The sequence below is a fragment of the Coptis chinensis genome, chromosome 9 (genome assembly GCF_015680905.1).
Source record: "Coptis chinensis isolate HL-2020 chromosome 9, ASM1568090v1, whole genome shotgun sequence".
In the NCBI taxonomy this organism is placed as follows: Eukaryota; Viridiplantae; Streptophyta; class Magnoliopsida; order Ranunculales; family Ranunculaceae; genus Coptis; species Coptis chinensis.
The window spans coordinates 78,587,181-78,848,532 of NC_141464.1; the positions used below are offsets into that span (position 1 = coordinate 78,587,181).

General features: G+C 36.5%; 18 protein-coding genes, 3 long non-coding RNA genes and 1 pseudogene across 38 annotated transcripts; 6 read left to right on the forward strand and 16 right to left on the reverse strand.

Moving 5' to 3' along the window:
- Positions 1-8,829: 8,829 nt before the first annotated feature.
- LOC147478358 (putative FBD-associated F-box protein At5g53635) lies at positions 8,830-11,639 on the reverse strand. The gene is made up of 3 exons (XM_086583727.1): positions 10,512-11,639; positions 9,289-9,444; positions 8,830-9,201 (listed from the first exon to the last, which is right to left on the reverse strand). Exons 1-3 carry the CDS (start codon positions 11,577-11,579, stop codon positions 8,911-8,913), a joined length of 1,515 nt encoding a protein of 504 aa, XP_086439853.1. The 5' UTR covers positions 11,580-11,639; the 3' UTR covers positions 8,830-8,910.
- A 560-nt stretch (positions 11,640-12,199) lies between these two features.
- On the reverse strand, positions 12,200-15,739 carry LOC147478359 (F-box/FBD/LRR-repeat protein At5g56420-like). 2 transcript variants are annotated; one of them, XM_086582800.1, is made up of 4 exons: positions 15,632-15,718; positions 14,441-15,436; positions 12,713-12,868; positions 12,200-12,561 (listed from the first exon to the last, which is right to left on the reverse strand). In XM_086582800.1, exons 2-4 carry the CDS (start codon positions 15,416-15,418, stop codon positions 12,241-12,243), a joined length of 1,455 nt encoding a protein of 484 aa, XP_086438926.1. In that variant the 5' UTR covers positions 15,419-15,436; positions 15,632-15,718; the 3' UTR covers positions 12,200-12,240. The 2 variants fall into 2 exon arrangements, with proteins under 2 accessions (XP_086438926.1, XP_086438925.1); XM_086582799.1 differs by having other exon boundaries at positions 14,441-15,739.
- Positions 15,740-29,672: 13,933 nt separating this feature from the next.
- LOC147478360 (F-box/FBD/LRR-repeat protein At1g16930-like) lies at positions 29,673-30,579 on the reverse strand (the record flags this gene model as incomplete). Its single annotated transcript, XM_086586223.1, has 2 exons — positions 30,289-30,579; positions 29,673-30,200 (listed from the first exon to the last, which is right to left on the reverse strand). Coding segments are annotated over exons 1-2 (819 nt in total), but the record flags the coding sequence as incomplete, so codon positions are not given.
- Positions 30,580-30,932: 353 nt separating this feature from the next.
- On the reverse strand, positions 30,933-114,661 carry LOC147478361 (putative inactive histone-lysine N-methyltransferase SUVR2). Of its 4 annotated transcripts, XM_086582437.1 has the most exons (12): positions 114,234-114,661; positions 37,635-37,842; positions 37,250-37,532; positions 36,672-36,799; positions 36,165-36,513; positions 34,730-35,346; positions 34,424-34,484; positions 34,219-34,324; positions 32,705-32,771; positions 32,543-32,593; positions 32,188-32,284; positions 30,933-31,288 (listed from the first exon to the last, which is right to left on the reverse strand). In XM_086582437.1, the coding sequence occupies exons 2-12, from the start codon at positions 37,815-37,817 to the stop codon at positions 31,254-31,256; spliced, it is 1,977 nt and encodes a 658-aa protein (XP_086438563.1). In that variant the 5' UTR covers positions 37,818-37,842; positions 114,234-114,661; the 3' UTR covers positions 30,933-31,253. The 4 variants fall into 4 exon arrangements, with proteins under 4 accessions (XP_086438563.1, XP_086438562.1, XP_086438560.1 ...); XM_086582436.1 differs by having other exon boundaries at positions 34,219-34,484; positions 36,672-36,796; positions 114,234-114,660; XM_086582434.1 differs by having other exon boundaries at positions 34,219-34,484; positions 114,234-114,658.
- On the reverse strand, positions 98,036-106,763 carry LOC147478362 (uncharacterized). The gene is made up of 5 exons (XM_086582438.1): positions 106,691-106,763; positions 99,651-99,760; positions 99,050-99,205; positions 98,878-98,961; positions 98,036-98,756 (listed from the first exon to the last, which is right to left on the reverse strand). The coding sequence occupies exons 2-5, from the start codon at positions 99,714-99,716 to the stop codon at positions 98,469-98,471; spliced, it is 594 nt and encodes a 197-aa protein (XP_086438564.1). The 5' UTR covers positions 99,717-99,760; positions 106,691-106,763; the 3' UTR covers positions 98,036-98,468.
- Positions 106,492-113,402, reverse strand: LOC147478363 (putative inactive histone-lysine N-methyltransferase SUVR2). Its single transcript, XM_086586224.1, has 11 exons — positions 113,220-113,402; positions 112,808-113,117; positions 112,231-112,362; positions 111,807-111,992; positions 110,414-111,030; positions 110,108-110,168; positions 109,903-110,008; positions 108,396-108,462; positions 108,234-108,284; positions 107,879-107,975; positions 106,492-106,960 (listed from the first exon to the last, which is right to left on the reverse strand). Exons 1-11 carry the CDS (start codon positions 113,400-113,402, stop codon positions 106,926-106,928), a joined length of 1,845 nt encoding a protein of 614 aa, XP_086442350.1. The 3' UTR covers positions 106,492-106,925.
- A 24,761-nt stretch (positions 114,662-139,422) lies between the features above and the next one.
- Positions 139,423-142,324, reverse strand: LOC147478364 (uncharacterized). The gene is made up of 2 exons (XM_086584852.1): positions 141,981-142,324; positions 139,423-141,878 (listed from the first exon to the last, which is right to left on the reverse strand). Exons 1-2 carry the CDS (start codon positions 142,172-142,174, stop codon positions 141,263-141,265), a joined length of 810 nt encoding a protein of 269 aa, XP_086440978.1. The 5' UTR covers positions 142,175-142,324; the 3' UTR covers positions 139,423-141,262.
- Positions 142,325-145,149: 2,825 nt separating this feature from the next.
- Positions 145,150-150,117, forward strand: LOC147478365 (F-box/LRR-repeat protein At4g14103-like). 6 transcript variants are annotated; one of them, XM_086584637.1, is made up of 6 exons: positions 145,150-146,278; positions 147,386-147,538; positions 147,911-148,231; positions 148,439-148,521; positions 148,622-149,490; positions 149,581-150,117. In XM_086584637.1, exons 1-3 carry the CDS (start codon positions 145,232-145,234, stop codon positions 148,118-148,120), a joined length of 1,410 nt encoding a protein of 469 aa, XP_086440763.1. In that variant the 5' UTR covers positions 145,150-145,231; the 3' UTR covers positions 148,121-148,231; positions 148,439-148,521; positions 148,622-149,490; positions 149,581-150,117. The 6 variants fall into 6 exon arrangements, with proteins under 6 accessions (XP_086440763.1, XP_086440764.1, XP_086440759.1 ...); XM_086584638.1 differs by having other exon boundaries at positions 148,630-149,490; XM_086584633.1 differs by having other exon boundaries at positions 147,911-148,521.
- A 1,633-nt stretch (positions 150,118-151,750) lies between these two features.
- On the reverse strand, positions 151,751-155,586 carry LOC147478366 (protein ELC-like pseudogene; annotated as a pseudogene). The gene is made up of 3 exons (XR_015208032.1): positions 154,084-155,586; positions 152,195-152,318; positions 151,751-152,085 (listed from the first exon to the last, which is right to left on the reverse strand). The product of XR_015208032.1 is annotated as a protein ELC-like pseudogene (transcript).
- Positions 155,587-162,123: 6,537 nt separating this feature from the next.
- LOC147478367 (putative F-box protein At1g58310) lies at positions 162,124-165,255 on the forward strand. The gene is made up of 4 exons (XM_086586225.1): positions 162,124-162,634; positions 162,779-163,109; positions 164,344-164,508; positions 164,876-165,255. The coding sequence occupies exons 1-4, from the start codon at positions 162,171-162,173 to the stop codon at positions 165,095-165,097; spliced, it is 1,182 nt and encodes a 393-aa protein (XP_086442351.1). The 5' UTR covers positions 162,124-162,170; the 3' UTR covers positions 165,098-165,255.
- A 2,173-nt stretch (positions 165,256-167,428) lies between these two features.
- Positions 167,429-174,427, forward strand: LOC147478368 (MAC/Perforin domain-containing protein). 3 transcript variants are annotated; one of them, XM_086584900.1, is made up of 8 exons: positions 169,025-169,229; positions 169,466-169,579; positions 170,513-170,751; positions 171,204-171,396; positions 171,514-171,591; positions 172,057-172,240; positions 173,086-173,249; positions 173,571-174,427. In XM_086584900.1, the coding sequence occupies exons 3-8, from the start codon at positions 170,513-170,515 to the stop codon at positions 174,186-174,188; spliced, it is 1,476 nt and encodes a 491-aa protein (XP_086441026.1). In that variant the 5' UTR covers positions 169,025-169,229; positions 169,466-169,579; the 3' UTR covers positions 174,189-174,427. The 3 variants fall into 3 exon arrangements, with proteins under 3 accessions (XP_086441024.1, XP_086441026.1, XP_086441025.1); XM_086584898.1 differs by lacking the exons at positions 169,025-169,229; positions 169,466-169,579 and adding an exon at positions 167,429-167,956; XM_086584899.1 differs by lacking the exon at positions 169,025-169,229 and having other exon boundaries at positions 169,464-169,579.
- Positions 174,428-175,062: 635 nt separating this feature from the next.
- On the reverse strand, positions 175,063-180,509 carry COQ3 (coenzyme Q 3). Its single transcript, XM_086584308.1, has 9 exons — positions 180,161-180,509; positions 179,531-179,620; positions 178,865-178,943; positions 178,558-178,635; positions 177,401-177,449; positions 177,057-177,106; positions 175,878-176,027; positions 175,321-175,401; positions 175,063-175,213 (listed from the first exon to the last, which is right to left on the reverse strand). The coding sequence occupies exons 1-9, from the start codon at positions 180,418-180,420 to the stop codon at positions 175,106-175,108; spliced, it is 945 nt and encodes a 314-aa protein (XP_086440434.1). The 5' UTR covers positions 180,421-180,509; the 3' UTR covers positions 175,063-175,105.
- Positions 180,510-184,864: 4,355 nt separating this feature from the next.
- LOC147478370 (uncharacterized) lies at positions 184,865-186,823 on the reverse strand. The gene has a single exon (XM_086582704.1). It carries the CDS (start codon positions 186,710-186,712, stop codon positions 185,177-185,179), a length of 1,536 nt encoding a protein of 511 aa, XP_086438830.1. The 5' UTR covers positions 186,713-186,823; the 3' UTR covers positions 184,865-185,176.
- Positions 186,824-188,871: 2,048 nt separating this feature from the next.
- Positions 188,872-192,269, reverse strand: LOC147478371 (protein VTE6, chloroplastic-like). Its single transcript, XM_086582705.1, has 5 exons — positions 191,744-192,269; positions 191,357-191,610; positions 190,775-190,898; positions 189,776-189,880; positions 188,872-189,604 (listed from the first exon to the last, which is right to left on the reverse strand). The coding sequence occupies exons 1-5, from the start codon at positions 192,005-192,007 to the stop codon at positions 189,509-189,511; spliced, it is 843 nt and encodes a 280-aa protein (XP_086438831.1). The 5' UTR covers positions 192,008-192,269; the 3' UTR covers positions 188,872-189,508.
- A 1,236-nt stretch (positions 192,270-193,505) lies between these two features.
- Positions 193,506-195,087, forward strand: LOC147478372 (oil body-associated protein 2B-like). The gene is made up of 4 exons (XM_086582706.1): positions 193,506-193,961; positions 194,236-194,318; positions 194,411-194,525; positions 194,640-195,087. The coding sequence occupies exons 1-4, from the start codon at positions 193,673-193,675 to the stop codon at positions 194,894-194,896; spliced, it is 744 nt and encodes a 247-aa protein (XP_086438832.1). The 5' UTR covers positions 193,506-193,672; the 3' UTR covers positions 194,897-195,087.
- A 31,369-nt stretch (positions 195,088-226,456) lies between these two features.
- On the reverse strand, positions 226,457-227,849 carry LOC147478373 (uncharacterized). 3 transcript variants are annotated; one of them, XR_015207867.1, is made up of 4 exons: positions 227,770-227,849; positions 227,235-227,489; positions 226,959-227,146; positions 226,457-226,871 (listed from the first exon to the last, which is right to left on the reverse strand). It is a non-coding gene; the product is annotated as an uncharacterized LOC147478373 (long non-coding RNA). The 3 variants fall into 3 exon arrangements; XR_015207868.1 differs by having other exon boundaries at positions 227,235-227,359; positions 227,770-227,848; XR_015207866.1 differs by lacking the exon at positions 227,770-227,849 and having other exon boundaries at positions 227,235-227,762.
- Positions 227,850-229,683: 1,834 nt separating this feature from the next.
- LOC147478374 (uncharacterized) lies at positions 229,684-232,787 on the reverse strand. 2 transcript variants are annotated; one of them, XR_015208856.1, is made up of 3 exons: positions 231,957-232,787; positions 231,221-231,287; positions 229,684-230,454 (listed from the first exon to the last, which is right to left on the reverse strand). It is a non-coding gene; the product is annotated as an uncharacterized LOC147478374 (long non-coding RNA). The 2 variants fall into 2 exon arrangements; XR_015208855.1 differs by lacking the exon at positions 231,957-232,787 and adding an exon at positions 231,516-231,772.
- Positions 232,788-233,106: 319 nt separating this feature from the next.
- On the forward strand, positions 233,107-237,351 carry LOC147478375 (cyclic phosphodiesterase-like). The gene is made up of 3 exons (XM_086583586.1): positions 233,107-233,670; positions 236,112-236,166; positions 236,997-237,351. The coding sequence occupies exons 1-3, from the start codon at positions 233,377-233,379 to the stop codon at positions 237,194-237,196; spliced, it is 549 nt and encodes a 182-aa protein (XP_086439712.1). The 5' UTR covers positions 233,107-233,376; the 3' UTR covers positions 237,197-237,351.
- A 698-nt stretch (positions 237,352-238,049) lies between these two features.
- LOC147478376 (F-box/kelch-repeat protein At3g23880-like) lies at positions 238,050-241,493 on the reverse strand. The gene is made up of 2 exons (XM_086584792.1): positions 240,048-241,493; positions 238,050-238,456 (listed from the first exon to the last, which is right to left on the reverse strand). The coding sequence occupies exon 1, from the start codon at positions 241,311-241,313 to the stop codon at positions 240,069-240,071; it is 1,245 nt and encodes a 414-aa protein (XP_086440918.1). The 5' UTR covers positions 241,314-241,493; the 3' UTR covers positions 238,050-238,456; positions 240,048-240,068.
- A 1,172-nt stretch (positions 241,494-242,665) lies between these two features.
- LOC147478377 (uncharacterized) lies at positions 242,666-246,941 on the reverse strand. The gene is made up of 2 exons (XR_015207915.1): positions 245,956-246,941; positions 242,666-245,798 (listed from the first exon to the last, which is right to left on the reverse strand). It is a non-coding gene; the product is annotated as an uncharacterized LOC147478377 (long non-coding RNA).
- A 480-nt stretch (positions 246,942-247,421) lies between these two features.
- On the reverse strand, positions 247,422-258,332 carry LOC147478378 (F-box/kelch-repeat protein At3g23880-like). Of its 3 annotated transcripts, none has more exons than XM_086584716.1 (2): positions 256,910-258,332; positions 247,422-247,788 (listed from the first exon to the last, which is right to left on the reverse strand). In XM_086584716.1, the coding sequence occupies exon 1, from the start codon at positions 258,191-258,193 to the stop codon at positions 256,928-256,930; it is 1,266 nt and encodes a 421-aa protein (XP_086440842.1). In that variant the 5' UTR covers positions 258,194-258,332; the 3' UTR covers positions 247,422-247,788; positions 256,910-256,927. The 3 variants fall into 3 exon arrangements, with proteins under 3 accessions (XP_086440842.1, XP_086440841.1, XP_086440843.1); XM_086584715.1 differs by lacking the exon at positions 247,422-247,788 and adding an exon at positions 254,982-255,392; XM_086584717.1 differs by lacking the exon at positions 247,422-247,788 and adding an exon at positions 255,399-256,602.
- LOC147478379 (cyclic phosphodiesterase-like) lies at positions 250,018-254,293 on the forward strand. The gene is made up of 3 exons (XM_086584246.1): positions 250,018-250,602; positions 253,062-253,116; positions 253,936-254,293. Exons 1-3 carry the CDS (start codon positions 250,249-250,251, stop codon positions 254,133-254,135), a joined length of 609 nt encoding a protein of 202 aa, XP_086440372.1. The 5' UTR covers positions 250,018-250,248; the 3' UTR covers positions 254,136-254,293.
- Positions 258,333-261,352: the final 3,020 nt, after the last annotated feature.

Sequence of the window (261,352 nt, forward strand, 5' to 3'; positions counted from 1 at the left end):
TTATATATTCACAACAATTGGTATCAAAGCGTAGGTATACGACCTAGGATTTTGAGTTTAGTGCTCAAAATTTGTGTAGACAAGGTGTTCGACTAAATTCCGAGGTGAAACTGTTTCTTTTGAGTTATTGTGTGTAACTTGAAAGATGGCTCCCAAGATGTCAAACGAAGTTTGAAGTAGAAGTTTAATGGGAAGAATAACTTTGGGATTTGGCAAGTCCAAGTAAAGGACATCCTCATCCAACAAGGTTTGCCAAGGCTTTAAAGGGGATTAAATCTAAAAGGTCTGAAAGTATGAGTAATGATAATTGGGAAGAGTTCGATCTTCAAGCTTGTTCATCTATCCGGTTATGTCTTGCTAATGAGGTTATGTATAGTGTGATGGGAGAAAATACATTTGCGGTATTTGGCTCAAACTAGAGTCTATGTATATGACCAAGAGCATGGCGAACAAGATGTACCTTAAGAAGCGTCTTTTATCGGTACATGATGGTCGATGTTTCAACGATGCAAGAGCACGTTAGTGAGTTCGTCGGCGTCTAGCGGATTATTTGAATGTTGGTATGAAGATGGATGATGAGGATCAAGCGGCATGTTTAATATTCTCCTTGCCAGAAAGCTATGAGCATCTAATGACTACATTCATGAACAGAGAAGTCGTCGATCTTGACGAAGTTCAAAGTGCACTTCTTTCTTATGAGTTGATGAAGAAGACACGTGTAGAGAATAGCATTGATGCAGGTCAGGGGCTAGTGGCAAGAGGAAATTCTTATGAACAGAATTATTCAAGTAATGAGAATTCTAGGTCCAAGTCAAAGAAGCCTTTAAAACATGTACAGTGCTACAATTGCAATGAAAATGGACATTATGCAAGTAATTGTCCCTCACCGAAGAAAGAGAACAAAGAGATGGTCAGGAAGAAAGGTAAGGCAAAAATTGAGGCAAATTATGCTTCGGGCTCTCGAAAGAGGATGAGTTCAGTCTCTGTGTGTCCACACAAGACTATATGACCGAAAAGTGGATTCTTGATTCCGGATGTTCCTATCATATGTGCCCGAATAGAAAGTGGTTTACTTCTTATGAAAGCATTGATGGTGGTTCCGTTTTAATGGGTAATGACGTTGCTTGTAAGACGGTAGGAATTGGAACTATACGGGTCAAGATGTATGATGGTGTAGTGAGGACTTTAACCGATGTGAGACATGTTCCTGAGCTAAAGAAAAGTCTTATTTCTCTTGGTACCTTGGATTCCAAAGGCCACAAGTTTGTGGGTGAAGGTGGAGTCCTAAATATTGTTAATGGCTCTTTAGTTGTGATGAAGGTCAAAAAATATGGAACCTTGTATACTCTCGAGGTAGTAATACGGTGATAAGCGATGTAGCGATGGGTGCATGTAGTAATGATTCCGAAAGTGCACTAAGATATGGCATATCGTTTAGGGCATATGAGTGAAAAAGGTTTGTCCGAGTTGTGCAAGCGAGGGTTCTTGAAGAACTTGAATAAGCCAAGTATGGGGTTACGTGAGCATTGCGTCTATGGGAAGCAATCGAGAGTCAAGTTCAAGTCAAGCAAGCACACGACAACAGGCATCCTTGATTATGTGCATACGGATGTTTGGGGACCCTCCGGGTGGCTTCAAGGGAGGTAACCGCTATTATGTCTCATTCATTGATGATCATACTCGCTATGTGTGGGTGTATATGATGAAATCGAAAGATGAAGTGTTTGAGACATTTAAGAAGTGGAAGGCAAAGGGTTGAGAATCGCATACGGATAGGAAGGTAAAGACATTACGGTCGACAATGGTAATGCTTGAGTATACCTATGGACCTTTCAAGAGTTACATTACCTGTGAGGGGAATTGCTAGACAATTTGAATGATCAGGGGCACGCCAGTGAGAATGGAATGGGCGAGAGAGGATGAATAGAACCTTGCTTGAAAGAGCAAGATGTTTATTGTCTAATGCCGGTCTAGGCAAAAAGTATTGGCGGAATGCGGTGTCCATGGCGTGTTATTCGTATAATAGGTCACCGATACCAGCTATAGATTACAGGACACCTTATGAGGTGTGGTCGTAACCCGGTGATTATAGTATTTTGCGAAAGTGTTTGGATCGTGACTTACTACCATGTGAGGGGACGTGAAGCTAGATCCTCGAGCTAAGAAGGCCATATTCTTAGAAGCCGCATAAAATGGGGTAAAGGGATATAGATTGTGGTGTCTAGAAGACCACAAGTTCTGGTCGCCAGAGATGTTACCTTTGATGAGACTTCCGTGTTATCTTTGAAGCTGGAAGTAGTCAGGCGAGAATGGTGAGTCTATAGAAGTTCAGCCTCTTGAGCTTGAGTTGTCGATCAATGGATGATGGTTAGATCATGATGAGGTACCAAATCATGGAACCACAAAGCCAACAGGAAGAAAAGCATGAGCATCCGCGAACTTGTAGTGGCTAACCACAGAGCCGAGAGACAAGTTAAAGAAGTGCACAAGTATGGGCATGAGAAGCCGGTGAAACACTATGGTCGGTGGATTTAGTGGCATATGCAATTGAATATCGAAGATGATGAGCGGATAGCTTCAAGGAAGGCATTAGAGATGCTCATTCTGAGAGATTGGTTGGTAGCTATGCAAGCGAGATGGAATCTCTTGATAAAAATCACACATGGGACCTAGTTTTATTGCCAAAGGGCAAAAGGACTATCGGCAGCAAATGGGTGTTCAGAAAGAAAGAGGTCCTTCCTGAGTCCGACAGTACTGGGTACAAGGCAAGAGTGGTAGCAAAGGGTTTTTCACAGAAGTGGGGGGGGAAATCCTAATTGGCTCATCTAGTGGGGGGTAATACTAGTTCACCCTAATAATAATAATGAATAATAGATAAAATAATATAGGATAACTATCAGTTTTGGGATAAAAGTCCCGTAAGAAATAGATAAGTGTTGTCCTTGTTTTTCGGTGAGTTTTCTCACGTAGAGTTTTTGAGGGAAAAACACAACGATAGTTTTAGAAAAAAAAAAAGGAGTTTTACTGAAAAAGTTTTAAACGAGGAAGATCGTCTTTTCGCGCGACAGTCGACGTCGGTCTTTTAGGGTTTCGCGTTCGGAAAGCTGTTTGGTTTATAAACTGTGAGTAGTCTGAGGATGTTCTTTTAAAATTTTGTTTTATGTTAATCATATCCGTAATAGTGATTTCCTTATTTGATATCGTGTAAACTCTGTTAATGATGCCGCAAACTCTGTTAATGGTGCCGGCAGTTTAGATAAAATTTGGAAGTACTACAGTACCTAAAGTTCTGACGTATTTGAGAGTTTAACTGTCGAAGACTTGACGCAGGGTTAATGGCGTCACCACCATAACCAAATCGTCCAAAGTTTTGTTGTGTCAGAATGGTTTGTTTTGTTTGATTTTTTTTATGAATGTTAGACTGTTGGGTTGGATGGATGAACTGTGGAGTTGTGTGGACTGTGCGTGGTGAAGTAGAGGTGGTTGTTTAAGAGGGGAAGTGCTGTGAAGCTTGAACATCCATTAATGGCGTTCAAGCAAGAACCAAATCGTCCGGATTTTTTTTGTATTGTTTAACTATTTGATTTGTTTTTATTTTTGTTGTGGAGTTTTTGTTGGTTGGTTATGGGTTGTGAATGGTTGTTTGGGGGCTGGAGAGTGTGTGGTTGAAGCTTTGAACAAGCTTTAATGGCGGCGCGAATCCAGATCTAGTTTTGAGGAAGGGTATTGATTTAATGAGTTGGGATTTTCGCCTTTGTTAAAGTTGGTTGGTTTTTTATGAGGAGTCAAACCGATGTGATGAGGAGGTGAGGAGTGGTGGTGGCCTTGCCACGAAATGGTGGTGGTGGAAATTTCTTTGGAGGAAGGAGATGACCGGTTTGGGCCTGGGGCTTGGGCCTTAGATGGTTGTTGGGCCGAATTCTATTTTAAGTCTTTGGGCCAATTTTCTTTTAAGTTATGGGCTAGTTTCATTTGTTTTGATTGGGCCCAGTTTTTGTTTTAGACTTTGGGCTTTTGGGTTAGAAGAGTTTGGGACTGGTTGACTGCTGTTGACTCTTGGCAGGTCGACTTTGACTTTGACCAGAGTTGACTTTTGACAATGGGTGACTTTGACTTTGACCATAATTGACTTTTGACCAGGGTTGACTTTGTAACGCCCCAAAATCCATATAGCTATCAGCCGGCCGGTCTGACAATCCGGATTTCTTGGAGCAAATGCAGAACAGTCAAATCAACATGACACTTGCATTTACAAAGGTAGAATCAAAATCCTTAGCTTCATTAGGTCAAATAGATCTACCATTGGAGGAAATTAAATGTTGTTTACAACCAATAAATGAATAAATAAGGTTTAAGACTTAATGAGTCCTCCACTTATTACAACTTGAAAGAATTAAGATTCTAAGAACCAGCTAACTAATACGCTACTCGTCACTCCGTATTAAGTCAGCGTTCACCTGAAAAATATATAAAACAAGGAGTGAGCTACGCGCCCAACAAGTGAAGTCTACAAACTTCCATTGTATAAAATATAGGAGACCATCTCAAATGTATACATAACACCAAATAAGGACACATACACATATAAGTAGGATTATCTAACATTAATGAAGGATATACCAACGTACTAAATAAATACCTTGCATCCGAAAGTTGTGTACATAGTATTGACAGTAAAACTAAGGGAGAAATCAACTCATAACCAAATAAGCTTGCAACAACAATACGTTCGTGTATATAATACACATGTATTGCACAATAGCCGCACATGGTAAACTAAGTAGTGTCATCCCCAATTCTGGTATACTACCAAGAGTATAAGGTATAATATGGGTAATACAATATATGCACTGTCATATAAAACAAGGATAGTTTATCAATCAGCAGTAAACAAGTAATACACCACTTATTTATCTGACATGGGAAATCACTGAAAGGAACAAGATTCTCATATATATAGCATGACATAAATTCTACAATAGTATTCAGTAGAATTAAAACATGTGATACCCATTTATTAGAACAATAATGTTATACAATATTGATCATACTACCCATTCTCAATAATCGATCCTATTCTAGAAACAAAAGAGGGTTATAGATATCACTTGCCTGGAATAAAAGATGAACTAAAACAATATTACTCCTCCCCTTAGAAATGAATCAGCACACTAGTTTCTTCTTTTCACCCACCAGTCTTTGCTTCTTTGTTTTGAAAGAATAATGAATAGAGTCCAAAGTATTCTTCTTTGTTTCTTTTATCCTTTGTAACTAACCCCTTTTCTCTCTCACAAACTACCCCGCGCACAACACTCTCAACTAGTTTTCAAATACCAAGTCAAACCACTCCTCATGTTTAGCAACTATGCAAACTTAAGTCCACCCTAACTCATGGGCCAAATCTAAAATAGCCCAAATAGAAAGAATGAAGCCCAAACCAGTAAATAAGCTCATACATACTTTATTTAGTGTCATACAAACAATCAATACTTAGAATATAGTATAAAATTATACGGGGTATTACAGACTTTGACCAGTTGACCCAATTTGACATTTTAACTTGGATTATGATTTGGGTTATTAGAATAGGTCTAGGACTATTAGCATGTTTGGCTTTAGGCTAAGACCTTTATATATACGTGTGTATGTGTATTAACTACTATGTGATATTTCAGTTTTTATGTTATGCAACGTTATGATACTTAGACATCAATCTAATTAATAACGCGTAAACTAAAAAAAAATACATGAAACAAGATACTCCTACGTTCTCTGAAATAATATATGCAATAAAGTTCAATAATGCGTAAACAAATTTACCACCTCTTTTAGAACTCTTCACGCCTCAAGTTTTGGAAATTGAGTTTTATGACTGTTGATGTCATATCTTAGGTGGGCATTTATTGAATGTGCCATAAATAGCCCGTTAGCGTTATCTATGGGTATTAATTGAATGTGCCATGAATGACCCGGGTATTCATTGAATGTGTTATGAATGACCAGATTCTTTGGACTGCCCTAGAGAGGAACTAAGGTATTCGCCTTGCGGGTTAGTTGTATTATTTGATTATGCAAGTGTTTGGGTTTACTTTTGAATACCTAATATAATATCTACATATGTTATATAGAAGTTCTAACTTTCTTTTGCAGGAGGGTAGGACTTAATAACATTTTTTTGTCTTGAGGGACGATCCTACCCCTTATACTGATGAGTGGATATCGGTAAGTTTTAATTCAATGATTTAGATATTAAAACGAGTTATTAGAATGAGTTAATATAATGGAAGTTTTGCTTGGGAAGAAACTATGCCGGTTGAAATGACGGAACTACCTGTCTTCCAAGCTGAGAATGATTAAGTTATGGGAAAATATAACGTGATTGTTTGGATAATTAAAGTATGATAATGGTTTTATGTGGTTAGTCTACTCATACCAGCAAATTCCATTTTGCTGACCCATGTTTGCTTTGTTTTGGCAACGTGGGTGTGCTCTTGGGAACATAGGTGGAAGGCAGTGGAACCGCGGCGTGTGATTTGGATTCTTGCCTGGAGCAGTCTGGGAGGTTATTTTATTAGGTCTGATCTTTTGGAAGTATGTAATAACGTAGTTTTCTTTTCATATGACATGAAAATACGATGTTGAAGACCTGTTATTCTTAGAGTGGTTTGATGTTTTATTGGGACGGAAGATAGACTTTTTTATAAAGTAATAAAGAGAATTTTTGAGATTATTTTTGTTGTTAAGATTCTTTTATGATGTGGGTTTTCGGTTTTGGTATGTGTTGTATCCACTCCGTCATAGCCTGGGTTTTTAGACAATTGAACTGAGTGATGTTTGAGATATTTATATTTCAAATATTTATTTTTTTTAATTGTTTAGAAATTCGGGCTGTGACAGATTTCCATTATATCTCAAAATCAGAAGAATAGTATATTTCTACACTTGAAGAGGCTTTTGGTAACGCCAGTAGTCTCTCACTAAACTTCATAAGCTCACACTGGCTATCAGGTCCATTCAAGGTAATGATCAATTTTTCAAAGGCAATTGCATTTTTCAGCAAAAAATTGAGTATTTCAAGTTGAATCAAACCCCCTAGCACGTCTGGAATGTCTATACGAATCTCAATAGACTTTATTTATACAAGTTGCAATCTTTTGACAGTGAATATGCACCCCAGTAATCCAATATCGTTGGTTTATCAACCTTTACTTTGGTGATTACCAGAATTAGTGTTTCCAGATTGCAACAGTGCTGTAGTAAGTACTTTATGTCGCGCATAGAATCTCGGGTAAGCCATGTATTCAATTTCATTTTCGTTAGACAAGAAAATGGAGTCATAGAATCTCGGGTAAGCCATGTATTCAATTTCATTTTCGTTAGACAAGAAAATGGAGTCAGTGGTCGTCCAGATTCTTTTTGGATTACCTGGCCAATTTAAGAGAGAAAAATTTAGTAAAATCATAAGATGCCACTGTACTAGTAATTAGAAATATAAGCATGAGCCAATGAGCCATGTGTGTGGATTTGCATTGGAAATTCTTCAATGGCTAAACTAAAAGGCCTAAGGGTAGGTTCTAGTGTCATTGCAGCTACTTTTTTTCTTCAGTGGTAAAACAAAAAGGCCTGAGCCCTGAGGGATACAAGCAAGAATGTTCCTATGTATACTTTTTTTCGTAAAATTCAGTGCGATGTTCTAGTCGCTATAGATATCCTAACAGAAGCACGTAAGCAATTCAATTGTTAAAGAAGAGGAAGAAAGCATACCTCAAGCGTGGGACTAGTTAAGTTTAACGATTTTGTATTACAAAGGCCACCACGAATCTCCACCATCTGCATTCCAAGCCTTATCTTCTCAGAACTAGAAAATCTCGAAAAATTCTCAGGGCATTTTAATGTCTCTGTCTGCCATGATGACTATAGAAGAAAGCTCGTCTACAGAGTATTCACTTCGGGTATCAGCTTTACAACTGACTGTTCTAAGGTTTGGAGCAGATGCTCTGATATTACACACTTTTGACTTGCTTGAATCTCGCTTGCATGTGAAGACCTTATCTATTACAAAGTGTTCAAGATGAGAATGAGAAATATCGATATAGTCTTCTCCGTTAACTCCACAGTTGATTATGACAAGAGTTTCAAGAACCGGACTGCTTGACAGAAGTTGGATAAACTTCTTCAGCCCAAAAGAAAGTGCCTGAAGATGCAGAGTATTGAGATTTGGTAGATTCAATGAGTTCATGATCATTCATGTTTTGTGTTGTAGTCAGCTAGAGGAAGGGCTTAGCACATTGTGACTGTTAAGACGAAGAGTCAGCTAAACGATTCAAGAAAAAGTAGTACATTTTGTTTAGGGCCTTTTTGACATGCTCCCCTCCCCCTGGTTCTTGAGTTGTTCTTAGTGACATAAAGTTGTTATTCTTTCATTTTCTCAACAAAAAGCCTTCACAAAATAAAATTGAAGCTGGAATTAGCTGAGACAGTGTCCATTTATATGGACATAGTTTATATAAGCAGTGATTTGAAGCTTCTCTCCCATACCAAAAAGGTTAAAGATCGTACAAACTTATGTATCGATACAGAAATACAGAAGCTGCTTTGTGACAATAATGTTTAGAAAAGCAGAGGCAACTGTGGCAACTGTTAGCTGATGTATACTGATGCTTTCTGAATCTCATCTTTGTGATGCGTATCCATTGCATGACTACAGTAGGTACACGAAACATTTTTGTGACAGTATATAAATTTAAATCTAGGTTAGGCCCGATCCCTTAATTAGTCCTACGCCTAGCCGAAGGTGATCCTTTCATTGCTTGAGTACATTAGCTAGACTTAAAAGGTAAAAGTTGATGCTTCCATTTGATCAAATGTAATCCAGTATACGACTAATTAGGCAAATCTCATTGCCAATAATCAAAAGTACAATATTTCCACACTTGAAGATGATCTTGGTAGTGCCAGTATCCTCTCACCAAATTTCATTAGCTGCCTTTGACTGTCGGCTGCCTTTGAGTTGATGATCAATTTTTCCAAGGCAATTGCATTCTTCAGCAAATATTTGAAAATGTCAATTTCAATCAAACGGCCTAGGATAACTGGATTCTCAACTTGAATCTCGATAGATCTCAGATGATTCAAATTGCACTTATTTGATAGCGAATTTGCTCCCCAGTAATCCAATATAGTTGTTGAACCAAGGTTTATCTAAACAAACAAAAAGCATTTATTAAAAGGTTGACATATTATCTCGAAGTGTCAGAGCTGCAATAGTGGAATGTATTTGTTTCTTACCCTTGTTATGATTAGAAGCAGTGTTTCCAAATTGCAAGAGTTCTGTAGTAAGTACTTTATACCGCGAATGGAATCTCGGGTAAGCCATGTTTCCAACTTCAGTTTTCTAAGAGAAGAAAATGGTGTGGGTAGGAGACCAATTGCTTTTGAGATAACCTTGCCAATTAGAAAAATGAAGGATATTCAGATAATGCAGTAGATATTTAATGCTCGAAACCAAAAGAAACCAGTATTTAGGTGAAAGAAGCACAAAAGTAAACATACAAAAACTAGAGGATGCTAGCAGGGGAGAGCCCAACTTTTGAATTGAGAACTTGCACTACAAGGTCAGTGTCAAACTTTGGTTCTGTTCATCTAGGAGCAAACTAGGTATGTCGAAGGCTTTGAACTCACCAATTTGAAATAAGTATTAATAAATACGAGAGTGAGACGAAAGGATGCATGCCGTGATCCTCAAATGGGAGAAAAGATTTAAGAAGAAGAAGATTGAAGAATCGAGAAAAATGAAGTAAGAGGCGCAAGCCACTTCCATAAAAAATTTACATTTCACAAGCACCACAATAAAATGCAACATACTCTATTGTGGTATCCACTGTCTACATACCTACAAAGTCAGACTTGAGACGGTCTTGTCGTGCAACGTTTCTCATCAACCAGGACCGGGTCTGAGATTGTGGAAGCCCTAGGCGACAACCAGACAAATCTTTTCTACACCATTTTTGTTTATATCTTAGAATATTTACAATTTTAGCTACATGTAACACAAACAAATAGGTGGAGTAGCGGTTGTGTTTCCAGTTTCAGGCCCTAGGCGGCTGCCTAGATAGCCATCCCTCATAGTCGGCCCTGCTGTCATAAACTAAATTCAGTTTACCAATTCAGTTTACCAATATCATCATTAGATATGAGTATGTATGATACAATAAAAGAATAACATGAGGTTAACAGATCTATTCGGCCAACATGAGAATGGGCAGGGGTTATGACCTAATCTAATGATTGGGTCACTTCGACATCTACTGGACCAGTCTGGAAAAAGGTAATACATTCACAAAATGAGAAAGAAAGCTGGTGTCATTGTAGCGTATGTAAATATACATGCTACGCTCACATATGGATCCCTACGTCGTTAGATTCCACTTAGGCTTAAAGATGGGTGTAATCAGATCCAAATATGAAGAAAAAATACGATAACAAAGAAAGTAAATAGACCGAAAACATACCTCAAGCAAGGGAGCTGATAAACTTATCGACTTGGCATTATAAAGTCCTCCAAGAAGTTTTAACATCTTCTTACCGAGCTCTTTCTTCCTATCACTTGACAAGTCCAAAAACTTTTCCTCCGTAGACTTAAGTGGAAGTTTCATTTCAATGTCTGCCTCAACAAGAGAAAAAAGATCCTCTACGGAAAATGCACTTGAGATATCAGCCTTACACCTGAATGTATTAAGGTTAGGTGCATATACTTTGATATTACATTTCGTACCACCACGATGATTTCCAGGGTTATAGAACCAGAGCATATCGATTTCCAAGTGCTCAAGTTGAGTAGCAGAAATAGTGAGAGCATCGTTCTCATCAAGCACACAATTGATTATAATAAGGGTTTCAAGAACTGGACAGCTCGATAAAATTTGTTGCATGAACTGAGTCTCTGGAAAATAAACTGACTGAAGATGCAGAGTTTTAAGACTTGGAAGACTGAATGTTTCAGGTATGTCAAAGGAAGTTACTGTCATACCAAATCTCCTATCTTCATCATTCTCATCCATATGATTTTCATCACTCCAATCGTTACCATATTCCCTATGTATTGCCATTTTCAGTCTCAGCCTTAAGGTTGTCAATGATGTAGAAGTGAAAAGTGACTTAGGAAGTAGGCAACTAAATTTAGGATAAAATTGGAGATCAAGCTCTTGGACACTATAACACACAGCATATGTGGTCACTAAATTTATAAGCGATGAAGACGCGCTGTCATCAACGCCACAGTTGAGATGTAAGATCCGAAGATTACAATTATTATCACGAAAATACAGTACTTTATGAACAAGTTCCTTAAACAATTTCGGAAAACAATGATGACCCTGCATGTAACGTTGGTTATGCGATGAATCATGATCGTAATACATACTAACATCAAAGAAAAGGAAAGGGGAGGATTTCCAGACCTCAGATCTCCAACTTTTAGATACAAGGCGCGATTGAATCATATCTTTCACGGGTAGTAAAGAGCGGATCTGATCAACAATTGATTCTGGTAGGTAGCTCATCCTACCTTCACCATCCATATTTTCTGACTTCTTAGTGTGAACTAAATTGTTTCCGGATCTTTAGAAAAAGAGAGACTTAAGAGTTTAATGAAACGAGGGTATATATAGTGGTTATTGCCTTCAAACAACCTTTTCCTAAAAGGTCGGTTCTATTGTTAGCCGAAACTTGGGGAACAAGTAGTGGAGGCAAAACCTAGCTTGGAGTGCAAGTAATTGAAAAAGAACGTTTAATTAATGAAATAACTAGATAATTAAGTCTGTTCATGCTGCTTTGTGCATATTTCAAAGCATTGGTGTGTATTTTGAAGTATCATGAAAGTGTAGGATGGCTAATAGATTTTTTAAAAAGGTTTGCACTTTGCAATGTGTATTACTGGTTGGGACATAGAGATGTTCATCGAACTCATTTCAATTTAATAAAGAGAGACGACTCTATTTTTGAAGAGAATAAACCACAAAATTCTTGTGTAAAATTAATGGTGGCGAAAGGTGGTGAAGAGTGTCAGAAGTTGTGATGATTTGCTTTGGCATATGCACCATTTCCAAAAACACTATATCTTTGTATACGAAAGAAATTGGTTCACTGCCTATTACTGTAGTAGCATTTAAACCAAAAAAAGTATAGAATATGTGCGTGTATAAATTAACTCTTAAAACGGAACTAATTTTCTAGTAAAATTTAAAAGGTTTCTATACTTGAATAAATTGGCTCTTGGTCGTACAATATTTCAACGATTAAACTGGCTCTTGGTAATGCCAACAGCCTCTCACTAAAGTTCATCACCTGCGTCTGCTGATCAGGTGAATGCTTAAAGGTGACGACCAATCTCTCTAAGGAAATGGCATTCTTCAGCAAATATTTAAGAAATTCAAGCTCAGCCAAGCCCTCTAGGATGCTTCCAATCTTGACAGACCTGAGCTTGTACAAGTCGCTCTGTTCTGATATAACAGTGGGCCCGAAAACTCTGATATCTTTGTCCTGCGAACTACCAACTTTTGCCTATAGAAACAAACAACAGTATGGGTTCAATAGAGTTGGTTTAGCAACATAAAACAAAGGCAAAAAACACGTTGGTATAGTTAGTTAGCATTCAATAACGATTTAGTATCACAAATAGAATCAATACTAGATGGTGTCTCTTGTTTCTTACCTTTACTGCGTCCACAATAAGTGTTTCCAAACAGTAAGAGTTCTGCAGTATGCACTTGATGCAATTGATGGATTCTCTGGAAAACCATGTTTTCAGCTTCAAATGCTTTAGAGCAGAAAATTGAGCAGGCCGGAGTTCAAATGCCTTTGGGATGACCTTGCCGATTTAAAAAAAATGAAAACCTAATCAGAATATGTAGAGCATCAAGGGAAACAAAAGAATATAGCAAGATCAGCACTAAATTTGCACTCTATGGGATAGCTAGAATATAGCAAAACCGTATTATCTGTGCTTGTCTTCCTCACAAATGTATAAATTCAATGTATGACTGGAGGGATTATATTCGTAGGTATACTACCACAAAAATCGTAGCAAAAGAGATGGAAATCCAGTCAAACCTTTGCAGACATTTTAAGATGTCCACATTTTATCAGTCTTCGCATCCTTTGTGTTGGAAACACCTAAAGGTCCCTCACTAATCCCCTGCTCAAGCCTTAAATTGTTTCTAATTTTTTTTCCATATTTCCATGAAGAACAAGAGGGCCAAAATGTGGACTAATCAGATACAAAGAAAAGGGCTAAGGGGCAATAACTGAAACAGAACAGCACTTATTTTATCTTGAAAAAAAACTTTACAAAGAAAACAAATATATGGAAAAAAACAACTGCATGCTATATGGATGGCAACCAATTACAGAGAAGTAAAAATATTGTTGCAGACAAATTAAGCCGCTAAGTCTGAAGCGACAATGAAAAACAGTGAGCTAGGTGATCCAGGGAGACCTTCATGGGTGAATAGATGGGAAGTACCTGATATAACCTACTATAGGTTCACAGATGGATGAAAAGTGTGCTATTTTTCTTCAATATTTTGCTGGAAAGTCTATTATATAAACACTACCCTGTGTGGTTTCTGATGTAACCCACATTGTATATTCCCCCTCTTTTACAGCAGGACAATACCCAAGTATGTGTAGGGCCAAGTATTGAAGATTTTTAGTATAAGGTTAAGGTGAAGTTTTGTTCTTCCCATTTAATATTATAGTGCTGAGTGAGATCTCTAACAATGGATATGAAAAGTGATAGTTCTGGGCATCTTGGCTCTGCCATTTGACATCTGTATTTGAAATGGGAGTCTATTGCATTTGACTTGTTAGTCACCAGCCGTGCATGACTTCTGTAAAGCAAAAGTGTCAGTTTACCAACCAAAACATTGTAACATCCACACAGTCTATAAGATTTCTCCTTCGAAACCAATTTAAACAGAGCTATGCACTCAATAGGCAAAATTAATATCCATATATATATATAAGCCCAACTCTAATTATGTGACTGCAAAACAAGCACCATGGCTTCAGGTAATCAATTGTTGCACACAAAGCAGGACCTCATTGTTTAACTTCTTGCAATAGATAGGGGATGGCAGACTATATGTGTTAAATCACAGTTGGAAGCTGCCATATGTAACAGGAGCCTATATTTTGCTTGCTGTCTCATACTTCCAAGAAGGAAATTTTGCATTTGCCCTGGATGCAAAGCAAAATTTTAAGCTTAAGCAAAACAAGAAGGGAAGATCTATTTTACGTGTCTCTACGGAATGAACTAAACGAAGACATGAATTCAACTTACTATAAAAGAAAGATCAGACTATCAGATCACAACAGTAAGCCTAACCAGGAAAAGTAATTGCCAATTCAATCATTGTAAAACATGAGCATCGGAACATACCTCAACGAGCGGAGCAGATAACTTTAACGACCTGATCACATTGTGAAGCTCTCCAAGCATCTGTAATAACCCTGTACTTAACTCGTCTATGGACTCAATGTCAATATCTGCCATGACAAGAGAAGGAACATTCTCCATGGCGTATTCATTAGAAGTATCATCTCTACACCTGAATGTTGTGAGGTTTGGAGCCGATACATTGATCTTACATTTTTCTTTGGACCGCGTACTAGCATTTCCGTAGAGCCTATCTATTTCCAAGTATTTAAGTTGAGGCCCAGAAATCGTGACTTCATTTGATTGATCAAGTCCACAAGTGATTAGAATAAGAGTTTCAAGTAGCGGACAACTTGATAAAAAGACTTCTATAGCTCCCTGAAAATGAAGTGATTGAAGATGCAGAGTTTTGAGACTTGGTAGATTCAAAGCTTCAGGTAGAGTCAACAAAGGCCTACGTAACACCTTGTGAATCAGGAAATGCAAGTCGCTTCGTGTCTCACCACACAGATAACACAGTATGGTCAACTTCAACGTTGTCAGTGATTTACATGTAAAAAGATACGGAGATAGCCTAAAGATTGAACAATCACCACAGAATTGGAGATCAAGTTCTCGAACATTACGCCGTACCGCATTTTGGATCAATGTATTTGTCTCCCTTGAATTAGAGATATGCACGTTTTGCCAGTTGAGACGAAAAGCCAAAATAGTAGAGGATTCGCGAAAGAAAAATACCTTGTTTAAGAAATCCTTATACATGCCCACACAAGGACAATCATGCCTGATTAGATTGTGGGTGCAATAGTTACGGAAGTCGAAGTTAAGATACGGGAAAGAAAGCCAAATCGATGTCCATGTTTTCGATAGAACACTTGTTTGTACTATTTGTTTCATGTCTAGGGAAGAGAGTATGTGAGTAAGAAGTGAATCTGGTAAGGTGCTAATTCTATCTTCATTATCAGTCATTGACTCGTGCATGCTTTCTTGAATTGTAATCTGCATGGAAACAACTTAGCAAACTAAATAATAATTAAGCAGCATGTCCAGTTCATTAATTAAGTTGTGACAAATTAGCGATTGAACGAATAAAAACAACCATTCCTTCAATATTTTAGCACAAGACTTAAAATTTCATATTCATAATTTCATACAGATAAAGAAAAACTAAAGCATAGGTAAAAAAGATTTTACCTCGCTGTGCCCACAGGAAAATTGAAAGATTTCACAGTGCGACAGTTAGGGCTCCAGACTTATTTTTAATTAAAACCTATGTATAGCAACTTCGAAATTCCTGCTTATGAAGTTCCTAATATAGTTATCGGTCCTAATTAACTACTTATTTGGCATGCCGATACATTCAGCTGTGTAGTGTGACATATCGGTATTTGCCGACATCTCATTACCTTAAGAGTGCTTCTACAGCAACACACACTTTGAACACAATTTGTGAACACAATGACGTGGCAATCTGAGAGACCTTGATTTCCAGTACTTCTTTGAGAAATATACACGCACCCCCTGCCTGATGAGTGCCACGTCATTGTGTTCACAATTTTCGGTTCATTTTGTGTGTTGCTAAAGACTTTTCCTTCAAAATATGTTGGGTTACAATTCAGAAAGGCTGGTGGAGACCCTACACCAGAGCTCATGCAAAAGTATAGAATTTGAAAAATAATAAATTAAGGCAGAAGTCTTTTTGCTTATTTGCTTTTATTTTTAATAGAATAAAGGATATGATAAAATTTACTGTTTATTAAATAAAAATTATTATATTTTCAATTCTTACAATAAGTTCAGTGTCATCTCCAGAGGATCTAATGGGCATAGTGTAAGAAATGCTGATATTTAGTACTGAGTTAGATCAACTACGAGACCATTTATATAACAGGGCCATGTGTACCCTTCTTGGAGATTAGTCATTTAACTCCAAATAATCAACCAACCCACTTAGGGGCTATTTGTTTTTTTGGGTTAAGTTATAAGAGGGTATTATAAGACCATGTGTTCTAAGAGGGTCTTATAAGATGGTCTTATAAAGTGGTTTGTTTTTTATTTTAAGTTCCTCTTATAAGCACTTGTAAAAATAGAAAAAACAAATACATTACATCTTATAGATGGTTATTTGACAAATATAACCCTACTTTACATCACATTTAACTTGAATATATTAATTTGAAACAAACATATAGTTTGATTTTCAATTTTAAATCAATTTTGATAATTAGAATATCGATTTTAGAAAACTACCTTAATTGGCGGTGGTGGTGGTAGTGGTCTTAATAGCACGATGGTGGTGGTAGTAGAGGTGATGATATTGGTTTTAATATCACGGTGATGGTGGTCGTAGTAGAAGTGGTGGATGTCTTAATAGCACGGTGGTGGTGGTGGTGATAGTCTTAATAGTATGGTGGTGGTGGTAGCGGTGGTTTTAATAGCACAGTGGTGGTGGTGGTGGTGATAGTCTTAATAATACGGTGATAGTGGTGGTGGAGGTAATGATGGTGGTGGTGGTAATGGCGGCAGTAGTGGTGGTGGTTTTAATAGTTTGGTGGTGGTGGTGGTGGTAGCCGGTGGTGGCTAGGGTAATAGAGTTATTTGGAAAATAAGATAATGAAAAAAGAAAAAAGGAGAAATAAGGATAAGGCTGAGTCCAATGGCTCCCTATCCCTTTAAAAGTAGAGCTAAAGTCAACAGATTTTACTCTCTATCATTAATTTCCTCTTTATATATACAAAGGATTCTACTCTATATCTCTATTTTACTCTCTATATATAGAGAGTAAAATAGAGATAGAGAGTAAAATCCTTTGTATATATACATAGAAAAATAATGATTTAGCTCTATTTTGTTGACTTTAGCTCTATTTTGTTGATTTTAACTCTACTTTATTGACTTTAACACTACTTTTAAAGGGATAGGGAGTCATTGGACTCAGCCTAAGGGTATATGGACGGGGGTGTTTGAGTCATTTTTCAAGTTATAAGATTTATAGAATTGAAGTAGATCCAATTTTGGTACTTATAGAATTTGAGCCTCTTATAAGACATTTCTAGTAAAATGCCTCTTATAAGAGGCAAAAAACAAACAAAAAAAATGTCCAAAATCACTTGGCCACATTTTATAAGAGGTTATAACACCTCAAGATCTTATAAGAGGCAAAAACAATTCCCTTTAAAAGTAGAGCTAAAGTCAACAGATTTTACTCTCTATCATTAATTTCCTCTTTATATATACAAAGGATTCTACTCTATATCTCTATTTTACTCTCTATATATAGAGAGTAAAATAGAAATAGAGAGTAAAATCCTTTGTATATATACATAGAAAAATAATGATTTAGCTCTATTTTGTTGACTTTAGCTCTATTTTGTTGATTTTAACTCTACTTTATTGACTTTAACACTACTTTTAAAGGGATAGGGAGTCATTGGACTCAGCCTAAGGGTATATGGACGGAGGTGTTTGAGTCATTTTTCAAGTTATAAGATTTATAGAATTGAAGTAGATCCAATTTTGGTACTTATAGAATTTGAGCCTCTTATAAGACATTTCTAGTAAAATGCCTCTTATAAGAGGCAAAAAACAAACAAAAAAAATGTCCAAAATCACTGGGCCACATTTTATAAGAGGTTATAACACCTCAAGATCTTATAAGAGGCAAAAACAAATGGCCCTTAATCTATGTTGAAATTGCTCTCATTAACCAACAAAAACTGTAGTCTATAGGTTAAGCCGTGAGGAACTGTCAAAACCTATTCCGATGGACATACCATCACAACACCGAATTGTGATTTTTCTTTTTCCATCTTTTCAGCAAGAAGGCTTCACAGAAAGTAACACGAGAACTTGAGAATTTAGGATGTGTTATATGTCCAATTCCACTCCAGGGCAATACACATGCATAGCCTCACAGAAGCACTAAATTAAATATAACTAGTCCAGAAGCTTAACGCATAGTTGTCACCCCTTAGAGTCATTTAAACAGTATTTCTGCATTTGAAGAAGCTTTTGGATATGCCATTAGCCTCTCACTAAAACTCGTCAAGAGGATCTCGCTTTCATGTGAACGTTCCTTCGAGGTGAAGATGGTCAACTTTTCCAAGATGCTTGCATTCTTCAGAAAAAACTTTAAAAATTTAAGTTCATTAGCACATCCTCGGACATAGTGTATCTCTATTAACTTGAGACAACGAAAAGTTGATTTCTGCACGAAAGACAAATGTTTCCCAATACTTACGTAGCTTTGATGGCCTAACATGTCTCTAATGAACAAAACAGAACCAATAATCAAAACACTCTACATGTAGATTAATTTTTCTGAATTGTGCTAAACTGAAAGGGGGATATATAACTGATCAAAGTGATTGAGTTGCTTATTGGTATTACTCAGAGTCCTACAATATCAGAATCTAACAGATTTTTGAGCAACAGTGTCGGATCTTTGCTTGAACCCAAAGTTGACGAGCTCATTGACTTGAAAAAGTATCACATGCTAAATCAATCCCATGTATATCATTTGTATTTATAGGATTTTATCGATATCTCATGCATGATTCCTACGATATATACAATTACGTTATACCACATGCCCGCATAAAAAAATAAGCAATGAAATGTAAGATCGTACCTTGGTCACGACTTTCAATTTGAAGTTCCAAGCTTTGATCTACAGGAGAAGATGTTCTTGGCACACTCAAGATCTTCTTCTTCTTAACTTTGCTGGAGTCAAGTTCCAACCACGAACGGGAAGCAACCTTTTTTTTTCACGAACCAAGAACCAAGAACTGACAATGGCTAGAGAGGATACCACCTATGGAATCTCCACAAATTACGGGCTTCTACTTTAGAAAATGTTGGAGGTTTGCCATTAAAGGAGAGAGAGCTTTTCTTGTTGTTAGGATGATCAATATATGAGAGGTGGGGTCTATTTATAGAGGTTCCCACCTCCTCAATATTGGATAGGATAGAGTCCTATACTCATCTAATATCAGATTGGATAGAGTCCTATACTCATCTAATATCAGATAGGATAGAGTCATTCTATCCTATACTCATCTAATATCTGATAGGATAGAGTCCTATACTTTCGATGGTTTATCCTTATCTTGGCGGGCGCCTATCCAACCTTATTTCCAACATCTCCCACTCGCCCACAACGAAGAAGGTTTCTAAGAGAAGCATTTAAGTAGAATGCTTAGCCATTTGTGTGTCTCACACGGCAAATGGTTCGTGTGACCCTAGCACACGTATCATGATATCTGTGAAGTAGCAAGTCGCAATGAAAAGCACGACACAATGATCTACCATGAAAGTGATCTTAAAGAAGATGAATCCAAAACCTAATATCGGAGAGAGTGTGTATACCCCAAGATCTGTTTGTTTCATCACTTTGACAAATAGCACTCATCCCTATGAGTCCACACCATAAAGTCAAAACGTATCACATGATTCACAATTATCATCAATTGTCCCGCCGTAGAATCCCGGTGATTGTGTGATAAACCCGAGTTTTTTTACCCTTTGCACATGAAGTCATTGTCGCCGAGTTCTACCAACTTCCCAAGATGCATCCGGTCGGCCTTTTAGTAAGAGCTTGTGGGGAGCAAACCAAAGTTACGAAGTAGTCCTCTTATTTTTCTTGACAAGGTCAAAAGTTCAAGAAGGGTACCATTCGATATGTTTTAAACAAAAATATATCAATAGAGCTCACATAGCAAGAATTTTAGGGATATTTCTTTTCTTGCTCGGGTGGTCAACTATACACATGTTGTGTGAAAACATGTCATGGCAAGAGTATCTAATTTGTTTACTCAACAATAGATATCTGTATGTCCACTCATACCATGCAAGTGTTGTCATCCCTAATGACAATTCCAAGGATACTATGCTCCCACTTGGCAACAACCGTTTGTAGGTTTAGGCGAGAATCTTCCCTATGAAACCTGTTTCTTCTTATCCAATTATAAGAAGGGGCATGACTCGAAGACTAGGTCCACCCTTCCTATAAGGTTTAGTGACTTGTCAAGCTAAACTCCCAATTGTTTAAAATGGAAGTATTTGTTCATGTGAGTGAACCGGTCAACCCTACCGACATACATATGAGATGATAAAGCGATTATAATGAGAATGCAATCGATCTGGAAAGAATGCACTTTTATTCATTAAACCATCAAAGTGTTCTTAACATAATCACATCCTCTTTAACCCAAGCATTTTTACATGTGCAAGGAAGAGTTCCTTTGGAATAGGTTTGGTCGATGGATCGCAACCATCGATTAGTGGATATATGTTGTAGAACCACTTTCTTCTTCATTATCATTTGTCGTACGTAGTGGTATTTTAACTCTATATGCTTGGTTCTTCCATGGTACTTTGGATCTTTAGCATATGCAAAGCAGCCATCTTTGTCGCCACCCGGATGTGAACCGGTTCAAGACTCTTGAGAACACCGACAAGTGTTTGATGAATCGTCGAGCCACCATGACCTCCGTGTGGCGAAGAGCAACATGCAATATACTTTCGGCTTCCATAGTTGAAAGTGCTATGGAAGTTTGCTTTTTCTTTGCTCCGGGGATATAGCACCTCCATTCATTATGTAGGTATATCCCGAAGTTGACTTCCTCTCATCAAGGTCTCGGCCAATTCGGCATCGGAGTACCCAATCGCCTTTTAAGATCTTTCCTTGGTAGACAAGTGAGTAGTCCACGGTGCCTTTTAGATACCTCATTATCTTCTTGACTGACCTTCAATTAATGCGACCCGTGGATTTGTTTGGAACCTTGATACTAACCCAACTGCATAGCAGATGTCCGGCCTTGTACACAACATTGCATACATAAGGCTTCCATCAAGGCGGCTTGAGTATGGTACATTTTTCATAGCCCCGAGTTTGAAGGAGGATTCTTGGGAGACATTTTAGAACTCAAAGACTCTCCTAGACTTTATGGGAGATCCACTTGCTTACAATCGGTCATGTTGAATCTTTCCAAAACCTTCTTGATATATGTCTCCTGAGACAAAGATAACAAGCGTTTGGGCCGATGACGAGTTATTTTAACTCCTAAGACATAACTAGCTTCACCCATGTCCTTCATTTGAAGTTTAATGACAACCACTCCTTAGTGGAATTTATCAATGCCTTATTGTTACCTCGCTAACAAAATGTCATCCACATATATAGATAGAATCACAAAACCATTTTTAGATGTCTTGACATATACGCAATGGTCCTCATTTACCATTTCGAATTTGTCTTGAAGCATTGCTTCATGGAATCTCGAGATTCCACCGTCTAGAGGCCTGTTTTAAACCATATATGGATGCATTTCGGTTTACACACTTTGTGTTCGACCTTGATTGAAAAACCCGTGGGTTGATCCATATAGATTTCCTCTTGTAATTCTCCATTGAGAAAAGCGGTTTTGACATCCATCCGGTAAAGCTCTAAATCTAAATGGGCAACCATTGACAAGAGGAGACGATGGAGGCAAATCTCACCATCTTTGGTGAGAAGGTGTCATCATAGTCTATTCCTTCTTTTTGGGTGTAACCTTTTGCAACAAGCCTAGCTTTGAATTTGTCTATGTTCCCTTCCGCAAGATTTTTCTTGATCTTGAGAACCCACTTGTTCCCCGATAGATCTCTCTGTTTGGAGGTAGATCAACTAAGTCCCATACTTTGTTTTTCTTCATCGACTCCAATTCTTCCTTCATAGCTTCCATCCACTTACTTGTATTGGACCCAGAAATAGCCTCCTTGAACGTTTTAGGTTCATCAGATATTTCTGTAAGTGCATTGGTCATATTTATCTCCCCTTCAATCTCAAACCGACGTTTGGGGATATGGCCTCTAACACTTTTACGAGGTTGGGATTGATCAATCATTTGACCAATGCCATTGTTACTAGAATCAGGGTTGATGAAAGTTTCATCTTCGCCTTGTTCATCAGCAGTTATAAGGTTATCAACTTCGTAAAGTTGTATATCCTTATCAACCTCACCCCTCATTGGGTATTGAGAAGGACATGCCCTAGCATAGTGTCCCATCTGATGACAACGGAAGCATTCAACACTAGTCATTTCTATCGACTTCCTAGGTTTCTTTTGCTGTGGGTTAGGCTTGGCCTTTTCCTTGCCTTTCCCTTTTCCACTTTTCTTGTTCCAAGGAGCCTTCCTATTTTTGGAGTTGACAACATTTGCTTCAGTTTGAACAACAGGCTTTTCATTGAGAAGCCTTTGTTCCTCAAGCTTCACATTTCCTTTGCACTGTGCAAAGTTTGTGATCTTGTCGTCATCGTCAAGATAAAACGAAATTGTTCCCAAGTTTTAGGTAAAGACCTAATGACGGCTTGAATTTGTTGATTATTTGACGGGACTGTCCCCGCAGGCTAACTTCGGTAACCATGTTTCTCATCACCGTGCAATGTTGTGTCATAGAGGTATGGGGCAGTTTTGATAAATTTGTCAAAACTCATTTGTAGCCTCCTCCGGTTTGTGCGAAGAGTCGTACCCCAAGGTCGCCTTTTTCGCTTCCCATAGCTCTTTAGCCGATCCAAGGCCATCATACCGCATCATGAAGTCATTCCTCATGGTGCCAAGTATGGCAATTCGGGCAACATTATCTTTGCTTGTATACTCATTGTACTTTTTAAGTACAAAGGTATAAGCAGCTTGTGTTAATCCTTCCGGTAGGTTACGCTCTTCGTCTCCGGTTATTACATCAATGACCTTCCTATCGCGGAATTAACCTAACTTTCCTAGACCAAAGTTCGTAATTCTTATCGTTTAACAAGTCCTTTTCAGGTAGCAAAGAAGCGGGGATTTTCCATCGGGTGCCATTCTATCAAGTTTGAATTCCAAAAATAAGATACTACTTAATAAGAATCATCTCTTAAATTAAATCTAAGTAATCCACATTTTCACATATGAGATGATCATGATAATCTACTAGCATGATTCTAGCCATTAAATAAAATCAATACATTTGACTATCAATAACATAGAATATGCAAAAAATCTACTACTTAAATTTCCATTTCATAAAATTGTTTCTACAAAAAAAGAGTTTCATATCTTTCAAAAACAATGTAGAACTAAATGAGCTAGTCAACCATGAACATAGAAGCGCCCCGGGTGCCCGTGGGAGTCATCCTCATCCTCCACAATCACTATCGACCATTTGAAAATTACTAGCCACTTCCTCTGTTTCCCCGTGAGGTGGGAAATAAACCCGATGACACATCATATGGATTTGGTTCCTTAGCATCGCCCCATAATCGATGTAGGAGAGATTTAAAGTGGTCGAGCCTCATTCCTATCCCGAATAGGATTTGGGGGCTCTTTGGTGTATATTCTGGTGATGGTGGCTCTGTCTCTATCTTATCAGATTTCAAGACAGTACTCTTGAAAGTTCTCCTATATTGCTTAGAAGTCATGCGTTTCTTGGAAGCCCGTCTCCCAAGATCTGGTTCAGTTTTCCTACAAGTTTCGGGTCTATGTGACTTTGGCATCGAGCCAGTTTTCCATGGTTTGCATGCTTTTGTTTGCGGTTTTAATCTTGTGATCTACAATTTTTGAAAAACTGCGGTTTTTTCAAAATCTTTTAATTAAGTTTTAAATAATTAGGTTGTTTAAAATTAATTAGATATTGCTTAATTTTTTTGCAAAATAAATTATTTATGGGAAATAATTAGTGGAAATTTTTTTCTAGGAAATTTTTTTCTTAGAAATTTTTACATGGAAATTTATTTCTGAGATTATTTCTCTATAAATTTTAAGTTTTTTTTTCACATGTATTTTTCCACAATTAAAAATTGACATTAGGATGTTTATTTTTACCATGCGAAGAATTATTTGAATGGATTTTTACTATTGCATGTATATAAAATTGTTTGTTTTCTATCAACGGTCATATGAAAACCAAGGCACAATGCCTAAGTCACATAGACCCGAAACTTGTAGGAAAACTGAACCAGATCTTGGGAGACGGGCTTCCAAGAAACGCATGACTGCTAAGCAATATAGGAGAACTTTCAAGAGTACTGTCTTGAAATCTGATAAGATAGAGACAGAGCCACCATCACCAGAATATACACCAAAGAGCCCCAGTCCTATTCGGGATAGGAATGAGGCTCGACCACTTAAATCTCCTACATCGATTATGGGACGATGCTAAGGAACCAAATCCATATGATGTGTCATCAGGGTTTATTTTCCCACCTCACGGGGAAACAGAGGAAGTGGCTAGTAATTTTCAAATGGCTGATAGTGACTGTGAGGATGAGGATGACTCCCCTGGGCACCCAGGACGCTTCTATGTTCATGGTTGACTAGCTCTTTTTAGTTCTACATTGTTTTTTGAAAGATATGAAACTCTTTTTGTAGAAACAATTTTATGAAATGGAAATTTAAGTAGTAGATTTTTTGCATATTCTATGTTATTGATAGCCAAATGCATTGATTTTATTTAATGGCTAGAATCATGCTAGTAGATTATCATGATCATCTCATATGTGAAAATGTGGATTACTTAGATTTAATTTAAGAGATGATTCTTATTCGTAGTATCTTATTTTTGGAATTCAAACTTGATAGAATGGCACCCGATGGAAAATCCCCGTTTACGATGCTACCTGAAAAGGACTTGTTAAACGATAAGAATTACTTAACTTTGGTCTAGGAAAGTTAAGTTAATTAAAGATATGAAGGTCATTGATGTAATAACCGAGACGAAGAGCGTAACCTATCACTGAAGGATTAACACAAGTCGTTTAACCTTGCCACTTAAAAAGTACAATGAGTATACAAGCAAAATAATAATGTTGCCGAATTGCCATACTTGGCACCATGAGGAATGACTTCATGATCTTGTATGATGGCCTTGGATCGGCTAAAGAGCTATGGGAAGCAAGAAAAGGCGGACCTGGGGAATACTTCATTACCGCATTTACCGAGGAGGCTACAAATGAGTGAAGCTGCCCCATACCTCTATGACACAACATTTGCGGTGATGAGAAACATGGTTGCCGAAGTTAGCCCGGGGCAGACAGTCCCCGTCAAATGAACAACAAATTCAAGCCGTCATTAGGTCTTTACCTAAAACTTGGGAACAATTTCGCCTTATCTTGACGATGACGACAAAAGATCACAAACTTTGCAGTGCAAAGGAAATGTGAGCTTGAGGAACAAAGGCTTCTCAATGAAAAGCTTGTTGTTCAAAATGAAGCAAATGTTGTCAACTCCAAAAAGAGGAAGGCTCCTTGGAACAAGAAAAGTGGAAAAGGAAAGGCAAGGAAAAGGCCAAGCCTAACCCAGAGCAAAAAGAAACCTAGGAAGTCGATAGACATGACTAGTGTTGAATGCTTCCGTTGTCATCGATGGGACACTATGCTAGGGCATGTCCTTATCCCGAGGTGAGTTTTACTTTAAAATCATTGTCAATGTGATAAATCTTTGTCATCTTTGTCGATTCATCACAATATTGGATTGTAGATTCAAAGAAATGACGACCACATACTTAGGGATAGGTCCCTGTTTGAAGATTTCCGGAAACTTCCACAAGGAACTTCGGAGAGTTCACATGGGAAACCAAAGTGTAGCCGATGTTTTGGGGCACGCAGGCACTTGTAGGTTGGATTTTGCGAGTGGGAGATCCATCCTTATTGAAGAAGTACTCTTTGTACCCTCAATTAGGAGAAATCTTTTATCAGTTTTGAAATTACTTCAAGAATCCTATGTGTTTAATTTTTCCCAGAACTCGCTTGAGATATCTTTAAATAACAGTTTGATAGGTCATGCTTATTTAATGAATTCTTTTATGACATTACACTTAGCACAAACTGAAGTTTTTATGTCTAAAATGGTTGGTTGCCAATTGTGGCATGCTAGACTAGGACATATTGGACACAGTAGGATAGACCGCTTAGCAAGGGGAGGGTTGTTAGGTAACTTAACCTCTGTTAAAATGGAAACCTGTGAAAGTTGTCTTGCTGGAAAAGCCACCAAGAAACCTTTTGGGAAAGCCCAAAGGGCAACTTATCATTTACAACTTATTCACTCGGACATCGTGGACCAATGAATGTAATGACAAGGCATGGGGCTTTGTATTTCATTACCTTCTTCACGGATGACTATACACGTTATGGGACCGTGTACTTGATGTCTCACAAATCGGGACGCCTTTGAACTGTTTTAAAAGTACAAGAACCTAGTTGAGAATCAACTTGATAGGACAATAAAGGCCTTAAGAACCCACCGCTGGGCGTGAATATCTTTTTGATGAGTTTAAGGAACTCGTGAAAATAAAGGGTATAGCTAGATGCCTAACTATTCCTTATACCCCCGTGAGAATGGTGTCTCGAGAGAAGGAATAGAACCCCGTTGGACATGGTTAGATCTATGATGGCTCGGGCTAACTTGCCTATCTCATTTTGGGGTGATGCATTGTTAGCGGCAAATTTGCGCATACTTAACCTAGTTCCTTCAAAAGCTGTTGACAAAACACCCTATGAACTATGGGTGGTAGACAACCCGTTTTGAACTACCTTAGACCATGGGGGTGTCTTTGCCTTTGTCACTTCTCAAAATCGAGAATTTGGAAAGTTGAGTGCTCTGGAAAGAAGTGTATCTTTATAAGATCGATTGAGACTTCTAAGGGGTATGTCTTCCAGGGGAGGATACTCGAGGACATGTCGCGAAATAGAAGCACGTAGCGTCGATTCTTATAGGATCAATACCCGATGAGGGGTGAGGTTGATAAGGATATACAACTTTCTGAAGTTGATAACCTTATAGCTGGCGATGAACAAAGGCGAAGATGAAACTTTCATCAACCCTGATTCTAGTAACAATGGCATTGGTCAAATGATTGATCAATCCCAACCTCGTAAAAGTGTTAGAGGCCATATCCCCAAACGTCGGTTTAAGATTGAAAGGGAGATAAATATGACCAATGCACTTACAGAAATATCTAATGAACCTAAAACGTTCAAGGAGGCTATTTCTGGGTCCAATACAAGTAAGTGGTTGGAAGCTATGAAGGAAGAATTGGAATTGATGAAGAAAAACAAAGTATGGGACTTAGATGATCTACCTCCAAACAGGAGATCTATTGGGAACAAGTGGGTTCTCAAGATCAAGAAAAATGCGGAAGGGAACATAGACAAATTCAAAGCTAGGCTTGTTGCAAAGGTTACACCCGCGAAGGAATAGGCGTGTGGAGGCAAATCTGCGCTCTTGGTGAGAAGGTGTCCTCATAGTCTATTCCTTCTTTTGGGTGTAACCTTTTTGCAACAAGCCTAGCTTTGAATTTGTTTATGTTCCCTTCCCAAGATTTTTCTTGATCTTGAGAACCCACTTGTTCCCAATAGATCTCCGCTTTGGAGGTAGATCAACTAAGTCCCATATTTTGTTTTTCTTCATCGAGTCCAATTCTTCCTTCATAGCTTCCATCCACTTACTTGTATTGGACCCTTAAATAGCCTCCTTTGAACGTTTTAGGCTCATCGATATTTTCGTAAGTGCATTGGTCATATTTATCTCCCCTTCAATCTCAAACCGACGTTTGGAGATATGGCCTCTAACACTTTTTACGAGGTGGGATTGATCAATCATTTGACCAATGCCATTGTTACTAGAATCGGGGTTGATGAAAGTTTCATCTTCGCCTTGTTCATCGCCAGCTATAAGGTTATCAACTAAAATAAAGTTGTATATCTTTATCAACCTCACCCTCATTGGGTATTGATCCTCTAAGAATCTGACGTTACGTGCTCCGATACCAATGTAGGATTTTATCGATATCTCATGCATGATTCCTACGATATATACAATTATGTTATACCACATGCATAAAATAGCGCAATGAAACGGAAGATAGATTACCTTGGTCACAACTTTCAATTTGAAGTTCCAAGCTTTGATCTACAGAGGAAGATGTTCTTGGCACACTCAAGATCTTCTTCTTCTTAACTTTTCGGAGTCAAGTTCCAACCACGAGCGAGGAAGCAACCTTTTTTTTTCACGAACCAAGAACCAAGAACCGACAATAGCTAGGGAGGATACCACCTATGGAATCTCCACAAATTTCCGGCTTCTACTTTAGAAAATGTTGGAGGCTGCCATTAAAGGAGAGAGAGTTTTTCTTGTTGTTCGGATGATCAATATATGAGAGGTGGGGGGTCTATTTATAGAGGTTCCCACCTCCTCAATATTGGATAGGATAGAGTCCTATACTCATCTAATATCATATAGGATAGAGTCATATACTCATCTAATATCTGATAGGATAGAGTCCTATACTCATCTAATATCAGATAGGATAGAGTCATATACTCATCTAATATCTGATAGGATAGAGTCCTATACTCATCTAATATCTGATAGGATAGAGTCCTATACTCAGTGGTTTATCCTTATCTTGGTGGGCGTCTATCCAACCTTATTTCCAACAGTATTGATAGTAAAAGTAAGATTCGAGGGTTTTCATTTATTACCCTAGTGATTTCCACGCGGAGTATTTCCACATTGATAGCATTTTCAAGTAAGTACTTTATTCCTCATGATGCAATTTCACGGAAAACCAAGCTTTCAGCTTCAATTGCCTTAGGACAGAAAATGGAGTGGGTAGGATCCCAATTGCTTCAGGGATAACCTTGGCAAATGAAAGACAAAATTAACTTATTTTCGTAACGCTGTACATACATATTCATAGGGAATGGAAAAACCAAAACTTATGTAACAGAGGTTAGTAATACTAGCATGACAAGGGTTTAAATATAGGAGAAATTTTTGGCAGAAGTTAGTGTCATGTACTGGCTCAGTGATTCTAAGACACCCTGAATTGAATCTTATTAACTATGTATGTTTTCATAAAACCATTTCAAGCATTTCTTATCAATTGCACGGCACTATATACATTGCATATTACTTATGTAGGGAGAACTTAAAAATAAATTTATGGATTATGTTTAGCTCGTTAAATAATAAATCAAGGATGGCCTAACAACCCTAGTTTTTGTATGTTTTCATACTAAAGCAGAGCAAATATTGAGCAAGAAAGTAGCATTTTGGGCATTGTTAAAGGAAAGAAAACATACCTCAAGCAGCAAAGCTGATACAGTTAATGACTCTGCATTCCCTAGCCCTCCCAGAATCAGCATCATCTCTTTACCAAACCCCTGGTTCCGAAACCTAGACAACTCCAATTCTTCAAATTCATTGGAAAATGGAAATCTCATGTCAATGTCTGCCTTCACTAGAGAGGAAAGATTCTGTAAAGAATATTCATTTGAAATATCTGCTCTACAAACAAATGTTCTGAGGTTTGTTGCAGATACTGTGATTTTGCATTTCTTATTAGACTCCATATCACAGTATGCAGAAAGCTCGTCTATTTCCAAATGCTTAAGTTGCACAGCAGAAAAAATGACATTATCTGTTTTGTGCAGTTCACATTTTATTATGGTAAGGATTTCAAGCACTGGACAACTTGAAAAAAGATTGTGCACAAAATCAGTTCCCTGGAAACGAAGCATTTGAAGATGCAAAGTTTTAAGACGCGGTAGACTCAATGATTCAGGTAGACTGAAGATAGCGATGGGTGATCCATACCCATGAGAACCCTTTCTCATCTTCAGCTTCAAAACTGTTAATTGCTTGCTAGTAGCAAGGCACGGACATAAATGTATGGTTCTTAGAGTATTAGAACAAAATTCGAGATCCAGCACTGGAGTATCAGACGGTACTGTAAACTGGGTCACTGTCTTTACAGATTCAGTAACAGGAATTTTTTTTTCATACTTTGAAACAGTATCTCTGAATGGTACTAGACGAATCGCGAAACAACAAAACCTTATTCACAAAATCATTAAACTCGGCAGCAGGTATTCCTTGGTGGTGGTAGTATGTGTGGCAGTCTGCATTAAGAAACGTAAGTGATTTCCAGAGATATCTCCATCTTTTTGACACAAGGCTTGATCGAATGGCTTCTATTATATCTATGTCCGAATATATTTGATCTAAAAGTGCATCGGGTAAGTCACTAATCCTATCTTTGTTAATCATCGACTCGCCTGATTGTAATGTTTGATGATGGAGACTTGGATCAACAACTGCTTCTCCATTCAAAGAAGCGTTGGGCATTTTGTTGCATACAATACGTGAACAGTAGTTATAATATGTTAGGTTTTATTGAAGAAAATGATATACAATAACCCAGCCCCCTACTTGGTTACAACTCTCTTATAGCGGTTTACATCAAGTTTCCAACTTGGTCACAACTCTGATAATAACAAAGTACCAGATTCCAGGAAGATTATAATCCGAAGATTTCTAGACTAAAGCACCCTTAAAACTTTCCCAACTTTTATATGTTGTAGACATAAGCAGAGCCAACCGTATAGCCAAAATTCATTATTATTAAACAAATTTTAACACCAAACATAACCATGACACTAATGCTGGCTTCATGACCACCTAGCTGATAAATTCATATATGATAAGAATATCCTCCACATTTTATTACAAAAGTGTATGCATAGAAGTAATTACACACGGATTAAACATCCAAAAAAATGAAGGATAGTGTGTGCATTCTATACCTTAAAATGTTCAGCTGTTAAAATTCCTGCTAGGTACTATCAGGACATTCTTAAACAGCCATAAACAAGAGAAGCTAGACCCTCTGTGCCGTTGAAAACAGAAATCTCTTTGCAGCTCCAAATGTACTTCTAAACATAATTTTTGAACCTCGGCATATTCAGTCTACCAAAGGTCTGCTGCTTTCAATCCTACCAAAACAGCTGCAGATGTTTTATCTAGTCACTGCGAATCCAACGCCTTGATTTGGTTCCTGCACCACAACAGAATTTGCATAAAGCACACGAAAAGGAGTCTCAATTAAAGTAATAGACTCAATGGCAAAGTCAATCAGAATCATGCAATCATATAGAAGAGCAATTAAATATTAAGCTAGATAGAACAGAGCTTCAATTATTCTTGAGTGAGGTTTTTCTTATTCCACTAGCTAGGTGAAACATGAAGGATTTTTCAGTCATTGCGAACTGACTTTTTACAAGTAAATAATAAATCACTTTAAATAAATGGGTAACATCTCAGACAGGAGGCACATTCCAAGAACTACAACAACAAATAGTCAAATCCGTTTTGCCCCAATCAAAATGGACATGCAGACACGTACATTTTGTGGTTGGTTACATATAAATTATCATCAGTTAGTACTGTTACTGTTCTTTAAGCAAGTTAGCAGTAATTTCATTAATCGCACCATCTTGTATTCTCTTATTAGAATGTTAACTTTTCAGACTAATCAAAAGCTGCTTAGGCAATGCCCCTGGTGCTCTTACTGAAAGAATCCATATCATTTAAAGGGATCCAGAGAGTAGTTATCATGACTTGAGGGAACACCAATGCTGGAAGTTGTAAGAGTAAATAACAGAATTGACTAACTGAGCATATAACTAAATAGTGAAAGACAGTCGATGAGGAAGTAAGGTTGAGTTGACTGCAGTAAAGTGGATTCAGCTATCCAGGTTTCTACGATTTGTAGACTAGTAAACCTGAGTTATCAGCATAAATTACCACTGAAATCAGACAGTTTATTCTATGTTGCAAGTTTACTGGCTAAAACCCCTTACTCCCTGATCATAATACCTTCTACTGTTTCTACAAGGAAATGGAATGTTATTGATAGTAGTTGTGTGTTTAAATTGTAGAAAGATAAATACTTACTATGCGAGCGCTTCATGTCACGACAGCATCCACTACCACAGCGACACTGGAATGCTTTCATGGAGTGATAATCGTTGTCGAAATCAATCCCATAGTCCTGCACCACAATCAATTTAACGTTACCCAAGTCCATGAAATCAGCACAAACAACTTAAAATATATACGTAAAAAGTTATGTTCTTGACGAAAATATCAATACCAACATGTACATGAAAAACACACTGCCATGTCAATTTTATCAACAAGAGGCAGAAAGAAAGAGGTATTCCAGACTGATATTGTTGATGGAAAGAACTGAATCAAAGATGGTGATACTTAGTTAAAATTGAACATTTGCATTAACTAGCCTACTCACCCAAGTTAATTCTTCCAAAGCATTTATTTGTCTAGTCGTGAAAAATGCAAGCTGCAAAAAAAGAATCTTTTCAATTAGATTTGCTTTCTAAAAGACGTTGAGTGACACAAACGTAAGATACAGGAAAAGAAGTACATGACTGAAACCTATCAAATATCTTACATGATAGTAGTGGTGATCTGGTATTTCAACCTCAACTGGGATATCAACTAAGTTTGCATCAAAACATCTGTAAAATCAGATATGGTCATGAAAGGAGGTGAGAAGGAAAGGGAATCAGAGAGAATAAAACAGATACAAAGGAAATGGAGTCGGAGAGAATAAAACAGATATAAAGCAAGTAACTGAGTCATGGTCTACATGTATCACTGTATTATACAAATGAAGTGTAAATTTTTATCTTGTGGCGTGTGTGTGTGTGTGTGGGAGATTTCTGGACGAAGGAGATCACAAGTCACATCACTTGAACATAAGAAGTATAGAGAAAAACTTAATACTTATATTAGGTTCTTGCTTGAGAGGGAGCGTCTTCATGGGGACCCGTCAGCATGAATGGAGGACTGATTTCAGAGAAGCTGATCTCCTCAAGCTAATTTTCTAATATTTCTAAAGTTGTCAGATATCAACATACATTTCAAATTTTACAAAATTTTGAACTATGCTAGATCGAAAAGGAAGTTTAGTTTACGTATGGTAGCAACTTATTGTCACATGATACAACGTATAAAAAGATTTGTGTACAATTAATACCCCAAAATAATAATGCATAGAGTTTCATTAGCATAGAGTTTATATCAGCTTCCCTTCCAGTTATAGCATCTAAGTTATGCTTGTGCATGCTTCAGTCCTCACGACCTCACGTATTAAACTTTTTAATTGTTCGGGACATAACTAAAGTTCAGAATTCAGTTCTGGTTAAGGTGACCAATGGTGGCTTATTCACTATATATCTTCACATAGAAAACAGAAGTAAGTTCTAATACGTACTAGCAGTTCGAAAGGAAACTCAGTTAGTCAAGGTGCAAAGATTCTTGTTTACATTCAGACATTCAGTCAACTTATCTTACATATAAAAGAGGGGGGAATATGAGCTACTATCAAATATATTGATGCTAAAACTATGTGCTTAAAAAGCCAATAGCGGATTTACCATGCTTTTGTCCTAATATTCTGCTAGTTAATAACAAAAGACCATTCCAAACAACATCGATGGAAAAGTGTGTAGAACTTGCTAAAGTTGGTGGATGCATTGAGCTTCAAAATAAGGTCTGTAATCACTAATCACACAACCCTAGCTAGGATACTCCAAGAGGAACCTATTTTAGCACAAAAACTTCAAATTTTATTCATTGAAGGAAAAACAACTCAAATATGCTAAAACGGCATATTGTTGTTCAGTACAATACGAAATTAAGGAAACATGTAACCAAGTAGTATTACAGATCAAATATCTAAAATTGTCAATAAATATGTTCTACAGTTCTTCTCTTTAGAAAGCAACTAATTCTCATTAGCTTGAATGTTGCAAAGGATCTCATCCAAGTATTCCTAAAGAGCTTCACCATTTGAATCTAACTAGCTATCAAAGGCAGTATTCCAGACATCCAATTCAAAAAATGAAAGCTGACATAGCATTTTTGTGAAAATAGAAGGCCATGCAGTCATTGATGTGTTACCTGTGATTAATAAACCTTGCAACATTTCCATAATAAGTTGCATCTAAACAAAGGGCCTCTTCATCCTTTAAAACACCTTTCGATCCCCAATTAGCGTCGAGTAACACTGTATATGTGTGTTTCTCATTACCAGTACGTCGCAAAATTCGGTCCCACAAATCATTGTTGGTTAATATTTCACCAACATACTCACATACAAAAGTACCTTTTGGCAAATCTTTAAGTGTACGCAGACCCCAACCTTTTCCTTCTGATGTCAGAAACACCTGAAAAGACAAACTGTGAAAGTCAATATGGTACAAACAAATACACAGATCTTCTGATTATAACATAATGTGCATCGTTATGGACATATTACCAAAAAGTTCATGAATTAAGAAATCTGACAGTTAACAGTTTTAAAATATTCTATACGAAATTTCAGAATGAAGGAAATAACAAGCTAACAAAAATAGGAGACAATCCCTTCAATATATAACACCCATGTTTAGGATCCCAGGATACAACTAACCTGTAAGTTGCGTGCAATGCCTCGCTGAACGACTCGATTTCCACATCCCTTACTGCAGCCACACTTACTCCAACATTCCTTAATAAATTTCCGTACCAAGTGACCCTTGCATGTTTCAGAACCCTCTTTGAACCTTTCTAGGGGGCAAATTTTACAGTAGCGTTGGTGCTGATCAGGATTCCGACTAATAGAAATGCATTCGTCTAGAAACTGCTCTTTAATCAGGCCTTCTAGAGTATAAGCAAATTCACCTCCAGTTTTCCTTGAACAAGCACAAGGAATGGATGATGATAGACAATCACCATAACATTTAGAACAGCAGTCCTCACCACCAATTTGAGCAAGTGTGGCATTTGCATTGGCATGGCGATATACAATGTTGCAGGGAATGTATTTAAATGCTGGTCGGTAAGGCTCACTACTGACTTCATTTACCATAGATATAGGTACACTTTCTTCTCTATTGGAAATATCAGAGACATCATGGAGGGGCCCCATATGCTCAACTGTTTGTGATGAGTTCTGGTTAGGATGAATATCTGGGCCATTAAGAAGCAGCATGATCGAAACTTCAGGTGATATCACCTTGTTGGAAGAATGTAAATTTAAACATTCACCTGTCAAACATTCTGCCATCAGAAATTTTCATTTATGGTCACCATAAAGCTTCTTTGTAATGAGCTCTTCAGTTTGTAAATGAAGTCTCTATTTCTGTTATTTTTATACAAGACTGTCTTCTGGTTTTGCATTAATCATTGGTTATTGGCCACAGATGGTTGTTCTCATTGGTTTTGGTAGATGGTTGTTCTCATTGGTTTTAGTAGATGGTTGTTAGATAAATCATGTAAATGGTAGTGGCGTAAATAATATTGCTCATACAGTAATACAAAATTATAATCCTAACTTTCTTAATAAAATTATTGTTTTTCAAATGGTATAACTAAACTACAATAAAAATATAATTTACTGTGTGTTCATGTTTAGTACACCCAAAGCATAAAGCAAGAAACTCGCTGTTTTATAAGGAAATGCATCACGGCAGAATTATGGACCGATCAATTGTATTAAGTGCACAAAGAAGGGGTTCATATTAAACGGAAAAAAAGGAACTTTGAACTATAGAGATTACTTGAGCATAAATCAGTGAAGGTCCAAAAAATATTTTGAGGGTTCTCAATTATAATCAAACCTAGATGGAAAGAACTGGTATCCCCTTAATTGCTGTGAAACTAATGGCCCTAGTCAGATCTCATATGCAATAACTAAGCCGATGATTGAGCATACAGATAAGATTACAGTATAAAACATCACATTACGCAGTCGCTTTTCCTCAACTATAAAGAAGTATAAGAACAATGGAAGATGGAAACTGAAAAGACACACCCCTCCCCCCTTCCCACCCACCCATACACAGACGTGGAGATAACAGACATACCTTCATTACTAGTGAGAACGGGATTTCGTGCATGCATAGTAGCAATAGGAACCTCATGCTGTGCAAAGTCATCAGTAAAACCCTCACTTCTGGGTTCGATCATGTCATAATTCTGTTCAGTATTGGGCATCTTGCCTTTGGGTACACAGCAGATACCAACTTCTTGCTCTCCAAAACATAAACCAAATGACAATCTAGTAGAAGTATGTCTCCTTGTCCGTTGCTTTCTGATTGAGGTTACACCTGAAGGAGAAGCATGGTCTTCCTGTTTCCCCAAACACATTCTTTTTAGGGGAGGTCCAGATGACTCATCTTGCAATGTAGCTTCCTTATTCTTTTGTCCTTCTTTCTGATGAAAGGAGACCGATAGCACCATAGAAAGGTAAGTGAAGAACGGTTTACCAAAAAAAAAGTATAAGAGTATATAGTTCTACAAATTTAAAATATAAGAAAGCGATCACTAACGGGTTTCTAGGAATAAAGAAAAGAAAGCACTGCAATACTAACTTTGGTGAGATCAGTGAGAGCATCAGCCATGGCCTTGTTGGTCCAGTTAGCAGGAATCTTGTTCTTCTTGCAGAGTGCTTGAAGCTCTTTCCTTGGAAGGCTACAGAAATCCACAAGAGATTCTTCTACTATAACATTGATGTTCGGAAATCCCAAAGCAAAAAAAAGGAACTGGTTGTTACTTAAAAATGTACCATGACAGAATATAATGTAATATACCTACTCTTTCTTAGATGCAGAATAGCAGTCTTCAGAAAAGATCAGAAAGGACGTTTGGTAATAGAAATTACTTGAGCAGTAGCCTTGCAAGCTCAAAAGTTAAAACTATATTCGCAAAGCACATCATATAATCATAGGAGAAAGCAAACAAAAACACAGGGATGCTATACTAATCCAATTCTAAGTGTTCCTCAATTCTACATAGACCATATACGAAAAGCAACTGGTATCTCTCATACCAATACAAAGTATGTATGATTGAACAGACAGAAGGATAGGTTGCAGCATAACATGCAGACATGCAGTACATATCATCCTTGGATAAGAAAGAGAAGAAGAATGACAGAGAGCTAATATACCTTCTTTAATGGTGAGAACTGGATTTGATGGGTCAATAGTTGCAATAGGAACCTCAAACTGTGGAAAGTCATTAGCAAGAGGCTCAACCTCTAGCTCCTTAAAACATACCAGAGAAGATGAAGTAGCAGTACGAGCACCTCTTCCTTTTTTAATGTTTGGACTTGATGTTACACCTGAAGGGGAAATATGCTCTGTCGGTTTCTTCATACGCAGTCTTGTAAGTGGAGGTTGAGATGACTCATCATGCACTGGCGCTTCCTTTTTCTTCTTTACTCTTTCTTCCTGGCACAAGAGACTAACAGCATCAGAGAATGCTAAGGTCGAGAACATTAAAAGGTAATAACAATCATCCAAACTTGAAAATAATAGCAAAGAGGCACACACCTTGTTCTCCTGATCCTCAAATATAGCATCTGCCAGAACTCTATAGTTTTCAACTTCAACGAGTTTCCAATGAGTTTTATACTCCTTCAAGAGCTTCTTTAAAACTGGTGTCACATCTTCTTCAGGAATTCCTATCGCCTTCATGGCACTGACAGCCTCAGAAATCCACTTTTTCGGCGCCATTATATTTCCAATTTTTGAGTGATTCCTATTAAACTCAATATTAGCACTTCTTCCAATCAATCCCACTTCAAACCACATAACTGACGCTCAATAAATCATTACAGTTACGCAAATTAGATTTCCCACTTCAAATTTGTACAGGAATTCTCTCATCTATGTAAAGATACTATATCTTACACTATACAAAAGATGCTCAGAAAGTTACAGATAAAAATTTAAACAGAGATTAACTCGATAAAACAGAATGTATATAGGTTTTGACTTTCATTACTCCTTAAAACAATATACTGATGAAAACAATAACTTAAGCCACACAACATTTCCTTTCTCCATTGTACTTCCATGTTTCTCCATAAAAAGTAAAGCTACAATTCTCAAAAAGAGACATGCCCACACTCATACTGACAACAGAAACCATAAAACATAAATTTGGACCTCATTTCTTATAGAGGTCGAATTCAAAAGCACCACACTCATGAATCTTCAATCTTACAGGCAAAACAAAGACCCATATGCAGGAAAACAACACAAAGATGGGTTTTTTCTTCTTCTTTGTAACTAAAATAGCTTATTCTTCCTCTTTTACACAAAATGCACAGCCCCATACGCAGAAAAATCCAAAAAAGAATGAATTTTTCCTTCTTTACTAACATTAACGTTTAAAACAAACATACCCAACAACGCAAACACTCTCTAAAGTCACAAAAGATTCAACATTTCGGTTTTCATACATAACAAAAACCATGTAATTAATCAAACAAACATAAACAAAGATCAATTAAGTAAAACAAACACAACTAACTTAACAACAACCATGCAAGCTCACTCACCTTTAGTCAGTAAAGAAGAAGAAGTCTGAACTCAGATATCAACTTTGTTCAAACTTAAATATGAAGAGACACCTTACATTAAGGTGGTACCAAGGTAGATATATTTGTACGGAGAAGCAGAAAGAAAGTGAAGACTGAAGAGAGAGAGTGAAGAGTCTTTGAATTCCTTCGTATTTGTAGTGCAAGAAGAGTTGAGTGCGTGGCTACTTTTTAACAACTGTTGGGTTCCCACTTTTGCATGACTATTCATATTTTCATGTGCCATAGATTCGCTGTGCTATCTAACACTCTAACTAAGTAAACTAACTGCCCCCCACAGCCAACACTCCAAAGTCTATGTTGAAGGAGCACTTGGCCCTTACAACAATCCTAAACGCCCTCAAATTTGTTGTTGTCTCGCCAATTTGCCAATTTACCAAGGGCAATATGAAGTAAAGATCAAGACATGGTTAAGGTTAAGGCAGGTATGTCCTGATGTATAGGGGGTGTTTAACTGTTTATGGGTCGGTTCTGGTTCGGTTCTTATCGGCTTCAAGTTTGGTTCTATTTTTAACAGTTCTTATCAGGTTCGGTTCTTTTGGTGTTTTTTTTATATTTAGAAAAACAGGAACTATACCCATTAATTAAGTCGATTCCGGTTTCGGTTTTGATTTTTTCTCGGGTTATACATTATTATTACTAAAATTATGTTTTAATTAGGTAACCGATATAAAAGTTGGTTTTTAGTGTGACAATAACATTTGTAATGGTACTAAATTCAATAATCTTTGAAAGTTTTTTAAAAACTTTAAATACATCTCATAAATTGTACGTACGCATATATAATACAATGTATACGTACATACATACGTCATATATAAATATATATCACACTAAATTTTAACATGTATAATAAGTATATGTATTACAATTGTTAGTATTGCACGCATTCATTATCATATATATACATATATACAGTATACACGTATATTATATCAAGCACGTGTACGTACTTATATAAATTTTATCATGTACACGTTTATTAGTTAATACATGCAGTGTATTAATTAATTCATAGTATACATGTGTATAGAGTTTTAGTGGAGAGATGAGTCTACGGGGACAATTTTAGTAGATCCACGTGGGAGAGCTCTGTTATAAGAATTTGCCACCTAGGATTGCGATTGTCCACCTCAGACGATACTCTGCTTTAATATAGAGAGAGGTGATAGTATATATAAAGATTATCAGTATCTCCAGAATTATATTGTGCTCTATTAACTAGATATTGATATATTGACAATTTGATACTACTTTATATAGTGGATACATATTTCAAATTTAGCACAAGTAAGTTTTATTGAGCAACCTGATGCACACGAATCCACCATACAATTGAATGATGCAAGAGCATGATAAAACAACTAATTAAAGTATATATATCTAACAAACAAAGCAAGCAAAAAACAAGTAAAGACAAGATTGACGTGGTTTGGTGATGAAGCCTAGCAGAATTCCACCAGAGAGAAGATTAGATCAAACACAAATACAAGGCTACAACTTACAAGCTCTATTTAAAGACATTGAAACATAGATTCACTAGAGTTCCCCGAAGAAACTCACAAATCTCTCTGTGAAAGCCCTAAAATCATAACCTCGGCTTTTATTTGTTTGATTGGTTAGGTTACAGTTAGAGGTGGCCTCAAATAACTTTAAGCAGACTTTTCATACATAAATTCCTCCCAACTAAAAACAAGGGGGTGACTTTTGTATACCAGATGATACACCATGTACATTTGAGCAATTAGATACAGCCACCCCACCTATGTATGTTAAGTTGATATTGTGTAACACAACATTTTTGCACGGCTTTACAGAACTACATCTCAAACTTGCAGTTTTTTTTTGTATTTGACATCCCGACAATGTTTTTAAATGTGATGTCTGTCAGCTGCACTTGAGAAGGCTGCAAAAAAAAAAGAGCTGGACCTTAGAACATACATTGGTATAATGAAAAAAATGTTTTATACTATTGTTTAATATATCACTTACAGTTGCGTCACATTGATGCCATGGGCAGTATTCTTGATCCAAAATTATCGGTTTTGACACATTTTTCATTAATATCTCCTCAAATGTAATATTATGAGCTCGACTTGGAGAAGACCCCAACCAGCTATTTATGCTACGCCATTACTAGTATGACTTAAAGAGCAATTTTTCACTTTGGCGTTCATCACATCATGCTCTTTTGGGAACTTTCCTAGACTTCCAACACTAAAAATAATAGAAAAAGTTTCATCCATGAGTTTTTATTTTTATAAGAATTTAAACGATATCTTCAAAAAAAAAATTGTGAATTTACACACACAATAGGTCGATCCTTTCTTCATAAAAAATTCAATCAGTAATAGCAATTTCTCTACTTAGTTATAATGTTATAATTTCTCTACTTAGTTATAAACAAAAAAACCGAACAATATAATGTTATAAAAGACCAAACAATATAATGTTACAAAAAACCAAACAATATAATGTTAGGATTATTCTGCAAACATAGATATATCTCTACTTAGTTATAAAAACCAAACAATATATCTCTACTTAGTTATAAAAAAAACCAAATAATATAATGTTATAAAAAGCCAAACAATATATCTCTACTTAGTTATAATAAAAAAACAAAAAAAAAAACAATATATCTCTACTTAGTTATATAAAAACCAAACAATATATCTCTACTTAGTATTTTTATATAACATTTCATAACTAAGTATATAACATTATATTATTTATATTAAATGTTATAACTCTAGAATATAATGTTATATGAAATATGTTATATAAAAAACCAAACAATATGTCATATGAAATGTTATACTAGAATATATTATATAAAAAAACATATTTCATATACTTATCTCATATGTTATATGAAATGTTATACTTATATATCTCTAGAACTATATATTATGAAATATATTCTAGAACATAATATTGTATATTCTAAAATATATGAATATCTCTATAACATATATAAGTATAACATAATGTTCTAGAATATTATGTTCTAGAGATAATGTATAACATAATGTTTTAGAACATATACTTATGTTCTAGAGATAATGTATAACATAATGTTCTAGAACATATATAAGTATAACATACTTATATATTCTATAACATATATGTTATACTTATACTTATGTTATAACATATATATTATAGAATATATAACATACTTATACTTATATGTATATTTATATTATATAACATACTTATACTTATGCTATAACATATATATTATAGAATATATAAGTATAAGTATAACATATATGTTATAGAATATATAACTATGTTATATTCCTCTCGAGAGGTATTAAACCTACTAACACTGTAAAAACACACTTTAGTACCATATGCCCACATAATAATCACCCCAAAACCACCTTTATTCCCTCTATAAGATCCATCAACATAGACTTTAACCTAAATCAGTCAACAACAAATGAAAAATATCACAAAAATAGATATTAACAAATATCTAGTCAACAAAATAACAAATAAATATTAAGAATTAAGTTTTACATTTTCAATCAACAAAGATTGATCATTGTGATGAGAAGTCGTCACATATCCCTTGCAAAAAAATGGCAAAATTTATGTTGAATCCAGCAACCTTGAAGTGTCTAACAAACGCAGGTTGACACATTTTACTACCATCTGCACGAAGAACTAATGCCGCAAACTGCATTGTAAATGAAATTCATTAAATACAAATTGTTCAAGTATCCAAAAGTCAAAACCACAACGACATGAGTCAAGATGAACTTACCATTTTGCGGGCTGAGCCACGCAAAACCCAAGCCATCTCTAGTAACACAACCTAATTGAACACAAATCGAATCCAACTTCAATTAATTGAAATACGAATGAGAAATAAACTAAACCAACATATCAATTCAAACTATAGAAATGCTCAATCATTATGCTTAACTCAAACACAACGTTTTTCAAATTCAGAACAATAAATGATTAAACAATTTATTATATGCGTGAACTGTTTGAGAAGATGTAAAGTAATTAAGTAGATGTAGTATCAAATTAATTGAAACAATAAAACAACAACTTCAAACAATAGAAATAGTTACTTCTCTCCTATTTGAAAAAAAGTAGACTCGTGCATACGCACCGACTCTTTTTAAAACTTGCTTAACAATCATAACTATATATATATATATATATATATATATATATATATATATATATATATATATATATATATATATATATATATATATATATATTTCTAATAAATCATGATTATTGTTTTCGTCGCTAACCCATTTTAATTTCATAACAAATTATTTTAATTAAGTCTTTAAAACCCGTTTTAATTTCTCAACAAATTATTTTAATTAAGTTTTAAAACCCCATTTTTCAATTGGATGAGGGATACCGTTTTAATTTAAAAGTGTGATTCCCATTTTTAATAGGAGAAGGATTCCCGTTTTAATTAGAAGTGCTAGATTTTTCTTTTTCAATAGGAGAGGAATTCCCATTATAATAGGAGAATGATTCATGTTTTAATTATAAGTGCTGAAAATTTTCTTTTCAATAGGAGATGAATTCCCATTTTAATAGGAGTTGATGACGTGAAATTTTAAGAGAGTTAGAAAAATACCTTTGTGGCCGTTTTAATTTATGAACAAATTGTTGTAATTAAGTTTTAAAAACCCATTTTTTAATTGGGAGAGGGATTTTGTTTTAATTTAAAAGTGTGATTTCAATTTTAATTAGAATTGTTAGATTTTTCTTTTTCAATAGGAGAAGAATTCCCATTATAATTAGAGAAATATTCGTGTTATAATTAGAAGTGCTAGAATTTCTTTTTTCAATAGGAAAGGAAATCTGGACTTAACTTACTATAAGTTCATCCCCTAGTGTAATCGAGTCTATCATGTACAAATCACTCAAAACACAAGTCTTTTGTTCTCTTGTAACACTATTTTTAATTAATACAAAATCACCTTTAGAAAAAATAGGAGAGAAATTTCGGTTTTAATAGGAGTTGATGACATGAAATTTTAAGAAAGCAAGAAAAATACCCTTTGTGGGAACTTTAATATCTATTCTAATAAGAAAGCGAACTCCCCACAAAAAACGGTGTTTTGGTTCAACAAGTTTGGCTAAAAAAAATATGCGTTATATTTTCCAAATTTACTCCCAAATTCGCTTATCTCATCTATATTACCCAAAAAAAAAAAAATAATAAAATGGTAAACCGCTCTTCTTCTCCCAACCAACGTCACACCCTTTCACTTCGATAAAAAAAAAAAAAAACCCTCTTAAAACAAAACGGTTTATAACTCGCCCGATATTAATCGCTTACCAAAAAAAAAACTGCTTCATCTCATCCTATTAAGTCGCTTCATCAGTGCTTCTCATAGAGAAATTTGGTGCGTCTGTCAATTAAGTCGCTTCATCAGTGCTTCTCATAGAGAAATTTGGTGCATCTGTCAGCCGTTAAAAAAGGTAATAGATAAATTGTTATGGTTAGGATTATATTTGTGATTTACATTAATTCATCGATTCATTTTCTACATCTTCCCTTAATTCATTATTACATTTTTTCCTATTTGGACTTACGCATGAATTACATTAAATTTGAATGTGACAGAATGCAAATGAGAGAATAAGCCCGTGAAAGATACAGAGTTTGAAGGCTACTTATGGATGCTGAGAGAATAAATACACAAAATGTTAGAAGGCGTGCAGAAGAAGAGAGAACAAAAGACTAACAAAAAGACGGTATAAATGCGATTCGCGAAGGATCAGAACATTACTTCTCAGATTTCAGATACTTATAGTGGGGTTCAACAGACTCCAGTTACCACTTTTATGCGTAGACATTGAAATTCAGAGACTCAAGCACGTTTGTTGCGTTTCATCTGGCAGATACAAGGACCTGCAGATTTTGCATGGCCGTTTTGTTAAGTCGAGAGACATCTGATTTTTGTTGTAAATTTGGAAAGATTGTGCTTACTTGGATCGCATCCCCACCAGAAATCTTAGCACTTTTTGAGGACCAAACACCTATTGGTCGTGATTTTCGACGTCAAATCCGCTCTTACAATCATGTCTTTTCGTTCACATCGACGGGTGTGCAATTCGATAGGTTAATTATGATGGTTCTGTATACTACTAAAATGTTTGAATTTCTTTGATGGCAACATTACAGGGAATTTAAGGATCTCAGAATAGCTGCTCTACTGGTAGATAATGGAGAAGACGGTGGCGACCCTAATATAGCTCTCAACCTTTTAGCTATTGCCAATACTGGTAATGCAGCATTTCTAGATGAACTTTTGAAGGTGAGGTTGGATCCTGATATTGTAGTTGTTGGCTTTATAGTTGAAAATAACATTTGAATAACAGTTTTATGTTCTATACATTTCCTCTTTCAGTTTTATTGCCATAAATCTCATTATGTAAGTTGCTAAGTCTTTACAAGCATATTGGAGCTAGGTCTGGAATTGGAGTCATTTTGATGGCTAATAGATTAAACGTGGCACCAGTTAGGGATCAAGTCATCAAACTCTAAACATAGAGGGGGGACAAATTTCTAGGTTAGAATTTGGGATGTGTCGATCATTGGAAATTGTCTAAGATCCAATATGATCTACCAAGTGCTATACTTTCAGATTCACTCCGTCTACCACAGAAAATATTGAGTAGCTAGACATGATGAAGTAGCTAGACACGTACTGAAACTCTTTTTTATTTACAATATTGTATGTTCTTTCTCTTTTTTATTTACAATATTGTATGTTCTTTAGCTTTGTCTTGTTACATTAAGTAACAGCTATAAATGCTTTCATACAGGAATCGAGCTTTGAAATCGGATGTCCACTATTATTGATATTGTACAAAAATACTAATACAATGCAAGAAATTATTCGGATGGAGATTGTCTCTTTTCAAAATAAGTTTCAGTACTATGATTTTTGATAATTGTCATATTAATGTTGAAGTTTGCAGTAGCATTTCATTTGTTAAGTATCTCTACAAGTATGTTTACAAAGGGCTAGACTGTGTATCTCTAGAAGTGCGTCGTGGACCTGAGTTTGATGAGATACAACACTTTGTTGATGGAAGATGGAATTGTGCACCTGAGGCATTGTGGAAAATTTGTAAATTTGCCTTGAGTAAGATTTATCCATCCGTTGAAAGACTACACATTCACTTGTTTAGCAGCAACGGGTGTTCGATACTCTGATCATCGATCTGTCTCCAATGTATTTGCAGATGAGCTCAATTCTAGAACTATGCTAACTGAATTTTTCAAGTTATCTGAGAGATGACCATGAAGCAAGGCAATTATTATCTGAGAGAATGCACGAATATTACGGTGGCTTGCAAAAGAAAGGACTTGGGTTCGTCGATTATCAACATTGAAAGTTATTGGAAGAATATATACCATTCATCTTTTGAATTTGACATATTTTTTCCTCGGGGTTCTTGAATCATGTTAGGGTCCCACATCTTTCCATGATATGCTTTATGTTAACGGTGAGAGATGCAAAACTTTCAAAGAAAGGCTTGAAAGACTTGGACTCTTAGAAAATTATGATAGTTATTGAGCATGCCTTGAAGAAGTTTCTAGAGTCAAAATGTCATCTGCTTTGAGAAGTTTATTTGTTACGATTTTAGTCATGTCAACCAACAAAAGCAGATTGTGGGATAAGTTTGTCATGGTGATGTCCGAGGATTACCCGAGTTTGAACATTACACGTGTTGAAGTATTGCACAATCAGGTTCTCAATGATATAAGTAAACTCTTAGTACTACAAAACCGGTACTATCTCGAGTAACGATCTTCCTCCTTTAAAAGGAATTCATTCTAGAGTCTGACTTTTCTGAACTCTTACGAGAATGAGCTGTCTGTTGTAGTGCCACATGAAGATTTATTGTCTATTGATCACTTGAATCAAGAACGGTTAAGTGCTTTACAGAGCTATTTTACAAGTGATAGAAGAAGAAAAACAGTGGAGTTTTCTTTGTCGATGGGCTTGGGGGTACTTGAAAGACATACCTGTATCGTGCAATACTGGCTTCTATTAGGAAAGACGGGGGAATTGCTCTTGCAACAACAACATTAGGGATCGCAGCCACCATATTACCCGGAGGAACCATACGGCCTCTGTGATTCATTCAGTGATCCTCAACCTCAGGAAATACTTCAGATACTACCTCATCCGGTATAGGGAGCTTATGGTTATCCTACAAAACAAGGTGAAGGATGGATTGGGGATTCAAGGACTTGAGAGCTAGATGTTGGGGGCTTGTTTGCCTCACTCTATTTCTATCAGGTACACACTCTTACTTACAGAAGCTACAACTTCGTGATTTACGTTGCAATCAAAATGAGGGGTCGATCTGGTGGTGTGTTGATAGTTGATAACTACTATTGATCACATGATGGCAACAATTATGAAAAGTAATGGTTGACCAAGCTGATTGATTTATATCAAATAATTTTCTGCAAGCAAGTGGTGTTCATATGTCGTAGAATATCAACTATAGTTATTTTGGTTGATCAAGTTTCAATCTTAAGCTATTGTACCGATAATTGACTCTCAATTTCAAAATGCAGGATCTGGAACACCACCGGCAAAGAAGACAATGGATGTCCATTGATTTAGGAACGAAGTGTATAAGGATGCTAATTCTTTGACCGAGTGGACTGTTAGCTTAATTGGATATCGTTGTACCTAAACAATAAAGTTAGAAGGAATTGAAGTGTCTTCCCAATGCAAATACCATTTAGGATATGCTAGCTGATTTAGATCCATAACTAAGTTGTGACCTTAAATGTTAATATTGCTTTTGCATGAAAAATGCGGTTAGTTGATCATATGATTTTCCTTTCTAAACTCTTCATTCGTACCATACCTTGCTCACCACAAAGACAATGCAAGTAGTGCAAAACAGAGGCCTCGAGTCTTTTGAGTATTACTTTACTGGTGCATGGTGAAATGAATTTCTATCACACTCATCATTCAGTTCCTTCTAGCACATAAAAGCGGAGATTACGATCTGTTTTATATATATAGTTATGTACTTAGCCATTTAGACGTAGATTTCGTTCCTAAGGACGGTATAATGTGTTCTCAAGGAAGATTGGGTGAAGATGTATTCAGTTTACAGCAGCTTGGAATGTTGGAATTTTGTTTTTGTGTTAGCCAATGATTTTTTTTTTTTTTTTTTACTTTTCTATAAGACATAATGACTTGTAAACTTTAGTTTTTGCGTTAGACATATTAATATGTACAACATTTCAATTATACTTTGCTTATAATCCTATATGCCTGATCAATTATATTATATTAACAAAATTTTAACTTCGTGAATTTTCAATAATTATTTTGTATTCAATACCACCGCGCGCGTGCAGTTTTGCTAGTTAACTAGAAAGTAGACCCGTGCAGATGCGCCGGCTCTTTTAAAAATTTGCTCAACAATCATAACAAATCGTGATTCCTGTTTTCGTCGCTAACATGTTTTAATTTCCTAACAAATTGTTTTAATCAAGTCTTAAAAACCCGTTTTAATTTCTTAACAATTTGTTTTAATTAAGTTTTAAAAACCCGTATTTTTTAATTGGGGGAGGAATCCCATTTTAATTTGGAAATAAATAGTTTTTATGTTACTATTTGAGTTTTGGTTTTAAAAGGAAATGAGATTTTCGTTTGAAGTTGGATTCTAAAAGGAAAAGAGTTTCCCGTTTTAAATTAACTATTAAGTTGATGACGTAGAATTTTAATAGAGCTTGAAAAATACCCCTTGTGGGAGCTTTAATATTAAGATATAGACTTATATTCTAGAACAATATTCTATGATATATGAAATATATAAGTATCTCTAGAATATATCTCTAGAATATATAAGTATAACATATTTCATATACTTATCTCTAGAATATATTGTTTGGTTTTTTTATATAACATTTCATATATTGTTTGGTTTTTATATAACATTATATTCTAGAGAAAAACAATATAATGTTAGTTTTTTATATTATTATGTTACGAAATAATATAAAAAAAACCAAACAATATATCTCTACTTAGTTAAGTTACTTATTGGGGTAGTTATTGGGTTATGCGTAGTTGAGTTACTTATTGGGTATGTTATGGTTTTGTTGTGTGTGACCAATATGCCTGAAACAGAAAAGAAAACCACTAGAAATTAAGCCCTTATATATGTTTGATTTAACTCTCTCTAACTATCTCCAACAGAATCTTACAACATATATGTATATTCAATGTATGTCATGCCATGCTTTGGCTGTTCAACACTTCTACTTATGTCACACCCCAAATTTCCAGACAATATTTAAAACAATTATATTTAATTATCTGAAAATCCGGGATGAAACAAAACCCAAAACCCTGTTATCAAACATGATATATACAAAAACTGAAATCAAAAGAAACAAAAAGGAAAAATCCTTAAATCACATTATTAAACTATAAAGAAACTAACCAACTCTTCAGAAAATCTTAAACCAGAAGACTCCAAGAGCAACTCCAAATCACGTGTCCTTATCCACTGCACTCCACCATCTATCTATGTTCCCAAGAACGCACCCACGTTGCAAAACAAAGCAAACATGGGTCAACAAATTGAATTTGCTGGTATGAGTAGACTAACAACAAAATATATATAATAATCTTTCAAATGAATAATATAACATTACAAACAATTTCAACTTGGAAGACAATATAGTTCCGTTTTCCAAACACGGCGTGTAGTTTCTTCCCAAGTAAGATTTCACCCCCAACATACAAATTCCAAGAATCTCATATAAAAGTACTGGTCATTCCCACGTTCCAAAATAACTCACAATACAATACCACTTACATTTCATTTATTAACTGCACATATGATAACCTAATTAAATATGAGTTTGGTATACCTTACCTTTAAGCCAACGCATCGTCTTAGGGTAGGATATTTACGTCCCTGCAGAAAAGATTAATAGATCCTACCCTCCTGCAAAACAGAGTTAGACATCACAATAAAATGATTTATCTCAGCCAATCAAAATTCCATTCATAACCAAACCTCATTTAAGACAATTAAGTCTAATTGATAATACCTTCATCAAAGGTAGTCATTCATATGACATCATTACGTCATAAAGTTTCTCCGTGCATAACCATAGATCTCAGACTATCACAAGTCATTAATAGTTTCGTAATAACATATTAAGTTATAGCCATTTCACAGTCACATAGAAATCACAATCATTTACTAATATTATTTACCGTTACACTTCATATACTTTTACTTTAGTATCACTCGTCTACTTATAAGAACGAGGAAAAGTCACAACCAAGGAGTACATTCATCCTTTGTGAGTATCAACTCATACAAACCACGTAAGCATTTATCATAAGAAATCATATACATCATATGCAATAACTCCATCACACGTAAAATCAATATTTTACTTTGCTTATTAATTATCTCGTTGACTCATTTATTCAACGACACAGCCCAACCTTTAGTTCCTACTCCACGATTTGTACTACACACATTTGCCAAATCACACATATCCGTGTACCTCACTCACACCGAGTACCACTACAAGACATATGTCCCAAGCGGGATATCGCCTCCAGGAAACATACTTTCATCTTGTAAACTCGTAACTTGTGAGTCACAGCCATCTCTGGGCTTTCCATACATATAATCACAAAGCCTCTTTGGGCATAACAAATATCAGGTCATTCATGGCACATTCAATGAATACCTTGGGTCATTCCCGCCACATTCAAGGAATAACCATCATAACACTAACGGGCCATTCATGGCACATTCAATAAATGCCCTGAGTCATTCCCGCCACATTCAAGGAATACCCAAACCTACATTCCCGCACATTCAAGGAATACGACAAACCCGCAAGGCGAATACTTTAGTTCCTCTCTAGGGCAGTCCAAACTATTAGGTCATTCATGGCACATTCAATGAATATCCGGGTCATTCATGGCACATTCAATGAATACCCATCTATCACATGACATCACAAGTCATAATATCTCATTACCAAATTCTGAGGCGTGGAGAGTTCTAAAGATGTGGGCGACACATTAAAACATTATTATCACTTATAATTATACTAGCATTACTCATGTCAAAACATACCACACATGCAGAGAGTCATTTTTGCGCGTCAAGGCAAATCAAGCACTTAAATATCATTGAATGTAAATAGACTTATAATCAAACAAATACAATTTACATAACCACACTCATATACGCAATATCGTAAACAAATAGTTCATTAGCCCAAATTCAAGTCCACACACACTAATGTCCAAAACAGATCTATATATACTAAAGTCTATATTCTTATACAACTTCTATCTCACACATATATATTTATGTAGTCTCAAAACAACAGTAATTTCTAACACAATCGCATAGTTATCACACAAACTAATATATATATATATATTATAGATATAGTGACTGCACCTGTATATAAGGCTGCCTACGTATCAAATCTTTTAAGATTAGAATCAAGCCTTACGTAGCTTTTAACCAATAAATATCAAAATTCTTGTATGTACCTTTAAGTAAAACAACAATTTATACTATATAGAATCACATACACTGAGTTTCAAATACTCCCACAATCATATACGTAAATTTTCATACCTAGAGATACACTATGAATCTTGAAATCCAAAAACTCACAAATGGATATTTTTCTACTTTTGAATAAAAACGATCTTATGAACCATGTCGGTTCCAAATAAAACAACAGTCTAAAAGTAGACTACAAACACTATATAAAACACCCAAGAAGAGTTTAAGAGACTCTTAGTTCATTACTAAACATATTTCCCAAAACAAGTTCATGCACATAAAAGATAACACGGTAGGTTTTCTAGCCAACTTGTCAATGCTATAGTTTTTTTTTCTACATTCATCCAAATGACATGTAACTTAATTATTTAGAAACTAAGGTATGTATATATACTTTTTCATGTAGAACTCGAAGTCCCAACCTCAACCCATCTAGAAGAAAACTTAGGTCGAAAACGGTAAAAATCCTAATATTCAGCAAACTAGATTTCTAACGGATTATCTTCCGAATGACACAACTTTTTCCACCGGTATCCAAACGCATCGAGGCTTTTTGTGTTGCAAAGCTGACACTCAGAACTTACTTTCTCATGTTTTACAAAAATACCCAATCTCATTCTAAATGTGCCAAAACTAGGCTCAAACACAGTGCGAAGAAACTGATTTCTGACACACTGTTTTCTACCCGTCAAACTTCCAAACGCCATAATTAATTCCACAGGCCTTTGAATGCGATGAGGCCAATTGGAATAGAAAGCAGACTTCCAAATCTTATTTTATTATGTTTTATAAAAATTCTAACTCTCACCCTAACTATTTTAAAACTGGACTTGAACACAGTGTGCAGAAACTGATTTCTGACGCACTATTTTCTGTCAACCAAACTTCCAGACCTTATATCTATTACCACAGACCTCGGAATGCGACGAGGCCAATTGGGTTGGAAAACAGACACATAAAACTTATTTTTTCATGTTTTGGTGAGAGTTTGAATCTGACCTTAACTATGTGAAAACTCGATTCCAAACCAGGCACAGACCGGATTTCTGAAATCAGAAAAATTCTGACGTGCCAACTTCCGAATACCGTAACCATATCCACAAACCTCGGAATGCAACGAGGTCGATTGGGTTGGAAAGCAGACTTATAAAACTCACCTTTTCCTGTTCTATAAAAACTCTAAATCTTCCCCTATCTTTATGCAATTTGTAATCAAACCCTATGCAGAAAACTGTTTTCTGACGAATAGAATTTCTGACGCATAGAATTGTCTAGGTCATATCTTTTCCGTCACTCATCTAAATTAAGTGAGAATCGCTGCATCGGATAAACGACTCTCTAAGGTTTCATTAGGTTTTGGTTTCCCACAAATCTACAAAGTATAGTGTCCTATACACTTCCTACAATGCAACATATTCAGAATAGGTGCACAAACAGTTAACATATATTGAAGTCCATTTTCATAATCTTAAGCACGAGTATGAACTCGGGTAAAAGTATGAGGTTGTACCTCTGTAAGTCTAGATTCTAATGGTTTTGGAATCAACACAAAAGAGTAAATATTTTATTTTATATGATTTTATTACTGCAGACTACTCAGTTTCAGTCCCAGTTTATACATCAGACTTCAACTTAAATTTCAGTATGCAAAACGACTAGATATGAAATTTTACAAAACACGAAAGTTGTAGATAAGCGTGTCTACAGTAGACAGGCGTTGGATTCATATCAAAAAGATCAAAAATGAATTTTCTATGCTAAAATTACCAAGAACAGTTCGTAAATTTTGAAAATCAAAACCCTATAACATAAATCCAATGACTTCACATCATTCAAAATAGTTGCAGGCCTATATAATACTACCAACCAATCAATAAACACATGGTTTACCCACTACTGTATACAAGTACTCCTGAACACAACAACACCTATATATCAAAGCTAAACTTTTGGTGCCAGTACCTCAATATACCGAAAGTCTCTGATTAAACAAATAATTTCAATCTCAAAGTTCTATATCATTATAGAGAATTAAATATGCAACTAATCTAAACCATAGTAATAAATCAATTATATGAAAATAAGGTTTAGACTACTCACCCGAGATTGCAAAAACATTAGTTAGAGTCTGGTAAAGAAAAAAGTGAAAGTGAGCCGTAATACCTCTTCTTCCAATACCTCTTCTTTTTTTTCTTCTTTTTTCTTTTTTTTTTTTTTTTTTATTAAACCTAGAACTCTCTCTCCCTTTTTACAGCACGTCCCTTCTCTTTTTATTTTCTTTTTCTTAAAAAAAAACTCCCCCCAAAAAACAAGAACGAGTGTTTGGTAAAACCAAAACACCTGAAACCCCCATCCCTTATTTCCAGCAACTACTAATCCCACTTCCCACGTTTTTATGATTCTATCTTTATCTCTATCTTTATCTTTTCTTTTTATTATTATTTAATTTTATATATTTAATAAAAATGGGAATGAAAAATAGGGTTGTTATAACTTATTACTGATTACATATCACATATGATACTGGTTTTCACACAGAAATAATATAACAAGTTTGGAAATCAATTTTATTATTTATCTCTATCTAGCTTGTTCCTCCTCTGAAGCTTCTTATACAAAGACTTTAACATTTATTGTTATTGATAGTTATGGAGCTTGCAGGAAGAGAAGTTATAATGTTATTTGAAGCAAGGCCCAAAATATCGATATCGATGAATATATCGGTGTACCCAAAAACCGATATATATCGGATATATCGGATATTTCGGATATATTCATTTTTTTTGGTAACCAGTTCAAACTATTTAAAATATCGGAAATATCGGTAATATAATATCGGAAATATCGGATATATATCGGAAATATATTGGAAATATCGGATTTATATTTTAAAATGGTCAAAAAGTCAACCGATATATATCGATTATATCGGAAATATCGATTATATCGGCGATATAAAGTTTCATATCGGAAATTCCGATATATATCGGAAAAAAAAGAGTTCTATATTCGATGGATATATGTCGGAAATATCGATGTCGGTGTACCAAAATACCGATATATATCGGCGATATATCGGATATATCGGCGATATTTTGGTCCATGATTTGAAGTTGGTTTGCGACCCTCGAATTTAATTGAGGTAAACTGCACCATTTTCTCCTTCTAAAGGTTGGTGTATGTACCTATACAAATTATAAGCTATAGTTGTTAGCTAGAGTTTTAATGTGTAGGGAATAGGTGTGACCAAAGACTCATGGCCCATCTTGTCACCATGTTCTTCATGAGCATAGCAAGAACAAGTGGTCTGCTCCTACATGCAGTGACCATGGATGTCATATGTTACATGCGTTCACCTTCAAGTGTTGATCGACTAGCTACTTCTAATTAAGAATAAAAACGGTTAATTATCAGTAGCTTTGGATGCATGTGAGTTCATGCATGGATATATATGCATATTGCCTAGCTAGCTAGCTAGATTGCTATAGTCAATGCAAAGGATATATGAATATTGAAGCTATTAGCAGTTTAGCACAAAATCATGAAGTTTTGGGATATACCCTTAAATAAAGGATTGATCGATCCGACAAGAATATTAAGCATTCCGGGTGATTGATCATCATCTTGCATCGGTCAAATAAATTGATAAAAACAATTATTTGTGTAGCTAAGCTAGCAAAAATTCTTCCTAGCCAGGTTCATGCAATCAATTGCTTGCCATTCAATATCACTCTAAAAACACACATGAATTAGTAAATACACTTACAATGGGAAACGCTGGGCAATGTCCCCTGTTCCGGCAACCTCCGTGACTAGCCCAAGATTGTTGCCCTTGACCGTCAATGATTCCTGAGTTTGCTCCAGTTAGCTTCAAAGCATTCACATCTTGGAACAGGATCCAACTAGGTTTACTGAATGTATGGTAGTCTTTGGGAGCTTTGAGTGTGCCACGTACATCAACACTAATTATTGTCGTTTTACAGGGACCCAAAAAAAACTACTTCACTTATGAAGAATGTACCTCGTGGGACGCTCAGAGTTGATGCACCAATATTGGAATTACAAGCTGCGTTCCATGCAGCCAAGAATGCCTGAAACATAAATTTCAATTACTCATATAAGAGAAGGTTAAAAATACAAATGATTTAGTAAAAATCTACAAATCTCAGTTTTAAGCGATCACGAGAAGAACCATTTTATTGGGAATTAAGATGGCTGCAATACTCACTAATGCAAGAATGTTCAACACTGCTCAAGACCTAATAGTGCTTAAAGAGACTTGGTGTTACTTGTAGACCAAGACCATCGACATTTCATAGTGTATTGAACAGTTGACAACTGCATCAATTCACAACTCTAGCTATTATTTCCCACTTAGCCGAAACTCACACTACGCAAAAAGAAAGAGTATGCCTTATACCTAATGCGATCATTTTAACTTACCAGCATGGTTGCAATATCATGGGCCTCTTTCATACCGCCCATGACACACTCCAAATTTCCAGACAATATTTAAAACAATTATATTTAATTATCTGGAAACCCGGGGTGAAATAAAACCCACAATCCTGTTATCAAACACGATATATATACAAAACTGAAATCAAAAGAAAACTAAAAGGGACAATCTTTAAATCACATTATTAAACTACAAAGAAACTGACCAACTCTATTACATCTATCTAAATACGTACCCTTCAGAAAATCTTAAACTAGAAGACTCCAAAAGCAACTCCAAATCACGTGTCCTTATCTACTGCACTCCACCATCTATGTTCCCAAGAACACACCCACGTTGCAAAACAAAGCAAACATGGATTAAACAAATTGAATTTCTTTGGTATGAGTAGACTAACAACAAAATATATATATAATAATCTTTCAAATGAATAAATATAACATTACCAACAATTTCAACTTGGAAGACAATATAGTTCCGTTTTCCAAAAACGGCGTGTAGTTTCTTCCCAAGTAAGATTTCACCCCCAACATACAAATTCCAAGAATCTCATATAACAGTACTCGTCATTCCAACTTTCCAAAACAACTCACAATACAATATCACTTACATTCCATTTATTAAATGTACATATGATAACCTAATTAAATATGAGTTTGGTATACCTTACCTTTAAGCCAACACGTCATCTTAGGGTAGGATATTTCGTCCCCTGAGAGAAAAGATTAATAGATCCTACCCTCCTGCAAAACAGAGTTAGACATCACAATAAAATGCTTTATCTCAACCAGTCAAATTTCCATTCATAACCAAACCTCATTTAAGACATTTAAGTCTAATTTATATAACCTAGTTCGTCCCGTATCTTTGGGGAATACCACTTATCATAATACCTATATCAAGGATAGTCATTCATCATAAAATTTCTACGTGCATAACCATAGATCTCAGACTATCACAAGTCATTAATATTTTCGTAATAACATATCAAGTTATAGTCATTTCACAGTCACATATAAATCACAATCATTTACTAATATTATTCACCGTCATACTTCATATCCATAACATCACACAATTCATATACTTTTACTTTAGTATCACTCGTCTACTTATGAGAACGAGGAAAAGTCACAACCAAGGAGTACATTCATCCCTTGTGAGTATCAACTCATACAAACCACGTAAACATTTATCATAAGAAATCATATACATCATATGCAATAACTCCATCACACGTAAAAATCAAAATTTTACTTTGCTTATTAATTATCTCGTTGACTCATTTATTCAAAGACACAGCCCAACCTTTAGTTCCTACTCCACGATTTGCACTACACATATTTGCCAAATCACACATATTCGTGTGCCTCACTCACACCGAGTACCACTACAAGACATATGTCCCAAGCGGGATATCGCCTCCAGAAAACATACTTTCATCTTGTAAACTCGTAACTTGTGAGTCACAGCCATCTCTGGGCTTTCCATACACATAATCACAAAGCCTCCTTTGGGCATAACAAAACATCAGGTCATTCATGACACATTCAATGAATACCTTGGGTCATTTCCGCCACATTCAAGGAATACCCATCATAACACTAATGGGCCATTCATGGCACATTCAATGAATGCCCTGAGTCATTCCCGCCACATTCAAGGAATACCCAAACCTACATTCCCGTACATTCAAGGAATACGACCAACCCGCAAGGCGAATACCTTAGTTCCTCTCTAGGGCAGTCCAAACGATTGGGTCATTCATTGCACATTCAATGAATATCCAGGTCATTCATGGCACATTCAATGAATACCCATCTATCACATGACATCACAAGTCATAAACATTTCTTTTCATTACCAAATCCTGAGGCGTGGAGAGTTCTAAAGATGTGGGCGACACATTAAAACATTATTATCACTTATAATTATACTAGCATTACTCATGTCAAAATAGACCACACATGCAGAGAGTCATTTTCGCGCGTCAAGAAAAATCAAGCACTTAAATATTATTGAATGTAAACAGACTAATAATCAAACAAATACAATTTACATAACCACACTCATATATACAATATCGTAACCAAATAGTTCATTAGCCTAAATTCAAATCCACGCACACTAATGTCCAAAACAGATCCACATTTACTAAAGTCTACATTCATATACAACTTCTATCTCACACATATATATTTATGTAGTCTTAAACGACAGTAATTTCTAACACAATCACATAGTTATCACACAAACTAATATATATATTATAGATATAGTGTAGTGGCTGCACTTTTGCTCAAAGCTGCCTACGTATCCAAAGCTTTCAAGATTGGAATCAAGCCTTCGTAGTTCTTATCAGCCACATAGTCAATGCAATGGTTTTTCCTATATTCATCCAAAAGACATGTAACGTAATATTTAGAAACTAGGGTATGTAGACATACTTTTTCATGTATAACTCGAAGTCCCAACCTTAGCCCATCTAAAAGAAAACTTAGGTTGAAAACGGTAAAAATCCTAATTTCAGCAAATTGGATTTCTGACGGGATATCTTTCGAATGGAACAACTCTTTCCACAGGTATCCAAACGCATCGAAGCTTTTTGTGTTGCAAAGCTGACGCACAGAACTTACTTTCTCTTGTTTAACAAAAATACCGAATCTCATTCTAAATGTGCCAAAACTAGGCTCGAACACAGTGCGAAGAAACTGATTTCTAACGCACTATTTTGTGTCAGTCAAACTTCCAGACACCATAATAAATTCCACAGGCCTCAGAATGTAATGAGGCCAATTGGAATAGAAAGCAGACTTCCAAATCTTATTTTATTATGTTTTATAAAAATTCTAACTCTCACCCTAACTATTTTAAAAATGGACTTGAACACAGTGTGCAGAAACTGATTTCTGATGCACTGTTTTCTGTCAACCAAACTTCCAAACCTTATATCTATTACCACAGACCTCGGAATGCAACGAGACCAATTGGGTTGGAAAGCAGACACATAAAACTTATTTTTTCATGTTTTGGCGAGAGTTTGAATCTGACCTTAACTATGTGAAAACTCGATTCCAAACCAGGCACAGACCGGATTTCTGAAATCAGAAAATTCTGACGTGCCAACTTCCGAACACCATATCCATATCCACAAACCTCGGAATGCAACGAGGTCGATTGGGTTGGAAAGAAGACTTATAAAACTCACCTTTTCATGTTCTATAAAAACTCTAAATCTTCCCCTATCTTTATGCAATTTGTAATCAAACCCTATGCAGAAAACTATTTTCTGACGAATAGAATTTCTGACACATAGAATTGTCGAGGTCATATCTTTTCCGTCACTCATCTAAATTAAGTGAAGATCACTGCATCGGATAAACGACTCTCTAAGGTTTCATTAGGTTTTGGTTTCCCACAAATCTACAAAGTATAGTGTCCTATACACTTCCTACAATGCAACATATTCAGAATAGGTGCACAAACAGTTATCATATATTGAAGTCCATTTTCATAATCTTAAGCACAAGTATGAACTCGGGTCAAAGTATGAGGTTGTACCTCTGTAAGTCTAGATTCTAATGGTTTTGGAATAAACACAAAAGAGTAAATATTTTATTTTATATGATTTTATTACTGCAGACTACTCAGTTTCAGTCCCAGTTTATACGTCAGACTTCAAATTAAATTTCAGTATGCCAAACGATTAGATATGAAATTTTACAAAACACGAAAGTTGTAGATATGCGTGTCTACAGTAGACAGGCGTTGGATTCATATCAAAAAGATTAAAAACGAATTTTCTATGCTTAAATTACTAAGAACAGTTCTGAAATTCTGAAAATCAAAACCCTATAATATAAATCCAATGACTTCACATCATTCAAAATAGTTGTAGACCTATATAATACTACAAATCAATCAATAAACACATGGTTTACTCACTACCGTATACAAGTACTCCTGAACACAACAACACCTATATATCAAAGCTAAACTTTTGGTGCCAGTAACTCAATTTACCGAAAGTCTCTAATTAAACCAATAATTTCGATCTCAAAGTTTTATATCATTATAGAGAATTAAATATGCAACAAATCTAAACCATAGTAATAAATCAATTATATGAAAATAAGGTTTAGACTACTCACTTGTGATACGCTCCTATTGTAAGCAAATCCCTAAGCAAGAAACCTCCATTTCTTCTTTGAGTAAAACTCTCTCTCTCCACTCAAGCAAAACTCTCTCTCTCCACTCAAGCACTCTCCCCCAGTAAACACTCTTTCTCCTTTTCTCTTGTACGTCTCTCTCTGTTTTTCTTTTCTTTTTTCTTTTTATTTTTTTTTTTCAAAAACCAGAAAAAACCCAACAAAAAGGGAGAGTTCGGTTGTAACCAAACCCCTATAACTCTCCCACGTTTTTATCTTATCTTATCTTATCTTTATCCTTTTCTTTTCTTTTTAATATTATTATATTTTTTAAAAACCCTAATAAATAAGGAAAACAAAGAAAATAAACGGGGTGTTATAGCCCAAGTGCCCAACTGAATTTTACAACCAATATTAGAATATATAGTAGTCTTAATATGCAACACTTCTGCCATTTTCCCTAGCTAAAAAAATGTGGGTCTAAAACAGCAACAAAAGTTTTCTTGATCAACACAATTAACAAAACTCCATCAACACAAATTGCTACAAAGGTGTTGATAAATGATTGCATTATACTTCTCTGTTTTTCACAATAGAAATACAACAAAACAAAAATGTGAAGAAAGAGAAGAACTAACTACAACAATATTGAAGAAGGCACAGAATCATGGTTTTACCATCGTGTTATCTGATTCACTGTTCCCTTTTGCACCATTGCTCGTAATGTCAAATGTGTTTGAAGAGCATTGTGTTCTAGAATTCAATAAAGCCAATGCTAATAGAAAGAGATACAAATAACTCCACATTTTCATCTTCTTCCTCCCTCTCTCTCTCAATACCTCTGCTTTTCTCCTTGCAAGTCACTCTCTGGAAATGTCTCTCCTTTTATTTGTGCAAGTTTTCCTACCTTTATTAAGGTCATTTTCACTTTTTAATGACTCTCCCATTAGCACTGTAATTTGTACATATACAGTTTAAGTATGTAAAATCATCCCAGCTTAATTAATTTGGATATTTGATCACATACGTGTTAGTATGTTAGATGCTTCTTTTGGTGTAGTATTGAAAACTAAGTAAAGACACCAAGTTATTTGAATTTACAACTAATCACTAGCTTAACTAGGTACTGTTGCTTACTTGCTTTTACCAAAAGCAAAGCCCAATAGCACTATAATTTTCTGTTATTGGTAAAATTCTGTTCATCCACTATTCTCCTATAACAAAAGACAAAAGGAAAAAAAAAACAAAACATAACATGAATGGCCTCTCCTGTGGGCGAAAACAGAGTTCCCTAACCTAACTCCTTCTTCTAGCTAACTAACAGCTTCTCGATAACCAAAGTTCTTCTCTCTCCCCAGGCCTCCAAGTACTCTTGGAACCTGTCTTTCTCCTTTCTCTTTAGAGTATAAAAAATCTCTCCTTTCTGGGTTCTCGTATCTTCTTTTTCAGCTGGTCCTAGTGCCAGGTTGTGTCTTCTATTCTTCTTCTTGCCACACTCATCAAGAGAGGATATGGAGGAGCAGCAAGATGTAGATATGGTAACAGTAGGAAACAGGAAAATAGAGGAGCTACAGCAAAATATGTTTAAACTGTTCTTCAAAAAAAACAAATTAAAGGGTGGTAGAAATATACTGTCTCAATATACAAGATGAGTTCAATGGGACTCTTACTCTAATGGGCAAGCTATATGGAGGACATACCATTAACCTGGAAGAGTTAAGTGGGGAACTCCACAGAATATGGAAAACGAAGAAAGAAATCTGCCTGGAGATGGTAGACAGAGAACATGTCCGAATCACTTTTGAAGAGGACAGTGAACGAACACATGTCCTAGACAATGGGCCATGGATTATACATGGGCACATACTCTCCATTAAAGAATGGATTGGGGACAACAAGATGCATGAATATAATTTCGATTTTGTCAAGTTTTGGATTTAGGTATGGGATCTTCCGAAGGCCCACATCAATAGAGCTAATGTATGGAAGATAGGAGCAGATCTTGGAACGGTATGTGAAGCAGATCTCTCATGCCCGCCAGACTTTAACCAACTAGTGGCCAGAGTAAGAGTAGAGATGGATATCAAAGAAAGGCTATCTAAGGACTAAAAGGTTAAATTGGAAACAGGAGAGATCTTTGAAGTTAGATTCAAATATGAAAGCTTGATATCTTTTGCTATTTCTGTGGAATCATTGGGCATGACCAATATAATTGTCGGATTAGAGCATAGCATAGATATGATATCTCAAAATATGGAGGCTCACCAACAGTCATTAAACCGTTCTTTACAAGCCAGCTGAAAGCAAATAAGTTCTTTAATGGTATAACTTATTCAGGAAAACAGACAGTTACTATATAGCAGGAGAGCCACAAAAGCTAAAGCTGGAGGAGACGCCAGCATCTCCGACCTACGGTGGTAGAGGGTACAGTATGCGTGCACGACAGGAGAGATGGTACAAAGCCACGTCAGGTAGGACAGAGGCCATTAGGGACAAAGGAGATGATACAGAATCTGACATCAGGAAAAGGACCCAAGCAACGGATACTACAATGGCTATGACCTAGGTGGAGGTATTCCCAATGGCCATAATTCAAAAGAATGGACCCCCTATGGACAGGAGGACACATGGGCCTGAGAGGAATGGGCTTGAGAGAGAGGGCCATGGGATCCTTGGTCCTGGACCAGACAGGGGAACAGGTAATGGGGTGGAGTCTGATGAGCTGTCAAAGGAACTGGGTCATCTAAGGGATACCCCAATAGGCTGTGCGGATCCACAAGAAAGCCTAAACAGTGTAAGGACTATAGTGTCGGTGGAAGTAAAAGAAATCTTTGGGACCAGGAATCGAAAACAGGAAGTTGGAACACAACAGGGTCAAATCAAGAGTGATAGAGGAAGTAGGGCACACCGCACTCAAAACCTACTCTCATCTAGTTCCAAGAAAAATGTCTCTACAGCCGAGGAAATCCAGCCAAGCATAGAGGGGATGCCTATGGTACAAAATCCTGATACTGGATTTCGTTTCCAAAGCAAGACGACACGTGGACAAGGGTTTAAGATGACGGTGTCCTGAGGTAAAAAGCAAAAAAAGAAAAATCAGACCACATCAAAAGAATTGGTTAGCATTGAAGAAGAGGAAGAGTTCTCAAGTGAAGTTAGTAGAATAGGGATAAAAAGAAAGGGGTGTCTGGAAGTTTTTTCCACACTAACAATGGCAGATGATGGGGAATATAGATGGCTCCGTAGAAGCATACGAGGGGCTGTGAAAAGATCAAAAAGAGCAAAAATACAAGCTGATGAATTGAGGAGCAGAGGGGAAGGGCACATGCTTATACCAACAGAAGCACAAATAATTCCAATATCAAGTGGCTCAAGTGAATTGCAAGGATCCCAAGGTGCGTCTTCAAAAGATGGTATGGCCACTTCCTCGGAATCATCAGCAACGGAGTCAGGTGAGCTGGGAAATGAGTCTGATGAACTGGAAGAAACAGAAGAGTCTGAGGATATGGAGGAAGAGATACAAATCGATGATGAGCACCCCCACCCTGAACAGGAAGTGATTAATACTGAAGCATAGGACATGGCTGGGTTAGAGGATGATAGTGATGGGTATGAGTCTCAACCAATACCCCTAGCTATGGATGATTCTACAGTGATAAGGAAACTACAATATGAAGTCAGCAGAGAAACAAGTCAAGGTGAAAATGAACATGAAGACAAGGGGGAAGGTAGCTCAAAACACGTCAACAGTAAGGAAGAAAGCAATGATGGAGCAAACAGTGGAGGTCTGTTCTCTTCTCCCCCAGGGCTCGCGGTGGCTGTCCCATCACAGCCACCTTTGTCTCCATGATGATACAAGCCTAGAATTGCCAGGGGATAGGTACCACCACGGCGGCTCAACAACTAAAAGACCTGATGGGGAAGTTTGGAGTAGATATAATGTGTCTGTCAGAGACCAAAGCAAGTAAAGAAGGGATAGATAAGCTAAGTAAATATTTGAAGCTTAGTGGGCATTTTGCAGTTCCAGCGGAAGGTTTGAGTGGGGGTTTGGATGTCTTATGGAAGGAAGGGGTGGAATTAGAGATACTTGGAGCATCGCGCAACCAAGTAACAGGTAAAATCTCAAATTATTTTCATAAGGAACCATAATTTTTTTTTTTTAAATTTATTTATGATGAACCAGTTGCTCATAACAGGAATAAAGTTTGGAATGAACTGAGGGGAGTGGCCCCTTTGGTTCCTGGACCTTGGTGTTTGTTTGGTGACTTTAATGCTATTTCTAGTCTAGATGAAAAAATATGAGGTAGAAGTAGAATCACAAAAAGCATGGATAAGTTTAATAGTATGATAACTAATCTGGGGTTAGTGGATTTGGGGTTCAAAGGACCCAAATACACCTGGAGCAATAATAGAAGGCCACATGATCACATTTTGGAAATGCTTGATAGAGTCTTGGCCACGCCTGATTGGCTAGCTGCTTTCCCTAATGCTCAGATCAGAACTAGGGCTAGGGCTAATGCTATGCTTCTGATCATATATCTCTATTCATTAATCTGGCTAAGAAAGAGGAAAAGCTGCCTAGACCTTTTAAATTCTTTGATATGTGGTTTAATAATGAGTATTGTATGGAGGTTATTGAAAAAGCTTGGAACTCAATCACTTATGATCTCCCTGATAACAATTTTTTAAATAAGCTGGACAAAACAAAAAAGAATCTTACTCTATGGAACAAACATGTTTTTGGGAACATTTTCACCAATATAAAGGCTATCCAAGCAAAGCTTGATTCTGTGTTGTCTAAACCTTTTAGCATTGATAATTACAACAAAAATCCTCTAATGCTTGGCTAAAAGATGGAGGTAGAAATACCAAGTTTTTCCATCTTTCAACTATATACAGAAAGAGGGAGAATACCATAGAGAAGATTAGAAACAATGAGGGAGAATGGCAAGAGGGTAGAACTGATGTGGGGATCTCCCTAAATCAGTACTTTAAGGAGATCTTCACCTCAGATCAACCTGAGAGAAATGAGGAGATTCTAGATCTGTTTCAAACTTGTGTGACTCTTAGAGAAAATGAGATTCTCAATGCTATGCCCAATACAGAAGAGATATGGGCTGTGGTCAAGAAGATGGGGAGTTTAAAATCCCCTGGACCAGATGGTTTCCAAGGTATCTTCTATCAGAAGTGTTGGGACATCATTGGCCCAGTTGTTATTGAATTTGTACAAGACTTCTTCAATTTTGGCTTCCTGTACCCTAGGTTTAATGAAACTTATATAGCTTTGATTCCAAAGATAGCTAATCCTGATCATGCTTCCAAGTTCAGGCCTATCAATCTATACAATTTTGGGTACAAGATTATATCCAAGCTTCTGGCCAATAGACTCAAAGGTCTAATTAATAAAATTATCTCCCCATTCTAAGGGGTCTTTATTAAGGGCAAAAGCATAGGGGATAATGTTGGGCTGGCTTGTGAAGTCTTTCACAACATGAAGCACATGAAATCTAAAAATGAGGGCTGGATAGCCCTTAAGCTAGACATGGCCAAGGCTTATGATAGGGTTGAATGGTCCTTTTTGGACAATATCTTTGAGAAACTTGGGTTCAATGCCAAGTGGACACACATGGTTCAGCAGTGTGTATCTACTGTCTCTTTCCAAGTCATGCTTAATGGGCCTCCTCTAGAAAAGTTCATCCCTAAAAGAAGGGTTAGACAAGGGGATCCTCTATCCCCTTATTTGTTCATTTTGGTCTCTGAGGCTTTGTCTAGAATGGTGGCAAAAGCTGAGCAAGAGGAGAAATTACATGGGATTAAAATCAAAAAGCAATCCCCTGCTCTCACTCATCTGCTGTATGCTGATGATCTTATTATATTTACCAAAGCAAATGTGGCTGAGAGTGGGAATCTGAAGAAGATACTGGATGACTACTGCGGGGCTTCAGGCCAAAATATTAACTATGAGAAATCCAGTGTGTTATTCAGTAGGAATGTAAGTTACAGACAGAAGTTTAGGCTCAAGAGGTTCTGGAAGATAAGGAACTTTGCTCCTAAGAAGAAATACCTTGGAGTGCCCATTATGTTATCAAGGAAAAAGTCAAAGGACTTTGACTACTTGGTAGACAAGATACATAATAAGATTAAACGCTGGAAAGCAAAGGTGTTATCCCAAGCTGGGAGAACCACTCTTATACAAGCTGTTATTCAGGCCACTCCTCTATATGTCATGTCAACCTATTTGCTTCATGTGTCTACTTGCAATAGGATTGATAAGACATGTAGAGATTTCTGGTGGGCTGGAAAGGAACAAACTAAATGTGTCCATACCATAGGGTGGGTTCACATATGTCAACCCAAGCAATCTGGAGGATTGGGGTTAAGAAAGGCTAGAGATATGAATGTGGCAATGCTTGCCAAGCTACCATGGAAAGCAGCCACAGATGTTCTATCCATTTGGACTAGAATAATGTTTAGTATATATGGGAAACACTGGATTGGAGATGTAGACAAACCTCCTGATGAAGCCTCATACTTTTGGAAAGGTATACACAAAACCTTCAATGCTATAAGTGGAGGCTTGATTTGGGGGATTGGCAATGGGGAAGCTACCTCAGTTATGAAATATCCATGGATCAAATGTAATAACAAACCTATGACCTTGGAAGAACTGGGGGTGGCTGACCCTGCTATGCAAAATCTGGTTGTATCGGATCTGTTCTTACCAGACAAGAGTGGGTGGGATGAAGCTAAAATAAAGCTTCATTTTGACCCTCTCATCTGCAAATCTATTCTGGAAGTTAAGATTAGGCCTGAGGCTGCCTCAGCTGATAAAATGAAATGGAATAAGGACAAGTATGGGACTTTAACAGTCAAGTCAACATATAGTTTCCTTAAGCCAGAGGAAGGTATGGGCCAAAGCTCAAGTTGCAATCCCATCACTCTTAAGCATATTTGGAAGGCTCCACTACCAGCCTACATTCAAATGTTTCTCTGGAAGCTGTATATGCAGCTGTTACCCATGGGAGACATGCTAGCTGAGAGAAAGATGAAGGGGGACTTCTCCTGCTCTTATTGTCTTGGGGAGATAGAATCAGCAGAACATTTGTTCTTCACTTGTGACTGGACAAGAGCTGCGTGGTTTAGCTCCAATATAGGCTGAGGATGCACAAGGCACAGTAGCTCTCTCTGAGGCTAAGGGTGGACATGATGGTATCTTGGAGCTGTAGCAAGGATAAAGAACAAAATCTGGCTGGGATTCATACTGCCTAGCTTCTTACTACACCAGCTCTGGAAGTCTAGGAATGAACTCAAGTTTGAGAATAGAAGGCCCAACAGAGAGAGGATGCTCAGGGAAAGCGGCAGACAGGCAGATATTTGCTATTTAGCTCTCAGAGAAGAATACCCCTCTCCTAACCCTCCTTTTATTTCATTAGAGAATAGATTTGAGGAAATATTCCCAGTGATCCCAAATGATAGCATTATAATAAGCTTTGATGTGTCTTTTCACAGGCAACCTGGTTGGGCGGGAGCTGGTGCAATAGCAATTGACAGTGAAGGATGTACAGTGGGAGCAGCCGTTAGAAGGTTCAAGGCATTGGATGCAGTTGAAGCTGAACTGGAGGCAGCTGAAGGTGCAGTCTTGCTGGCAAAGCATCTGAGGAAACAACATTTTGTGTTTATAGGAAAGAATGCCGAGGTGATTAAAGCTCTGCAAGGATATCCTTGTTGATGGGAATGGAAAGCTGTAAAAACTCATATTTTATCCTTGGTGAACAGTTTCAACTCTTTTGTTTTTAGGTGGATTAGCAGAAACTTTAATGGGGATGCAGATTCCCTAGCTGCATGGACATACCATCAGCTAGGAAACTCTGATCTTCCGAGTTGTATGCTAGGTTCAAACTTCTCTCCTATGTTTGTTTGAAGGTATATTAATATGTAATATGATTTGCATTAAAAAAAAAAAAAAAAAAAAAAAAAAAAAAAAAAAAAAAAAAAAGAAAAAGAGGGAATATCATGGGTGATGTGGACTTAATTAAAATCAATAAAATGCTGATAAATTCATTTTCAAGTTTATTAACCATTTCTAGATTAACCATTCCCAAGCCCAGTGATGATTGGGGTCAGACCAAACCAAGTGCCACAGAAAGACCAGAAATACACCAGGATTATCCACTTATCCCATTGGCATCTTTGATCTAGATGGTCTTCTGATCAAATATTATATACAAGCCGGGAAAATCATTCTTGATCATATGCATGCTTGAGCATGAGAAGGCCCAAGCTTTGTTCTGCCCTAGAGCAACAAAGTGTTAATAGCCAGTAGAGTTAGACGTTAGGATTTCTTCTCGTCCGAAGGGCAAGTATCTATCCATGTATAACTGACCTCTTGCAGTGGTGGGACGACAAGTATAATCTTCTGCATCACATTTCAGTACCTGGGTGATACCAATTAAGGAATTTAAGGCCATTAAAAGGTTTCTTAGTAAAGAAATTCTTTTATCTCAATTCTCTAGATTAACCGACTGGCTCGAGTACTCTATAAGAAGCTTGAAGTTCCACATATTTCTTGTGTTGGGTCGCCCAAATTACACCAGATTTCTTAGCTCCATTTTCTAGCAAGTAGTCCTTGACCTATACCAATTGTCCCTATGTTCTTGGGCATCCTGAAAGTCATTAATTAGCTTTGTTAACCTGATGGAATTGAATTGATCCCTGATCTCAAGGGCCTTGGCATCAGGTTAAAGGCTGTAACTCGCTTCCCCGTTTCTCACAGGTATTTCAAGCCTCGAGAGTTTGTAAGAACTGAAGACTGTAATATGCGCCGGTCTTGAAATACTTTACTCGTCGTATTCTGGCCTCTAGTTCCAACCATTATCAGTTCTTTGTCTCGGCCTATCCGTGTAGATTAACTAGCCCTTAACAATCACGCTATTTAACCTTTAGTCTCCCTCACTTAATCAGTTCATTTAGTTATGGTTCAAGCATGATTTTACTCCTGGCTCGAGTTTGTTCTGTGTGCAGTCTCCCGCATCTACAGGCCTTCTTATAAAACTCGAACCATAGACGAAGTCCCAACGAGGCAACGAACTTGTTCAGTGGCGGGGACTGTATCAGTAGTTTATTTCTGGGCCACTAGTACTAGTACAGGATTAAATGCCTTAAACTGGCATCACATGGGCCCAACTTTGATTGGGTTATTCCAACCAAGGCCCAAAATATCGATATCGATGAATATATCGGTGTACCCAAAAACCGATATATATCGGATATATCGGATATTTCGGATATATCCATTTTTTTGGTAACCAGTCCAAACTATTTAAAATATCGGAAATATTGTATATATCGGAAATATAATATCAGAAATATCGGATATATATTGGAAATATCGGATATATATCGGATTTATATTTTAAAATAGTCAAAAAGTCAACCGATATATATCGATTATATCGGAAATATCGATTATATCGGCGATATAAAGTTTCATATCGGAAATTCCGATATATATCGGGAAAAAAAGATTCTATATTCGGTGGATATATGTCGGAAATATCGATGTCTGTGTACCAAAATACCGATATATATCGGCGATATATCGGATATATCGGCGATATTTTGGTCCATGATTCCAACACTACAAATTTTGTCAGAGCCCAATGGTTTCACAAGGCCACCGTGCCACATGTTTTTGTTTTTTTGCTTCGACGAGCCATTCTTATTGTATTGTGTTTTGGGCTGCCAACGGGTTGATCGGTCCGGATATATACAAATCCAAAATCGATCCGCTTTTCAACAATACACACCAAAAACCGAATCGAACCTGAACGGATATTTGAGTTAAAGAACCAAAATCGAACTGAATTTTTTTTTTATTTTTATTCTAGATCCGATCCGTTCCGAACCAATAACCTCAATTTGGACCCGGTGAACCAAGTCTTCTATAATTAGATCCTAATTTTCGTTATATAAATGATTAAATAATTTTTTTTGCTAAACACAAACAAGGTACACAAATCCAAAAGGCATAATAGATTATTTGAAATCCAAATTTGTAAAGAAGGATTTTCCTTTGGATAGAAACCATCTTTTTATTATGTAAAAAAATATAGTATTATTACATATGTGTTTTGCATATTTTATTTTGAAAATTTAAATGTTGTAATATTGCCTAAGGTAATAGGAATATATGGTGGAGCTAAGAAAAATTTGGAAGAATAAGACTCAAAATTTTAAGTAGATCAAGCCCATAACGGTTCGATACTTATTTAATCCACAACCAATCCAATAAGAGTCCGGTTCTGATTTTCAAGACCAATAACCGATCTAATATGCTAACTATCTGTCTCAAAACCCGTTTTAATTGGTTCGGACCGTATCGGGTATTGGTTCTTATCCGACCCATTGTCAGCCGTAATTGTGTTTCTCTAGTCCATTTCACAATAGGACGACTGGGTTTTTATTTTGTTCTTTAATGGAAAAAACACTATAAGTTCTATGATCGATTATTGCTCAATTTTCGGATAGAAAGCCAAAAATAAAGGAAACGTGGATAAGGACGCATGCGCAGGACAGTGACTAGAATTTATAATACGCCAATATTTGACAGTGACTAAAAGCTCATGTGATATTTTTTCATGAATATAGCACAAGAAACTTTACATCCACTAAGGCTGAGTCCAATGGCTCCCTATCCCTTTAAAAGTAAAGAAATTTAAAAGTCAGCCAGATTTTCTCTCTATCATTAATTTCTTTTTATATATCTGAAGGATTTATTCTTTCATCTACATTTTCTTCTATACATATATAAAGTAAAATGAGATAGAAAGAAAATCTCTTTCAGATATATACATTTAAAAAATAATGATGAGAAGTAAAAATACGTTGACTTTAAATTTCCATTTTTTGCTTTTTAAATTTCTACTTTATTGATTTTAACACTACTTTTAAAGGGATAGGGAGCCATTGGACTCAGCCTAAGTGATTTCTATTTCCAAACTTCTACTACTCAACATGTGTTATGTATATACACTAGATGTTCGTACAATAAAATTTCTTATACCCACTGTAGGCCAACAATGGAGTCAATAAGCCTAATTTTTCTGTCTATTTTATCACTATTATTTTTCTTATATGGTGCGAAAGGTGCTCCTGCTCCTCCAATTCCTCCTAATTTAATGGTCACTGAAATGTGCAGGGGTTCTCACACAAAGGATTATGATCTTTGTGTGTCCTCTCTTATATCTGGTCCTGATCCAAAAGAGCATACATATTTTTATGTTCTTCCATTGATTTCTCTGAAAGTAGCACTTATCAACGCAACCAATACACAAAAATACATTTGTGAAAGGCTAGTGAACAACAAGTCTGATATTCCTGAAGTCAAAGCACAATTGCGATCATACGACAACCAATACGGTTTAGCCATTAAAATAATAAACTATGCTATCTCACTTTTCTACAAGTCAAAATATGATTTGATTCCGAAAAGTATACAAGATGCTGAAAATAATGTCTCTGCTTGTGAAAATGGTTTCTTAATGCATGGAGCGTCTTCTACACCATTGACTCCCAACAACAACATGATGAATCGTCTACTTGTTATTGTGGGAGACTTGATTGAAGAAATTATACCTCGTGAGGTTCACGGGGTTACCAATAAGTAGTTTTACATATGGCTTCTTGAGACACAGAGCATCTTCTACACCACTCACTTCCAACAACAGTATGATGAATCGACTACTTATTATTTCCAAAGATCTTGTTGCTGATCTTATAGTTCCTCTAATAGCCCCCGATAATGTTTATCAGTAGTTTGTTTCAATGCTATTTAGTCTCGTTCTATTGGGAAAGTCAAGCTTCAATTTATTGTTCCTTTGAGTGATAAGGCTTATATGTCTGAGGTTTCATTGTTGTGTTTCGATACTATGTCTGATTTGTTTTTTTTTTTGTTTATTTATTTATTATTTAACTATTTATTTCTTTTTTCCTGAAAATGTCCATGTCCCAGGCTTTATTGTTGGTGTTTCAGTACAAACTGGAGAAGAACCTAGCACAATCACGCAAGTATATATTTGTAAGTGTTGTTAATTAGTATATTTATTTGACAAGGAGTACTATCCACTGCAGAGAATAGAAAATCATATCCTACATTATAGGACAACCTGCCTCTTGGGAGCATTCATTGGGGCTTGTAAAGTCCATTATAATATATACTAGCATTCTGGGCACGCGCGATGCGCCTGTTGTTTTCTACACTTATTTTATGATACATATTCGAAACCGAAATCAATCGGGCTAATAAAAAACTCCAATTCCAAAATTCAATTTTGAATCGAGCATTAAAAATTTAAATTCCCGACCTGATTTGTTGTTCTAGATGTAAGGAAGTCCCATTAACCATAGTTAGCAATTCGGCGAATTTTTCGCAAATTATTCGTTTAATTCGGGAAACGCTTAAAAATATCGTATTTTTCAACGATATAGAATAATTCATCAATGCAGCAAGAAATCATTAATTCGCGAATTATTTGCGAATTATTCGTATTGTCACTATAAGTTTGTTGAGTATGTTGTCAAATTTTATGGTATTTTTTATTTTTAGCTTCGTATTATACTTGAATTACTTGCAAACCCGAACTTTTGCCGTCTCCGTTTTTTTTAATCCGAATTGAAAAAACAAATTATTATCGAAGTTCGAATTTTATTCGAATATTTTCCGCATCAAATTTTTGCCGTATTACAAATTGCTAACTATGCCACTAACCCACTAATTTAGACTAAATAGATTAAATTTGTCGGGAAAAAAAAAGTAATTTATGAAAATTTGTCCGGAATTTATGATGAAATTATTGAAATTTCGGATGAAATTGTCGAAAGTTCGGATGGCATGAGTTGTAATAATAGTGTGAAAATTTGTCCAAAATTTCTGATGAAATTGTCGAAATTTCGGATGGCATGAGATATGACATAGGTTGTAATAATAGTGTTTGTCAAGGGCAAAACTGAAAAAAATGAAAAAACGACGTATGAATTCTACTGTAACTGGGGTGCGTTCTTTAAAGGAGAGAGAAGACTAGCACATAGTTTGAAATTTTGGAATTCCGACAAATCTAAAAACCGAAATTCATTAAATTTCGACCCTTATCACTACCCGTACAGGCCGGCTGCAGAAAAGCTTTTCAATTTAGAGCCAGAAATCGTGTGAGTTATACTTATGTCTACCAACTACGCTTTTGTAGGTCTCCATTCACTACAAAGTACTCTATAACTGATTATTGTTCCATCTAATAAAATGACGACAGCTCGATCTATATCTTATACCAAATCATTCCACACTCAAACTTATCCTTGACCAATAATGCCTCATCAAACTTCTGTTCTTCACATACAACACATCTTTGGGCACTAAATAATTAAATAATTATGCACGCTCAATGTTGTGGACTGCAAAACGCCGGTTTTTTAATACACATGCTACTTGAACTCATTTTAGTACATGAAACCAGAGCAAGTTCATAGATTAACAGAACAGGATCTGGTGGATATTGGTGGACAAATTAACAAATCATTCTTTTTTTGACAGCTGAGAACAACATAATTCGACATTGTAATGTTCTATGTGCCCCCAAAGAGAAGTTCAAAGGCAACCCTCCAGTGGTTAGATGTATAGCCCCAAAATAAGGTGTCCAGGTTACCCGTCGCCAATTTCACGAAGCATTCTTCTTTCACAGCTTGAGAACACTATAGTTCCTGTTCAATCAGAGCATGCTACAAAGACTAGAGTGCACAATAGCTTGAAATTGCCAACAAGGTGAAAAACCAATTATTATAATTTCCCTAAGTATGTCAACTCCCACTCTCTGTTGTACACTTTACATTTCACTATTAATTGGTATACTAGATTTTTGGACCCGTTCAACGAACGGGGACCGTTTTTATATAATTTTTTTCATTTGTTTTATTATGTATAAAAAATCTTACTTCCAAACTATATTGAAACTCGGAAAGTAAATTAATTGATTGAAGTTCCCAGCGCCAATAATTTGTTAGACTAAATGGGGGGGTTTTTTTTTTTGTATCAATAGGCCTTATAGTGTATTAAGATATCCAAATTTTGGGCTGTCTTTTAATTTTCATTTTTTTAATGGGTTATATGATAAATGTTGGCTTAATTCTTAGCCCATTTGTATACTTAATTAGCATGTGGTCTCACTTTCACCACTTGTATCTCTAATTTCCACACGTGTATTCTCACTCTTATTTTTTTAAGAAAACAAATGGGTTAACCTATAGGGCGGTCGAGATTCGGGTTGGTCCGCCGGATTCGATCGGGTTCGGATATATTTTTTGGGTTTTTTTTGAATTTTTAGTGTTATCCGATCGGATTAGTCGGATATAATCGGGTTCAGGTCGGGTTCAAATATTAAATTTCGGATATAATCGGGTTCGGGTTCGGATTCGGATATTATGAAACTATTTGGATTCGGATTCGGATATAGCCATATCTGACCCGAACCCGACCCGATCCCTGCCCTATTAACCTATCTCTCGAGTATCTATCTTCAGTTGACTTTAGCAACAAAGTAAATTCAGTCGCTCATAAATGTACTTTTATTTTTCCCAATATCCCTTGAACTCGCTCTCGTTTTTATAGTTTTCTAATTTTCTATCGTTAGTTCGTTGTCATATTCATGATAAGCTTACTGATGTACACGTAGTGTGTAAAGTAAGGTTTTGTACACGTAGTGTGTAAAGTAAGGTTTTTCATCTGTCACGGAAAAGAAATCCAATGCTAAAATTTATAGGTTGTTGGTGGGATATTTATAGATTTTTCATCTCTTGATTGATTTCTAAAGCATTTGCGCTAGGAATGACTACACGAAGAGTTAAATCTGTCAAAGTATTGATGTATTATGAGGGGTTTACGGCTGGTTTATCTGCTGGTGTCCTTGAGTAGTTGTTTATATTTCTACTATTAATTAATGTTGTGTTCTCATACTTAGTAACAAAATTTGCTAATTTCATCAAATTGAAAATTCTATGTCTTTTTGTGCTCAAGGCTTGATCATGTTTTTGGAAATGGATTTTATTGACATTTAATTTGTGGTGCTCATAAAACGAAGATCTCATCATTAGTTGTTCGTTGCCAAGTTCATGATAAGCTTGATGTTATACATAGAATGTATGAAGCTTGCCTTTTTTCATCTATCACGAAAAAGAAATCCAATATATGCTAAAACTTATAGGTTGTTGGTGGGTAAATTGGGAATTGATCATGAAGGTTTTGTAGATAAGAAACGGCTACTTAAGCATCCTATGCTTTTTTCATTGAGTGAAAGTTTGTATACCATATAGTTGTAGTGTACTTGGATATTTAAATCATATAATATTCTTAGTGTTTTGATATCTTGATTGTTTTAGTTTTTAGAGGTATCTTTACATTTGAAGAATGTTTTGTTTGAAGTTCTTCTTATCAAATTTTAGTAAAGTTTTTTCCCATGTCTTATATGTATTTTTATTTATTTATTGTTTTATAGGTTCACTTGGAATTTACTGAACGGGTGCCATTAAATGAAATTATTTTTTGCAAGTATTTATTAAAAGACTTGCAAGTATTTGTAGTAAAGCTATAAACATGACACATTAGCCATTAATCAGTAGATTATATACTTTTCCTTCAATAAAAATTTCATTTATTCATGAAATCATGAACAATTTACAGTCTATACATGATTTGCATGAACTCTAAAAATCTTGAGTCAATATCTACTTATTCAACATAAGTTTCATTATGAAATCAGTGCATGAAGCTTAGGCCACGCTCAATGAAATGATCTGAGAGAGTTAAAAATTTGATATACCTTCGCATATTCGTAAAAAGTAAGAGATGATTTTACAGGTGCAAACTTCTCTAACTACAACAGAATGCCACTAACTTCAACAGAATGGCATACATTTTCAATAAAAGTAGGAAATGAAAACATAAACCAACGATTAAGATTAATAACACTAAAAACAATTTTTTGCAAGTACATTGAAGTCCAATGACTTCAAATATAGTCATCTACCTTGATCAAGTTGTCATCTATGTTGATTATTATATATCCCTTTCGGCTTTCTCCAATTGGATCTGTGCTAATCAATTATATACATCTCATTTTGTATTCTCCAATTTTATACCAACTAATTAAAATATGAAGAAAAAAAACAAAGATAATAGGGTTAGGCAAACCCTCGCCTGCATTAAAACCTTATGTAAATCATTTGATTAACTTTGTTTGTTACAATATCAGTCAGACTTTTATCCAGTGGAAGAATAGTACATATATGAGAACCTTTATGGAATGAGATAAGTTAGCCATTACATCGGGTGCACCATTTACTTCTCAGCACACATGGTTGTAGTTGAGAGTTTGATCCCTGTAGATATTTTTATGGCTGCAAGCAAGTTTCTGCAATGCCATGGTGCATCCTCTAAGCCCTTTGAGATTTTGAATTTTCTTAAAAGTGTTTGAACAGACAGAGACTTTATTGATGCTTTGCTACCCATATAGATATTAAGTCCTAGCTCCATTGTTTTGAGTTCCTGATACAATACTCATCTCTTTGACCCTCCTGTGTATAAAAAATATCTTTCGCTCGTGATTTATTGACATGTTGATTGTGCACAGTGTCGTTAGCAAAAAACCTCAAGTTCAACAGTAGATTGAAAAGTTAAGATGATCAAATCACTTAAAACATAAGCAATTTACTACAAAAGGAAAATATTTCCTCCGGTCAATAGATCTACAAAAAAAAAATACCATACCTATGGAATCATAAAATAAAAATATGAAAAAGTCATATATAATCACTAATTATCGGGGGGAAAAATGTATATATAATCACTTAAATTGGTATAAAAGACGTATAGTTCTCCAATCTCATTGACCTACGGACATGCAAATTAAATATAATAAAATGTTCTTACTGCTTATATGGCTGCATCAAAAAATTCATACTTTTAGGCTTATTAGGATTGATTTTGTTCAACATGCCTAGATATAATGTATTTTAGCTTCTCTTTCATCCTTCTAGTTTTGTTTTGAAATGTTCTCATTGCTACAACTGTTTGAGCATTCTCTCATTCAATATTACACTAAGCCTTGCATCTTCTTAAAGGTTATGCCTCACTATGTTCTGGAATACTGTCATAATATTTTAAAGCATAACCCTATACAATAATACAAATATATTCAATCACATACCAGCAATGAGAATATAAGGAGAACCCTAACCTCGTAACTTGCTATTCCATCTTTTTCGTCACACTGTTTGCTCCGCATATGAGCTGTCTTGCCAATTAAGTGCAATGCAATGAGCCATTTGATCTTTTGGAAGCATTACTATGTTCAAATAAAATAACTAATAAAAACCACACTGTAAGTTCCATTATAAAAAATTACACCTAAATAACGGTGATGGTAGAAAATCAATGCAACATTGACACATTTTATATATAATGAAGTGAGGCATACCTTTCCCTTTTTGTATTTTGACATGTCAACAATGCAATATCTTCAACAGATTTAAGGATAAACTAAGACCCTTCAACGAACCCTCTCTCTTACAACACAGTATAGTAATGGTTTTCATCAGTAACCCTCTCTCTTACAACACAATCAAAGTGAGGAGTCAGTGTTGAGGAGTACGTCACTGGAGTTTGGCCTCCAATTAATAGAAAGTTTATTTTAATTAGGACTCAAAAACCCTTCATCCGACGGCCCAACTTTTGTACCCATGGTGCCAAGATTCGATCGGATGCAGACGCTTTCATAACTCTTCACCGAGTCAGGTTGGCTGAGAAGAACAAAAAATCAGTTTACGCGACTCGCGAACATGTTCGTGTAAAAGCTGGTACCGTTCGAGGTTTATATAAGAGAAGAAAAGGTGTTGAAGGGGATTTTTAGAAAAGATGATGAAGAAGAATGGAAATTAGAATGTGAATGTGCATTTACAGCCAAATTAAAACCTATAATAGGTAATTCTGCTGCATTGGCTGCAATGTTTAACTCCTACATTGGTTGCAATGCTCGCGAAAATTCACCTCCCTCCAAGCCGGTGATTCAGAGGCGTGTATCCGCCCCTGTTGTAGTCTCCACTTTGTTTGCATATGCCACGCACGGTACCTTCCCTATATTGAAAGCAGTTCCCGCTGCAACAAAATCGGTTTCCACCCATAAAGAATGCCAACTTCTTATTACTGCCTCCTTGGTGCTTTCCAATATAGCCGAGCATGCTGCAATATAATTTGCTGTGTTGTCAATTTTTCTGTTGTATACGAATAAGAATCTTTCACTGGAGTCTCTGAATGTAGAACCCACCCCAGCTGTGCCTTGGTTGCCTTTTGCCGCTCCGTCAGTGTTTATCTTAATGCAATCTCCAACAGGTAGGCGGTAGCAACCAGTTGCAAAGCTTAATTCTCGGTGCAGGTCCTGGCTTGAGGTCAAGGCCCCGAGTTTTCATGATGTGTTTATCATGCGTGGAATTATAAGTATACCCGTTAGATAGGTGAGCAGTTGTGTTAACATGCGCATATATAAATTCTCGATTTAAAGGTATACTCTGTTTCGGTGTGTCCAAATGGCAACCATGCCACTTCGAATTGCTGCCCACCACAAATTACTTATGAGAGGGAAGCTCTTCCCTTTCGCACATGCTTCTTTGAGGTTTCGAAAGTTTGCTGTGGTTTTGAATTTGCTTGAAATCCAATTCCAAATAACTTTGGCAAGGGGGCATGTCCACAGTAGATGTTCCAAGTCTTCCGTTTTTTGACTGACAGATGCAACACTTTGACACTAAGTGAATGCCCTTCCTTCTTATCGCTTCTCAGATTAAAAAGACACCATGGCGTAACTTTCGTGCTATTTGCGAGAGAGTTGAGGGTGAATAAAGGGTCTCTTGGAGAGTATAATCTTGGTAAGAAAACCCTTTTCCCAAAATTCAAATCTTAGCGTTTCCAAGACTTTGGTCACCAAGCTAGACGACAAACTACATGTTTTTCCGATAGGTAACAAAATCAAAGCCAGCTTTGGTACTAATGTACCATAGATAGTCACAATAGAAGTAAGTGAATACATTAAACAACGGCAGTAACAATAAATTTACGAAAGTTTTACCAAGGAATATTTAAAGCATTGAAATCCTCATCAGTAAAGTACTTAAGACCAACCATATCAATCTGCAGAAGATGCACAGCAGTTAATCAGTAAAAAATAACAACCGCTATAATGGTAAATGGTTTTGTATCGGCAGAAGGACACGTGGGGATAATTGAGAAGGTTGATATGAGGAAAAGAATAGCTTGTAGGAACAGAGGGTTTAATGGGTTGGATGAAATACCAGAAGAAACTAATTTGGTTTATGGATTTTTTTTTTTTTTTTTTAAAAAAATTTGATAAAGGTATGGAGCTTTTGGGTTTGAGAGAAACCGAAAGTATTAAGAGAGTTTTTTTTTTTCGATAACCAAAAGTATTAATAAGAGAGTTGGTTTGGGTTATTACGTCTTGTTATCCTGTTTTGGGTTTTAAGGGAGATAATAATAATTTTGATAAACACGAAGGAGAATTAAACAAACACAGGGAGGTGTTTCTAATTATTAGGGTCTCCTCTTTTTTAGGAACCACTAATATTGTTTGGGTTAGAAAATAGAGCAATATGGTGAGGAGAGAGAATGTGCGCGAGCTTTTATATATATATATAGATTACTCATTACACACCTTTCCTGCAAAAAAGTCATACTAGTTCAAAATGCTCTCAAAAAAATGAATTCAGAAATCCCATCTAGCAAAGCAACTTGGGATCTCAGAATAGGTTACAAAAGAAACAGTAATATATAGCTTCCAAATCATAAAAAATCTAAATCTCATTAATAAAAATCCAAAGCATCCATTAACATAAAGTTTTCCAAACCATATCCACCTTTAATAACAAACCACATTACATCCAGCAAGAAAATCAAACTACACCGTAGTTCCAAAAGAAACACCGAGGTATAAACATTGAAACGAAACCACAGGTTGCAATTGCAGTTTCTTCAACCCCTCTTACTTGACTGAAGCGTATCGGTTCTCTACTCATCTTCCCTTTTGTGATAGCAAACCAAAACACATTTTGAACACCTCTCTGGCGAATTTTTTCATATTCCACTTCCCATTCCTCAGGAGATATCTCATTAATACCCACCGAGATTACAACGTCCCATGGCCCACTAGGATGTCTAGATTGAACTCTATCCTCCAATATCCATTTGAGACTTGGCTCTTCCCCTAATGGACACATTTTAGGCTTCGACTCCTTACCAGTGTAGTACTCGTACAATGAATTGCGTACCACATCTCTTAAAGCAACTTCTTCGTTCAACTCCTTTTCCTCTTCATCAGTTATAGAGTTTTCCCGAAGAAACTCACAAATCTCTCTGCGAAAGCCCTAAAATCATAACCTCGGCTTTTACTTGCTTGATTGGTTAGGTTACAGTTAGAGGTGGTCTCAAATAACTTTAAGCAAACTTTCCATACATAAATTCCTCCCAACTAAAAACAAGGGGTGGCTTTTGTATACCAGATGATACACCATGTACATTTGAGTAATTAGATACAGCCACCCCACCTATGTATGTTAAGTTGATATTGTGTAACACAACATTTTTACACGGCTTTACAGAACTACATCTCAAACTTACAGCTTTTTTCGTATTTGACGTCCCCCGACAATGTTTTTAAATGTGATGTCTGTAAACTGCACTTGAGAAGGCTGCAAAAAGAGTTGAACCTTAGAAAGAGTTGAACCTTAGAACATACATTAGTATACTGAAATAAATGTTTTATACTATTGTTTAATATATCACTTACAATTGCGTCACATTGATACCCTGGGCAGTATTCTTGATCCAAAATTATCGGGTTTGACACATTTTTCATTAGTATCTCCTCAAATGTGATATTATGAGCTCGACTTGGAGAAGATCCCAACCAGCTCTTTATGCGTACGCCATTACTAGTATGACTTAAAGAACAATTTTCCACTTTAACGTTCATCACATCGTGCTCGTTTGGGAATTTTCCTAGACTTCCAACACTGAAAATAATAGAAAAAGTTTCATTCATGAGTTTTTATTTCTACAAGAATTTAAACGATGTCTTCAAAAAAAAAAATTGTGAATTTACACACACACAATAGTCCGATCCTTTCTTCATAAAAAATTAAATCAATAAATAGCAATTTCTCTACTTAGATAGTGCTATTTTGGGCAGGGTATTAAATCAAATTTAATACTGATGGATTAACTGGATTGCTCTTAGAGGTGGGGCTAGTGCAGGGCCGGCCTTGAGTTTCAATGGGCCAATGCAAAGTCCACAAAATGAAGCCTTTATTTCCTTTTTCTTTATTCGGGAATAGGCTTTTGTTTGGGCTTTTAATACTATAGTGGGGTTTTATACCTAAATGGGGCTTTTTGTTTTGCTTTATTTTGGGGGCTATGCAAGAGCTTAGACAACATAGCCTTAGGGCTGGCCTGGACTGGTGTTACATGCAGTAAAATATGACCCAGAGATTCTTGGAGTTCTTGCGAATTGGGAACTATAACAAACGAGTAGTGCTACACGGACCTACTTTTTAGACCTACTATTGCGACTCACTATTTGGATAACGTTTGGTTTGCATTGCAATACACACGGACATGTATCTCTATGTAAATCAATGATTATGACTTTTAACACATCAGTAAGTCCAAATAGTAGGTCAAATAAGTGGATCCGTCTATCATTACAGATAACAAACTGACAAGGGGAACTTAGGCCATTTAGGCTTTTGTCACATACCTGATGCCGTGACCTGGCCCGCAAAATACTTTATTGATGAAGATGTCTGTAGAGCCCGGCCCAATAGAGATGCAATCGTCTCCAACTCCAATATTTGACGAAGTGATGTTGACAGCAGAAGACTCGCTAATATGGATACCATCAGTGTTCGGACTAAAACCAGGGGATGAGATGTTCACAAACTGAACATCTATAAACGTACTCTGATGAAATGTCAGGTGGAAAGCTTTGCTATTTGATATGGTGATGTTGTAGATTTTTATGTGAGAGGCCTTTACAAACCTCACTGACTGGAACAAAACATGCATTTATTAAAAAAAAATCAACTGAAATAAAATAAAATTAAAAACAAAAAATTATAGCCCTATACAAAGTTATTATGTGGGCTTTCACTTGAACAAATAATATATATGGTTATTAAGGTTTTGTTCCTCCCAATAACGTCATATTTGAGTTTTGGTAGGCAAAGGATCGTTTATTAAGTTTCGGTCCTCCTTACTAACAGTTGATCGAGTTGTCCGCTTATGACTGCTCATTGTATTCATCTGAATACCCAATCTACTTTTGTGTGCAAAATCAAAATAAGAGTGTATGGTCCTAATATAAATATCAGACTTAAAAACTTAAGTCACACGAGTACGTACAACACCATTTCCACCCAATCTTATTTTCCTTCAATTTGCATGGTCACATTAAGTTGTAAGCTTTGATGTGGGTTGCAACACTTGAGGTTCAACCACATACACACAACAGAGTGAACAGACCCCAGCCAACTTTAAGCTTATAGTAATTTTAGGAGATGAGTACAAAATTGGGGTATTTATTGGATTATGCCTAGTTTTTTTTTCGATAACCACCACCCTATCTATATATTAAAACATAGTAATATCAGGTACAGAGTTGGAAATACTAAGGGAAAGTTGACTCCATGATGCTCCTTTTATACCTCAGGAAGCAATCTCATGTGCCAACTTATTCCCAGTTCGCCTGATCCAACAAAATTTGACAATGGAAGAAACTTTCCAACCTACATCAGCTACATTACTATCAGCCATTACATTGAGGAGGATATGTTCTATTGAAGATGGTCGGAGTTGACCAAGATCTCGCCGGAATCACTCTGGACGGGCCGTAACATTGGGATAAACTACCACCTTAGGCAGGCACCGCCATCAAACTGGGCTCAAAAAACTAACCAGATTCAACTGTAAAAGATAATGTATGAGAAGAAACACACTAACCACTTTAGTTACCTCAAATAAATTTATGCACAGTCGTCTTCTTCCCAAAGCTCATTCCTTTTTCACCTCACAATCCGACTATCCCGAGCACCAACCAGTCGACTTGAGTTCTGATCTTCTTCTCCACCTCTCAATTGTTGAATTACACTCGAAAAACAGTGATTGGGTTATGCCTAGTTAAGTTACATATTGGGATAGTTATTGGGTTATGCGTAGTTAAGTTACTTATTGGGGTAGTTATTGGGTTATGTGTAGTTGAGTTACTTATTGGGTACTAGGGTATGCCCGTGCCTACAGCCCGTGAGACCTCAACGCGCCTGCCGCGCTACCCCAACAACTCGTTGCGCCTTTGGCGCAAAGCTTACGCTGATGTTTAAACACGCGTGCCTTGACGCACGAAACAACACGCTATGCTTTTCGCACTAAACAACTCGTCACAAATCCGGCGCCGGTGTAGGTGTGTTTTTTCGGGCGCCAAAACAACTTGTCGGGTAGCAAAGGCAGCCCAATTGCCCATTATCCATAAGCCCAATAACATCAATTGGGTCAGCCAATTGTGCAGTATCATGTCAAATTTGGAGGCCCAACAATTTATAAACCCAACCGTCTGGCTGATTTTTGGATGCCTACCCCCGCTATTACAATTTTTTTTAATTGAGCTCATGCTCATGGTTCCAAACCCATAAAAAATTCAACCCATAAAAATTTTGTCCAATGTTGACTTTTTTGTGTGGGGGTGGGTGATGTGAGAAAAACTGTTTAACTCACCCCATAAAAGCTTTTTAATTAACCCTCCATGAGTTTTGAGTGGCTATAGTTAGGGGGTGTGTCGACCACGTATCACCTTATGACGTGGAATCTGTCTTCCCACTCCTCCCTGTTTTGTTAGATAGATGTTATGGTTTTGTTGTGTGTGACCAATATGCCTGAAACAGAAAAGAAAACCACTAGAAATTAAGCCTTTATATATGTTTGATTTAACTCTCTCTAACTATCTCCAACAAAATCTTACAACATATATGTATATTCAATGTATGTCATGCCATGCTTTGGCTGTTCAGCACTTCTACTTATTGCTGATCACATATCAGATGTGATAGTGGTTTTCACAGAGAAATAATATAACAAGTTTGGAAATCAATTTTATTATTTTTCTCTATCTAGCTTGTTCCTCTAAGCTTCTTATACAAAGACTTTAACATTTATTGTTATTGATAGTTATGGAGCTTGCAGGAAGAGAAGTTATAATGTTATTTGAAGTTGGTTTGCGACCCTCGAACTTAATTGAGATAAACTACACCATTTTCTCCTTCTAAAGGTTGGTGTATTTTTTTTCTATGTAAGCAAATATTGTATTGATGAGAGTAAAAACAGAAGAGAGGAGAAGGTACATGTGTATCCTATAGTCCACTGTAACAGTAGCACTACTAGGATTTTTAGTCAAATCTAAAGTAAACATGTTGTGGAACCTCCCATTGTGCTTTGTACTTGGTCGTTTGTGGCTTCTGGTTAGCTGAGACAGATGCATTCTCTGCCATCCTAGTAGTCACCAACACCACCTCTCTATCCACAGGTGAATGAGGGGGGACTCCAAGACTGCGTCATCACGAATTAAACTCTGAAAAAGATTACTAACCATTAGAGGATCCTTAAATGGCTGGAAGGTTTTCTTCGTCACCTCAATGTGGTCCACCCGCAGTAAGTTGCACCTAGTGCTAGCATTACATCTATTAGTGAGTCCCTTTCAATGCCATCTGTTTCACTCTCTAGTAACTGAAACCGTCTCCACTTGTGCATCATGGTAAATTTCTAGATGGTTGTCTCTTGCATCAATCACTTTTAACCGAAAGCCACCCACCAACTAAGTATCTAGCACAAAGAAAAGAGCTTTTGATGGGTGCTTCGGTGTTCCCATTAGCGAAATGACGCTACTACAAAGTCTTGCTCATTGTTATCAACATTCATTAGTTCTTGATTTCCCTATGTGTTGTCCGCGATCAATTATTTCTATTACACCTCCATCGCCAAAGCATAAGTTGTGTCAGATTCGGGTTGTTATCTTGCTCCTTCTCCACTTGTTCATTATTAGGGTCTTGGGCTTCATTCATTGCATTTGTTTACCTAGCAGGTTCGCGCACCATCTTTGTTTTTCTTTTTCCACCTTTTCTTCTGATTTTTGACATTGTTTCTACATTTGATGGCTTCTCTATATTCTCGAGACTCGTTTTGCTCGTCTTTGTTGGTAGCTAAATCATCTTTTAGAGCATAGCACTTTCGACCAACCGATTTGCGATGATTGCAAAACTTTGGCGTTCTTCCCAAGTCATTGTTTGCCAAAACCAACATTAAACTTCTTTGATTCAACCCATATTTGCTCGGGATCTTCTCCGCTAAGTCGATATCCACCGTGACGCTTAGCAAAGTATCCAAGTTCCCGCTTTTGTTGTTGTTTGATCCACATGAATAGACCTACCAACTGCTTTACCCATGGCTAGAATATTACTTAACTTCCCCAAATTACTCCATACTCAATCCAGGGGATCATACCCACACCAAAGCATCGCGATTGCTTCTCTTTTTCAGTAGAGAAGTTTGGAGACCATTTACTGAGTCTAAGAACATGTTTGTCAACCACCCAAGTTCCTTGGTCCCATACCTTCAGGTAGTCTGTTTTAGCAGAGAATCTAAACATAATATAACCCCTTCCAAGCGGTGTCATCTGCCATTCCTCCGTTGGGTTACGTTCCAAAGTTGTGAGACTACTGTTGGAATCTCTAAGTGTATTTCGAAATACTTGTGAGTGTATGCAAAGTGGAGGAGATGAACCATATGTGTTCTCTCCACTTTAGTGCATAGTAGATAGTCCCACATTGGTTATCCACCACATCGGGTTGGGTTCGGGCTTGGGCTTGGGCTTACTGTTGTGGGTAGTGGTTTGACCAATTGCCTTAAACTTGTTTTGCTTTTTTTTTTGAAAGCAAGTTTTGGTGTTCTATTAGGAGTTGGTCTCTCTTCCTTATCTGTTTAGGAGACCAACCCAACCTCTATAAATAGGACTGTGAGTCCATAGAGGTATTGACTTGATCAGAAACTCAACTCAGAGAAATAGAAAACTCAAACCGGTCCTTTTCTTCTTCTCTTCTTCCCCGTAGAGAGAGTTATATTTTCGTTTAGGGGGTCCGTTCTAGTGCAAAGTCGGGCTGCTGTTAACCATTGAATCCTGTGAGGAAGACGCCATCGTTGCCTTTCTCGCACCATTGGAAGGGTGAAATCTTTCTGGGCGATGACCTAATTCGCGCCTTGGTTATTACGGTAATTGGTCCTTGTCTCTGTTCCTTACGTTTCTACTCTAGTTTGCCGTGGTTGATACAACTTTTCTAACAACTACCTCTTTCACTCTGTCGGGTTTCACTTGCCTCATATCTAAGCTTCCAACCAACGAAAACTTCAATATTGCAAGCCTTTTTTCGATTTCATCATCAATAAGTGCAATAGTTGGGTATTCACCTTGTTTACCGGAGTTGGTAGTGAAGATGTTTCGATATGCCGCCCATACTTTGGCTTTGCTGCATTTGCATAGAATTCTTGTCATTACCAAAGACGTTGTGGTTGTAGTGGTTCTCTCGAGATCCCTTGCTGCGTTGTATCTTGAGCAATTTGTTGAAAGGTTACATTTACTACTTGAAGGCTAGCTCGATCATTTTCATCGAGGAATCCCCATGGACAAAAGATAGGTTTTTCTTGATTACCCGAACTAGTCGGTTTAATCCATAGATGGATTTAGTCGGAGAAGAAGGATTTGGTCGGACAGGGGTCGGACAAACCCGCTTTCGTAGAGCAAGTTTTCCCACCAATATTCAAACCTTATCCGAACTTTTAACTATAACGGAAATTTAAATGTAGAAATACTAAAATACCCTCAGATGTAAACAATTATTTGTGTAGCTAAGCTAGCAAAAATTCTTCCTAGCCAGGTTCATGCAATCAATTGCTTGCCCTTCAATATCACTCTAAAAACACACATGAATTAGTAAATACACTTACAATGGGAAACGGGGCAATGTCCCTCGTTCTAAGCAACCTCCGTGACTAGCCCAAGATTGTTGCCCTTGACCGTCAATGATTCCTGAGTTTGCTCCGGTTAGCGTCAAAGCATTCACGTCTTGGAACAAGATCCAACTAGGTTTACTGAAGGTATGGTAGTCTTTGGGAGCTTTGAGTGTGCCACGTACATCAACACTAATTATTGTCGTTTTACAAGGACAAAAAAAAACTACTTCACTTATGAAGAATGTACCGGGTGGGACGCTCAGAGTTGATGCACCATTGGAATTACAAGCTGCTTTCCATGCAGCCAAGAATGCCTGAAACATAAATTTCAATTACTCATATAAGAGAAGGTTAAAAATACAAATGATTTAGTAAAAATCTACAAATCTTAGTTTTAAGCGATCATGAGAAGAATCATTCTATTGGGAATCAAGATGGCTACAATACTCACTAATGCAAGTATGTTCAACACTGCTCAAGACCTAATAGTGCTTAAAGAGACTTGGTGTTACTTGTAGACCAAGACCAGCGCATCAGTAATTAAGGAAGCTAATTGGTTTCCACCTATAGGGATTCAAATAAAGATCGACCAGGCTCCAAATTGTTTTTGATGCTCTTAACTTCAAAAACTGCATAGCAGTGGGCGTGAGTGGAGGAGGAATTATTGCAGCTGTCTTCACACCATCGCGAGATTAGTAACTTAAATAAGAAGGGACTATGGTTACAATGATCAGTATTTATGATCCGTTCTTTTTCCGTTAAGAAACATATCATTGAAACTCTGGCTTCGAACGCCTTGAAGGGAAGTCTGAGAATAGAATGAGGAAGAAAGAAGAAGAGAAAAACCTGTGTAAACAAAAATTAGTTAGTTGCTTCAGGAAATAAAGAAAAGAAGTTTCCATCCAAAGAAAATAAAAATAAAAATAAATAAAAACTCCAAAAATAGAATAAAAGGGAGTCAAAAGCCAAAAAAAAAAAAAAAAAAAAAAATATGGCTAAGAATGGAAACAAAGTGTAGAAGCAAAAATTAAATAACAAGGTTTTCTCTAGTTACATAATATGAAGACTCTATTATCTCAGACTTGTCCTTTTTGAATATCTATTTCCTTCCTTCTTAAACCATCTCCTAATCCCCGCAACACCTAATAAAGACCTCTATCTCAACTAGGAATAGGTTAGTGTGATAGTAAGTGGCAGATGTGTTTGATCGACTCCGGCTTCCTTGTGTCATTGAGATTGTAAGGTAAAGTGTGCCCACTGCACACTAGAGTAGAAAAACTTGAGTGGAAAAATCAGAGGTTGTATCTTGACTATTATTGTGAGAACCTACTTAAGGACGCTATTCCGAGTTTCAGAAACGAACCTGCTAGGCATTTCATAATATTAGTCATTGTATATATGTTTATTGTAGATGATTGATTATTATGCATATATTAGCTTAGGTTTTTGACTTGGTTATTCTTGTTCATAGCTAGTGAAATGTATAGATAATTTGGAGCATGAATAAGGAAACAATAGTTTTCTTTCTTAGTCGTTGTAGTATAGATGAAGTTTGTGAGTACCTTCATCGAAAAACTCTCTCACGAGGCTATAACTCGTCCACTAGGGAATTCCTAGTGGTTTAAGGCCTTGTTGCATATGGTCAATGCAATCGCGACTCGGCTTAAACGAGAAGTAGATAGAACTCCATTTTGGTCACTTATTTTAATTTCTCATCTTTGCTTGAGGACAAGCAAAAAATGTTTTTGGGGTGGTTTGATAAGAGCCCAAAACTGTAGTTTTAACCCTTTAACAGTCATACTTATAGACCAATTATGTGAGTAATAATTAAGAGTTAACACTGATTACGTGTTTTTATGTATTTCAGGCTTCAAAGTTCATTATGTGCATAAATATGCCACTTTAGCGAGATAAAGGAGCAAAGGTCGGATATTAAGGAGTTCCGTGATTAAAGGCCAAGATTCAAGAAGACAAAGCCTTTCTAAAGCCCAGTCAAAAGCTGAAAAGTCGACGCTGGCGTTAAAACAAAGACACAAGGTCGTGAGAACTTCCGAAGGCCGTATCTTTGGACTCAGACCTCGGAATGGGGCCTACCTTATGTCAAAACGACCAGCTCGGAAAGAGCTTTCCAATGGTCTAAGTCTTAATCCAATCAGAGGAGCAGAAGTGGATGAAAAGTCTGTTGAGCCAACAACTACAACCAAGAGGCCTTTACGGATCGAAGAATTGGGTTTTGGGCCTGATTCTCTGGCCCAAAACATGGCTCCAAGCCCATGCACGATTTTTGGATCTGAAAGTATAAAAACAAAAGCTTAACTCTTTGTTAAGAGTAGATTTTTAGGTTAGAAAATAAAGGTAGCTTAGAATAGAAAGTAGCCATTAAAATAGCTTCTAGATCTAGTTTTATTTAATTGTTTTTTTGATTAAGTGTAGTTTTAATTCCAATTATTGTATTAGATTAAATCTTTGAATCTTGTTCTTCATTGTGATTGGATCAATAAAGTAGGATTTCTATCAACTTCGATTGTTGTCATTTCCATTTCTAGATCTAATTTCAATTCCTGTCCTTATTGCATTCTAGTCATTAAATTAGATTCATTATTGTTTAATTAAGTAAATTTCAATTCCTTATATCATGTTTAGTTTAAATTTAATCGGAAATGATTGCGTAATGATTCTCGGCTAAACCTCCATTAGAGGGGGTTGAGAAACCTTGATGAAAGCTTGATTCCAATTATCGTGGATTTGTCGTAATTTTCTTTCCACTCTAGAAACGATTAGTTCACCATGAGAATGGGTTTAATCGTTCACATGCTAGTTATTAATTGGTAGAAATGCCATGTGTAATTAGGGATTAGGAAGAACCAATTGATCTGCGAAGCAGATCAGTTCGGATTACGACGATTTGTCGTTAATAGGATTAAGTCGAGTTAAGGTGGAATCAATCCCCCTCTAACTCCTTATCATCAAATCAACGTAGCATTCCCTTAGTTATCCATATAGTCGACTAGTTGCATTTCGTGGGTAGTTGCATCGTAGTCTAGTTGCCTTTTTCGTAAATCTCTCATTAGACTTTAAGTTTAGAGTACTTACACTTAGAGAACACGGCATGCGGAAGGACTAGGAGTGGAACGAATCACTCTACTCCACTATATCTCATAGGATTGAGAGTAGAAAAATCTTTGATAAAATATAGACAACATAAATAGTTTAGTTTACTTACGTTTTGAGTTTCATCGTTCATTTCGTAGGTAAACTACTCTTTTCACTTTTATCAGCATCCCATACAAGAGCAACAAAACATGGAGAAGTGGTATAATTATTCCGACCACCCGGCCAAGGGTGACTACCAGCCTAGACAGGCTGGTTACAGGGATAGACAAAGACAATCACCGGTCGGAGTTGATCGTGCGTACCGCCAAAGATCTCTAACTCCAATAAGAGATAATGGAAGGTATCCTTCTCCACATGGGCACGACCGGGCGCCCGGTTGTTCGAGCCAATACTTTAACTCTAATGTAACAACAGGTTGAAAGAGTTGATTGCAAAAGAACTTAACGATAGAGAGAGTCGAGGGATGTAAGAATGAAAAACTTCGGATACCAATGATGGCGCATTTGATAAGTTTTTCGCCGACATTCAAGAAGCTTACCACCATCCCGACTTCAAACAACCCGATTTTGAACTTTATGATGAGTCGGAAGGAGATCCTGGCTTGCATGTTCTATCGTTTAAAAATAAGTTGGTGTTATGGGGTGGAGATGATCCGCTCATATGTAAGCTCCTTCCATCAACTCTAAAGGGAGAAAGATTATGCTGGTTTAGTGAGTTGCCTTCAAGATCAATTCACCAATTCAATGAACTAGAAAATCAGTTTGTTAATTGTTTCCGCCACAATTGCAAGACGCCAAAGGATGTCGACTCACTTTTGAACATCAAGCAACAACGTGACAAAAGTTACGCATTACATTTACTAGGTTTCGAAAGGCAAGAAGACCGGGCCACGCCGCGAAAAGCGGTGGTACAAATGCCTCCAAAAGAAGGCCACGAAGAAAGTATAAGGAAAACCTTCATCCCAGATCGAACCGACGACCGAGGGGAAGGCCAACCTCACAGATTTGAGAAAATTGCCATCCATCCCGCATGTGTCCCACCGCACGAGGGAAAGAAGGTGTCACGTAAGAAAATATAAGGAATACCAATATCCCAAACGAGACCGACGGCGGGGAAGGCCGACCTCGTTGACCTGAGGAAAATCGTCCGCCCCAGACAGGTCCGATCCGATAAGGAAGGAAGGTGTCACGCGAATAAACTAGAGGGAAGACCACAATCCTAGACAAACTACCGACCTAGATAGGCTGGTTACACGAAAAGAAAAGACAATCTCGGTCCGGACCCGAACGTGTGTACCGCCTAAAATCTCTAACTCCTGTAAGAGGTAATGGCAGGTGTCATCTTCCACATAGGCTCGACCGGGGGCGTCTGTCTGTTTAAATTTTTTGGATAAAATGGATTTCACCCCACTTATCACAAAGTCTCCTTGATGTAACTTCTCACTCATCATAAAGTTCATCTGAACCTTAACGAACGTTAACGAAGCTTGTCCGATTCATCCGTATCCGTTGCCACGAATTTCCGAACTGGTGAACGCCACTTCGGGCTTCCAACGCCTATCTTTCATGGATGCTTCTTCAGGGTACTACCAGATCTCTTTGAATGTGGATGACCAAGAGTTCACCGCCTTCATTACCGACCAAGGCATTTTCTGCTACACTGTTATGCCTTTTGGTATGAAAAATGATGGTGCAACCTACCAAAAGCTTGTCAATACAATTGTTTCCGATCTGCTGGGGATAATAATGGAGGCTTATATCGATGATATAGTCGTTAAATCGAAGCTTACTGGTGATCATCTTTCTGATCTTCAACTTGTTTTTGATAGGCTTAACAAGTATAACATGAGACTCAGTCCCGCCAAATGTTCTTTTGGCCTCTCTTCTAGAAATTTTTTGGGATACCTCATGACTCGTAGAGGTATTGAGGCTAATCCTGATCAGATACGCACCGTTATTGATATGCCATCACCAAAAAATAAGAAGGAAATTCAACGACTTACTGGTCGGCTTGCCGCTCTTCATAGATTTATTTTTAAATATTCCGATCGTTGTCATCCCTTCTTCCAGACTTTAAAAGGGGCGGCAACTTGGAACGTTGATTGTGAGATGGCATTGCAACAACTGGAGAAATACTTGGTCAGTCCTCCTATATTGACAAGTCCTTCAACGGGTCAACCTAGTGGCATATACCGCGCCTACAACTCAAGCCGTTAAGGCCGGTCTTTTCATTGATGATGGTAGACCCATCTTTTTATCGATAAGACTTTAACCGCCGAAGTCTCGTTATTCAAAGATGGAAAAAATTGCACTTGCATTGGTTCATGTCGCTTGCCGATTGAAACCATACTTCCAAGGGAGGTTGGTCATAATTATACTGAAAATCCCTTACGCAAGATCTTTCGTAATGCACAGAAATCAAGTAGATTAGCCGAATGGGAAAGTTATCTTAGTGCATATAGCATTGTCTTTGAAAGTCGTACTACTGAAAAAGGACATGCTCTGGCTTCTTTGATAGCTGATTTTCCGATTGATGATTCTCCTATTGACGATTCCTTGCGTCAGGAAGAATCTATGGAAGAAATTCTGCTGCCACTAACTGGGGGCGACGAAGACCAACATGAAAACACAATTCCTAATCCCATTGACCTATAGATTGTTTACTCAGATGGCTCCCATAGTAAATCTGGGTCTGGAATTGGATGCGTTTTTGTTAAATCCAGTGGAGAAAAGATTGGGAAATCTGTGCGACTTGGCTTTGGCGCTTCAAATAACAAAGCCGAGTATGAGGGCCATTTGTGCCTTGAGAACAGCTTTGACACTGGGGGCGCGAAAGTTCTAGTTATACACGGATTCTCGCCTTGTTGCCAATCAGTTTGGTGGGTCTTTTGAAGCAAGAGATGAGCGTATGGCGGCTTATCTTAGTTTGATGCATAGTCTTGCTCAACAATTTGATAGCATCTCTATCGCTCAAAGACCCCGAAATGACTTACGTCATGCCGATTCATTGGCTTATCTCTCCGCCGCCGTTAGAAGCGAAGGGTCAAGACACATCACTTTTGCAGTCATCTTTTCATCAGTCTAAGTTTGAACGTTTTTACGCTCACTTAGTTCATTATTCTCATTACGAAAAAATCTGACGAAGTTACCACATTTAGCTTCATCAGTCTAAGTTTGAACGTTTTTATGCTCGCTTAGTTCATTATTCTCATTACGAAAAAATCTGACGAAGTTACCACATTTAGCTTCGCCAGTCTAAGTTTGAACGTTTTTACTCTCGCTTAGTTCATTATTCTCATTACGAAAAATCGGTGAAGTTACCACATTTAGCCTTCGGTTTAAGTTTGAACGCGTTTTTACGCCGCTTGGTTCATTATTCTCATTACGAAAAAATGACGTGAAGTTACCACATTTAGCTTCGTCTAAGTTTGAACGCTTTTTACGCCGCTTAGTTCATTATTCTCATTCTGAAAAAAATCGTGAAGTTACCACATTTAGCCCGTCGGTTTAAGTTTGAACGTTTTTTCGTTTAATTCATTACTATCATTACGGGAAAAAAATCGTGACGGTTACCACATTTAGCTTTGTCAGCCTAAGTTTGAACGTATTTTTACGCTCGCTTAGTCATTACTATCGCTACGACAAAATCTGACGAAGTTACTACTTTTAATTTCGCCAGTCTAAGTTTGAACACTTTTACGCTCGCTTAGTTCGTTACTATTGTTCCGACGAAATCTGCCGAGGTTACCACATTTAGTTTCGTCAGCTTAAGTTTGAACGTTTTTATGCTTGCTTAGCCTAATTTCCCCCATAGACGGCGCCAATTATGTTTCGACCAAATATGATCAAAACACCAAGTGTTGATGAAAAAGACGAAGAACGTAGAAAAGTAATTAGAAAAATGATGGTGATTGGGGGAATGATGAGACTGTACCTTGCGGTTGCCTACGTACTCAAATTATCAGTGGGATCAAGTCTCAAGAACGTAGTTCTTTATGAAAAATAGTTTGGTATTTATATCTGTAGAGTAGAGATTTCTTGTAGCTCAAGTAATCTCGTAGCTTGAGTCATTGTGATAGAATATAACTCTCAACTGATAATTATCTCTTTTGATAAGAAACGAATCTGGACATAAATTAACGTACATTAGTGGCAAGCCATGTGGCTAAGGTTTAGCCTTAGACACATGAGTTAATGGGCCTGTACATCGATTCATGGTATTGCGAATTGGGCTTTAGCCCTGTCAATTAAACGAATAAAGTGGAGATTCCTACCAATGGACGTTCGCCACGTAGGTGGGGGTCGAAACACCGCCCCCTCTTTGGCATGTGAACAAAGTTCATATGACAAAGAAGAAAAAAAAATGAGCGGAATGTATAACGAAGTGTCGTCGCGAAAAGAAATAATTGGAAAATTTGATCGTCGAAAAAATTAGGTGGAATTATCGGGAACTAAATAATGTCAAACTAACGTATACGGGACGCAATAAAAGATGGCCGAAAATGCACAGAAATAAAATTGCAAAAAAAATTCGATTGACTAAAATCAGACCGAACGGCGTCATTTAATAATAATGTAAATTTGAATTCGACGACGCGTGCCAACGAATAGCGATACTTGGATTATATCGTTGAAAATTAAACGTAGGGGCAGTTTATAGTAATAATAGTAATAAAAGGAAGTTAAATACTAATGGACTCAAAGTATTGGATGAGATAAGAATTTGGATTAAATAACAGTTCGGATTAGATAAGAGTTAGAGTTTGGATTAGATAAGAGTTCAACCAGAATGTAAAACTAGATCAAAGAAATATTACATAAGTGCTGGCTAAGCTCCATATACAAAACAGTAGACGGAAAAAAAAAAAACTAAGTAGAGAAAGATATACGTATACGTTTGCCACGTAGTTTCGACCCCCACCTACGTGGCAAACGTCCATTAGTAGGGGTCTCCACTTTATTCGTTTAATCGACAGGGCTAAAGCCCAATTTGCAATACCATGGATCAATGTACAGGCCCATTAACTCATGTGTCTAAGGCTGAACCTTAGCCACATGGCTTTCCACTAATGTACATTGATTTATGTCTAGATTCATTTCTTATCAAAAGAGATAATTATCAGTTGAGAGTTATATTCTATCACAATGACTCAAGCTACGAGATTACTTGAGCTACAAGAAATCTCTACTCTACAGATATAAATACCAAACTATTTTTCATAAAGAACTACGTTCTTGAGACTTGATCCCACTGATAATTTGGGTACGTAGGCAACCGCAAGGTACAGTCTCATCATTCCCCCAATCACCATCATTTTTCTAATTACTTTTCTACGGTCTTCGTCTTTTTCATCAACACTTGGTGTTTTGATCATATTTGGTCGAAACATAATTGGCGCCGTCTGCGGTTCTTATGCATAACCGACGATCACGTTCTACAAAAGTTATGATGAATACTCGACGAGCCTAAGTTCTCGATGCACTTTATCGGACGATCATCGCGAAGATAATGCGGTTCCAGGTCAACCTAGCGGTATCGAACTACTCCCTCCTATTCCTTTTCAACATCCGATTGCATACGACCCGGCTACCGTTCCACCGATGCGCCAAATTATTCAGCACGAAGTTATTGCCTCTGACGATTCTTCGTCATCTGTTGCGGATAATGTCCGTCATATGTCTCGAGGCATTCTTGTATTGAAAATATTACACTGGCTTTGTTTCATGCTGTCAGACGTCTTAAGCTTATTTCAAAGAAGGAATAGTCGAAGTTTATACTTGTCGAATATCCGCTGCGCAAGTTTTTTCGCAACGTCTACAGATCGAGTCGCAGAATGGAAAAGTTACCTTATCGTTTACAACATTGTCTCTGACACTCATGCAATTAAACAGAGATAAACTTTGGTTTCGCTAATGACTGATTTTCTTATTGATGATATTCCTATGTCGAAAAGCATTATTTTCGATGAGGGAAAACGCCGATCTCTAATTGTCATTATTCCCGGGCGATGACTTGAAATATTTATCGGATATATCGCCTACTTGCTAGATTTACACCGATAGTTCGCGATAATAAGTCCGCCTCCCGGTCTTGTTTGTGTCATCTTGAAGCTGAATGAAAACATAATTGAGAGATCTCTACATTGGGGATTTGACGCGTCAAATAATATGGTCGAGTCTGAAACTGTCATTTGTGGTATACGCACAACTCTTCAGCTGGGGGCGACTAAGTTACGATTAATTATTCTAAGCTAGTCGTTAGCCAATTTGAATGATAATATGCGGCTCGCAATGATAGAATGGACGTTTATTTAGACTTCGTTCAACGAATTGCAGGAAATTTTACATCTATCATTATTGTACAGTATCCGCGTTATGGTGTAAGGCATCCTGATTCTATCGCATACTTATCCGTGGAAAATCAAGTCGTCACTGTAACGACAACACTGGATTAACCCTTTATGTCGCCGATGATTCCAACGAAGCTTAATCGATAATGTCCGGTATCACCGACGACGATCATACAGCTGACGATGCTCAGGAATTCCCAGGGGTGAAGTCTCGCTCACATAGCAATAACCCAATGGTATTGGTGGCCATACATGCCAAAGGATGTTAAACGTTTGTCCGAGAAGTGTGTGCCTTGTCAAACACAAGATATATGATATGGGTTAACTTCTCGCGATTAAGCGTCATCCAATCTATAAACCTTGGTCATTTGCGAAATGGGGCCTTGACATTTTGGTTTATTTCCGACAGCCCCTGACAGTGTTCATTTCTTGCTCGTCGCAACAAATTATTTTACTAAGTGAGCGGACAAAATTAACAAGTTGAACGAAGAACCGGATAAAAATTTGTTAGTTTGTTTTTAGTTCAATTGTTTCTTTTCTGTTATTATCTTTGCACTTTTCAAGATTTGGTGATCAATACAGTCTTTTTTTCACTTCAGTTACAATGGTATAATTATGTTTCCATCGCAACATTATTATCGCTACGACATAATTTGACGAAGTTATCGCGTTTAACCGTTGCCTAAGTTGAATTATTCGCTCTTAGTTAGTTATTACTATTTATTCGACAAAATTTGATGAAATTATCACGTTTAATTTCGTTAGTCTAAGTTGAACGCTTTTACGCTCGCTTAGTCGTATTATCAATACAACAAAATCTGGCGAAATTACCACGTTTAATTTCGTCAGTCTAAGTTGAACGCTTTTACGCTCGCTTAGTCGTTACTATCTCTACGATAAAATATGGCGAAATTATCATATTTAATTTGATGGATCTAAGTTGAACATTTATTGTTTCGCAAGCTTAGTCGTTACTATCGCTCAACAAAATCGACAAAATTACCACGTTTAATTTAGATGGATCCTAAGTTGAACGCCGTTAAACTCGCTTAGTCGTTACTTTTCAGACTCAGAGCAAAATCCGCAAAATTACCTCGTTTAATTTCGATCGGTCTAAGTTGAACGCTTTTACGGCTTGCTTAGTCGTTACTATCTCTACGATAAAATCGGCCGAAATTACCACGTTTAATTTCGATCCCTAAGTTGAAGATTTCAAGCATGCGGCAAGCTTTAGTCGTTACTATCGCTCCGACAAAATCGGCCGAAATTACCGTTTAATTTTAGGAAGTCTAATTGAGCGCTTTTATCTCACTTAGTCGTTACTATCTCTAATGATAAAATCGGACGAATTACCACGTTTAACTTCGGGCCTAAGTTGAACGCATTGCGTTTCGGCTTTAGTTGTTACTATCGCTGCAAAATCGGCGAAATTACCCGTTTAATTTTTTAAGTCTAAGATTGAGCGACTTTAAAGCAAGCGAAATTAGATTTCTATCGCTCCAACAAAATCGGCCGAAATATGGGCATAGTGTAAGAAATGCTGATATTTAGTACTGAGTTAGATCAACTACGAGACCATTTATATAACAGGGCCATGTGTAGCCTTCTTGGAGATTAGTCATTTAACTCCAAATAATCAACCAACCCACTTAATCTATGTTGAAGTTGCTCTCATTAACCAACAAATACTGTAGTCTATAGGTGAAGCCGTGAGGAACTGTCAAAACCTATTCCGATGGACATACCATCACAACACCGAATTGTGATTTTTCTTTTTTCCATTTTTTCAGCAAGAAGGCTTCACAGAAAGTAACACGATAACTTAAGAATTTAGGATGTGTTATTTGTCCAATTCCACTCCAGGGCAATACACATGCATAGCCTCACAGAAGCACTAAATTAAATATAAGTTATATAACTAGTCCAGAAGCTTAACGCATAGTTGTCACCCCTTAGAGTCATGTAAACAGTATTTCTGCATTTGAAGAAGCTTTTGGATATGCCATTAGCCTCTCACTAAAACTCGTCAAGAGGATCTCGCTTTCATGTGAACGTTCCTTCGAGGTGAAGATGGTCAACTTTTCCAAGATGCTTGCATTCTTCAGCAAAAACTTTAAAAATTCAAGTTCATTAGCACATCCTCGGACATAGTGTATCTCTATTAACTTGAGACAACGAAAGTTGATTTCTGCTGACAGCAAATCTGTTTCCCAATACTTACGTAGCTTTGATGGCCGAACATGTCTCTGATGAACAAACAGAAACCAATAATCAAAACACTCTACATGTAGATTAATTTTCTGAATTGTGCTAAACTGAAAGGGATATATAACTGATCAAAGTGATTGAGTTGCTTATTGGTATTACCGTAGTCCTACAATATCTGTAACGAACAGGTTTTGAGCAACAGGTCTGGATACTGCTTGAACCCAAAGTTGACGAGCTCATTGACTTGAAAAAGTATCACATGTTAAATCAATCACATGTATATCGTTTGTATTGATAGTAAAAGTAAGATTCGAGGGTTTTCATTTATTACCCTAGTGATTTCCAGGCGGAGTATTTCCACATTGATAGCATTTTCAAGTAAGTACTTTATTCCTCTGATGCAATTTCTGGAAAACCAAGCTTTCAGCTTCAATTGCCTTAGGACAGAAAATGGAGTGGGTAGGATCCCAATTGCTTCAGGGATAACCTTGGCAAATGAAAGACAAAATTAACTTATTTTCGTAACGCTGTACATACATATTCATAGGGAATGGAAAAACCAAAACTTATGTAACAGAGGTTAGTAATACTAGCATGACAAGGGTTTAAATATAGGAGAAATTTTTGGCAGAAGTTAGTGTCATGTACTGGCTCAGTGATTCTAAGACACCCTGAATTGAATCTTATTAACTATGTATGTTTTCATAAAACCATTTCAAGCATTTCTTATCAATTGCACGGCACTATATACATTGCATATTACTTATGTAGGGAGAACTTAAAAATAAATTTATGGATTATGTTTAGCTCGTTAAATAATAAATCAAGGATGGCCTAACAACCCTAGTTTTTGTATGTTTTCATACTAAAGCAGAGCAAATATTGAGCAAGAAAGTAGCATTTTGGGCATTGTTAAAGGAAAGAAAACATACCTCAAGCAGCAAAGCTGATACAGTTAATGACTCTGCATTCCCTTGCCCTCCCAGAATCAGCATCATCTCTTTACCAAACCCCTGGTCCCAAAACCTAGACAACTCCAATTCTTCAAACTCATAGGAAAATGGAAATCTCATGTCAATGTCTGCCTTCACTAGAGAGGAAAGATTCTGTAAAGAATATTCATTTGAAATATCTGCTCTACAAACAAATGTTCTGAGGTTTGTTGCAGATACTGTGATTTTGCATTTCTTATTAGACTCCATATCACAGTATGCAGAAAGCTCGTCTATTTCCAAATGCTTAAGTTGCACAGCAGAAAAAATGACATTATCTGTTTTGTGCAGTTCACATTTTATTATGGTAAGGATTTCAAGCATCGGACAACTTGAAAAAAGATTGTGCACAAAGTCAGTTCCCTGGAAACGAAGCATTTGAAGATGCAAAGTTTTAAGACGCGGTAGACTCAATGATTCAGGTAGACTGAAGATAGCGATGGGTGATCCATACCCATGAGAACCCTTTCTCATCTTCAGCTTCAAAACTGTTAATTGCTTGCTAGTAGCAAGGCACGGACATAAATGTATGGTTCTTAGAGTATTAGAACAAAATTCGAGATCCAGCACTGGAGTATCAGACGGTACTGTAAACTGGATCACTGTCTTTACAGATTCAGTAACAGGAATTTTTTTTTCATACTTGAAACAGTATCTCTGAATGGTACTAGAGGAATCCCGAAACAACAAAACCTTATTCACAAAATCATTAAACTCGGCAGCAGGTATTCCTTGGTGGTGGTAGTATGTGTGGCAGTCTGCATTAAGAAACGTAAGTGATTTCCAGAGATATCTCCATCTTTTTGACACAAGGCTTGATCGAATGGCTTCTATTATATCTATGTCCGAATATATTTGATCTAAAAGTCCATCGGGTAAGTCACTAATCCTATCTTCGTTAATCATCGACTCGCCTGATTGTATTGTTTGGTGGTGGAGACTTGGATCAACAACTGCTTCTCCATTCAAAGAAGCGTTGGGCATTTTGTTGCATGCAATACGTGAACAGTAGTTCTAATATGTTAGGTTTTCTTGAAGAAAATGATATACAATAACCCAGCCCCCTACTTGGTTACAACTCTCTTATAGCGGTTTACATCAAGTTTCCAACTTGGTTACAACTCTGATAATAACAAAGTACCAGATTCCAGGAAAGATTATAATCTGAAGATTTCTACTATCTATATACTAAAGCAGAGACCTTTAAAGGAGAATTTTCTCTCTCTTATGTGGCACTCTAATATAAGAGTTAGCTTTTTATCTATCCTATATGACACTCTAATATAAAAGATAATATTTTCTAATAACCTACAATCTCACGCATGTTAACTTCTTTTGGAGAGTTTGAGTGTATTTCTAATTCTTATATTTTGAGAGTTTGAGTGTATTTTCAATTCTTATATATTTGATCAAATAAAAAAAAAATACTAAAAAATAAGTGATTTGGAGAATGTAATTTCCTATAACGAATCAAACACTTTAAGTGTTCCAATTTTTATATATTTGATCAAATAAAAAAAAATTGCTAAAAAATAGGTGATTTGAACCTCTTTGGAGAGTTTGAGTGTATTTCTAATTCTTATATTTTGAGAATTTGAGTGTATTTCCAATTCTTATATATTTGATCAAATAAAAAAAATTGCTAAAAAAATAAGTGATTTATAGAATGTAATTTCCTATTACGAATCAAACACTTTTAGTGTTCTAATTCTTATATATTTGATCAAATAAAAAAAACTGTTAAAAAATAGGTGATTTGTAGAAACTAATTCCCTATTACAAATCATACAATTTTAGAGTCTATGATAAAAGCACCTAATTTATTTGAATATATCCTTAACACGGCCTCAAAACATAGTTAAAAACAATTATACAAAAAATAACACCACAAACTACATAATAGAAAATGGGGGAAAAAAAAAACCGGCAAAGCAATAATGACAAATATTTTAAAATATATATAATACTGAATGAAACTAACGACAAAAAAACAATTAATGGTGAACCAAAAACTGGATGCAAATGCATCGAACTAACCTCAAATAATATTTAACGGGAAATCAAAAACTAGATGCAAATGCAAGCATTAAACTAATCTTAAAAAGTAATTAATAGAAAATCAGAATATGGATACAACTGTATTAAACTAACCTCAAATAATAATTAACGGAAAATCAAAACTTGGATGCAAATACATCAAACTAACATAAAAAATAATTGTCGAAAAATCAGAAATCGACGAATACAAATGCATTGAGCTAACCCTCAATGATTAAATTAATGGGAAATCGAAACCGATGCAACTGCATTGAACTAAAATCAAAGAAAAATTAATTATAAATTGGAAACATAATGCAAATGCGTAGAACTAATTTAAAAAAAATAATTAACGAAAAATCGGAAACCGGATGCAACTGCACTGAACTAATCTAAAAAAATAAACTAGATGCAAAATCTCAAGAAATAATTAACGGGAAATCAAAACTGGATGCAAACTCATTGAATTAACCTCAAACAATAATTAACGGAAATCGAAACTATATGCAAATGCAACTTGATCAAATAATAAACGAGAAATTGGAAACAATTAATGTGAAATTAGAAATTGGATGCAAATGTATTGAACTAACCGAAAAGAATAATTAATGAGAAAATCGAAACCGGATGCAACTACATTGAACTGATCTCAAAAAAAATAAATAACGGAATTGAAAATGGATGCAACCATTTGAACTAACTTCAAAATATAAATAACGAAAAATCAGAAACTGGATGCAAATGCATTAAACTAACCTCAAAATATAGTTAGGTTATATGTTGTAGGAATGTCTCGATAAGTATAGTTTTGCATTTAAAATGGTGTTTATCTTATCTCTTTCCGTATGATTGGGAACTTTTTGCTATTCAAGTAGCTTTAATATATATGAATCTCGCCTTATTAGGCAATCTCACAAAACTTCAATTAAACTTCTATTATTAAACAACAAAATGAAGTTGAAGAGTTTTATCAAAGGTGAGTTTTTTTTTTTTTTTTTAATGGAGAGTGAGGTTTTCACGTTATAAGAAATTTGGTTGAGTGATCAATATAATATTAATATATAATAGTTCTACATATTTACAAATATTTTTCAGAATAATTAATATAACAACACCCGTTCGTAGATAATCTTTGAAAATTCCACATAATGAGTCATGCATAATTTAAAGAATAATTTATAATCTTCAATGATCCCACATAGTAAATTAAGCATAATTTACTTTTTATGTTATGTTTGCAAGAACACTACAGATGGATTAGTAAAAGTTGGTATTACACACCACATTGGATAATTATAAGAAAATCGGGAACTGGATTCAAATACATAATTGAGCTCAAAGAGTAATTAACGGGAAATTGGAAACTTTATGCAAATTGCATTAAAATAACGACAGAGAGTAACTAATGGGAAATTAGAAATTGGATGCAAGTCTTTGAAAAATATTTAATGGAAAATCGGAAACGGTATGCAAATACATCAAACAAACCTCAAATAATAATTAATGAGAAACCGGAAACTGGTTGCAAACGTATTTAACTTAACTCAAAAAATAATTAATGTAAAAATCAAAACCGAATGCAAAACCGCATTGAACTAACCTCATAGAATAATTGGTGGGAAATCGGAAACTAAATGCAAATGCATTGAAATAACCTCAAAAAGTAGTTAACAGGAAATCAGAAACCGGATATAATTGTATCAAATTAACATCAAAGCATAAATAATCAGAAACTAGATGCAGATGTATTGAACTAACTTTAAAGAGTTATTAACGGGAAATCGGAAACTGGATCCAAATGCAATAAACTAATCTCAAAGACTAATTAACGAAACATAGAAAAATGGATGAAACTGCACTGAACTAACCTAAATGAATAATTAACAGGAAATTATAAATTTGATGTAATTGCATTGAACTAACCTAAAAAAATAATTAACGGGAAATTGGAAACTTGATGCAAATGCATTGAACTAACCTCAAAGAACAATTAACATAAATTTGGAAATTGGATGCAACTCGCATTAAACTAAAAATCAGAGATTAACTAACTAAAAATTAGAAATTGGATGCAAATGCATTGAAATAACCTAAAAAATAGTTAACTAGAAATCGGAAGTCGGATGTAACTACATCGCACTGACCTTAAAGCATAAATGTCCACTTTTTTAGCCTTCTCACATGAATAATTACGAGTAATTAGGAACCCAAAATGAAAGTGAGTTTATAAAAACAGACTCTTACATGTATACAAACCGTATAAATTGTAAACTATCGAACTAACCTAGGAAAACAATTAACGATAAATCAAAACCTGATGCGATGTATTGAACTAACCTCAAAGAGTAATTAACAAAAGATTGGAACACGGATGCAAATGCAATGAACTAATCTCAAAGACTAATTAATGAAATATCAAAAAACTGGATGCAAATCTGTATTGAATTAACCTTAATGAATAACTAACGGAAAATCATAAAGCCGGACGAATTGCAATCAACTAACCTCAAATAATAATTAATGAAAAATCAAAAACTTGATGCAACTCATTGAACTAACCTCAAAGAATAATTAATGGAAAATCGAAAACTTAATGCAAATGCATTGAACTAATAACCCTAAAACATATTTGTATTATATGTAGGGGGAATAAATGTCTCGACAAATATAGTTTTGTATTTTAAATAGTGTTTATTATAATTCTTATATTGTGATTGGGAATGCCTTGCTATTCAAGTAGCTTCAATATTATCTTCGTCACATTGGACATTCTTACAAAACTTCAATCAAACTTCTATTGTTAAACCTAACAATAAAAAGAAGTCGATGAGTTTTATCAAGGTTTGATGCTTTCTTTTTATAGAGAGTGGTGCAAGAAATTTAAATGAGTAATTAATATAATTTTTATATCTCGTAGCTATGCATAGTTGCTAATATTTTTTTAGAATAATTTAATATAACGACTCCCGTTCGTAGGACAAGTTCATGTGATAAATCTTTTCAAGTGGGAGTAGTGTATTCTATAAGGATATGGAAACAATCAATCTATTTTAGTTATTTGTACACATTAGTACGTAAGCCGAACGGTGATGATTTACCGTTAAATTACCATAAATCTAATAAAACTATTATACAAGCTAGATCGAGTTTAAGATAATTCTATTTGAAAATTGCGGATTAATATTCTAAAACACAAAGTGAAGATGCTATCTCAATTTGATCCTTTAGTTTCCAAGTACATCTGCACTATAATCGCTGCTCATTAACGTATTTGAGTTTATTTTAAATAAAAATATAGTCTGATTCGAAAATTTGCCACTAAATCACCATAAATCTAAGAAAACTATTATACAAGCTAGATCGAGTTTAAGATAATCCAATTTGAAAATTACGGGTTAATATCCTAAACCACAAAGTGAATAGGCTATCTCAATTTGATCACTTAGTTTCCAAGTACTTATGCACCATAATCGCTGCTCATTAACGTATTTCAGTTTATTTTAAATAAAAATATATTCTGATTCGAAAATTTGCCACTAAATCACCATAAATCTAAGAAAACTATTATACAAGCTAGATCGAGTTTAAGATAATTCAATTTGAAAATTACAGATTAATATCCTAAACCACAAAGTGAATAGGCTATCTCAATTTGATCTCTTAGTTTCCAAGTACTTAGGCACCATAATCACTGCTCATTAACGTATTTCAGTTTATTTTCAATAAAAATATATTTTGATTTGAAAATTTGCCGCTAAATTACCATAAATCTAAAAAAACTATTATACAAGTTAGATCGAGTTTAAGATAATTCTATTTAAAAATAACAGATTAATATCATAAACCACAAAGTGAAGAGGCTATCTCAATTTGATCTCTTAGTTTCCAAATACTTATGCACCATAATCGTTGGTCATTAATGTATTTCAGTTTATTTTCAATAAAAATATATTCTGATTTGAAAATTTATGTGAGACATTTTGTAAAGCCTTTTTAGCACACAAAATATTTAATAGATCCCAGGATTAAAATATTTTAATAGATATCGGGAGTAGTGTATTCTTTGAGGATATGGAAACAATCAATCTGTTTTAATGATTTGATAGATATTTTAGTTATTTGTATACATTAGTACGTAAGCCGAGCGGTGATGATTTACCACTAAATCACTATAAATCTAGGAAAACTATTATACAAGCTAGATCGAGTTTAAGATAATTCCATTTGAAAATTACGGATTAATATCCTAAACCACAAAGTGAAGAGGCTATCTCAATTTGATCCTTTAGTTTCTAAGTACTTATGCACCATAATCGCTGCTCATTAACGTATTTCAGTTTATTTTTAATAAAAATATATTTTGATTTGAAAATTTGTCACTAAATCACCATAAATCTAAGAAAACTATTATACAAGCTAGATCGAGTTTAAGATAATTCCATTTGAAAATTATAGATTAATATCCTAAACCACAAAGCGAAGAGGCTTTCTCAATTTGATCTCTTAGTTTCCAAGTACTTATGCATTATAATCGCTGCTCATTAATGTATTTCGGTTAATTTTCAATAAAAATATATTCTGATTCAAAATTTTGTATGAGACATTTTGTAAAGTCTTTTCAGCACACAAAATATTTAATAGATTCCGGGTGTATGCCCGGGTCTAAAGTCTAGTCTATACTAAAGCACCCTTAAAACTTTCCCAACTTTTATATGTTGTAGACCGAAGCAGAGCCAACCTGATAGCCAAAATTCATTATTATTAAACAAATTTTAACACCAAACATAACCATGACACTAATGCTGGCTTCATGACCACCTAGCTGATATTTTCATATATGATAAGAATATCCTCCACATTTTATTACAAAAGTGTATGCATAGAAGTAATTACACACGGATTAAACATCCAAAAAAATGAAGGATCGTGTGTGCATTCTATACCTTAAAATGTTCAGCTGTTAAAATTCCTGCTAGGTACTATCAGGACATTGTTAAACAACCATAAACAAGAGAAATCTCTTTGCCGTTGTATGCATAGACCCTCTCTGCCGTTGAAAACAGAAATCTCTTTGCAGCTCCAAATGTACTTCTAAACATAATTTTTGAACCTCGGCATATTCAGTCTACCAAAGGTCTGCTGCTTTCAATCCTACGAAAACAGCTGCAGATGTTTTATCTAGTCACTGCAAATCCAACGCCTTGATTTGGTTCCTGTACCACAACAGAATTTGCATAAAGCACACGAAAAGGAGTCTCAATTAAAGTAATAGAATCAATGGCAAAGTCAATCAGAATCATGCAATCATATAGAAGAGCAATTAAATATTAAGCTAGATAGAACAGAGCTTCAATTATTCTTGAGTGAGGTTTTTCTTATTCCACTAGGTGAAACATGAAGGATTTTTCAGTCATTGTGAACTGACGTTTTACAAGTAAATATAATAAATCACTTTAAATAAATGGGTAACATCTCAGACAGGAGGCACATTCCAAGAACTACGACAACAAATAGTCAAATCCATTTTGCCCCAATCAAAATGGACATGCAGACACGTACATTTTGTGGTTGGTTGTCTCGAACCAAGTCCTCATTATTATACATATAAATTATCATCAGTTAGTACTGTTACTGTTCTTTAAGCAAGTTAGCAGTAATTTCATTACTCGCACCATCTGTATTCTCTTATTAGAATGTTAACTTTTCAGACTAATCAAAAACTGCTTAGGCAATGCCCCTGGTGCGCTTACTGAAAGAATCCATGTCATTTAAAGGGATCCAGAGAGTAGTTATCATGACTTGAGGGAACACCAATGCTGGAAGTTGTAAGAGTAAATAACATAATTGACTAACTGAGCATATAACTAAATAGTGAAAGACAGTCGATGAGCAAGTAACGTTGAGTTGATGCAGTAAAGTGGATTCAGCTATCCAGGTTTCTACGATTTGTAGACTAGTAAACCCGAGTTATCAGCATAAATTACCACTGAAATCAGACAGTTTATTCTATGTTGCAAGTTTACTGGCTAAAACCCCTTACTCCCTGATCATAATACCTTCTGTTTCTACAAGGAAATGAAATGTTATTGATAGTAGTTGTGTGTTTAAATTGTAGAAAGATAAATACTTACTATGCGAGCGCTTCATGTCACGACAGCATCCACTACCACAGCGACACTGGAATGCTTTCATGGGGTGATAATCGTTGTCGAAATCAATCCCATAGTCCTGCACCACAATCAATTTAACGTTACCTAAGTCCATGAAATCAGCACAAACAACTTAAAATATACACGTAAAAAGTTATGTTCTTGACGAAAATATCAATACCAACATGTACATGAAAAACACACTGCCATGTCAATTTTATCAACAAGAGGCAGAAAGAAAGAGGTATTCCAGACTGATATTGTTGATGGAAAGAACTGAATCAAAGATGGTGATACTTAGTTAAAATTGAACATTTGCATTAACTAGCCTACTCACCCAAGTTAATTCTTCCAAAGCATTTATTTGTCTAGTCGTGAAAAATGCAAGCTGCAAAAAAAGAATCTTTTCAATTAGATTTGCTTTCTAAAAGACGTTGAGTGACACAAACGTAAGAAACAGGAAAAGAAGTACATGACTGAAACCTATCAAATATCTTACATGATAGTAGTGGTGATCTGGTATTTCAACCTCAACTGGGATATCAACTAAGTTTGCATCAAAACATCTGTAAAATCAGATATGGTCATGAAAGGAGGTGAGAAGGAAAGGGAATCAGAGAGAATAAAACAGATACAAAGGAAATGGCGTCGGAGAGAATAAAACAGATATAAAGCAAGTAACTGAGTCATGGTCTACATGTACCACTGTATTATACAAATGACGTGTAAATTTTGTATGCGTGGGGGGGGGGGGAGCTTTCTGGACGAAGGAGATCACAAGTCACATCACTTGAACATAAGAAGTATAGAGAAAAACTTAATACTTATATTAGGTTCTTGCTTGAGAGGGAGCGTCTTCATGTGGACCCGCCAGCATGAATGGAGGACTGATTTCAGAGAAGCTGATCTCCTCAACCTAATTTTCTAATATTTCAAAAGTTGTCAGATATCAACATACATTTCAAATTTTACAAAATTTTGAACTATGCTAGATCGAAAAGGAAGTTTAGTTTACGTATGGTAGCAACTTAGTGTCACATGATATAACGTATAAAAAGATTTATGTACAATTAATACCCCAAAATAATAATGCATAGAGTTTCATTAGCATAGAGCTTATATCAACTTCCCTTCCCAGTTATAACATCTAAGTTATGCTTGTGCATGCTTCAGTCCTCACGACCTCACGTATTACACTTTTTAATTGTTCAGGACATAACTAAAGTTCAGAATTCAGTTCTGGTTAAGGTGACCAATGGTGGCTTATTCACTATATATCTTCACAGAGAAAACAGAAGAAAGTTCTAATACATACTAGCAGTTCGAAAGGAAACTCAGTTAGTCAAGGTGCAAAGATTCTTGTTTACATTCAGACATTCAGTCAACTTATCTTACATATAAAAGAGGGGGGAATATGAGCTACTATCAAATATATTGATGCCGAAACTATGTGCTTAAAAATCCAATTGCGGATTTACCATGCTTTTGTCCTAATATTCTGCTAGTTAATAACAAAAGACCATTCCAAACAACATCGATGGAAAAGTGTCTAGAACTTGCTAAAGTTGGTGGATGCATTGAGCTTCAAAATAAGGTTTGTAATCACTAATCACACAACCCTAGCTAGGATACTCCAAGAGGAACCTATTTTAGCACAAAAACTTCAAATTTTATTCATTGAAGGAAAAACAACTCAAATATGCTAAAACGGCATATTGTTGTTCAGTACAATACGAAATTAAGGAAACATGTATAACCAAGTAGTATTACAGATCAAATATCTAATATTGCCAATAAATGTGTTCTACAGTTCTTCTCTTTAGAAAGCAACTAATTCTCATTGGCTTGGAGGTTGCAAAGGATCTCATCCAAGTATTCCTAAAGAGCTTCACCATTTGAATCAAACTAGCTATCAAAGGCAGTATGCCAGACATCCAATTCAAAAAATGAAAGCTGACATAGCATTTTTGTGAAAATAGAAGACCATGCAGTCATTGATGTGTTACCTGTGATTAATAAACCTTGCAACATTTCCATAATAAGTTGCATCTAAACAAAGGGCCTCTTCATCCTTTAAAACACCTTTTGATCCCCAATTAGCGTCGAGTAACACTGTATATGTGTGTTTCTCATTACCAGTACGTCGCAAAATTCGGTCCCACAAATCATTGTTGGTTAATATTTCACCAACATACTCACATACAAAAGTACCTTTTGGCAAATCTTCAAGTGTACGCAGGCCCCAACCTTTTCCTTCTGATGTCAGAAACACCTGAAAAGACAAACCATGAAAGTCAATATCGTACAAACGAATACACAGATCTTCTGATTATAACGTAATGTGCATCGTTATGGACATATTACCAAAAAGCTCATGAATTAAGAAATCTGACAGTTAACAGTTTTAAAATATTCTATATGAAATTCCAGATTGAAGGAAATAACAAGCTAACAAAAATAGGAGACAATCCCTTCAATATATAACACCCATGTTTAGGATCCCAGGATACAACTAACCTGTAAGTTGCATGCAATGCCTCGCTGAACGACTCGATTTCCACATCCCTTACTGCAGCCACACTTACTCCAACATTCCTTAATAAATTTCCGTACCAAGTGACCCTTGCATGTTTCAGAACCCTCTTTCAACCTTTCTAGTGGGCACATTTTACAGTAGCGTTGGTGCTGATCAGGATTCCGACTAATAGAAATGCATTCGTCTAGAAACTGCTCTTTAATCAGGCCTTCTAGAGTATAAGCAAATTCACCTCCAGTTTTCCTTGAACAAGCACAAGGAATGGATGATGATAGACAATCACCATAACATTTCGAACAGCAGTCCTCACCACCAATTTGAGCAAGTGTGGCATTTGCATTGGCATGGCGATATACAATGTTGCAGGGAATGTATTTAAATGCTGGTCGGTAAGGCTCACTACTGACTTCATTTACCATAGATATAGGTACACTTTCTTCTCTATTGGAAATATCAGAGACATCATGGAGGGGCCCCATATGCTCAACTGTTTGTGATGAGTTCTGGTTAGGATGAATATCTGGGCCATTAAGAAGCAGCATGATCGAAACTTCAGGTGATATCACCTTGTTGGAAGAATGTAAATTTAAACATTCACCTGTCAAACATTCTGCCATCAGAAATTTTCATTTATGGTCACCATAAAACTTCTTTGTAATGAGCTCTTAAGTTTGTATATGAAGTCTCTATTTCTGTTATTTTTATACAAGACTGTCTTCTGGTTTTGCATTAATCATTGGTTATTGGCCACAGATGGTTGTTCTCATTGGTTTTGGTAGATGGTTGTTAGATAAATCATGTAAATGGTAGTGGCGTAAATAATATTGCTCATGCAGTAATACAAAATTATAATCCTAACTTTCTTAATAAAATTATTGTTTTTCAAATGGTATAACTAAACTACAATAAAAATATAATTTACTGTGTGTTCATGTTTAGTACACGCAAAGCATACAGCAAGAAACTCGCTGTTTTATAAGGAAATGCATCAAGGCAGAATTATGGACCGATCAATGGTATTAAGTGCACAAAGAAGGGGTTCATATTAAACGAAAAAAAAGGAACTTTGAACTATAGAGATTACTTGAGCATAAATCAGTGAAGGTTCAAAAATTATTTTGAGGGTTCTCAATTATAATCAAACCTAGATGGAAAGAACTGGTATCCCCTTAATTGTTGTGAAACTAATGGCCCTAATCAGATCTCACATGCAATAACTAAGCCGATGATTGAGCATACAGATAAGATTACAGTATAGAACATCACATTACGCAGTCGCTTTTCCTCAACTATAAAGAAGTATAAGAACAATGGAAGATGGAAACTGAAAAGACACACCCCTCCCCCCTTCCCACCCACCCATAACAGACATACCTTCATTACTAGTGAGAACGGGATTTCGTGCATGCTTAGTAGCAATAGGAACCTCATGCTGTGCAAAGTCATCAGTAAAACCCTCACTTCTGGGTTCGATCACGTCATAATTCTGTTCAGTATTGGGCATCTTGCCTTTGGGTACACAGCAGATACCAACTTCTTGCTCTTCAAAGCATGGTCTTCCTGTTTCCCCAAACACATTCTTTTTAGGGGAGGTCCAGATGACTCATCTTGCAATGTAGCTTCCTTATTCTTTTGTCCTTCTTTCTGATGAAAGGAGACCGATAGCACCATAGAAAGGTAAGTGAAGAACGGTTTACCAAAAAAAAAGTATAAGAGTATATAGTTCTACAAATTTAAAATATAAGAAAACGATCACTAACGGGTTTCTAGGAATAAAGAAAAGAAAGCACTGCAATACTAACTTTGGTGAGATCAGTGAGAGCATCAGCCATGGCCTTGTTGGTCCAGTTAGCAGGAATCTTGTTCTTCTTGCAGAGTGCTTGAAGCTCTTTCCTTGGAAGGCTACAGAAATCCACAAGAGATTCTTCTACTATAACATTGATGTTCGGAAATCCCAAAGCAAAAAAAAGGAACTGGTTGTTACTTAAAAATGTACCATGACAGAATAATGTAATATACCTACTCTTTCTTAAATGCAGAATAGCAGTCTTCAGAAAAGATCAGAAAGGACGTTTGGTAGTAGATATTACTTGAGCAGTAACCTCGCAAGCTTAAAAGTTAAAACCATATTCGCAAAGCACATCATATAATCATAGGAGAAAGCAAACAAAAACACAGGGATGCTATACTAATCCAATTCTAAGTGTTCCTCAATTCTACATAGACCATATACGAAAAGCAACTAGTATCTCTCATACCAATACAAAGTATGTATGATTGAACAGACAGAAGGATAGGTTGCAGCATAACATGCAGACATGCAGTACATATCGTCCTTAGATAAGAAAGAGAAGAAGGACAGAGAGCTAATATACCTTCTTTAATGGTGAGAACTGGATTTGACGGGTCAATAGTTGCAATAGGAACCTCAAACTGTGGAAAGTCATTAGCAAGAGGCTCACTGTTTGACTTGATCAAGCCAGGCTCAACCTCTAGCTCCTTAAAACATACCAGAGAAGATGAAGTAGCAGTACGAGCACCTCTTCCTTTTTTAAGCTTTGGACTTGATGTTACACCTGAAGGGGAAATATGCTCTGTCGGTTTCTTCATACGCAGTCTTGTAAGTGGAGGTTGAGATGACTCATCATGCACTGGCGCTTCCTTTTTCTTCTTTACTCTTTCTTCCTGGCAAAAGGGACTAACAGCATCAGAGAATGCTAAGGTCGAGAACATTAAAAGGTAATAACAATCATCCAAACTTGAAAATAATAGCAAAGAGGCACACACCTTGTTCTCCTGATCCTCAAATATAGCATCTGCCAGAACTCTATAGTTTTCAACTTCAATGAGTTTCCAATGAGTTTTATACTCCTTCAAGAGCTTCTTTAAAACTGGTGTCACATCTTCTTCAGGAATTCCTATCGCCTTCATGGCCCTGACAGCCTCAGAAATCCACTTTTTCGGTGCCATTATATTTCCAATTTTTGTAGTGATTCCTATTAAACTCAATATTAGCACTTCTTCCAATCAATCCCACTTCAAACCACATAACTGACGCTCAATAAATCATTAAAGTTACACAAATTAGATTTCCCACTTCAAATTTTACTAGAATTCTCTCATCTATGTAAAGATACTATATCTTACACTACACAAAAGATGCTCAGAAAGTTACAGATAAAAATTTAAACAGAGATTAACTCGATAAAACAGAATGTATATAGGTTTTGACTTTCATTACTCCTTAAAACAATATACTGATGAAAACAATAACTTAAGCCACACAACATTTCCTTTCTCCATTGTACTTCCATCTTTCTCCATAAAAAGTAAAGCTACAACTCTCAAAAAGAGACCTGCCCACACTCATACTGACACACAGAAACCATAAAACATAAATTTGGACCTCATTTCATATAGAGGTCCAATTCAAAAGCACTACACTCATGAATCTTCAATCTTACAGGCAAAACAAAGATCCATATGCAGGAAAACAACACAAAGATGGGTTTTTTCTTCTTCTTTGTAACTAAAATAGCTTATTCTTCCTCTTTTACACAAAATGCACAGCCCCATACGCAGAAAAATCCAAAAAAGAATTAATTTTTCCTTCTTTACTAGCATTAACGTTTAAAACAAACATACCCAACAGTGCAAACACTCTCTAAAGTCACAAAAGATTCAACATTTCGGTTTTCATACATAACAAAAACCATGTAATTAATCAAACAAACATAAACAAAGATCAGTTAAGTAAAAGAAACACAACTAACTTAACAACAACCATGCAAGCTCACTCACCTTTAGTCAGTAAAGAAGAAGTCTGAACTCAGAGATCAACTTTGTTCAAACTTAAATATGAAGAGACACCTGACATTAAGGTGGTACTCTAACTAAGTTAGATATATTTGTACGGAGAAGCAGAAAGGAAGTGAAGACTGAAGAGAGAGAGAATGAAGAGTCTTTGAATTCCTTCCTATTTGTAGTGCAAGAGTTGAGTGCGTGTCTACTTTTGAACAACTGTTGGGTTTCCACTTTTGCATGACTATTCATATTTTCATGTGCCATAGATTCGCTGTGCTATCTAACACTCTAACTAACTGCCCCCACAGCCAACACTCCAGAGTCTAAAATGCCTAGAAAATTGTACTTCGGGCAGTAACAGCGTGCAAAGTCTATGATGAAGGAGCACTTAGCCATTACAACAAGTCAACAATCCTAAACGCCCTTAAATTTGTTGCTGTCTCGCCAATTTGCCAATTTACCAAGGGCAATATATGAAGTAAAGATCAAGACATGGCCAAGGTTAAGGCAGGTATGTCCTGATGTATAGGGGTGTTTAACTGTTTATGGGTAAGTTCCGGTTCGGTTCTTATCAGTTTCGGGTTTGGTTCTATTTTTAACGGTTCCTATCATGTTCGGTTTTTTTGGTATTTTTTTTTTTATATTTAGAAAAACCATAACCATACCCATTAATTAAGTCGGTTCCGGTTTCGGTTTTGGTTTCTTCTCGGGTTATACATTATTATTACTAAAACTAGTAAATGGAACGCACGTGTTAGGAAAAAAAAATTGGAGAAATGAATGAATGCATGTAAATTAGAATAGTAAATTAAAAAGTTCAATAAGGAAAAAACTTCTTTGTTCGATTAGATTTTTGATGCTTTACCATCAGTTTTTTTTTTTTTTTTTTTAAATAAGTAGGTAGCTTTGACAGATAAAGAATTTATAGCTAGCTTAAAAAAACAATTTTTATTATTATTATTTTTATTTAGAAACAATCGCATTTGGAAACAATTAGAAAAAAGTGTATTGGACACTGTTAATATTTAGAGTGAATATGTGGAGTGAATTGAATGTGTAAATAATAGTTTTCCGGAAGATGGTTATGTGGCAAGATTACAATTTAAAAACTTTCAATATAATGTGGATCTTATTTCAAATGATTGAATGATTCAAATGATTCAAATGATGGAGTGTTGTTTTTTTCAATCCATCCATATGGAGGCGACAAAAGGAAGAAATTATGGATACTAGCTAGTTGCATCGCTGAATTCTTACATTGGTTATTGGTCTCCATTATGAAAATGTTATTAGCACCCAACTCCACATGCAGAACTTTGGTAGGTTTTGGGCTTCAACTTAATTAACATAATGCAATGCAATGTTGGTTCTTTGAGAGTCAAATTAAGTATAATGATTGAGTACTTAGCAGCAGGTGCAAAGTGCACGGTGAAAGAGTGAAGAGGCATTATAAGCGTGATCCATTGTGCATAATCACTCTGCTATGCCTAAATGATTATAGAAATATTTTGTCAGGCGGCAACAATTTGATTATAGAAACATCCATAATACAGACTGGTGTACTGGGAAAAATGGTAGTGCTCTTCCTAAAAAAAAAAAATTGTTGGACTCATATTAAAAACTTTAATATTGCTTCAACTAAAGATGAGACATGCCATGATTGGTAATTTCAGGTATGCACATGCAGCTTAGGGCATAACTTCAATTCCTATTAATCACCATAACAAATTAATCCAAAAGTTTTAAAATTGTAACACCCAAATTAAGCTTAACTACAAACCCAGATCGCTAAATAAGTTGACTAAAGAAATGGGGATTAGCTAGCTACTTGCTCCTTTCACTGTTATCTCTCTCCTAGAAATGAGAAGTGATTTAGGAACTGATGACTTTTTTTGGATCTGGGCTTCTAAACTAAAAGCAGCCCACTTTGAAATTAAAACTTCGAAGTTCAAACATACAAAAAGTACTGAATGCTTATTTGCGTTCCAACAACCTTTGAATCAATTAAGAACTATAAAAAAAGTTAATTGGCTTCTAAATCATTCATTTAGTTGGTTAATTTAATACTGAACTTTCAGTAAAAAAAAAAAAAAAAAAAAAAACTTCAATATCTGACTTTCTTCTACAGATAGATTAGGATTGAACTGCTAACTACTGCTGGGAGGTTACACAGAGAGTACAGATATCTGAAGTGTAAATTCAAGAAAAAGCATGAGGTAAATATTATTTCAGATTGATAACAAAAGACATGATATCCATTGTTTTGGCTCCCCTTGAGTGTATAGAGAAACCCTGTAATGAAAATAAATAGAAACTAAAAGTCAATGCAACTGAAAAGCTTTAGAACCATTTCCATAAACAAACATGAAAAACAATTCTCAGATATAAGGAGTGCCATTTACACATAGGCTTAACTGCGAGTACCATGTAATACAAATGCAAAGAAACCAAGCCAATACACTTTTGGAACTTCAATTTCTATCGACCTTCTCAGTATTCTCATCTTACAAAGCACTGAAAGTTTGGGCCTAGTGATCAAGAAATTAAACTGTGGCAAAACTATTCACAGTCTGAAATAGCCTAGCAGGTATCAAAAAATACAGAGACAAACAAAACCAGGTACAACCCTCCCTTTTTTTTCGTTCTCTTATTCAGTCACTCCAGTTTACTATGCAAACCAATAGTATTTTTCAACGAAAAATTCGCATAAACGCCGAAAAGCGGATCAGAATGTAGATGAGAAACGGGATGCAATAGTCTGAGAGGCAAAAGCTTGAATCTGTTTCTTCGCATCTACAGGAAGACAAGACGTAGTTGAGAACATCAAATCAAGGAATACAAAAATAACAATCCGAAAAGATGAGAAGTAGAATAACTAAAGATAGAATGGTTACATGGTTACATTCTAAGAAAATAAAAAGGACTATAAGCTTATAAACCATTCAAATGTAATTTAGTAAAAAAACATACTTTACTAACACGATAACAAACAAAGTCTGATTATTTTTCTCTTCATGATATTTTGAATTTGTTTCTTTTAAGAACAATTACCATCTGATCCCACGACTGCCAGTCTTTTTAAATAGTTCATTTTTTAAAAATTTGGAAAATAAGCTTAAAAGATGACGTATTAGTACTCTAAAGAGATAGAACAAATTTTTTGAGCTAATGCGTTGTGCTCGCACAATAAATATTTACTGTCCCAAGACCACATCACAAAGTAGCTTGCTAACAACAAAGTGTCACAACATCATTAACGCCATTTTCAAGGTACACATGTTAGCAGCTTCGACTTTAACCTAAATGCACTACAGCCATGTTCTAATAAACCTTAGCCACGTCTAGCTTAAGAATTCCAATGGCAGTGATAACTCTTTCCATTATGACACTCATTATTGTCTAGGTAGATTCCCTTCTCCTTTAACATCATTTTCCCTTCAATTCAAAGCATTTAACCATGACTCCAAACCTAGCTCCAATACCAAATTTTAAGAATCAACCAACCACAGGTATAGGCTTCAAACCCTCAAGAATTTGCATTCAAACCCATTATCAAAAATATAAAAGGAAGCCAAAGATCCAAGGCTCCCATGCTTGAGTTTCACATATAAGAAATAAATTAACAAATTAACGCTTGAGGGGACTGTTGCTAAGAATCATTTATGTATAGAAATCCAAGTACTCAAAAGCCAAAAGATGGGAGTAAAATATAGAATGGAAAATTTAATATATGGTTAAGTCTTGGCGAAATTTAGTGTTTTACTGGGAGCAATCACAATATGATATACTACAACCTTTCATCAAGGGCAGTTCACTCTTATGTAGTTTGATATAATATTTACTGTGTAGTGTGAGAATAATGAAGTACCATGGCAAGGACAACACTTCAAATCAAAACCCAAATATCAAAGACATAACACACCGTAAATTCAGGGGGCAAAGAGCTTAGAGTGCTTCTAACATTTAGCGTGAATTATTAATGTCAAGTTTGCTAATGGGCTAAAGAATTTACATGATCTGATACAACTAATTGAAGAAAACAAAACTTAAAGCGTAAAACTTTAATTGTCTGAAATTCCAATTTCCAAAAGAAATGCAAATATAAAAATAGAGATGCAGAAACAAAGTGCAAGGATTTAAAACATGCAATACTCATGGTATGTAGTAAACTATACACATACAAAGAAAGAGCCTAGCACGAAAAGATTGCTTACAACATAAACATGATTGTTGGGAGCAAAAGACACGTTGGGGAGAGATGGTGATTGAGGGTACGCAACCTATTGTCACTGACTCATTGTAGTCCCCAACCTCAAATGGAGAGGAAGATTAAAGAGATGATGAGAGGGGACAATGAAATTACGCATAAAATCTTTTGTAACTCACCTAAATGGGTTACCAAGATGCTAGAAACCTTATAGATAGGGGATTAGACCTCAAGTATAAGTGTCCTTACGTCATCACAAATCTAAGTGTTCTTGCAACACCGCACTTACACAGTTACACCCAAATTACAGAAATTGAAAACCATTATTCCTATTTCTGGAAAAACAAAAGATTTATTCCCGCCTTGCTTGATTCATACACACTGTTCTAAAGTTTAAATGTATTGGTAAACCTAGTTTTCATTATTCCAATCATGGAAAAGTTGGAGAGAGAAATCATAGAAAAATTGGAGAGAGAAGGAGAAAAAAATATCGAGTATTCAAATTGAGCTATTTGAAACCACTTGAGAAGTACATAAACTAATGCCTTTTTACGTTAGCGATTAGTTGTCCCCTTACACATACCATCAAATTTCAATCAATATGTGAATCATTAATTTTGTTCCTAATCAATAAGAAGCAATCACAAAAATAGATTAGGTTCCATTAATAAGTATGTAACGATGAACACTGCTAGTATATGAAGTGAGTAAAGAAAACTGAAAGTATAAAATACAGCATAAAGATGTGCAATAGAAAAGTATACCTCTATGAATTTCATGCATAACGTAGATTGAGTGTAAATTGATATTATATGGAGTGGCCTTTAATATTATATAATTTTGAGCAACAATCTCTTCATTAATTCACGGATACAAACATTATTGTCCAATCAGTTATGTATTGCCTTCATAGAAATCTCTATGGCTCTTACTGGTAAGCACGCATTTGTCTCTTACTGTTACTACTTTTCACTGCCACGTCTTGTTCGGTTCTCAGTGCCACTACATTAACCTTAAACAAAGAGTACAATCCTTACGTTACCTAATTCTAAGAGAAGTAAACAACAAAGAACACGAAACAACCCAGTAAAACAACAACTCAAGAAAGTTTTGAAGAAGGGGCTCCCATAACTTTTCGTGGTTGGGGATTTAAGACTAAAAATAGTTTTCATACACTGAAGAAAATACAGTTGATAACAATAGTATACAATCAGACTTTTAAGCCATCAACGTGCGTTCAGAGGCCTCCTTCCAACCAGCCTCTGTCCAAGCTCAACCAAAAACATATGAAAATCACCCCTTCTTGAAAATAATATCAAAACACTCAGAAATATATATGCTCAACACTAAAATCTAAACCAGATTTACAAACCGAAAGATGGGTAACAATAACTGGGGTGGACAGGACATGTAGTGATTTCAGTCATGTCAAATTAGTCAGAGGTTAAGCTCCTACTTCATGAACTATAAAAGAAATGTATAAAAATAAACGACATAAAGTCTCCTAACCCCCACTTAGTATTGAGCTAAATTTGTATCACCAAGAACTACATGTGTTTCTAACTTCATTACATTTCTCTTTATGAAAAAACAGAAACCAACAACACGCTTCAAAGCGCTAAATCTTTAATACCTTAATCAAGCAGATGTATTTTAGAACCATTTGATCTCGCTCATGGGGTGCATATCCTTATAGAGAAAAATAACTTCAATCTCCTCATTAGTTCATACCAAAACCATCCAACATAACAACAATCACCCAACACAATCCATATAGACCAACCAAATATAAATATCTCGTTGTTCCCTTAAAAACAGTCAACAATTCTTTCCCAACCTTTTCTTTTCTATTACATTAAAACTTTTCTAACATGTCTTAGAAGGATATGTTCATGTAACCAGTAACTTGGCCCACAACCAGTAACCTTCCCCCTAAATGTTCAGTTCTCGACTTAATCGAATAAGCTAAAACCCAAAATTGTTTCGACTCCACAAAATAAGAAAATTTGCAAAAAAACATGTGATAAAAGAACAATTCATTACTCCTAATTTTGTGGTTACTCACGTCGAAATCACAATATATAACTTAGCTTAAAGAACAATATATCAGCAACTAATTAACGTAAATTTATTTGCCTGTGACTAACAAAATTTTAATAATACCTCCACTATTTTTTTCATCTATATGGTTTTTTATCTCCTCAACCAATACTTGAAAATCTCAGCCATTCCTTGACTGAGATGACTACAGGACACATACGTGAAAAAACTAAGCTCATATACATGGAAGACTCCAAGACCAAATTGAAATGAAATGTTTGTCCAAGTTGAAATGAAAGGTTTGTCTAAGAACAGTTAACAACACGATAAATAACACAAACTTGCAAGAGATGATTGATTAGTTTGATATTGTGACCATCAATGAGGAAGCCATACACACATATTTAGCTCAAACATTGAGAATTGGCCAAGATGCATTTAAGCTCACTATAGTCACTTAAGTTTCTTCATATATTCTAAGATGTGATGCATACATATACGATATGATGAACCAATAGATAAAGGACTATAAGAAAATCAAATTGTACCAGTGAGTTCTTATTGAACTTAAATTCGCGTGCTATCCAATGACGATCAAGCCATAGAATCCATAGTTCCAAACTGGAAGCCATCTGACATAATAAACAGTGAAAAGCAAGCAAATCAACCTGAAGGGACTAAAAAATTCTAATCCCTAATCAACATATCTAAACAACTACAGGAACCACAATAACCACAATAACCACATATGTTATTGTTGATTAGATTGAGACCAAAAATTACCTTAATGTTAATCAAATATTCAATCAACCCTAAGAGTAGTCATGGTTGTTAATAAATTCAAACTACCATATATATAGCAGGCAGTGACATAAGAATAAGTAAAAAGGTTGCAAAAAAAAAACAACTTTAGTAGCACTGAAGCTTGAAGTAAAATTAACACCAATTGCAATATTACTAACCACCAAATAGATGCAGGACCTGAAAAGGAGTTACGAAAAAAGCATCCTACACAGAGTTGCAAAAATAATAACCAACAAAACAAACAATATTACCAATATCAAAAGCGGTTAGGACTTAGGAGAGTGCTTACCTCTGTATATCAATTGTCACAGACGAAAGAGGCGTTGGAAAGAGCTGGTCATGTAAGGTGTAATTTTCTCCATTGCAACGATTGAACTTGGTTCCATGTACTGCGTAGTATACAATCCAATTAAGTTTTTGCATCAGAAAACTTTGCAGCAACATAGGAATTACTTTAACATGTTTAGTTAAGAGAAAACATGATGGAGGGAAGAGAAATAGAATCCTAAATAGACACTACCAGCAAAGACAATTTTCTTTTATGTACTTTCTTAATTCTATAGTTAACCATTGAATTCTATATATAAAAAACTAAGACATGGACCTGGATTTTAGTGGTACTCGATCGTTTGATCTCGATAGCAACTATAATTTGCATTAAGAAGCCAATAACAAACTTAAGGGAAAATAAATGCACTGGAATGCAACAATTGCAACAACAACACAAATAAAAGCACAATAAAATAAATTAAAATAAAACAGTAAAAATCAAATCAAATCAAATACTAAGAAAATGTTCAAAAATTGCAAATGGTCACCTGCTTGCTTATGTTGCCCCCTCTCTCCACATGCACTGTTAAGTAAAAACTATCAAATCAACCAAAGGAAATACCACATATAAATCAGGGAGGAAACAAACCAACACCAATAAGAATTGAACTAACCTCATGTGGTACGACATCATATCATTGGCAATGAATAAAAAAAACCCACATAACCAAGCAGATTTATGTTTACCAAAGGAAGTGGTAAATGAACCTAAATGAAATTTGAATCAAAATTCGGACCTTCTCCCAAGAATCTGCTGTTCAAGTACCCGGATATCATTATTAGGATGCAGTCCAAGAACTACCATGCTTTCAAGCAGCCTCGAAGGATCTTTTACATATATGTTACCTTGCAGAACATAGATAATCAGAGCTGACAGTCACACTAAGACTAAATAAGAAACACAAAGGTAAATGAATTTTACGTTTTGCAACAAATGAACTCTCTGGAAGGCACCTTTGCATATTCATTTTTCCGACTAAAGTGCTACTCTTTTTAAGAGATTGATAAACAGTATTGCCATCAAATTTGTCGGGAGTTTCCATAAAGAAGATTCACACCTTGATATTTAAGTTCCGATTTCATTAACACAAACATTTATCAATGATTGATTATGATGTACTACAGAGTGTAATAAGTGAAAGTTTAAGCAGAATTCACATCAACTACTTGATCAGAAGAAGAACAAAGAAAGAGATTAGCATACAATGGCATGCAACTGAAACCTTGCCCACTGACGCTTCAAGCTAGTCAAAACTTTGGGATTATATGCCGCTTTCTTGACTTCGAAAGCAGGAGGTGAGGAGCCTTTTAATACCCATGTGAACTGGCATTGAAATTTCTAAAATTGGCTATTGTCATCTTTAATTGAAAATACATCAAAAGGGTGTGGGGAATGAGGCGCTGCAGCAGCAGTAGCAACAGCTTTCGCAACATCCTCAGTAGTCTGCATAAAATATGGAGCACTCCATCCAGGGCTACCAGAATCTTCACTCTTAGTCATCTCTCTTAACAATTACACCAGATAAAAATTCTGATCCTTCTGAAAAAAGTATGTCAAATAGCCATAAGTTAGTTACTCCCTCATAACTGAAAAACTTGTGATAATCGCCGTAAATCATAAGAAATGGAAAAAAAAAAAACACACAAATCATACATCAAAGAGATGAAAAATTCACACACACACACATGAAGTTGCAGCAAAGAATGGATAAGAGGGCATACCTGGATACCTTTAGCTGAGCGAAATAGGAAGAATAAACTGAACATGGAGTCTTCAAAAACTCTACCTTTAAAATTGGGATGTTGTGAGTCTTCAAAAACAAAAATTCCAGCGAGTTTCACTGTAGAAAATATAGAAAGTGAGAACCGCTCTGTACGTATAGATCGTTTGTGCTTGGAAGAGAGAGAGATATAAGAGAAAGTGAGGACCGCTATGTACGTATTAAATCATAAGTGACAAATTTTTTTTTTTTTTTTAAATTAAAAATTAAAAATTAAACTCTGTTACCTGAGTTAGTGAAAGTGCACGGCCTTAATTGTTTTCTCTTCCAAAAGAACCCCGCGTTATGCTAGGTTGGCAATGCGGGGGTAGGTGGCTAACCCCAGGATATATTGTTGGCCGGTTCCAGTACTACTAAATTTCTGTCATGGCATTTCCTTTTACTAAGATCTTAATCATCTAAGACACGGTACAACAGTTGTACTTCAATGATTCCCATGAATCTAAAAAGTATAAAACAATCATTGAAGACAGAGTGATCATATAGCATATTTGCTCAATCTATTCTTTACATTATTGACATATATAAGCGAGGGGGAAAGGAATCATGAAACAGTTTGTGAACATATGAAGGATGTAGGGAAAAAGAATCTCCAAAAAAATGAACAATCATTTATAGCAATATATGGGGATATAATGATGAGGGAAAAACATAGCTCACCATGAAGCGTATGTAAGGGGGTGACTTTGGTTTTGCAAAAGCGTATGTTAAAGTTGCCATGACATTTTCTCCAATACAATTAATAGGTAAAAATTTATATGCCACACAATTAAAAATAACAATGGAAATCAAATAAATTAATTGGGTTCAAAAAGCGTGCCTGACAATGTTTTGTTTCTACAAAGGAGCTCTCAAAATTTTGACAACATAAATCCAAAACAAATCAATTTTGAACCAAGATTTCATCCTGAGAAATCTGCATATCATAAACCATCGATCAATAAAATTGTTAGAAACTATAATAAATTCAGATGATTCAATGAAGGCATCCTGTACATTAAGAACCCTGTAATTTCCATGTAAACCAGAGCACAACGCATGTGATGAATATTAAAAATGGGATTATAGATAATAGAGTCATTTGTCCTTCTCTGATTGTCAATTAAAGTTGCAACAATCTAAGTTGTCACTACTTACTCATTTTTCTTTCTTAATCATCTACTGATTCAGTCTTCGCATGGGTAGTATACCCTTAAATTTGTTTAGGAAATGAAAAAGACAAAGAAGTTAAACTGAATATTGGTAAGGTGAGAAAATTTGTACTTTGTACTTGGTCATCGGCAATGTATTGATAGGTTCTTCTTTAATAGTGATTATCCCCTCCGATTCTGTTCTTGTTGAGCATTATGCATCGTTTATCGACGTCTGCTAATAAGAAAACCAAACCTTTATGAGAACGAATTCAAAGCACAACAAAACTAATACCAAAAAACCAATATATTATAATAGAACAATAAATTGTTCAAGTTAAGAAGTTGGGGAAGGAACTAATAGAAATTAATTACGAACAGCCTAATCTCATAGTGTTTAGTTATTGGCTAAGATGCATTTAAGAATGGTAATCTTAAATAAACCAAAACAATAATAATATAGGAATACCACGAATGTGGGAAAAAAAATCTAAACTTTTCCATGGTTATTGGCGAACCAAATGCGACTTATAGTACCTCTGCAATGGTATTGGCAAAGGCAATGCATCCAAATTGTGAGAGGGTAAAAGAGAAAGGAATAACGTACAACGCAGTTTCCGCAGAGAAAGTTAAGTTTCCACAGAGAAAGTTAGAGATTGGGGATCTACAGAGGGGATAAGCCTAAGAATTGAATGGAGAAGACGAATTGCTTCTTTTTTTTAGTCTTTGTAAATGGAAAAGAAGCCCGAAACGGTGTTCTGTTTCCTGAGATAGTTCTTTTTATTTCTTCGAGGTGCTGGAAATGTGAAAATGAAAACAAGGTTTAAATTTATGTTTCGTTGGATTTGAACTTTCCTACTCAACTGCTTTTAATTGGGAATATCAGAAACGGAGAATTGGAAAGAATTGAAGAAACTGGATGGAAATTGTGATCTGGGAAAATGAAAACAGGGTTTAAATTTATGTTTCGTTGGTTGATAAAGTGTTTGGGAATATCAGGAAACGGAGAAGACTAACTAACAGTTTACTTTTTTTTTAATTGGGAAACCGCGAAACAGCGTTCTGTTTCTGAAAACGTTGAGTTTTATAGCTTTGGAAATGTTTTAAATTACCGATTTATCCTTCGAACGTGAAGTGCAGAAAATTTTGTTGGTGAAATTTTTGGGTACCCTTTTGGACAAAAACATTAGGTTAAAACCGAGAATACGGAGACTAATAAACGGCGGCTAGTTTTCCCATTATATATAAGATTATGTTTTTAATTACGTAACCGATATAAAAGTTGGTTTTTAGTGCAACAATAACATGTGTAATGGTCCTAAATTCAATAATCTTCGAAAGTTTTCTAAAAACTTTAAATACATCTCATAAATTGTACGTACGCATGTATAATACAATGTACTTTGTATTATACGTACATACATATGTCATATATAAATATATATCACACTAAATTTTAACATGTATAATAAGTATATGTACTACAATTGTTAGTATTGCACGCATTCATTATCATATATATACATATATATACATGTGTATTATATCAAGCATGTGTACGTACTTATATAAATATTATCATGTACACGTTTATTAGTTAATATATACAATGTATTAATTAATTCATAGTATACATGTGTATAGAGTTTTAGTGGAGAGATGAGTCTACGGGGACAATTTTAGTAGATCCATGTGGGAGAGCTCTGTTATAAGAAATTGCCACCTAGGATTGTGATCGTCCACCTCAGACGGTATTCTGCTTTAATATAGAGAGAGGTGATAGTAGATATAAAAATTATCAGTATCTCCAAAATTATATTGTGCTCTATTAACTAGATATTTATATATTGACAATTTGACACTACTTTATGTAGTGGATACATATTTCAAATTTAGCACAAGTAAGTTTTATTGAGCAACCTGATGCGCACGAATCCACCATACAATTGAATGATGCAAGAGCAAGATAAAACAACTAATTAAAGTATATATATCTAACAAACAAAGCAAGCAAAAAACAAGTAAAGACAAGATTGACGTGGTTTGGTGATGAAGCCTAGCAGAATTCCACCAGTGAGAAGATTAGATCAAACATGAATACAAGGCTACAACTTACAAGCTCTATCTAAAGACATTGAAACATAGATTCACTAGAGTTCCCCAAAGAAACTCACAAATCTCTCTGTGTAAGCCGTAAAATCATAACCTCAGCTTTTATTTGCTTGATTGGTTATGTTACAGTTAGAGGTGGCCTCAAATAACTTTAAGCAGACTTTCCATACATAAATTCCTCCCAACTAAAAACAAGGGGGTGGCTTTTGTATACCAGATGATACACCATGTACATTTGAGCAATTAGATACAGCCACCCCACCTATGTATGTTAAGTTGATATTGTGTAACCATAGTTCGTGATTCTAAACGAAACTTCGGAATTCCGCCCGAAATTTTGGTTTTTCAAAAAATCAGAATTCTGAATATATAGTTGAAATATCTAAAATTCCGAAATATTTGAAATTTCAAATGTAATAGGGGTCGAAATTTAATTAATTTCGGTTTTAGATTTGTCGGAATTCCGAGAATTTCAAAATTCCGAACTATGTGTGTAACACAACATTTTTGCACGGCTTTATAGAACTACATCTCAAACTTACAGTTTTTTTTGTATTTGACGTCCCGACAATGTTTTTAAATGTGATGTCTGTCAGCTGCACTTGAGAAGGCTGCAAAAAAAAAAAAGAGTTAGACCTTAGAACATACATTGGCATAATGAAATAAATGTTTTATACTATTGTTTAATATATCACTTACAGTTGCGTCACATTGATGCCCTGGGCAGTATTCTTGATCCAAAATTATTGGGTTTGACACATTTTTCATTAGTATCTCCTCAAATGTGATATTATGAGCTTGACTTGGAGAAGACCCCAACCAGCTATTTATGCGTACGCCATTACTAGTATGACTTAAAGAGCAATTTTCCACTTTGACGTTCATCACATCGTGCTCTTTTGGGAACTTTCCTAGACTTCCAACACTAAAAATAATAGAAAAAGTTTCATCCATGAGTTTTTATTTCTATAAGAATTTAAACGATATCTTCAAAAAATGTAATATGTTATATAAAAAACATATTTCATATACTTATCTCATATGTTATATGTAATGTTATACTTATATATCTCTAGAACTATATATTATGAAATATATTCTAGAACATAATATTGTATATTCTAAAATATATGAATGTCTCTAGAACATATATAAGTATAACATAATGTTCTAGAATATTATGTTCTAGAGATAATGTTCTAGAACATATATAAGTATAACATACTTATATATTCTATAACATATATGTTATACTTATACTTATATATTGTTTGGTTATATATGTTATAAAATATTTATACTTATAACATATATACTTATAGAATATATGTTATACTTATATACTTATATATTCTAGAACATATCTTATAAGTATAAGTATTAAAGATATAAGTATAAGATACATATATAAGTATAACATAATGTTTTAGAATATAATGTTATACTTATATTCTAGAACAATATTCTAGAATATATGAAATATATAAGTATCTCTAGAATATATCTCTAAAATATATATGTATAACATATTTCATATACTTATCTCTAGAATATATTGTTTGGTTTTTTTATATAACATTTCATATATTGTTTGGTTTTTATATAACATTATATTCTAGAGAAAAACAATATAATGTTAGTTTTTTATATTATTAAGTTACGAAATAATATAAAAAAAATCAAACAATATATCTCTACTTAGTTAAGTTACATATTGGGGTAGTTATTGGGTTATGCGTAGTTAAGTTACTCTGTTCCGGCAACCTCCGTGACTAGCCCAAGATTGTTGCCTTTGATCGTCAATGATTTCTGAGTTTGCTCCAGTTAGCTTCAAAGCATTCACGTCTTGGAACAGGATCCAACTAGGTTTACTAAAGGTATGGTAGTCTTTGGGAGCTTTGAGTGTGCCACGTACATCAACACTAATTATTGTCGTTTTACAAGGACCCAAAAAAAACTACTTCACTTATGAAGAATGTACCACGTGGGATGCTTAGAGTTGATGCACCAATATTGGAATTACAAGTTGCGTTCCATGCAACCAAGAATGGTTGAAACATAAATTTCAATTACTCATATAAGAGAAGGTTAAAAATACAAATAATTTAGTAAAAATCTACAAATCTCAGTTTTAAGCGATCACGGGAAGAACCATTTTATTGGGAATTAAGATGGCTGCAATACTCACTAATGCAAGTATGTTCAACACTGCTCAAGACCTAATAGTGCTTAAAGAGACTTGGTGTTACTTGTAGACCAAGACCATCGACATTTCATAGTGTATTGAACAGTTGACAACTGCATCAATTCACAACTCGAGCTATTGTTTCACACTTAGCCGAAACTCACACTACACAAAAAGAAAGATTATGCCTTATACCTAATGCGATCATTTTAACTTACCAGCATGGGCTTTATATCATGGGCCTCTTTCATACCGCCCAAGTGCCCAACTGAATTTTACAACCAATATTAGAATATATAGTAGTCTTAATATGCAACATTTTTGCCAATTTCCCTAGCTAAAAAAATGTGGGTCTAAAACAGCAACAAAATTAAGTTTTCTTGATCAACACAATTAACAAAACTCCATCAACACAAATTGCTACAAAGGTGCTGATAAATGATTGCATTATACTTCTCTGTTTTTCACAATAGAAATACAACAAAACAAAAATGTGAAGAAAGAGAAGAACTAACTACAACAATATTGAAGAAGGCACAGAATCATGGCTTTATCATCATGTTATCTGATTCACCGTTCCCTTTTGCACCATAGCTCGTAACGTCAAATGTGTTTGAAGAGCATTGTGTTCTAGAATTCAATAAAGCCAATGCTAATAGAAAGAGATACAAATAACTCCACATTTTCATCTTCTCCCTCCCTCTCTCTCTCAATACCTCTGCTTTTCTCCTTGCAAGTCACTATCTGGCAATGCCTCTCCTTTTATTTGTGCAAGTTTCCCTACCTTTATTAAGGTCATTTTCACTTTTTAATGACTCTCCCATTAGCACTGTAATTTGCACATATACAGTTTAAGTATGTAAAATCATCCCAGCTTAATTTGGATATTTGATCACATACGTGTTAGTATGTTAGATGCTTCTTTTGGTGTAGTATTGAAAACTAAGTAAAGACACCAAGTTATTTGAATTTACAACTAATCACTATCTTAACTAGGTACTGTTGCTTACTTGCTTTTAACAAAAACAAAGCCCAATAACACTATAATTTTCCGTTATTGGTAAAATTCTGTTCATCCACTATTCTCTTACAACAAAAGACAAAAGGAAAAAAAACAAAACATAACATGAATGGCCTCTCCTGTGGGCGAAAACAGAGTTCCCTAACCTAACTCCTTCTTCTAGCTAACTAACAGCTTCTCTATAACCAAAGTTCTCCTCTCTCCCCAGGTCTCCAAGTACTCTTGGAACCTGTCTTTATCCCTTCTCGTTAGAGTATCAAAAATCTCTCCTTTCTGGGTTCTCATATCTTCTTTTTCAGCTGGTCCTAGTTCCAGGTTGTGTCTTCTATTCTTCTTCTGGCCACACTCATCAAGAGAGGATATGGAGGATCAGCAAGATGTAGATATGGTAACAGTAGGAAACATGAAAATAGAGGAGCTACAACAAAATATGTTTAAACTGTTATTCAAAAAAAAAAAAAGGGTGGTAGAAATAGACTGTCTCAATATACAAGATTAGTTCAATGGGGCTTACTCTAATGGGCAAAATGTATGGAGGACATATCATTAACCTGGAAGAGTTAAGTGGGGAACTCCATAGAATTTGGCAAACGAAGAAAGAAATCTGCCTGGAGATGGTAGACAGAGAACATGTCCAAATCACTTTTGAAGAGGACAGTGAACGAACACATGTCCTAGACAATGGGCCATGGATTATACATGGGCACATACTTTCCATTAAAGAATGGATTGGGGACAGCAAGATGGATGAATATAATTTTGATTTTGTCAAGTTTTGGATTCAGATATGGGATCTTTCGAAGGCCCGCATCAATAGAACTAATGTATAGAAGGTAGGAGCAGATCTTGGAACGGTATGTGAAGCAGATCTCTCATGCCCGCCAGACTTTAACCAACCAGTGGCTAGAGTAAGAGTAGAGATGGATATCAAAGAAAGGCTATCTAAAGACCAAAAGGTTAAATTGAAAACAGGAGAGATCTTTGAAGTTAGATTCAAATATGAAAAGCTTGATATCTTTTGTTATTTCTGTGGAATCATTGGGCATGACCAATATAATTGTCGGATCAGAGTACAGTATAGATATGATATCTCAAAATATGGAGGCTCACCAACAGTCATTAAACCGTTCTTTACAAGCCAACTGAAAGCAAATAGTTCTTCAATGGTATAGCTTATTCAGGGAAATAGACAGTTACTATAGCAGGAAAGCCACAAAAGCTAAAGGTGGAGGAGACGCCGGCATCTACGGTGGTAGAGGGTACAGTATGCGTGCACGACAGGAGAGATGGTACAAAGCCACGTCAGGTAGGACAGAGGCCATTAGGGACAAAGGAGATGATACAGAATCTAACATCAGGAAAAGGACCCAAGCAACGGATACTACAACGGCTATGACCCAGGTGGAGGTATTCCCAACGGCTATAATTCAAAAGAATGGACCCGCTATGGACAGGAGGACACATGGGCCTGAAAGGAATGGGCTTGAGAGAGAGGGCTATGGGATCCTTGGTCCTGGACCAGACAGGGGAATAGGTCATGGGGTGGAGTCTGATGAGCTGTCAAGAGAACTGGGCCATCTAAGGGATACCCCAATGGGCTGTGCGGATCCACAAGAAAGCCTAAACAGTGTAAGGACTATAGTGACGGTGGAAGTAAAAGAAATCTTTGGGACCAGGAATCAAAAACAGGAAGCTGGAACACAACAGGGTCAAATCAAGAGTGATAGAGAAAGTAGGGCACACTGCACTCAAAACCTACTCTCATCTAGTTCCAAGAAAAATGTCTCTACAGCCGAGGAAATCCAGCCAAGCACAAAGGGGATGCCTATGGTACAAAATCCAGATACTGGATTTCGTTTCCAAAGCAAGATGACACGTGAACGAGGGTTTAAGATGACGGTATCCCGAGGTAAAAAGCAAAAAAAGAAAAATCAGGCCACATCAAAAGAATTGGTTAGCATTGAAGAAGAGGAAGAGTTCTCAAGTGAAGTTAGTAGAATAGGGATAAAAAGAAAGGGGTGTCTGGAAGTTTTTTCCACACTAACAATGGCAGATGATGGGGAATATAGATGGCTCTGTAGAAGCATACGAGGGGCTGTGAAAAGGTCAACAAGACCAAAAATACAAGCTGATGAACTGAGGAACATAAGGGAAGGGCACATGCTTATACCAACAGAAGCACAAATAATTCCAGTATCAAGTGGCTCAAGTGAATCACAAGGATCCCAAGGTGCGTCTTCAGAAGATGGTATGGCCACTTCCTCGGAATCATCAGCAACGGAGTCAGGTGAGCTGGGAAATGAGTCTGATGAACTGGAAGAAACAGAAGAGTCTGAGGATATGGAGGAAGAGATACAAATCGATGATGAGCACCCTAAACAGGAAGTGTTTAATACTAAAGCACATGACATGGCTGGGTTAGAGGATGATAGTGATTGGTATGAGTCTCAATCAATACCCCTAGCTATGGATGATTCTACAGTGATAAGGAAACTATAATATGAAGTCAGCAGAGAAACAAGTCAAGGTGAAAATGAATATGAAGACAAGGGGGAAGGTAGCTCAAAACACGTCAACAGTAAGGAAGAAAGCAATGATGGAGCAAACAGTGAGGGTTTGTTCTCTTCTCCCCAAAGGCTCGCGGTGGTTGTCTCCTCACAGCCACCTTTGTCTCCATGACGATACAAGCCTGGAATTTTCGGGGGATAGGTACCACCATGACGGTTCAACAACTAAAGGACCTGATGAGGAAGTTTGGAATAGATATAGTGTGTCTATCAGAGACCAAAGCAAGTAAAGAAGGGATAGAAAAGCTAAGTAAATATTTGAAGCTTAGTGGGCATTTTGCAGTTCCAGCGGAAGGTTTGAGTGGGGGTTTGGCTATCTTATGGAAGGAAGGGGTGGAATTGGAGATACTTGGAGCATTGCGGAACCAAGTAACAGGTAAAATCTCAAATTATTTTCATAAGGAACCATGGTTTTTTTCTTTTATTTATGGTGAACCAGTTGCTCATAACATAAATAAAGTTTGGAATGAACTGAGGGGAGTAGCCCCTTTGGTTCTTGGACCTTGGTATTTGTTTGGTGACTTTAATGCTATTTCTAGTCTAGATGAAAAAATAGGAGATAGAAGTAAAATGACAAAAAGCATGGATGAGTTTAATAGTATGGTAACTGATCTGGGGTTAGTGGATTTGGGGTTCAAAGGACCCAAATACACCTGGAGCAATAACAGAAGGCCACATTATCACATTTTGGAAAGGCTTGATAGAGCCTTAGCCACACCTGATTGGCTAGCTGCTTTCCCTAATGCTCATATCAGAACTAAGGTTAATGCTACTTCTGATCATATATCTATGTTCATTAATCTGGCTAAGAAAGAGGAAAAGCTGCCTAGACCTTTTAAATTCTTTGATATGTGGCTTAATAATAAGTCTTGCATGGAGGTTATTGAAAAAGCTTGGAACTCGATCACTTATGATCTCCGTGATAACAACTTTTTAAATAAGCTGAACAAAATAAAAAATGATCTTACTCTATGGAACAAACATGTTTTTGGGAACGTTTTCACCAATATAAAGGCTATCCAAGCAAAGCTTGATTCTGTACTGTCTACACCTTTTGACATTGATAATTACAACAAATCTAAGAGGTTGAAAGAGGAGCTGCAAGATTGGTACATTAAAGAGGAGGATTTTTTGACCAAAAATCCTCTAATGCTTGGCTAAAAGATGGAGGCAGAAATACCAAGTTTTTCTATCTTTCAACTATATACAGAAGGAGGAAGAATACCATAGAGAAGATTAGAAACAATGAGGGAGAATGGCAAGAGGGTAGAACTGATGTGGGGATCTCCCTAAATCAGTACTTTACGGAGATCTTCACCTCAGATCAACCTGAGAGAAATGAGGAGATTCTAGATCTGTTTCAAACTTAATTGTGTGACTCCTAGAGAAAATGAGATTCTCAATGCTATGCCCACTAGAGAAGAGATATGGGTTGTGGTCAAGAAGATGGGGAGTTTAAAATCCCCTGGACCAGATAGTTTCCAAGGTATCTTCTATCAGAAGTGCTGGGACATCATTGGCCCAGTTGTTACTGAATTTGTACAAGACTTCTTCAATTTTGGCTTCCTGAACCCTGAGTTTAATGAAACTTATATAGCTTTGATTCCAAAGATAGCTAATCTTGGTCATGCTTTCAAGTTTAGGCCTATCAGTCTATGCAATTTTAGGTACAAGATTATCCAAGCTTTTGACCAATAGACTCAAAGGTCTAATTAATAAAATTATCTCCCCATTCCAAAGGGCCTTTATTAAGGGCAGAAGCATATGGGATAATATTGGGCTGGCTTGTGAAGTCTTTCACAACATGAAGCACATGAAATCTAAACATGAGGGCTGGATAGCCCTTAAGCTAGACATGGCCAAGGCTTATGATAGGGTTGAATGGTCCTTTTTGGACAATATCTTTGAGAAACTTGGGTTCAGTACCAAGTGGAGACGCATGGTTCATCAGTGTATATCTACTGTCTCTTTCCAAGTCATGCTTAATGGGTCTCCTCTAGAAAAGTTCATCCCTGAAAGAGGGGTTAGACAAGGGGATCCTCTATCCCCTTATTTGTTCATTTTGGTCTTTGAGGCTTTGTTTAGAATGGTGGCAAAAACTGAGCAAGAGGAGAAATTACATGGGATTAAAATAAAAAAACAATCCCTTGCTCTCACTCATCTGTTGTATGCTGATGATAGATCTTATTATATTTATCAAAGCAAATGTGGCTGAGAGTAGGAATCTGAAAAAGATACTGGATGACTACTGTGGGGCTTCAGGCCAAAAGATTAACTATGAGAAATCCAGTGTGTTCTTCAGTAGGAATGTAAGTTACAGATAGAAGTTTAAGCTCAAGAGGTTCTGGAAGATAAGAAACTTTGCTCCTAAGGAGAAATACCTTGGAGTGCCCATTATGTTATCAAGGAAAAAGTCAGAGGACTTTGACTACTTGGTAGACAAGATACATAATAAGATTAAAGGCTGGAAAGCAAAGGTGTTATCCCAAGCTGGGAGAACTACTCTTATACAAGCTGTTATTCAGGCCACTCCTCTATATACCATGTCAACCTATTTGCTTCCTGTGTCTACTTGCAATAGGATTGATAAGGCATGTAGAGATTTCTGGTGGGCTGGAAAGGAACAAACTAAATGTGTCCATACTATAGGGTGGGATCACATATGTCAACCCAAGCAATATGGAGGATTAGGGTTAAGAAAGGCTAGAGATATGAACGTGGCAATGCTTGCCAAGCTACCATAGAAAGCAGCCACAAATGTTCTATCCATTTGGACTAGAACAATGTTTAGTATATATGGGAAACACTGGATTGGAGATGTGGACAAACCTCCTGATGAAGCCTCATACTTTTGGAAAGGTATACACAAACCCTTCAATGTTATAAGTGGAGGCTTGATTTGGGGGATTGGCAATGGGGAAGCTACCTCAGTTCTGAAAGATCCATGGATCAAATGTAATAACAAACCTATGACCTTGGAAGAACTGGGGGTGGCTGACCTTGCTATGCAAAATCTGGTTGTATCGGATCTGTTCTTACCAGACAAGAGTGGGTGGGATGAAGCTAAAATAAGGCTTCATTTTGACCCTATCATCTGCAAATCTATTATGGAAGTTAAGATTAGGCCTGAGGCTGCCTCAGCTGATAAAATGAAATGGAATAAGGACAAGTATGGGACTTTAATAGTCAAGTCAGCATATAGTTTTCTTAAGCCAGAAGAAGGTATGGGCCAAAGCTCAAGCTGCAATCCCATCACTCTTAAGCATATTTGGAAGGCTCCATCCACTATCAGCCTACATTCAAATGTTTATCTGGAAGCTGTATATGCAGTTGTTACCCATGGGAGACATGCTAGCTGAGAGAAAATGAAGGGTGACTTCTCCTTCCCTTATTGTCTTGGGGAGATAGAATCAGCAGAACATTTGTTCTTCACTTGTGACTGGACAAGAGCTGTGTGGTTTAACTCTAATATAGGCTGAGGATGCACAAGGCACAACAGCTCTCTCTGAGGCTAAGGGTGGACATGATGGTATCTTGGAGCTGTAGCAAGGATAAAGAACAAAATTTGGCTGGGATTCATACTGCCTTCTTACTACAATAGATCTGGAAGTCTAGGAATGAACTCAAGTTTGAGAATAGAAGGCCTAACAGAGAGAGGATGCTCAGGGAAAGCGGCAGACAGGTAGATATTTGCTATCTAGCTCTCAGAGAAGAATACCCCTCTCCTAACCCTCCTTTTATTTCATTAGAGAATAGATTTGAGGAAATATTCTCAGTGATACCAAATGATAGCATTATAATAAGCTTTGATGTGTCTTTTCACAGGTAACCTGGTTGGGCGGGAGCTGGTGAATAGCAACTGACAGTGAAGGATGTACAGTGGGAGCAGCTGTCAGAAGGTTTAGGGCATTGGATGCAACCGAAGCCGACTGGAGGCAACCGTTTAACCGAGGCACCGGTTCTGGGTCTTGCTGGCAAAGCATCTGAGGAAACAACATTTTGTGTTTATAGGAGACAATGCCGAAGTGATTAAAGCTCTGCAAGGATATCCTTGTCGATGGGAATGGGAAGCTGTAAAAACTCATATTTTATCCTTGGTGAACAGTTTCAACTCTTTTGTTTTTAGGTGGATTAGCAGAAACTTTAAAGGGGATGCAGATTTCCTAGCCGCATGGACATACCATCAGCTAGGAAACTCTGATCTTCCGAGTTGTATGCTAGGTTCAAACTGCTCTCCCATGTTTGTTTGAAGGTATATTAATATATAGTAGTATGATTTGCAAAAAAAAAGACAAAAGACAAAAGACAAAAGGAATATCATGGGTGATGTGGACTTAATTAAAATCAATAAAATGCTGATAAATTCATTTTCAAGTTTATTAACCATTTCTAGATTAACCATTCCCAAGCCCAGTGATGATTGGGGTCAGACCAAACCAAGTGCCACAGAAAGACCAGAAATACACCAGGATTATCCAATTATCCCATTGGCATCTTTGATCTAGATGGTCTTTTGATCAAATATTATATACAAGCCGCGAAAATCATTCTTGATCATATGCATGCTTGAGCATGAGAAGGCCCAAGCTTTGTTCTGCCCTAGAGCAACAAAGTGTTAATAGCCAGTAGAGTTAGACGTTAGGATTTCTTCTTGTCCGAAGGGCAAGTATCTATCCATGTATAACTGACCTCTTGCAGTGGTGGGACGACAAGTATAATCTTCTGCATCACATTTCAGTACCTGGGTGATACCAATTAAGGAATTTAAGGCCATTAAAAGGTTTCTTAGTAAAGAAATTCTTTTATCTCAATTCTCTAGATTAACCGACTGGCTCGAGTACTCTATAAGAAGCTCGAAGTTCCACATATTTCTTGTGTTGGGTCGCCCAAATTACACCAGATTTCTTAACTCCATTTTCTAGCAAGTAGTCCTTGACCTATACCAATTGTCCCTATGTTCTTGGGCATCCTGAAAGTCATTAATTAGCTTTGTTAACCTGATGGAATTGAATTGATCCCTGATCTCAAGGGCCTTGGCATCAGGTTAAAGGCTGTAACTCGCTTCCCCGTTTCTCACAGGTATTTCACAAGAGTTTGTAAGAACTGAAGACTGTAATATGCGCCTGTCTTGAAATACTTTACTTGGTCGTATTCTGGCCTCTAGTTCCAACAGTTATCAGTTCTTTGTCTCGGCCTATCCATGTAGATTAACTAGCCCTTAACAATCACGCTATTTAACCTGTAGTCTCCCTCACTTAATCAGTTCAAGCATGATTTTACTCCTGGCTCGAGTTTGTTCTGTGTGCAGTCTCCCGCATCTACAGGCCTTCTTATAAAACTCGAACCATAGACGAAGTCCCAACGAGGCAACTAACTTGTTCAGTGGCGGGGACTGTATCAGTGGTTTAATTCTGGTACAGGATTAAATGCCTTAAAGTGGCATCACATGGGCCTAACTTTGATTGGGTTATTCCAATTTCCAGCACTACAAATTTTGTCAGAGCCCAATGGTTTCACAAGGCCACCGTGCCACATGCTTTTGTTTTTTTCTTCGACGCGCCATTCTTATTGTATTGTGTTTTGGGCTCGAAACGGGTTGGATCGGTCCGGATATATACAAATCTAAAATTAATCCGCTTTTCAACAATACAAATGCAAAAACAAACCGGACCGAATGGATATTTGAGTTAAAGAACCAAAATCGAACATATATATATATATTTTATTCTGATCCAATATGTTCTGAACCAATAACCTTAATTTGGACCCGGTGAACCAAGTCTTCTATAATTGGATCCTAATTTTCGTTATATAAATTATTAAATAATTTTTTTTTGCTAAACACAAACAAGATACACAAATCCAAAAAGCATAATGGATTATTTGAAATCCAAATTTGTAAAGAAGGATTTTTCTTTAGATATAAACCATCTTTTTATTATGTAAAAAAAATATAGTAATATTACATATGTGTTTTGCATATTTTATTTTGGAACTTTAAATGTTGTAATATTGCCTAAGGTAATAGGAATATATAATGGAGCTAAGGAAAATTTGGAAGAATAAGACTCAAAATTTTAATTGGATCATGCCCATAACGGTTCGATACTTATTTAATCCACAACGAATCCAATAAAAGTCTGGTTCTGATTTTCAAGACCAAGAACCGATCTAATATACTAACTATCTGTCTCAAACCCGCTTTAATTAGTTCGGACTGGATCGGGTATTGGTTTTTATCCGACTCATTGTCAGCCCTAATTGTGTTTCTCTAGTCCATTTCACAATGGGACGACTAGGTTTTTATTTTGTTAAATTTTGTTCTTTAATGGAAAAAACACTATAAGTTCTATGATCGATTATTGCTTTATTTTCGGACAGAAAGCCAAAAATAAAGGAATATAGCTTATGTCCGAAAACAGTGACTAAAAGCTTATGTGATATTTTTTCATGAATATAGCAAAGGAAACTTTACATCCACTAAGCGATTTCTATTTCCAAACTTCTACTACTCAACATGTGTTAGTATATCTCTATATATATACACTAGATGTTCGTACAATAAAATTTCTTATACCCACTGTAGGCCAACAATGGAGTCAATAAGCCTAATTTTTCTGTCTATTTTATCACTATTATTTTTCTTATATGGTGCGGAAGGTTCTCCTGCTCCTCCAATTCCTCCTAATTTAATGGTCACTGAAATGTGCAGGGGTTCTCACACAAAGGATTATGATCTTTGTGTGTCCTCTCTTATATCTGGTCCTGATCCAAAAGAGCATAGATATTTTTATGTTCTTCCATTGATTTCTCTGAAAGTAGCACTTATCAATGCAACCAATACATAAAAATACATACGCGAAAGGCTAGTGAACAACAAGTCTGATATTCCTGAAGTCAAAGCACAATTGCGATCATGCCACAACCAATACGGTTTAGTCATTAAAACAATAAACTATGCTATCTCACTTTTCTACAAGTCAGAATATGATTTGATTCCGAAACCCATACAAGATGCTGAAAATAATGTCTCCGCTTGTGAAAATGGTTTCTTAATGCATGGAGCGTCTTCTACACCATTGACTCCCAACAACAGCATGATGAATCGTCTACTTGTTATTGCCGGAGACTTGATTGAAGAAATTATACCTCGTGAGGTTCACGGGGTTACCAATAAGTAGTTTTACATATGGCTTCTTGAGACACAGAGCATCTTCTACACCACTCACTTCCAACAACAGTAGTTTGTTTCAATGCTCTTTAGTCTCGTTCTATTTGGGAAGTCAAGCTTCAATTTATTGTTCCCTTTGAGTGATAAGGCTTATATGTCTGAGGTTTCATTGTTGTGTTTCGATACTATGTTTGATTTGTTTTTTTTTTTTATTTATTTATTATTTAACTATTTATTTCTTTTTTCCTGAAAATGTCCATGTCCCAGGCTTCATTGTTGGTGTTTCAGTACAAACTGGAGAAGAACCTAGCACAATCACGCAAGTATATATTTGTAAGTGTTGTTAATTAGTATATTTATTTGACAAGTACTGAGTACTATCCACCGGAGAGAATAGAAAATCATCTCCTACATCATAATACAACCTGCCTCTTGGGAGCATTCATTGGGGCTTGTAAAGTCCATAATATAAGACTAGCAGTACTGGCTGCAGAAAAGCTTTTCAAGTTAGAGCCAGAAGATCCTGTGAGTTATACTTATGTCTACCATCTACGCTTTTGTAGGTCTCCATTCACTACAAAGTACTCCGTAACTGATTATTGTTCCATCTAATAAAATGACGGCCGCTCGATCTATATCTTATACCAAATCATCCCACACTCAAACTTATCCTTTACCAATAATGCCTCATCAAACTTCTGTTCTTCACATAGAACACATCTTTCAGTTGCATAACTCCAGGGATGGTGCAGAGGAGATCGTAGCAATGTCTCACTGATGGGCACTAAATAATTATGCATGCTCAATGTTGTGGACTGCAAAACGCCGGTTTTTTAATACACATGCTACTTGAACTCATTTTTGTACATGAAACCAGAGCAAGTTCATCGATTAACAGAACAGGATTGGTGGACAAATTAACAAATCATTCTTTTTTGACAGCTGAGAACAACATAATTGTATTCATCTTATAGCTAATAGCTAGGAGTTGCGAAAAAGGTGACATTGTAATGTTCTATGTACCCCGAAAGAGACGTTCAAAGGCAACCCATCTAATGTTCTATGTGCCCCGAAAGAGACGTTCAAAGGCAACCCATCTAGCCGCAAGTTGGACTTATATAAAACAGCAAGAAGCTCCTTTCCACTACACAAGGTACGGAGCTCGTTTTGTGCATCTAGATCGAAGCGAGTGGTTAGATGTATAGTCCCAAAACAAGGTGTCCAGGTTACCCGTCGCCAATTTCATGAAGCATTCTTCTTTCACAGCTTGAGAACACTATAGTTCCTGTTCAATCAGAGCATGCTACAAAGACTACAGTGCACAATAGCTTGAAATTGCCAACAAGGTAAAAAACCAATTATTATAATTGCCCTAAGTATGTCAACTCCTACTCTCTCTTGTACACTTTTACATTTCACTATTAATTGGTATATTACTCATTACACACCTTCCTGCAAAAAAAGTCATACTAGTTCAAAATGCTCTCAAAAAAATGATTTAAGAAACCCTATCTAGCAGCAACTTGGGATCTGTAACAGTTACAAAGAACAGAATATATAGCTTCCAAATCATACAAAATCTAAATCTCATTAATAAAAACCAAAGCATCCATTAACATAAAGTTTCCCAAACCATATCCACCTTTAATAACAAACCACATTACATCCAGCAAGAAAATCAAACTACACCGTCATTCCAAAAGAAACAGCGAGGTATAAACATTGAAACGAAACCACAGCTTGCAATAGCAGTATGTTCAACCCCTCTTACTTGACTGAAGCGTATCGGTTCTCTACTCATCTGCCCTTTTGTGATAGCACACCAAAACACATTTTGACTACCTCTCTGGCGAATTTTTTCATATTCCACTTCCCATTCCTCAGGAGATATCTCATTAATACCCACCGAGATTACAACGTCCCATGGCTCACTAGGATGTCTAGATTGAACTCTATCCTCCAATATCCATTTGAGAGTTGGCTCTTCCCCTAATGGACACATTTTAGGCTGCGACTCCTGACCAGTGTAGTACTCATACAATGAATTGCGTACCGCATCTCTTAAAGCAACTTCTTCGTTCAATTCCTTTTCCTCTTCATCAGTTATATTTCCCTTGTATTTTACAACACTGACTCCATAATACACTGCAGAGATTGGTACACCCGCGTTCTTAAGATGACCAAGAAGGCCCTGAAGGGTGTCCCGAACCTTCTCTATGTCAAGAGTACCCGGATAAAGAACCTTCCTCTCAGCTTCTTCCTTATTCAGTGGGCCCCTAAATCTTCGGCGAAGTCTGAGAGATTTTAACTCAATACTCAAAAACCATTTTCAAACATATATAAAACTAAAGCAACACTGAAACAAACTGAAATAAGCTAATAAGAAGAAGTATTACCTAGGAAGCTCGTCTTGATAAGGGTCTTCTTTGTCGCAAAAATGCCGAACCGGAATCAAACGAGATGAAGGGTGTGGTTTGGTTTCAGTTGATTTGAGCAACCAAGTTGTGGGCTGAAGCTTTGCTGCTGTTACTCTAACTCTGCCGAAAGATCTCAATGTGTTGAGTGACCTCATTAGTTTCCATGCTCCCATCTTGTTTTAAAACCCTTGAGTTTCTCAGTTTCTGATTCTGCCTAGTATTTTCAGACAAGTTTTGAGGGTTTTACAAAACCCCTTCCCCAAATCAGCTCGCCTTTCAGTGTACTGGAAGTGTGGCGTGGACCTCTAACTAAATCCCCACTTGGGCTTTGGGCCGTCAAGGTGTCCAAACGTTTTGACGTTTTGACACCTGATAGTAAAGGTAGTTTTTACTTGTTACAATTCTTTAGTCAATGGACAATCAAGTGAAGTTTAGCAATTTACACTATTTCATGTTTTGGCCATTAATTTTTCATGTTATAAGATGTGTCATGACTCCCCAACAAATGTATTATGGAGAAAAAATGACTCCAACAAATGTACTCTCAATTGATGGAATCATCATCAGAAGTTAAACTACATGCATGTATTTGTTTTCTGAGGCTTACACATGTACTGCCTACTGCTATAGTGCTATACTGCTTGTACACAGATTTATGAAGTCTGTTACAGCTTCTCACTTACCGTAAGGTCTATTACAGCTTCTCAATTGAAGAAGTGTTTTTTCCTGGATACATAATTTAAGGTCTAGTAATTATTTGGTTATGGTCATTGAGCTGGGTTTAATGCATGTTTACCAAGAAAAGCAAAAAAGGAAACGTTTGACCCAAAGAGGAAGCTTGGTCAGTTTTTATATCTTACTTAATGCTATAGATGCATACAGCATTTGCTAGTAAATGAAAATTTAATTTTGGAAACGAATTCATTTATAGGATTTTATTTTCCTAGAATTGTAAACCATAACTGGTTCCTGCTGGACAAGGAAGAATCCAGGTTGCTAAACATATAACTTTCATCTACATATATATATATATATACCTCAGTTTGAGGTGCAAGGAAAAAATCTCATATACATCACATTGAAGGCCAAAAAATGGAGTCCTTGAATTTAGTCCGTTTGTCAATTCTATCAATATTTTTCTTATTTATCACCACTCATGCTTTCCCTACTGTTACTCAAACTGCTATTGCTAGGGTGAAAAAGGCCTGCAGAGATTCTCATACGAAGTATTACGATCTTTGTGTCTCGTCTCTTTTATCTGATCCTCAAAGCTCCAGTAGTATACTTTTTAATGTCCTTCCAATGATCTCAGTCAGAAACGCAATTACCAGCGCAACTCGTACACAAAACTACATACGAGAAAGGCTAATCAACAACAAATACGATAGCGCTGACGTCAAGAGACAGCTTCAATCATGTAATGGAAATTATGGCTTAGCTATTAACGCACTTGATGAATCTATGTCATTTTTTTCTAGGACACATCACAATTTGATCCCTGCGCACATCGGCGACGCTCAGAATAATGTCACTGCTTGTGAAAATGGCTTCTCTGGGCTTGGGCCATTTTCTACTCTGTTAACTTCTAGGAGCGATATGATGAGTCGTCTACTTGTTATTGCTACAGATATTGTTCTAGCTCTTCTAGTACATTAGGTTTACTAGAATTGAAGTTATTTATGTGCTAGCTATGTTTTATTGTTCCTTTATCATAAGTCAAGAACCTTATTCCAAAATAATTAACATACTTAGAGTTTAGCGGAATGATAAAGTTGTCATCATCTCAGAGGCTTCAGAGCATCTCTAATGAATCTCACTCCGCCATCCCCAGTTTTTACCAAAAAATTACATTACTTGGTACGCTTCATACACCTAAATTTGTATGAACCCTTAATCTGACCGTAATTATGAACATCTCTATATGGGCATTAAATTTGGCCATATTTTAAAATCCACAAAAAACGCAATTTGTGGTTTGAATCATAGCTAGTAAATTAGCTAGTAAATTAGGTGTTCGATAAAAGTTCGATAATTATTAAGCCTAAGATTCAAATTTTCAACAATAATACTTTTAAATATTCGTCCAATAAAACGCTAATGGTAAAAATACGATATAATGTTTTAAAACGGGTATAATACTGAATATATTTCTTTAAAATTCGCTATATATTTTACATTTAAAATTTTGATATATAAGTATATAACGTTTTTATTTTTATTTTTACAATTTTATTCATGAAAAAATAATACAAATGTCAAATTTTTTGTTCTACTTACTATTACTAACACATTTATTTTTGGTTCCAACTAAGGCCCGGCCCAAGCAATTTGCGAATTAAACCGTATCATTCAAAAATTTGCCGAATTATTCATTTTATTCACCAAACCTTATAATTCGCGAATAATTCGGCAATTATAAGCCCGACCCAACCAATTCGCGAATTAAACCATATCATTCAAAAATTCGCCGAATTATTTGCGGGACGCAACAGAGGGAGTGCCGCACGACACTAACAACTGAGATAGTGTTTTTTTTAGCTACTCAACCCACGCGACTCCTTCAGTTGTCGCGTGACATTACAAAGGTCACGTGGATCCCCAATTTCAGTTGCTACCAGATATGTTACCACCTGGATATGCATAAATTATGTGATCATTCTACAACTTGGTAGCATCAATTATGTGATCATTCTACAACTTGGTAGCATTTTGTGGCAAAATTAGCTACTAACCTCTAGAGATGCACTAATTAATAATGTTTTTTTAACAAAGGCCCACCAAACAAAAGCAGTCTTAGGTGTCTTTTTAACAGGCATATAGGGTTAGAGGTCGTCTACTCCGAGGATATTCTCATAGGGACGAGATTCGAAACCGTTGGATGTGTGTGATCCAATGAAAAATAAATTTCTGTTGGATCACACATCTAACGGTCTCGAATCTCATCTCTATGAGGATATCTTGGGGTAGCCCAGGCCTATAGGTTTATGGGCTAAAAAGCTTTTAGAAAGCCAGCTCATGCTCAGTCACCAAAACAAAGCCCACCTCATGCCTAAATGCCCAATTTCAGGGAAAAAACATTAAAACAAACCAGGTACTGATGTGGACAAAGACTTCAGTCCTAAAGAGAAAAGGACCAAAACCAAGTACAAATGTAGTATAAACTATAAAGTTCACCAAACAAAACAAAAAAACTATTGCAGACTTCTGGTGGAAGATACCCAAAAAAAGAAATGGAAAAAGAAACCGAAAAATCCGAATCATCTTCCACTAACCAAAAAACCACCTCGGTAGAATTAAATAACAAAAAAAAGAAGGCGAAACAAGACATGATCAGCACACTCCCCGACCCTATACTCCATCACATACTATCTTTTCTTGAAATGAGGTATGTACTCCAAACATGCATTTTATCTAAACGTTGGAACTCACTTTGGACTACACTCTCATTTCTAACCTTTGAACGTCACACTTATGGTAAAACTCTCCCACTAAAGACTGAAGATGAGTTCATGGATTATGTACACAAAGTTTTACTTACTCGTGACGTGTTTACATGTATACATACTTTACGTTTGTCTTACTTCCATGTTGGTGATGATGCTTGGCTTGATATTGTAGTACGTAGAAATATTCAAGAACTTGATCTTTTTATTGAGTTTGGTTATATGGAGTTTGAGTTACCTTATTCTCTTGTGAATTGTAAGACTTTGGTTGTGTTGAAATTGGAAATTTTGTTAGAACAGCCTGATGATGAAGAGGAACCTACTGTTTTTGTTGAGTTACCGGAATCGGTTAATTTGCCTAGTCTTAAAAAGTTGGTTATTAGGACATTTTGTTTTCACGGTGAGGAGTTTATGCCAAAGGTTTTGTTGAACTGTCCTGTTCTTGAATGTTTGAGTATAAGGAATTGTGGGCTTCATGAGAGTGATAGGCTGGTTGTATGTGGTACTCAACTTAAGGAGTTGGAAATTAATGGGGTTTTTGCGTGCGAAGATAATCATTACTGTGAGAAGATTTGTAAGATTGTGGTGTCTGCGCCGTTGCTTAAATCGTTCAAGTGTAGTGGTTATATTGGAAATGAGTATTTACTTGAGGATCTTTCGTCTCTGGATAAGGCAGAGGCTGATATGGAAGTAAGGAGAAGTTATTTTGATGATTGGGAAGAGAATGTGGTGATCCCTTTCGGGCGGAAGAAAAGGTTAGGGATGAACATGGTGAAGTTTCTTGATGGTATTTCTAATGCTAAGTCATTGACACTATCGGCTTGGGTGATAGAGGTATGATACTTTATTGAATATGTTGTTTACAGTTTTTTTAATTTTGATCGTTTGAGTCTTTTTTCTATTGTTGTTATTATTACATGATATGTCTAATCTTGTCGACAAACTATGACTTGCAAGAGGCCAACTACAATGTAAATGGAAATTTTCATTCGATCTCCGACTGAGAGCTCCAACCTTCAGAACTTTAATTTTGTTTGTACTCTTCTTCGTTTTTGGGTGTTCTTGTTTTGCTCTTACTTTTCTTGTATGTGTAGGAAATATCAGCCGATTTAGTCAACGAAATTTCATGTTACAAAGAAGAAATTTCATTTCTTTGTTTAATTTCTTGTCACTTGAAAACATGAATGTAACAGGTCAGATCATTAGACTAGGAGCTTTTGCTTAAAGGCTTCATAAAGAAATTGTGTAGTCTAGATAGAGCCCCGAGCTTATGCTTATGGTTGTCTTGCTCGTAGCTCAAAGAGACCACCAAAATTGCTTCAAAAAAATGATATTAGTCTATCAGACTTTAACTTCAGTTTGTCCGAAGGCATATACTGATATACTTCTCATATTTACTGCAATCAACTATTTACATGAATGTCTGACTTTTGAGGAAAAGGAGTAGAATAAGAAGAACTTAAATAAACCTTTGATTGATTGATTGAAATTAAAATGAAGTTTATGCCTTTGATTGATTCCTGATGCGCCTACCCTATTTTGCATAACCTTCATTTCATGCAACTGGAATATATGCAGTGTATTATTGGGAAATCAAAACTGGATTTGTACTGGTCAAATTCAAAGTGGATAAGTTGTCTTACACAAGGACATCTTCTGTGACGCAAACAAGCCAAATGTCATGCTGTTTGAAACCCTTTAGAGCACATGCATATGGTCATTTATGTCGCCTATTAATTATGTACTCGCATCTTAATAGAACTGTTTAGGTTGCAACCCAATACGAAATGCATGTCGTCTACCAAAGATTGCATCCCCAGAATGACAATACAACACAAACCAGAGTGCTTTGAATAGACTTACTCTGTTTTGGTTGCTGGTTTGAACACAGAAATTCACAATACTTCATTATTTGAATGTGTTTCCATTTGATTTTGCAAGGTTCTGCCACGTGTTGTTGAAGTCCATCCAACTTCATTTTCCGCTAGGCATTTAAAAGTGAAAACGTGGCTCTCCAAATACAGCATCCAGGGCATAAAGTACCTTTTGGAGAACTCATGCAACCTGGAAACACTTATCGTTGAAATAACTAAGGTAATTAAGAAATTTGCATTGTGCACTTAAGTTTTGTTTGTGTGAGTCGTGAGTCAGTTCCGAAATTCAATTAGGTCTACGTGATTCTATTATTATTAGCAATTAGTCTTGTTTATTTACAAACTAAGGTGGTGAAGAAATATGCATATTACTGTACTTTGTAACTTCGTTAGTTGTGGTTGAATAGTTCTATTAAATTGCCATTTCTGAAATCCCATTAAATATTATCCATAAGCATTGCTCAGAACATTCAAATAGGATCAACGGCATCCACTTAATTTTTCATTTATTGCAACTGCTTCTCTTTCTTTCCATACATTTCACAGTATCCACAAGTTATGCTTCTATAGCTAATGTTTTGTGTTTGTTTAGCCAAAGGTCAAAACTGCTGAAATATGGGAGTCCCAGGAGGCAGCAGAAGTTGTATCAGATTATCGGTTTTGTAAACTTAGATTTGTTGAAATTCGTAACTTTCAAGGATATGTGAATGAACTTGAACTTTTCAAATCGATGCTAAAGAATGCAGTTGCCTTGGAAAAGTTGACCGTACTCACCTCCAGAAAGCATTCACCTGACAGCTAAGATGCTACTATTTTCCAAGAGCTTCACGATCTCGTCAAGTGTCACATTATTACCTTTTTGAGATTTTGGGGATATCTTTTTGTATGAGCTTGTATTGAAGACATGTATATGGTAATTTTGAATCCTCAATATGCCAATTACTGTAGGTTACTAATGATCTGAATGTAGTGATGACAATATAGTGCTATGATGTTGTTGTTTCCTACTAAAATGTTTTTGGTGCGTGTCTTTTTTATTTTATTTTATTTTTGTTTTTTCTTATCATCTTTTGGTATATCCTATAAAATGTATAATGCCGCAGCTTCTGTTTGCGTTTAGATCTCTGATCGGCTCTGTTGTTATTAAGTAGTCGAAGGTGTCAGTTCTTCGGTCACTTTGTGTTTCAAACAGGACTGATTAAGGTTAGTTGTCACTATTGGAGAATACCTATTTTGTCCATTATACAATGATAGTAATTTAACAATATTTCATTAATTCCTCCTATTCTAACATAGTTCGCAGTTCCGCAGGGATGCAGGTTAATGCACCTATTTCAGGCTCATATAACTCTAGCTGCTTCTGCAAGATCATTTATTTTAGAATATATTAATTTTCATGCCATTTATTATTCAAGATACAAAAGCAACAGACACTACAACTCTGATGGCCATAAAGATGACAACTCTACATTGGATGTCGAACTGTCAGAAATGAAAGGAATAATCAGACCAATCAGTGGAATCAATTGAGTCATGTCGTTGGTAGAATGGCATACTTGGTACAGTCATATGATCCTATCTGTTTAACTTTCTTCTGTTTCAATGGGGACCATGGGCCAAGCTCTGTGAGAGATTTGTCAGTTGATGAATTTTGTACTGCACCCGTCTTCTCGGTTAGTATCTCCTCTGAAATCTCCTTGAGAAGCAAGCCATTCATCTGAGAATGGAGCTGCATTCGTTTTTGCTTCAGTGGTACAGCTGCAGCATTATCTCTTGCAGAAAATTCAACATTCACTAACTCGAACCTCTGCTTCCGTATGCTTGGATGAAATGATATATTCCAACGCCTTGCCCTGTAAGTTTACAAGATCATCGATTTCCAGGGACTTTTTGAAAGTGTTTTCTTGCTCTTCCAGTGCGCAAATGTTATTTTCATGGAATACAATTCTCCTTGCAATGACTCTCAACATCATCAGGGATAGGCTTTCTAATAAGCTCTTCTTGTTCCCCTGATTGTGCGTTGACCTCATTACAAATTTCAAAGCATTTGTTAACTGACTTGATGCTGTCAGTATCATCAGCAAATGAGTTACGTTTCCAGGATTGTTGCAGTTATCCGGCATTCTTGTGCTCAATCAACTATCTGCTCCAGAAACTCCAGAATTACCAAAGGTAAAACTTTTGAGATTTTTAATTCACATGTAATACGTATATCTATAAAATTCTCATAATAATCTCTCGTTTTTTTTTTTTTTTTTGCAGCTTCTCACAAGAAGTACTTTGTCTAACTCGGATTCCAGTTCACTGCCTGAAATAATACCATCTAATGTACTAGAGAGGAAGTCGGTGCTAACCTTCGTATCTGAATTGATTCTCTTATGAATTGAATAAGAGTTAAATTCAGACTTTGCGTCTTTGTTTTTCATGAATATACATCTTCAAAAGCTCGTTTGTTTGGATAGTTGATTGAACTTTCTTTCTTCATCATGGACAAATGAAAATTGTTAACTTTAGCAGGTTTTGATCTGAGTAGTATGCAAGTCCAGCTGGCTGGGGCAAGGAATCCAATTGGTGCCAATTCAATCTTGGCAAATTACTGGGGTGTAAGTAATTAAGTAGTTTTAGGAATGTCTGGCGAAATTACTAGTGTAAGTAGATAAGTAGTTTTCATTGTTCATTTTAACAGAACTGATCAACTTGATCCCTGTCTTGAATTTGTTTAATTTGTTTAATTGTTTCTGGTATATTATCATGTGGAGAAGGCCTTGAATCCAATAAAATATGTTACTACTTGTCTGCTTTTGTTTGCATGCCGTAGGTCTCTTGTCTGCCTTGTTCTATTAGACCTAATAACAAATTAAATTAGTTTTACTATTTGCAGTATGTTAACGCATATATAATTTCATGGTGACAAATGCAGATATATGTGCATTGTGTTGCTTCAGTGCCCATATCGCTACTAAAATCTGCTCAACTCGACATTTCAAGCAAGGTAGTAGTGGCAAGACTTTGGCAGTGTGAAATCAAATCATCTCAAATTTGAGTCGTTTTGATTTTGGATTAACAGTGACTATTTCAAGCGGTAAGGGCCTAAAAGATGCATTCTGTCCAAAAGATGGAGATCACTCTGGACTTCACTACCCTTCCTAAACTTCAATACCCAAGAAGATCTAGATTACGATAAGCCTCGTGACAAAATAGATTTTATGAAGAAAGTTTTATATGGCCGTGATGATCAATCGAATATTCATACTTTCCATCATTATACATTTTATAGTCACTATGATTTTCATTGCGCTACTCCTGTTGATTCAATATTCAATAATCCTGGATCTATCATTCTCACCATGGTCAGAACCAAAATTTGAGCTACCCCGGTGTCTTCTCACGTGTAAATCATTGGTGATATTGAAACTATGTATGAAATTACAAGACACACATAGTTCTAAACTTCTAATTATGGTAACTTCTTGATCAGTTTGCCTGAATCAGTGAATTTGCCTAAACTTAAAGTCCTGAAACTTGAATCGTTTTGCTTTCACGGTACTCAGTTCATTCAACAGCTTTTACTAAATTGTCCGGTTCTTGATACTTTATCTATACAGATCATCTGACGATATATGCTACTCCTAAAGCACTTGGAAGGATCTTTCTTCGCTAGACACAGCAAAAATTGACATGGAATATTGTTCCTTGGACGAGGCAGAAGTGTACATTGAGGTACCGGATTCCAGTAATCACAGTTCTGAAAATTCCTTGTTGCTTTTGAAGAAAAGGTTTGGTACAATATGATGAAGCTTCTTGGAGGGCTTTGTAGTGCAAAAACATTGACGCTTCTTGGAGGTATATGTTTTCTTTTCTCAAAGCTTTATAATGCTATTTTACTATTTTCGAAGTGTACTAATTTGAAGCAAGGAAATTACAGAATCATGTTCTTAATTACATAATCTGAAAGCTCACAACTGATGAAAGTCCCAGAGTTGTTTACCCTCTAGAAACCAGAGTTGCTCTCATATAGTCATATATAACAACAACTATGCATTCTAGTTACTATGCTATTAAGTATTAACTTTAGCAAGGGTCTGTAAAAATAATGAAAAGACAGAAAGATTTATTAAAAAAAATATAATGTTATGTTGTGGGAAAAATAAAATAAAAATAAATAAATAAAAAACCCTTCAAGTAGATCCCTGCTGCAGCTACCCGACTAATATCGATTTTGAATATCTGACGTAGTGTTGAAGCGTTGCAGACCACTGCCAAAATTTCATGCACGCCAACCAAGCCCAACCCAATTTCCAAATTCCAAATTCCCTCAATTTCGTAAAAGGAATGCACATATATTGGGAACTGCTATTGCAAATAGTAATGAACTTTCCTTTTGGTCACAACTTGATAAGAACAGGGCTGAAAACTTCCGAAAATTGTGACATTTTGAAGAGTAACCTCAATATTTCCAAGTAATCTCATTAATCAATTATTATTCACTCACAAAACTTGACATAATTGACAGTTCAATGCAATATAGTTCAAGTGCGCGCACATTCGGAACATATACAATTTCCACTGCTAAGATTCAGAATAGCACCATCATGGCATCATCACACTTAATCAGATAACAGGGAAGTTCAACATTTTTAAGGACTCTGCATTCTCGAGCATCAACTTAATAAGTTCAACTTCACTCACAAATCCTTCGACGTTATGAATCTCAACGAACTTCAGTTTATGGAATGGCATGCACTTGCAAAGAGCTCCTGCTGCTTCCTGATACTCACCTCATTAGTTAAAGAATTATGTCTTGGCGGCGACAACTATGAAAAAGAGAATAAGTTGCAGGCAATTATTGAACCAAAATTATATATTTCTCTATTACCTCATGATTTATTTACACCTCCAGTGTCTCCAAATTGTAAGAGTTCTCCAAAAGATATTTTATGCTCTGAATGCAATATTCTTGTCTTGCAGAAAAAGCCATATTCATCAGCTTGTGGCAGAACCTTAAAAATGTCTTGCAGAAAAACATAGACAAAATATCTGGAAGGAAATTCATCAAATTTCAAAAAGCTTGTGGCAGAACCTTGCACAATCACGGACAAATGAAAGCCAATTCAGATTACAAATACATGTATATCAAGCACTCATATATATTTGTCGATATTTTTATATCCATGATAAAGAGAAACAATGTCAAATATCTTCAAAGATATTCAAAATAGACATTAAAAAATATCCTAGGTCAGATCTTATTCAAAATAGACATTAAAAAAAGAGGTCAGATCTTCTCCGCCTGGGTGTAAAAGTGGTCCTTTTACACCTTAGAAAAATATAGTGACACATGTCATCCTATTTCACACCAATAACAAAGAGTTCTAACGGTAATTGCTTTAGAGAAAATTTCCACAAATTGATGTATTCTGAAAGAGAGCCAGAGAGACAACATCTATATAACACCAACAGTCCACGAAAACAAGCTGTGTGAGATTAATGGAATTGGAAATGCAAACTCAAACTCAACATGCTACTTCATATCCATTAACGTTTCAGCTAGCTTGCTACAAAGAGGCATCCTATTCGTTGGACAGCACTACGATAAGTCGATAACCCTGCTTTACGTATATATGGAATTGATGCAGACTCCCACTTTGAAAGAAAAAAAATACATAATAATTCTCAAAATAGAAAATTATCTCACGGTTACCCTGAAACATACAGCACTGAAAAACACTAGGTTCTTCAAGTGAAGTTGATGAGGCCATCAACAGAGTAGTTATAAATTGGTTGGCACACATCACAGCAGGTCCCAAGTAACACATGAGGCACCAGAGCATTTATTGTCACATTATCAACAATATAAATGAACAGAATCTTCAACTGCCTTAAGAACTTGACACTGGCCAAAGTGCCAAACTGATACTAAAAAGTAACTGAACTACACTCATAGATTTTTCTTAAAGTTGAAGCTATACTAAATGATCTTGTCAGCTCATTCCAAAATTTCTAACATCGTACAATGTGGTCAAGTTAATGGTCAAAACAACCAACCTATGAAGTCATCCTCATGAAAGAACTTTCATCATGAACCACTACAGCTATTTTACTTACTGACAAGAAGATACATCGAAATTGGATAATAGATCAAACTTAAGTCTTTCATCACAACTAAAACCTGTTTCTTCCAACTATTAGGCAAACTAACAGATTCTTAGAAAAGGGACGTCTAAAAGATCAGATGGCGAGCAACAGGTAAATTCTAATAAGATACTTGGCTTTGTAGTTGACCACGTGTTAGCTATTGATGGCAAAACTCGTGATGGGAAAACGTATTTGTATAACAAGAGGTTTCACACTTTATAACAATACTTTTGGTACCTGCAGGCGAGGGCAAAGTATCCAAGTGTATTTCTATATCTAATGATGACATCGAAATCAATACTCTTGCAACATGCCACTAATAACTAAACAGAGAATACTGTACATTCACTGTCATCAAAACAACCAACCAAATGTACCAAAGAATTCGAAAGCAATGTGGTATAGAAATGGTAGTGCAACCACCAGTTGCAGAATTCATTCTAATACATGGAATTTTTATGACTATAAACTGTTTGACATATACGTGTACTCCTCTCAAAACAAATTGAGAAAAACAAATATATATTCTAAAGTGTGTAACATGTACATAAGAGACTTGATGAATTTCACAACTGACCATCAAAAAGTAAATTTTCATAACCAAATAACCAAGAAAAGCAAATATGAGACCTGTATGCTGCAAAAGAAGATCCTCGATCCAAATCTCAAACACATCACATTAAATACAGCCCATCAATCTAGAGATGACCACCATAGATTTATTGCACTCCGTCACATTGCATACTGTGGCGCTCTAGCTGCCATGCTAACAACCTGAGTTTGCATTTGAGCAGCTCTAACCTTTGCAGCAGTTGCCCGGTGAAAGAACTGTTCCCTCGATAGAGACCTAATGTTCTTCAAATATTGATCAACCGGTATAGAACCTTCCTGCGCAGCTTTATCCAGAGAATAAATTGCATCTTCAATAGCCAAATCCGATGCAGTAGACTCTAACATCTGTTTCGAAAGAGCATCACATGGCACAAAAGCCTCATCAGTATCCACATTCCCAGTCTTCATCCCCATCTTTCCTTCATTATCCCTCAACCACCCTTCCAAAATATCGGTATTCATCAACACCATCTGCAGTTGCTGCTCCAAACCTTCCTTCTCCCCTACCATCTCTCTCAACCCCTTTGCCAATACCTCCTCTCGTTGTCTCAAAACCATCTGCGCACTAATCAAACCTTCCATTTCCACCTCTCTATTCTTTCTCAACATCGTAATATCTCCATGTAAACTATCCACCAACTTATTAATCGCATTCTTCCTATAAACCTCATTCGGATCATCCGTATTCTGCCTTTGCGGAGAAGCCGGAAACCTACCTCCACCACCTCCTCCATAAGGTGAAGACAAAGACGAATAAGCCCTCGGCGGAATACTAGTCGGCCTAGAATTCCCCAAATTCGACACACCCACTTCCAAACCACTACTGCTCGTGGTAGCTAAGCTATTTTCATTCGGCCTCGACTGCGATTGTGATTGCCTAGTATACAAAGGCGGTTCGCGACCAAACAAATGACTTAAATTCCTAACCATATCAACTAAATTGGAGCTTGGGTATACCCAATTATGCAAATACGGTATGGAAACAATCCCAGAAGGATTAACATGTGGATGTGGTCGTTTAATAATCATATCCCTAGTCGGGGCAACATAAACACAAGGCGAAGAACGAGGATAAGTCTCCATTAACCAAATAATAATAGGTATATTATAAGTAACAGACTGATAAACCATTGGAATAGTACCATCAACTTGAAGTAAATTTACCGTTGTACCATCGTTATGATTGTATGTAGCTGTTTTCGGTTGTAGTGATGGGTGTGTTTCTGTTAATGAAACTAGGTGTTGTCTTATAAGCCATTTTGCATCTTCTGTGTATGGGAGTGATGATGGGCCACGTTGGCAGAGAACGTTGCTTAGAAATTGTAAAGTGAATTGCGGGTTTGGTGGTGGTGACATCGTCAATTGAGAAAAATTGGTAAACCCTAGATTTCTGATTTGGACAAAATTATGTGTTTTAAGAGTTATTTATATGAGGAAGAAGATGACACATAAATTTTGACCAATAATTTCGGTTTTATGCCTGGTCGACCAATAATTACGGTTTTGGCTGACATCAACATCTATCATTAACTTTTTTTTATCCATGGGGTTTTACAATAAAAACAACTTGATCATTGTCTTGCAAACTGAACGAGTACTTTGCCAATTGATCTGTTGTGAAATTGGCTTCTCTCCAAACTGGAGTCAATTTGCAGTAGTCTAAAAGATTTATGCATCTCTGCTTCATACACCAAGGTACACTTGAAGTTCCAAAAGCATTAACCGAAGATGTCGAGTCTGACTCCACCCATACCTTCCTCCAATTTCTCTTAATAGCATATTCCACCGCCTCTAGAATTGCTAAACATTCAACTATGAAATTGATGCGATGACCAATATTCCCGCAAAGACACGCTTAGGAACACACATTCATAATTTCTAAAGCACACACTATAGCCTGAAGGGCCAGGATTACCACAAGAAGCCCCATCGACATTAACTTTTATGATATCACCCTCAGGTGGGTACCATTTGCAATCCTTAATCCTAGGTGCCCTCCCTAGCTTGTCTTGCAAACCCCAATTCTTCAAGATCTGAGACTCACTACCCCTCTTTTTCATCCGACCAGTAGCAAAGGCAAAGAAAAGAATTGGATATTAGTCCTCAATTGTGCTTTTCTTTGTCATAGACTCAGCTGTTCCCCTTCAAAGATGCATCGATTTCTACTTCTCCAGTTGATGACCATGCCTGCTAATATTGTCAACACCCACAACTGCTTAACGAGAGAACCATTTCTTCTATGTAACCTAAGTGCCTCCGAAATATTTGTAAAATTGCTGTTACATCCAAACTGAAATCCAGCCCATTCCCATAATAACTTCTTGCCTCTGTCATAATCCCACAAAATATGTTGGAGTGTATCAGCCGCATTACATCCCATGTAGCATCTGGAAACTAGTTTAACACCTCTTTTTTGGAGAGACTCATCAGTGGCAGCACAGTTCCTCAATAGCTTCCAAGCAGTACCCGAGATCTTTGGTTGCAACCAATTGTGCCACAAATGTTTGCACCACCAAGAGCCTGGTACTCTCCTTCTAATTGTCTCAAATGCAGATTGAACCAAAAATTGACCTTGTTGGTCAGGCTTCCAAATCGCATGGTTTGCCCCATTGATAATAGGCACCTGATTTAAGTTAAACCCTGCAATCATAAGAATGACTTGAAGAGCTCGAGGGATAGACCATGCACCATCAGAGATAATACTGCTAACCTTAGCTTTACATCCCTTGAGAACCTCTGGTTGTAATTGTAGCCTATGTTGAATTGATTGCTCCCCAATCCAGCAGTCTCTCCATAGATCTACCTTCTCACCTGAGCCCAAAATCCACTGAGCCCTAGAAGAAACTTTAGGCAAAGCCCACTTAATTCCTGGCCATATAGTAGACTTTGCATAATAGTTTATCAACTCTCCGTCTCTAGTAAAGTAATCATCATCATTAAACCTTATATGCCAAGCTAATTTCATTAACAAAGCCATATTTAACTCCTTCAATCTTCTGATACCGAGACCACCCTCTTTCTGAGGTTTGCAAACTTTTTCCCACGAGGTTGTCACTAGTCTTTTCGTATCTAGATTGCCCGTCTAGAGAAAATTCCTTAACAGTTCTTCGACTTGTTTTATGATGCTTACAGGCCACTTGTAGACTCCCATGTTGTACACCGGAATACTAGACAGGACCGACTTTATGAGAACACTCCTCCCTTGAAAGGATAGTAATTTTCCTCTCCAACCTGTAATCCTCTTTTTTATCTTGTCTATCAAGGGAGCTAACATAACTCTAGTAACCTTACCTTTGATCAACGGCACCCCCAGATATTTCTCGGGTAGAGCTCCCACTTGAATATTCAAGAGTTGTTGCAAGTGATGTCTTCTTTCCATATTCATACCCCCAACAAACATCCTACTCTTATTCTTGTTCATAATCTGACCCGACGAAACTTGATATCTCTCCATAAGATCAGCTATGTTAGACACACTTCTAGCATCCCCTTTGCTAAAAATAATGACATCATATGCATACAAAAGGTTAGTAGGGCTAGCAGTCATTTTAACCACTGTAAGAGGTTTAGATAAGCCTGTCGCCCTCAATGAGTTGAGACCCCTGCTCAAAGAGTCCTCTGCTAGTGCAAACAACAGCGGGGAAAGAGGATCCCCCTGCCTTAAACCTCTTTTTGGCGCTATGAACCCAATAGGACCTCCATTCAACAAAATAGACAACCTAGCTGTGCTAAGGAGAGCCGGGATTAGCCTATTCCATTTTTCTGAAAAACCAAATCTTTTCAAAACCTCGAACAAGAAATCCCAACTCAACGTGTCATATGCCTGAGTTATGTCCACCTTGATGGCTATACTCCCACCATATCTCTTCTTATCTAGTTCATTTATCATTTTCGATGCAAAACCAATACTAGCTTGAGAGTTTCTGCCTTTGATAAATCCACTTTGTTCTTTCGAAACCAGGTCATCGATGATAGTATTGAGCCTTTGCTGCATAATTTTGGAGAAGATCTTGATCAGAAAGTTACTCATACATATAGGTCTGTACTGCGATAACTTATAAGCACTCCTATCTTTTGGAACTAAAGTAATGAAACTCGCATTGCCACCATTGGGTATGATACCTTCCCTGAAAAAAGATTTGACCGCATTACAAACATCATACGTGATCAAATCCCAGCAATGAACATAGAAGTGGCCATTGTATCCATCGGGGCCTGGAGAGCTGGTAGCCTTCATGTTATTCATTGTTGTCCAAATTTCACACTCTGTAGGAATTGCGCACAACATCATATTGCTCTGCATCTGTTACTTTAATTTGTGTGGGATCAAATTCAGTAGCTCTTCATCCATATTCACCTCCTTATATAGGAACTTGTCGGTATAATATGGGACAATGTAATGGGAGATATCAGCTTGACTATGTAGTAGGACATTATCTTCAGTTTGCAATTCCAGTATTAGAGACTTGGTCTGCCTTATTTGACAGATTCTGTGAAAATAAGCCGAATTCTTGTCGTTACCATTCAACCAAGAATCTTTGCTTTTCATCTTCCAAAAAGTACTTCTGTTCTTTCTGGCCAGCAGCAGAGCCTCTTCCTTCTCTTCCATTTCAGTTTTGCATCGATCATTTGTAGGATCATTGTCGGCCTCAGCTTGTGCCAATGCAAAAACTGCTTGGGCTTTATTCACAGCTTGCTCAATGTTACCAAAAACAAATATGTTCCAGGTTTTGAGTGACTCCTTTAACATTCAAAGCTTCGTATTCATACGAAAAATGGGGGAGCCCTCAACAAAAGACGGCCAGGAACACTTCATGAAATCTTTGAACTCTTTATGACTAGTCCATGCTTGGTTGAATCTGAATGGTACATTGTGCGGTCTAGGAATGTGAGCCATTGCCCCCAGTAATGGGGAATGGTCAGACCACTCTCTAGAACCCACCTTATACCTCCAACCACCAAATTTTTGAATCCACGCCTGATTATAGAACACTCTATCAAGCCTAGCAAGAATCCTCCCTGAGCCATGCTGGTTATTACACCAAGTATACTTGAGACCCACATGATCACTAAGCTGCAAATCACAGTTATTGTACCAATTTAAAAACTCTAGCATCGAAGACCTTCTAGAAGGCAAACCCCCCTTTTTCTCATCATTATGTAAGACAACATTTAAATCCCCTAACACTACCCAAGGTAGATTAGGCATAAGATTTTCAAGCTCAGCCCAAAGTTGTCTTCTCTGCACCATAAGACAAGCTGCATGAACTGCAGTAACAACACAGTCCTCTACGAGCACTGTAACATGTTGAGCAGAGGCATAGATAAGGCTAACATTCACTCCTCTCCTCCACAAAATCCAAATATTGCCTTTTCTATCACTTGTTTCATTGTGAAAAAATTGATAATCTAAATAAGAAAGTCTCAGAGACAACACCGAATCACTCTTTGGCTTCCTCTTTGGCTCCGTAATACATAGAATCTCAGGTCTAAACTGCTATAAAAACTCTTTGATTCTAGATAAAGCATTATTCTTACCAATACCCCGCACATTCCAGTAAATGATCTTCATTAATTAGAAATAGGGGTTTTCTTCTGCTCCTGCACTCTCGACCTGGTTCCGGGTGGAGAGACAGGTTGAGCTTTATATTTAGTGTTATGTTTTTTTTTTCTTAGTTGAAGCTTCAGGGTCCCGGGCTTCCAACCATCTTGTAGCAACTTGAATCACCTCCTTCTCAACCGGGCGACCGGTTTACCTTCCAATAAGCTTTTCATATCCGAAGCAAGACTCGAAAAAGCCATTGTGTACGACTATAGGACCAGTAGTTACTGGTTGAGACTCTAGTATATCTATATGATCCACAACCACATCAGCTACACCTAGTGCTAGGACCAAGCCTACATTGTCCACCGGTGCAACCTCTTCATTAATTACTACTCCCGCTACCTCTTCTACTAGATTTCTCCAGGCTGTATCTATAGCTTTGTGTACCATTATACCATCCTCTTGGGAGTCATGAACCACTAAGGCCCTTGACATACTTTCCTGCTCTTTGTCTTTCATGTTCCCCATATCTTGTTCAGTGTTTGTCCTCATAACAAATTCTTGCGCAGTATCAACTGCATCCTCAAAACCTTGTTCAATGTCCACTGTTGAGTAGTTGAGAACCAAGATACCATGGACCACCGAAACTCACTTTTTTGAAATCTATATCATTCTTAAATCTCAACATTAAATAACCCTTACCTAGTGGTGAGATCTTAACTGCTTCCGTCATGCCCCATTTAGTGTTAGCTTCAGCTCTAGCACTCTCCAAGTTCAGTTTTAGCATGTCCAGCCTTGCTACTAAAGCATATTTGCAAGCCTCTAAACCTTTTTCCACAGATTTGGCTGACAATTTAATTGCTATAGTATTTCCCCTCTTGCTTGGAATGGGAAGACATTCCAGTTCCACTGTTTGTGTCATTCTGTCCCTTGCTTTGTCAGCATAAGACATCTTTCTTTCATTGTTGTTGTTTGGTTTTCGTTCGCGGCTTCTTCACTATTCGAATCAAGACTTCGTGTTGCTTGTTGGCTTTGCGACTGTTCTTTCAATGGTTTGCCTTGACCGATGGCTATTCTTAGTGATGGGATTTGTTCAAACTCGGAAAGATCCATGCTGGACGGAGAAAATCCTTCAATCCATCCAGCTTCCTCAGAAAACCCCCCCAAAAGGGGAAGCTTTTCTCTCTTTTTCCCTCCAAGTACGGTTTTGAAGAGATAAAAGATACTAAAAGAAGAAATAAAAGTTCACGAAATGACTCTATTAACCCTGAGAAAAATCTATCATTAACTAGTATACTGCATAGCAGTGGGGGCGTGAGTAGAAAATTGGAAGGGCGTGGAGAGTGGAGAGGGAAAGGGAGAGATTGAAAGGGGGTGGAGAAGGAGAGGGAGATAAAGACAGACAGAAACCAACCAAATGACATTTTGGACACATACCCCCCTCCTCAGCTTAGAACATTCTCTTTGCTCACTTGATAATTTCTCTATAAGGACATTTTCGGGTTTACGTCAGCAAATTATTTTTTATTAATACTAATTATAATCTTTTCTGATATACATGCAAACACCACTATGTATGTATGATATGCATTGCATTTGTACACCAACATGCACACACCATTATGCATGTGTGTAAAACACATACAAATACTACTATGCATGTGTATACCACACATAAACACACCATTATGCATGCGTGCAACAAACATGCAAACGTTATTATCACACATGCACATACCAGTATGCATGTGTCCAACAAACATGCAAACACCACCATGCATGTGTACAATATAAAATAAATAAAATTTTTTCATGTTAGTCCTAACATAAAATGTGAGTGTGCATAGAGTCAAAAACAAAATTGAAAAGTCATGTAAGATTTTGATTTAACTGATAAAAACTAAAATGAGGATAATATTGTCTTTCACATGGTCAACCCGGTTTGTCCTTAAGTCATAAATTATATGCCGACCATAAACTGAAGTTCGTTGAGATTCATAACGTCGAAGGATTTGTGAGTGAAGTTGAACTTATTAAGTTGATGCTGGAGAATGCAGAGTCCTTAAAAATGTTGAACTTCCCCCAAGCCAATTATCTGATTATTCATGTGTGATGATGCCATGATGGTGCTATTCTCAATCTTAGCAGTGGAAATTGTATATGTTCCGAATGTGCGCGCACTTGAACTATATTGCATTGAACTGTCAATTATGTCAAGTTTTGTGAGTGAATAATAATTGATTAATGAGATTACTTGGAAATATTGAAATTACTCTTCAAAATGTCACAATTTTTGAAAGTTTTCATCCCTGTTCTTATCAAGTAGTGACCAAAAGGAAAGTTCATTACTATTTGCAATAGCAGTTCTCAATATATATATGTGCATTCCTTTTACGAAATTGAGGGAACTTGGAATTTGGAAATTGGGTTGGGCTTGGTTGGCGTGCATGAAATTTTGGCAGTGGTCTGCAACGCTTCAACACTACGTCTAAAAGACTAAAAACCTAAAAACAGTTGAAAACTCTAAGTGTCCTACGGCTCTATAGGCAAAAAGAAAACAATGGATGCAGGCCGCAAGAGATGTGAAGATAGGATCAGCAGTTTACCAGATGAGGTTCTTCATTACATATTATCTTTTTTAGATATGTGGTATGTTGTTAGAACGTGCATTCTGTCCAAAAGATGGAGATCACTCTGGACTTCAGTCCCGTACATAAACTTGGACATGGATATACTTCCGTTTTACATTGAAGATTTTATCAATTTTCTCTATAACGTTTTGTTTTGCCGTGACCAATCGAATATTCATACTTTCCGTCTCATTCACAATGATGCTCACGTCATTGATTCGTATGAAATTAATTCAATATTTGATTGTGTTAGTATTGCACTAAAAGATAATGTTCGAGAACTCAATCTTGAACTATTAGCCTCAATCCATTTACCCGAAATTGAGCTACCGCGGTGTCTTCTGAATTCTAGATCATTGGTGAAACTGAACTTGGATATTGATTATGACAACAAGTACTTTATTAAAGTTTTCATTAGTCTACCCGAATCAGTGAATTTGCCTAATCTTAAATTGCTGAAGCTTCAAAAATTTGGCTTTCGTGGTACTGAGTTCATTCAACAGCTTTTACTGAATTGTCCAGTTCTTGACACTTAAAGCATAGTCCATTGTGGCCTTCATGATGCAGATAGCAGACATAGCAGTCTGACTATATATGCTGCTCAACTAAAGCACTTGGAAATATGTGTGGATGAATATAGTGATAAGAACAAAGTGTCAATAAGTTCTCCTATGCTCAAATCGTTCAGGTGTGAGTGTTGCATTTCAGATGAATATTTTCTTGAGGATCTTTCTTCTCTAGACAGGGCAGACATTGACATGGGAATGGGTTGGCGTACTAGTGACGCCGAAATTTATAGAAAAATGATGAAGTTTCTTGGAGGGCTTTGTAATGCAAAGTCATTGGCGCTGTCGGTTTGGTTGTTGGAGGTATGTTTCCTTTTCTGAAAGCTTCAAACTGTTGTTTTTATATAATTCGAGTATGCGGAGTTGGAGCGAGGAAATTTTCAACTCAATTTTATTCATTTTTTTAATTTCATGTGTGTGCCTGCGATGTGTGTGTAATGGAAAGAGATTTGAAAAGTTTTGATTGTTATTTCATCAAGATAAATAATCATTGTTGGTAACCTTCCTAGTTACATATTGCCGCACCTACCCTGTTGCCATCACTACATGCAGTAGGAAATTAATAAGTTTCTTTTTCTTTTACTAAAACATCTATTTTTGTGAGATCGTAACTCAGCATGGAATTATAGTGACTCCATTGTGGACTCTTAATTGCTTATTATCATTACTGTCACAAAATTTAGTTAAGCTGCACAAACCAAATGTCCAGCTGTCACATCAAACTCTTTTTTTTTTCGGTAATCAACATATATATATATGTTGATGTGTTAGCAACACACAGCCTTAATCTTCCTCTACATTCTAAGTGGCTTACACTGCCACAGTGCCACCATATATATATGATAAAAAAAACCAAAAAGTTCTAGAGCGCATCCTCCAAGATGTTTCTTGATGTCCATGAGATGCTAGATGCTTTAGTTCCCAAAAATTTGCTGACTTCTCTGGCATCCGTTTCAACTTCTACTGATGAGCAGAAGATTCTGTTCCACCAGCTGCCTTTGAGATCCCCTGGCATTCTGCCTCTTCAGCTGAGTTTCCTCTACCCTTATCTGTTCCTGCTGCAATGAATATAATATTCCATTAGTATCCCTTAATATATACAAAACCAACTCCAAAACAGCTACTACCTGTGATGTAACTTGCATCAATGTTGAGCTTTAGAAGTCCCTGTAATGGAGGTTTCCATTTCTCTTTTCTTTCAGATAGTGATGCAAGTAAATTTACAGGCATATCAAGAATGACATAGTGATTAGATTTATTTATACATCAAACTCTTGAAAGCATGGTCTCTTAGTTCCGCTTGTTTCGAATGGAGTTAGTTGTTTTGAATCTGAGTTCCTAATTGGAATGTTGAGGTTGTCAGTTGTCACCTAATTGAATTACGCTTGTGATCCACGACCCTACTTGATCCCCAATGTACGCATTTCTGAGTGCTTTTATTAAGTGGTGGTATTCTACTTTTACTACTAATGTTGATTTTGATATCTAGCTCGCTTTGTTATCTGAATTGGCTTTCATTTGTCCGTGATTTTGCAAGGTTCTCCCACGAGCTGATGAACTCCTTCCAATGTCTTTTTCCGCAAGACACTTAAAGGTGACAATATGGCTCTCCAAGTATTGCTTCCAGAGCATAAAATATCTTTTGGAGAGCTCTTACAATTTGGAGACTCTTGAAGTGCACATAAATGACATAACTGATCTGGTAACGAAGTTTTGGTTTTATACATATATATTTTTTTCCGATCAAGTTTCTTTGGTTTTATATTTGTACTTGTTAGTCGTAAATCTCAGCTACTGCACCATACAGTCATACTAGCAACTATTCCTTTTATACGTGCAACAATGAAATTTTAGGATTCCAGTTAATATCATCTACAAGAGAGGCCTACTCTCTATTTCAATGTACCAATACGTACGTGCACAGTGCACTGATCTAGATCCATCATTCCCAATTTCCCATCAAGCACTTTACTTTTTCTTTGCAAATTTCTTTTTCCTATACTAGCAATTAGACATTTTGTATGACGCCGCAAGTTATACTTCTTTAACTAACGGGTGTGTTTGTTTAGGCAAAATATTGCGATTTTATAGAGAGATGGGAGTATCAGGAAGCAGTGGAAGTTCTTTCCAAGTGTACGTCGTTCCATAAACTGAGGTTCGTTGAGATTCATAACGCTGAAGGATTTCAAAATGAAGTTGAACTTATCAAGTTGATGTTGAAGAATACAGTCGCCTTGGGACAGTTAACCATTGGTGCCTCTAAAGAACATTCGCGTACAATAGGAGGCTAAGAACATTCTGAAGGAACTCGTACCTCATAAAGTGTGACAATGGTGCTATTCTAAATCTGTATAATGGAAATTGTATATGCTCCAAACTTGTACCTGAAACAAATGTTATCAAATTTTTTATAATATCAGTTTGGTGAATGAAAAAGAATTTATTCTTATGGAGGATATATATAGGAACTAGAGGATTTACTTGGAAATATGGAGGCTACAATTCTATTGCTGTCGAATTTAGATATCAGAATTCAGAATATAGTCGTTGTTCAGTGGTTTAGGTAATTAGGTCCACTTCATTTCTTTGTTTCTTATGTTTCAATGGATTTCATTACTGTAGAAGTATACATATTTGGCCATATTGGTATTTGGTAAGAGATTTAATTAATTTCATTTTTTTTAACAGAACTGATCAGTCTGATGGTCTGTTTCTGTACTCTGTAGTATGTGAGGATTTAGATGTAGCAAATTACCATAAATATAACTGACGGCAACTTGTCCTTCCCTCCTAATTTTTGAACAAAGTGCTTTTTGGTGTTTATTTAGAGCATGTCTTCAGTGCAGGTCGTATGGTGCGCAGGTCATATGGGCCGTTGGATCAGTACTTTTGCCATTAAATACACACGCACCCCTTGGTATGAGTGGCCGAGATGTCAGGGCGTACCCTACATCTCGCGCACCATAGATTTAGCCGTGTATTTATTGTACTATCATGTGGAGAAGACCTTGAATCATAAAAGATGCATCACAACCTCTTTGTTTGCATGCTAAATCTCTTATTAGCCCTGTTCTTATAAGCTAGTACTAGTGACCAAGATAATAACAATCTACCATGAGTTTAACCAATTAACATTAAAGGAGAGGTACAAATATATTTCATGATGAGAAAAGCACTTATGCTCATTTTCCTTTCATAGTATCTTACATCAGTGCCATTGCTACTAAAACACAGATCAATTCATATTTGGTTACTTGGTTGCCATGGTCAAACAAGTTTTTTTTTTAAAAACAGTTATGGGGTTTGGCAGACCCCTACCTGTATTAAAATAAAAATATAAACAGTTCCAAGTACATCCTCACTGACAATTGCTTCAAGAGAAACATCTAATGGAGAGAAAAAAAATAGAAAACAGGATCAACGTTATCAAATTTAGCAAGGTAATCAGCTGCTCTATTTGTCTCTCGGTAAGAATGACTGATGTTGCAACTTGCAAGCAACCATTTTGTCAATCTTCAAGCTAATAGCCTTAGCTATGTTTTGACAGTACCAAACAAGTTAGCAAGGTACTAACGGCTATATATCATGTAAGATCAAGTAAAATGATCTATACTCAAAAGAAATCCAACACCATTTGTAGTGGGTCTCTAGTCAACATGGGTGACCTGTGAGCCCTGAATCGGATAACTAGGAGGATCAGCTTCAGCTCTTAAAAAAAATGCTTCAGCTCTTATTAGATGGGTATATTTTATTATAGAAATCTTAAGTCGAACTCAGAATACTCATTTAAGAGGCCTGCGTATCTTCAAACTAATGTGCACCATGAGAACTATGGCCCATGCACTTTTCAATGTCAACTCTTTCGGTATTAATGATGCTCGACTTGAAAATCAACTAGATAGCTGGTCAAATGTATTTACATTTAATAGGCCACTGTTTTTTCCCTTATAAATTACATAATACATAAAAGCAAGTAGTTACGTAATCTTGCCTGCGTGGTGGTTATGGCAGCAACGCAAGTGATAAAGGAGACAAGGTGCCTGGTGCATCCACAAATTTGCTTTGACGAATATGTTTGTCTGTATATTAGTAGTGCTTAGAATAGTGGCTTTAAGTTACATTCACTTCACTTGTAGCATTTTTTTTCTTACATAAGTTATGGGGCAATTTATATGAAGCACGAAACTTCCAGTCCTCCCTAAGAGTATCATCATTAAAGAAAGATACTAACTACAAATACAAAGACTAGTTACAAACCCTACACAAGTGGATGGTTCTATAATCAAATCTCTCGACCTCAAGTACCATCCACTGAACTTCAATCCACAGTTCCACACGCCAAACACACTCAACTGACTTCAAAATTGGACGGAACCTAACCACTATGAGTAGAGAATCAAACAAAACACACGTCCATAATCAGCCAATATAACATTTGCCAAACACAAAAGCTATGGTGGACTAATAGTAACTAGCATTTCTACATGGAAAAGTGGAAAACAAAAAAATCAGAAAAGGCTAAAAGGAAAGTTGAAAGAGTGAACCTAGACATAGACAGCAAGTTTGAAGTCTGAAGTTTGAACATACCTGAGTTTTTAGTAATCTCTGATTATAAATATATAAATATATTTATATAACAGTTGAAAAAAAATGCTTCAAAACAGAAGACCAGTCAACTAAGAATCCTCCATTAATAAAACACACAAGAAAAAACGCGTTTCTTGTCTATCCCCATATTTATTAACAGTCAAACTCTTCCTTTCAAACCAACAAAAAAAAAAAAAAAAAAGAAAAGCAGAGTGGGCACTTCATATACATGTGTTATTGTTCAACAGCAATGAAAAAGTTTGATTCTTTTACGCATGGAGAGCAGTTTAGCAACACCCCAACAACAACAAACTGTACTTACAACAACACTTTACAACTCAATACAAGCATTGGGTCGTGGGTTTGATGTAACTTCAGATATTAGATTACTTTACTGTAAAGGGGCACCTTCTGGTTCTAGACTTATTCATTTTGATGAACAACATGTTCAAGATATTGTGATTCCTAAAGATGGTATTTTTATACCCAATGTTTCTGTTGATGTTGAGTGTTCTAGAGGCAAGTGTACTAGAGAAACTATTTCTGTTTGCAGCTTTCATGAGGTATGATTTGGGCTTGTTTAATTAGCTGAATTGTGAAGTGGGCTTGTTTAATTTTTTTTTTTAGGAAATGGACTGCTTTTATTTTTACATGTTTGTTAGTTTTTTTAGTTGTGTCTTGTGTAGATTTTGATAAATATGAGAAAAGGGTATGGAGGTTGTTTGATAGGTAATTCCAATGTACTTTTCATTGTAGAAATTTCTAGGTGGGAGAGTTTTGTACATTAGATTGGGGTAATTAGTCGTAATGGTTAGCAACGGCGTTTGCTTCTTATTTACTGAAAAGAACAGGCATATATAGGGTTTTCTAGCAATAATTGGGCTGAAGTGACCATTTTGCTTATCTTGGTTCTATTGTTCATAGCAATGGGCGATGAGGATGAGCCAATTGCTTTGAAGCTTATAAAGTGGTGCCATTTCCGGAGTCGTTTGTTGAGTTGCACATCCCAGCTTACTAAACTAGTATACGGTAAAACGGTGGAGCTGAACAAAGAAGAGAAAGAGAAAAGACAGAATTTGTGGTGGTGTTTGGAGAGAGAAAGAGAGAGGGGTGTTTTAGTGTTCAGCGGTGAAAAAAGAAAATGTGTTTGTGATGAAACGGACAAGTGCGTTTAAGCGTCCCTGGCCCAAGACTCACTTCATTCAGGATAAAATAAGTGGTGTGTGCTTCCCTATACAAAGTGTGCATTTTGCGCATGATATTGACGGCTGAAGAATAATGATTTCATGGGATCAATGTGGTAATGTTGAGGTTTTGAAATGGATGAGTAGATTAACTAAGGTTAAACGAAAAAGAATGCTTCCGTAGAAGAGTTGGAGGAGCTCAGCATGTACTTAACTATGGGACAATCTGTTCAATTAAGTCTAATCTCGTTCAAATGCAAAAAGTAAACTAAGGACTTAATATATGGTAGAAGGCAAAATGAAGGCTGCTGACTACATCGGGCATGGGACTATGGGAGACCTGATAGGTGTATGGGCAAGCTTTTTCCAGTTTAACAATTTGTTTAAATAGTTGATGTTGGGGAAAAACGTGAGTTTGATGACAAACTTACTGTTTTTATCTGAAAGGTTCACAGAGGATACGCAGGAAGGAATTTGACAGTTGGACATAGTTGATGTGGAGAAGTCGATACAAGATCTTCCCATAACTCGTACAGTTCTTCTTCATTTCATATGAGATAATTTTTTATGGACGCACAAACTGAACGAAGTTGTGATGGCCTTAAGTCCTTAACAATGGCTGAAATGCTGCTCGAAGGCAACAATTCTTCTGGTTAGTGGATTAATCAGGAAGAACACTCTTAGTTTCTTTGTTCTTATCTTCTAAAGTTCTAAGACAGAAACTGCCTAGAGGAATTAATGTGCTCATTCCCTGAAATTCAAGTTTAATCTTGTTATAGTGAAAGTATCAAACTATGACAATATCTCGCTTGAACATTTATCATCTGATCTTCATTTGTGCCCAGAATGTGTTGATTTATTGGCAATTGATGGATGTATAGATTGTAGGTAATCCCAGACTACAGATTGCTTCTGCTATGTTTTTGGAGGGATAACAAGGTTACTGATAAGTGCTCGTAGTATCCAAGATGATGTAGGACATTATGGACAACTTTACAAACTGTGAGTGTTTTATTTTGAATAGTCTAGGGTTAATTTTAATAGAATTAGCAAGGAATTTGCGAAGATTATTCCTCAGGATTCCAAGGAAAAGTTGTTTAAATTGTTGGAAAGTCATGGCGTTGAGAAAATTTTCCAGTTGGATTTGGTGAAAGAAGTTCTTATTACTAGAAGGATCAGTAGAAAAGCCAGGAGGTGTGATGTTTATGGTATATCTTGCATCTATGTATTCTGCACTAGGATCTTTTTGGCCGCGCTTCAATGTTATTGTATGTTTTCTGTGAGATACAACACATTTGAATTTCTCGAACTTTTGGCACTTAATGAATCAGAAGTTACAAGGATTTCAAGATTTATTAATAGGATACCTTCAGTTATGATTATTATCAAAGGGTGGCCAAGGTACACAGGCATGATTCTTAAGTTAGAAAACATATTGGGTCACTTGACGTTAATGCCTTGAAGGAGTTTACAATCATATTCACGTTTTCCTGCAAAGATGATGGATAGAGCTGATTATCTTTTCACATGCACAGTGTATTCTTGAAAAGTCTAACGCTGTTATTGAACCAAAGTTTCCGAAGTTGGAACTTTCCTGATTCGACCACATCCATTTTGGATGAGAGAACCTAAAGTGCTACTGAAATATATATTTGTGAAAATTATGTAAAGTGAATATCTTTTATTCATTGAGCATCTATCTTCTATGACATGATGGAAATCCATTGTGAATATCTGTGGCTCTTCTAATGCCGTCTCGCAGTATACTCTTTGTATACTAGTATTTTGGTTTTGAAATTTGTCATACTACAAACCATTTCAAGCTAATTCCAAAATACAAAAGCAGTACAAATACAGAATATCTCTATTATGGTCAATTTATTTACAGCGGAGTATGTGTTTTCATTAATGAGTATTTGATGTATGATTTTCCAGATGGCAGAGCATTTCAATAAGAAATCTGGTATATCAGGGCGAATTCCCCTGGGAAGTTTTAATTCTATGTTCAACTTCACTGGTTCCTGGCAAGTTGATGCTGCAACTACAAAATCCCTTGCTATGGATGGATATTCTATCCCTCTATTTAAGGTGCGACTGGCACAAGAATGTTTAGTTTTGCGTGAAGATATCAAGCGTGCTGTTCCTTACTCTTGGGATCCCTCGTCATTGGCAAGGTAATTCAAAGGTCAAAAACGCAGTTTACATTTGAGTCTGTATCTATCATGGTAGCATGCCTTTTATAGGTTCAAAATGGTTCCTTTTACAAGAGTGGACAATCAACTGTCGAAGTTTTTAGGATAAGAGACTCTATACGAATGATGTGGACGTACCTATCCTGTAAATACAAAGGTGGTACTCAAACGGGTCAAGCGCAGTAGATCATGTTTTTCTGAAATTTAGCTTATATGAGTTGTACACTTGTACCAATTGCAAGATCTTTGCCTGAATTTTCAAAATAATCTCAGAGGTGCTACTCATTAATTGTTATGTCTTCTCTTGTAATGCTTTATCAGCTTCATGTTTATTTCCTCTCTGAACTTTAGTCTATACCCTATATGACTGACCAAATAAAACCTGAGCAAGCGATTGAGTTCTCTAATAGGATATTTCTTTGCTCCTCTTTCAGCTTTATTGAGAATTTCGGCACACATGTCATTACATCTGCAACAATCGGTGGTAGAGATGTTATTTATGTCAAGCAGCATCAATCTTCTCCATTGTCGGCATCGGATATTGAGAAATATGTAAATGACATTGGGAATCAGAGGTTCTTTGACTTAGAAGGCCAGCTTGGTACTCTCTTCAAAAAAAGTGATAAGGTTAGTTGTTTTTCATATGCAATATAATTTCTCAGATATTTCGTATGCCACAGTGTTTAGTTGTTTAAATTGTAGTAGTTACCAAATATGTTGAGCTGTTTTTATTTGAATGAACAGGTTGCGGGTTCATCCATTTCACAAAACCAAGAAGCACACCCTCAGCTCTCCAGCGTTCCTTATCTAAGTGGGAAGGAGGTATGTACCCTTTTTTCTCTTCACAATTAGTATCAGAGAAGATGTCACTTGCTGCATGGAAAGAATGGCTAGTTGTTGTTTTTTTTGCTTATGATCCCCTATTACCTTGTCGTTGTCAAGTTAGGCTTGTGTAGTATGAAACCTTGTTAAACCTGAACATGTTCCATTCCATTCGAGAATGATCCATACTGTGGGTTTGAAGATTTTCAGAACTAGGATTTAATTTGTTATTGGCCTAAAGTCCTAAACAGTTTCTCTGGAATAAATGGGTTTAGGAGATGCTTCTTCAGGGACGGTTGCATATTTTTTCGTTTCTGCTTTCTTGATATGCTGAGAGGCTAAGTGCCCACGTCAACCTTTAAGTGCTCTCTGTATTCACTTTAGTCTATAAAATTCAAGTTACATTGGAATTTTCTTTTGACTGGTTGAATTTAGTTTGATTTCATTTCACATTTTCCACTGCAGGATGTTACCGTCATTTTTAGGAGAAGAGGAGGTGATGATCTTGTTCAAAGCCATGCAAAGTGGACAGAAACTATACATTTAGCACCAGATGTCATCAACATGAGTTTTTCTCCTATCGTTTCTCTTCTGGAAGGAGTGCCAGGAATAAAACATCTAACCAGTGCAATTGATTTATATTTAGAGTGTAAGATCTAGTTTACTTGCATCAACAATATAGTGTCTGTCATCCATACTGATTTTACGTAGCTATGATTTAAAGGTTTACCCAGAAAAGATATATCAAAAAAATATTGGGTAAAAGGTATTTTTCACACCAGTGCCCATGTTTGAAAAGATAATGGATCATTCTTCATGGTGATTGTCAAACCTAATGCTGTGATTATAATTCATCAAACCAGAATGGCCAGTACTCAGTGTCCTCCAATTTTGTGTGGTTGTGCCATGGCATCTTAGTAATGCCTGGATTCATAACCTGGTTAAAATACAAGTACTTGTTCATGTTAATGTGGTCAAAGTCATTGCATATATCATGCAAAGATTATTACTTCACCTCTATATTATTCTCTCCAACTTTGCTGTATTTCAAGTTGTTGGTTTTGTGAGCTAATATGTTTGGGTAAGCATTTATGTCACACTTGAGAAGTCATTATCATGAGAGACATGCATGTTCACTATTTTCCTGACACTACATGACTAAAATGAGAATAATTTTCTGCGATGGATGATGATCATTGTAACAGTTACTGAATTGACTTGGTAAAAGTAATATTTGTTCCTTACTAACAAACATAATGACTCCAATCACCCAATACCTGGAATTTGTAGATTTCCTATCCCACTAAGGAATACATTATTCTGTTTTTTCTGTGGTCCTGAGTAGTGCAGCTAGAAAGTTTCTGGTGAAGAAGAATTGTCATTTCCGATTGCTTTTATTGCAGTTTGGACTTGGTTTTAGTTGTTATTTGAATTATATTACTGTTGCTCCCATCACTGCTATTTAATTTATGCAAATTCTTGTTCAATTCTTAGACAAGCCGCCTGTGGAGGAGCTACAATATTTCTTGGAATTTCAAGTTGGAAGAGTTTGGGCGCCTGAACAAAGTAATCTTCCAGGCCATCAGAGAAAGGAGCCAGTCTGCCCATCCCTGCAGTTCAGTTTGATAGGTCCCAAGCTTTATGTCAGCGCAGATCAGGTAGTTCCATGCTTTTGTTGATCCGTAATTGGATAAATTGTAATTCTCCAGTTGTTATTTTATATTTACATACTACACTGAGTGAATACTATAAAAAGGTTTCCTAATGAAACACTTGGAAGTTGGAACCAAGTCAGCATCTTAGCTCTTTGCTTAGATGCTGTGTATATCTCTTAATGACAGCTTTCTTGATATTTCATTTTGAAAAACTAGGGAACAAGCTTCAAATAATAGGAGCTCATTTCTCAAAGCAATGAGCCTTGAATTCTCAATATATAATTTCTTAACTCACTTATGGTGTGAATATTACATGGCTTGCAGGTAACAGTTGGTCGGAAGCCTGTCACTGGGCTAAGGCTTTGCCTAGAAGGAAACAAACAGAATCGTCTTGCAATCCATTTACAACATCTGGCATCTCTTCCAAAAATCCTTCAGCCCCACTGGGGTTCTCACATGGCCATCGGGGCACCAAAGTGGCATGGCCCTGAGGAACAAGATAGCAGGTGGTTTGAGCCAATTAAGTGGAAAAATTTCTCACACGTAAGCACGGCACCTATAGAGCATACTGAGACTAACATCGGGGACCTCTCTGGGGTTCACATAGTTACAGGTGCTCAGCTAGGTATCTGGGATTTTGGTGCGAGAAGTGTACTACACCTCAAACTTCTCTTCTCCAAGGTACCGGGGTGTACAATAAGGAGATCAGTGTGGGATCACAGCCCTTCCAACACCTCTCTCATACAGAAGCCTGAAACTTCAGATGATAAGAAGGCTGATGGTTCAAGTCAAGCTGGAAAGTTGGCCAAAATAGTCGATTCAACAGAGATGTCAAAGGGCCCACAAGATATGCCTGGCCATTGGCTGGTTACCGGAGCAAAGCTAGGGGTGGAGAAAGGAAAGATTGTACTGCGTGTAAAGTACTCCCTACTCAACTACTAAGAAAGATACCTATAATAGTGATTTGCCATTTATCCCCTTGGCCGCAGCATCACACATTCTTTGCACAGGCATCTCAATGTTTTTTTTTTTTTTGGCTTTTGTAAATCCTTTTTGTCTTGATAAATATTTTATTATAGTTTATCCGAGGGCATTTTCTTTGATTTTTTGTATTAGTTCTGTAATTCTGTTGTAAACGGGCAAGGCATTGTCATTAAGTAATAATAAATCGTTCACAAAAACTATTTTCAGTGCTCCTGTCAAATAGCCTGTACTCTTTGTTACTTTTCGTTTTTAAGGACTAATGTATTTGTATGCATGCACATTTTGCTCTAAACAAAGCCGTAAATTCCCAGGTACCAAGTATGAGGAAAAAGGCTCCTCAGTCATTAACTGGGAAATTGGGGTAAGCTATAGCAAACCCTTATATATACCCTTCTTTTATTATGTGGAACAGTTTTTGGTTTTATGCACAGAAAGTTTCCATAAATTATAGTGAATGGTGATCTTCCACAATGAAAAAACAAATTCAGTTATGCACTAGTCTTCCCAGACAAGAAGAAAAGCTCAAGACTGACAGCTTCAGTCGGTTAATCCTGGAGTCTGCTCACACGCACGATGGAATCACCTTAATGATGAATGACCATATCCCAGAGTGCAGTTCAATGCCAAAGAAGGGTAGTTTCATATAATACAGCCATGCAGGTCTTCCCTGCCTCCCTAGAAGTCTAGAACTCAAAGATGTTCATAATTTTCATTATCTACTTTTACTCCTAGGGTTCCATTTCACCAAAATTTTCAAAATTTGGTGGTAGGTGGTGAAACTATGACAAAAGGAAAACGGGGCAACCTGACAGAGCAGGAAGTGAGAGAGAGAGAGAGGGCAAAATTTTCATTACAAAAAAATATTTTACATTAGCTTATTCACTGTTCTTGGTACTGAATGCAATGAAATTGACACTTATATCATCCGATAGAGCCCATCTGCCTGTCAAAGGATTGTATACAAATCCTGCCATTTCTTGGACCTGAAAAAGAGGCATCCAAACAAAACATCTTTCAGAGAAATCACAAAAATCAAGAAGTAACAGATACTGAACCAGAGATAACCGGGAAAAAGGGTTTTCTTGATTACCGAAATAGAAGCTCGATTCAAGATAAGAACTAGTTCTTCAGGAGTAAGAAAACTTGACCACTGATGTGTACCCTTTGGGAGCTGCAACAAAGCAGGATTTACTAGGTAAGTTACACTAGTAAAAGTAATATTACCTTAACCTAAATGTGTGGGTTTGTTAAAGGAGTCACTTCAGTTGGCGTAATGCAGAGGGCTCTCTAATGTTGCAACCTAATTGTTGTAATCCACAAGATGAATCATGGACTCCAAGGTGTCCTCAAGATTTTAACATAATCGATTTTGTCAATAACTAACCATAACTTCAGTACTTCACTATCTCCAACAGTCCGTTATCTTATATCCATTTATATAGTCCATGTTTGTTCACTGTAACTGCCCTTCAGAGTTTGACCCTGGGCACTTACATTCTGAACGAAATTTATTACATTTGGACTCCAGTTCATTAATATTACATTCAATTAAAATCATATGAAATCGGTCGAAAAATATATGTTCCAATATAATTATCTGAAGAAAGTAAACCAAAACCAAGTACGATTTATGAGAAATAGGCATACCCACTGGAGGAGGTACTCTGCAGCAACGATGGCCGTAGCATAGGATCTCATAGAGCGGTTGATGGTAGAGATCAATGTGGCTCCATGAGGAACAGTTAATGATGCCAAGGACTTGCAGAACTCTGCAGGCTCTGCTACATGCTCAATGACCTACACTTGTAAAAAAAATATATAGCAGAAGTAACGAGTCAAATAAAATATTTTTTTAAGACCAGAAATATAACAGAAAACAGCAAGTTTGTCTTTCTTCTGAGCTTAGATTGACTATGTGTCCTGAAATAGAACAGGGAGGAGCTAGTACGACCATGAAGAAAGTCATACAAATGAATTGGGTTCCCAGTCAAGTACTAATTTTTCTGCAAAACTTCAAAACAAGGCAAAGGCACACCCTAGAATTTGGGAACTTTTATTCGCAGCTTGTAAGGACCCTAGAATTTGAGAACTTTTATGTGCAGCTTATAAGGCAAACCACAGTTTGACTCGATGGAAGGAATTAACTTGTCTCATTTATCTTATGTTGGACTGGGACTATCCAAAATTAGCTTCCAGCTTAACTTATCATCAAGAAGCCAAAACTGCACATGCAATAAGAAAACACGAACAACATTAAATACAATATTTGTGACAACTTTATATGTTCAAACAATGATCTGTGAGAAGATAACCTCATAAAGAGAAAGTAATCCATTCAATATTTCAATTCCATGTGACGGACTACCATTCAATCAGTAATATTGAAGACTTATTAAATTAATGCACCGCAGAAGTCAACAATGAGGATACCTAGCAGATTAACGACAATGCACTTCTAAGAGGTTCAAACCATTTGACTCACCACCCCCTAGAGATTCCAGTTTCCATTAACTACAAAACTTTGTTGATTCTCACATTTTCCACTTAGATCTAGAGAAAAACAAGTTGGTCGGGTTGCCTTTCGCACTAAGTACACAAATCATCAAGGCCATAAAATAACTAGAAAGGACACAGAAATAAGAGTAAATTATCCAAATATCTTTCTCCTACAGAAAGTGATACATGCACAAAAGAATGATACTGTTAAGAAGAATAAGTTATTCAATATATATATATATATATATATATAAATATATATATCATAATATATATTGTGAAAAGTAATTGTAACTCATGTAAACCTTCCTCACCCAATCAATAGCCTACCTCCAGAGCGATCACAACATCAAATTTCCTTTGCTCTTCAACCAACTTCTCTGTCATGATGATCGTATTCATTTAAGTTTTTGTTTGGCCCAAAAAATTATCAAACAAAGCACAAAAGATACATAAATAAGAGATATACAAAAACAAGTCATCTGAACCCCGACTTATTTCTATCTACAAAATAAATGGAGAGAAAAATTCCAGTTATGGACGAAAGGATCAAAGGAAAAGCCTTGCAATGGCTCAAAATTTGTACTCAACACGAACAAAAGGATTATCATGTCAATGGTAACTCTTTCAATCATGCAGCCTTTAACATATAACGAAGTAAGATCGATATGTACCAGCTGTTGTGCAACAATACTCAATTGATGAAGTCACTGGATCTGATTCCTGAGGGAAAAGAAAAGGTACTTTCGCAATAAACCTTCTGGTATTACCAGTGACGCATAAACTACATCTATTAACAACAAAATAATCTTACTAAAACAAAGAGTAGCAAGTCAGAGTTCATTGCACTCATAATCTTACAAAACCAAAGGAAAAAAAGAAAAAAAATAAAATAAAATAAAAAATAAAATAAAAATCAAGTAATCAACCTTATGAAAACCCACTATTCCGAACTATTATATCAGCCATCAGGTAAATGTCTACAATGGGCTGCCATCAATTCTGGGATACAATATACTTCGTAACCATATGCATTAACTTTGCGCCTGGTTACTGATTAGGTAATAAGACTGTAAAGTTCCAAGTCTTCAGCATGATGTATCCAGAGTCCAGACACTTCTAATTGTCTATTTCAATTTCTTACGAGGTTGAATGTTATGTATCTCCAATTCCACTTATCTAGTCAACAATCCCATCTCTCAATATATGCATGTGGCTATTGTTCCTTCTAAGCTACTATTACATGAGTGATAATCCAAGATCTCTCATCCGTATTCCATGATATTCTGGAATACCAACAGAAGGTGCCCGAAACATCAGATTCCTATGGTGAGGTTATCATACCAGTGAGATTTGATAACTAAATCATCAAATGATATCAACCAACAGTAAGATAGAATATTGGTAATGGGAGTATCAAACACTGCATGAATGGAAGAATGATCTGTTCTTAAGACATGTTACTAGCACTTAATCTGTAAAAAAATATATATACTAATTAGAGAATGCACACTTTTTTTTATGGTAAGCCCTCTGCTTCCCACCGTATGCTCCCCATTGGTGCAACAATGCAGAGAACAAGAATAGATAAATAACACAGAGCTACATACAATAAATACAATAGAAACTACTGTCATTCGAATTTAGACATAATGAGAATCAGATCATCTAGAAAAGTAAATGAAGGGGTTCTTAAAACCCCAGTCCATCTTTTTCTTATTTAGGAAGAAAGCCCAGCAAAGACTTAGTATTAATTACTAGAAAATATAGTGTGTTGTAGATAAACAGAGACAGAATAACACTTCTTATTTTCTGATAAAGATGTTAATACCGCATGAAGTCGTGCAATCTTGATATTTTTATCAACAGCATCAATGCCTGTAACAGTAGCCCCCATTCGAGCCAGTGGCTGTAAAGGGGAAAAAAACCAGTAGAAAAAGTAACAGCTGTGTTAGTTGAGTGTGGTAGACTGTTACTTTCTATAATCACACGTAGTTGGAGTATTTTATATTAGAATATACAACAAACGAATCGAGTTACTCCAAAAGTAGCAATAGTGAAATATAAAAATGAGCTCAGTGAAGTCTAGGACTCAAGGATATATTAAACCTCAGTAAGACTAGTGAGTATGAAAATACCTCAGAGAGAATGCCACCTCCACAACCAACATCTATGATTTTAAGTCCTTCAAAAGGCCGAGCAGAGTGTGGATTCTTTCTGAAGACAAGAAAAGTATCAGCATATCAAGAAAGGGCTATATGTGTCCTATGATCCTATCAAAAGTAAGAGAAGGTCCAACAAATTATGTAAGAAGTACACATCAAGGTGGAGAACCATATAATAAATCTACAGAATACATGAATATTTTATAAAATATTCGAAATACTGGAAAACTTTGTCAGGTCTCATATTCTTTGATATTTAGGCATTTAGAAGATTCCACTGAACAAGTCGCTCTAGTTATCTACCTCCTGAACTTCCAACATTATTTGAAGCTGGTAGGAAAAATCTCTAACACCTAAACCAATCGTTTAGATAGCTCATTCTAAAGTTAAAAGGGAGGTTAATACTAACAATATGGAAATTTAATATTTTGGGAAGAAAAATTGCCAAGAAAACTGTATTATAACACGAATGATTGTTGATTCTTAAATAATTAACCAAAAAAATTCGGCCAATAAGCAGTTTTGAAGAACGTGAATATGAAATAACATCTCATATGCTAAAAAATAAACATCAGCAATTAGAATCTAGTTGCCATTTCAATGTCATCTAAGATAATAACTCAGGGAAAAGTGATCTACCTGAAATGTCTACACAGAGTGGAGCGGATGAAAGAGAGTCTTGTAGGGTTCATAATATGCAAAGGTTTGAACGGCCCTTGGGGATCCCACCTGGTAATTAAATTAAGAAAAAACAAAACCATGTCAAACATTGAGCATAACTAAATGTTTCAATGAGATTTTAAACTTTTTCAACAGCATACTACCCTAGCTCAGACCATTTTGCAATGTACACTGCCCTTGTATTAACCAAAAGTGGTCCCCCTAACAAAGATGATGCAAATCCGACAAAAAATTGGCGCCACGACTGAAACACTCTAACCCTCTCAATGCCCATTATTTAATACAGTCCCCTTTCCACATTGTTTACACACAAATGAAAATTTGTATCCACCATTGTGCCACGCACATCGAACATAAACGCAAACATGCACACATTCAGGTCACCACTCAATTCAGCTACACTGAATATTGTTTAACTAACAAACCCTCTTTAGTTATCACCTCAAACTACAAAACCAACTACCATTTGCCATCATAACTCAAAACCATACATAAACACTACCATTCTAACACAACCATAAACATGCATTGTCTTAACTAATACCAAGAAACAAAAACAGCTATAAACAAAAAAAAAAAAAAGCATACCATGTTTCAGCAATAGCAGAAAACTTAGCCAACTCCACTGGATTTAAAGATGAAGAAATGGGCTTTTTTGCACCATCTAGTGAATAATTTTTCTCATGAAAAGGTGGAACAGAAGAAGTAGTAGTATTGGGAACTTTTTGAGGTGTATCAGAAAAGGGTCTTGTTTGAATGATATGAGAAGCACTAAAGATTGATACTTTGGAAATTTTTTTGCTACTTGTGTTTATAAATTTAGTGAGTTTCAACAATTTTGAAGCCATTTTGTTTTGGTTTTTTTTTTAGAGAAGAAGAGGAAGGGGAATTTTTTTGCAGAATGCAAGAAAAGAATTTCTCTTTTATTATTAGTCCGGGTGCTTAGAAACTTTAAAGAAAGGGGTTTGTTTAAACGTAGATAGTTCTTACAAATTTTAATTAAAGGTCTTTACGCTATTCAAATTTTAAATAAAGGGCTTTAGCTGAGGGGTGTGGATCCCTTAGTTGTGACTATTAGATCAATAATTCTAGACGTACTCCCTAATTATATCTAATTTATAATGATATCTAATTACAAATTAGATACACCTAAATATACATCAATGCAAATCAACGTTATCTCTAACTAGTATACTGTTATGCAGTGGGGTGGAGTAGAGAGAGAGTGGAGAGGGGAGAGAGAGAGTATGGAGAGGGAGAGGGAGAGGGAGAGGGAGAGAAATGAAGAAAAGAGATGAGAAATGAGGACAGACATACAGAAACCAACCAAATAATTTTTTGTCCACATACTCCCTCCGCCCGCTCAGCTCACTCGGCAACTGGGAAGACTTATCTGCATTCTGCTGCTTTTGGTATGTGTCTAACCGTATCCTACATCCACTTACCATGGTGAGAATAACTCACTCACTCATTAAGCCCAACGGTGTTGGCCAGCAATAGGAGTGCTTACATTAGGAAAGCTACATCTTATCAAATGGTACTTTGTATTTAAGGAACCGCAACTCACCGCAAGCTGAATGGTACTTTATATCAAGGAACACTTCTCACCAAGCTACATCTGGTATCAAATGCTTGTTTTGGACACATAAACATGTTGAGTTGACCTAATTTTGGACAACATTTTTAATTTCTGGTCTCTGAGTTTCGGAAAATGCAAGATTTCGGTATGCTTAGAGCATTATCAACGCGCTGCTAAAAAAATTTGCAGTCAAAATTGCTAAAACCAGTTTATGTACCAACGCTTTTTTTTTTAATATTTTTGGTTTCTATTTTCGGACAACAGAACTTGTCCTGTGCATTTTAATTTTTTTTATTAAAAAAAAAAACATTCAAACGGGAATAGTTATCCCGTCTTTCCCTAATTTTTTGACTAAAAAAATTAAAACATTAAAACGGCAAAACTTGACCCGTTCAAAAAATTCAAAAAATGATGATGAATTTTTTTGTTACAGCCATTTTAATTTTTTATTAAAAAAAAATGCAAAACTTGACCAGTCCACCATCTGGACGACTAAAGTTGACCCGTGCGAGTGGATGCTAAATTTCTGAGTATTTTGGTCGAAAATTTAACAATTGCTAAGATAGAAATAGGTGTTTGGCAACACATTATTGGTGAACGAAATTACTAAAAAAAACTACTACCTATCACATTGGCAATAAAAAATAACAGCGTGTTGATGATGCTCTTAGAGCCTTAGACAGGGCAATATTCCCAAACGTTCCCTAGTCTAATTGGTAGCTTTGAGATGACACTTGCCTCGATGATTTATTTTCAAATTATTCCAAGGCTCCAAGCAAATATTCTTTTATTGGGAATTCCATTTTACCTTTTGTTATTATTGTACATGCTCTGATGCTATTGTAGTCTGGTTCCTGGTGGTGGTGTTAAGCAGTAGAATTAGCCAACATATATGGTGTGTGCCTGTTTGGCATTGAACTCATACCTGGTATACTCTTTCAAGGATATGACCCAAATATATGAAATATGATCCCACCACCAACAAACCCTCCAAAATTAAGGTACTGGGCAACTGCAATTTCATGTGACATAACCATCTTTTACCTCTAGTGGTAATAAAAAAGAGAAGGAAACGGAAGCAGTGGAGGTGGGGTAGATAGTGTATTGAAAGCAATGGTTTTCCTTACACATAGTACTGGTTTGCCCACGTGAGGTTCTGGTACATATGCTGGTTTAGTTGGAAGAGTTGCTAAATCAGTGACCTGTCCACAACCCCTCGTGCAGTCAAGTTTTTGATATTTCAAGTGTTTGTGATGTTAGTATTGTGTAAAAATAAAGGTGTGTGTGTCTGTGTCAGATTCTCTCTCACATCAATTACACTTTGAGCGTAAGAGATCACATTTTGGACACTTGGTTTGGTTTGATTTCCTTCAGTGGTTTTTAATAACGTCCCTTTCTCATATAGTGTTGGTTTTAGTTCCCATAAATATTGTAGATTTGTAGTTGACAAAACATGGAAACTTACTCATGTTTTCATGACTTGAGCTAAATAAATTTGTCAAAAGAGGGTCTGTATTTCATGATTTTGACAGACCCTTAAAACATGAAATACATACCTTATTGCACTACTCATGTAACTTCTCTCTCACCAGATAGGAGCAGTAGCAGTAGTGTATCTACTGTTTTGCTTTGGCCCTTTTCTTTATTTTCTTTTGCTTCCATCATCAGTTCATCACAATGTATTATGTGGGATTACACTCTAATTAAAGTTGAATTATCAAAGTATGTTTTTTTTTATCTTAGGATTTGAATTGTCAAGTACATTGCAAAAGAGCAGTTAAAGATTAGCTTTATGTGCTAATGGTAAAGATGGAAAATCACCTCTCCCTTGGGAAGTTGAGGGTAATCTATATTCCAAACTAAAATTACCATATATCTTCATCATTCCTGTAAGGCCGTAATGGCCCTTCGCCCAAAAATACTGAATTCTTATAGAGACAGTTTGGTGATGAAGAGTAGTGTAGTCTTTTCCTTCCATAAGAAGTACAGCAGCCTAAATACAGTGGGGAATGACTTAAGAGTTAGGAGTAATTAGGCCCCCATGTTCTAAAGAAAGATGTAAATTATGAATAAAAGTGTACTATAAAAGTGTGAGGAACTGTTGCTGTAAATTCTTCCTTTGGAGAGCGTGGGTTACAGCTCTTCATTATGAGTGTCCTTCTTGCCAGTCAGGTGTTGGATGTACCTGCTTAGCAGTCCATGTCCCACTCTCAATTCTCACCCACCCTTAAATTTTGCGTTTTTTTTCCTTTCTACATTTTACCAAACCATGTCACTGACTCACTGTAAATATGGTTTTATTTGCAGCTGTGTAAGCTTAGGAGTTAGGAGTGTGATCAATCATCAATATCATCAACTTACATTCAGTTTTAACATTCTGTTTCTTTCATTGTTTCCTTTACCGGAATACTGTGTGTCACACTGTCACCTGCAAGGCTGCAAACTCTCATTATTATGATTTTTAAGCTAGATTGACCCTGTCCAAAATATAGCATGGAGACTGAGACTAATCAGACCCTACAGTATGCTTTCACTGTTTAACCCACAATAATAATGATAATAATAGAAACGAGATCATACAAGCTATTTAGGGGGCATGGAGTCAATAATAAATATAAGGCAGTGAGCCAGAGACATTGTGTTCAAATTTCAAAATGGATAAAGTTCAATGTCTTCTTTTATATACAAGGAAAGCTTGCTTTAATGCATGCTAACTTCCAATATGCAAGATTTGTCACTTTGATGTATACCCTTTTGTTTGGTTTTGAAAGAAAGATAGCTAAAAATACAGCATTCTACTAGGTTGTAACTTGTAACTTGTAAGCTCTTCACATTTGTTATTAATGATGTTGATGTATCGCTAATTTTTATCCTTTGGCAATGGAGTTCTCTTGTCAATGTTTGTGCCGTCAAATTTAGTTATTGGAGATGTGGCTAAACAAACATTAATCGGTTTTGATATTTTCTTTCCAAGAAGTTTTCTGATCACTAATAAGTGAGTAGACTATTTTAGAGGCCTTAAGCTAATTATATCTGTCATTTAGGAATCTGTTAATGGCAGTTAACTTTTTTCAGACAAGATACATACAACAAAAAACACTCCCGTCATCTTTGCTGCAAAACAGTTAAAAGGTTAAATGTGAGCAGTCTGCAACTCTGTAAGACTGAATTGCATAATTGGGCATTTTCTAGGTTTTTTAACAATCTTAAGATTGGAACAATGACAATATCACCCTTATCATTCTTCCAGTCTGCCACTTTATCTTTGCACTTTCCAAGCTAATGCATGTTTATGTAGGGGACCCTTGTTTAATCAGATCTAAATAAACTAGAGTATATATACAGCTTTGTCAGACATTTCTCTGCCTTTCTCTGCCTTGCCTTTCCCTAAAATATTTTCATTTAACATGCATGGTATATACTTACTATATAGTTCCCTTCGGCATACAAATATGTACATATACTTGCAGTCTTGTAGAATAATATTAATTGTATGTTTGCAAATAAAAAATCCATGTAATGTACGCGTACAGTAGACTTCAATGTACTTTTTATATTAGTTGGTTTATCAATTTAAGCTAAGCGTTAAACTTTTTGGAATTTTGGATCACTTTAAAGAGTAATTTCAACTTATATATGTATGCTTGGGGTACATGCATGTATCTTTTCGTACAATAGAAAGCTCAATTTAAAGATGTTGGACTACGTACAGCTTACAACCAAAATAAAGACTTTATTAAGTAATACCCAAGATACATACACAAGCTTTAATTTCTCTGCTAATAAGTTTTCTGCTAAATATAGTGAAACAAATTCAGATGAACAGAACCAAATGCACCAACTAATGAAAAATCCCCTGTTGCAGAAACTGCACAGATACTCATTTGTGGTTGACTGGTTGTCCAATGGCAGACTTGAAGACTGAAGCCTGAATCTATCCTTAACCAACTTTTTCAACAATATCCTCCGAAAGAATCATAGAGAAAGAAGAAATGATGAACATAAACAAACAAAGAACAAAAAAATCATACTAAGTACATCATCCAGACACTTAAAATACTAAACACATTGAGTAATATGCAGAATCCATGTGAAGGAGCTCGAGATTTCTTGAATGATTTTCCCATAGAAGGATTGTTGTTTTTTCCACAAACACCAACACCTATCTTCACACTCTCAAGTGCTTCAGCCCCATTTAAGCAGAGTCCTGGATTTCCACTTAGATCAAGATTTCTGCCTAATCTAGAACAGAAACCAGAATTGAAGGGAACAACACCATTTAACATGTTTCTGCTCAAGTTCAAGTGATATATGTGAGAAAGACTACTCAATCCAACTGGTATTTCACCTGTCAACCTGTTGTTTTGCAGAGATAATGTGCTGAGGTTTTGAAGTTGAGTGAAACTTTGAGGAATTATACCTGTGTAACCTGAATTTGCAAGCCTGAGTTCTTGAAGCTTCAACAATCTTCCAAGCTCGAATGGTAGAGGAATGAACATGGGATTGTCATCCATGAGAAAGTATTGTAAACTATGCAACTTTGCCAAACCTTTTGGAAAAGTTCCTTGCAATTTGTTGGTGCTTAGAGCAATGAAAACCAATAAATTGAGCTTTTCTACAGTTGGTGGTATACTTCCTGTGAGCATATTTGAGCTTAAATCAAGTTTTTGAAGAATGCCCAACTCTCCAATTGTTGCCGGTATCGCCCCCATGAAAGAATTATAGCTCAAATCTAGCCCAACAAGGTTTCTAAGCATCCCAACTTGGTTTGGAATAGTACCTGTGAGAAAGTTGTAGCTTAAGTCAAGGTGTATGAGGGATGTTAATGCGAAAAGTTGCACTGGAATTTGCTCATTCAGGTTGTTTTGTGACAATGTGAGAATCTGAAGAGAGTTTAATAAAGAGATTTGAGGTGGAATTGGTCCTATGAGAGCTTGGTTTGATCTTAGACTTAATTGTTGAAGTGAAGAAGCAGAGGCGACCCGAGGCGGTATTGAAAGACTAGTTTTAGTGTGAGTGAAACAGTGGTAGAAAAATGCAGATTGAAGGTAAGGAAGATTAAAGATTTCAGAAGGAAATGTAGCTGTGTTCTTGCAAGATGGATAAGGAGGTGAACCAAAATCAAGTCTGGAAACATGAAGATGGTTATCAACACCTTGTTTGCACTCTATACCTTGCCAACCTGGTTTACATGGGTTTGGATTAGTAAGTCTCCAGTTTCTATCAGAAGACATGGTTTCCATGATCTTGAATAAGGTTTCTAGTTCAAATGGCTCCATGTTATTGGCTTGAAAGGTGGTTTTGTTACTTGGTTGGAAGTTTTTGTTATTTGGTTGGAAGGTTTTATATGGGCGGTGGTTCTTTCCTTGGTCATTGATAGGAAGAGAAAGAATAGAAGGCAAAGAGAGAAGTAGAAGAAAGAATTTAAGAGCGTGTGAGAAGGAACAAGAAGAGCACATTGTGAAAGAGTTCTGAAAGTGAATTCTGAATTGTAATAGTAGTATGTTTGGTTGGTTTTTCATTACATAAACATTAGAGCAGTAACATTGTTCATGACACATGAGTGAGGTGGATTAAGATGGTTAGAGATCTATAGAGGAGTTGTGGGAGATTTGATTGAAATGATGGTGGGGTCATGATATTGAGTGAGAATTTGAAGCCTATGTAGAGTCAGACAGATTGAAAGCACAAGTGAGAGGTAAGTGAGGGAGGGTTAGAAATAACAGGGCATTTCTTAAGGATAACATCAGAACAAGAAACAATTGAGCTCAACAGTTCATATTCTTTAGATTCGTCTCCAGGTTTTACATCATCTCCCTTCTCTGTACAGGATAACATACTTTGTGCCATGCTATGAGCATATGTTATACTCCAATGATATGAGTACGTATGACATGCTTTTCTAGTCCTACGGTCCTACTTCAACTTCTAAATATACTTCTTTGTCTTCGACGCATATCAACAGCACCTTATGCTATACTGCTATGATACAAACCTAAATACAGGCATATGGCAGTTTCTTTGAGGCATTCTTGTCATCTGGAGACCAAACCAATTTCGAAATTAAACTGGACAAATTGATATAAACATGACAACATGTACAATGTTAGAAATGCTGCTAATACCTAATACCCTAACTCAACATCAGCAATTGACTATAAAACTAGACATAATAAGAACAGACAGCTTCAGTTCTGATTCCCATATATCCATAAACCAGCTTGAATGAGAGCAAAATCGTCGGGTTCAGGTAAAGTGTGCTACATGTCTTACAAGATCACATGTAATCTTACCCTATATTACTAGGGGGTAGAGGTGACACTGAAATATATGGAACTGGGGATTTGCAGGCTTACAGCCAAAATTAAAACATAAACAAGGTTTAAATTCTGAGTTGTAGCCTTTTTGGGAAATAAAACACTTGATGTGAAATTAACAACATCACCGAATTCCCAAGAAAATTATTTCTTTATCTTTTGTTGTTTTATTTTCATGCGAATGTTGAATTGTTGATGTCCATTCACTGATCTAAATTCTAAAGTAATACCCAACAATGCCATCAATGAGCATGGTGCATTGGCAAGACCGTGGGAGGTTGTTTCAACTTTTCAGATGTCTTGACTTTGAGCTCATTCAAAAGAGAGTGTATAGCCCAGTTTGCTAAATTATGATTTTTTTCAAAAAAATGTAAAAAGTTTTCGAATTGACTGGTTCTGAATTTCTAAACGAATAAATAGTAAAAATAATAAAAGTTTTCTAATTCTCAATGTTTACTAATTTTTTCTGATTTTTTTTTTATGATGGGTAGTTTTCAATTAATTTATTTTAATATTTTATTTTATGAGCATGTTTTCAGTACGCAGGTCGTATGATGCGCAGGTAATATTGGGCCTTTGGATTAGTACTTTGCCATTAAATACACACGCACCCCTTGGTATGAGTGGCCGAGCGCACCATAGATTTAGCCTTATTTTATAAGTTACAAATATTTATAGGATATAACAAGACTTTACATATATATTTGCAAATTTTGAATTTTACATATACTCAAAGTAACTCTGACCATGATGCACAATCACATACTACATACTATTTTATATTTTAATTATTTATAATTTTTTTATTTTTAAACGAATTTGTCCGAATTATTAAGGATGAATCCCGAATTTAGCCACTGAAAATTTGAAAAGATGCTGAATGGATATATCGACAATTTGTCATTTTGACACAACACATATGATGTGTACTGTAAGATTACAACAGTTTCTTTTACTGAATTACCACCCGACAATTGTAACAGGGAACCGATGCAATACCATCATCTGAAATTATTTAGAAGACTTCGCTGTTACTCTGATGGTTTTTCAGGTGATGGGCCCTGCTTTGTTTTCCTGTCCAAACTCGAAAGTAACTAAAGGTGTATAGTCATGAGGGTTGAAGGGCTCGATGGGATTCGATTCCACGGAAATAGATTTGAGTATTTGAGAATTGAGATACATGCCTGAAAAAGAGAGTCCAGGAGCTCACCCTTTAGAGATGTACCTAGCTGCTCGCTCAAACTCTAAAACACCACTTGTTTTTTTAATAGTATGGTTTGTGTTAATCGTAAACTCTATTTTTTGGGAAAAACTACTCAACTTGGCTGACGCAGGAAGAGTTTTTACCCTTTTCTTTTTATTGTTCCTCTTTCAAAAATTAAATGTATCAAATGCAATGAGAATTTCCCATCGAAAAGGAATAGAATGGCATGTGACATTTAAAGAATGATACATACCATATGATGTGATTATACAATGACATTTTTCAGAATTCATATGCTAAAAATTCCATCTTTTTCAGATCTAATCAACTATGGTAAAAGGAAAGCACCGGACGTCAGGTGAAAAGGAAAACAGTGCTTTTCCATTTTGCGACATCCACACTCATGCCGCTCCAAACTTGGGAGAGGAGTTGTTTGGTAAACTAATCTCTTAAGCAAGAAGGTGTTGTGCAACAACTGTGCACTTTTGTAGCGTCTTCTTGGCTGCTTTCATATCTTTGAAGATGAACTGGCGCTCTTCCCTTTAATCTTTATTTTTAGGGTTAATGAGTATTACCCTCCACTAGATGAGCCAATTAGGATCCCCCTATATATGGGAAATTAGGGTCTCCCCAAATACACACAAAAAAAACATGGTCAACTCACGTTGACTTTTTTTTTGTGTGTACTTGAAGAGACCCTAATTTCCCCATCTAGTGAGGGGGGTATCCTAATTGGCTCATCTAGTGGAGGGGGTAATACTAGTTAACCCTTATTTTTATCATTCATGTTGATTGTAAGCTTTAGGTGAGGAGGAAACCACATGTTCATGCTCACTCTATTGATGCCAATTTTGGGTAACAGTCTGCTGAATCAAAACTGCTAAAATGCTCCCAAGCGAGATATTAATTACATTGACTGCATCATTGTTTAGCTGCAAAGAAAATCAGGAACATCTTAGTAGATTTTTTCTAAAAAGAAAGTCACCAAGGACTTAAGAATAGATCCAAAAGAACCATGCCCAAAAAGATGACTACATGCATACTACGAGCTTGAAAATTAAGAATGAAACACCAAAACCGTTTACAGACATGTAGTTCCTTACCCATTTAAATCCTTCCTTATCTTGGAGTATAGCACCGATCATGCTCTCCCCAAGATTTGCAATCTGGGAAGCCACCACACAAATAGCAGCTTCAACAGCATTTACCTGCATATACATGAGGGAATATGATCATTATAGCTGAATAACCTGGTCACTGCAATGGTTGATATACTTCACTTTATGAGATGTCCAAGGAAATAGAGCGTACAAAGTTGCGCTTACTGATCAAAAGATCTTTTCTTTTTAATCTTAAAGACGATAAAGAGAGAAAATCTACTAATTCTCCCCTGTTAGAAACCAAGTTCTTTGTTTTCTCTTTTCTCACCACATATCTTTGAAAAGCTCCATAACATTCGGGTCATCAGACTGTTGACATAGAATTGGAGTCATTGGTAAAAAAACTTCCTTAAGAAAGCAATGATCTAAACCATTTTCAAATGCTGCCATGTGGTATTTGACTACTCGCAGAGGAAATGAACAACAAGATATCTCAATGACATGCAGGTGCAGTGTTGATCCTCAATAAAATTAGGGAAAACAGAATTTGCTTAGAGGAGCATGCAGCCAAGCACTGAATTGAGGGGTTAGGTGTGAGATATTCCTTTACAAATGGAAAAGGTTGCTTCATAAGAAAGTACAAAGGAGAGGATGTGTCTGATATCTCCCAGGTCCACTGCTGGTAGAGCTATGCTGTTTGGTTTAATAAGAATATCAAAACCGTTCTCTTGTAAATAAGATTCCAAAAGGTGCATCTTATAACTTGATTATTATTGAAAACCAAATTAAAATACTGATACAAGTTATCCTAATTAATCATTTCAATTAACAATGCTTCGTTATGAGCTTAAGTTCATAAGGTGACTTGTGAAATGATCTTACTAGAGCATAACCAGTTATTACTTGCAAGTTGCAACAATCAAATGTGACAGAGCAAGACAATCTTGAGCTACCCTAAAAGCATAAAGATCTCTACTCATGAGAAAGGGTAGTGAAATTTACCTCACCCACTAGGCAACCAACATAGGCAAGCAGAATTGAAGCTAAAAGCCCCGCAATAGTTCCCTCAACGCTAACAGCCCCTTCAGTTCCCCTAGGGACTACCTTAAACGTGGTAACAAGATATCTGGTTAAGAAGCACCAATCCAAAACATTAGATGTTTCAAAAACAAATCTGATCGTGATACATGAATTATGAAGGCATGTGTAGAGAGGAAAATATTGGTGCAGCTGAATTAGCCTCAAAATATGACCAAAAACAATTATACATCATTCCATACAAAGCAATATGCCTATGGTCATTTATAAAATCCTAGCGTAAATGCTGCGTAATAACATATTAGATGCCTTCTTATTACTAATCAAAACACAAACTAACAAATGTGATAAAATTGCATGGAGCTAAGCCATAGGAAGAAATCATCACAATTATCTCAAGATTGTCTAACAGCCAAAACTGCTCACACGTGAACTAATCAACATGATCTTACAAACTCTAAGTAACATGATTCATTCCAAAAAAAAAAAAATGTTATCATCAATGCAAAAACTGTCAAAATTAAAGCTGAGAGAAGACTGACTTACGTAGTTTTCCCATACGCTTTTCCAATCTCACTAGAAACTGTATCACTCAACTTAGTACAAAAACTAGCCACAAAACCAAGTTGCCAAAGACTTGAAAATGCTGCTCCCCCTACACCATATATCGATAAAAACGCGCAAACACACCCAGCAGCACTAGAACCAATCACACTACCAGGACCCCTTCTCCCTTTCCTCTTCTCAGCCACACCTAATGCCTCCTTTTGGGCCATTTTCACCTTCGTCGCCGCCGTTCCCTACATTACACAATCCACATTGTCTCAAATAACCAAAATTTCAACTAATAAATCAACACAAAGGTTAAAACTTTTTCATCTATGATACATATATTGCAAAATAAAGCAAAACCAAAGTTAAAATTTCACTTACAAGTACGAAATATGTAGCGACAAGTAAGAAAGCAGTAGGACCAAAAGCACGCCAAGTTAAAGTGCCAAGTAAGAAAGCAGTAGCAATGCCAGATAAAGATAAGCCAGTGACTAAAATAGGAGAACCAAATGTAAATATCAATACATTACTGAAAATTGAGGATGGCCAAGTTGGTGGTGAAGTTTGAATGAGATCAAATACAGTTGAAATAACAGTAGTTTGAAAAGATGAGTCAGGGAGTGAGTGTGCTTTGAAAGAAAGCATTTTTGGGATGGGTGGAGTTTAATGAGTTTGGGTTTTGAAGGAATGAGGGAATGGAATGATGGGTTTTGAGGATGTAGATGGAATGGTGGTGGGGAATGAAAGGTTTTAATAACTGAAAAAAACGCCATTGATGTGTTAAAAAAGTGTTTCAGTTTGAGAAGAAAAAGGAGAGTCAACGGTCTTTGTTTGATTTTGACTATTTTGTGGTCAATGAAATGGGTTGGGCTTACTTAAGTCCAGTCCATTATTAGATATGAATCTACTTGTTTTTTTATCGTTAGATATGAATCTACTACTTTGATTGGCTGTTGAGGGCATCTCCAATGGGGGGTGTAAAATTATACCTCCACATAGGCGTTATCTAGGTGCCATTAAGATTTTACTACTTCAATTATAAATTATTGTAGAGTCCATAAATATCCACTCTCTATTGTTTCCAATGGAAAAGTGTAAAAAAATTCAATTTTAAATTCGCTTTTTTTAAATTAAAGTGAAGTGCCGAGTTAAAAAATTTTAAATTGTGACTTTAGAAATAGATAGGAACATACACTTGAAGTGGCGTCCCAAATTTTTACTGGAAAAGGAAAGGAAAGGTTTATTAGATAAATAGGGAACTTCTCCACCCTCTCTATTAACTAATACTCTATTACATACTATCAACTAAGACTCTATTATCTACGCTATAACACCCCCATTGGAAAGAGTTTTTGACATTTAGAGTGTAAAATTATTTCACTCTATTCCATTCCACACCCTCCATTGGAGATTCCCCATGAGGTTTTATTTTTTATGCTACTACCTACTAATTGGTTTTAATAAGTTGGATGATTTAGTGTTTAAGAAGATTACGCCAATAAGGGGAGACCTAATCAAAACAATTACTTGTTATATAGTCAATGTGAAATGGTAAGAGTTGGTGATGCTAGATTGCTAGCAAATAAATAAACAAACCGTACAATGCATCATGTCTGAACTCCAAAGAACATTTCGCTTCGGGGAGATGCATATTGCACGTACGTTTTTATTTTTTTCAAACAGGTGATCCAAAAATTTACAATTGTGAAATGCTAAAACAATTAGTATATCTGTTGTGTCAGTTTGACAAGTACTATATCTATTGTGTCGGTTTGACAAAAATTTATTGTGTCATCACTATTTGTATCACTTTGTAAATCTGAAAAACCCAACACATTAGACTTGTTACAAGCCTTTTTTTTTTTTTAGTGACACTCATGCGTTCGATCGGTATTTCTTTGTAGGCGAGGCAAATTATGTTGAAGGCGATCAAAGACACGGTATTCATCTAGGTGCGCCGAACAATTCAAATATACATACACACTGATAAATATTTGAGATGCTCCAACTATTTGAGACCATGTCACTGGTCAGTTACTTTTTCTTGGGTTTTTGTTAGGACTTAAGGCACTGGTCCAGTATATGTTCCGATCAATTCCCCAACCATTTTGACTTACAAGTGGCAGCTAGCTTCATCCACCTCACAACAATACATGAGCAATTAATTGCAAATTCTTCCACGTTACAAATTTCACACAAGTGTGACACCTTCCTTTGTTCTCTAATATTCTTTCCAACCACTATATATTCCACTTCTCACACATAGTAATTAGCAACAATCGCAGCTCCAATTTTCTTTCATTTCTGTGTATGATGGCTTCAAGTGATAAACGTCCCGCTCCCGGTGGAGTTGCTCCAACTAGTGAACAACCACCAGGCCAGGCCATGAGTATGAGTCAACACGTGATTGATAAGGGGGGCCAGATGCTTCAATCTTTAAAGCCAATTAAGCAGATGCAGCAACATGTGTGCACCTTTGCCTTGTACAGCCATGATATGAGTCGGCAGATTGAGACTCACAATTATGTGACTCGGATTAATCAAGACTTCCTTCAGTGTGCTGTTTATGATTCTGATGGTCCCAATGCTCATCTCATAGGTAATTTAGTATCTTAGTATTGGCCTCTTCAAGTATTTTGACGCTTTACAGATCCCAGAAATGTGTACACTAGTAATTTGGTGTGTCCAGAGATTTTCAAAAGAAAATAAGAATGTATTAGTATTTAAACAGAGTTTAAAATTTCCTGCCGTTCAAAATTTTAGCCAATTCGACATTTTCAACCAGGTGCTTCATATCATGCATGTCACTTGGTGATCTAGGATAACCTTGCATCAAGTGTTACGGTAATTTGAGCTGTATGTGTATGTTCCAGGGGTGGAGTATATTTTATCGGATAGAATCTTTGAGGATCTACCAGTTGATGAACAGAAGCTGTGGCACTCTCATGCTTATGAGGTTGGCTTTTTTTTCCCTTCCAAATTTCTTAATTAGTTATATCACAATGATTAATGTGCGATGACTATTATTCTGGCATCTGAATGGTCCAGATCAAAGCTGGTCTTTGGGTTAACCCTGGGGTTCCAGAGATGGTGCAAAAGACTGAACTTAACAACCTGACCAGAACCTACGGCAAGTTTTGGTGCACATGGCAAACAGATAGAGGTACGCGATACCATTTTCCTGAAGCTATATAATATGTGTCATACAAGATTGCAAGAATGTACGTGTCTTGTTTATCTAAAAATATTCACCATTTGTTGTTGTGGGATTATGAAGGTGACCCACTTCCTCTGGGTGCTCCGGCATTGATGGTGTCACCTCAAGGGGTGAATTTAGGAATGGTGAAGCCTGATCTAGTCAAGAAACGCGATGATAAGTATGGCATAGACAGTGGTCGCCTGAAGGTATCAAGGATGGAGATTCCGGAGCCAGAATGGATAAACCCGCGTGCGGACTACTGGAAACAGACTGGAAAAGGTTTTGCTATCGACATAGAGCCAACAACCATGAAACGCATGGCACCCTTTCCATGAACGAATTTGTGTAGTTCACTAGTTTGCAACGTAGTATTAAGTTGATATGTTTCCACTCTAAGTTTTAGTGGGTGTGCAAAGTATGTATATGGTTGCCTTAATACAGTTTGGGGGATCTAATTCTAGTATCTTCATGTTTATAAGAGATCTAATAATAATAATAGTGTGCAGCCAACATGCAGTTTATGTTACTTGATGGTTGATGCTTGTTTGATTTATTTGAACATAAATTAAACCACTTTGGATTATTTGGCGCAGTGATCAATATATATCCTATGCGTTTATTAGATCTGCTCTGAGACTGTTACATGTTTCACTGTTTTCGTAATCGTAATTGAAGTAGAACTGCGGTCCAAAACAGAATTAGGAAATAGTAATACACTCAAATTAGAATTCCGAACTGTAAACTAGACTTCATGTTTATAAATAGAAATAGAGAACCTCGATCAATACCATGTTTTCATTAATTACTTTCGTGCTTTAATTTCAGTATTAAATATGAGACCTGAAGTACTTGTTAATTCGTTGAGACATCTTGCGAAAAAGGAAATGGAAAGTTATTTGGAGCGTAAAGAGGAAGAAGATAATAATGAATTAATGCCACCTGCACTACAGGATGATATACTCTCACAACTAGAGAAAGGTGGTGGAATACTGCCACCTGATCATGAAGTGGAGAAGAAGATTGATAATGGTAAAAGAAAGCTGAAAGAAATTGAAGAATACGATGACGACTATCAAGAAAATGTGGAACCCAATTACTTCAACAAGAAGAAACAGAAGAAGCCAGGCAAAGGAAGAAAGACAACGACGAATAAATCGAAGGAGAGGGTAAGTAAGAAGGAAAGAGCGCCGGAGCCAGAGAAGCCAGAAGGTATGAGGTACTTTATTGCTCAGATGCAAGGAAAAGATATTGAGTGGGTAAACACAAAAGATATAACTCTGAGTGATACACTAAAGCAACAAAACCGTCTATACATGCCAAATGAAGTTGTTGAAATTTTGAGAGAAGAGGAAAAGGAAAAAGATGAACCATTTGAAGTGCATGTTTTGGATCCTAGGGGTAACGTATGGAAGCAGAATTTTAGATACTGGAAGGAAATTCGTAGGTATGTCCTGAACAAAAAATGGCATGATTTTGTTAAAGAAAACAAACTCGAATTGGTGAATGGTGATAAAACGATAGAGATTTGGTCATTTAGAAATCATTATGAGAATCTTTGTTTTGCAATTAATATTCGTTTAAGAGAGAAACATGCTAGTGCTGAGGAGAAGGGGGTTGGCCAGACTGGCAATAGTTATGGAGGTAATGGTGGTGGTGCCTTTACCAATGGGGCTAGCACGAGTGCTCGTGGTGGCTCTAAAGGTGATGGGGGTGGTAACATGAGTAGTTCTGGCACTTCTGATGATAATTAATGGTGGTGGTGTAGACACTGATGGAGCTGGCACGAATAGTTTTGGCGCTTGTGGTGATAGTGGTGGTGGTGGTGGTGGTGGTGTCACTAATGAAGTTAGCACGAGCAGTTTTGGCCCTTGTGATGGTAATAGTAGTGGTGTTTGCCTGGAGCTAGCATGAGTATGTAGTTATGGTTCTGGAGGTAACTAGACAGAAAAATGTGGCTACCGACCCTGCCTAATATTATTGTGTCACATTTGTGTTTGATTTTTTTTTAATTTTATTTAATTTTATCTTTTTTTGAGTTATTTTTTTTTAATGTGAAAATTTTATTGATAATGATAATGAATTTCACAAATAATTATGACAAACGTGCAACAAGCTGCGCAAAGTCCTTTCTGAATAGCAAATCCTATCTTCCTAAAGACAAACTTGTTAGAACCAGCTCTCATTACATTGCAGTTCATAACTTTATGCAATTTCTTAAAGAGCTCAATAGACTGTTGTACCAAAAAACCAAAAGTGTCAAAACTGAACGGAATGAAACAATGCTGGTTAGCTCTACAAGCTTCCTCGTGTTTCTCAATTTTTCCTGCCGCTGCTCTATTAGTTTCTCCCCCCTCGAAGACTCCATTCCCAAGCCCTACCAACGAAGATGCTCTAGTTATATCAACACATGCATGTCTCCCCTCAAACCAATTGTAGATCAATACATCCGTAGGCCGAAGTGTCGATCTTCTCTCATTCGGATTAGTGAGAAAATTCATGGGAGCCTCCTTCTTCACTTGTACTTCAGCCCTCCAAAATGCATCACATAAAATATCTCTTACATGATCATGTCGGTATTTGAAACCTGGAAAATGTATACAATGTGTTGTATGGTCCCCAAAAGCATCTAGTCTACTTTTTTTGCAAACAGGGCATAGACCACCATCAGAATACAAAGAGAATAGAACGATACTCCACCGACGACATACGCTGTCCAAGTCCCTCCATCGGAATAGCAAGTAGAAAATCATTTACATGTTCTGACTGCAAGCATCCAATAACTATTTTCTGATGAGCAGATAACACAAACTCCCTCTTAAGACCAGCAACAATCTTACCATAAAACGCTTCCGCCAAAAAAATTTGTTGTTTGGAGGGGACGGTAGCATTCACAGCCATAGAACTGAGGTCAAAATCGGGTAAACAAAACTCAATGCACTGCTAGCAACATCAATAATCTCATCTAAAAGCACTGGGCCACAACTCCTAAGAATGTGGTTCTGAAGCTCAGAAGTCTAACAACGGAAGGCCACAAAAGAAAAAATATAGACATCAGTGGCACAATAAATGCCTAACCCACCAAGACGTAATGGGGTGTCGATAAACGCCACTACATACAAATCACCGAAGTCAGGACCATCAGAAACCACAATACCCTGGAGAACACTGCGGAGATGCCAATTAAATGTCTTAGTTGCCTCTCTAAAAAAGGATGGTGGACAAATACGAATCGCAAAGACCAACTTAAATAGCCCAGCACAAGCAGGTAAGATCGAGAGCTAACTCACACTGTGAATCTTCCAATATAGTTAAACTGTCCATCAAAGTCACAACCTTTTCAACACGCTTGCGAGCAAAGCCCATGACAAAGAATGAATCAGTGCTGACCGCACCTCCAAGTAACCTGACTCCCTGTTGAGGACGGGACAAATATGAAGGAAAGATACCAGGAGTGGAGCGACATGGATCCAGTGACGGCCAAAATATCTAAGTTTTAGCCACATTAAGAACCAGCCTGTAAGAAGATCATTCTTCCTAAATCATATCCAAAGCGGTCGCCACCTGTTCTGTATCTCTGATCAGAGTCCCATCATCTAGATACCAAGCCTGTAGCAATAACTGACAACTGAACTGGATTCACAAAATCAGAGGATGCAACACTAGTGCAAATAAAAGGGGACCCAAAGGGCCGCCTGCTGGACCACAGTAGTAGACCATATATATGTAGTCATCCCCCAAATATAGCCTCGCAGGTTGACAATACAAGTACTCGACCCAAGGGGCAGTAGCTGGGCAACGGATACGAACCTCTCTTAACATGGTAGTCTGATCAACCATGTTAAAATCATTCTGAAAATCTACAAGCAGCATCGAAAGAGAGGCACTGTCGCTGTTAGCATACACTATGCAGTTGACAGCGTGCAAAATCACTTCTGCTCCACCAAAAATACCAACCCCATACTGAAAATCATGTAAGTATCCTACCACATCTTTGGAAACTCCTTTAATTTATTGCAATCTTGGAGACCAGACGATGTCAAACTATTCCCACAACTATAGGACGAATACTATTATCCGGCTTGAGAAGTGGAGTAAGCGGAGCACTCGCAATGAATTCCGCTAACGGCTGTGGACATCGTCCCTGTAACCAAAGATTCACCACAGGGGGTCAATGCATCTAGCAAATCATACGATATAGCTACTGTAGCACCACTTATGGCATCCAACAAATGCTGAGCTTGAAGACCATTGCGACTACAAGAAGTACCTTTCAAAAATGACCTAACACAAGAAGTACCTTTTTTTTTCTTTTTTCTTTTGAGCAAAAGGGAATTAGCCCCTAAAAAGGGGGCCGACTCCCTAAGATTACAAAATTATAGACTCGATGATAACTCAATTAAAGACTGTGCTGAAATAGGGTCCAGACAAAAGTACGGAGGGGCCCGTCTACCTCTAAAAGCTAAACTATGGGCGACAAAGTTCAGGGTCCTACTAACATAGTAAAGTTTACACTCAACTAATTTAGATAATAAGAAGTATATATCATGAGCTATAGACGTTGCTCCCCAGGAAAGTATTGTTTCTCTACGCTCCAAGACAACAACAAGGGTTTGACAGTCTTACAATATTGCTACTTTATTGATTTGCAACCGTTGTGCTAATTGCAGTCCTTCAAGGATAGCTCGGCTTCAGCCTCTTCTGCATCCCCAACTCTAACTCTGTCATGTCCTGCACCAATGGATATACCAGCAAAGTTTCATAAAGCAAAACCAAGGCCTGCTTCGGCATAATTGTCCACCCAAGATGCATCTGTAGATATGTAACACCAATATGAGCCTATGCTGGGCCAATTGGTACTCCTAATAAGTGGTTGGTCGTTGTTTTTGGTGATGTAAGTTGTTTCGATCCCCACCTACGTGGCGAACGTCCATTGGTAGGAATCTCCACTTTATTCGTTTAATCGACAGGGCTAAAGCCCAATTTGCAGTACCATGGATCAATGTACAGGCCCATTAACTCATGTGTCTAAGGCTGAACCTTAGCCACATGGCTTGCCACTAATGTACATTGATTTATGTCCAGATTCATTTCTTATCAAAGAGATAATTATCAGTTAGATTTATATTCTATCACAATTACTTAAGCTACAAGAATACTTGAGCTACAAGGATTCTCTACTCTACCTATATAAATACCAAACTATTTTTTATTCAGAACTACGTTCTTGAGACTTGATCCCACTGATAATTTGGGCACGTAGGCAACCGCAAGGTACATTTTCATTATTCCCCCGATCACCATCATTTTTCTAATTACTTTTCTACGTTCTTCGTCTTTTTCATCAATACTTGGTGTTTTGATCATATTTGGTCGAAACATAATTGGCGCCGTCTGCGGTTCTTATGCATAACCGACGATCACGTTCTACAAAAGTTATGACGAATACTCGACGAGCCTAAGTTATCGATGCACTTACTGATGATCATCGCGAATGTGCGGTTTCAGGTCAACCTGGCGGTATCGAACTACTCCCTCCTATTCCTTTTCAACATCCGATTGCATACGACCCGGCTACCGTTCCACCGATGCGCCAAATTATTCAAAGACGGTTATTGCCTCGGCGATTCTTCATCATCCGTCATGATAATGTCCGGCCCTATGTCTCGAGGCATTCTTGTAATGAAAAATATTACATCGGCCTTGTTTCATCTTCGCCGACGCCTTAAGCTTATTTCAAAGAAGGAATAGTCGAAGTTTATACTTGTCGAATATCCGCTGCGCAAGTTTTTTCGTAACGTCTACGGATCGAGTCGCAGAATGAAAAAGTTACCTTAGCGTTTACAACATTGTCTCTGACACTCATACAATTAAATAGAGACAAACTTTGGTTTCGCTGATGACTAATTTTCTTATTGATGATATTCCTATGTCGAAAGCATTACTCGATGAGGAAAACATCGATCTCTAATTGTCATTACCTCCCGGGGGCGATGACTTGAAATATTTATCGGATATATCAGCTACGTACTTACTAGATTTACACCAATAGTTAAGCATAATAAGTCCGCCTCGGTCTTGTTTGTGTCATCTTGAAGTTTGAATGAAGACATAATTGAGAGGTCTCTACATTGGGGATTTGACGCGACAAATTATATATGGCCGAAGTCCGAACCGCCATTTGTGGTATACGCACAACTATTCAGCTGGGGGCGACTAAGTTACGATTAATTATTCTAAGCTAGTCGTTAGCCAATTTGAATGATAATATGCGACTCACAATGATAGAATGGACGTTTATTTAGACTTCGTTCAATGAATTGCATGAAATTTTACATCTATCATTACTGTACAGTATCCGCGTTATGATGTAAGGCATCCTGATTCTATCGCATACTTATCCGTGGAAAATCAAGTTGTCACTGTTATGACAACACTTGATTAACCACTTATGCTGTAAGATGATTCCAACAAGCTTGGCACTGATAATGTCTCGGTATCTACCGACGACGATCATGCAAACCGTGATGATGCTCGAGAAATTCCCCGATGACTAAAAAACTCTATCACAGCAGCACAAGTCTCAATCCTATCCTTCGTTGTTTGGGCAGAACGAACAATTTACTAGCCTCGAAGAAATTCATTCAGGACTATGTGAACACCACTCCCGGGGGCGAAGTCTCGCTCACATAGCAATGACCCAATGGTATTGGTGGCCATACATGCCAAAGGATGTTAAGCGTTTGTCCGAGAAGTGTGTGCCTTGTTAAACACATGATATATGATATGGGTCAACTTTCCGCGATGAAGCGTCATCCAGTCCATAAACCTTGGTCATTTGCGAAATGGGGCCTTGACATTGTTGGTTTATTTCCGGCCCCCCACGACAAGGTGTTAAGTTTACGGCTCGTCGCAACAAATTATTTTACTAAATGAGCGGACAAAATTAACAAGTTGAAAGAAAAACCTGAGTTCTAATGTTATAATTTTGTTTCCATCGCAACGTTATTATTGCTCCGACAAAATCTGACGAAGTTAATACGTTTAATTTCGTCAGTCTAAGTTGAACACTTTTACGCTCGCTTAGTCGTTACTATCGCTACAACAAAATCTGGCGAAATTACCACGTTTAATTTCATCAGTCTAAGTTGAACGCTTTTACGCTCGTTTAGTCGTTATTATCGCTACGATAAAATCTGACGAAATTATCACGTTTAATTTAAATCGGTCTAAGTTGAATGCTTTTACGCCGCTAGTCGTTACTATCGCTATTTATAAAATCGGACGAAATTACCACGCTTAATTTAAATCGGTCTAAGTTGAACGCTTTTACCGGCTTAGTCGTTACTATCACTACGATAAAAATCGTGAAATTACCACGTTTAATTTTACGTCGGTCCTAAGTTGAACGATTTTACGACGTTTAATTTCGTCGATCCTAAGTTGAACGATTTTACGCATTTAGTCGCTTACTATCGCTACAACAAAATCGGCGAAATTACCACGTTTAATTTCATCAGTCTAAGTTGAACGCTTTTACGCGCGCTTAGTCGTTACTATCACTACAACAAAATCGGCGAAATTACCACGTTTAATTTCGTCGATCCTAAGTTGAACGCTTTTAAACAAGCTTAGTCGTTACTATCACTACAACAAAATATGGCGAAATTACCACGCGATTCACGGTCCTAAGTTGAACGCTTTTACGCCGGCTCGTCGTTACTATCGCTACAACAAAATCTGGTGAAATTACCACGTTTAATTTCGTCAGTCTAAGTTGAACGCTTTTACGCTCGCTTAGTCGTTACTATCGCTGCGACAAAACTGACGAAATTACCACGTTTAATTTCGGCAGTCTAAGTTGAACGCTGTTACGCTCGCTTAGTCGTATTATCGCTACGACAAAATCTGACGAAATTACCACATTTAATTTCGTCAATCTAAATTGAACGATTTTATGCTTGCTTAGTCGGTTACTCGTGCTATGTCAACATCTGATGAAGTTATCCCGTTTCGTTTCGTCAGTTCTGCGTCGGAGCATTTTTTCGCTCAATCTAATTTTGCAAGCTTAAAGTTAGCATTGGGGGCGTTTCATTCTATTTCATTTCAACTGCATAAATCAACAACATTGTCTGTTTTCTGCAGGTATGTTATCTGTCACAACAACAATATTCAATAGCAAACCCATACTTTATTTTTATTTTCATCACAAGAATTTTTAGTTCTATGATATTACATTCACACAATCACATAATCATTGGTTTGGGAAAAGCCAATGGTTCCTTATCGATTTTGCTTGATACAACTTCATAAACTCTTTTCCGTTTCAAAGCGAAACTATATGCCGCCTTTTAATTATTTTTCTAAGGCATTGTTCGATCTTTCTACGAAAAATTTCCGAGCAAACAATTTCAACAGCTTCATGCCGATTTTTCTGAGCGAATCTTCCGGGCGAATCTTTCCGAGTTAAACTTTCCGACAGCGCCATTATTTTTTCTAAGACTTTGAGCCGATCTTTCTCAACGAAACTTCTTTCAGCTTCTTTCATTCTTCTACGACATTAATTGACACCTTGTTACGCAAAACTTTTCTCCGTCGACTCTTTCTGAATATATTTTGCTCATACTACCGCCGTTTCTCCGTGCGGCGAAAAAAATTCGCATTACGTTAAGTTTCTGAGCGGATTGAAAATTATCTTCACCTTATTTATTTTTTACAAGGCATTGAGATCATGTGGAGCGAAACTTTTCTTCGCGGTATTTTCGTGAATTTCTGTCTCTCGTCGTACCGCCGTTTCTACCTGCGACGACAAAAATATACTTTTCGTCAGTCTTTCGGACTTAACCAAAATTTTACGATAACTGAAAAAAAAAATATATACTAACATATCTGTTTCCGACACCGCTTTGTTATATTCTCCACACTTTTCTCCGTTTTCTTCGTCTTCTTCGACAGGCCAAATTTAATTTTTATTGAAACTCAATAATTTAAGCTTAATATCCTAGCCGATCCAATTTGAAGCTGCTCGATACTGAGCTAGATTATGTCGCGGCCTCGTGTATTCGATATATCTGTCACCTTCTTTCCACCTCCCCAAGTCTGCGATCGTCATCGAATCTTCTTCTTCTCGATTATATTTCGTTCGTAGTATGGTCTTTTCTACCTTGGAAAAAAAAAAAAAAAAAAAAAAAAAAACTGGTCAAATTGCTCAAAAACTGGATTTGCTACTCCACGAGGGTGAATCGGGTCAGATAGTTCAACGACCGAGTTCACTTGGTCCACAAGGGTGTACCGGGCCAGATTTAAGAATAGCAGTTACGGTGCCCTTCCTTTGATGTCGGTGCACCGTATCATGTTTTGTTAACATCAAGTTTTGCGTAAGGGCGCCATCATCTTTCTCCTCGCAGTGTTTCCTCCATAACCTTCACAAAGAAATATGGCCTTATCGCCAGATGACTCTGGGTCTAAAGTGGGACATCACTTTGCAGCCAAATTAATAATATCAAAGGTGGTCCTTTGTGTGAAAGCATCTCTCATGCAACTACTTCCGTTCAAAAAAGGGTTGTCAGAGCATTACCAAGGAAAGTCGCAATCCTTCACATCTGTATCGAATGCGAGATCCTTAGAAGACCTTGCAAGGCTTGATGATTCATGCAAGAAAAAAACTGAAAACATACAAATTTCTAAGCAAAAAGGTGCGGTGGCCCCCAAGCAAACTCAGTGTAGTTTGGATCCCTGCATTTCCAATTATTTTGAGAAAAGGAATATATGAAATCATGCAATAGTTATGGAGGAGGATTATCTGAGATAACTGCCAAATTTTCTCATTCAAAAACATGCTCAAAAATCATATCAAAGAAAACTGTTGAGAATTTCGGCTGGCAAAAGCAGCATACGTAAAGGCACTTACTCTAACGGAAAAATCGTGAGAGGCATGCGACGAAAGGCTGCTGTAAAAGATCGATCGCCGTTAAATCTTCTTTTCACCGCTGCTGCGAGCTTGAAGCCTCTCAAGACTTCGTTACCCAAACCTTGTTTCTCTACTGGGTTGCTGATATGAAAATAGCAAACTTTGTCTCGTCTGCTAATACTGTTATATTCTTAGAGCTCGTTTGGTCTACGAATACGGTTTTATAATATTTCGTAGATAAGTTTTACGGGGTGGATTCTTATCTAACCTGGATTCGGATTCTTATCTAATTCAGGGTGAAATACAGTTTTAGTTGCGCAAGTCTTCACTTTCGACTCCAACTCGTATTTTTATTTTTATTTCTTCATATTCTTACGAAACTGCCCATATGTTTAATTTTCAACGGTATAATCCAAGTATCGTTATTCCGTTGGCACGCATCGTCGAATTCAAATTTCAGATATTACGGGACGTGGCGTGTTTGGTTTTAAGCCAATCGATTTTTTTTTTTTTTTTGCAATTTTATTTCTGTGCATATTTTATTTATTTTTTTATTATTATTATTTTTTTTTTCTGTGCATTTTCGGTCATCTTTTATTTAACTACATCATTCGTCCGTGATAATGTTAGTTTGACATTATTTCGCTCCCCCGATAATTTTTTTTTCGACGATCGATTTTCCAATTATTTCTTTTTTCGCGACGACACTTCGTTATACATTCCGCTCATTTTTCTTTCTTCTTTGCCATATGAACTTTGTTCGCATGCCAAAGAGGGGGCGGTGTTTCGACCCCCACCTACGTGGCGAACGTCCATTGGTAGGAATCTCCATTTTATTCATTTAATCGACAGGGCTAAAGCTCAATTTGCAATACCATGGATCAATGTACAGGCCCATTAACTCATGTGTCTAAGGCTGAACCTTAGCCACATGGCTTGCCACTAATGTACATTGATTTATGTCCAGATTCATTTCTTATCAAAGAGATAATTATCAGTTAGATTTATATTCTATCACAATTACTCAAGCTACAAGAATACTTGAGCTACAAAGATTCTCTACTCTACCTATATAAATACCAAACTATTTTTCATTCAGAACTACGTTCTTGAGACTTGATCCCACTGATAATTTGGGTACGTAGGCAACCGCAAGGTACAGTTTCATTATTCTCCCGATCACCATCATTTTTCTAATTACTTTTCTACGTTCGTTATTCGTCTTTTTTATCAATACTTGGTGTTTTGATCATATTTGGTCGAAACATAAGTGTTTGCCCTAATAAAGAGGATAGCGGTGATGGGAGTTTGCTTGTCGTTGAAGGTGAGGTCATTCCGATTGATCCATATGGAGTACATGGTTGCAGCTACAGAGTTAAGCATGTCAATGATATCATGCTTATTATTGTGTCGATTGATAAGACTACTCAAGACGGAGCTAAGATTATCACTCGGGTTCCAATTTTCAGTTCTTAGGCCAAGACCAGAATCATACCAAATACGCTTGAGCATAGTACAATGGAAGAGAGCATGGGAGGTTGACTCCACCTGGTTATTACATCTCAGACAGATAAGGAGATTGTTTTAGAAATAAAGTATTGGACAATAACTGTCACACCCCGAATTTCGACAGAATTCGGAAAAACATTATTTGTCCCCGACTCTTCGATCTCCGAGGTGTGACGCACTCTCCACTTCCAAAAACCCATAAACAGTTTAAAATATGCGGATAATTAAAAACCAATAAAAATTTTAACTTATACAAAGTCCTCTTCATTACCAAAAACAATTTACAAATGAAAATGCAAATGCAAATAATATTATCTCAACTGAAAATCTATATCACCTCGAGGAAAACAAAACTCAACTCGAGATCTGCTAACTTAAACCACAAGGCGAAGAACCAATCTTCTTCATCACTAAACCTCACAAGACTTATCAACTATGTTCATTTAATGAACACACCCGGATAAAGCAAAAACATGCAAATCGGTCAACATTATAAACAATCTTTGGTGTGAGTAATTTAAAAAACAACATATACTTATACAAATATAAACACCATCCATAAGGCGCTTAGTTCCTCCACCGGCGCTACTTTAACTTCCAACCACTAGTACAACATCCTTAAGCACAATAATTTAGGCGGGTAGTTCCTCCAATCGAGGCTTTTAACTTTCAACGACTAATATAACATACTCAAGTACAATAATTTAAAGCGCGTAGTTCCTCTCCACCGGCGCTTTTAACTTCCCACTAACCACACAACAAACTATAATGCGATCATAAATAAGGCATGTAGTTCCTCCATCGAGGCTTTTTAGTTCTAACTAAACAAATAACCAACCAAACGTATTACCATAATTAAATTATTTCAAGCTTTCTTTCAGCGTGTCCTAAAATCACGCCAGATCTATGTCTTACCTAGTTTCCCCGCTACCACAATCGCAAAACCCAACGCCAACATGTACATCCACATGCCTCCCTTTACATAATGAGCCACTCCGCAGGTGCGTAACCACCTCCGGGATGGATGCCGCGACACCGTAAATCCTCACACCTGGAAGCCAAATCTATGTAAAATCACCGCCACTATTCGGCATAAAATATTATGCGATCATCGCTTATTTTGTGAACGGAATAATCAAACCACTATTCGGCTCTGCCCGGGAGGGGCGCCTCGGGCGCCATTCAAAACTAACTCAAACGCCGGAAGGGTCACCCGGCGCCATTCAGATTAATCAAACGCCGGAAGGGCCAATCACACGAGAGTTGTGGTAGTCGGGTTCTGTGGATTTTCGTTATGTAATTTATTCAGGTGTCATAAATGCGTTAATGACTCATAAACATTCCACTATATCACGTCAAGGTCAATTACCTTATTAGCACTAAGCCATAATATATGTAAATATCTCAATATATCTCATAACCATTTTCATACTTTCACGCCAATATATTATCAGACTACACCACACTCCCGTAAGTAAATATTCACCGATACTATATTAAGATCTCACATATAAAATAATGGAAAACAGTATATACATTTCTCCAAGATATTGCGTTAATATAACTATCCCAAAGATATTATATCATGTCACAATGCTTCAACGTATCGCGATACATTTTACTTATAACGTATTAGGAATATAATATCTCCTAACATCTCAATATCGTCACGTGTCAAAAAATATTACACAACATCAAGGTCAAATCTTTCTTGATAATGACCACCAAATTATACTGGGTTCCACAACATTTTATTACTATATGTGTCCATATAATATACACATAAAACGTGAAGATAAATTAAAATTCACGGTCCACAATCAAAGCCCAATATGCTTTTACACACTACTCACGCCAAATCTAAATTAGATAACTTACCAACCAAGTTATACAATATCCGACAAGATTTTTATTACTATATATATCCATATAAACAAACATATGAAAAACCTGGAAAAGTCAACATTCACATCAAATCCAAAGTCAATCGGTCAAAGTCAATCAATAACGGTCAAAGGTCAACACCTCATGGTCAAGGTCAAACTCAACATGTCATGGTCAAAGCCAAACCGCTATCGTCAAAAGTCAAAGGTGAAAGTCAACCGCCCATGGTCAAAGGTCAAAGTCAACGGTCGATGGTCAAAGTTAATCGGTCAACCGGTCAAAGTCAATCGGTCAATCGGTCAAAGGTCAACACCTCATGGTCAAGGTCAAACTCAACATGTCATGGTCAAAGTCAAACCGCATCGTCAAAGTCAAATGTGAAAGTCAACCGTCCCATGGTCAAAGGTCAAAGTCAATCGGCCGATGGTCAAAGTCAAACCAAACCGTTTGCGTGTTCGACAAGTTCACGTTCATTAAATAGTTACCGTGGTTAGGACAACCAGCGTATGTATGGCTCGTGGGGACACCACCGGTAATAGTTCGGACCTAACCGGCCAAGCCCAAACCTTAACCCGAAGTCTAAAACAAACAAAGACCCACGTAGATCTATTTTAAGTCCAATGGACCGGGTCCATTTAATATTAAACGCCCAAAAAGCTTAAGTGGTTCGGTCCAAAATTGAAACCGCCGCCCCAAAACTTTAAATTAAACTGGTCCACAAATACAAATGGGTTCGGCCTAAAAATTTGAACTGAGACCGGCCCAAAGAAAACTAAAGTGAGCTGGCCCCATCAACTAAAACAAACCGGCCCAAACAAAATAATAGAATCCGGGCCCAAACAAAACAAGCTAGGGCCCAAGAACTTAAAACATTTCGGCCCAAATCCAAGCCCAGCCGACCAACAGGTCTTCTTCCTCACCCATTCTCTCCTCCACCACCACCAAAATCCGGCCACCACAAGCTCTAATCGACCACCCACTTTGACCCCACGGTTTCACTCCCTATAAACAACCCTACAACTTTACTAAAAGCCACAAACTCAATTCTTAAGTTTTAAATCTTCACACAAAACTGGATCTGGAACCTTCATTGCCGCCATTAATGGCTGCGACAAGCTTCCAACAGCATTCACGCCTCCTCACTACCCTCAAACACAATACAAAATCATTCAAACCATACAAAAACCCAACACCACCACAGTTTCGCAGTAATGGCAGTAGCGCCATTGGCGCCGGTTCAAGCTTTCTCCAAGCTCCAACAGCACCTCCGTCCAGCCCCGACATCACTCAACCCATACACCACAACAGCCCATGCACCACATAAAAAGGTTTACAAAAAAAACGACAACCACACAGCATCTAAGCTGTACAGGACGTCTGGGCTCATGCCGCCATTGACGCACCTCTAAAAGCTTCCAAAGCCCGATTTCAACCAACGAATATCAACCAAATCCACAGTTCAACTAAAAGTATTAACACCAATATCAATGTCGACAGTGTAGACACAGTATCCAGTTCGACAGTTTAACATTTTAACAGTTTAACTAGAGTTTTAACGACTCGACGAAACACGACGTCGAATAAAAACAATATAATGAACAGTACAACAACAGAAACCTTAGACAGTATACCGGTATTCGAAAACGATAAATTCGGTGATATAGCAAAATAAATACTCAATTGCAGTATGAACAAAATTTTCGACCGAATCCTCGTAGTCCCCGAACCGTCGTTTCCCAACGCCCAAAGGTTTACCAGCTTCCATTTTTAATATATTATTATTTTTATGAACCCTATTTTCAGAAAAAGTGTTTATATATACTTGGGTTCAAACCCAAGCTCAACACGCATTCGGCCCCAAAACCCGCCCACGTATCCCGAAATCCAATCCGAATTTTTCAAAATAAATAATTTAATTAATTAATAAATATAAAAATACGTATTTAAAAATACGCGCGTTACAATAACGATATATGATGTTTTACTGAAGCGTGCAGACGCACATGTGTTTCAGCACATGTGAGAGTAACACATGGTGCGCAATAGCAACAAATGTCCAGAAAACGTCAAAAGTAACACTAATTGTATTAGAATATGCCCTATAAGTAATTGACATGTAAAGTCCAACGTTTCTATAAGTATGGACTATAAGTCAAACTCATTCATATCTAATAGTTTCTATTCTCATGTTTTGGGTTACTTCACACCCAAGCTAGGTTAGTATAAATATGTAACTATGGGTAGAGAACAATCTCTCTCAATCACTCTAACCCTAATAAATCTTTCCAACCCAACTCTCTTAATCAATCAATCTCTATTCTTTTCCATTGTTCTTCTTCTTGATTTCTCTCAATATATCAATGTCACAACTCTCCTAGCATCACCACTAATATGGAATTTAACATGGTATCGAAGCGTCAGGTTCAAATCAAAGTTTAGTGGTATGCTAAGAGAGGAATCCCTCAACAGCAATCAAAATCAAAATTAATTTTTTTTATTTCAAGTTTCAATCTTTCTCACAAGAAGAAGTTTTCAAGGTTCCGCAATCTCTCGTCTCATTATTCTCCATGGTTCGAAGTCAATATTTAAGGTTCCGCAATCTCTCTGTTTCATTATTCTCCATGGTTCGAAGTCAGTATTCAAGATTCCGTAATCTCTCTGTCTCCGTATTGATCAAGGTGCGCATGCGCTCAAGATTGTCTTCGTACAGGCGTGCACACCCTCTTCAGTATTCAAAGCTCGCTTTATCTCGCAGTTTTCTAGTGGAGGCACACACGCCGCTTCGGTCTGCGCTTTCTTCTTCGCCGCATGGCGCCTGGGTTGTTTGTCTCTCAGATCTTGCGGTTTACGGTTTCAGATTGATATAGAGCCAGCTCTCAGAGTATATCGTGAATCATTATCTATCCTCTGTTTCCAGTATTGTTTCGGAAGTTCTCCACCTTGTTATTTTGATTGGAGGCTTCTGTTTCATCTTGGTTTTCTCGACAACTTGCACGTTTTAGAAACTTTCCTTTACAAGGGTTTGACTCCCTTTTCATGTCATGGTTCTGAGTTCTTTGGTGTTTCATCGGCTTTATGTTTTAGCCTTCTTATTGAGGAGCTTATAATATGTTGCTGTTGTTAATGGCTCAGCTTTTCAGGTTTTGATTCCTTTTATGCCGCAGTGGTGCCAGGTACTCAAGTGTTTCATTGACTCTTACTATCTCTTGTTAAGCTCTTTGGCTGAAAAGCATGAGCTTTCTATTAATCTCTCAGGTTGCAATCACATCATCACTGCACTATTCAGTATTAATCTCTCAGGTTGCAATCACATCATCACTGCCCTATTCAGTTTTTATCGATCTCTCAGGTAGTAGTCACATCATCACTACACTATTCAGATTCATCTCTTAGGTTGCAGCCATCAAACAGGTGTTCTATGTCCAGTTTGTGCATGTGGTACAACTTCAGTATTTAGGTTAGGTCATTGTCTACACCGACAGTTTCACTTTTCAGAACGTCTCGTCTCAACAGTTGTTTGAGTTCTTCAACTAAAGGCCTATATATGCGAAAGGGGGAGATGTATTCTTATCTTTTCTTTCTGCATTCAAACTGTAATTTGCATAGATATAGTCTGCGGCATTACAGCTTGAGGGGGAGTATTAGAATATGCCTTATACGTAATTGACATGTAAAGTCCAACGTTTCTATAAGTCTGGACTATAAGTCAAACTCATCCATATCTAATAGTTTATATTCTCATGTTTTAGGTTACTTAACACCCAAGTTAGGTTAGTATAAATATGTAACTATGAGTAGAGAACAATCTCTCTCAATCACTCTAACCCTAATCAATCTCTCCAACCCAACTCTCTCAATCAATCAATCAATCTATATTCTTCTCCATTGTTCTTCTTCTTGGTTTCTCTCAATATATCAATGTCACAACTCTCCTAGCATCACCACTAACATGGAATTTAACAAATTGTACTATTGTATTTCCATTTATACCCTTATAATACAACACATAATTATTATATTCGACAAAGGCAACTATGAAATTTAATGATTCAAATATGAACAAAACTAACCGTCTTTAAAATGTGACCAAAAGTGTTAGAGATACATTAAAAAAACATTGAAACACTATTCTAAGACCATAGATGAGAGGCGGGATTTTTAAAGTAGTAAAAATATGTGTTTAGGGAGATTGGATTTTGCTATCCATTATATGGGCTAATGGGCTTAGTACGATTTTTATTTTGATATCACTAACATATATTACTAAGAGCATCTTTAGCAGTGATATCAACATAGCATCAAACACCAAATTCTTAAAAATTTTGTGTTTTTTCAACTTCAGGAGAGCTACATGTTGATGAAAACACCAAACCAAACACTAAATCGACCAATATTTGGTTCCAGGTTTGGTGCTGTATCAAATCACTTATGCGGTTTTGGCAAAACCGCGTGGGCTTGGGCTGCTAAATGGGCTTCTATGACGCAGTTTTGGCAAAACCGCGCGGTTTTCCTAAAACCACGTGCTCTCAATTACAACAACGGGCAAAAAACGGCCAAAAAAGGGCTATATCTTTCTAACCCTATAAATTGAAACACTCACCCCATATTTTTACACTCACTTCTTTTCTCTACTCTCTACTCTTTACTCTCTATTCTTAAAACGACAATGAGTCAAGAATATCTGCAGCATTTGGTTTGCGCAAGTATTCACCTCCAAAAATTCTAATAATTTCATCACAAAAATAGCGCATGCATTCATGAATAGTTGGCTCAGCAACATGTAACATATCATCTACTAGATCAGCGACAGTCCCATAAGCAAGCATTCGTATAGCAGCAATTACTTTTATTTTTGGGTTAATCCCAAACTTACCCGCACAATTAACTTTTTGTTGAAAATATAGTACATTATGATTAAGATGATTGAAAATACGAGTAAATAATGACTGACCCATACGAAATCGGCGTCGAAAGTCGTGGTCACGAAATATAGGATTTGCGCCGAAGTAGTTAGCATTTACACGAGCCAGTGTTGCCTCGTACTAACGAGGCTTATATTTTCTTCCTTTCTTCGAACCACCATGTGGTCTATAAGAAGACTCCGCTTCTTGCTGATGCAATAAACTCAGACGATATCGAACCAAAGGTAGAGCAATGGCCACTAATTTGCGAGTTTTAACTGCAGTGCTATCATTTGAAGAGCTCGAGCTCGAACTCGAGCTCGATGAAGAATCAGAAGAAGATGAATCAGAAGAAGATGAATGATCCATTGAAAAAATCTTCAAGAGTTTTTTTTAGTGTTTTTTTTTTTTTTTGCTCAAGGAGATGAGTTTAGATGAGAGGGAACATGAAAAATGAAGATAACATCGCAAAACTGAGAGTTAAATGGTTATAGCATGCGGTTTCTAAAAAACCGCGTGGGCTTGGACCTGTAAGATGGGCTTCTATGGAGCGGTTTTGGCAAAACCGCGTGGCCTATATAGCGCGATTTTGGTAAAACCGCGTAGTTGCTTGGTGTTTTTTTGATGTTGCTTCTAAAGTTGCTTGGTGTTTTTTTAGTTTGGTGTTTTTTTAGTTCAAAATTTTGGGTGTTTTTTTTGTTGCTCTGCTAAAGATGCTCTAAGTGAGAAAAGAGGAGAAAATTATATCTTCATAGAAATGTTTTAATTGATTTGTTGCTATTCAATACTAGCCATTTGGCCCGGCCTATGGCCGGACTTGCTACATAGATGGCTAATTACTCAAAAACCTAAAGTCCACTTGAATAAATAATATATGTATATTGATAGCTAATGATTCATTGCATACTTTGTTTGAAGGATTTATGTTTTTCTAATATTTTTTGAAGGGGATTGCAAGCTCTCAAACCTTGATCTAGTAAGTGTAAAGCATAGATATATCTTTTCTAGCTGATACATCAGCAGTAGCGAAAGACAAATCGATATCAATTTCAAATCTAGATGAGAGTCCTACCTTAGCTTTCTCAGCTGCTTGATGAAGCATTTGGACAGCTAATTTGGCGATTATATTGTAGCATCAATCCCATTAATGTATTTGATCTCACTCACCAAATACTCCATTATGACATTGTCAAAGTCCTCCCCACCCAAGAAAGGATCGTGTTTTCCTACAATGTTGAGATCACCATCGGAAATTCGTAGTATGGAGACATCAAAGTTCCTATCACCAAGATCACAGATTGCTATTAGACCCTCTTTGTTAATCAACCCATAAGATATTGCAGCAATAGGCTCATTAATAAGTAGTAGTGGATGTAGCCTTGCCATTAACCCAACATTCATTATTTCCTTGGCATTAGATACTGACTTTCCGTAGTACTTCTTTGCAGTCTGTTTTATGCCTTTCAGAATCATGGCTGCAATATTTGTTGGAAAATACTGCTTTCCATAGGCAACACACAAATCTCCATTAGGAGCCCTGACTATCTTATAGGAACCCATTTTCATTTCTTCGACTATCTTATAGGAAACCATTTTCATTTCTTTTTCGATCGGACCCGACTGGGTCATCGTTATTTTCTGCCTAAAAGACGCCAAATCCTAGTAATGTCGTGTTTGTTGGATCGGTCCCTGCCAAACTCTTTGCTTGCGGTCCAATAATAAAATTCCCCTCATAGTTAGCTTTAGTCTCCTCGCTAGTTCCAAAATTGATACCGAAATCAAGAACAACAGTTTTTGTAGCATCTTTCTTCAAAATCCCCAAAGGTCTCTTAGGTTGTCTATGCTAACCTCTTTGTCTTATAAAATTACATTTGAATATTTATTTCAAATACATTTTCAAAGAACAAAATCAACGCGTTTTGTTTGATGTTGAACAGAAAAAATAATACGAGGGTTGGTTTGAAGAAGTTACCGACCGATCGATAGCCAAAAAGAGTCGATTTCTTGAGAGGTCAATCTTCAGGAACACATTTTATAGTCTGTTTGATATGCAAACAATTGATGTATGGATGAGTTGCCTGCCAAGTTTTGTGAGTGTAAATCCGGATATCAATCTTAGAACTATATCGAACCACTACTTGTATCTAAAATTGAATTCTTCCAAGGTCCACTCAACAGAAGATCATTTAGAGGACCAACGGAGTAGGGAATAACATACAAAGAACTATTCAAGGGAAACTGAGCAAGTGGGCATATAAGTGATATGCCACATATTGCTCTTAAAAAACAAATGGCTAACGACATTTCAATTATGTAATGCGGATACTCCTACATACTAATGCATCATAATAATTATAAATAAGAATCGAGATCCTATTTTAATCATTAAACAAACTAAACAGAAGTTAATACACAATTGTTTGTGTTGTGACGGCAATCAATGATTTAATAACATTTATTTACATTCGGAGTTCTATACATAGAAATAATGAAATGACTCTTTAGTTACCTAGATGTATATACAATTTTACAATTTATAAAAGATATATTTGAGAGTAGAATCCCAAGTCTCAACACACATTTTACAATGAAACATTCAATACAAAAGCAGTGTAATCTCCTACATTGTGACTATGTCTTTGTAACTGTCCCATACCTGTAGCACAATTACTATGAATAATTAGTTGGATTACAAAGTAAGGTAACCATGATTATTTACTGACACATCTACAAAAGTGTGCATGTTAGTGTGATTATCAACTCTATATCCAATCACAACATTACAAATCAAGTCACAGTAATTCCTATTTCATTCCATAGCTCAAAGTATTAGAAAACCTTAATCTTTGTTTCATCACAGATGTGGACGTTAGTTCAATATCTAAATTTCTCCACAGAGTTACTGACGGACCAAGTCCATAAAGAGTTAATTGTTTAATTAGGATTATTTAATTGAATAAAGTCAGGGGTCCTTAATGCCAGAAGTGAATTGTTATTAACACTTCAGCTAAAAATGTTTCATGTACAGGTTTGTGCCTCTATACTATTATTATATTTGGAGATTGTCAATGCACCCTTCGGCAAATAACTATTTGGCACAAACTATACAATCCAATTCCAACATTACCATTGGCACTACCTTAACTTACCAAATGAATGTAGATGCAACATATTCATCCCCTAGTTTAATGGGTTATATAGAGTATTTTTTTTTTTTTTTTTTTTTTCGATAAACATTTTTTTTTATGAAGTTGACTTCCTTTCATCAACTCTAGTTTGAAAGGACCTGACTATGTTATAAATTAAATATCCAAATGCAACTCCCTTTGAGAACTCAAACAAATCCAAGTATCTATAATGAAATCAAACACCTTTACCGAACTCGCTATCCTCACCAAACTCATCCACAATTTCACTCTCACCTCCACCACAATATAATGGACTATTCCCAAAACTTGTATGATCAAAATCCCTAACCATATATTGTTCTCTATAACTCCATGGCGGCTGGTTTTGCAAAAACCGACAGCCCAACACGCGCAACTCTTCATTAGAATTCTCCACTTGGGACTGTATCATTATGACTACTTATTCCTATCTCTTCAAAGTAAGGCATGTTCAACCAAATCAGTTTGTTTTCATATTTAAATTTGCTTGGATTTAAATATGAAAACCAAACCACTCCTGCAGTTCCACATGCTTTTCATTCTTCTTTTCTGTTCTTATTATTTTTATTAGTGAAGCCATCTCTTTCACATAATCACATTAATATTGACAACCAAGAAAACACAATCCGCGATGGCTAATGTTGCTCCCAACTTTAAGGTCAATTAGACCAGATACGACACAATATGATATCCCATTTGGTTATAAATTAAAGTAGATATATGATAACTGCCTTTTCATTAGAATCATTTCGACACTTTGCCATTGGGCAACGAAATATTTGACAGGCCAAAATCAATTCGATCAATGATAACCACGCGGTTGTTGTTTAGCAGCTGCATGTGCAGTGCTGCTATCCCAATGTTGTTCTGTAAAAGCGTCCATTGGCCCCCTCCGGCTGCATAGGCTAGTTTCTGATGATGCAATGCTGCAATAAATAGAAGATGCCATAGTAAGCAAGAAAGAATGAGAGTTGTCCTATCCAACCGTTCGACGCCATAATCCAACCGTTCGAAGCATATCTATGCTCTATGTATTGTTTATATATAATATATATGAGTTCACCTTTTTTTTTTTTTTTTTTTTATTTTTTTGCCAACGTGTGCAGCTTAGGTTTGATCTTCGGTAGAAGTGGCAGTGGCAAAAATACTCTCCTGCAGGTCTGTTTTATTCATCTCATTATAAGAATAATAATAATATTATTACTAACTGCTCTTTTTCCATAGCTTCTTGCTGGATTGTCGAAACCAACATCAGGGACTATTGATATTCAAAGATATGGAGAAGACGGGAAGCCTAACCAAGCTCCTATACAATTACCACCTGAAAGAGTTGGGATTGTATTTCGGTTCAGGAGAGGTATGAGATACAATCTGCATTTTAGTCTTTTGATGTTTTCATGTGAGTGCGTTATCTAAAGCGATGTAAATGGTAAAAGTATAACTTCTAGATAGGAAACTTCAATCTGTAATAGATTTGACTGTATAATTCACTTTAAACTCCATAGGGTATAAGTAGGTCAAGGTCACTCTAATCATCCCAAGGAATTGGTCAGCAATCAAGTAAAAGCACTGATGATGTGTGATCATTGGTGAGTTGTGTATCAGTATCTTGGTTGCTTTGCTCCTGAAGGAATCTAAATGTACTTGGCTAAGCTTAATTATGGTTTGAGGACACAAACTATTTTGAGTTGATTCAACATATCAAACATTACAGGGACAACGGCTTTTGTCATAAAAATGTTGAAAGAAAAACATAGAATATCTAGATCCTAAATATGTTGTGCCTTGGAATAGATACATATATCACTTTGTACTTTCCTTCTAATGACTTACCCAACATGCTATACAACTCCAATACAATTTATCTGTAACTACTGTGGCATCGAGGGCAGGCAAGTTTATGCACTTGTGGCTGAGACCGGTTTACCGCGATGTCGAAGCCCGTCTTGTGTGGCTCTTTTGCTTTAGAAGATTGATAGGAAAGTTTGCTCTCATCGATGAATCGTATCGAGAACTCTCCTTAGCTTAAGAAACCCTGCAATTTATATCTTCATTATTAGTTTCAAGTTTTGATGGATGTATCATATAAATCAATCCCTTATAGCTTGGTGGGTAAGTCTTATCTATGTTGTGAAAGGTGATCTTTGAGACAGGCCAAAGGCGACACGGTGGGAATTTGTATTGATAATAGTTGCGGGTTGTTGTCAAAGGCGATCAAAGGGCGGTAGGAAATGCAGAGCCTTGTGTTTTCCTTGCCCTGCCAAAGTAGGTTCTTACCTCAGACCTGGTTCCAAACCTATGTTACATGGACCGCGGCATATTTCAAAAATAATCCGTGTCGGATCGATTATCAACGATGTCCGTGTCGGAACACACCGGACACATATTGTATGTAATATACCTCGAGTTTTTGTGAAAAGCGATCTTTGAGACAGCCAAAGGGGACACATATACCTCACCGTGTCGGGCCGGTTTGTATCCGTATTGGATCACGGACACTGCGTATCCGTGTCATTGTAACTTAGTTCCAAACCCACTGGCTTCCGTACTCCTCCTACCTAACAAAATAAAAAAAAAATTTGGAAAACTGTTAGCTTCTGGTTGGACCATATTTAAATTAGTACTTATTATGGATATAACTAAACGCTTGAACTATTAGTCTTCGTCATCATTGTCCACGCCATCACTTTCTTGATCTGATTCTATTTCTGGTCCTATGTACCCAGACATTTGATAGAAGGGAACACCAGCCTCACCAGCTATGGCCTTTGCCACCAAGGTCTGAGCAAAACACAATTAATGGTCAATCTTTAAGAAAACTTACTAACTGACTAACTTGGTCATTGCAAAGCAGTTTCAAAAGTAACACTAACCTTTCCACATCCAGGAGGTCCCTCTAAAGGGGACGTGTAGGCGGTTTTATTCCCATTTTATCAAATAGTTTTGGATTCTTGGTACCTCACCAACTAATTGGTAGAATATATAAACAAAATTAGATCGCTTTTTAGAATACTGACTTTACATTGTAACCCTTAAAACATCCACATTACCTTGATTCGGGGAATATCTTTTGCAACATGCAAGTCCATGCGCCAATATCCTACTTGACTTGACAAACTTGAAACAGAGTTACGAGCGGAGCCGGAGAATTCAATGAGCTCAGTAGACAACCAAATCGACAAACAAGAATTTGACACTATTATCTTAGAACGTGTTCTAATTTAATAGTTGTAATAATCATAAAACAGTAATGAAAGATTTTCACCTAGGGGGTTTGGAGTTGATAGTTATACCTTGTTCAGAAGGTCAAAGCGTAAAATCAAAAGTGAAGTAGATTAAACAAAAAGTAACTTACCGGGGCTCTCACTTTTCAGGTTTTCTTTTGTTTAAGAATGGAGATAAGATTTAAGAATAGAGTAAGAATGGAGATAAAATTTAAGAATGGAGATAAAATTTAAGAAAGAGGTTTTTATATACTTATCTATTTTGGGTTTTTATGTATTTTGGGCTACGAACAATTGAAATCGCCAAAAAAGAGCGTAGAATTCATTTTTTTAGGTAAAATCTGATGTGTCAGTCTCAGAGAAAAAAAGGGAGCTGACGTGGGTCACTGGGAGACTGAAACTAACATAATAATATTTCTCTTCATTCTTATCAAAACAATATAGTAATACAATTATTTTATTGTTTATCACAATGTAGTGAGATTATTCCCTTAATTAAGGTAGTCACAGAGATTAATTGAGAGGAAGAGGAAGTATCACTGATCATTAGTCATGATTTCTCTTGTAGAAGAAATCCACAGGAGTTACATATGAGGAAATAAATATAATTGAATTAAGAAATTGAGGAAAACAAAAGCTAGGGGAATTACTGTCGGGTCTCTTCAAGAAAAAAAACGATCAATTTGACTTGGAGTAATATAACGTTTAGGCATATAGAGTTGGAGCGAGCAGTTCAATTCGAACTTCGAAAGCACGGGAATCATTGCAACGGTTCAGAAGGCTAGATGATTTTTTTCCTTTTTCTTTTAGAGAGTTTGGGGTTTTCGGGGTGGATGGCGAACAATTGAAAAACCAAAGAAAGACAATTAAAACACCGTGGATCAACATTAAGATTAAGTATATTTTCAACATGCTACAACACATCCACATTTTACTTCAGGGCTCAATAACAAACAGAGGCTGCAAAGAAAAGAAAAAGAGAACTTCCAAGTTCAGGCAATGGGTGAAGCAAAATGAGCATAAAATTATTTGTACACCGAAATTGTTCAGTGACCAATTTAAATTCAAACAATATTGTAATGGTTGTTTAACTCCACACACACACACACACACACACACACAGAAAGAGAGTACTATGTCAACGCTGACTGGCTTTCCATCCTCCAGGAGTACCTCAACTACGGTTCCTGACTGATCAGCCTGAAGTAAAAAAAGAAACAAAAGGTAGAGTTACACAACAAAGCCTGTACATGACATGATTTACAAATTTTCGGTAGAACCACAACTTGTTAAGCAGGAATTTAAAGAAAATACAATCATTGTCTAAAGGAACTCTCTTCCCTTGCCGGTCACTAAAGTCACAATCAGAATGGTTTCAAAGGCAAAAAAATGGGAAGAGGAAAAGAAGAATAAGCGGTGGATTGAGCAATATTCTCCAATAGTAAAACTTGCACTCATTGACCTTATCTTATCTTTACTTGGGAATCTCACTCATCCAGGTATCTAGTACAGTTGGAAATATTGTGTTCCAACCGTCTAGAGGCCATTCACTGGCCATGGCCTCACTAACTTAAATTTCCACAACTACACATAGCCACATCATGCAATATAAACTTGTAAATGACATTGAAAGTAAGAAGAAGAACCAAAAGTACCTTCACTGTCAGGCTCAACAATTCCTTGCTCTTGCACATTGGACACACCAGCCCCATCGTCCATTATCTTCTCATTCACAGTACTACTAATATCTTCATTCATTTGTGGGGTCATGCAGTTTCTACCATATCTTTTTAGATGAACTGGTGCCTAAGAAGATGAATAGAGTAGATTCTATCAAAATAAGTATTGCCTTTCAGAGATTATTTACAGTAAACAAAGATAAGTAATGAAAGATTTTCACCAAGACGACTATTTTTCTCAATCTGAAATTTGTTTTTCAGTAAATGTTGTTTATTGCTTCCAAAGCTTTCTATCTTGCCAGAGATATAGTGTTGGATTTCACCGTTTACTTCAATAGTTTGGAGCTTCTAATAAGTAGGAAAATGGGCCGGTTCTTGGAAGTTGCCTTGTTCTAAATTGTTCTTTGTTACTTACTATTATTATTTTTCTATTTTGTTTGGTAAACTTTATTTCATCGGGATCACCTTCCTTTCCTCGGTTATTGTTATTGCTACTCTTTGGGTAACTTGATATTATCATGCATGTTTCATGACCCTCGTAGTATCTTCTTCTTCTATTCATCTTCCAAAGAAATGATGAAATTATTAGTCATATAGTGGGGATCTGACCTTGGGTCATGGGTCACACCTCCCCAAAAAAAAAAAAAATGGACTCAACTACTCAAGTAAAATTTGTGAAACACTAACATATAGATTTTACTCCTCTTCTCGCACCAATCATTTCTATTTGGTGTATCATTTTCGAATCGATTGTAAACTTATTATTGTAAATTACTTCAAAGACTTCTACTAAATGTTGCCTCTAATACCACCTTAGTAAAGGTGAGTAGTTAGTAAATCCCTGGTTAGGCAAGATGAGTTCAAGTGCATAATCGTTTTTTTTTTCTTGCCTTCCATCAAGCTATTTCTTTCGTTACATTGCTAGATAACTTGTTTGATGATGATGTAAGTCATTAAATCCTGGCATGTGGTACTTCGTACTTCACCAACTGGGCAAAAGTCATTTTAGTAGTATAATGTACATAAATCCCTTGGGGAACATGCAAACCAAATTACAACATTGGGAAATTTATAGCCATCGATGACTTTTTTTGTACCTACATCAAGCCTATCTCAATTGATTGCTAAAAACAAGTAGGGCATTAGAATGGTGTTGCTCAACGTGGGGGGCACAAACATGCAATTGAGATGGTCCATGTGCTTCTGGGTTTCGGGTCCTAGCATGTGGTACTCATACTTCACCAATTGGGCAAAAGTCAATTTTTAGTAATATACTGTACATATATCTCTTGCTGGACATAGAAAATACTGTATTTGGAAAATTAAGCTGTCTGATGAGTTGATCCATGTGGCTACCTTAAACTCATCTCAGTTGATTATTAAATATATGCAGAGAAACAATAGGGCAGTAGAGTGGTATAGCTCGATGTGGAGGGCACAAACCTGAAATTGGGCTGAAAAATGTGAAAAATGCTGCTTGTACGGAATTTTCTAACTGAAAAGCTCAAAGCCATTTTGTTTTTGATGTCTTATCGAAATGGGGTTTGGCCTGCTTGGCCTGCATATGATGATCTATAATCTTCAAAAATCTTTGTTTAGTCTGGGTATAGTTCCAACCCTTCATAGGTGTTTTTAGTATGTTCTATGTCCTTCGAAAAGTTATGAGTGTGTTTGTAACTTTTTTACAATTGCGTGCAAGCACAATTTAGTTTTTTTGGAACCGAAAAAGGAAGATGTGAGTATGTAACATACTGGTTCATGCTGAGCATCTATATTATACTTGAATATTTTTATTGTTGTAGTATGCATTTTCTCAATACCTCTATTTGATGACAATCAAATCTACATTTATGTTTTATGATGCATGCACATATTACAACTTGTGCATTGTATTTCTTTGGATAATATTATACATAGGCTTCCTCGTTTACCAAGGTTGTCACCCAAAAAAGAAAAAAAAAGGTTTACTCTGCTTCAGCGATGAAGTTTGTTCCATATCTAAGAATGAAGACATTCAACATTTCTACTTTTAAGTAGTTCGTATGAACTTTCTTGATTCATGGTATATGTGTATGAAAACCAGGACTCTCAAACCGCTATTGCAATTGGATCAAAGTCGTACAACACTCTTATGGGTGAGCTTGTTAGCTATGGAAGAGCTTGTTGCTTCGAAACAACTTGGTTATATGGATCTTTACTTCTTGGAATGGGGAAATCTCTAAGAAAATGGATCAAAACTGTGCTTTTTGGCAAGAAAGCATCGAGATCGAAGGTCAAAGCGTAAAATCAAAAGTGAAGTAGATTAAACAAAAAGTAACTTCTTGGGGTTAAATAATTCAATTGTTGTTTGTTGGTTTCTCCACTTGTGGCTTTCAAATCGATCCAATTATTTTTTGGATGATGACAATTTTTCTTCCGAATTGAAAAGTTCGGAAAATCGAAAAATTTTCAAAATTTTCAGAATTCACAAAATATAGAAGTAAAATTATATAATTGGATTCTCTCGGGATAACCATTTTTTTATCCAATTAATATATTCATTTAGCAATTATTTTAAAATGTATTAATTCAATAAACAAATTAGACTTTTTAATACATTCATTCAGTAAGTTTTTTCTTCATGTTAATACATTAATTCAATAAATAGAAAAATGGGAGAAATTCTAGGATTTTTATTTAGTTTGTAAACTATCTGCAGTTTTAATTTAGTAACTATATGAAATAAATAGTTATATATTAAAATTTTAGAAATTAATTAATTCCGATCCAATTATTTTTTGAAAAAATCGAATATCAAAATTTCAGATATTGAAACACAAATATCTTGGCTAAATTCGAAAAAATATCAAATCGAATTTTGGAAAAATTGGGTTTTTGGAAAAAAGAGACGCCCTAACCTTCACACAATCGCCCAGCCTAGATATTTGCAATGTTTAGGGGGAGAGCTACAGATCACACATACAGTGATTGCAAGTCCATGCCACAATCATTGCAAATATGGCACCAAATGTGCATAATGCAGCCACATTAAGTTGGGATACGATATGCTCCTTATTGTCTAGACGTCTGGCACAAAAATGACTAAATACTGCATATAGTGAGAGCAGTAAGGCAAATGTGTTTGATATCACAAACGTTTTGAATGCTATCTCATTGGATAATACTGCTCTGCCTTGATTTGGCCCACCATCACTTATGTATCCTCCTGGTACTGTAATTCCTGCTGTGAATGAGACTGTGGCTATGAGTGCGCCGACCACTAAATCAAAATCGGTTTGATCCTTCAATTCTTTCTCACCCATTCTTCCCCTAAGACCATAAACGCCAGCCTTTGCATGGTCATAGCCAAAATTTATCTTCAAAAAAAGGGAAAAGAAGGTGTTAGAATTCTCAAAGTAATATTCATAGAATTTGGGTTATGAAAAAAAAGCGGAGCAAAGAACCACACTTATACTGCTGTGTGTTTGATTCAGAGCATTAAGAGTTAAGGAAAATCAATGGTGTTCTCATACACAGAACATAATTCAAGTCTGCAAGTATAGTCCCTGACTCCCTGTAGATTACAACAACAATCACAAACTGAGTACAGTGTAGTGGTGTACTATCCATTTTAAACACTAAATTTTGTCTACACGTGGATTAGTTAGATGGATTTAGTAATAGTGTGGTTCTTGGGGTAATGATGGAAGAGATCATATATATACAATCAAAAGAGTTATATAATAGTCAAATCAAACATTTTTAAGTTGGAAAAAGTTCACTTTTAAGAGTGGGTAACTTTAGAGTCGCTATAAGAGTATAAGGTGAGTTCATATAACCATTCTCCTTAAATAATGTAAACGTTAGAGTATAGGTATGCCAAGCTCATCCTAATATCACTACCTTAATAATTATAGGAGTTGAGATGTGTAATGCTGATACCTCAATAACTTTTCATACAATTGTAGTGGTATAGAAGTATATTTCGTTTTGACATATTTAATTCTCTCACAAATGGTTTACCCCACCACATAGAATTGAAAATTTGGACAAATAAAAATGAATGAAATGATAACAACAAAATAATAAAAAATTGAAATTGAGTGAAGATATTCTTGTAATTTCATTTAAAACCCCATCAGATAACCACACCCATTGAAGTTACAAAACAAACACAATTAAGCACGTTCGCCTCGAATCCTTCTAGCAAGTTGAATGTCATTAGGCATTATAGTGACCCTCTTGGCATGAATTGCACAAAGATTAGTATCCTCAAACAAACCAACCAAATAAGCTTATGCTGCTTCTTGAAGTGCAGCAACAGCTGAACTCTGAAACCTCAAATCTGTTACCTCAAATCTGTTTTGAAATCTTGTGCTATTTCACGAACCAATCTTTGGAACGGGAGTTTTCGGATTAAAAGCTCAGTGCTTTTTTGATATTTCTGGATTTCTCGCAATGCGACAGTTCCTGGCCTGAAACGATGGGGTTTCTTGACCTTTGTTGTGTTTTAATGCGACAGTTCCTGGCCTGAAACGTGGTAGGTGGGAGGGATCGTGACCTTTGTTGTGTTTTGAGTCTTATCAAAGGCCGTTATAGATTTTGCGGGATTCACTAAGATTTAAGTGAATGTCTACTTAAATAGACATGGCCAGCGATGATTCGGTGACATGGCCAGCGATGATTCGGCTACATCAAAAATAAGATTTAAGTATATGTCCACTTAAATATTTAAGAAAAGGGGAAAAGATAAGATTTAAGAATGGAGATAAGATTTAAGAAAGATGTTGTGTTTTGAGTCTTATCAAAGGCCGTTATAGATTTTGCGGACATGGCTAGCGATGATTCGGCTACATCAAAAATAAGATTTAAGTATATGTCTACTTAAATATTTAAGAAAAGGGGGAAAGATAAGATTTAAGAATGGAGATAAGATTTAAGAAAGAGGTTTTTATCTACTTATCTATTTTGGGTTTTTATGTATTTTGGACTACGAACAATTGAAATTGCCAAAAAAAGTCGTTAGAATTCATTTTTTATATAAAATCGATGTGTGGGTCGAGAAAAAAAAAGGGGCTGACGTGGGTCACTGGGAGCATTCTCAACTACTCAGTATTAATGGCTTCCTTGCTCTTGACCTAACTGCTGACTCGCGATTCTTGATCATTCTTTTCTGCCTCCTCATGCAACAATTCCATCTTTATATCATAAAGAGTCTCCCTCTTGTTAAAGACATCATAACGCTCCTCGATACTCTTGGCTTAAAAAGTTTGGCCTCTCCCTCACATGCTCAACTGCCATCAATTCACACACCCAATGAAATCAGGCATGTCATCTTAATTATATCTACTTGGACCCAAGAACCTCTTTTGGCAGCTTCATACCAGTACCGCAGGTACGTCTTTGTGTAGAATGGTCAAGAAATGTGTTACTGAAGTGTGAAATCTTGCGAACATAAAGTTCATCTCCTTAATTCAATTAACGTACCCCTCTAAGATCATAAAGAGTTACTAATGCATCCATGTAAATCATATAAATCACTAATAATGTAAAACCTTATGTTCATCTCCTTAATTCAATTAACGTACCCCTCTAAGATCATAAAGAGTTACTAATGCATCCATGTAAATCATATAAATCACTAATAATGTAAAACCATACGTTCTTAAAATAGATCAAACAATTTGAAGGTCTTAAATATCCTTAACAAATCAGTAGAGAGTTGAAACATCATTGCCTAAATCAGAAGCAAACTACTATGAGCTCCTAGTTAAAACCTAACACGACAGTAAATTAAATATTGTCTAAAACCATAAACAAAGGACTAAATCTTTGTAACTTGAAGTCCTAAACAATGCACTCGAACACTTGACTTTTAATAAGCCAATCAGCCATACTCTGATATGCTTTTTCTCAATCAAGTGAACTCCATCCCAATTTATATATTGATCCGGATCGAACATGCATAAACTCCTTCCATCCCGTGATATACTCATCAAACTAAAGTTGTAGTCACCTCGGTTCCATGACATACTTTTAGAATAGACATTGTTTCAAATCCTAAAATTCAAAAAAAACGAAGTTAATATTAGAATTAATTCATTAGCACTTGACATTGCTTCAGACATATTCAGTGTATAAACTTACCAAGTTGTGGAGCATTGGTAAGAACCCATTCAGAAGCTTGATATTTATATATTGATCTGGATCATTTATATATTGATCTGGATCAGAACATGCATAAACTCCTTCCATCCCGCACATACTCATCAAACTAAAGTTGTAGTCACCTCCAGTTCCGCAACATACTTTTAGAATAGACTTTGTTTCAAATCCTAAAATTCAGAAAAAAACGAAGTTAATATTAGAATTAATTCATTAGCACTTGACATTGCTTGAGACATATTCACTGTATAAACTTACCAAGTTGTGGAGCATTGGTAAGAACCCATTCAGAAGCTTGATAGTAATCAGCATACAATATTGCCACATTAGGGTACTCTAACCTTAACTGTTGCAAGGCATTTTGTAGATACTGATTGTGATACCTAGCAAAAGTGTTAAGACCCTTCAAACAACCTTTGTCATCGTAAGAAGTTGAATCGTTGTTTTTAAAGAGCATAAATAGGTGAGCATCCAATTGGCCGAGCTTTTTTCACCTTCAATAATGCTTTCATGCTTTATCGTTGTTTTTATCCAACATGAAAATCAAACCAAAAAGAGTACCAGTTTGTTATACTGTCAAATTAGAGACAGGTAACCCACCTCTAATTTACATTGAGGGGTAACTTATATGCATTGGTCATGACATCCATCCAAAAGCAACATTCATTCTTTTAACTACGTGTGTGCAGGGGTTTGTCATGAAGAGAGTTTGTCTATGTGTGCACAGGGGTTCGCGTGTCTCGTTTTGTTTTACAATAAACTACACCTGAATAAGCAGTAAGTACATTGTTACCTTATGGTTAGTCTCAAAGAACCTTATGATCCCCCACCAGCAAGAACATCCTCTTCTCAATTTCTGTGCAACAATTTGGTTATAATATATGTAGTACTAATGGTTAGTCTCTCCTAACATGCTGCTTTTGGAATAATATATAGGAGAGCTAATGACTCAAAAGCCTAAAGTCTACTTGAATAAATAATATATGTATATTGATAGCTAATGATTCATTGCTTATAATATATGTATACTTTGTTTGAAGGGTTTATGTTATTCTAATTTTTTTTTTTGAAAGGTTTTGATTCTATTTTTGGGTTATTATTGTCCTAAATAATATTTATTATCATCCTCACCTATATAAACTATCAAAATATAACGCAACAATCAAAGAATAGAACACTCAAAACATACCATGTGTTTAAGCGATAACCAAATTATATTCATTGCGCACAATGATGGCCGTCCTGCACCCCAATGGAAGTGGGCGCTTATTTTGAACTGTTTTTTATCGTCATCCAGCGAATTAATCTTCACGGGATGAGATGGGATTGGAAGGGAGAGGAAGATTAAGTGTTGTTTGGGTTTTGGAAAGAGAAGTGGTGGGTTTTAGATAGTATTTTGTTTGTCGTGAATTCTCTATATATTACTATCGGAAAAAAAAGAATTCTCTGTTAGATTTTGTTTATATGCAGTAGTGGTTATAACAATTTAAGCAATAAAACAGGCTTACTAATAAAAAAAAACATTGAAGCCTATTGCAATGCTGCCATCACAGTTTACATGAGCGTCCACCATCGTTGATCACCATTTGCAAATTGCAAGAGTGCATCCTTCCTTGGCACATGCAAGAATCAGAGTTGGCTTCCCTCCATGTTCTTGGGATGTTCACCCAGTTTAATTGCGCTTTGAGATTCTGCTATGTAGTTTTAAACCTCCAATGTACCTTGTTTGCTTGAAAGGCATATATAACGGCTTGTGAGTAAGATTTGATCCATGTCTCTCCTAACATGCTGCTTTTGGAATTTCACCTAACATGCTGACCCATTTAAGAAAATTAAGTAGTACTAATTAGATAGGAAATTGCATCTCCATTATTTTCATCCTAATTGTCTAAGACTCGAGTCTATTATGACAAACTGTTTCTTGTGCTCTGTAAGGACCATGACCATGACAATTTGAATAAATGATCCGCTGCAATTTTAGGTGAGCTAATCATGAATTCATGAGAGCTTATGAGTTTTTAACTCCACGAAGAAAGGAAGGGGCATTGTTGTTCACAAAATAGTTCATATTTAAAATAGCCTTTTCTTTTCAGATCCTCATCTTTTGGCAACTTTGTTCAACTCGATATTGAGGCTTAGACTGAATCCCCATGCATATACATGTTGATCTCAGGCATGGTTCTTCTTAGTCTTAGGCTAAAATTAGCAGGTGAGGAGATGGGCAGAAATTCAGAAGAACGGCCTTTGATCATTTACTTGAGAGCGAAAAAAATGGACTAAAGTCTATGGCTTGTATTGTACTATATATGGTTGAGAAACTTTGTCACAACCATCAGGTTGCCGTGAAGGCATGAACTCAAGTCCAACTTGCCCCTAATTAACATGTTCATATACTTCTACGCAAGTTTATGAAGAAAAGTATAACTTGCTTAAATTGGGGAGATTTCATTATTAAATTATTTTGTATGCTTGGTTAGTTACTATTCATCGACTACTAATTCTTTTTAGGGACTACAGTAGATGCACTTATATTGTGTTCTCTCCTATAGGTGCTTCCGATATTGGAGTATGCTACGAAATGCTTGACGACAACAAAATGGATCCTAAAAACTTGCCTTCGCCTACTGAAGTTGTGTCCTTGTACCAATCTAATCACATTGGACGAATGAGACTACACGAACCACTCTTCCATGTTTGAAGCTCTTCGTGGGTCAGGAATCCAAATATTATTAGGAGTCAATGATGCAAATATAGAACAACTTGCACAATCTTACACCATAGCAAATGATTGGGTTGAAAAGAATATTCGTAGCTACTGGCCTGATGTCCATTTTCGTTATATTGCTGTGGGAAATGAAGCAATTCCTAATAGTTATGCTTCATTTGTTCTACCAGCAATAGAAAACCTTCATAGTGCTCTAAGTTATGGGGAGCTTTGGCAAAGAATTAAGGTCACTGCAATAATTTCTCCATCAGTCTTGGATTCGTGTTTCCCACCATCTGCTGAATTTTTTCCCTGGTTGAGTTTACACCACGACCATAGATAAGAAAATCAGGCCTCGAGTCTTTTCATTTAAAATTCAGGCCTCGAATCTTCATTTCATTCCAGATGCCAAGACCAGTATAAAATTGCTCAACGCCTTTTAACAGTACTCTTCATTTGAAAGTTGTTTACAGTTTAATCTCTCTCTTGCTTCCCGTCCTTTCACTGTCTCCCAGTATTCCTCCTACTCTTTTCAGTTCAAAGCTACTTTCACAAAGTAAGGGGTAAAGTAGCACATCTCCGCTCATAATCACCTCTGCTGCTTGCTACCCCGCTACAAACATATCAGTTAATGCAACTAATCAGAGTCCGAGTCCACAGAAAAATAAAGTCTTGGTCTAACAGTTCGCAACTGGGAAGGACTGGAGTCAGAGCTTTGCCTTTTCACCATTTCCTTTTCGGACTTATTATCATTCAATTTTAGAAGCAAAGAATCTGCAAGAATCAAACAATGGCTACCATGTCAGTAAAAACCTTTTTCAATGCATAAAATGTAATATATTGATATAATGAATAAAATCATCAACATCTAGAAGATTACAGCCAGAATCTAATTTCCTCGGACATGACCCAGACGCCCATCGACGGGAGAGAGAGAGAGAAAGAGAGGACAAAAGTCACAGTTCCACCAACAGGCTGAAACCAAAGCCAAGGCTGCCTATCAGGCTAGCACGTCAATATAATAGGACGGAATTAGTACCTCCTCCAACCAATCTATGTTGGTAGTACAAACCCATTTGATAAGCCTTTTCAAAATTCTCACTTAAAAATGAGCAATGGTCACAAGTCTACAACAACCTACTATTATTTGTTAAATGCAATACGATTTCTTCCTGGATGGGCACATTTGAAACTGTATTACAACCCAGTCAGGGAATGATACTTAAAACAGGGCTGAAAATACTCATTCCTAAAATCTAGGACACCAGTGGATAAAAGATTCCAAAGTAACATGTCAAAACATTTTTTGCGTTAATGTTTTTCTAAGAAAATGTGAGTGCAATAAGATATGAAGTAGAGGTATTCATGAAGTATATAGAGACGGTATTGGTGCTGTCTCCTTTGGACAGTCATAGGGACCTGCAACCCCAGCACAAAGGTGATAACCCTTGAATAGTAGTGCATGAGGGACACCAATATTCTCATCCAAGAACAATTATCAATTGATCAATAGTAGTGCCTGTTGACATGAGCAGAATACCTTGATTCCTCCAATCAGATGCTGGATAATAGCGGTTAGTGTTTGTCAGGTCAATCACCAGACCAAGCTGAAAAGACAGGTTAAAGTACTTTCAGCAAAACTAATTTTTCTTTTACACGGACGACTTAACTTCTACTTCATCCTATTAAATACAGAAACCAAATCCAAATGATGAATACTAATATCTTGAAACTTCTAAATTGAAGGGGGCCAAACTTTTACTTCCAAAACCACCCTAGCTAGATCACCTAATTTTTAAAATTTTGCAGTTTTCAACTACGAAGTCGGAGCTCACAATGTCTTCAAAGTGAATGGTACTGTCTTCAAGGAATGCGCTATCCCACCAAAGAACGAAGCTCTAACTTCAGGAAAAGACGTAATTACACTTTTGGCACCAGGAAATAAGTGGTACTTCTGTGGTGTAGCCAAACATTGTGAGGGAGGCCAAAAGCTTGCCATCACTGTTCTACCTGCATTAGCTCCTGCCCCTGCCCCAAATGCAGCAAATGGAATCTTTGCATCAGGATATCAAGTTCTTATTGCAGCCATGGTTTCAATTGCTGTGATGTTCAGCGCGTGATGAGATTTGATTTATAAACATTAACTAAGGTGTAATTCATTGTTTGAAGATACAATCTTCCAATAAAGGGTGTAAATTATCTAGTGTCATCCATTGCTAGTCAGTTTTAATAGAAAAGTGAGACTTATCTTGCTGAAATGAAAAGAAGTGAATTACCTTTAGCCGAACGCATCATAGGCGAGCTTGTCTGACCAATCAGTTGTGTTCAAGTTTGAACAGGTGTAATAAGAATTTCACTCTGTAAAAGGAGCTGCTTTAGATAGTGGGGAAACTTGTCTCCGAACGTGCATCACTTTCCTACAATTTCTGAATCTCCAAAACATCAAATGTCTATCATGCCGATGAGTATTAATCTGTTACAACGCCCCAATACAGAATTTCAACAGATGAAGAAGGTTGTTTTTGGAAGTTTGGTTGGATGAAACAATAACTACCTCAAGGCCAGCAACAAAATAACTACACATAGCTTTCTATCCTTGTACATGAAGAACAAAAAATTTGTATCAGTGCAAAAATGACATCAGTGAGGACGAAAAAGAGCAACTCCTACACACTTTCACAACTACTGAAGAAAGACAGTTCGAACACAAACACTCTCTCTGGTACTAAGGCAACAATAGCATCACTGTTTGGAACACCGGCACAGAAGAACAATTGCAAGGCACTTATTCTCAAAAGTGATTCAAGCAAGTCCCATTTTCTTAACTTCAACTTCGCTGAGACCGTTGCTTGTTTGGTTCAGAATGAGCAGGATTATGAATAACTCAGTAATTCCACCAGTCTAGCAAGTTGAATGTCCTTAGGCATTATAGTGACCCTCTTGGCATGAATTGCACAAAGATTAGTATCCTCAAACAAACCATGGTAGGCGGGAGGGATCGTGACCTTTGTTGTGTTTTGAGTCTTATCAAAGGCCGTTATAGATTTTGCGGGATTCAGATCGGTGACATGGCCAGCGATGATTCGGCTACATCAAAAGTAAGATTTAAGTATATGTCTACTTAAATATTTAAGAAAAGGGGGAAAGATAAGATTTAAGAATGGAGATAAGATTTAAGAAAGAGGTTTTTATCTACTTATCTATTTTGGGTTTTTATGTATTTTGGACTACGAACAATTGAAATTGCCAAAAAAAAGTGCGTAGAATTCATTTTTTTATATAAAATCTGATGTGTCAGTCTGAGAGAAAAAAAAGGGGCTGACGTGGGTCACTGGGAGCATTCTCAACTACTCAGTAATAATGGTCTTTGATTTAAAGTCTTAATTGAAGCGCATATTAATTTCAAAACTCTACAACACTTTAATCAACAAATTCTATCTTGGAAAAGAGTACAAAATAAAATAACCCATCAGATCAGCTGACTTGACGCTTGAGTTGCAATCTTGGGTAACACTCGCCGTGTACAGGACTACAAAACAAGTCAACGTCTTCAAAACTAGCAGATCCTTTTTCACAAAACTGCCTCTATCTTCTCTCCCACAAACCAAACTCACCCCAATTTCCTCCAATCTCAATTCACAAAAATTGTAACCTCCCTTCTCCATTCTCATCATTCTCTATCAATCCCAAAGCCACATGTCAGAACCACAAGAAATCAAAAAATCCTACTCCGTATGGGCGATTCCACCAGATCACATAACAGAACGTCTCAAAAAAATAATGTTACACCTCCGTTCTGAGTTCCTTAGCCCCGAGTTCGAACCACATATTACATTAGTTGGAGCGATTGAACTCACCGAGTCAGACGCGGTAAAAAAATTCAAGTCAGCATGGGAAGCGGTTAAATCCTACAATGTTACAGTAACTTCAGTTTCTACCGGGACATTCCGTTACCAATGTGTTTTCCTCCTCCTTAATCCTTCTCCCCAGGTAACTCGGTAAATTTGGACTTGTACTTAAAACTGAATTAGAAATTAGGAGTCCGCTCGAAATTAGAAAAACTTTTACGTACTCTAAATATAAAGCCTCAACATGCTATTTCCATTATTAGTATTATTAGTATGGACCCTGATATACTTTTACGTGCATTAAAACATGTTGCAAATATGGAACGTGAAACTATGAGAGAAAATATGGAGTTGGAGTTAGAAGAGGGTGAAATTCCGCCATCACCTACTAAGGTGGAGAAGAAACTCGGTGATCAAGTAAATGTGTTTGCTGATAGTTTTGATACTGAGAAGAGGAGAGTTGATAATGATAAGGGTAAGAGAAAGTTAGAAGAGTGTTCTGATGGTGACGAAGATTATCATTATGATAACAAGAAACAGAAGAAGGCGGTAGTGAAAGGAAAGAAGAATAACAAGAAAGTGGGTAAGGGGGCAGTGATAAGGACTAAAGAAAAAGCCCCGGAGCCTTTGATGCCAAAAGGTATGAAGGATATTATTAATAAGGTAATGAAAGTGAAAGATATTAGGTGGTTAAATACGAAATATATATATGAGTGATGTATGTAAGAGTCAGAATCGTCTTTATATGCCAAAAGAAGTTGTAGAACTCTTAAGAACTGAGGAATTAAATGATGTGAATGAAACTATCCCCTTTATGGTGCATGTTTTAAGTACTAGGGATGAAGTATGGAAATTGAATTTTAACTACTGGGGTGGTGTTGGTCAGTATGTTTTGATCACATGGTGGAATGACTTTGTTGCCAAGCACAGACTCCACGAGGGTCAAACCGTGGAGATTTGGTCATTTAGAGATCTTAATCAGACTCTGTGTTTTGCCATTAATATTCGTCATGATGGTGCTTCCAAGAAAGAGGCTAGCACAAGTAGTCCAGCCTTCACAAATGGGGCAAGCACAGGTGGCCATGGAGGTAATGATGATGGTGCCATCACGATTAAGGCCAGCACTAGTAGAGATCATGGCGTAGGCGGAGGTAATTGTGTTGATGTTGTCCCGAATGGGGCTAGCACTGATGATGGAGCCTGTGGGAGTAGTGGCGGTGGTGCCGTCACAAATGAGGCTATCACTATTGATCAAGGCAACCCTGGAGGCAATGGTGGTGGTTCCATCATCACGAATGGGGCTAGTACGAGTGATGATGGCAACTGTGGTGGTGATGCTACTCGTATAGATGCATAAAGCTACATTTGCTTCTCTGTATTTTGTTGCACACAACCACGTATTGTATTTGTAGTTCCTATTTTAGTTAGCTCTTTATTAAAATTGTGTGAAAATATATAAAGATTCCGGTTCAGTTTGGTTAGCTCTCACTGATCTTTGTTTCTATGGAAGTTATTAGACTTATTTCTTGTTTGTCTTTTATGAACCTTGTCCGGAACCTGAGATTTTATATATTTCTAATTTCCAAGAAAAGTGCCAATGTTCTTATTTTTGTTTTGTGTTTATGTCATGATTCTTCCCTGTTATTAATTTTGGACTAACTAATTTTCCCTGTTATTAGTTGGAATCACTCCATTCAGTGATTCCAACAACTACATCCAACTACATACAGTATATTTAAGCAAAACAGGTGATAATTCAAAGATTTATGTGGTTCCACCACCATGCGTTGCTGCAAACCATGCGTTGCTGCCATTTCAAAACTGCAAAATGTCTTCAGACTTGCATCTTCTGTGCAGGGTATGATTGAGGAACTACCTACAAATTCCTCTCATCAGCCTTTTGTGTTCTAATTGAAACTTGAAGAGGAAAATTTTCCTAATTTGTGATATAAATAAGAACCGCCAAAGTTGTAAAAATGAAAGAATTTGCCAATGTTTAAGTAGAGTTTACTGTCATAAGTGTGTGTATTTCTTTGCTGGACAATGGCGTTTTCCCAATTTCTCAAGTTTTGGCTTTACCTTCTTATTTACAGAAGAGCTAGGGTGTTTTTTGATTTCTTTGTTTCTTCGAGGCATGGAGATAGTCCTTATTTCAAACTAGGGCATCTCCATCTGATGTACTTATTTTCAGTTTGGTTACGCTCTTCTTGATTATAGAGTGGAAGTCTAGACCGCTTTCTGTCTCGAAAGTGCTCGTAGTTTACAGAGTATCACTCTGTAATATGGAATAGCATTTTCAGAACATGTTAGCCTTGACCAGGTGGCAATTTATATCAAAGGTCTAATGTGGTAGCAAGTGATCTGTGCTAAAAAATTCTAGGTTTAAAGGGTTGGTGCTAAGGTGTATAGCTAGGAGTCACTGTATCTATGTGATTGGTGGAGCATTCTTCCTTTAAGAGACTGCTTGTTTTACTTATAGTCTTCTTGTTTTTTTCCATTTAATTTATCAAAACAAGGCAATGTGTTTGTGTTTTGTTAACAAGAAATGCACTTTTTGGCTACTTATAAAATGTATGTTTGTAGGTGTTGGAGACTAGTGCTAACTGCAGCCAACATTTTGGCTACTTAAGGTCAACACGTAAGTACTCTACACTCCGCTTTTAGCATAGTCCATCAACTATGGGTTCAAGGATTGTCTCTCGTTTATGATTTTATTTCAAGTGTAGATCAAAGTATCTTTTGTCTTTTGAATATCAGAGAACATTCTAGCTAAGTTGGGTGAGTATTTCCTTAAGTTGAGCATCTTGTATTCTCTCAACAAATTATTTCGTGGCTTGTTCTAGGGCTCAAGAAGCACAAATGAAATAACCATAAAAAGAAAGAACTAAAGCTTATCATGACCACCATTCAATGAGTTTTTTTTAGGGTGTTCTCACACCTAAAAGGCATCAAGAAACTGAGTGAAAGTATACAAGAGAATATGCTAATGCATCAAGTTGGCGATTATATACTTAGTTCCTAGTAAACAACAGGACTCCAAAAGGGAAATCGTTGAATCTAAAAGGATGAATAGAAGCGCTTATATTATTATCTGTGTAAAGGCTTCATAGAATATCATCAATTTTTTTTTGTTTCAACTGTAGTCGTTTTAGAAGAAAAAGTGTTGTAGATCAGTGAGGGAAATGTCATAGATCTTGCAGCTTGTCGATTTCTTGGGCAAAAGCCCGACATACTGGCTATAATGTTTCTGTGTGATTTTTAGGTCATTGGACAAATAGGCATGTTACTACTTTCTACATTTATATGTTAAATAATTTTTGCCCAGGATGTCCAGTCTGCAACTTCATTGTCTTATTGCATAAAGTCTTGTTATCAGATGGTGCTACTATTTTTCAACCAGGATTATCTGATGCTTGAATAGTGTCTTTAACATTGCTAATGAAGTTCTGCCTATGAAATATATCACAGCTTATATGCCACATGCGAGCCTCCTTTATGCGGATTTAACAGAAGTGGATAAGCAGATAGCTAAAGAAAAAGCAGAAGCAATTGATGCAGGCATTAGCGGATTGAGCTTCCAGATCTCTCGCCTTGCTTTGTACGAAACAGACACTGAAGACAAAACCCTCAAATCCTGGAAGAAGATAGCTGACTGTGAACTTGTTTAGATTCAACCATAGTTTTGCAATTTGCTGTCTTCTATAAAACAAACATGTACTCCAGAATCTAATTTTGTGATTAATTTGTACCATACTCATTTTGGATTTTTGGCCACCGAGTCGGAAATGATCACAATGCATAAATTATACCAAAGTTTGTTTAAGCACTTGAATCGTAGAAAGGACTTTGCAGAGGTTCTTGAGAGACTGTCAATGACGGCACTGTGAGGTAGACTTGACACCAATGTTGATCTTCTTGTTCTCTAGCAATAAAGTTTTTGAGCTTAGGAGGGATTATGAAAAACAGATATTGGAAGAAAACTACAAGTTTTAAGAATGAATGAAGTCAAAAACGATACAGCAACCTTGCGGAAATATTTGTTGGTGATATCATTTTGGGTAATGGCATAATGATGAGAGAACGATAGAAATTACTTGGTTTTTGTACTCTGCAGCTGAAACAAAATTTAAGTGTTGCCTTCATACTTGGGCTAAAAAATCCATGAACAAGTATGCCTTCAATTCAAAAGGGGCTAATTCGGCTGTTTCAGATCAAAATATTAGGTGCTTTTAAGCCTTTCACCAAAACTTATTGAAAATTCCGACGCCTTTTTTCAAACGAATATTCAGTTGACTAAGCAATATAGTTGTCTAAAATTTATTAGAAAAAAACAGCAATATTCAGCTTTGAAGTATCTAATTTTACTGTGTCTAACCGTATGTATTTGTAACTAGACTTATGCATAAAATGAAGTGCATAGGTTAGATGCACAAGTCGGCCAGAAACAGAAAACACATGGTTACTCAACGAAGAGCCATTAACAATAAGCTTAAAATAGCATGGTGGTATGAACAAAGAGAATTTTCAGCAACATTTCATTGGCTAATTTCTGAATTCCAATAAACCATTTGTGAGTTAACGTTTTTCACTGTACCACACTGTCAATGAACCAGTAACATACTAGCAGCATCGAAAACTGTCAGGAAAGACGCCGTGAAAGGTTTTCTTTCCACGTAATGCTAAGAGAAAGTATATGGTGCTTCTTCTGAAACTACACACATGTAAAACTTAACATGAAAAAACATGCAAGATGGAGACACCAAGAATATGAAACTATCGTTCAAAATCCAGTAACTCAAAGCATGCCACTGTTGAAAAATTAGTAGAAGTCATGTAATTGCTTAGGCTCTACAGATGACGAGCACAAAACTCCAGCAACACTTGAGAACCTTGACATTGACGCATATCCTTCACTCAACGTTGTCAACCTGGAGAAACAAAAGATAGTAGAGATCCATAGAATCAAAGTCATATGAGCTCGAAGGTTACAAAAGTTTTGAATTAGGCATACATGCATCCTTAATCACTTGCAAGCTGAAAGAAACAAAAGGAAAAGTCCATACCGATATTTGACTCTACACATCATGCTTATCACAACCTACATAGTCTACCTACATAGTCTATAAGCTAGACTATAAGGAGCTTCCCAGTGTAGTAACCAGGAGGCCTCCCCTCAAAAGCTTGAGTTTGGTTGAGTTCGTTGAAGACTCAAACCTGTTTTTGAAATCAGATCTTTCGCGAAGTTGCAAAAGCAAGGACCCACCCGCGAAGTTGCAATAGCTTAACAAAAGTCCCTATGTAGGCACCATAAAGGGGGTATATCAATGTCACTCTCGCATGCAAGTTGGGAAAGTAAGGACCCACTCACTTGGTACACTCTCGATATTGTAAACTGTATATATCATCTCCTAAATAATGCATGTAAGTTTAAGCACAACTGCTTAAACAATTTCAGTCAACTGTTTAAACCTGCAGAATCCACATTTGCAACACAAGATCGGGTGTAATCAAGTTGTGCTGCGCAAACCAATAATAAAATGCAGGTCACACTATTACTGAATGATTCAATCAATGAAGTTTCACCAATCCATAGCAACATCTAAGACTTTTTAATAACACCCATGATGTTTTCTTTCGACGTACTCAAATAAAAAGGTAAATTTCAGATGTAACATTTTCTTCAATAATTTTTTTTTCTTTCTTTTTTTTGAATTGGCAAGGCAAGCCCGTTTTTAAACAAGATCAGTAACTCATTGATGCGGCAGGGTTTGAACCCCAGACCTCTGGTATCATCACCCAAAGGTTTTACCAGCTTTGCTAGTTGGCACCTGCCTTCAATAAAATCAACATGACTCAGACAAGATAAACTCGACTACGCCTAAGAGCCAAGCAGTTTTAAAGAGAGTGCAAAAGCGTTACATAATATGAGAAAGAGGGCATAAATAGACCAAGTAGTTCACTAAAAATTAGTCACCAATTATTTGCACCGTCAAACAAAGTGCTCCTGGGATACATTGAAAATGTCTAGCTTAACTGCATATCCTCAAACCACAACCAGAACAATAGGTTAAGAGAAAAATAGAAGGAAAATGGTCAAAAATCTGAATCTAAGTTCACTGAGCTCGAAGACATTCGAGTACAGTAGTGCTGTAATTTTGTGAGATGACTTGATCAGTGTCTATTTCTTGTGCAACTGAGAAAACAGCAGCAGAGGTTGTGAACTGAATAAAGGCAGGCGTGTCAAATTCAGCAAAAGAGGTTAAAGACAACAATTACATGGCTTCACCATTAGTTAAATGGTTTTGAAACGATGACATCTACATTAGCGAGATCATCCATACAAAACAAGAAAATTCCACAACTGATCGTCTGGTACCAATTTAGGCCCTATAAAGGAACGCTACCATGTCACATGTGTGATGTGTGTGTTTGTGTATAAAACTAACAAAACAAAGTAAATTACATAGAAACATACGTATGCTTGAAATAAAAAAGGTAAAGAAAAGTTCAAAACCTCACCTTGAGATGTAGTTTTCTTCACTATGCTTCTCCTTCTTCCCCTTCAAATTTTCTTTTTCTTGCAGAATTATCTCCACTGACAGACCCCAAACAAATTTCCTTTTTCTTCTTTCTTCCAATAGCATAAGTATCCGAGTTCAATTGAACCAGGCTCGCAACATGAGTTACTACACTACATATTTCAAACCAAGAATGACCTGGACAATCAAGTTCAGTAAGGCCTCTTTCTTTTGGGTCATATAGAACTAGTGTTATGCCTTCCGCTACAAGAACTTCCTCTTCAAAATATTCCTCCTCTTGATGAATATCATCATTATAGCCTGCCTGCAGCAATACACTACCATTCCCAGAAAAACGGAACGTCATCACTGGCAGATACCTAACAGGAGGCAGATTTTCTGCAAACGAAAAGAGTTTAGACCAGGAGCCGCTATCACCATAACTCTTCATCACCCATACATCAACATCACGATTACATGACCAGCAAGCAGTACATAGCTGTCCTCCCAAATCTCCCAAAGTTACCAAAGGGAATACATTCACATCAATAGGTGGTGCCACCTCTCGACACACACCCTCCCCAACATCATAACAGAGAATTGCCATGTAAAAATTGCTTGCTAGGATTGCTATCCAATGAAGACCACCATTGACATACACCCCCAATCTTCTTCTAATCTCAAACGAATATGGTATATCAAATTGTGTCAAGCTCAACGTATCATCTAATGAGTAAACATTGACCTTACAATAAAAACAACTGAACCCCGGCGCCATCTTTTTAAATTGTACAAACTCCACCAATTTGTAAACTTCAGTTCTAGGATCATAACCAAGTCCATAAACCCGTACATTTCTCAAATCGACCCTAAACTTCTTAGGAACCTTCACAATCTTATACTGTTTCGTAGCAGGGTTCAACAAACATATAACATTCCTTACACTCAAACAAACTATCCCATTACATGCACCCAATATTTGACAAGCATCAGCAAAACGACCCAATGGGTTTGCTATTCGTACTGAATCATTAAACGAGTCAGCACCAGATATACAGTACAGTGGTTTTCTGTGAAGACATGGATGTGAAACTAAGAATATATCACTACTGTCATTTTCTATTGCGAGACTAAGATGCGCCTTTATGAAATTAGGAAGTGAAATAGTCTCGTACCATAGCTTACTTACGGCTTTGAAACGTAAAAGTGACATTGCTGGCGTTCTAGTGAGAATGTCGAAGATGATGTCATGTGGAATACTCGACATCGTTTAATTTCTCTTCCTCTGTCTGGGTGGTGGACTCAAATTTTTAATTTCGAGTTGTGAACAAAAAACTCACAAATGATACTGATGCTCATGCTCATGCTCATGCCCACCCCAGGTGTGATATTTGTTGGTAGGTATGTCGTCGTGGCAACTGACAAATAACGGCATGGAACAAATAGACACGGCGTTCTAAAATGCATATGTGGCACTAATTTTGTCCAAAATAGCTTCCAAAGATTTAGGCCCAAACACTCAAATTGACCAATAATTTTGGTTTTAGACATGGGTGACCAATAATTACGGTTTTAGAACAAAAACGGCTCACATCATCATCTATCATTAATAATTTTATTATAAGGATATTTTCGAGCTAACGTTAGTAAATTATTTTTTATTAATACCAATTATGACCTTCTCTGATATATATATACAAACACCACTATGTATATATGATATGAATGGAATGCATGTGTATATATACCAACATGCACACACTATTATGCATGTGTATATATGTGCATAACACACATACAAACACTACTATGCATGTGTATACCACACATGCAAACACCATTATGCATGTGTATACCACACATGCAAACACCATTATACATGTGCATAACATACATACAAACACTACTATGCAAGTGTATACCACACATGCACACACCATTATACATATGTACAATAAACATGCAAACACTACTACCAAACATGCACACACTATTATACATATGTACAACAAACATGCAAACACTACTACCAAACATGCACACACCATTATGTATGTGTCCAATAAACATGCAAATCACCAATATGTATGTGTACAACATGAAATAAATGAAATTTCTCATATTAGTCCTAACATAAAATGTGAGTGTGCTGAGGGTCAAAAACAAAATTGAAAAATCAAGTGGGATTTTGATTTAACTGATAAAAACTTAAATGAGGGTAATATCGTCTTTAAGCAGTGGTCAACAACCCCGATTTGTCCTTACTCCATAATTATCTCCGACCCAAACTAGAAGCTAAATTAATCTCCAATTCTGTCCTATGGGCTGTTCTCTGAATAGTTTCCAGACAAGGCCCAAAGGAATCAAGAACCTGCGCCCAAAATTGGACCACCACTACTCAACTTTTTTCACGTTTGACAAAATAATTTTACTTTCAAAATTTTGCATGAAAAAAATTAGGCATGTGTAGTTTATTTCACGATTTTATGATGTGATGACATGAACCAAAGTAACTAGATTTTAATTAAAAGCATGCAAACTGTAACTTCAATTATAGAGGGTTTCCAACAATGTATGTAAAATTATATGTCTATGTAACTAGAGCACGTACTAGACTTATGGCTAAAATGAACTGTATTAGTTGAACAAATGATAAACATAAATGATTTTCATTTACCTGAATTTGTTAGAATTATTACATCTTGTATTTATACTATACACTTTACAACTGAATTAGTTACAAGAAGCTGACATGTCTTAATCTTGACTTGACTGATTCTCTTGAATGCCGACTTCATTGATCCTTGCCTGATTGGAATCATGTATATCCTTAATACCCCCCTTCAAGTTGAAGGGGCCGGAGAGGATTGAACTGAAAGCTTGGAAAGTAAGAGTTTGAACCTCTGACATGATAATCCCTTGGTAAATATATCTGCAAGTTGGTCAATGGTGCATAAATATCTAACATCCAAAAACTTTGAAGTAACCAGCTCTCTGACATAGTGATAATCAATTTCCACATGTTTTGTTCTTGCATGAAAAACAGGGGTTGTTTGCCAAGGAGATTGCACCTATATTATCACAGCGAATGATTGAACTTCTGACAAGTGGAACCTTGAGGTCTTTAAACAGAGTACATAACCAAAACAATTCTGCAGCTGTATGTGCCAATGCCCTGTACTCAGCTTCAGTGGAAGATCTGGCTACTGTGTGTTGTTTCTTGGCAGACCAAGAAATAGGATTTGATCCCAAAAATACACAAAAACCTGTAATAAACCTCCTGTCCATAGGACAGCCTGCCCAATCAACATCAGTGATTAGTGAAGGCATTCAAATGTAATGAACCCTTTCTAAACCACAGACCATGAGTAATAGTTCCTTTCAAATATCTTAAAATCCTCTTAACAACACTCATGTGTGTCTGTCTAGGTTTATGCATGAATTGACACACTAAATTGACAGCAAAAGAAACATCAGGCCTAGTCCAAGTTAAATAGTAAATACTAAAGACCACCCACAAGTGACCTGTAAGAAGTAGGATCTGCAAGTAATTCTCCAGTACGACCATCCAATTTGCAGCTACTAGATATTGGTGTTGGTGATGGTTTGGCATTAAACATATTTGCTTGACTAAGTAAATCATAAATATACTTAGTTTGAGAGAGAAATAGACCTGAAGACTGCCTTTTTACTTCTAATCCCAGAAAATAATGCACAGATCCTAAGTCCTTCATTGAAAAAATAGCACTCAACTGAGTAATAATCCTTTGATATGTGATGGAAAAACTGTCTGTTACCAAGCTGTCATCCTCATAAACTAGCACATATGTTATTGACTTTGAACTTTTTAAAACAAACAAAGAGTGATCTGCTTCAGACATACCAAACCCAAGACCAAGGAGAGCTTGATACAGTTCTTCATACCAGGCCCTACAGGCCTGTTTTAGGCCATATAGGGACTTTTGTAATTTACAGACATATGTTGGTCTTTGAGGGTCCACAAAACCTTGAGGCTGAGTCATGTAGACTAGCTTCTTCCTTGAGATGACCATGAAGGAAGGCATTTGAGACATCAAGTTGTCTTACATCCCAGTTGAAATGAACAACTAAGGAAAGAATAATCTTGATGGTAGCTGGCTTTGCAACTAGACTGAAGGTTTCATCATAATCTAAACCACTTTTCTGAAGATAGCCTTTAGCAACCAATCTAGCTTTAAACTTATCTATAGATCCATCCTCCTTTTGTTTGAGTCTAAAAACCCACTTGTGCTTTAAAACATTTTGATGAGAGGAATAGGGAACTAAGATCCAAGTACCAGTTTTAATTAATGCATTGAACTCTTGGACCATGGCATCTTTCCAGTTAGGATCATGAAATGTTTGACTGATGCAAGTTGGAGTAGTAGGTATAGAGGACAGACTTGCTTGTAGAGCACAAGATATTGGATGTTTAGTAGAAATGAGTGATTTAGGTTTAAAAATGTCATGCTTGGATCTAGTAGTCATATGATGTGACACAGTAGTCATATGATCTTCAGAAGATGAATTTGAAACATTTGAAGTTGAGTTAGCTGATTGAGAAGAAGAATGACTCTCAGAAGCAGTATCAATGGAAGATGGAAGTGAATTATTTACTTCAGAGGATAGATTTTCAACTTCAGGAGGAGTGCAAAAGGAAGAAGACAGAAAAGAATCTATAGAAGGACAAATAGTGGAAGACGACTTGAATGGAAACTCTGTTTCATTGAATATTACATGCCTTGAGAGATAAACTCTACCAGTGTCAGTGTCCAAACATTTATAACTTCTATGATTTCAAACTATACCCTAAAAAGACCCAAGGTTTAGACCTAAGTTCAAATTTGTTTGATGTGTAAGGCTTTAGCCATGGGTAACATCTACAACCAAAAGATTTTGAGAATATGGTAGTTAGGGTTGTTATTGTAGATTTTCTGCCAGGGAGATAGGTAATTAATAGAAGAGGAAGGCAATCTATTAATAAGAAATACTGAGGTAGAGAAAAGTTCTACCCAGTACTATGTTGGAACTTGACATTGGGATAACAGGGTTCTAGACATTTCAAGAATATGTTGATGTTTTCTTTCCATAACACCATTTTGTTCTGGTGTATGTGGACAAGAAAATTGATGAACAATGCCACAATGTTTTAAAAATTCTTCAAACAAAGTGCTAATAAACTCTCCACCAGCATCAGCTCTTAAACATTTAATTTTGATGTTAAAGAAATTTTCAGCAAAGGACTTGAATGATTTAAACACAGAAAAAATCAAAATAATATCAACAAAATAATAGAAAAAATCATATTTCAATGCAATAGGAAAAATCCAGCAATACTTGGAGAAATCATCAATTATACTGGCATAATACCTCATACCATTTACAGATAAGACTGGAGAAGGCCCCCACAAGTCTATGTAAAGTAACTGAAGAAGATTAGTACTTTTACAAGAAGAAAGACTAAAAGACAATTTAGTACTCTTTCCTAATGCACAATCTGAACAAAACGAAAAACTTGAAGAATCTTGAATGTCAACATAACACTTTGTGTTTTGATGAGTTTATGCATAACAGCTGAGGCAGGATGACCTAGCCTGTGATGCCAAGTAGCAGCAGAAGCTTTTGTAGAAATGAGTGCAATGGATGAAGATGATGGAAAGTTGTTGTTGAGATGTATTGGATAAAGACCATTGTCAGTTGGACCTTGGAAGAGTATCTTCCCCGAGACAATGTCCTTTACATAAAAATCATGAGGTGCAAAAATTAGAACACGATTGGTATCTCTAACAAATTTGGTGACACTTACCAAATTGTGAGTAATATGAGGAACATGAAGGATATGTTCAGTTTAAACTTATGATTAGAATGTAAAGGAGATAAACGAGATGAACCTGAGTGTGAAATGTTTAAACCTTGACCATTCCCAACAATAATTTTGTCAGATCCCTTATAATCAGAGTGCATTGAGAGATTGGACAAATCGGATGATGTGATGTGGTTTGCTGCTCCAGTATCAGCATACCATAAGGATTCCTTTTGATTGTAAGAACATGAAGCATTAGGGTCAGACAAATCAGCATTCATACTTGCCATCATAGCCAATTTTGCTGGAGGAATTCTACCAACATATGAATGGTTCATTCTATTGTGACAGTCAACAGCAATATGACCAAAGTTATTGCATATTGGACATTGAGGCCTTGAGTTATAAGGACTAGCACCAGAATCAACATTACCACTGTTGTTATATCCATTTGTACCATTGTTGTATCCACTTGACTGCTGATTTCCAGAAAATTTTTACCCAGAGTTATTGTTACCTCTACCAGAGTTATAACCAGAACTGTTCCCTCTGCCTCTGTTATTTCCTCTGTTTCCTCTGCCAGAATTGTTTATGCCATTTCCTCTGTTGTAACCAGAGTTGTTGTAGCCATTCCCATAATTTCCTCTATTTGATGATTGACCAGCATAGAATGCTTGATGAGATTGGTCAGACTGAACTGATCCAATAGAGTCCTCTAAATTCATTTCTTCACTTAACAAAAGATTGTGTAATTCCTCAAGAGTCTTGTTTAAGCTTTTGAAGATACTCATTCATTGGTGATCCACCTTTCTTGATATCTTGAAGCTTTCCTTTAAGTTGAATGACATGTGATCTAGATATTGTTGAAAGTCTAGTTTCTAGGGCATCCCATAATGCCTTTTGAAGTTGTCAGACCAACCACATAAGGAAGAAGTTCTTGTGATAGTGTAGCGCTAATCCAAATTAGAAGCATTTTATCTTTCTTTACCCAAACAATATATTACGGATATACTTGTGAAGTAAATTGACCAGCATTATTGATTAAAAATTGAGGTGGCAAAGCAAATCATATGTTTTAAGAGCATAGAAGAATAGAGTCCTCCATAGCAGATAATTTTCTTTGCCAAGCTTGACTATAACAAGATTGCAAATGTTCTGAAACGCATATGGAATCGATTGTGAGAATACTTGTTGTGGTTGTGAAACATTAGGAAAAATTGAGGAATTTGTGATTGATGATAAATTGGTGATTGATATTGAGGATTTGAGACAGATTTGGAATAAAATTCATAGAATTGAAATTGGTTGGATTGTTATCAGCAACAATTGAATTAAGGTTTACTGGAATTTGAGCATCCGTAACCAAATTAGGTTTTGCTCCATTAACAATTGAATCAGAAACTGCTGGAATTGGAGCAACAGCATCAGTATTAGGGTTCATCATGATTTATGGAAGATTTGTTTGATTTGAGTTTTGAGATGAATACTCAATCGATTTCTTCTTGATCAAGACTTGAGAAATTAGGATAAAGCGGAAAAAATGGATTCGTCCCAGAAATGAACCATTTGTGAGTTAACGTTTTTCACTGTATCACACTGTCAATGAACCAGAAACATACTAGCAGCATCGAAAACTGTCACCGTGAAAGGTTTTCTTTCCACGTAATGCGAAGAGAAAGCATATGTTGCTTCTTCTGAAACTACATACATGTAAAACTTAGCATGAAAAAACATGCAAGATGGAGACACCAAGAATATGAAACTATCGTTCAAAATCCAGTAACTCAAAGCATGTCACTGTTGAAAAATTAGTAGAAGTCATGTAATTGCTTAGGCTCTACAGATGACGAGCACAAAACTCCAGCTAGCAACACTTGAGAACCTTGACATTGACGCATATCCTTCACTCAACGTTGTCAACCTGGAGAAACAAAAGATAGTAGAGATCCATAGAATCAAAGTCATATGAGCTCGAAGGTTACAAAAGTTTTGAATTAGGCATACATGCATCCTTAATCACTTGCAAGCTGAAAGAAACAAAAGGAAAAGTCCATACAGATATTTGACTCTACACATCATGCTTATCACAACCTACATAGTCTATAAGCTAGAAATTTTCTTTTTCTTGCAGAATTATCTCCACTGACAGACCCCAAACAAATTTCCTTTTTCTTCTTTCTTCCAATAGCATAAGTATCCGAGTTCAATTGAACCAGGCTCGCAACATGAGTTACTACACTACATATTTCAAACCAAGAATGACCTGGACAATCAAGTTCAGTAAGGCCTCTTTCTTTTGGGTCATATAGAACTAGTGTTATGCCTGCCGGTTCAAAATCTTCCTCCTCTTGATGAATATCATCATTATAGCCTGCCTGCAGCAATAGAAAGCAGATTTTCTGCAAATGAAAAGAGTTTAGACCAGGAGCCCCTATCACCATAACTCTTCATCACCCATACATCAACTTCACAATTATATGACCAGCAAGCAGTACATAGCTGTCCTCCCAAAGCTACCAAAGTGAATACATCCACATCAATAGGTGGTGCCACCTCTCGACACACATCCTCCCCAACATTGTAACAGAGAATTGCTGGGTAAAAATCTTCTTCTATCCAATTAGGCTTGCTATCCAATGAAGACCACCATTGACATACACCCCCAATCTTCTTCTATCTTCTATCTAACAAAATAGGGAGGAGTGGGAGGACAGATTCCACGTCATAAGGTGAGACGTGGTCGACACACCTCCTAACCATAGCCACTCCCCCACACAAAAAAGTCAACATTGGACAAAATTTTTATGGGTTGAATCTTTTATGGGCTTGGAACCATGAGCATGGGCTCAATTAAAAAAAAATTGTAATAGTGGGGGTAGGCATCCAAAAATCAGCCAAAAACTGGGCTTATAAACCGCTGTTGGGCTCCAAATTTGACGTGGTGCTTGCCGCGATTAATCGGGTCAATCTAAATTGATGTTATTGGGCTTATGGATAATGGGCAATTGGGCCTCATACGCGACAAGTTGTTTCATACCCGAAGATGCACATACACCTTGCGGCAGAAGGCGTGACGAGTTGTTTCGCGTTCGTCTTAAGAAGCTGGTGGCCTTACCGGTGCGCGACGTGTTGTTTCGCGGTCGAAGACACGCGTGTTTTTACGATATCGCCTTTAAGGCCGAAGGCACAACGAGTTAATGCGGGTAGGCGCGGCGCGTTGAGGTCTCCGCGTTGTAGGCACGGACAATTAAATTCGGGCTTTGCGCCGACAAGTTGTTTCCACCGAAGATGCACATACACCTTGCGCCAAAGGCGTGACGAAGTTGTTTCGTGCGTCGGGGCGCGGCGTGTTGTTTCGTCGTCAGACACGCGCGTTTAAGCTATCGCGCCTTTGCACCGGCGCACAACGAGTTGTCGGGATAGCGCGACAGGCACGTTGAGGTCTCACGGGTCATAGGCACGGGCATACCCTAGTTCTCAAACAAATATGGTATATCAAAATCTGTTACTTCACACCCAAATTAGGTTTGGACTATAAGTCAAACTCATCCATATCTAGTAGTTTTCTATTCTTATGTTTTAGGTTACTTCACACCCAAATTAGGTTAGTATAAATATGTAATTATGGGTAGAAAACAATAATCTCTCTCAATCACTCTAATCCTAATCAATCTCTCCAACCCAACTCTCTCAATCAATCAATCTCTATTCTTTCTCATTGTTCTTTTTCTTGATTTCTCTCAATATATCAATGTCACATCTCTCCTAGCATCACCACCAACATGGAATTTAATAAATTATACTATTATATTTCCATTTATACTCCTATAATACAACACATAATTATGATATTCGACAAAGACAGCTATGAAATTTAATGATTCAAATATGAACAAAACTAACCGTCTTTAAAATGTGACCAAAAGTGTTAGAGATACATTAAAAAAACATTGAAACACTATTCTAAGACCGTAGATGAGAGGCGCAATTTTTAAAGTAGTAAAAATGTGTTTAGGGAGATTGGATTTTGCTATCCATTATATGGGCTAATGGGCTTAGTATGATTTTTATTTTGATATCACTAACATATATTACTGAGTGAGAAAAGACGAGAAAATTATATTCTTCATAGAAATGTTTTAATTGATTTGTTGCTATTCAATATTTAAAAAAAGTACAAAATAAAATAACCCATCAGATCAGCTGACTTGACGCTTGAGTTGCAATCTTGGGTAACACTCGCCGTGTACAAAATCAGGACTACAAAACAAGTCAACGTCTTCAAAACTAGCAGAACCTTTTTCACAAAACTGGCTTCTATCTTCTCTCCCACAAACCAAAGTCACCCCAATTTAATTTCCTCCAATCTCAATTCACAAAAATGGTAACCTCCCTTCTCCTCCTCTCAATTCTCATCATTCTCTATCAATCCCAAAGCCACATGTCAGAACCACAAGAAATCAAAAAATCCTACTCCGTATGGGCGATTCCACCAGATCACATAACAGAACGTCTCAATAAAATAATGTTACACCTCCGTTCTGAGTTCTCTAGCCCCGAGTTCGAACCACATATTACATTAGTTGGAGCGATTGAACTCACCGAGTCAGACGCTGTAAAAAAATTCAAGTCAGCATGTCAAGCGGTTAAATCCTACAATGTTGCAGTAACTTCAGTTTCTACCGGGACATTCCGTTACCAATGTGTTTTCCTCCTCCTTAATCCTTCTCCCCAGGTAACTCGGTAAATTTGGACTTGTACTTAAAACTGAATTAGAAATTAGGAGTCCGCCCGAAATTAGAAAAACTTTTACGTACTCTATAAATATAAAGCCAGAACATACTATTTCCATTATTAGTATTATTAGTATGGACCCTGATATACTTTTACGTGCATTAAAACATGTTGCAAATATGGAACGTGAAACTATGAGAGAAAATATGGAGTTGAAGTTAGAAGAGGGTGAAATTCCGCCATCACCTACTAAGGTGGAGAAGAAACTTGGTGATCAAGTAAATGTGTTTGCTGATAGTTTTGATACTGAGAAGAGGAGAGTTGACAAGGGTAAGAGAAAGTTAGAAGAGTGTTCTGATGGTGACGAAGATTTTGATGACGATTACCATTATGATAACAAGAAACAGAAGAAGGCAGTAGTGAAAGGAAAGAAGAATAACAAGAAAGTGGGTAAGGGGGCAATGATAAGGACTAAAGAAAAAGCCCCGGAACCTTTGATGCCAAAGGTATGAAGGATATTATTGATAATGTAATGAAAGGGAAAGGTCTTAGGTGGTTAAATACGAAATATATATATAAGAGTGATGTATGTAAGAGTCAGAATCGTCTTTATATGCCAAAAGAAGTTGTAGAACTCTTAAGAACTGAGGAATTAAATGATGTGAATGAAACTATCCCCTTTATGGTGCATGTTTTAAGTACTAGGGATGAAGTATGGAAATTGAATTTTAACTACTGGGGTGGTGTTGGTCAGTATGTTTTGATCACATGGTGGAATGACTTTGTTGTCAAGCACAGACTCCACGAAGGTCAAACCGTGGAGATTTGGTCATTTAGAGATCGTAATCAGACTATGTTTTGCCATTAATATTCGTCATGATGGTGCTTCCAAGAAAGAGGCTAGCACAAGTAGTCCAGCCTTCACAAATGGGGCAAGCACAGGTGGCCATGGAGGTAATGATGATGGTGCCATCACGATTAAGGCCAGCACTAGTAGAGATCATGGCGTAGGCGGAGGTAATTGTGTTGATGTTGTCCCGAATGGGGATAGCACTGATGATGGAGCCTATGGGAGTAGTGGCGGTGGTGCCGTCACAAATGAGGCTATCACTATTGATCAAGGCAACTCTGGAGGCAATGGTGGTGGTTCCATCATCACGAATGGGGCTAATACGAGTGATGATGGCAACTGTGGTGGTGATGCTACTCGTATGGATGCATAAAGCTACATTTGCTTCTCTGTATTTTGTTGCACACAACCACGTACTATATTTGTAGTTCCTATTTCAGTTAGCTCTTTATTAAAATTGTGTGAAAATATATAAAGATTCCGGTTCAGTTTGGTTAGCTCTCACTGATCTTTGTTTCTAGGGAAGTTATTAGACTTATTTCTTGTTTGTCTTTTATGAACCTTGTCCAGAACCTGAGATTTTATATATTTCTAATTTCCAAGAAAGTACCAATGTTCTTATTTTTGTTTTGTGTTTATGTCATGATTCTTCCCTGTTATTAATTTTGGACTAACTAATTTTCCCTATTATTAGTTGGAATCACTCCATTCAGTGATTGCAACAACTACATCCAACTACATACAATATATTTAAGCAAAACAGGTGATAATTCAAAGATTTATGTGGTTCCACCACCAAAGTCCCTTCAAACAAGATGCAAACCATGCGTTGCTGCCATTTCAAAACTGCAAAATGTCTTCGGACTTGCATCTTCTGCGGGGGTATGATTGAGGAACTACCTACAAATTCCTCTCATCACCTTTTGTGTTCTAATTGAAACTTGAAGAGGAAAGTTTTCCTAATTTGTGATGTAAATAAGAACCGCCAAAGTTGTAAAAATGAAAGAATTTGCCAATGTTTAAGTAGAATTTTCTGTCATAAGTGTGTGTATTTCTTTTTTTGGACAATGGCGTTTTTTTCCCAATTTCTCGAGTTTTGGCTTTACCTTCTTATTTACAGAAGAGCTAGGGTGTTTATTGATTTCTTTGTTTCTTCGAGGCATGGAGATAGTCCTTATTTCAAACTAGGGCATCTCCATCTGATGTACTTATTTTAAGTTTTGTTACGCTCTTCTTGATTATAGAGTGGAAGTCTAGACCGCTTTCTGTCTCGAAAGTGCTCGTAGTTTACAGAGTATCACTCTGTAATATGGAATAGCATTTTCAGAACATGTTAGCCTTGACCAGGTGGCAATTTATATCAAAGGTCTAATGTGGTAGCAAGTGATCTGTGCTAAAAAATTCTAGGCTTAAAGGGTTGGTGCTAAGGTGTATAGCTAGGAGTCACTGTATCTATGTGATTGGTGGAGCATTCTTCCTTTAAGAGACTGCTTGTTTTACTTATAGTCTTCTTGTTTTTTTCCATTTAATTTATCAAAACAAGGCAATGTGTTTGTGTTTTGTTAACTAGAAATGCACTTTTTGGCTACTTATAAAATGTATGTTTGTAGGTGTTGGAGACTAGTGCTAACTGCAGCCAACATTTTGGCTACTTAAGGTCAACACGTAAGTACTCTACACTCCGCTTTTAGCATAGTCCATCAACTATGGGTTCAAGGATTGTCTCTCGTTTATGATTTTATTTCAAGTATAGATTTGTCTTTTGAATATCAGAGAACATTCTAGCTAAGTTGGGTGAGTATTCCCTTAAGTTGAGCATCTTGTATTCTCTCAACAAATTATTTGGTGGCTTGTTCTAGGGCTCAAGAAGCACAAATGGAATAACTATAAAAAGAAAGAACTAAAGCTTATCATGACCACCATTCAATGAGTTTTTTTTAGGGTGTTCTCACACCTAAAAGGCATCAAGAAACTGAGTGAAAGTATACAAGAGAATATGCTAATGCATCAAGTTGGCGATTATATACTTAGTTCCTAGTAAACAACAGGACTCCAAAAGGGAAATCGTTGAATCTAAAAGGATGAATAGAAGCGCTTATATTATTATCTGTGTAAAGGCTTCATAGAATATCATCAATTTTTTTTTGTTTCAACTGTAGTCGTTTTAGAAGAAAAGGTGTTGTAGATCAGTGAGGGAAATGTCATAGATCTTGCAGCTTGTCGATTTCTTGGGCAAAAGCCCGACATACTGGCTATAATGTTTCTGTGTGATTTTTAGGTCATTGGACAAATAGGCATGTTACTACTTTCTACATTTATATATTAAATAATTTTTGCCCAGGATGTCCAATCTGCAACTTCATTGTCTTATTGCATAAAGTCTTGTTATCAGATGGTTGCTACTATTTTTCAACCAGGATTATCTGATGCTTGAATAGTGTCTTTAACATTGCTAATGAAGTTCTGCCTATGAATATATCACAGCTTATATGCCACATGCGAGCCTCCTTTATGCGGATTTAACAGAAGAGGATAAGCAGATGGCTAAAGAAAAAGCAGAAGCAATTGATGCAGGCATTAGCGGATTGATCTTCCAGATCTCTCGCCTTGCTTTGTACGAAACAGACACTGAAGACAAAACCCTCAAATCCTGGAAGAAGATAGCTGACTGTGAACTTGTTTAGATTCAACCATAGTTTTGCAATCTGCTGTCTTCTATAAAACAAACATGTACTCCAGAATCTAATTTTGTGATTAATTTGTACCATACTCATTTTGGATTTTTGGCCACCGAGTCGGAAATGATCACAATGCATAAATTATACCAAAGTTTGTTTAAGCACTTGAATCGTAGAAAGGACTTTGCAGGGGTTCTTGAGAGACTGTCAATGACGGCACTGTGAGGTAGACTTGACACCATTGTTGATCTTCTTGATCTCTAGCAATAAAGTTTTTAAGCTTAGGAGGAAAACAGATATTGGAAGAAAACTACAAGTTTTAAGAATGAATAAAGTCAAAAACGATACAGCAACCTTGCGGAAATATTTGTTGGTGATATCATTTTGGGTAATGGCATAATGATGAGAGAACGATAGAAATTACTTGGTTTTTGTACTCTGCAGCTGAAACAAAATGTAAGTGTTGCCTTCATACTTGGGCTAAAAAATCCATGAACAAGTATGCCTTCAATTCAAAAGGGGCTAATTCGGCTGTTTCAGATCAAAATATTAGGTGCTTTTAAGCCTTTCACCAAAACTTATTGAAAATTCCGACGCCTTTTTTCAAACGAATATTCAGTTGACTAAGCAATATAGTTGTCTAAAATTTATTAGAAAAAAACAGTAATATTCAGCTTTGAAGTATCTAATTTTACTGTGTCTAACCGTATGTATTTGTAACTAGACTTATGCTTAAAATGAAGTGCATAGGTTAGATGCACAAGTCGGCCAGAAACAGAAAACACATGGTTACTTAACGAAGAGCCATTAACAATAAGCTTAAAATAGCAATGTGGTATGAGCAAAGAGAATTTTCAGCAACATTTCATTGGCTAATTTCTGAATTCCAATAAACCATTTGTGAGTTAACTTTTTTCACTGTATCACACTGTCAATGAACCCAGTAACATACTAGCAGCATCGAAAACTGTCAGGAAAGACACCGTGAAAGGTTTTCTTTCCACGTAATGCTAAGAGAAAGTATATGTTGCTTCTTCTGAAACTACACACATGTAAAACTTAAAATGAAAAAACATGCAGGATGGAGATACCAAGAATATGAAACTGTCGTTCAAAATCCAGTAACTCAAAGCATGCCACTGTTGAAAAATTAGCATAAGTCATGTAATTGCTTAGGCTCTACAGATGACGAGCACAAAACTCCAGCTAGCAACACTTGAGAACCTTGACATTGATGCATATCCTTCACTCAACGTTGTCAACCTGGAGAAACAAAAGATAGTAGAGATCCATAGAATCAAAGTCATATGAGCTCGGGGGTTACAAAAGTTTTCAATTAGGCATACATGCATCCTTAATCACTTGCAAGCTGAAAGAAACAAAAGGAAAAGTCCATACAGATATTTGATTCTATACATAGTCTATAAGCTAGACTTTAAGGAGCTTCCCAGTGTAGTAACCAAGAGGCCTCCCCTCAAAAGCTTGAGTTTGGTTGAGTTGAAGACTCAAACCTGTTTTTGAAATCAGATCTTTTGCGAAGTTGCAATAGCTTAACAAAAGTCCCTATATAGGCGCCATAAAGGGGTATGTCAATGTCACTCTCGCATGCAAGTTGGAAAAGTAAGGACCCACTCACTTGTTACACTCTCAATATTGTAAACTGTATATATCATCTCCTAAATGCATGTAAGTTTAAGCGCAACTGTTTAAACAATTTCAGTCAACTGTTTAAACCTGCAGAATCCACATTTGCAACACAAGATCGGGTGTAATCAAGTTGCGCTGCGCAAACTAATAATGAAATGCAGATCACACTATTACTGAATGATTCAATCAATGAAGTTTCACCAATCCATAGCAACATCTAAGACTTTTAAATAACACCCATGATGTTTTTTTCTTTCGACATACTCAAATAAAAAGGTAAATTTCAGATGTAACATTTTCTTCAATATATATTTTTTTTGATTGGCAAGCCTTGTTTTAAAACGAAATCAGTAACTCATTGATGCGGTGTGGTTCGAACCACAGACCTCTAGTATTATCACCCAAAGGTTTTACCAACTTTGCTAGTTGGCACCTACCTTCAATAAAATCAACATGACTCAGACTGGATAAACTCGACCACGCCAAAGAGCCAAGCAGTTTTAAAGAGAGTGCAAAAGTGTTACATAATATGAGAAAGAGGACATAAATAGACCGAATAGTTCACTAAAAATTAGTCACCAATTATTTGCACCGTCAAACAAAGTGCTCCTGGGATACATTGAAAATGTCTTAACTGCATATCCTCAAACCACAACCAGAACAATAGGTTAAGAGAAAAATAGAAGCAAAATGGTCAAAAATCTGAATCTAATTAAGTTCACTGAGCTCGAAGACATTCAAGTAGAGTAGTGCTGTAATTTTGTGAGATGACTTGATCAGTGTCTATTTCTTGTGCAACAGAGAAAACAGCAGCAGAGGTTGTAAACTGAATAAAGGCAGGTGTGTCAAATTCAGTAAAAAAGGTTAAAGACAACAATTACATGGCTTCACCATTAGTTAAATGGTTTTGAAACGATGACATCCACGTTAGCGAGATCATCCATACAAAACAAACAAATCCCACAACTGATCGTCTAGTACCAATTTAGGCCCTATAAAGGAACGCTACCATGTCACATGTGTGATGTGTGATGTGTGTGTTTGTGTATAAAACTAACAAAACAAAGTAAAATTACATAGAAACATACGTATGCTTGAAATAAAAAAAGGTAAAGAAAAGGTCAAAACCTCACCTTGAGATGTAGTTTTCTTCACTGTGCTTCTCCTTCTTCCCCTTCAAATTTTCTTTTTCTTGCAGAATTACCTCCATTGACAGACCCCAAACAAATTTGCCTTTTCTTCTTTCTTCCAATAGCATAAGCACGCGAGTTCAATTGAACCAGGCTCGCAACGTGAGTTACTACATTACATATTTGAAACCAAGAATGACCTGGACAATCAAGTTCAGTAAGGCCTCTTTCTTTTGGGTCATATAGAACTAGTGTTATGCCTTCCGTTTCAAAAACGTCCTCCTTTTCAAAATCTTCCTCCTTTTCAAAATATTCCTCCTCTTGATGAATATCATCATTATAGCCTGCCTGCAGCAATACACTACCATTCCCAGAAAAACGAAACGCCATCACTGGCGGATACCTAATAGGAAGCAGATTTTCTGCAAACGAAAAGAGTTTAGACCAGGATCCCCTATCACCATACCTCTTCATCACCCATACATGAACATCACTTTTACAAGACCAGCAAGCAGTACATAGCTGTCCTCCCAAATCTCCCACAGTTACCAAAGTGATTTCTTCCACATCAATAGGTGGTGCCAGCTCTCGACACACACCCTCCCCAACATCATAACAGAGAATTACTATGGAAAAATCGCTTCGGCTTGCTATCCAATGAAGACCACCATTGACATACACCCCCAATCTTCTTCTATTCTCAACCGTAAATGTATATGGTATATAAAAATCTGTCAAGCTCAACGTATCATCTAATGAGTAAACATTGACCTTACAATAAAAACTACTGAACCTCGGGCCACTCTTATTAAATTTTACAAACTCCACCAACTTGTAAACTTGAGTTCTAGGATCATAACCAAGTCCATAAACATTTCTCAAATTGACCCAAAACTTCTTACGAAACTTCACAATTTTATACTCTTTCGTAGCGGGGTTCAACAAACATATAACATTCCTTACACTCAAACAAAGTATCCCATTACATGCACCCAATATTTGACAAGCATCAGCAAAACGAGCCAATGGGTTTGCTATTCGTACTGAATCATTAAACGAGTCAGCACCAGATATACAGTACAATGGTTTTCTATGAAGACATGGATGTGAAACTAGGAATATATCACTACTGTCATTTTCTATAGCGAGACTAAGATGCGTCTTTATGAAACTAGGAAGTGAAATAGTCGCGTACCATAGCTTACTTACGGCTTTGAAACGTAAAAGTGACGTTGCTGGCGTTCTAGTGAGAATGTGGAAGATGATGTCATGTGGAATACTCGACATCGTTTAATTTCTCTTCTTCTGTCTGGGTGGTGTCCTCAAATTTTTAATTTCGAGTTGAGAACGAAAAAATCACAAATGATACTCATGCTCATGTTGGTAGGTATGTCGTGGCAACTGACAAATAACGGCATGGAACAAATATGTGCTACTCATTTGGCATTGTCCAAAATAGCTTGAGGACAAAAGGAATTTATTAGGCTCAGCTATTATCAAGAACCTAATGGTGTCAAATGGGCCAGGCCCTCAAACAATGATGCACTCATGCTTTGAGGGCTGGGCCAGTCCTATTCTCATTTAGCCGGGTTGGGTCAGAACAATGTTTAAATCTCAAAGCCTTTATCTGCTTCTCAACCCTCTCTAGAGGGCTTGATGGGCCGGGCTTGAGGGCCAAACGTGAGGGCGGAATATTATGTTATACATTTGATTTACAAAATAAATTTTGAAACATTAATTAAAAATGATAAAATCGAATGCACTTTACAATTAAACCTTCAAATTATTAAAAAACTTGTTAAAGTTGTATTAATCAATTATGATCAGTTAAATTCATTTCATAAAATATTATAATGAAATTATAAGGTTGGCAAACTTAATATATAAACATTCTTGTAAGTTATTTTTAACATATTAATTAATACTAAAATGAAATATATTGTAAAAACATTTATTAAAATATATGTAATAAATGTTGAGGGCCGGGCTTAAGGGAGGGCTTAAGTTTCAAAGTCTAAGTCTTTATCCTCCCCTCAAAGACTTGAGGGGGGTAGGCCCAGCCCACGAATGTGTGAAGGCCTCATTTTGAGAGTTTTTCGGCCCATGGGGTGGGCGGGCTGAGGGTTTGAAGGCCATTTTGACACCTCTACCACTGCCCAACGTTTTTCAAGTTTGGCAAAATAATTTTATTTTCTAAATTTTGCATGAAAAAAATTAGGCATGTGTAGTTTATTTCACGATTTTATGATGTAATGACATGAACCAAAGTAACTAGATTTTAAAAGCAAAAACTGTAACTACAATTATAGAGGGTTTCAACAATGTATGTAAAATTATGTCTCTGTAACTAGAGTACGTACTAGACTCATGGGTAAAATGAACTGTATTAGTTTTCATCGAAGTCCAATAACGGAGTATATTATGCAAAGATGCGCCCATCCATAACCAGGAAATTAAACTATTAAAATCATGGTTGCTCAACAAGAAGAGCCATGAGCAAGGGAAATGTCAGCAACATTTTATTCTCTGAACTCTGAACTCTGACTTTCAATAAACCTTTTGGGAGTCGATGGTATATTGGTATGTATGGGTCCGTACTCCGTAGAACCCGCAAATCCATATCTGTAACACAGGATGCGACAGAGGTGTAAGTATGTACGAAGTAATATTCTTTAAGGCGACTTCCAAGGTAGTATGTAGTAGGGTGATATCCAAAGGCTGCACCAGGCAAGAGACCAAGTGCAAGAGTGGCTTGATCACTTAATTGGTGATCCATATTAACTACCATTTATGCCACATGTAGATGCTAGCATTGCATCTTTGCCATGGTTCCTCGATACCATTGCCTGTTTTCTTTATCCGTTTATGTGATGCCAAGTACAAAATCGCTTGTTAGTTGTTAAACTTGTTAATTACACGAAATTTTGTTTGCATTGTAAATGTTCTACTGAGCATGTATTGCTTGAAGACGAGGGTGAGCGGAGAAAGTAGTATCGGGGTTTTTTTTTTGTTCCTTTATTTTGCTATTTTTTATTTTACTTGAAGTCAAAAGCAAATGAAAACTGGCTACCCACTCAAGTTAAAAACTATTCCAATTAAGCGAAACTACTACAATTAAGCGACTAATCCGGCCTTAACAAATATTTTTTTTCTAATTTTAACTATTCGAAATCATAAAATGAATAGTATTTTATTAAATTTATTATTGTGGTTTGTATTTCTACTTATCTCTATATAAATCAATAATTAGGACTTTTGACACATCAGTAGGTGAGTCGGTATAGCATTACTGGTTATAAAATTGCTCAAAGTGTTTTTGCCAAAAGCCCCCTAATGCATGGAAGTTATTTGGAAACACAAAAGTTAAATTTTGCCACTCTGCTTCAAAATAGTCTCCGCCAGGACGACAGCCTAAAGAAATCAATTATGGTAAATATTAATACTCTGTGGATCAATGCGCATTTGGAGAGGCATCAAAGCTGGGGCATGGATACTGTGTTTATAGTGAAGAACAGAGATAAACCCGAAGATCAAACTTCAGAGGCTTCAACCACCTGAAGACAGACATCCTTGTTGAGGATTAAGAATACAATATAATTAATTATTGACAACAATGTTGGTAACATATAGTAGATTACAACAACTTGTGCTTATTCTCCATTGTTTATGCTGAATTTACATTTTCTTAGGGCATCTCCAATGGAGAGTGTAAACTGTATAGAGTGGAAATTTTACACTTCAAATGTCAAAAAAAGTCTTTCCAATAAAAGTGTTATAGTCTTTCCAATGGGAGTGTTATACCGTAAATAATAGAGTATTAGTTAATATAGGGTGTAGAATTTCCACTCTCGCTATCAGCTAATAAAAAGCTCAAGCGACACTCGAACCGTCTAAGTAAAAACAAATTTGGACGTCACTTGGAGTGTCGTCTCTATCTATTTCTAAAGTCACAATTTAAAAAATTTAAACTCGGTGACGTCCCATTTTAATTTAAATAGTGAAGTGACGTCCGAGTTTAAAATTTAACTTTTTTATTTTTTTCCATTGGAAACAATAGAAAGTAGATATTTATGGACTCTACAATAATTTATAATTAGAATAGTAAAATCCTAATGGCATCTAGGTGGTGGCAGGGGTAGGCAATGGGCCGGGTCGGGCTAGCCCGGCCCTAAACATTTAAAGCCCTTCAAATATTAGAGCCGGTCGGATTAGGGCCCTAAAGTCTAAACCTCAAGCCGGTCACCTCTAAACCTCAAGCCCTTTACTCCCACCTTAAGCCCTCTTTAAAGGCTTTAGGCCATATATATATATATATTTTTTTTTACTACATCGGTTTTAAAACTCATTTATATTACAAAAATATACAATAATCTACAAACTCAAAGTCCAACCAATCTAATAATAATCCCGTATAAGTCCAAAATTTAAAATGCATCATCCACAATC

Excerpts from the sequence above, each read along its gene's own strand:
- LOC147478361 (XM_086582434.1), bottom strand. The coding sequence starts at position 37,817 with ATGGCGCCGAAAAAGTGGATTTCTGAGGCTGTCAGTGCCATGAAGGCG. Across the intron at positions 36,800-37,249 it reads AGTTCTCACCATTAAAGAAG|TAGAAGAATCTCTTGTGGAT; the intron begins GTATATTAGCTC and ends TCAATGTTATAG. Across the intron at positions 36,514-36,671 it reads CTCTCACTGATCTCACCAAA|AAAGAAGGACAAAAGAATAA; the intron begins GTTAGTATTGCA and ends TCCTTTCATCAG.
- COQ3 (XM_086584308.1), bottom strand. The coding sequence starts at position 180,420 with ATGGCTTCAAAATTGTTGAAACTCACTAAATTTATAAACACAAGTAGC. Across the intron at positions 178,636-178,864 it reads GAGGTGGCATTCTCTCTGAG|CCACTGGCTCGAATGGGGGC; the intron begins GTATTTTCATAC and ends TCCCCTTTACAG. Across the intron at positions 175,214-175,320 it reads TGAATCGAGCTTCTATTTCG|GTCCAAGAAATGGCAGGATT; the intron begins GTAATCAAGAAA and ends CCTCTTTTTCAG.
- LOC147478358 (XM_086583727.1), bottom strand. The coding sequence starts at position 11,579 with ATGGATGGTGAAGGTAGGATGAGCTACCTACCAGAATCAATTGTTGAT. Across the intron at positions 9,445-10,511 it reads TATCAGCTCCCTTGCTTGAG|GTTATCTCAAAAGCAATTGG; the intron begins GTATGTTTTCGG and ends CTAATTGGCAAG. Across the intron at positions 9,202-9,288 it reads TGCTTCTAATCATAACAAGG|ATAAACCTTGGTTCAACAAC; the intron begins GTAAGAAACAAA and ends TTGTTTGTTTAG.
- LOC147478379 (XM_086584246.1), top strand. The coding sequence starts at position 250,249 with ATGGTAACCTCCCTTCTCCTCCTCTCAATTCTCATCATTCTCTATCAA. Across the intron at positions 250,603-253,061 it reads TCCTTAATCCTTCTCCCCAG|GTGTTGGAGACTAGTGCTAA; the intron begins GTAACTCGGTAA and ends GTATGTTTGTAG. Across the intron at positions 253,117-253,935 it reads TGGCTACTTAAGGTCAACAC|CTTATATGCCACATGCGAGC; the intron begins GTAAGTACTCTA and ends AATATATCACAG.
- LOC147478368 (XM_086584898.1), top strand. The coding sequence starts at position 167,669 with ATGGAGAGCAGTTTAGCAACACCCCAACAACAACAAACTGTACTTACA. Across the intron at positions 171,592-172,056 it reads CTTATCTAAGTGGGAAGGAG|GATGTTACCGTCATTTTTAG; the intron begins GTATGTACCCTT and ends TTTCCACTGCAG. Across the intron at positions 173,250-173,570 it reads TTTATGTCAGCGCAGATCAG|GTAACAGTTGGTCGGAAGCC; the intron begins GTAGTTCCATGC and ends CATGGCTTGCAG.
- LOC147478371 (XM_086582705.1), bottom strand. The coding sequence starts at position 192,007 with ATGCTTTCTTTCAAAGCACACTCACTCCCTGACTCATCTTTTCAAACT. Across the intron at positions 191,611-191,743 it reads TCGCTACATATTTCGTACTT|GGAACGGCGGCGACGAAGGT; the intron begins GTAAGTGAAATT and ends TGTGTAATGTAG. Across the intron at positions 190,899-191,356 it reads AAAGCGTATGGGAAAACTAC|ATATCTTGTTACCACGTTTA; the intron begins GTAAGTCAGTCT and ends CTTCTTAACCAG.
- LOC147478375 (XM_086583586.1), top strand. The coding sequence starts at position 233,377 with ATGTCAGAACCACAAGAAATCAAAAAATCCTACTCCGTATGGGCGATT. Across the intron at positions 233,671-236,111 it reads TCCTTAATCCTTCTCCCCAG|GTGTTGGAGACTAGTGCTAA; the intron begins GTAACTCGGTAA and ends GTATGTTTGTAG. Across the intron at positions 236,167-236,996 it reads TGGCTACTTAAGGTCAACAC|CTTATATGCCACATGCGAGC; the intron begins GTAAGTACTCTA and ends AATATATCACAG.
- LOC147478365 (XM_086584632.1), top strand. The coding sequence starts at position 145,232 with ATGGAAAAAGAAACCGAAAAATCCGAATCATCTTCCACTAACCAAAAA. Across the intron at positions 146,279-147,385 it reads TATCGGCTTGGGTGATAGAG|GTTCTGCCACGTGTTGTTGA; the intron begins GTATGATACTTT and ends TGATTTTGCAAG. Across the intron at positions 147,539-147,910 it reads TTATCGTTGAAATAACTAAG|CCAAAGGTCAAAACTGCTGA; the intron begins GTAATTAAGAAA and ends GTGTTTGTTTAG.
- LOC147478362 (XM_086582438.1), bottom strand. The coding sequence starts at position 99,716 with ATGATGCTGATTCTGGGAGGGCAAGGGAATGCAGAGTCATTAACTGTA. Across the intron at positions 99,206-99,650 it reads TATCAGCTTTGCTGCTTGAG|GTTATCCCTGAAGCAATTGG; the intron begins GTATGTTTTCTT and ends TCATTTGCCAAG. Across the intron at positions 98,962-99,049 it reads TCCGCCTGGAAATCACTAGG|TCAATGAGCTCGTCAACTTT; the intron begins GTAATAAATGAA and ends TACTTTTTCAAG.
- LOC147478372 (XM_086582706.1), top strand. The coding sequence starts at position 193,673 with ATGATGGCTTCAAGTGATAAACGTCCCGCTCCCGGTGGAGTTGCTCCA. Across the intron at positions 194,319-194,410 it reads GGCACTCTCATGCTTATGAG|ATCAAAGCTGGTCTTTGGGT; the intron begins GTTGGCTTTTTT and ends TGAATGGTCCAG. Across the intron at positions 194,526-194,639 it reads CACATGGCAAACAGATAGAG|GTGACCCACTTCCTCTGGGT; the intron begins GTACGCGATACC and ends GGGATTATGAAG.
- LOC147478376 (XM_086584792.1), bottom strand. The coding sequence starts at position 241,313 with ATGTCGAGTATTCCACATGACATCATCTTCGACATTCTCACTAGAACG.
- LOC147478363 (XM_086586224.1), bottom strand. The coding sequence starts at position 113,402 with ATGGCACCGAAAAAGTGGATTTCTGAGGCTGTCAGGGCCATGAAGGCG. Across the intron at positions 113,118-113,219 it reads TTGAGGATCAGGAGAACAAG|GAAGAAAGAGTAAAGAAGAA; the intron begins GTGTGTGCCTCT and ends CCCTTTTGCCAG. Across the intron at positions 111,993-112,230 it reads CACTGATCTCACCAAAGTTA|GAAGACCATGCTTTGAAGAG; the intron begins GTATTGCAGTGC and ends TTGGGGAAACAG.
- LOC147478359 (XM_086582799.1), bottom strand. The coding sequence starts at position 15,442 with ATGCAGATTACAATTCAAGAAAGCATGCACGAGTCAATGACTGATAAT. Across the intron at positions 12,869-14,440 it reads TATCTGCTCCGCTCGTTGAG|GTCATCCCAAAGGCATTTGA; the intron begins GTATGTTCCGAT and ends TAAATCGGCAAG. Across the intron at positions 12,562-12,712 it reads TTATTGTGGACGCAGTAAAG|GCAAAAGTTGGTAGTTCGCA; the intron begins GTAAGAAACAAG and ends TTGTTTCTATAG.
- LOC147478364 (XM_086584852.1), bottom strand. The coding sequence starts at position 142,174 with ATGGGAGCATGGAAACTAATGAGGTCACTCAACACATTGAGATCTTTC. Across the intron at positions 141,879-141,980 it reads TATCAAGACGAGCTTCCTAG|ACTTCGCCGAAGATTTAGGG; the intron begins GTAATACTTCTT and ends AAAATCTCTCAG.
- LOC147478378 (XM_086584716.1), bottom strand. The coding sequence starts at position 258,193 with ATGTCGAGTATTCCACATGACATCATCTTCCACATTCTCACTAGAACG.
- LOC147478370 (XM_086582704.1), bottom strand. The coding sequence starts at position 186,712 with ATGTGTCATGAACAATGTTACTGCTCTAATGTTTATGTAATGAAAAAC.
- LOC147478367 (XM_086586225.1), top strand. The coding sequence starts at position 162,171 with ATGGATGCAGGCCGCAAGAGATGTGAAGATAGGATCAGCAGTTTACCA. Across the intron at positions 162,635-162,778 it reads GATATTGATTATGACAACAA|CATAGTCCATTGTGGCCTTC; the intron begins GTACTTTATTAA and ends TGACACTTAAAG. Across the intron at positions 163,110-164,343 it reads TGTCGGTTTGGTTGTTGGAG|GTTCTCCCACGAGCTGATGA; the intron begins GTATGTTTCCTT and ends TGATTTTGCAAG.